Source organism: Mercenaria mercenaria, chromosome 2 (genome assembly GCF_021730395.1).
Source record: "Mercenaria mercenaria strain notata chromosome 2, MADL_Memer_1, whole genome shotgun sequence".
Lineage (NCBI taxonomy): Eukaryota > Metazoa > Mollusca > Bivalvia > Venerida > Veneridae > Mercenaria > Mercenaria mercenaria.
The window spans coordinates 108,518,773-108,759,653 of NC_069362.1; the positions used below are offsets into that span (position 1 = coordinate 108,518,773).

At 36.1% G+C, this 240,881-nt stretch overlaps 9 protein-coding genes across 24 annotated transcripts; 5 read left to right on the forward strand and 4 right to left on the reverse strand.

Moving 5' to 3' along the window:
• The first annotated feature begins 12,886 nt into the window (after positions 1-12,886).
• Positions 12,887-22,403, forward strand: LOC123564865 (elongation of very long chain fatty acids protein 5-like). 5 transcript variants are annotated; one of them, XM_045358754.2, is made up of 3 exons: positions 12,887-13,075; positions 20,661-20,814; positions 21,524-22,403. In XM_045358754.2, exons 2-3 carry the CDS (start codon positions 20,671-20,673, stop codon positions 22,232-22,234), a joined length of 855 nt encoding a protein of 284 aa, XP_045214689.2. In that variant the 5' UTR covers positions 12,887-13,075; positions 20,661-20,670; the 3' UTR covers positions 22,235-22,403. The 5 variants fall into 5 exon arrangements, with proteins under 5 accessions (XP_045214689.2, XP_045214693.2, XP_045214692.2 ...); XM_045358758.2 differs by lacking the exon at positions 12,887-13,075 and adding an exon at positions 15,469-15,611; XM_045358757.2 differs by lacking the exon at positions 12,887-13,075 and adding an exon at positions 19,063-19,211.
• Positions 22,404-28,908: 6,505 nt separating this feature from the next.
• On the forward strand, positions 28,909-49,940 carry LOC123562964 (elongation of very long chain fatty acids protein 5-like). Of its 3 annotated transcripts, XM_053537509.1 has the most exons (4): positions 28,909-29,214; positions 46,443-46,534; positions 48,687-48,837; positions 49,130-49,940. In XM_053537509.1, the coding sequence occupies exons 3-4, from the start codon at positions 48,694-48,696 to the stop codon at positions 49,706-49,708; spliced, it is 723 nt and encodes a 240-aa protein (XP_053393484.1). In that variant the 5' UTR covers positions 28,909-29,214; positions 46,443-46,534; positions 48,687-48,693; the 3' UTR covers positions 49,709-49,940. The 3 variants fall into 3 exon arrangements, with proteins under 3 accessions (XP_053393484.1, XP_045211476.2, XP_053393485.1); XM_045355541.2 differs by lacking the exons at positions 28,909-29,214; positions 46,443-46,534 and adding an exon at positions 46,576-47,149; XM_053537510.1 differs by lacking the exons at positions 28,909-29,214; positions 46,443-46,534 and having other exon boundaries at positions 48,240-48,837.
• Positions 49,941-56,191: 6,251 nt separating this feature from the next.
• Positions 56,192-82,831, reverse strand: LOC123564866 (thioredoxin domain-containing protein 15-like). Its single transcript, XM_045358759.2, has 4 exons — positions 82,693-82,831; positions 67,762-68,782; positions 66,482-66,612; positions 56,192-64,133 (listed from the first exon to the last, which is right to left on the reverse strand). The coding sequence occupies exons 1-4, from the start codon at positions 82,721-82,723 to the stop codon at positions 63,922-63,924; spliced, it is 1,395 nt and encodes a 464-aa protein (XP_045214694.1). The 5' UTR covers positions 82,724-82,831; the 3' UTR covers positions 56,192-63,921.
• LOC123564869 (uncharacterized) lies at positions 82,313-111,588 on the forward strand. The gene is made up of 3 exons (XM_053537511.1): positions 82,313-82,451; positions 106,016-106,113; positions 110,992-111,588. The coding sequence occupies exons 1-3, from the start codon at positions 82,330-82,332 to the stop codon at positions 111,123-111,125; spliced, it is 354 nt and encodes a 117-aa protein (XP_053393486.1). The 5' UTR covers positions 82,313-82,329; the 3' UTR covers positions 111,126-111,588.
• LOC123564867 (elongation of very long chain fatty acids protein 6-like) lies at positions 82,952-85,424 on the forward strand. Its single transcript, XM_045358760.2, has one exon. The coding sequence runs from the start codon at positions 82,954-82,956 to the stop codon at positions 83,767-83,769; it is 816 nt and encodes a 271-aa protein (XP_045214695.2). The 5' UTR covers positions 82,952-82,953; the 3' UTR covers positions 83,770-85,424.
• LOC123564868 (protein mono-ADP-ribosyltransferase PARP14-like) lies at positions 108,810-155,752 on the reverse strand. Its single transcript, XM_053527716.1, has 13 exons — positions 155,720-155,752; positions 148,409-148,543; positions 139,434-139,655; positions 138,872-138,995; positions 134,719-134,823; positions 134,127-134,189; positions 130,805-130,984; positions 130,215-130,427; positions 129,604-129,830; positions 125,757-126,171; positions 124,443-124,621; positions 123,553-123,730; positions 108,810-120,440 (listed from the first exon to the last, which is right to left on the reverse strand). The coding sequence occupies exons 1-13, from the start codon at positions 155,750-155,752 to the stop codon at positions 120,151-120,153; spliced, it is 2,364 nt and encodes a 787-aa protein (XP_053383691.1). The 3' UTR covers positions 108,810-120,150.
• Positions 155,753-155,895: 143 nt separating this feature from the next.
• LOC128545966 (uncharacterized) lies at positions 155,896-176,111 on the reverse strand. Its single transcript, XM_045358762.2, has 10 exons — positions 174,062-176,111; positions 172,576-172,761; positions 171,542-171,778; positions 170,452-170,629; positions 166,558-166,802; positions 162,262-163,119; positions 161,280-161,546; positions 157,367-157,470; positions 156,631-156,864; positions 155,896-156,018 (listed from the first exon to the last, which is right to left on the reverse strand). The coding sequence occupies exons 1-10, from the start codon at positions 175,644-175,646 to the stop codon at positions 155,896-155,898; spliced, it is 4,017 nt and encodes a 1,338-aa protein (XP_045214697.2). The 5' UTR covers positions 175,647-176,111.
• Positions 176,112-178,493: 2,382 nt separating this feature from the next.
• Positions 178,494-213,096, reverse strand: LOC123564870 (epsin-1-like). Of its 8 annotated transcripts, XM_053537501.1 has the most exons (10): positions 212,781-212,896; positions 208,928-209,514; positions 201,150-201,237; positions 200,417-200,616; positions 195,548-195,680; positions 194,877-195,002; positions 193,807-194,031; positions 188,584-188,745; positions 184,124-184,357; positions 178,494-183,642 (listed from the first exon to the last, which is right to left on the reverse strand). In XM_053537501.1, the coding sequence occupies exons 2-9, from the start codon at positions 209,408-209,410 to the stop codon at positions 184,155-184,157; spliced, it is 1,620 nt and encodes a 539-aa protein (XP_053393476.1). In that variant the 5' UTR covers positions 209,411-209,514; positions 212,781-212,896; the 3' UTR covers positions 178,494-183,642; positions 184,124-184,154. The 8 variants fall into 8 exon arrangements, with proteins under 8 accessions (XP_053393476.1, XP_053393474.1, XP_053393473.1 ...); XM_053537499.1 differs by lacking the exon at positions 212,781-212,896 and adding an exon at positions 212,986-213,096 and having other exon boundaries at positions 178,494-184,357; XM_053537498.1 differs by lacking the exon at positions 212,781-212,896 and adding an exon at positions 212,969-213,095 and having other exon boundaries at positions 178,494-184,357.
• A 5,045-nt stretch (positions 213,097-218,141) lies between these two features.
• LOC123564872 (uncharacterized) lies at positions 218,142-238,163 on the forward strand. 3 transcript variants are annotated; one of them, XM_053537507.1, is made up of 10 exons: positions 218,142-219,550; positions 220,564-220,719; positions 221,312-221,341; positions 223,363-223,483; positions 224,841-224,935; positions 226,306-226,474; positions 227,331-227,469; positions 227,835-228,388; positions 228,892-228,930; positions 229,623-238,163. In XM_053537507.1, the coding sequence occupies exons 1-9, from the start codon at positions 219,394-219,396 to the stop codon at positions 228,911-228,913; spliced, it is 1,443 nt and encodes a 480-aa protein (XP_053393482.1). In that variant the 5' UTR covers positions 218,142-219,393; the 3' UTR covers positions 228,914-228,930; positions 229,623-238,163. The 3 variants fall into 3 exon arrangements, with proteins under 3 accessions (XP_053393482.1, XP_053393480.1, XP_053393481.1); XM_053537505.1 differs by lacking the exon at positions 228,892-228,930 and having other exon boundaries at positions 218,148-219,550; XM_053537506.1 differs by lacking the exons at positions 221,312-221,341; positions 228,892-228,930 and having other exon boundaries at positions 218,153-219,550.
• The last annotated feature ends 2,718 nt before the right edge of the window (positions 238,164-240,881 follow it).

The following is a 240,881-nucleotide window of genomic DNA, read 5'->3' on the forward strand; positions in this document are numbered from 1 at the left end:
TATAGATATTTTACGGTTTCTTAGTTTCCTGTAATTTTCCCAATCGTTTGTGCTTTTGGTTTTTAAGTATCTGTTATGTGCCTGACGTGTCCTGTATATAATCTGACTTGCGGGGAACAGGTTTGTACAGGTACAGAATCCAGGAACACTGGTTAGGTTAACTGCCTGCCGTTACATAACTGAAATACTGTTGAAAAACGGCGTTAAACCCAAAACAAATAAATAAGTAAATAAATGTATATAATCTTTTTGTATTGTGAGTTCATACATGGTAGTGCGTCTTTTTAGGGTATTTTGTTTTTTATGGGTGCGTGTTCATTTAAGATGTCTACAAAATGGTGTTGTTTGCCCAATGTATATCATCTACGTCATCAAAGGCATGTGCAACGTGAAATGGGACTTGAGATAGATCATTATTAAAGACTGTTTCATCAAAAGTTTCGTAGCTACGGAAAATAACTTTTTGATTAGGAACTGTTTTTACTTGTTCTTTAAGTTATTTATTTTATTCTGTTGGGTTTAACGTCTGAAGTACTTGATCTTCTAAACGAAGATCTGAGAACGACCCATTCACATTCGTCTTCTGTATATTCTGGATTTCCCATATTGCTATTTTTATTTTCGCAAATCTATTTTTATTTGAACCAATCAGACGACTTGTTCGAATGTCAAAGAGTAAGAAAAATGTACATTCAATCCAGGGCTCGAACCCGGGACCCCACGTTTACAGAGCAAGTGGCTTACCGACTGAGCTAACCGGCGATCTGACATATTACGACATAAGAATTGTAAATATCAAAAATCAAGTGTTACTGTAGATTTGCAAAATGTTGTAAGTTAAGATCTGATTGGCTAGCGAAAGGGTCGTCAGAACGAGGCTATCAATAGCTCGTTCTCAGATCCTAAGCGTAGCGTAATAGGAGATGTACTGTAGTCAGACTGACGTCGCAACGACACAATTATAGGTCATGTGGCGACTTCCCATCAGCTTTTGATCGTGGAGAAAGACCCCAGGTGCACCTCCGTGCATTATTTCATCACGAGCGGGCACCTGGGTAGAACCACTGACCTTCCGTAAGCCAGCTGGATGGCTTCCTCACATGAAGAATTCAACGCCCCGAGTGAGGCTCGAACCCACATCGATGAGGGGCAAGTGATTTGAAGTCAGCGACCTTAACCACTCGGTCGCGGAGGCCCTTGTTCTTTATGGCTATTGAGAATCATGCTATGGCAATCGCTTATACTTGAATTTATTACTGTAGTATTACAAAGTAGAGTCGGTGAGTTTGTTAAAATAAGGTCTATTATTGACGGGTTTTCAATACTGTGATGGGGGTCTATAGACATACAATACCCTCATTATCTTTTTTGGAGGTTCAATTCAAAACATAAACACTCCAAACCTTTGCATTCTAAGTCTGGTCTGTGTTTTATAGGGAGGTCTCCTCTGACAAGTCATAAGTCCTCCGCCTCTGGAGTTTCTGTCTCTTCTATGTACTTTGTATCCTGGCACTGAAAAAAAGATTACCACTGGCCCAATCGTGGCCCAATCCATTTGTATATGTTACGTTTGTGTTCTTATTCTTGTTTATATGCCTAATAACAAATACAATAAAATACTTTTAAACTAAACTACATGTAACAGTATCATATTCGTGTGCGCTCGGTAAAGACAGAATATGAGATGTGTTTCTTTTTTATTTATGAAGCTCATTAAACATTTTGATCAATAATATATATAATTGTAATGTTTCAGCGTGAATTTTGTTAAAATTGTAGGATTGATAACGTATTTTAATAAAAATAGTTCACGCGAACTGTAATAACCATCTCTATACGCACTGAACATTAATACCATGGCAAGTATGGAAAGCGGTTTCTAAGTCGTATATAAAAATGATAAATCATAATATTATAATGATTCTGGATGAAATTAGAAATCAGCTGATCGTGATCCGTCTCATATCCGCTTGCATACAGACGATACAAAGCATGAATATTCATTGTCTAATAAAGACAAATACTAAGTTTTGCATGAAATTAGTGTGTTTACCATACGTTCAATTTCAATTGATTATTTTACAAATGTAATGAACGCAATAAGATTACATTATGTCCCAGTATAAGAAATAAAAATAGTTGCAAAGTGTTTTATATTGATTAGTTATCAATAATAAGTTTTCTTTGTTTTAGTTTGCAGTTGTGACCAAGGGGCGGATGTAGACAGCAATGTCTTTTGTTATTTACTTGACACTATATCGTCTTAATTTGCATTTAAAGCTATTTCCACAGACTAATAATAGCATATTGTCTTAATTTCTATCTAGTACATGTATATGACGTTTGAGGTACCTCCGTTCATGCCCGATCCATCACTCTTTCATCCATCAATGGGATTTTTCTATTACTTGGTACGAATGTTCCCAATAATGAGATAATGTGTCATACCAAACACCCAGATCCCTAACTCAAAAGCCAGGGTCACATTTGAAGGTCAAAAGTCAACATTTATCTTTTCTTGTCATGCCTGTAAAATATTCTAGGTCTTTTTTCTTGTCCTGTCTGTAGCTCTTTCATCCATATACGGGTATTTAAATAACTTTGTCTAAATATTCAACATAACAAGTGTGTCAACAAAACCCAGCTAAAAAGAATTGTGGGTGTACTTTCTTTAAAATTACTCCCCTTTAATATGTTGAAGTACGACTTACATTAGTTTCCCACCAATTTAAAAAGAAAAATTTGTACTGCATGGCAATACTTCATTCACTTAATATCGACATCATTACAATGTATTATAATCATTGCATGATTTGCACTTTGTAATAAACTTGTTTTAGAGTGCTCATTATGTTTTCTTTTTATATTTTCAGGGAAATTACGGGGAGTTAGAGATAACCGTACTCCGATGGTTCATATAAGCTCGTAATCGCGACATCGCTATATCAGGCCCCGTTCTTCTAGCGAAGGTACAGTTCTTCGCTGAACAGCTGTGAATAGAAGACTTTCAACAATCTTCGGGATGGTTAGAGCGGTTCAAAGACAGACACGGAATTACCTTTAAGAAAATATGTGGTGAAGCTAAATCTGTTAATTCAAAGGACGTAGAAGATTGGTCAGTGAAATTAGAATCTCTCTTGAATCGGTACGAACCTAGTGAGTGACATTTACAATTCTGATGAAACTGCTCTCTTCTACAAACTTACTCCAGATAAGACTCTAGAATTTAAGAACGTAAGAGAATAACTGTGTTACTTTGTGCCAATATGACCGGCGACGACAAAATCCCACTTCTTGTGATAGGCAAATCTAAAAATCCGCGGTGCTTCAAAAACATTAAAACACTCCCAACTGGTTACGAAAACAATACTAAGGCATGGATGACAGGCGAACTCTTCAGTAAGCGGTTGTTAGGTCTCGACAAACGGTTCCAGAAAGAAAACAGAAAGATCGCTATGGTAGTGGACAACTGTCCAGCACATCCCACTAAAGTCAAGGGACTTTTTAACATAGAGTTAGTGTTTCTGCAGCCGAATACAACAAGCAAAACACAACCCATGGACCAGGGAATCATCAAAAATCTCACAGTTAAATACCGCAAGCAGGTGATCAGCAAACAAATCAGTGCTATTGATAATAAGGAAGAATTTCAGTTGACTTTGATTGAGGCTTTGAGACTAGTAAAACCAGAAACAATTGAAAACTGTTATGCCCACGCCGGCTTTAAACATGAAACACAATCAACCATGGATGTTTCCGATGATGAGGACGATGACATTCCTATCGCACGACTTGTGGAAATGTTCAAAATAAAAAAAAGACGATGTGACGTCATATATTGACATTGACTTAGAAATTCCAGTGTGCGCGAAACTATAGTGATTCTGACATTGTGAGTGATTTATTAATGGCGAGAAACAACGAACGAGATCACGGAGGTCGACGACGACGATGAGGAACCAGCTCCTACACCACCGCCGTCGGTGTCTGACGCCATGAACGCCTGTGAAACTCTCAGGCAGTTCTTCGAATGCCAGGAAAGCACAGATAACGAACTTTCAGTCATGTGCAGTGTATACAAATCTCTTATGAAATTTCAGTTTAACAGGCAAACGGCAGTATTAACGTCAATCAAAGACTTTTTCAGAAATTAACCGGAACAATGAAAGAACTTTGTTTAAAATGTATATTGTACGATTTATGTATTGTGTTCTGAACATTCTGAATGTGTACAGTTTTAAATGCTACGACGTTATCATTTGTATTTGTTTCATACTCGTATATTTGTTATTTCTGTGTAAAATGTACGTTTTATGTGTTGTATTCTGTACATGTGTGTACATGTGTGTTTGTTTCTTTCTTTAGATGCTACAATGTCAAATGTGGTTTGAAGTTAAATGTGCTCGTCTATCATGTGTATTTATTTTATAATCGTATACAGTATTTGTTATTAATGAAAGATGTTAATATGCGTGCATAAAATTATTTTATAAAAATGGTATTTAAATTATGTTGTTTTATTTCCTCTTTCTTAGAACGAAATCTGACAATTTAAGATACATTTCCAGCTTAAATATGGATCAACTATGTCATACACGCCATGTACGTGCTCCGTGTATAAACAAAGATGGCCGCCATACTGATGGTTCGAACTACCGATCTCTCTAACTCGTTTTCACGGACCCTTCGAGTTCGAGCCAACGAGAGTCAATTGTGTTATAATCATTGTATCAAAAAATGTTCAGATTTCTGACTTGGTGAGAAAAGCATTGAAGAAATGAAAACTCGTCGCGGAAACATGTTAAAATGGAAGTTTATTAAAGAATTTACAAAAGTTTCCGGTGTTTATTCATGTGTCAGTCTGATTAAAATCGGTACGCATGTAGAGAAAATCATTGAAGAAATGAAACCTCGTCGTGGAAACATTTTAAAATGTAAGTTTATTAAAGAATTTAAAATTTTAAAAGTGTCCTGTGTTCATCCATGTGTCAGTCTGATTAAAATCGGTACGCATAGATGGCATACACTTATTTGTGGAATGGAATGAGATACTTATTCCACTCCATTCCATTCCAGTATCTCATTCCATTCCATTCCGTTCCAAAACTTACTGATTTGTTTACATCTTTAGGTCATATCTCATTGACCTTTGTAACAGATTGCCAAACCAAAGTTCAACTTCAGGTAGACTGAATTGTTTCATTGAACTGTTAGACAACTCCAGGGATATGACTTGCAGACACTTATCTCACAGTTATGTTATTGTTGTAGGTTATAACACACTAAATAGCTGTTCTTCTTTATTCTGTATAAAATTCACCTATTTCCAATGACCGCAGCATATATCAGGACTCATTTTAAATGTCTGTAACTTACATTTTCTTGAAGAATATTGTCAGTGCTAAATGAAAATCAACAGAAAAGTGGGTGTCATGTTTGATGCAAGAAAAATATTTTCAGTCAAACACACAAACTGCAAAATCAGCTAAAAATGAAACCCAAAATTATAGTGGTGGTGTATGATCTAAGTTTTCATGAAAAATTCTGTCATGTTGTTATTTCATGATGAAAATGCTACCTACATGTCAAGCATAGATCTGTCATGTGATTTTAGCAAAAAACTTGCAAAGAAAATAAGGAAAATAGCTCTACAGAGTAAAAAAACTGAAGACTATTTGTATCCGCCGTTATGCGATACCATTTTTTGGCGCCATCTTTCTATTTAGTGTCTGTATGCCTTATATTTGAAATTATATTATTGTTGTTTTGCCAGGAATAACAAGGTCATTAGATTCCTTTTGGGTCTGATTTTATTTGATTAAGGAGGAAGAGGGGGGGAGGGGGATAGGGAGTGATATCAGAATGGTTTATTTGTTTTGCTTTGAAACGTTGAAACATATGGCCATGTTATTTATTCTGATATTCATTTCGAGCGCTGGTCCCTCATGCGGGGGACCTGGGTTCGATCCCGAATTAGGGTCGGAGCATTTCCCATGGCGTTTAGTCAGGAAATTTCTTCTATGGCTATCACCCCCTACCTCTGTTCCAATAAGGGAAATTACTTCGTATGGGAAATTGTGTATCAAGTACTGGTAAACTGCGGTAGCTTGTCCAGAAACGGTATGTCACTAAACTAACCGCCTTGATATGACTGAGAAAAAAAAAGTTGAATCAGAGCGTTAAACTCCAAAGTCAGTTTCAGCCAATCGGATGTGTTTGAAGCTGCCGAGTCTCAGACAAATTTTGCTATAAATATTGCGCCACATTTTCCCCATTCACACAGCTTTTGTTGTACGTCAAGGGAGTCCTTAGGTACGAGGTTCAGTTATGTCGTTAAATGGTCAATGCCGTTTTTGCTGTGTCTGCAGTAAGTCCTTAATGCATGTTAATCAGAACGTGGAGCCGCCACCTTTTTTTTGAACATTTCCAAAAAAACATGGCCACTCCAAGACCATGGAGATCATTTCCTGCCACGCTGTACAAGTTCTTACTGCCTTACTGCGCTTAGGCCATATTTTGAGAAGTAGTAAGAATATGTATGACCGGGGGATGTTAAAGAAATACGTTGCTTGATAAAACTATGTGTAAATGATGGTAAAATATATTTTTAGAAATTAGCATAAAGTGCATTTTCTGAACATATAAATCTTGCGTAAATTTATTTTAAAAGAAAACAAAATACAAAAGCAAAGTAAAGGCAAAGTTTTAAATGTATATATTTCGAAAATAAGATCATTGCAGTATGGCTGGTAATTCTCCAAGGTATTTCCCTCATAACTGGTCACTATATCTTATGATGTTGTCAGCAAAACTAATCCGTTTTTAATAGCTAGATTTTGGCAGACATTTTCATTCAAAACAATCGGCATTCATTTCCAAGATCAAGTTTAAACCTGTTGTATTTCACTACAGTAGATTATTTTATTTGAACCCAAGTTAAAATCCAGAATTATTGGATTTTAAGACAGAATTAGAAAAAGTATCTGAACACTCATTACTTCCTTTTTCCAACAGAACAGAACATTTTATCTACAGAATTCATGAACGTAAAATTTCATTGTCATATCTACAGATAGATCTGAAAACATGCGTGGAACAAGAGTGTCCTCATAGTGTATACAATGCAAAATGAAATGAAATGTATTTAATGTAATATTTTTTCTCATTATTCTCACCTGAATTATTGGAATATCTATAATTATAACCCACAGAATGTTTGTAATGATTATTTATATGAATGTAACAAATGTGAAAAATCCACAATGAAACACAACACAGGGACAAGGAATAGCTAGAACCCACATCCTCTTATATACTCTCAAGGTGAGCACTCTACCATGTTGCGCTAAAAGTTAGCTCAATGGCAAGGACTTAGGAATGCCACTAATCATATGTATACTATTTACAAGGCAACTACATGTATATAAGGGAGCCTACTACATTCATCTCTTAAGAGAAACCTCCGGGAGTTGTTATATAGCAGAGCCTTTGCTTTGCTAGAAAGAGCTCAGGTGTTTTTTACATACGCCACGGCACCAATGTAGCAGATGTGAAAAATCCACAAAGAAACATATAACGCCAGGACAGGGATTTGAACCCACATTCACAAGGCAAGCACTTTACCTCGCCATAAGGCTGGCTCAATGCTTATTATTTACAAAGCAACTATACATATATAAAGGAGCCTACTACATGAATAATACCACCTGCTTCAAAATCAGGAATGAAAGAAGTTAATGGGATTGTTGGATGAAGCCAAACCAGTGCTCCTGAACTGTTAAATGAAGAACAAAAGTTCTTGTTTTCCCATATAGATATATATATTTAACTCTGTTCTACACTTCATCAATGCTGACCCCTGGCCTGACATTTAGTTCTTTAAATCTGACTGGGACAGGAGAGATTATTCTTCATAACCTTCTTCACATATATATAATCTTAAGATCCCAGAAGGGTGAAATTGATCATTTTTTGTGCCTTTCATCAATTAAGATTTTTAGTTTTTCCTAACTTTATGTCACTACTGCACTTTAATAACAGACTTCAGTCATCACGGAAACAAGCTTTACTATACCTACAACACTTTCGCCACCTGTACTGTCTAGGTTCTGTCTATCTTTCCAAAATACATATGTACATGTATTTGATAGAAGTGTGTCTGTTAATCCGTCAGTCAGTCACAATGGGCGGATCCTGCGATAACTTCAGATTTTTTCATGACACTTGGTACACAGATAGAAGTTAATATGGAGAATATGCACGCTATTCGTTTTACTGCTCCATGAATAAATGTGGTATAGAAATGTTATCTTTCAATAGCTAAACGAGATTTTATCAAGAAATAGTCAGTATGCCAAATGCCAATTAGCCACCTAAATTAAAACTACAGTATGCACAAAATATTTTTGCATAAAAAGGTTCTACAACATGTACCTTCATAGAAACTGGATGATGCAATTTTGTCATCATTGAGCATTTTGAAATATTCAAGATGGCCACCAAATGCAAAATTGACATTTCCTAAGTACTAGTAATAGAAGATTTGGACAGGATTATTAATGTATATAATATTTTTGTTGCTAGAGGTAACAAGATAAACATTAAATGCATATTTCAAAGAAGAAAAGCATTTGAAAAATCCGAGATGGCTGTCAAAGTGGCCGCCAAAACGGAAAATCCCTATATTTTGCATTAGACACTCTAAATGTACAGGTTTTCCTACCGTATACGATTACCTCTAATAACTGGAAATGTTTATAACACTTTACATATTTCTCCAGTAAATTTATAACAAAGAGATGGATAAAATGGATGTTCTTATTCAGAAGCATTACAATTTGAACAAAAAACATATATAAGAACATATGGTATGATTTGTGATCAGTTTGATACAAATAACAGTAAGAATACACTCAAGGATTTTAAAATGCACCATCTGAGCATTTGTAATATTTGATTCGAGGAGATAATCGTAACGCATATGCGTAACAGATAAAGGTACAATTATGAAAATTTGTCTGTGCTAAACGAAGCAGACTGCTGTTCATGAAGCTCAGGTAGCAAGGTACACTTAGATGCGAAAATTTTGGGCACGGACGGTCTTACATGTAGCGCGTCGCAATATTGCACTTCCCCTGTGAGCAAAATTTGGGTGGCTATTTTATAAATTGCGTGCATGTTTTGTGCTTTTAATTAATGGCAAGATCGGGATTCTCATACAAGAATAAAGAAAGTTATCAAAGCGAAAGGTTTACATCATCCATGAAAAATAGCCTGCCAAAATCATCAATTTTGCACCTTTTGAACAGTCTACAATGATCCCGCTGCAAGAACACTGTCCAATTTTATTGCATTTCTTAATTTAATAGTCCTTACTGAACGTCAGGACATAAACGGAATGGGGACCCATCCAGCTCGTTTTTTTCGGAAAATAACGAAAATGTTCCTGAGTATCAATCAACAAGCACAGAACCCTTCCGTGAATTGAATTTTCCGCGAAATGGTGTCTCATTGATCATACAAAGCTACCAGCAGTTAGTTTTCCAACTGACATCAGAATTTTACATGTATCGGCTGTATAAATTTTCTAAAGAATTAATAATCATTATCTCTCACCTTAATTTACAGACATCCAAAATCACGATGTTCTCTTTATAACAAATATTGACGGCGGGAGCCAAAATTCGAAAGTGTACCCTGCTACCTCATATTCAGATAAGTTTTATTCGGATATCGGTTGCCGTCGCTGTACAGGAACAGCAAACATCCGTTTGTCTTTACATTGTTAAAAGATAAACAAAATTACCATTTTGTCCAAAGATAAAAAGATTAGTTGTTGTTTTTTACGATGCAATACGCTAAAGTAGGTGACGTTGACGTAATGTAAAACGTTAACATGGTGGTGTTAAACAAGAAACCCTAAAGCCGCAGCCTGTCCACTATAAATTTGATACCGTTTGATAGCGTTTCAAAAAAGGTTTTGAAAAACGCCTTTAAATAAAAGTCGGGAAAGTTTGATGAAAACGTTGCTTATGAGCTGAAATAATTGCCATATATGGATGAGCGTTTCTGAAGTCAAGTGTTATCTCAATGTTACTGTATTAAATTAACTTATCCTTGTGCTGTCTTATTATTAGAACTATTATTCAAATACCTTATATCCAGTTTGACTTTCCAAATTGCTATTGGACGATTGACATGTTTAGCACTTCAGTTTTCGAAGTCGCTGTCAGAATCACTAGAATCATCATCTGCATCACTGAATATTTCACCAATAGCCTACTCTACATCTATTTATATTGAGAGGTACATGTTTTATGGCAGTTACATAATATTGTGCAAGCTAGGTGAGCTACAGAATGACACCCCCGGGATGTTACAAATTGTTATTCTGATGCACAATCACAACAGATAAGGGGGAGGGATGTTGTTTTCCGTTATTATCGTCGGTAGAAGCCTCTAAAAGTTTTTATCCTTGCTCTGTCAAAAACTGGTGGCATCAAAACTTGAAGGATCTGGGTCAAAAACAGTTCTCCATTATGCGTGTCTGTATGTATGCTCCTTTGACATTCTCATAGAAAGAGGAATGATTGTAGTCTGCACATCTTTTGAAAGGTCATCTTTCCCATATTTGATACCCAAACGTCATATCTGATATATTTTCAGCTCCTTTCTTACCCAAACAGGCTGCAATGAAACAGCTTCTTCAAAAATCTTGTTGGTATCTGCATCGACATATCCATATTTGTCCAAATTGAACTCTATTGTCAGCTGTTTGGCAACGACTGTCATTCTAATGCCACTTAGCTTGGATACATTATCGCATCCAGACAGACATCTGTGGCATATAACAGTTGCATTTTTATGTACCTTACATGGTGCTGCAAAATTCCACTATCGTCCACTGAGCGCCAGTTTCTTCCACTAGCATTCATTTCTGCTCCCTGCAGCCTGTGTTTGTCAAAAGCAGTTGGTGTGTGAGCAGAATTTGTGACAGTGACATGTGATGACACATTCAGATTTGTTCTGTTGATGCACTTCTATGTTTTGTTGGTGCACTTTTCTGCACTCAGTGATGTGTCATGCTCTCTGCTGATGGAGGAATTTATGCTCAGTAGACAATAGTGGATATTGTAGCAACATGTAAGTCTATAAGGAAGTCTTAAGTCTAAGTCTTCCCAAACCCGAGGGACAGTGTGGAATGGACAACCGAGCACTACGCTGTTCCGAGGGTTGGGAAATCACCTGCCTTACTCAGGCAGCCATGTTAGGTCATTTTTCTTGCCTACTGGTGATATTACTGCTCCTGACACTATAACGTCATAATACGACGTCAAATTATGACATCAATTTGTACCAAATGAAGCAGCTGTCAAGAACATTGTAATGATACTTGATATATCATTACTGGCATTTACAGCAAATTTATCGCAAATCATACCTACTTCTTATAAACATTTTAAGTTCCAGTTGTTATGCTTTTGAATAAGAAACCTCTCAGGTTTTCAAGCACTATTTGGCAAAAAAATAGGGCGAAAATTAGGGCTATTTTTGCCAAAAATAATGGCTCCCGGGCGACCTCAGGCCTAAATATATGCTGTTGTTTGTTGTTTATTTAAAGGTGTATGTTTGAAGGTTATAATTTTTGCTCGTTTGAGTGAAACGAATTAGAGCATAACTATGTTTCATGAAGCTGTAGCCTAGGAACTCATGGAAACCGACAGAAGCATCCTCTGTAAATGAATCTTAAAGAATATTAACTTCAATAAATTAATTTGTTCATTATATGCATGACTTAGTGCAAATTTTTCTTTAAGTTCGGACAGAAATTACAAAATAATTATGGATAATTTTTAAAAATAAGGGCTTTTTTAAGGACTTTGGAGTGTTTTTTCTTCTTCAGGAATTTAAGGGAGGCCTAAAAATAGGATTTTTAGGACTTTTAGGGCAACTTGAAAGACTGACCTCTTTGTTATAAAATTACTGAAGAAATATTTAAAGTGTTATAAACATTTCTAATTATTAGAAGTACCCATATACGGTGGGGAAAAATCTGCATATTTAGAGTGTTTAATGAAATATATAGGGATTTTCCCTTTTGGCGGCCATTTTGACCTCCATTTTGGATTTTTCAAATGAATTTCTTTGAATTGAACATTTGATGTTTATCATGTTACCTCTAGCAATAAAACTAATATATACGTTGCAATCCTGTCCTAGTATCCTATAATTTAGGAGATATGCCTCTTTGGATTTTTGGCAGCCATCTTGGTGGCTATCTTGAATATTTCAGTATGCTCAAAGATGACAAAGTTGCATCATTCAGTTCTATGAAGTTACATGTTATAGAACCTTTTCATGTAAAAATATTTTGTGCATACTGCAACTTTGGGTTTTTTGGTCGGCATACTGACTAAAAACTTTTGTATAGGTTTTGGATAATATGCAGGTATTTTATCTAGTTGACAATCAAACAATAATGCTCCTATGGTAACAGGTAGATGAAATATGACTATCAAAGCACAAAGTATCCTGGCAGATGGCGGCCGATTTTGAGAAAATGACGGGCATTTTATTCTTTATTTTTAAAGGTAATTGGTACTCCAGTGTTAAGTGATACAGATCAGGGGATACATGGTACATCCGACACATTCATTTGCGGTTGATTGATATATTTCCTGGGGTTTCAATATTTTTTTTTCCGCTTTTTGTAAAAATGATATATACAGTGCTGATTTCTGTCTTCTTTTATCAGTCGAGTGTTATGTTATACTGTAACGTCTAGGTTTACAACTTACTATATTTGCTGCGTAAGCTGTTACCTTAGAAGCAGATAACTTAAAATCCTAGACAGACTAATATATTAACAAAGATGGTAGTGTTAACGTAGAAACGTACATATTTGAAGATGGTATAGGGTTAAATGTACCAGAGAAACAAAACACTCTTTCTCTAGTCTGTGGTAGCTCAGGTGTGACTAGGTTACTACACACATGTGTACAGTATTAATTAGTATGTTAAGTGAAATAGTGATATATACACATATTTAGTAGGATATTAAACTGCAGTGCTCGAGGTAGGATTTAATATTTTATTTTTAGTGAGAGTTAATATGCATGCATTGAGATATAAACTACACAACCAAAACATCGTTTCATATTTGAATAATAGGGACCGTATAGTGATCAAATTTAGCCTTTTGTCCGCTATTATGAAATCACATCCTGTTTAAGTCAAATATCGTACAATTTTTAATGTATGTTATAAGTCTATATCCTCGGGTTACGGAATGATATGATCTGTAAAACAGTTTGTTTTTTCTCTTCACGTGTATGCATATTGATGAAAAGAAATGAAATAGAAATTAAACTAGGAGATAAAGGTGCAGCTGTCGACGAACGGCTGTCGTTGTCCTCAAATTATAAAATAAGTAAATAAGTCATCCCGATAAGTAATAGTTATAGTACTAGCATTTAGGAGTGACCTGTCGCTTTTATTAATAGATTTGAAAGGTTACTGGAATAAACCACTTCAGTAAAGGGGTACCCTACCTTTTTATAACTTATTTTTATAATAAATATTTAAATGACTGCCTTCTTCGACAATTAGACGCAGTGGTGCAGTGGTAAGCGTGACGGCTGTAGAACCTAACTTTTGTGAGTTCGAATTCCAACGGAGATCAATATATTCTTTTCATTTTATTTTTTTTCAAGTAATATTTTGCTAACATACACTTTAAAATGATGATAATGTTAAACATGTATTTGAGTCGCATTACTTGTATTCTTTGCTATTTTCGCATATAACATAGATTTTCAAATATCTTCTTGATTGTGAATTATTAAACATGGTTGATACAGCACTTGAAAATTCGGTCATTTCAACTAGCTGATGACACTGATTCGGAAGAAACTAACACCGCCAGCGAGTGTGAAGATGCTTCATTGGACGCGTGTGTTTGAAATGTATTGAATTTATTGAAATTGTACGAATGAAATTAAAAATGAAATGATGAAATAAAATGAAATAAAAAAAAAACATGAAAAATGTAAGTAAAACAAATCCAATCATAAAACATATCGCCCTGTGTGGGATTCGAACTCACAGCCTCCTAATCGCAAAAGTTAAATCACTAACAAGATTCCTCAATTGTACCAACTGAGCTACCGATGCAGTTTTAATCTGTACATAATTTAAAATATATTTATAGTTTTTAAAACGTCAAATATCTTTCAAACCCTTATTTAATAAATGGAAAAATCTGGAAAATCCAAATCTAAAAATAAAAGCGACAGGTCACTCCTAATTGCTAATATGTGTGAGAGTGTGTTACCAGGATATATCAGAGCTAGGGGTACATCGAGGGTATTTTTCTCTGCACATATCGTCGAGGCCGTTAGGCCGAGACAGATATGTGAAGAGAAAAATAACGAGATGTACCCCTAGCTCTGATATATCCTGGTAACACACGAGCATTACATATTATAACTGTTTTATCGCATAGTTTATTATTAAATTTTATATATTATTTTCATTTAAATTTGTTTATTATTATTTTTACTATTTTGATTCCAGTTCTGCGCCTTGCTGACTGAAACACTAAAACTTCTGTCTTAGAAAATGTGTTCCCCAGATAAAAGTACCCAACAAATTTCTGCATTGGTTTTAAATCTTTGCATTTCATTGGCCAGACATATTGTAAAACTTGTTGTTTTGTTTGTAAAAATAATCAAAGAAAAAGAAACATTTGAGAAATCTCAGAATTTCATATATTTCATGTATTTCTGAATTTGGCAATAACTATCAAGTTTTTGAAATATTCTAGTTTATTTATTCTTTTACTTTATAAATGTAGGTGTTTGTGACAATTCTTTCTCTGTGAACTGTAAATTGGAGCTAAAATCATCTTTTCTTTGAAAGGAAAAAATTATACTCCCTTGATAGGACCTCAATAGAGAAAAAGTGTTCTGATATATATCGGAACAGTTTTACTGTGCTGATATATATCGGAACACTTTTTTTCTTATGAAACTCCATAGAGATTTCCGTGTTGATATATATCGCAACAGTTTTGTAAGATATCAGCACAGTTTTGTAGTAATAATGTGTGTTACTATGTATAACATGCTGCAAAGATCAAAGGAAAATTGCCGCACTATGCGATAAGCTCAGTAAGTAAGGCTAGACAAAACAGCGGTTTATGATTTATAATTAACTAATCCTATATATAGTGTGCTTTTAATGAAAATATTTGCATACAACAGCTAAAAATTAATATTTTACATGGTGGACTATACTAATTGCCCAAACGGCTTTTGGTTCGAACAAAGTTAGGGTACCAGAGGCACATGTCCAACCACAGCGATAACTGCTACAGTAGCCTCCCCGTATCCTATAATATTTGATTTAGGTTCCTGTTCCAAGCTACCTAGTTTTCCGATATTAATTATTATTATACATGCAGATTTAGACATGTGAATATGCTACGGCTTCATGAGTATCAATAAATTGAACGATCTCTGAACAGAAACAAAATCATGCAGGTCCAGGCATATCTGATAATTGTTACTTAACATCTGTACTAAGGAATTTTCATGGAATATTTATTTCTGGTAAGCAAGTTACTTTCATTCAGACCTATTTGATATCGTGTACTAGTGTAATGATAAAGTTATATTTTTCCTGCAGTAATTACCTGGTTGAAAGTTGCAATTTAATGATAGTATTACCTAATGACTTATAGTGCTACTGCATAATGAAAAAATCTTTACTGCAATGCTTGCGACATGCTTTTGGAGCCCCTCCCACAGCGACTAATCTGTGACAAGTTAAACATTCTTAATAACAATGCAACGAAAGAAAACGAAAAGTCTGAAACACCATAATCTATGAAGAATGGATTTTTAGCTCGACTATTCAAAGAATATGTAGAACTATTGGACTCACCCATGTGTCGGCATCCGCGTCCTCGTCGGCGTCCGCGTCCCGACTTGGTTAAGTTTTGGTATTTAAGCTGGTATCTCAGTAACCGCTGGGGGAATGGATTGAAACTTCACACACTTATTCACAGTGATAAACTGACTTACACTGCACAGGTTCCATAACTCTGTTTTGCTTTTTTACAAAATTATGCCCTTTCTTCGACTTAGAAATTTTGGGTTTAGGTTTTGTATTTAATCTGCTATCTCAGTCACGATCCTTTCATGGGAATGGATTGAAACTTCACACACTTGTTCACTTTCATGATCTGACATTCACTGCACAGGTTCCATAACTCAATTTTGCATTATTACAAAATAATGCCCCTTTTTCGACTTAGCAGTGTTTGGTTAAGTTTTTGTATGTAAGGTGGCATCTCAGTACCTACTGGCGGGAATGGATTGAAACTTCACACACTTATTCACAGTGATAAACTGACTTACACTGCACAGGTTCCATAACTCTATCTTGCTTTTTTACAAAATTATGCCCCTTTTTTCGACTTAGAAATTTTCGCTGAAGGTTATGTATGTAAGCTGCTATCTCTATTGGGAATACCACTAACGGGAATCGATTGAAACTTTACACACTTGTTCACTTTCATGATCTGACATGCTATGCACAGGTTCCATAACTCTACTTGGCATTTTTACAAACTTATGCCCCTTTTTCGACTTAGCAGTTTTCGGTCATTTTTTTGTATGTAAGCTGGTATCTCAATACCCACTTATGAGAATGGATTAAAACTTCAAACACTTGTCACACTGAGCTGATATGCATTGTACTGGTTCCATAACCCTTTTTCTGCAAAACTATGCACCTTTTTCGACTTTTACATTTATTCAATTGACAAGGCTCTTGAATAGTCGAGCGTTGCTGTCCTCCGACAGCTCTTGTTTTTGTAAAATGTTATGTATGATACCATCAGTGTAACCGCATCAATAAAGTCGTAAGTGTTACCGCACCAATAAGTTTTGCTGCGTCAGTAAAACTGAAGTATTTTACTAAACCAGCCGTCAGCATATCCATACAGATAATAATGAATAAACTTTAGATGAATCTGATTAAGGCCAAGCGGAATGTCCGTCAAGTATTTCTATTCAAAAACACTGGCTATTTTTAGAGGTTCGATTGGCATAATGTCTTTGGCTGAACTTTAGGCGGAAAAATTTTCAAAGAAGTTTTACACTGTATACCTCTTTGTCGGAACGAGTAAATGCTGATATCCGCTAGCTTAGCTCAATAGGAAAAGTGCAGATCTACGGATCGCGGGGTCGTGAGTTCGACCCCGAGGTGGCGCATATGTTCTTCATGACGATGGATAGAAGGCATTGTGTCTAAAATCATTCGTCCTCCACCTCTGATTCATGTGGGGAAGTTGGCAGTTACTTACGGAGAACAGGCAAGTATTTGTACATAATTCATGAACACTGGTTAGGTTAAATACCTGTCTGTTGTTGCATAACGGAAATACTTTAGATAAACGGCAAACAAACTGATATCAGGTTGCATTTATGTTATTAAAATACCGTCGTATATAATGTAATATAATAGTTATTTATATAACTATACAAATGTAAATTAAGAACCTGTGTTATGTAAGAGGACAAAGAACGCTTAGGCCTATATCATAAAAAATCTTAATTGCTATAAATAGAATATTTTTTCTTCTTGGCAATGACATGCAAGAAGTATACAGAATCATTAGCTATATTTTTCCAACCAAAATACCGATTTTTAGATTATTTAGATTCAAGTTACAGTATTTATTAGTGCGTGTACAGTTGAATAGACTGTATATATACTATAGGCAATATATTCTCAATGCTTGGCGTATTTTCTTGCTGAATGACTCTACAAAGAAACTTGATTTTATAAAACTGACACAGATTTTTCTTTTGATATTTGTACTCATAACCTACTCTTTACACATCACTGCATTGGAAAATACAAACTGATCGGGATCCCGGGGATGCACAATGAAAAGTTGATAAGGGACCAGTGCTCAGCGTAATAGACTATGTACAAGTCTACAAAATAAAAGGTGTTCTGTTCTGTTCTGTTCTATCATACTGTTATTCCAACCAACTGTAAAAGTAATAAACTGATTACATAAAGGATACAGAGTGCCATGTTGCAAGATTTATCCCGAGCACTGTTTGTAAAATGTATCGATCACATGCATTTCGCTATAAAATATGTTGTATTGAAGTCAGATATCAGTACGATTTTCTTGCATTGTTTCAATGTGCATATCGCCGGATGATTGGATGATATGATCGGCAAATACATGTAGCTAGTCCTATTCACACGTATACAGGTCTGTATTAAATAAGTCAGACATCCCATCCGTAATGTACGGAAGCATACAGAGGGGGTGGGAAATCTTTATTTTGTATATCTGAACAGAGAAATTTTTATTTTCAAAAAAATATCTAGTTGCCACGTTTCCAAAAATAATTTCAGCCACTTTGTCTTGTGGCCACGAGATAAATTGTTTTTCAAAAACTATTTTCTTTCAGTTTATCCGCCGCGAGATAAAACAGGGAAAATAATTTTTGAAAATAAAAATCCTTCAGTTTATATAAAAAGATTTCCATGTCGCTTCTATGCTTCCATTGAAAAGAGAGACTGAGTGAATTGGGGGAAATGTACACAAACAATGATATATTGACAATTAGCGTGATATCAATACAGCAGCTAAAATAACAATAACATTGTGGAATCTTAATTAAAAGTCAATCAATATTTGCATGTTACTAACAGCAAGCTTGTGTAAGGGAGACCATTATGTCGGTTCGAACCCAGGTTCAAATCTCTGTTTGGAACTGGTAACTATTGGTTTGAACCCGCCTAGGAACTGGAGGCTGTTGGTCTGAATCCATATATGGTAACAGAAGCACATGAATATCAAAGGCCTACTTTCGCCCAAGTCCAACCTGGTCCGAATTACCACTCAGTAATACCGTGCATGTCTCCATGCGTGAGATATGAAATTTAAAACCGACACACAATGAAAAGCTTCTACAAATTCGGTCAATATTGTGCATATATGGGTATTGTTTTGTTTTTTCATGACGAGTATTGGTTTTTATGAAACACTTCCTACAAGCTGTAGTCAAGTATCACTATAGAACGCTTCCTCGTGTATTTATACATGTAGATCCTTATTTAGACATGCAGCTAATATTACAAGTTCATTTTACGGCTACACGAGTACCAATAAATTCATGGTAAATATCATGCCATAATATAGTGTGGTTTGCATGATTTTTGAATAGGATATAATACGTAAGGTAATGTGTATTTGATAGTCTTTACAAAACCTAGTTTAATACTGAATATTAACGGAATATATTGTTAATTTCACTCAGATCTATTTTATATAGTGTACATTACGTACAGATTTTGTCAGGTAAGTTAATTTATTTCATTCTGACATGTTTGATACTGTGTATATGTTACTGATACTGAATGATTTTTTTCCTGCAATGATAAACCGGGTGGCTATCCCTGAATTAATAAATGCTTTTAGCAGCGCCACCGGACGGTGGAGGACCCCGGCGAATTTAGAATAAACACTTGGCACAAAGAGTCACAGAACTCTAATCTATACGGGGAGTGGGATTAATAACTGTCTTGTAATAAAATAGTGTTACCATAAAAATAGAACTGAAGTACTTAAACATGTTTCAGACAAAATACAACACAAAGCACGGTCAAACTCTGTCGATTCTTTAATATTTTTACATTAAACCACGGAGTGTTAACACAGTATACGCGCTTGCCAACGGTTAGTTACTTATTGATTTCATCAATTAATTAGTGAAAACGTTTTAGTTCACACTTAAACTTAAAAAATAGAATAATTCAGGTAACTCTAGATGTACATGTATCTGATTACTAAAAGGGAAATGTCTGGGTTTTTTTTCTCAATAATCTGTATTATATCACTGACTTCAGTTTTTAACTACCTCAGATCAAATGCAGGTACCATGAATTGACAAATTGTATTAAAGTCCGCTAAATTTCTACGTTCTTCTGATTAATATAAATATTCTTCGTGAAAGATTGTAAATTTAAAATCAGATTTCGAATTGTTTTAAGAACACCCGTAGGTACCTCTTTAATTTCAACTTTTGGGTCATTAAATTGAACTGAAATGTCATATTCATTCACATATATTATTATTTAACTGTTAAAAGTTCTGTCACCATTATGGATATATTAAGGATATATTTAAGGATATATTTAAGCGAACGCGTACACCGCCTGAAGTGTCTGTCTTTTCTGGATTCAAAATTTTCGTTTTCTGTTTTGTTTTGTTTTTTGAGAACCTGCGCATGCATTTAATCATTTTATAGACATATATGCCTGACAATTTTCATTAATATAATCCTGTATGCACGAACAGAATATCAAGTTGATATATTCTTGTGGTAAAATAAACCGTAAAAAGTCCTAAATACAGTTTCTCGAAACTGGTTCATTCAGGAAGTAAATAGGATGGAAGAAAATAAATGCCATTTTAAAGTTTGGTACTTGTATACTGTTGTCAAGGGATACACAATTAGGCTTGAAGGAATTTAAAGCAGCTGAAAGTACTTCAGTCTATAGCTTGTGAAGTACTCGTGAAATTTTTAATACAAACTTCGAGTTTATAGCTATTTTATTTCTAACAGACTACACAGCATGGGTTTGACAGCTGAGAAGATCCTTGCAGGAGCCCATCTTGTGCACAGGCTGGATTCATTCCCTATATTTTGTGGTTATATGCTGATGATTCTACTTGCTGGACAATGGAAGAGATTTACTAAGCCGCTCAGTCTCAGGCCTGTAAGTATTAATTGTTTTACTAGTGTATTTTATTCCTTCTTATATGTAATAAGATTTTTAATTTCATTCATTTTTTAAGAACTACTATGGAAGGTTATGTAATGTAGCCTTAGAATGTGCGGTTTTCCTTTTGATGTAAAGTACACTGTTTTTGTAGTACTGTAATACATATATTAGTAAATTACGTATGTACAAATTACTAACACATATTTGCATTTTCACAATACTGCAATAACAGTAAATTATACAGTTTACTAAACATATTTGCATGTTACTGACGGTATACGTACGCCCTAACATATGTATAACTATAAACATTTTTCTTTTATGCCTAAGTTGACCTTTTGGATAATGTGGATTTAACTTGCATATTTTCGTCTTTAGGGAAAGGATTTTCATGTGTATGCTCGGATGCTTTTAAAAGGCCAACGCTATTTTTCTGAATAAAGAATGTTACTTTCAGTAACTTATCAGCTTTGCTCTCATTTCCGGTTCCGGCTTTGGAGTCATGGAGCCAATCTAATGGTCATTTGTAATAGAGTTCCGCTGAAACCAATGTTAGTGGACTGTTGTAGTCTTCAAAGGATCTTCTTGTAGATCTATTTAATAAATATTAGGCTTTTTTCATCGGTAGATCAAAAGATCTAGAAAAAACCCACGGAAAGAAAATAATCTTGTCTTTATTTTTATAACATATTTTTGTTTGCAGATATTAGTAGCGTACAACTTCACGGCCAGTGTTATCAGCCTCTACACGTTGTATGGTTTTGGCTACGGCTTGTACCATGCCGAATCAACCTTTGACGGACGACCTTCTGAACTCCTTGTACCTGTTTATAAACTGTATTGGTTCATGAAAATATTTGAACTTCTGGATACAGTTTTCATGGTACTACGACATAAACAACGGCAGATTTCGTTCTTACATATATATCACCATGGGAGCATGCTCATTCTGGGAGATATAGCTTTCCATTTTTACCCGTACACAGCTTTTGCTACGTATTTAGGACTGAATTCCGCTGTGCACGTGCTATTGTATTTTTACTACGGATTGAGTGCACTTTATCCGGACAACCCTCCACAGTGGAAGAAATTTCTAACCCAGTTTCAGATCATTCAATTTTTCATAGACTTGATACATGCAACGATAGGATACCTGTATCATAACTACTGCATTTATGGGATACTTTATGGGTTAACGATGGTCACTTTATTTTCCAACTTCTACTACAAGGCATATGTGAAGAAACGTGCACCAGTATCCAAACCCGAAACCAATGGGGAACCAGTGACAAATGACATTAACAATGGTGAAATACGAAATGGCGTTACCAAGGGTGATATTATCAGAAATGGCGTTACCAATGGTGATGTTCGGAATGGCGTTGCCTATAGTGATATACGAAAGAGGCACTAGGAATATATGCTTATATAGTTTTATTTTCAGAAATTTAGGTGATTTTCTATTGCGTTTTATTATGTGATTTTACATTGATATTTGAAACTGTTCGCCGTCAAGTTGCCTGAACTCTTTATCGTGCGAGACTGCTATGTAAACTTTATAGAATTACATGTAGCCAACATGATATTTTTGTTCAGTTTCGTCTAGTTTCCAGAATCAGTGGGGCACCAGAATCACCGTATTTTGTTTACGTACGCGCATTGCCCGACCCTTGACAAACATCTTTTATTTATGCGTCAGTTGTGTACGCTTACTAACTACAAACTGCACCACAACTTGCAAAATTTGCAAACTTCTTCAAAAATCTTTAAGAAACGATGATTTAAAACATCCACATGTTATGGAAGGCCGGTGCAACATGCTAATTGCCAACTGCTAAATAGAAAAAAGCCAAATGCCAATAACTTAATGCTAAATGCTAAATACCTTATGCTAAATGTTACATACCAAATGCTATATACCCTATATGTAATGCTAAATTGCAAATGCTTAATGTCAAATTACTAAATGGTAAATGCTAATTGTCAAATTCTTTAAGCTAATGAGATAATGATTTGTATACTTAAATTAATAAATGATACGTTCAATTATGTGGAAACATGTAATGTTCTAGCAGACTGATTCTAAGCAATAACATGCTATACCAGTCGTAGGAACATGGGACTGAAACTGTTTACTCTAAAATGTTTGTTAAATATTTTTCAATATGGACAAAGGTATACAAAGGCCAATGGCTATCTAATGGTAGGGCCATTCAAAAAGTTGAACCCGGACCCGATTTTTAACAAGGCAAGTTATATACCAAAATGTTCGTAAAGGTCTGAAGTTTATTAGGCTGCCGGCATTAACTGGCATAAATGGTGGCGGTCTGAGAAATCCAAGATGACGTCCAAGATGGCCGCCACAAAAGTAATGATGACTACAGTGTTTAAACACACCATCATGTCTACATTTTCATATAAATTTTAGTTATTTTTCCGTTTAATATTTTACTACAATATGTCAGATTTTATGAGAATCTTTTTAACATAAATTGCCTAAAATTATTATGCAGATTAACAGTCAAAAAGTCAATTAATCATAAAACTCAAATATCAGATAGATAAAAGTATATATTGAGCATATGATTTCAGGAAAATTTTCAGATTTCAAAAGTGTTTATGCAAAAACATGTCCTTTAGTTCATTCTCGGTGAGCAGTACTCATAGTACCGTGAATGCTACACAGTGAGCAGTACTCGCAGTACCGTGAATACTACTCAGTGGTGAGCAGTACTCGCAGTATCATGAATACTACTCAGTGATCAGTACTCACAGTACTACTAGATGATCAATGTTCTATGAAAATTACTCGGAGCTGTGATCACTCCAGACTGATTAGCACTGATCATTTAATTGTAACCGTAGCACGCTTAGAGTCCTTCCCACTGAACATTTCTCACTACACTAAAAAGGGACACAGTTGTAAAAAAAATGTGACCGTGCGACCACATACACGCATCACAGGATCGATGCCCCCTTTTCTAACGAAAAAGGGGAGACATTTTTTGTCAACCTACCATATCCCCTTTTGGGATAGGTTATCAGTCAACTATTAAACAAGGGCAGTCAACTATTAAACAAGGGGTTTGAAGAAATAGTTTATATATGGCATCTTTCTTACGTTTAAGCAGGGTAATAGTGTAAATTTATTTTTAGTTTCGACATTTAAAACCGAATTTGATTATATTTTTTGGAAAATATGACGATGATTATTTGTTCAGCTCCTTTAAAACTTATTTATAAGACTTTTAATTATTTCAATGACATCGTCGAAACGTTTTAAAAACGTTTTATAATGTTCTATCAAGGTGCATATACATTGTATTTCAAGTTATGCAAAAATATACTCTATTTTTGTATGCAAATCTTTGCTTGGGGCAATATGCGCACAATAATTGAGTAGCATTGAATTATCTACGGATAATAAGACATTATCCGTGTCCATGATAACAAATATAAATAAATGTACTAATATACAGAATTTAAAACAATTACCGTAAATGAACCAAATATGTAGCTATTTTGATGTTCTGACCCCAAAATCATAATGGATAAAAAAATCCATATCCTTAGGGGAACACAAAACATAAAGTAGAACTAGAAACTGACCACAAAATGTGTTTTTCGTACCTGCATAACTTGAGGAAGAAAATTAGACATGTGTATCAATATGTATCAACTTCTTCAAATACTTTTCTGTTTACATGCTTGTAATGTGCATATAAAGTCACATTAGTATGAGTACCTCTAACAACGTTTTTACGGTAAAACATTAATAATTGTCATTCCTTGTAGCAGATAATGTTTTTGTGCCATTCTTTGAATTCTGTCAAAAGGATTTATAAATTCTAATTTTCAAAACTACAAATTAGTGATAATGAATGGGTAAAATTTTACCTTTTGACATATTGTTTCACCTTTAAATGTAACAATTTAAATATTTTACAATCCGTGAAAGGTGTGTTGCAATAATTCTACAAAACAATGTATGCCAGCAGTTTATTTCATCAAAAGTGAATGAAGAAAACCTTATTTTTTACAAAAGCACCTTTTTCATTTTATGCTGCCATTTTGGACGCCATCTTGGATTTCTCAGATCGCCACCATTTATGCCAATTTATGCCGGCAATTTCAGACCTTACAAACTTTTACGAACATTTCAGTATATATAACATGCCTTGTTAAAAATTGGGTCCGGGTTACCCCTAGAAATAGTGGACTTTCTTGGCCGAAGTCACCCTACTATCAGCCCTTTATTTGAAAAGAGCACTTAGCAAAATTAAAACGCATTCGGCATGTATTGATTTCACATTTCACAATTATAACAATTAGCATTTATCGTTTGACAATTACCATTCGACAGTAAGCATTTAGCAAATAACACTTTGCGCTAACTATTTGTCATTTGTCATTTAAAGCATTTGGCATTTAGCATGACGTACCGGCCTTCCATAACATGTCAATTTAAATACATTTCTCATTAGAAAATCCCATCCAGTTTCTCCATTTCTTCAGCCAGTTGGAATGAAAATTATAGGATGTTGTGTCACCGCCTGCTGTATATATAAATAGACATGCATGCATTATCGAGACATAACGTACCTACAGGGTATTCCCGAATGTTCATTTCCTTATTAAAGCCATGTTTTACCGCTATTCTTCTTTACGTTGAACAAAACAAAGCCTTCAACTATTTTTTTCTGCATTTATATATGAACGAGTAATCCTGTTTTTGGCCAGAACTGAGAAGATGTCTCTCAAATGCTTTCACACGATTGGAATATATTGTTTGTTTGTATATAAATTTATTTAAAGTCGCCACCGGTAACACATATGGGCGACTCCTCCAGAGGAGTGTTAGCCGGAGGATAGTGCAAGATACAGAAGACGCTCCAGTTTCAGAAGCTTCCCTGATTCTTTAGCGTGCAAAGTGTAAAGCACCCATACACTGGACTCTTATCCCAATGTTTGTAATTTTAGTTGGAGAAGCGAGGGCTCGAACTCACGGCCCCAAGTATTGTAGTCAGACAGTGTTACGACTGGACCACTGCGTCTGCTCTGGCCCAGTGTAACAACTAAGATGCCACTTATACCACTGCGTGAAAGGGCGGAGAGTCTCTTTCTGTTACTTTACAAAATATTATAAATAGTTAAATACCTATTCAGGACCAGAAAGGATTTGGATATTCTGCTTTTGGGGTCATGTTAATAAAAGCATGGGCAAGTAAATAATTTACAAAATTAAAGTTTATTATTAACTTTATTATCTTTCAAATGTACAAGAGATGAATCCCACTGATATTGGTAACTCCAAGCTAAGTACATTTTCAATATTCAATGCCGTTATTAAATGCATGCAAAACAAGTTAAATCTTCTAAATCTAAAAACGCACAAAATATACTTAATATAAATTCCTAACACTGGAAGCAATATCACTTTTGATTAAATGTAAAAGAGTTCAAATCTAAAACACACGTTTGAGTGATTTAGAACTTTCAGTTTCGTTTAACACAATGTTTACAACAATTAGAAGAAACTAAGTCTGATGTTTTTGGGTGCTAATGGTAACGGCTCCGGATGACTATAGTATACGAGTCTGTATCACAATACTGTCATATTTTCACTGTAACGTGTTTATGAACCCGTGAAGAGCTGTGCACATGAAACACATATTAGGAAAGAAAAATAATACATGTATATATAGCACTAATATGTATTATCGCCATGGTAGCGAAATTGATTTTATATATAATGCTAAAAAGCTGCTAAATTAGGACATGCTTGCTGCTCGTTATTGGGTGCTGGTATATCAACGCTGGGCATCAGCCATGTCATTCATATTAGAATACATATCTTACTAAACTAGAACAGAGGGCTTGTTACCTATTATATTTTTGCGGAGACTCGTAAATGGCAGGCCAAACGATCTTTAATACTACACGTGTTATTACTCACATAACATTTTATGTCAGTTGTTTATATTCTTTTTTGTTAATGAGGAAATTTATGCAAAAATAAAAAATAAAAGAATCATAAAGACCTAGACACAGTCTTGATCTTAGCCTTTAATTCAATAGACCTAAACATCATAGTTTCAGCTCCACCTGAGAAACGAACCTTTTTATTCCTACACTGGCTGAGATGAGCTTGTGCATGGCGCTACTATAGTATGTAAGTTATGTTTCCTATATCCTTTTTATTGATTATTTGGGATTTCAATCTATAACATTTAGTTTTACAAATTAGATAAATTATAAACACTACAGATGTTACTGTACTGTTTATTTTATTACTCAAAATAAAAACCAAATAACTCATACAACACACTTTTATTCATCAAGAATATGCATTGATACTTATAACGATAGTTAAACATACGCATGATAATAATTTAATTAAATTAGGTAAAAGTATGTATATTGACAATATTGGGAGTTGATCGGCCGCTCATGACTCAACAAGGGTCTCACCGTGTAGAGTCGTTAAAAGCACAGCAAAATCCGTCGACCGAGAGGAGAACAGACGCACCAACCCAAGGCTTGCAAACATCACTTACTGTAACAATGCAACTGCGCAATCCATCGAAATTCGAACTGTGAATCCAACCAAGCCCGGGTGTCACCGGGATGTGGTCAAATGCACAACCTGAGCCAATGTAGAGCGAGGCAATATAACACAACGAACCGCAAGGCAAAGCAATGCAAGACACTTTGTACTTTGTAACAGGTATCACTCAAACGCAAAGTAACGCAAGACACTTTGTACTTTGTGACAGGTATCACACAAAGGCAAAGCAACGCAAGACACTTTGTACTTTGTAACAGGTATTACTCAAATGCAAACACACAGCAATTTCAATTGAACGTCGAGCTACCATTCCTCCCATTTCGGGTTTCACCGTGTAATGAGCGAAACCGCAACACGAGTCAATGAAAGGCAAGGCAAAGTGACACCACTGAGTGCAACGCAACATACGCAGAACGCTAGATAGGAATTGCCAAGTACTAGGGCAAAACCTTTTACTATCCAGTTAACACAAACTGGTAAACATATGATACCACAAAGTACGCAACTTGAAAGCAAACACACAGACACCGTATCCGCTCACCTCACGGCCGACAGAATTTTACCGCACACAAATTATGAGCGACAATATCCATCAGACCAGTATTGCAAATAAAAACCTTTGACTTATAGTATTGTGACAAGATGAACAAAACTAATATTAAGGTCGTATCAAATTTCAAAGTTAAAAAGCCAGTGTCCTACATAATAATTGTTACCACCAATAATAGCAAAACTTTCTTAGTGATATCTAACTGTGATCACAAAGTTTAAAGTTCACATGAAATGATATTTGCGACACTCAATACTTCCTTATAATTATTTTCCCGTCATTGAATTTCCTCTCCATACGACGCATTTAACTTAAGAAAGCGAAACTGTTCTAATAATGTGATTACTTCACTATTGTCTTCTTGCACATTTAGTTTATATATTTACTAGAAATACGTATATTAATATCAATCAATTATCCCGTGCCTCTTTAAAAGAACTATAAAATCTTTCAAATTATACTGGAGAGTCTTCTAACAAAATTTAGTCACGTCCGTGCTAAACCGTTTTCTTGAATAACAAAATTTATATACTCTGTATCAAACGATCTCAGTTTTTTCTTCATTACACTGTATGAACAACTAACATTCAGAAGTCCTTGGTCACATTATATAAATATTGCATTCCTGAGAGGGTGATATGAAAAATGTTCACCGCGAGATATATGAATATTGACCGAGGCGCCATATTCCCATCTGCACCTATAACCAGTGACAGAATCTTTTTCTTGCATACCGATTTCAAGAAATAATAATAAAAATAAAATCAATCGAACGGCTTTCTTTTTAGAACTATTTCATATGGCAGTGTATTTAAACAAAGCGCGGGAAACCAACGTCCGTAAACAGGAAGAATGTTTCACATTGCAGAGTTGGTGCAGCCGTTCGGCGCATGCGCGGAATTATTATCAAATGGAACGCACGGCAAAAATACTCATTTTATTTGCATGTCCGCATGCATTTAATTATAATGTGCATAATATATTGACTAAAGGTTAGGGTTAGAATCACCATGGTTACAAAATATATACATTTAAGGTATTTTTGTTCAAATTTAGTTAATCCGGTATATACCGGAGTCTGTAATATATCACGGGCGCACCAACTCTGTATTTAGTCACAGCCAAACAGGAAAGACGTCATGACGTTTCAAAACAAATAACAATGTTTAGTTCCGGTTTTGTTTTATCAGTTGCAGCGTAACGTTATGAATTTTTGATAAAATAACGTGATTTGAATCGAGAAATATACTATCAGGAACCAATAGGAATTGTCAAGGTATTGAATTTTTATTCCGTTTTTTAAATAAAATATATATTAGTACATAAATATTCTACATATGTAGTTCGTAATACGTCATTTACAGCACGAGAGTCATCTTACACCCCGGGGTGTAAGATGGATTTTTCCAGCACCGGTAAAGATACCGGAAATCCCCGTCTGGTATGCAAGAAAGTAGTGTTATTGCTCTCCGGTATATCACCATCAATTTACTTTGGCACGGCTCATCCCTGCAATTGTAAGTAGAAAGACGACAGTATCTAATACAACTCAGTCGTCAAGACCGGGTGGACAATAAGAATTTACTTGAACAAGAACATCAACGTTAGCTATTGTTAAATAGACAGACTTTGAGGTAAATTTCCTTTATAACTTTGAACCAATTTCATAAAACATTCCACAGATGATGCAAGATCAACATGAATAGATCAGTAATGTGTGTATAAAACACTGACAGAGTATTCTAGTAAATTGTTAAAACTATAATACTAGCCCGAAATTGAAGATGCAAAACTCTATAATATTTCGAAAGTTTCCTATAAATACAGGGTGTGGCGGGCGGGTAAATAGTTTTGACGTTACCGGCGGTGTAGCTAGCTAAATGTGAGAGAACTGCACGAGATTATTGGTATTTATAATATATCGACTGGGTACCAGTATCAATAGGAACCAGTTCAGATCAGCCAAGTGTAACAATATCCATGACGCGTTTATCTAGCAAAAACAGACGACAATTTAACCTACTAGTAGTACTAGCAGACGGTAATTAATAAGCAACAATTTGAGAAAAAAATAAATTAAATTATCTTAATTCTAAAATAATTTCCGATATTGTTACTTGTTCTTTATTCTTGGATGAGATATTAACTGAGTTAGTTGTGTCACCTGATAAACCAACAATTTTAGCGATGGTTGTGGCAGCTCAGGTGTGACTAGGCCACCATATGCATGTTCGAACAAGATAGACATCAAACTGGAACGTGCTTTTGAATAACTTTATATTAAAATGATCGTTTGATTAATATATGTATTGATAATGTGATGTTACATATTTTATAATAATCAAATACTATTAAAGATGTTTATCAAAAAACACTTGTGAATCTTACTTACAAGGTTTACTACGCAGTGGTATAGTATTGATCACATTATAGATTTTTAAAGACGACCAGCATGCAGTCTGGTCAGGATCCATGCTGTTCGCTGACGGTTTCTCTAATTGCAATAGGTTTTGAAAGCGAACAGCATGGATCCTGACCAGACTGCGCGGATGCGCAGGCTGGTCTGGATCCATATGCTGGTCGCAAATGCACTATGTTGGTTTTCTCATGGTGCGGCTTAATTAATATGTATAATGTACATGTGAGTGAAATTAGCCGGAGCAGCCAGAGTAGCCAGAGTTCAGCCAGAGTAGCCAGAGCAGAACTCTGGTTACTCTGGCTAGACAGAGTAGCCAGAGTTCAGCCAGAGAAGTCATAACTCTGGTTACTCTGGCTGGCCAGAGTAGCCAGAGTTCAGCCAGAGAAGTCATAGCTCTGGTTACTCCAACTGGTCAGAGTAGTCAGAGTTCAGCCAGAGTAGCTAGAATTCTGGATACTCAGGCTGGCCAGAGTAGCCAGAGTTCAGCAAGAGTAGTCAGAACTCTGGTTAGTTACTCCGGCTGGCCAGAGTAGCCAGAGTTCAGCAAGAGTAACCAGGTTTCATCCAGTAGCCAGAGTAGTCAGAGTAACCAGGTACCATGTTCGCAAAATAGTTTCAGTCTTAGCTAAGTTAAATTATGAAACTTAATATGTCATTTCTATCTTAATGGTACATGTGTTTTTTACTTTCAATTTGGTGCCATTTTTTTCAACAGAAGGAATATGAGACAATACACTGGGGATAAAATATGCCATGAATAAGGTCCAGAATGGGTCAATGCAAAACAAAAGACCATGACAGCCAGGCAGCACTGCACTAAATCACAGTCCAGTGTGGTATGGCATACAGCCGTATAAGTACTGAAGATCCAGGATGGATCGATGACGCTTCGTCGTGTCTACCCTTCGTGGGAGACAGGCTACTTTGTAAAATTACAACTTATATAAAAAGAAAACATACCTTAGCATTATTTACAATGTACATGCATATAAACAAACAGCCTTTGCATATACCCGTTTATTTATATTCTTTTTGAAAGTGTCATTTTCTGATTCGTGTTTCTCTTAACTTTGTTCGAAAATCATGCCGTTCTACTGTTTCTTTGTTGTTGTTGTTGTTGTTGTTGTTTTATTTGATATTTTAGGCTTGTTTTAAAGATTTTCAATCTACCAGAAATATATAGACCTGTTCGCTTTAATCTTTGTGAATTTCAGCCTTGATATACCACACACACAACACGCAACAGGTCTAACTTTTTATTTACATTATAATTATATACAACAGTTAGGTTAGTGCAACCTAATCATGTATAATATGATTTGTATGAAAAAGGGTCATACATTTTAAAAAATGGCTCTAGTTTACATGTTTGTCTGTATTTTCTCTGGCTGTTCTGGCCAACCAGAGTAACCAGAACCCGTGCGCATTTCAGTTATTCCTGGTTACTCTGGCCAGCCAGAGTAGCCAGACTATATAAAAATTATGAAACAGGCTGTCCTGGTCAACCAAAGTAACCAGAGTTCTGATTACTAGCAGTGTAGCTAGTACCAATGGCCATCTCGGAAATTCTGGCTGTTTTGGCCAGCCAGAGTAGCCAGAGCAAATGAAATCATGGTCACTCTGACTACTCTGGCTGACCAGAGTAGCTAGAACATATTAAGATCCTAGAACGTCTGACTACTCTGGCTGTTGTCTGAAAAATAATTTTTGAAGTCCGTTTTATGAATCACTTGATACATATAAAACACTAAAAAATCAAACCTGAGAGAAGAGAACCAAAAGGGTCATTTCGCAATAGGTATTACAGTATTTTCTCTGGCTATTCGGGCTAGCCTTGGTAGCTAGAACCGATGGACATCTCGGAAATTCTGGCTGTTCTGGCTAGCCAAAGTAGCCAGAGCAACTGACATCCTAGTCAATCGGCTACTCTGGCCAGCCAGAGTAACCAGGTTTCTGGCTGAACTCTTGCTACTCTGGCTAAACTCTGGCTGAACTCTGGCCAGCCATAGTGACCAGAGTTCTGGCTACTCTGGCTACTCTAAATAGCCACTTGAAAATAGTTATTGACTTGAAATTTAGTTTTAAAGATGCTATTTAGATAGAAATGACATATGAGTCGCGCCATGAGAAAACCAACATGGTGGGTTTGAGACCAGAATGCATCCAGACCAGCCTGCGCGTCAGAATCCATGCTGTTCACTAACAGATTCTCCAAGTCCAATATGCTTTAAAAGCGAACAACATGGATTCTGACCAGACTGCGCGGATGCGCAGCCTGTTCTGGATCCATGCTGGTCGTAAAGCCACTATGTTTGTTTTCTCATGGCGCGGCTCAATTATTAAAATTCATAATCAAATTCAGCTAAGACTGAAAAACTTTTGTGAACATGGGACCTGGTTACTCTGGCTACTCTGGCTGACCAGATTTGCAAAAACATGTTAAAATCTTATAAACTGGCTACTCTGGCCAGCCAAAGTAACCAGAGCAAATGAAATCCTGGTGACTCGGGCTACTCCGGATACCCTGGCTGACCAGAATAGTCAGAACATGTTAAAATCCTAAAAATTCTTGCTATTGTGGCTGAACTTTGGCTGAACTCTGGCTCCTCTGGTTGAACTGTGGCTACTCTGGCCAGCCAGTCAGAGTAACAAGAGTCTAAATAGCCACTTGAAAATATTAATTAACTTGAAATTCAGTTTAAGCATGCTATTTACATGTAGATAGAAATAACATATTAAGTTTCATAATCAAATTCAGCTAAGACGGAAAATGTTTTGTGAACCAGGTTACTCTGGCTATCTTAAAATCCTGGAAACTCTGGCTACTTTGGCCAGCCAGACTAACCAAAGCAGATAAAATCCAGGCGACTCGGGCTATTCTGGATACTATGGTTGACCAGAGTAGCCAGAAAATTTAAACATCCTAGAAACTCTGGCTTTTCTTGCTGAACTCTGGCTACTCTGACCAGCCAGAGTAACCAAAGTTCTGGCTTCTCTGGCTGAACTCTGGTTACTCTGGCCAGCCAGAGTAACCAGAGTTATGATTTCTCTGGCTGAACTCTGGCTACTCTGGCCAGCCAGAGTAACCAGAGTTATGACTTCTCTGGCTGAACTCTGGCTACTCTGGCTAGCCAGAGTAACCAGAGTTCTGACTTCTCTGGCTACTCTGGCTAAACTCTGGCCGAACTCTGGCTACTCTGGCTAAACTCTGGCTGAACTCTGGCTACTCTGGCTAATTTCACGCACATATAATATACGACTGTTGTAACGTTACAAGTATGTGTACATTAGGTTTACTGCAAATTTTGATTTATGCCGGCATATTGTGACAACGTAATGTTTCATACAATTATATTTATTAGAATTGTATAATTCAGTGCAAATATGAAATTATATTATTCATATTATTTGTACTAAAATTGCCACATGGGTCTATGACCTAATGGATATATGAAATAAACTTGTTAAACTTGTTGTTGTGAACACTTTTGGTATGTTAAGTGAAAGTTTTTCCTGTTTACACAAATGAAATGGTAAATATATATTATACTACAGTGCCTAAGGTAGAATTTTATCCTTTATACATGCATGCTATGAGGTATTAGAATTGACAAAAGTATAATGCATTCTAATCATTTGTTATCATGTTAATTGGTTCATTTGCAATCAGTATGTTATAAAACACACTAGAAAGAATGAGAAAACGCATTGATCAAATGCATTTATCCTATAGCTATCCGCTATTATACAAACCATATTTGAGGCTAATATCAGTGCGATTTTAAAGCATAACCTCGATCGGGTAAATGAGCGTATGGTGCGCTTTGCATACACACACACACACACACACAAACACACTTTAGAGACTTTCCCCAAGATCTGAGTAGAAACTACTTTATGGCCTTCATGGTGTTAATTGCATTGATAGCCACTGGTGACCTGACCCAGTGTGAGAGCAATAAATCACCCAGTGTGAGAGCAATTAATTACTGCTGATAAGCCAAAACAGATTCCCTCAATGCACAAGTGTGTGTATATTCATTGTTGTAAGATGATAGTAAATTCAGTATTACTGTAACTAAATACGACTTGAAATGTGTTTTTATTAAAAGAACATTATCCACATTGGTAGGTTTGCTTTTTATTTATTAGAAAAATCATGAAGTAATAAAAAAGATTCACTGAAAAGCATTGAAGCAGAGTTCTTATTGTATAATAAAAGATGCAATGAAATGAACACTTCATTTTTGGTATGATATACATTCATCATAACTATCCCATGTGGCTTGCTTCATTTTTTCAGTTTAGAAAAAAAGCAGGTTAAATTGACCAAATTATTACAGGGGTGTGGGAGACAAACTGATTTACTCCAGTCTGTGTGTCAGTCACAAAGTTTGCCCGCACGCTGATACGAACATTTCTCATCCGATCTTCATCAGACTTGAACAAAATGTGTTTTACCATAAAACCTCGGCCTGGTTCTATAACTAGCCAAATCGGTCCAGGCATATTTTGAGTTATGGCCCTTGAATTACCAAAAACTGGCCTTTTTACTCTTGTCCGCACTCTAAGTGGAACATTTCTCATCCGATCTTCACAAAATTTGAACAAAATGTATTTGAGCATGAGACCTCAGCCAAGTTCGATAAATTGCCTAATCGGTCAAGGCATTTTGGAGTAACACTCTTCGAATTACCGAAAAATCAGCCTTTTTACTCTTGTCCGCACTCTAAGTCAAACATTTCACATCCAATCTTCACCAAACTTGAACAAAATGTGTATTAGCATCATGCATGAGACCTCAGCCGAGTTCGATAACTAGCCAAATCAGTCAAGGCGTTTTGGAGTTACGGTGGTCGCGGGTTCGAATCCAGTCAGTGGAATATGACGAGACTTTAACAATCCCTTCCTCTGACTTGCCAGTACTGGTGAGAACTCCAGGAAGCAGTTCTCAGTGTAGTTAATTATAATTGTAAGAACCTGACTTTAAAATCAAGGTATAATAAATAAGTACAGTAGCTTAATCAATTAATGAACCATAACTAGAAGTCAGACAATAATTGCCTTAACGGCTGTTGGTTCCAAACCAGTTGCACACAGAGATCGAATATTTATTATCGTCAATCCAACGTACCGTCTGAATAAACACTCAGTGCTACGTATTATAGTCGCAAAAAATCACCAGGAGTTGTGAAACCTGAAATATACATGCTTTTAAGAAACCATTTTTTAAAAGTTTATGAACATAGAGGTTTCATATTGATCATATTGTTCAGCTCTTTTAAAGTAACAAGATGAAGGATCAAATAAACATCAAGTTATAGTGAAAACTCGACAATGTGATTTAGCTGACAAAAATAATAGCCGCCATTGTCATTATAAATATAATGTGCAAATTGATTTTAACAACCACTGTTATTGGAGTATAACATAATGTGATAAAATCATATTCATTATGTTTCATCTATACATTCATATCATCAATAAGATATATTGTATCCATATGTTTACAATAATTCATATTTATGTAACTATACAAGTGATGTATAATGTAAGCGGTTATTGTACGGCAATATTACAGTGAATTTTAATATAATATATATAAATGTGATGTATTCTATTAATTTGCTATGTCATGCTGGCAATATACGGAATTCGGATACATTAGCATTTTTAACAAAATTACAGAGCTTTGGATTCTTCAAATTGAAGACTTCTTGATAACCAATACTGTAGTAACCAGCTTTTAAGTCGGACCGATATCTTGTCGCCTACACTTCGGTCGACATTGGACAGGTGCCACCGTTAAATCGTCTATCCATCGTTGGTCCGAAATTGTTTGAAACTATTTTCCTTTAACGGTGTATTAATACCGTGTACTATGTCTTATATGCGGGTCAATGTTACTGGCTTCAAGATATCTCCTGATTGAAATCAGCATGCCGACCTACTTACATATTTTGCCCTCATCCTAAATGCAAGCCCTTTATACATTTTTTCATGAGTTTTGAATGCTTTAAAATTGTAAACGTAATGAACAGTTTCGACAAATTCTTGGATATAGGTATGAATTGCATGCACAGGCAATCAGGGTATGACTTTGACCCCTTATGAATGATGGACCCCCACCCTGTTCTCTACAACCCAGATCCCAAACTCTGCCCCCCCCCCCCCCCCCCCCCCCCCATAGCATTATAAACCATCATAGCAACAAACATAATAACAGAAAAACACATTTTGTGTGTTTTTCTGTTATTATGTTTGTTGGTCTGATAGTTTAAAATGCTATGGGGGTTGTAGAGTTGGTGATCTGGGTTGTAGAGAACAGGGTGGGGGTCCATCATTCATAAGGGGTCAAAGTCACACGCCGATTGCCTGTGATTGCATGCATAAAAGTTTACAAAAAGAAGCGATATGTTGAAACTGAAACTGAAACTGAATAGTTTGATCAAACACCTATTTTATACAATGATATATTCAAGGCGTTGTACATAATAATAATAATAATTATTATCATTATAACAATATTAATAATGACAATAATAATAATAATAACAACAGCCTTATTGTAACAAACAGTCCTGACAGCACCCCTCCCCTTGAGGTCATTTTACCCCTGTTGCGAATACCAGTGCTTAAAGCATCGCATGGTATGCCCAGACGAGCTGCATATAGAGGTTCAAACCCCCCGGTTACTGGTGCCATCATATACTATTTAAGAAAGAAATACTACACACTACCTTACCCATAGAGCCTTACCTACAAGTGCGTTTAATTAAACACACCTTGGAAATATAAATGTTGAATTGTAAAACCTTTTACAAAAAATTAAGAACTATCACCTGCTGTTTTCGCATAATAAACAGTTATCAAAAAATTTAAAACAATGCCGCGAAATCTCTGGAATACAGTGTCTTAAGATTTTTTTTTTTTGATTTACTTTTGCGTTGTTCTAAAGGCAGATCATTCCAAAGTTTTGGACCAATAGTACAAAAGCTTCTATCATTGAATGTTTTGCGCTTGTTGTATGGAACAACATAACGACATTCAGAATTTTCAGACGACTTCAACCTTGTCTACTATGAATATACTCTGTAAGCAATTCTGTTAAATACAGAGGTGCTCTGCCAGTGTGACAGCTATACATAAAAGAAAGTATCTTGAACTCAATTCTTGCTTTCACCGGCAACCAATGTAAGTGATACAATGCTTGTTCAGAACTGTCAAACTTCCTCCTGTTAAGGACACGTTTTGCGCACATTTTGAATACGTTGCATCTTACGCACCTTACAGTTAGCTACACCATACAGTATGTTATTGCAATATAACTGGAGACAAAACTAAAAGTTCAGTGGTTGCTTTTGTTAAGTATTTTCGGATGTAATTCGTACATGGCTGTACGACATTTGCGATTTACATTATCTTTAAAATTCAAGGTTTCGTCAGAAATGCACCGAGATATCTAATTGTGCTTTCACGTTTGACGTCATCACCAGTAATGTTAATGGAATTTGTAAAACATTTGTTCAAATGAGGTCAGCTACCAGACATAACAAATACAGTTTTGGAAGTGTTCATTTTCAGTTTGTTTCTATTCATCCAGTCATTGATTTTAACTGCGCACCTTTCAAGGTCTCCGATCGCTTGTGATTCTACGGAAACAGATGTAGGACGAAAGCCTTTATTTGCTACATGATCATCAGCAAAACCGTAGACTGATATGGATTTTGGAATGACATCAAAAAGAGTTCCAGCATAGGTGAGATACAGTCATGGACCAAGGCAACTGCCCTTGGGCACACTAAATTCAGATGGCAGTCTGATGAATATACATTGTTGATATTAATCTTATAAGTACGAGGCTTTAAACAGGAGTCTACCCATTGAAGAGCTGTATCACAGACGCCATATTGTGCTTTTAGGACATCTAGAAGAATGTCGCGGTCGGCAGTGTCAAATGCCGCACTTAAGTCAATCGCAATAAGGGCCGTGACTTCCTTTTTCTCCATACCACTTAGAAGATCATTGACCAACCGAAGTAGCGCAGATTCACAGGAGTGGTATTTCCTATATGCAGACTGGTTCTTAGGCAAAAGACTGTTTTGATTTACATGTTTGTTTAATCTGTAAAGAAGAGCTTTCTCAATAAGTTTTGATAGAAATGATAAATTACTCACAGGACGATAATTGGAAAGCTCTAGTTCAATACCTGCTTTTAGCAGAGGTCTAACAACTGCTTGTTTGTATTTCACAGGGAAAACACCTTGTTGTAATGAGAGATTCACCAATTTAGTGATACTAGAGAGAAGTTCATCTACATGTGATTTCAGAATACGTGTTTGCAAAGTATCTTACTCTGAAGACGTAGTATTCAATTTATTGATGAGATTTTTCACTTCATCTTGAGTCAATTCAGTAAATTTGTTTAAATTTTGTATATCCTTTACTTGAGGTTCAAAGTTTTGGTATTCACTTAGGGATTGACGTATTTTTGAGATTTTTGCCATGAAAAGGTCAGCAAATATTTCGGCCAATGAATTATTAAACTCTCCTTGAGGCAGTAGATTTTCAGATTTGGTACCAGTTAGTTCAGATACCAATCCATACAGAGTCTTGGAATTACCTTTAGCGATCTTTTCACTGAGTGTGTTTCTCTTTTGACGTTTGGTTTCAAAATTGTATTCATTTCTTACTTGTTTATACGACCCAACTTGATCTGTTTTACCATAACGCTTCCATGTACGCTCGGGTTTTCTAACTTGTTGCTTTAGATGTTGTAATGTTTTGTTGAACCACGGTTTGGGTGCTCTCTGAATTATAGTTTTTTCTTTTAGGGGAGCGTGCTTATTCATGCCATCCTCTATTTCCGATTCAAACTCTTTTACAAACTTGTCTATATTCTGTGAATCAACGTTTATTGCACTTAGATCGCTAGAAAATTCTGATTCGTCCAAATTTTTAAAGTTTCTAAATGACATGCTTCTACTAGTAATAGTCTCTTTTTAACATCTATGAGAACCTTAACAACACAGTGATCAGATAAAAATGGTCCAGGCCCACATTTCTCTACATGGACACCATTAAGTGACTCTGTTATGACTAGATCCAAGTTATGTCCTCTTGTATGAGTACTGAAATGTTGCTTATTGGCAGAATTATCAATTTATTCAGGTGATAAATATGACTCTCCACGATATCGTAACGCTATAGCAAGGCTATGGCAATGTTTTTTATTCACTGGATTTCTTACATTGGACTTTTGTTGTTTTTGATACAAATACAAATACATGGCATTTATATAGGGCAAAAATTATAAAATATTCTACTGCGCTTTACAATTACATAACATACATTTAAAACATATACATTTAAAATACGAACAGGATTCTAGAACTTAGATTTAGACATATATCAATACTATTTTATACCACTACTGATATTTTGTATTTAACAAGAGTACACTCATTGTTCATGAAACTGCCTAAACAAATGTGTTTTCAGTTTTGATCTAAAGCTGGCTTCAGACTGAATGTCTTTCAGATAGCTAGGTAGATCGTTCCACCATTTTGGACCACGACGGCCATATCTGTCTGCTATTTTTGTCCGCCGTCTAGGGATGTTAAAGTTAGTGTCACTTTGTGAGCTGTCGAGTAGGTACAAACATTTCCCTCAGATATACTGGAGCTGTACCATTGATGACACGGAAGACTATTACTAGGACTTAGAACATGATTCTAGCCTTAACTGGAAGCGAGTGTAATTCTTTCAGGAGTTCAGCGCTTGGTTGTTCATAGGAAGCATTCAGGACTACTCTAACGGCATGACTCGCTGTAGTTTGTTGACTTGGTAGGTTGGTTTGGTAATTTCAGTAAATAAACCGTTGCAGAAGTCAATGTGGGAATGAACCAGTCCATGCACTAATGATTCAATTGATGTTTCCGTATAGCTCTAAGGTTTCGTAACCTGACACTTTTTCTGGATGTGGTCAAAGTTGAGTGCATTGGTCATGGTTACACCCAGGTCTCTGACATGATCGACGCATTTTACGTCACACCAATCAACGTTTACACTTGTGATGTTCAATTTCGATAACTTTTGTCTGGTTCCATACATACCCTAATTATTTCAGTTTTAGACTGATTCATTTACAGTTTGAAGGTTGCCATCCATTTTATGATTTCATCGAGACAACTGTCAAGTTGTTGAAGAACAGTTGAGAACTTCCCGCTTGAATTTTTAACGCAATCTTGTGGTCATCCGCGTATCCATAGAGATCGGCTGGATATTTCTGCACCACTCGATTGAGAGCCGATATATACAGGGTAAAGATCACAGGTCTGGCACAAGAACCCTGCGGGACACCGAACCTCAGTGGATCCGTTTCAGATACTGATTGTTCGACTAAGACATTGATTGTTCTGTTCGTGAGATAAAATTCGATCCATTTCAAGACCAAATTCATCTTGAAGGATTTGAATCAGTATCGGGATATCGATAATATCGAACGCTGCACTCAAGTCGATCATAACCACGATTGTTACTTGATTTTATCCATGGTTTCCAAAAGATCATTATACATTTTGATCATCGCTGTTTCAACCCCGTGATATCAATTTGCTTATTGATTTGGTTTAGTGCAGCTTTTTCAAGGATTTTGGAGAGGAATGTTAAATTTGACACCGGACGATAGTTTTTGCAGTTCCAGCTGCAGACCTTTCTTCTTCAACAAAGGTTTAATCACAGCACTTTTCTACTCTGAGCTCAGGGAACACACCAGATAGCAGGGATTGATTTACAATTTCTGTCACAACGGGAGCAAGTTGTGAAAAATGCTCCTTCATATTTTTAGTTCGAATCACATTAAATTCACATGTTGTAGATTTTGATGCATATACAAGTTTCAAAATATCATTTTCGGAAAGTGGTTTGAACGCAGTAAATGTATTCATAATCACAGGTGGATTCGAGTAGGAAGAACTACCATTGCTGGGTGTTTCAATTGGTATGTTGTCAAGATCATTTCTCAACGTGATTATTTTATCGGCAAAGTATCGTAGGAAGTCATTTGCCAACTTGTGTGTAATGGGAGTGGATTGTCCTTCGACCTTCCCAGTAAATGTGATGTAAAAGCATATAGCTTTCGATGTTTCCTTTTCCAATCTTGTTCTGGTAGTACTCATCCTTGGCCCTAGAAAGTTCAGCACTATATATGTTTCTTAAACCACTATATACTTTTATTGACAGGTCAGATTTGTCATTCATAAAGGTTTTCTCTATTGATCGTTTGTACTATTTAAGCTGTTTAGGTATCCTGAGTACCAAGGAACTGTCGGTCTACAGAGAATAGTTCTTTCCTTTGGAAGGGCATGTTTCTGAACAATGTCTGACGTGATTCTTGTGAATTCAGAGATCAATGACATTGGACGAGTTCACTACAATGTTGTTTAGTTGTCCGAATTCTGCTTGTGGGGCCTCGGTGGCCGTGTGGTTAAGGTCGCTAATTTCAAATCACTTGCCCCTCACCGAGGTGGGTTCGAGCCTCACTCGGGGCGTTGAATTCTTCATGTGAGGAAGCCATCCAGCTGGCTTACAGAAGGTCGGTGGTTCTACCCAGGTGCCCGCTCGTGATGAAATAATGCACGGAGTGGCACCTGGGGTCTTCCTCCACCATCAATGCTGGAAAGTCGCCATATGACTTATAATTGTGTCGGTGCGATGTTAAATAGAGAAAAGTGGAAACTTCACAGGTCGCCCAACACGGCAAAAACGAAACTGTTGCAGACTCGGTTTGATTGAGCCTGTTCATGGACGGTAGTGGAAATGCATGCTACAGTCCACGCCCTCTAGCCCTGGGTTGAGCAGAACTCAACATTCACACATGTTAAAAGTACAAACAGTAACTTAGAGACATCCGCAGATGTATTCAAACGGCGGTGAACATGGAACCTTCAATGATACACGTGTTGAGGCGTGTAATTCCATGAGAAGCGGCGTTTGCTCCCCACAAAAAGTAAAGGGTTTGCCCCAAACAATGGGCAGAACTAAACAAAGTGGAATTTAGAAAGCCAAAAAAAAAAAAAAAAATAAATAAAGTAATATATGTCACTGGATACAGATTTAATTGCGAGATTTGATTTATTTCCTGATCAAGGGAGGACGGCACTGTTCAATGTTACAACTAACAAAGCAGTGGTCAGAGATGTAATAGTCTGACAAAGGTTCTGAGACATTCACACGTTTGTCTTCTAGCGATGTGATCATCAGGTCAAGAATATGACCACCAGAATGAGTTGGAGCATTAACATATTGAACCAGTCCAAAAGATTTCAAACACTGCTGGAATTGTTTGGTGTAGCAATCTGACTTATTGTCCATGTGGATGCTAAAGTAACCTAACATCACCAGAGACTCAGATCTGGTCGTTATTTGTTCAAGAACCTCAGTGAATTCTGTCATAAACATAGCCTGAGTCACTGGGTGTCTCTCCGAATACGGCGGTCTATATATTCCAAAGATGTAGAGGATGAACGATTGACTATATATTTTCCATTCAGCACATTCAAAGGACTGAAAGGTTTTCGCTGGGCATTTTGACACTCTGAGATTATTTCTATATAATAGGGCAAGTCCGCCACCTTTACGGTCGGGTCTCGGGACATCATCAAAGCAGTAACCATCCTGAGACAATTCTTCCCTGACGACGTCATCACCATCCGGCTGTAGCCAAGATTCAGTGATCACACAGAGGTCTATACCCTCCTCCAATATGTGCTGGAGAAGGTCAGCAGACTTTCCTCACATAGACCTTATGTTCACAGTTGAAAGTTTCAATTGTTTCTTTCTATGGGCATTTAATAAGAATGAATGATCTAGTTTAATTTGGGTCAAATTTGAACGTTTCAATTGTTTTCTGTGGGCATTTAATATGAATGTATGATCTAGTTTAATGTGAGTCAAATTTGATATGTTTAAAACGTATATAAATGGTTAGATACTGGCTGAAGGCATTCCTATTTTACACACATAGCACTAATCATTACAAAAGAAATGGCGTGTTTCATATCTTTTTTATCGGGCAGAAACTGGGTCATTGTCGATACCTATCTGCCGATATTCCGACCACTTACCGATATGTATCCAATACGGGCATGCTCACTGTGGTGTTACTCATTAGTGTTGGAAACTGCTTCGACCATTTGCAAAAATAACTTTTTTTAATGTAAACGCAATGCTGAATGCCGTAGTTTGTCCCAGTAGTGGTATTTTTACTTGTTTGCTATTATATATTTGTTGAAGGTAAATTGTTACCATAAAAAAAGACAAACGTAAAATGTGCTTAGACAGGGATCTTTCTGTTAGAGTTAGTGGCAGGAATAAGACTATATAAATTCAGTGTTTCAATAATTTGGTTTAAAAGGATCACATGATTTACATACATTCTTGAATCAGTCGGGTATCGATCGAGTATGTATCAGTACGGGTAGAAATAAAAACCTTTTTGAATCTACTGAATCCCGATGAGATTATCCTGTGTATGTGCCTGTAAACGGATCAAGTATGCTGAGCTCCGGGACAAAATAGAATACATGGATGGCGGACGCGGCTCCTCCTTGTGAAAGCACTGGCTAGTTTCGCTAGACGTTTTTCTTAAGCACAGTCGCTGTGTACAATGTTTAGTGTCACGGGTAACAGTGGAGGCGAGAGAAAGAGAACTGTCAAAAAAACTTGGTTTTAAACTGAATGGGCGTACAACTGGTTGTGACTAAAAATAGAGGAGCTGGAAGCCAACCATCGATACCTAGTGATTTATCACCATCACCGCCGTATAGAGTGTCACACATTGGGTCCGGCTCATGGTTGCATTGTGTTTAATGATTTACTTTTGTGTCCTAGAGCAAAACAGTCATGCTACTATGACTACTGTCTAGACATGGGTTTGTGCTTCACATTGGCTAGAACAATGGTGACACCCGAGACAGTGATAGAGAAACTGTAGCAAATGACGTTATCAATGGTGATATACCAGACAGAGATAGAGAAACTGTAACAAACGGCGTTACCAATGGTGATATATGAAAGAGCGATAGAGAAACTTTAACAAATGACGTTACCAATGGTGATACCGAGACAGAGATAGAGAAAAGGTAACAAATGACGTTACCAATGGTGATATATGAAAGAGCGATAGAGAAACTGTAGCAAATGACGTTACCAATGGTGATATACCAAAGAACATTGGAGAAGCTGTGGAAAATGGCGTTACCAATGGTGATACACAAAACAGTGATAGAAAAACCGTAGAAAAATGCTTTATTAATGGTAATATACGAAAGAACAATAGAGAAGCTGTGGCAAATGGCGTTACCAATGGTGATACCGAGACAGAGATAGGGAAACGGTAACAACTGACGTTCCCAATGGTTATACACGAGACAGAGATACAGAAACTGTAGCAAATGACGTTACCAATTGTGATGTATCAAAGAACATTAGAGAAGCTGTGGCAAATAGCGTTACCAATGGTGATAACGAGACAGGGATAGAGAAACTGTAACAAATGACGTTACCAATGGTTATACACGAGACAGAGATACAGAAACTGTAGCAAATGACGTTATCAATGCTGATATACCAGACAGAGATAGAGAAACTGTAACAAATGACGCTACCAATGGTGATATATGAAAGAGCGATAGAGAAATTGTAACAAATGACGTTACCAATGGTGATACCGAGACAGAGATAGAGAAAAGGTAACAAATGACGCTACCAATGGTGATATATGAAAGAGCGATAGAGAAACTGTAACAAATGACGTTACCAATGGTGATATATGAAAGAGCGATAGAGAAATTGTAACAAATGACGTTACTAATAGTGATATACCAAAGAACATTAGAGAAGCTGTGGAAAATGGCGTTACCAATGGTGATACACAAAACAGTAATAGAGAAACCGTAGAAAATTGCTTTATTAATGGTAATATACGAAAGAACAATAGAGAAGCTGTGGCAAATGGCGTTACCAATGGTAATACCGAGACAGAGATAGGGGAACGGTAACAAATGACGTTCCCAATGGTTATACACGAGACATAGATACAGAAACTGTAGCAAATGACGTTACCAATTGTGATATTACAAAGAACATTAGAGAAGTTGTGGCAAATAGCGTTACCAATGGTGATAACGAGACAGGGATAGAGAAACTGTAACAAATGACGTTACCAATGGTTATACACGAGACAGAGATACAGAAACTGTAGCAAATGATGTTACCAATGGTGATATACCAAAGAACATTAGAGAAGCTGTGGCAAAAAGCGTTACCAATGGTGATACACAGAACAGTGATAGAGAAACCGTAGAAAAATGCTTTATTAATGACAATATACGAAAGAATAATAGGGAAGCTGTGGCAAATGGCCTTACCAATGGTGATAACGAGACAGAGAAACTGTAGCAACTGACTTTACCAATGGTCATTTATTAAACAGCGGTAGAGAAACTGTAGCAAATGACGTTACAAATGGTGATATACGAAAGAACAATAGAGAAAACTGTAGCAACTGACGAGGGTGATATATTAAAGAGCGGTAGAGAAACTGTTACAGTAGTAAATGGCGTTACCAACGATGATATACGAAAGAACAATAGAGAAGATGTGGCGAATGGCGTTACCAATAGCGATAGAACGATAGAGACACTGTAGCAGAAAATTGAAAATGCAGTAAAACAATAGGCCAATGGTCAATGTGAAGATTGCATTTTTGGCCAGTAATTGATATATAACGGTGAATAATGGCTGAAGTTGTTAAAGTATAAATGAACCGAGTACGGAACTACGAGTGTACGCTGAAGAATATTTATCATCAATGATCGGAAATACTTCTCAAAAATATACATTACTAAATACATTGATGTATATCATTTTTACAAGCTTATATTTGTCCGCATAGACCGCGTGAATAGTTTCAAGTGAAAGTCCTTTTTGAGAAAAGTCCACCTAAGATTGCTAGAGACTAAGTTGGATGAAAAATCATTCAGTAGTTCATATATAATGTTGTTGTTTTTTATCGACTTTAGCTTTGACGGACACCAGTGCAATCAAGCGGAACAGCCAACTTGAAAACACATCGAAAAGAGTAAGTTTGAGGAGGACAAAGGACCCATCACAGGTACATGTGAGACAGTTGTTTCCTTCTTAAATAAGCTCAGACGACTCCTAAGTGCAAATCCATTGGAACAATTTGAACTTCATGCCAGAATGCTATCGAGTTTGGTGTTATTCTAAACAGTAGTTGCAGAGAAAAAAAGCTGTTTAAGTAAAATTGTGGACGTCGGAAATCTTCCTTTGCTAACAGATTTACAAATGTAAATTTAAACGGGACATTCAAGTTCATTTACTAACAGCTTGCCGTTCAGATGAGCTTAAATGTTTGACAGACGTCCCCTGGCCACAATGTTGCCCGAGCATTCGGTTAATTCCCGCAGAATGTACAAAGGGGCGTCAATGAACTTTTCATTTGAAATAAGTCTGCTATGCACTCTACACACTAAATTCAATTCCATGCAGAGCGTCAGGGGAAATAAATAATAAAGACCGTGTACGAGAAAGTATTTTTACAAAAATAACTTAGCTTGAACTAGATTATAATAAAACACCATCTGTACGTTGAAGAACAAATTTACCGCATGGCGTGTAAGATAACACACAAATTAGTTTACATCTTGTGAGTGTGGTTACGGTTCCAAGTGCAGACATTATCAATCAGCGACTAATAATATTGAAGGTAAAACCTTTATTTCATCTACAATCTACTTTTGTCTATATGTAAATCGTAGGATAATGGAATCTTTTGAAATATAAACAGTCCTACTGCTGACACATGTGAGCAAGTTCTTTTAATTCAAGGCAAAGAAAAATCAATAAAATTCTAAATCTTATGCATTTCAATGGCTAATCAAAGTTTAAATGAGAATATTTGATAGATTCGTTCCGGTTTAATGCTCTTCATGAACAAGTACAAAATGTATGTATGCGTGACATCCTGATAGTAATTTAATGAGTATAATTCGTATACTTAAATCATGTGACACCTACTGTTATAGTATATTAAACATTTTCTTTAAATTTTGATCGAATATACAAGTGCGAACTACGTTAAAACTGTTAATGGAGAAAATGCCTCGCGGGAGGCCGGGGGGAATGAATAGGGTACCACCAACTGTTATATACCTATTTTCACTCCCCCACCCGCAATCCTCATGCACAAACCAAAGAGCTAGCTGGAACACATATAAAGCTCGGCATCGCCACCAATACAATCGTAAATTTTAAACTGAAACAGGAAACGGAAGACGTAATCTGATAAAGTCTAAAAGAAGCTATTTTGAAACCTTTAAAAAATGTTGAATGCTCATCGCGACCCTGAACTCAAGCGCTTTTCTGAAAAATTAATCCGACAGCGTGGTTAATCAATTAATGGTCGTTACAAAAAAAAAAAAAAAAATGTGTATATGAGTTTAAGTGCAGCGCGAACATACTGTGTGTATCTAACCAAATATCTATCAAATGTGAAGCTGGAAATAATAAAGAAATATGTTTTTACATGGGCCGTTCCCTGACAAAACCCGCATTAGTGTCGAAAAAATCAAAATTGAGGTGACAACATGATAATTAAAAAGAACATTCTTTTATCTTTCAAATGTTAAGAAATTAAGTCAGTCACCGAACGCAGAGACCGTGATGTCCTGAGAGCAGCGTTACGTTGTCGTGCATAGCGGCTATATTTCATGCCATTTATGCTTCATATTATGTATACCACTGTACATGTAACTATTTTGGGACTGTTTGAAAGTACAGAACTGAAAAATATGTTAACCGTATATTTTTGGTTTAATCACGGGCCTATAGTACCTAAACACCTCTGGTTTCTCAGGATGCATGGCTGTGTTTGGAATTTCAGTTGTCATGACAACAAAAATAACACATATTTGAGAAACATGGTGGAATTATAAGATTCTTTCACTTGTTGTAAGTGCAGATGGGTATTTCCGTCCTCGAGTGTAACTGTTTAGGTGGTAACGAGGCTCTGCAGGGGAGGGGACGGGGTGACTTAAATTGCGATTTATATTTAAAATGTGAAGAACAGGATCGATCTAAGTTGTGATTATTTATGGTTTTATATCAAACAGGCAAAGAATAGGATCGATTTAAATTATGATTTTTATTGTTTTATATCAAACAGGCGAAGAATATTAAATAGGCGAAGAATATGGTCGACTTAAATTGCGATTATTTATTGTTTTTTTTTTTTTATCAAATAGGCAAAGAATGGGGTCGATACCTGAATACATATATTTTGGAGCAAAATATGTATCTCGGCTGGATTCCTTCCCTATCTTCTTTGGGTATTTGTTGATGATTCTACTAGCCGGGCAATGGAAGAGATTTACCAAACCACTCAGTCTCAGGCCTGTAAGTAGCACTAGATTGAAACTAGATAACAACTTCTGATTTTATTAAAACCATACCATCTGCTTAACATATCCATGCTTTAGTTCCTTTATCTTTGTTCTCCTTTTACAATAATTAATAGGAATTTTTTATACTAAACTACATGAGATGAGCAACACAGAGCCAATTGTGACCCCTTGGTTTGAAAGTGCTATCGGTGAGTCAAGCATTACTTTCCACTGTGATATTTGCACCCTTATTAACCAGGTATAGATTTCTGCTGATATATTTATCCATATTTTCTCTTCTACAGATTTTGGTGATCTACAACCTCAGTGCAAGTGCCATCAGTCTCTATACACTGTTCGGATTTGGAATCGCACTGTACCATGCCGAGTCATCCTTTGGACGACAAACTTCGGAACAGCTGAAGTTTGTTTACAAAATCTACTGGTTTGCCAAGGCATTTGAACTGTTGGATACAGTGTTTATGGTGCTTAGACATAAACAACGACAGATTTCGTTTTTACATGTGTATCATCACGGAAGTATGCTAATTCTTAGTGACATATCGTACCATTTTTACCCCTATGCTGCCATAACTTCGTATTTAGGACTGAATTCTGCCGTGCATGTTTTACTGTACTTATATTATGGATTGAGCGCGCTGCGTCCTGACAACCCGCCACAGTGGAAGAAATTTTTAACTCAGTTTCAGATCATTCAGTTTGTCATTGATCTTATACATGCAACAATTGGCTACATGTACCATAGTTACTGTATATTTGGAATATTTTACTGTATGGCCATGATAATTCTGTTCTCAAACTTCTACTTCAAGGCATACTCAAAGCGGCCCAAGTCAGATAAAACTGAAAGAAAAGTAAAATAATGTTGGTATTGTTATAAACATAAGTAAATGAAGTCTGATATTACTTTATTTAAAATTTAACTGACAAATAACATTTAAACATCAATGTACCACACATTTTCACTTTTCATTTATTTTTTTGTTCGGGATTTATTCAAAGAACAACAAATTCAGTGAATTTATATCCCCCACTGAATAAGTTGTTTTGTGAATGAAGGGACTTTATTTTGAAAGATATTTTATTTCCACATATACACAGGACATGGCCTTAAGCTTGTTTGCTGGTTCCTATTTTTTACAAAATCAAGGGGAAAAGCTCTGTCTTATAGTTTTCTATATTTGTATTAAGTTCATGAAAATCCATCAATGGGTTACTTAGTTATGTTGGAATTTATGAGTTTTAAAACAATTAAAGGGCAACTACTCTGCAATTACTGAAGGAATCCTGATGATAGATATGCATGCATCACTACCATATAGTGATCTATATTTGTATTAAATGTCATAAAGATCCATCAATTGATTACTTTATTATGTGGGAATTTATGGATTGTAAAAAAACTAGAGATGCTTTTGAGAAAAGCGCATGTCTCCCACAACTGCCTAATCATCTTAATAGTAAGTCAGTCATACTGTTTTGGTAATTCAAGGGCCATATTTCCGAAGTGCCTGGGCTGATCTGGCTAGTTATTGAACTTGGCCGAGCAATTACTGGCAAACTCATTTTGTTCAAGTTTGGTGAAGATCGGATGAGAAATGTTCGACTTAGAGTGCGGACAAGCTTTGTGACAAACAGACACACAGACAAACAGGAGTAAATCAATATGTCTCCCACACCACTGTGTGGTGGGAGGCATAATTAAAGGGCAATAAATCTCGTTAATGATGTGATCCTGACAGAACTGTGCAGACACCATCGCCCTAGTGTAAAGTTTCACGAAGATCCATCAAAAGGTTACTTAGATACAGTCAAAATTCTGTATTTTTTAATGAATCAAAAGAAATGACTCCGCTTTTACTGGGTCAATGGGTATAATACAATATAGATTCTATGAGCAAAGATCATCTGCAGGGTTTGAGAAATTTTCAAATTTATTGGTAGCCCCCTGCCTTTGGTGGAGGATAAAGACCCATGACACATAGTTAAATCCCTATTGAATAATTAGAATAATTCTAACACGACTTGATTCATTTTTCCTATTAAACAAAGAAGGCTGTAAACTGTGTGTTATTATATAAATATCATATGGCAGCGTGTTTGACATTGATATTGTCAACCCGAGGGCAGAATGTCACCCGAGGCGAAAGCCGAGTGGTGACATTCTGTTTCGAGGGTTGACAATATCAATGTCAAACACGCTGTCATATGATATTTATTTTATTATACCGAACAAAATTTAGTGTATAAAAATGTTTAAAAATGTTTTTAACTCATTTTATTTAACATTTTCATCTTTAAATAGCGCGGTAATCGCCCGTGTACACAATAAAAAGTGACGTCATTACTATATGTGTACAAGGGAGACAATCATTTGGCTAAACAATTGAAGCAGTTAACTGCCCTTATATGACATTCAAAATATTAGCGCGGTCACATGACCTGACAGTCACTTTCGCTTGGTCACGTGTCAAAAAAGGTTGAAACGTTTTTGATAGTCAAAATATCTCTTTCTCGAGTAATGGGATTTTATCATTGTAGACAAAAGAGAGGTGTAATAATATACAATTCATTCACTTCTGACGTCACAATTATTATGTCATAGCGTTAAACGGCATAACGGCATAGTGGTGCTCTGGAAAAGAAACCAACATGGAAAACCGGCAAATATTTCATGAATGCCGTCAAGTATGTACTTTAGAATCATTTATAACGTGTTAGAATCGAAATAATATATCTCATTTAGTGATTTGCTCTTGAATAAAATGATTTTTTGTTGTTCAGATGCGTATTATTATATCACTCAGGGTTCGCTCTTGTGATATAGATCTAATTCCTTCGCATCTGAACTCCAAACAATGATTATATTTGGCAACAAATCACTACAGGAGATAAATTATTTCTTAATTAGAAATGTGTTTTATTATTTTGTATCAAACAAACCATTAATTGACCAAACTCTGCTAATCTACTTTTAAATTTTCTGATAAGCATTTTTCCACTGGTGGTTTGTATGTATGTGTTTTTTAATGTGCTTTTTTTGTTCCTTTTTTGTGTGTGTTTGTAAAAGGAATGATAATTTATTTTATAATTATCGCTGTACTTCTTGAAATAAAATACATACTTATCCTGTATCAGTAACATTAAGGCAGTCAATCAATTCTGTACCATTTTGCAAAACATAAATTCTGAACTATTCAACAAAGTACCAAAAATGTATCAAAATAAATTAAATACTATACATTATTATATTATATAACGCTGCTTTTTCCATGGAATGCCAGAGTCGCTTGTTAAATTTAGATACATCTAGTATTTACAACAATTCTATACTGAATATTTTAAAGAGAAGATATACAGAAAATCTGCCTATCTGTTAGGGTTTAATTTCATATTTTCCGTTCCAGTTTACTAAAATTATTTTTAAATAAGTTTATTGTCTTACTAATCCAATGCCTTACTATCAACTGTAACAATCTTTCAAATGATGTAAACTTAAAATACACTCGGACTATGAAATTCTGCAGCAAAATATATTCCTTAAGGTGAAATCTTATTTTTCAGCTGAAAAGAGCATTTAGCTAAAATTTAAATTAATATTTAGTGTTTTTGAGGACTCTCTTTTGGAAACTCGGCTTTAGGTGGTTTGGGAGACTGACTTTGCTGAACATGTATAAACTCACTACTCTTTTATGTGAGCTTTCAAGTTCTAGCGATTTTCATGTATTCTCTTGTGATATAACTCGGGCCTTCTTTCTTTGGTGTATGTGATATTACTGTGTTGAAATTAATGCTGAAAATACCAAACTTCACAAAGTACAGTTTTGGTTAGCTTAAAACTTTAATTTTCAATGTTATATAGCAGAAGCAATATAGAAAAAAATTATAACAATACTTTTCAAATACATCATTCCACAGAACAGCTGTAAATACAGTGACACTGTTTCAAAGCAACAATATATTACCAGCATAATTATTCATTTCATTTTTGAAAAATTGTCCAAATGAAAAAGCTCCTCTGGGGTGCAAAGATAATTTATACTTGGTCAAATATATCCCACCTGTGGAGGTTGAAAAACAATATAGAAAGCATTTCTTTTTCTAAATAATTATCTCCCTTGCACTATTAACTTACTGTGAAATTGGTGATATTCAAGGAGGAACGAGTTTCATTGATTTCGAGGTTCATCCACAAAATTTAACCCCAACTTACAGGTAAAATGCCCATTATGTTATGTTCAAAAATTGAAATCTACAAAGTTGCATCCCAAAGAAAAGGCTATTTTGGTAAAAACCACAAAATTAAACGAGTCAACAGCACATTATGGCATTTTTACCTTATAAATATCCACCCAAGGCAAGAATTATAGTCCACTGACAAAATTCAAGCTTACAATTAACCTCTACTAATCTGAACTGCTAAGTTACAAGTTTCTTAGCATTTTGTCAACTTAAAGAACAATTATGGTCCTATCTCTTAGTTAACTATTCTTCTTTTATTTGCAACAAGCCAAGAGTTAGGTCCACATTTCGGAACAAGAGGACCATGATGGTCCTGAATCGCTCACCTCTTCCCACATGACCCAGTTTTGAGTATGATGTCGTTTTTTCTATTATTTGACATAGTGACCTAGTTTTAGAGCTCATGTGACCCAGTTTCAAACTTGACCTAGATATCATCAAGATGGAACATTCAGACCAACTTTCATACAGATCCCATGAAAAATATGGTCTCTAGAGAGGTCACAAGGTTTTTCTATTATTTGACCTATTGACCTAGTTTTCGAAGGAACGTGACCCTGTTTTGAATTTTACCTAGATATCATCAAGGTGAACATTCTCACTAAATTTCATGAAGATCTCATGAAAAATATGGCCTCTAGAGAGGTCACAAGGTTTTTCTATTTTTATACCTACTGGCCTAGTTTTTGACCGCACATGACCCAGTTTCAAAATTGACCTAGATATCATCAAGGTGAACATTCAGATCAATTTTCATGAAGATCCATTGAAAAAATATGGCCTCTAGAGAGGTCACAAGGTTTTTCTAATTTTAGACCTACTGACCTAGTTTTTGACCGTAGTTGACCCAGTTTCAAACTTGACCTAGATATCATCAAGATGAACATTCAGACCAACTTTCATACAGATCCCATGAAAAGTATGGCCTCTAGAGAGGTCACAAGGTTTTTTTATTATTTGACCTACTGACCTAGTTTTTTAAGGCACGTGACCCAGTTTCAAACTTGACCTAGATATCATCAAGGTGAATATTCTAAACAATTTTCATGAAGATCCATTCAAGGGTATGGCCTCTAGAGAGGTCACAAGGTTTTTCTATTTTTAGACCTACTGACCTAGTTTTTGACCGCACATGACTCTGTTTCGAACTTGACCTAGATATCATCAAGATAAGCATTCAGACCAACTTTCATACAGATCCCATGAAAAATATGGCATTTAGAGAGGTCACAAGGTTTTTCTATTATTTGACCTACTGACCTAGTTTTTGAGGGCACGTGACCCACTTTCGAACTTGACCTAAATATCATCAAGATGAACATTCAGACCAACTTTCATACAGATCCCATAAAAAATATGGCCTCTAGAGAGGTCACAAGGTTTCTCTATTATTTGACCTACTGACCTAGTTTTTAAAGGCACGTGACCCACTTTCAAACTTGACCTAGATATCATCAAGGTGAACATTCTGACCAATTTTCATGAAGATCTCATGACATATATGGCCTCTAAAGAGGTCACAAGGTTTTTCTATTTTTAGACCTACTGACCTAGTTTTTGACCGCAAGTGACCAAGTGACCCAGTTTCGAACTTGACCTAGATATCATCAAGATGAACATTCAGACCAACTTTCATATAGATACCATGTAAAATATGGCCTTTAGAGAGGTCACAAGGTTTTTTTATTATTTGACCTACTGACCTAGTTTTTGACGTCATGTGACCCAGTTTCGAACTTGACCTAGATATCATCAAGGTGAACGTTCTAACTAATTTTCATGAAGATCTTTTGAAATATATGGCCTCTAGAGAGGTCACAAGGTTTTTCTATTTTTAGACCTACTGACCTAGTTTTTGACGGCACGTGACCCAGTTTCGAACTTGACCTAGATATCATCAAGGTGAACATTCTGACCAATTTTCATGAAGATCTTGTGAAATATATGGCCTCTAGAGTGGTCACAAGGTTTTTCTATTTTTAGACCTACTGACATAGTTTTTGATGGCATGTGACCCAGTTCCGAACTTGATCTAGATATCATCAAGATGAACATTCTGACCAACTTTTATAAAGATCCCATGAAAAATGTGACCTCTATAGTGGTCACAAGCAAAAGTTTACGGACTGACACACGCACGCACGGGCGACGGACGCTGCGCGATCACAAAAGCTCACCTTGTCACTTTGTGACAGGTGAGCTAAAAAAAAAGTTTGAACATCACCAAATCATGGAAAGAAAGCATTGTTTTACACGAAAATTAAACAGATAAATTTTTTAAAAAATGTGTATTTTTCAACAAAACCATTGTCAATTTACTCGTATATATATTGAATTCTGTAAAGGGACTGCAAGAAGGGGTCACACTTCTGTACAGTTCAGCACCTTTAAAAACTCACCGTTTTTAAAAAGCTGTTACATGTCTTCGTTTTGATGCATTTGCAACAATGTACCAGTGTTTAAACTTAACATAACTAGGTAAAACATCGTTTTTGACAATTGTTTACATTTATTTCTTTACAAATGGCATTCCTTTTTAAAGGGGGACAACTCCTTTAGAATATTTTATGTATCCAATTCTATGGGACAGAACAGTAAAACATGTATTGCACAGATAAGTTGTCTGTCAAGATGTTGTTCGTTTACTAATAATTTCTGTTGTTTTGTGATATACTGCTAAACCTTAAAGCAGTGAAATTTTGATGTTAGCTCCAGGTTTGTGAAAAAATCTGTATATCCCTCTGTTGCTTTAACCTGCAGTAAATTGTACCATGGAGTTTTACAATGTCTATTTTAAGTTACTGGCATAATTATTCCATCTACATTATGGTGCAATGTGCTATAACTGAGCCGCACCATGAGAAAACCAACATAGTGCATTTGCGACCAGCATGGATCCAGACCAGCTTTCAAAGCCTATTGCAATTAGAGAAACAATTAGCAAACAGCATGAATCCTGACCAGACTGCACGGATGCGCAGGCTGGTCTGGATCCATGCTGGTCGAAAATGCACTATGTTGGTTTTCTTATGGTGCGGCTCATTACTTATAAAAACACATTACCAACAGCTTCTTATACATTTACATATGTACAAAGTCACAGATGAAATTCAGTTGTTTATTTGTTTCCTCTGAAAGATAGTTTCCTGATTAGTAACAATAAAACATAGTGTATTGCACTTTTAAATCTGACTACATCATATTATCATTTCCACATTAAACAGATGTTACCTCATAAAATATAGTATTCATTATTCACGGGTACTAAACAGTGCCTGCAGTACAGCCTGTGCCGACGAGGAATGAAGGCACTTCGTTCCCAGTACTGCAGGTACTTCGCCAATGTTTACAAAACAAGCGAGATCGGTGAGTGATTTTTGTCATTTTGTTACTGCATGGAGCATTTTTTCAAAAATCGGGGAATGTAGCGGGGTGTAGATGTATCTTATGTACATATCCATGTTAAATTTTGTGGCAAATGATCAATTTCCTAGAAACGCAAGGACAAATAAGTTAAGAATGAAACGTGAATTTTTTCACATCAGCGACTGTTTAGACTCATTTCTTTTCGCTGACCCAAACAATGTCGTCTCTGCCATCGTAAATTATATTTATAAATGACATGTGATCTGCTAAAACATAAAATGTGTCAAGAAAATTCCAAATTTGAATGTTATTACAATTTTGGAAAAGTGCCGCAGGCATTTCGACGATGCCGCAGCCGCTTCGAGGTGCCGCAGGCACTTCTAAAAGTATCAGGACATATGTTTGGCCCATAACTAACCAAATCCCCAATAACTTACATTCGTACGGTTATATTTTATATTCACAAAGATCAAATAGTTTAGCAATCGGTTTATCTATCTTAAACTCTAGTACACGACTGTTCTGGTCAATTGAAGCAAATTGTATTTCCCAAACATTATGCTTTTGAAAATTGCATTTTCTGTCCGTTCTATGCTGCTCGATATGTTTTTTTTTTTTCAAAGCTTTGTTTGCCAAAAAAATATAGGTTTTTACATACATATAAGAATTATTAAAATCCTCCTATTTGATCGTTTATGAGCTATACTTTCTAAGTTCTCCATTTTTCTGAAAACATTTTCACAATAAACTATTTTTTGTAGATATGCTTCATATTTCCAGGAAACGTTAGGCTATTAAAATGTCTACAGAAAATTTCGAACTATCAAGATAGTTGCTGACTTCATTTCGAAATAACTGTCTTGCTAGTAAATGGCAGCTGTCCACAACGGGCACTTACACAAATAGTATCGAGATTATAATATAAATCATCACAATAATATTTACAGGAAACTTTTGACTATTGAGACTCTTGTTAGAAAACTTCGCTTTATCACGATAATTTCTTGAAGTATCGTGAGTTACCTACCTATCTCGTGGCAGAAATATGCCACCATAATGGATGGATATTTAAAGCGTAAGAAAGGTTTGGTCCCTTTTATTTTACAATACTATAAAGTCAAATTATTACAGTATCATGAGGGCATTTAGTTTTTGCCATTCTGTTTCTTTGTTCTTCCATTTGTCTGTCTAGTTGTGGGCCAAATTTATGCCCCGGTACTTTTAGAAGTGCCTGTGGCACCTTGAAGGGGCTGCGGCATCGTTGAAATGCCTGCGGCATTTTTCCAAAATTGGCATTACGTTCAAATTCGGAAATTTCTGGACACATTTTATGTTTTGGCAGATCACATTGTCATTTATAAATATAATTTACAACGGCAGAGACGATATGGTTTGGGTCAGTGAAAAGAAACGAGTCTAAACAATCACTGATGTGAAAAAATTCACGTTTCATTCTTAACTTATTTGTCCTTGCATTCTAGGAAATGGATCATTTGCCACAAAATTTAGCATGGATATGTACATAAGATACATCCATTCCCCGCTCTTTGGAAAACTGCTACATGCAGTAACAAAATGACAACAAGAGCTCCGCCAAGCGGGGCAATATACGCCCAAAGGATTACATCATAGGATGGGAGCAAAATTTAAAGAACTTCACTGTTGTAGCCCAAAGAAGTAGAACAACAAAAGGAAAACTTCAAAAAACAAATCTAAGTCCACAAAAAAAATATTCAAAGTCCACAAAAAACAAGAGCTGTCTCCATAGGATGACACATGCCCCCGATGGCACTTTGAATGAATAGTTATGGCCGATGTTAGAGTTTAGAACCTTTGACCTACGGAGCTGGGTCTTGCGCGCGACACGTCGTCTTACTGTGTCACACATTCATGCGTAGTTATTTTAAAATCCATGCATGAATGACAAAGATATGGACCGGATACACCCATCAATGCACTATCATGAAAAATGACCTTTAACGTCTAAGTGTGACCTTGACCTTTGAGCTACGGACCTGGGTCTTGCGCACGACACGTCGTCTTACTGTGGTACACATTCATGCCAAGTTATTTGAAAATCCATCCATCGATGACAAAGATATGGACCGGACACGCCCATCAATGCACTATCCTTTAACGTCTAAGTGCGACCTTGACCTTTGATCTACGGACCTGGGTCTTGCGCACGACACGTCGTCTTACTGTGGTAGACATTCATGCCAAGTTATTTGAAAATCCATCCATCGATGACAAAGATATGGACCGGACACGCCCATCAATGCACTATACTTTAAAGTCTAAGTGTGACCTTGACCTTTGAGCTACGGACCTGGGTCTTGCACGCGACACGTCGTCTTACTGTGGTACACATTCATGCTAAGTTATTTGAAAATCCATCCATGGATGACAAAGATATGGACCGGATACGCCCATCAATGCACTATCCTTTAATGTCTAAGTGTGACCTTGACCTTTGAGCTACGGACCTGGGTCTTGCGCGCGACACGTCGTCTTACTGTGGTACATATTCATGCCAAGTTATTTGAAAATCCATCCATCGATGACAAAGATATAGACCGGACACGAAAATTGCGGACAGACTGACAGACGGACAGACGGTTCAAAAACTATATGCCTCCCTTCGGGGGCATAAAAAATCCTTATCAGGTACAGGTTTGTAAAAATACACCTAAAAATTAGAGGTACCATCCATGTTGTACCACAGAAAAGTGGTCTCGGTTTTTCCCTACGGCCAATAATAAAAAAGTTTCAAAATAAGCTATTTATAGTAACACAAGAAACGCGGCAATGCCACGAAACCAGGTTTTCAACACTTTTCATAAGAATAAAAAAGTATACTGAATCACAGTGCACCACTTTAAAGCACAACCCTAACCCTAACCCTAACCTAACCTAACCCTAACCCTATTTTTAGTAACAATGACCTTGAACACTTTTCATAAGAATAAAAAAGTATACTGAATCACAGTGCACCACTTTAAAGCACAACCCTAACCCTAACCCTAACCTAACCCTATTTTTAGTAACAATGACCTTGACCTTGATTTCAGAAACCCCAAAATCAATCCCAAGCTACAACTTTATATAAGTTTTCTAACACCAAGTTTCATCATGATAGCTCATTCCTAAGTTAAGTTATTGACCGGAAACCCTTTTTCTATTTTAAGTAACAGTGACCTTGACCTTGACCCCAGAAACCCAAAAATCAATCCCAGCCTTTGTCTTGATATAAGCTACATACATACCAAGTTTTATTCAAATATCTTTACCGAAAAAAAGTTATTGATCGGAAACACCAGTTTGACGCCGCCCATCCGCCCGCCCGACATACCCCAATCTAATAACTCTTTCGTTGAAAACCTGGTTAATAAAAGGGAAGTAATTCAAAACAAGAGCTGTCACTAATGGTGACAAATGCCCTCGCAGTGCCTTGACCTTTGACCTGGTGACCTTGACCTTTGACCTGGTGACCCCAAAGTCAGTAGGGGTTGTGTACTCAATAAGTACTATCAGCATGTGAAGTTTGAAGGTCCTGGGTGCAGTGGTTCGCGTGTAAAGTGCCTTCATGCAAAAAGTTAACATTGGTCCCTGTGACCTTGACCTTTGACCTGGTGACCCCAAAGTCAGTAGGAGTCGTGTACTGAATGAGTACTATCAGCAAGTGAAATTTGAAGGTCCTGGGTGCAGTGGTTCGCGAGTAAAGTGCCTTCATGCAAAAAGTTAACATTGGCTCTTGTGACCTTGACCTTTGACCTGGTGACCCCAAAGTCAGTAGGGGGCGTGTATTCAATGAGTACTATCAGCAGGTGAAGTTTGAAGGTCCTGGGTGCAGTGGTTCGCGAGTAAAGTGCCTTCATGCAAAAAATTAACATTGGCCCGTGACCTTGACCTTTGACCTGGTGACTCCAAAGACAGTAGGGGTCGTGTACTCAATGAGTACTATCAGCATGTGAAGTTTAAAGGTCCTGGGTGCAGTGGTTCGCGAGTAAAGTGCCTTCATGCATAAAGTTAACGTTGGCCCCTATGACCTTGACCTTTGACCCCAAAGTCAGTAGGGGTCGTGTACTCAATGAGTACTATCAGCATGTGAAGTTTGAAGGTCCTGGGTGCAGTGGTTCGCGAGTAATGTGCCTTCATGCAAAAAGTTAACGTTGACCCCTGTGACCTTGACCCCCAAAGTCAGTAGGGGTCGTGTAATCAATAAGTACTATCATCAGGTGAAGTTTGAAGGTCCTGGGTGCAGTGGTTCACGAGTAAAGTGCCTTCATGCATAAAGTTAACGTTGGCCCCTGTGTCCTCGACCTTTGACCTGATGACCCCAAAATCAGTAGGGGTCGTGTACTCAATAAGTACTATCATCAGGTGAAGTTTGAAGGTCCTGGGTGCAGTGGTTGGTGAGTAAAAAGCCTTCATGCAAAAAGTTAACATTGGTCCCTGTGACCTTGACCTTTGACCTGGTGACCCCAAAGTCAGTAGGGGTCGTGTACTCAATGAGTACTATCAGCATGTGAAGTTTGAAGGTCCTGGGTGCAGTGGTTCACGAGTAAAGTGCCTTCATGCAAAAAGTTAACATTGTGACTAACGAACGAATGGAAAGTTGAAAACTAATATGCCTCCCTTTGGAGGCATAAAAAAATTATTGTAAGTGAACAAAAAAAGAGATCTGCCAAATAAAAAAAACAGCACTGCAATGCAGAGCAATATACACCAAGTAAAGTCATATATGACCTTTGACCCTTAAGTGTGACCTTGACATTGAAGCAAGTCATCCGGAACATGCACTCTGCACATCGTCTCAGTGTGGTGAACATTTCTGCCAAGTTTCTTTGAAATCCTTCCAGCCGTTCAAGAGTTACAGAGCGGACACGAAACAAACTGATATGACTTTTGACCCCTAAGTGTGACCTTGACCTTGAAGCGAGTCGTCCGGAACATGTGCTCTGCACGTTGTCTTGGTGTGGTGAACATTTGTGTCAAGTTTCTTTGAAATCCTTCAAGGGGTTCAAGGGTTACAGAGCGGACACGAAACAAACTGATATGACATTTGACTCCCTAATTGTGACCTTGACCTTGAAGCGAGACATCCAAAACATGCGCTCTGCACATCGTCTCGGTGTGGTGAACATTTGTGTCAAGTTTCCTTGAAATCCTTCAAGGGGTTCAAGAGCTACAGAGCGGACACGAAATTGCTGACGGACGGACAGACGGACGGACACCAGCGTCATAACATAATACGTCCCTTCGGGCGTATAAAAATCACTCACTGATCTCGCTTGATTTGTAAACATTGGCGAAGTACCTGTGGTACCGGAAGCAAAGTGCCTTCATTCCTCGTCGGCATAGGTGCTACCGCAGGCACTGTTTAGTACCTGTGTTATTGTCACTATAAGTCATAAAAGTATCACTGAATAATTAAAATAATAGAATTTAATAAAATATCAAATATTTTCATTCACACTGACAGTGCTTTTCAATACATGATTTTAAATCAAGATTCATATTCTAAAACTCAAATACAAGATCAAAATACTATGCAATGACAATAATATACAGTCACAGAGCATAAATGTATAACCTAGATGGATTTCTCTTACCATGCACAGATGTGCAGGCTGATCATGATCTACACTGGTCGCAAAGGCAGAATCAATCGTGTCCAGCATGATAAGAGTTAATGTGTTTCTGCATATGGAAAAAGCAAAAACTACTTCTCCAAAAGTAACTAGAGATGCTTTTGAGAAAAGCACATGTCTGCCACAACTGCCTAATCATCTAAATAGTAAGTCAGTCTGCGCTTTCTTGGACCCAAAATGTACCCTATACTACTTGTGCATGCGCTTTCTTGCACCTAAAAGTACCCTATACTACTAATAAAAGTAGTATAGGGTACGGTATGGGTGCACGAAAGCGCATGCGCCCCGAGGATTTTTCGGTGATTCAAGGGCCATAATTCCGGAGTGCCTGGGCCGATTTGGCTAGTTATTGAACTTGGCCAAGGTCTTATGGTCAGACACATTTTGTTCAAGTTTGGTGACAATCGGATGAGAAATGTTTGACTTAGAGTGCGGACAAGCTTTGTGACAGACAGACACACACACAGACTGGAGTAAATCAATATGTCTCCCACACCACTGTGTGGTGGGAGACATAATTAACCACTTGCTCTTTAGAAACATGTGCAACCATTTAACATTTGCTGAACATGGACCTTGATAGATTAAAGCCACCAACAACTGAGCTTCTTGGAGAGTATTAAAAAGAGACCTTTAACAAGGGGGGCAATATACGCCCGAAGGCTTACATCATAGGATGGGAGCAAAATTTTAAGAACTTGACTGTTGTAGCCCCAAAAGACTGGAACAACAAAAGGAAAACTTCAAAAAATAAATCTAAGTCCACAAAAAAAATATTCAAAGTCTACAAAAAAATCCTTATCAGGTACAGGTATGTAAAAAAACACCTAAAAATTGGAGGTACCATCCATGTTGTACCACAAAAAAGTGGTCTCGGTTTTTCCCTACGGCCAATAATAAAAAAGTTTCAAAATAAGCTATTTATAGTAACATAAAAGGGAAGTAATTCAAAAAAAAATATTGTAAGTACAAAAAAGAGATCTGCCAAAATAAAAGAAGAGCACTGCAATGCAGAGCAATATACACAAAGCAGTCATATATGACCTTTGACCCTTAAGTGTGACCTTGACCTTGAAGCGAGTCATCCGGAACATGCGTTCTGCATATCGTTACAATGTGGTGAACATTTCTGCCAAGTTTCTTTGAAATCCTTCCAGCAGTTCAAGAGCTACAGAGCGGACACGAAACAAACTGATATGACTTTTGACCCCTAAGTGTGACCTTGACCTGAAGCAAGTCATCTGGAACATGGGCTCTGCATGTCGTCTTAGTGTGGTGAACATTTGTGTCAAGTCTTTTTGAAATCCTTGAAGGGGTTCAAGAGTTACAGAGCGGACACGTAACAAACTGATAGGACACGAAATTGCTAACGGACAGACGGACGGACGAACACCAGCATCATAACATAATACGTCCCTTCTGGCGTATAAAAATTACTTTAAATTATACACATCAATACTTTAAAATTTCTGAGATACAGAATCAAGTTTTCATTAATGAGACTGATTTTCGCCAAAAATACAACAACTTCTTTTAGCAGACGCAAATATTTATGTGTGTGTGTCTTTTGGTGTTTTAAATAGCATAGCAGACATATCACAGTGCTGAATGACTACACCTTATCACTTCCATCTATTTATCAGTCTTGACCAGATCCAAGTTTATAAAACTGACTTCTGAGGACCAGTCACAAAAACCAGCATCTGATTGGCTGTTACTGAGCTTACTTTTGAAATTGACCAATGAAAATCTTGCATTCAGGTCTCCAATCTTAAGTTTTATCTCTCTGAAGCCCAGTCTGGACACAGAGCCTCTCAGTCAATATGCTGATGTTCCTGCCACAGAATTCTAACCCTGTTGATCCATTGCTGTCCCTTGTTTGACTTGATGAACATACATGAGCTACAGAATATCACAAATATCCAAGAGATCAGGAGGAGATAATCAGGTTCATCTGTCGGCACGCTTGGTACGGGACCTAAGTAATCGGCATCTGTTACATTAACTGTGCTGTTTGCCTCCAGACCTAAAAATGGTAAAAGAATTTAGTTTAAAAAGGTACAGAACATCAGGTAACTGACAATATTTATATCACCAAACCTGTAAGGATAGACCATGCTTACAAGGTTAAATATGAGTAAGCTTCAGTCTTTATTCGCAGATTAAAATTCACTCCAGTTAAATTGAAACTGAACTAAGTGGCTTTTGAGTGAAGTTGTCTCTGCTCTCAAAGTTAAAAATCTTAAGACCTGTTTGACTGACCTAAAATTTGCACACTCAAGAGTTTATACTAGAAATTCATATGAATTCAGCATCTAACATTTTCTCACAAGACCTTTATTATCTCTAAATTCTGCTGCTATCATTTACCTTATTTTGCATGGTATCTTTGGACATAAATAAAAGCTGTTTGTTTATTTCAGTGTAAGATAGTAATATCTTCCACCTAGCCAACACCAGAAATATCAAGGCACCTAATGAATACCAGAAATATCAAGGCAATTGGAGACCACCAAAATATCAAACACCTGGAAAAAAACCCAGAAATTTCAAGGCACCTAGAGAACACCAGAAATATCAAGGCACCTAATTAAACACCAGAAATATCAAAACACCTAGTAAACATCAGAAATACCAAGGCCCCTAGTAAACACAAGAAATATCAAGGAACCTAATGAACACGAGAAATATCAAGACAACTAAAGAACCCAAGAAATACCAAGGCACCTGGCAAACACAAGAAATATCAAGACAACTAGAGAACCCAAGAAATACCAAGACACCTAGCGAACACCAGAAATACCAAGGCACATAATGAACACCAGAAACATTATGGTATCTAGTGAACACGAGAAATTTCAAGGCACCTAGTGAACACCAGAAATACCAAGGCACATAATGAACACCAGAAATATTATGGCATCTAGTGAACACAAGAAATTTCAAAGCACCTAACAAACCCAAGAAATACCAAGGCACCTAATGAACACCAGAAATATCATGGCATTTAGTGAACACAAGAAATTTCAAGGCACCTAGCAAACACCATAAATACCAAGGCACTTAATGAACACCAGAAATATTATGGCATCTAGTGAACACCAGAAATACCAAGGCACCTAACAAACACCAGAAATATTATGGCATCTAGTGAACACCAGAAATACCAAGGCACCTAGAGAACACCAGACGCAAGTTTTTCTGTAGCACTATCAGAATATGAAAATCTAAAATATCTGATGTTCACATGTATTTACTATTTGTTTCATATGTTTTCAAAGGTTTCAAAACATTCAATACCATGTTCAATATACAGAATAACTGAACATGTCCATAAAATTGAACACCTTGCTTGAGAGAAATAATTTGCAGTGAATGTGTGTGGTAATTTGGTGGGTATTTTTCTGTATTCTGTGACCTTGACCTAATGACTTTTAAAAATAATGGGATCATTCACTAACCACATGCAATCATGCCATTCTGTTTGACAGCCCTAGACAAAAGCATTCTCCAGATACAGATCCTAATAAATCACAATCTCAATGTCACTGTAACATGTACTGATTGACCTCTGACCTGACCCTTACAGATATAGGTCTTCTACTGACCATAGACAATCACAGCAGGATGTCTGATGGTAACAAGTATTCTCAATCTACTAATGACAAAACATGGTAAGTCTCAATGTCAATTTTACTATGACCTTTGACCCCCTGAACCCAAACTACAACAGTTACTCTATCTACTGACCACAGGCAATCATCCTGCAAAGCTTGACAGTATTAGGCCCATTGATCATTGTACACATATTCAAGCCTCAAGGTCACTGTTACCTTGAACTTTAACCTTATGACCCCTTTAAACAAATGAGTCCTCTGGCGACCAAACACAATAAGGCTATGAAATTTGATAGACATTAGTCTGAAGGTCATTGTGATAGCCACTTTTAATCTTTCGACCCAAAGGATAGGGGTCATCTAACCAATACAGGCAAACACCTTGTGAAGCGTGACCTCTGTATGGCCTAAATTTCCTCCATATATTGATATCAGACTACATGTATTTAAAGTCTGAAGGTCACTGTAACCTTGCCCATTGGCCTAATGACCCCCAAACATATAGGGGCCATCTGCTGACCACAGGCAATCCTGGTATAAACCAAATGGCTTACCAAAAGACAGCAAAGCAATAAACTTGCTCTTCTTTGGAGTGGGAACATGGGAGCATAAACATGGCCACCACATTATTATCTACATCTTTCTAAAATAAGTCCTTTCAAAATTTTCAATGCCACTCTTGGGTCACTGTCATGGGTTAATGACATGATGTCGACTTTAAACATTACAACTTATCTTAAAATATAACTTAATTTACCTGTTGCGTTTGTTACAAATGTAACAAAGTTTACAAAAGTTCTCTCTGTCTGGTTAAATTTGACTGCTGCTCTTGACTGGTGAAAGACTAGGATATTTGGGACCGACACTGTGCCAAATCTTGCCAACAAACTGAAACAAGAATACACAAATATTTATCAAATAAACTTATCAGCACCTGAATGAAAAAAAATTATCAGAATAACTGAATTACAAATAATAAGATTCTAGAAGCATGCAAAAACTACATGTAACCTTAAAATTGACAGAAACCAAATTTTTTCCATCTCTACTGCCATCTGTAGCTTCTATAATTATAAGTAAGCAGTACAAAAATGTGTTTTTCCAGATAACAAATTTTAAGGATCTAAGGTTGTTTTGCATGCAGTAAGCAATAACAAGCAGTAAGCAATAACAAGCAAGTGTATACTTATTAGTAAACACCATGCATAAACTCTATTTTTACAAGATCATTTTACATCCTCACTGCTACATGTACATGGAAATACAAATGCCACTTTAAATTTATGTAATAAAAGGGCTGCCCTGGATTTCACAATTTAAGTAGAGGACCAACCAAGGCACATGGGACATTGCAGTTTTTTTGTTTTTTGTGTGTGGGGTGGTGGGGGTGGGGGTGGAATGAGGACAAATTTTCAAAGCTTTCTAAGTAACTGTACGCAGAAAATTAAGACCAGCCCCTGATGGCCTGTTTTTGACAACTCATAAAATTCTTTACAAATCTGGCAGAGAGTAACCTAAAGAACATTGCTGTGTGAATTTATTTTGAAACTGGGCCAGTGTTGTTGTTGTTGTTTTTTCAAAGTCTTTCTAACAGTTATACAGGCTAAACAAGTTTGCACCCTGGTGGCCATGTTTCAGAATCACTTTGGTAGAGGGTAACCTAAACAAAATTGCAGTGAAATTATTCTGAAATCAGGCAGCAGAAGTTTCTGGGGAGATTTTCAAAGTTCTCCATATTCCTGTACAGAGAAAACTAGCCCAGTCCTTGGCATCCGTGTTTTAGATAAATCATAATAACTTAAATGAATCTGGCACAACATTCCTGAAAAGTAAGGTTAGTTTAAGAGTTGTTCTTTAAAAGAAATTGTGTATGACAGACAGATTGTCATCCAATGATCCAAAAAGCTAACCATGAACACTTCATGTTCAGTTGAGCTAGAGACCACTGGTGAACTCTTTCATTAATTACTGAAGAAAATCCTGGAGCCATTTTACTTGCTTATGTACAGTATAGATGATACATAGGCATATTCTTACTTGCTAAATTGAGCTGTATCCACGGCAACAAAGTCTAATTGTGGGAATGCCCTAGCTAATGCATTGTAGTGTGGCGCCACCTTTGCACAGAAGTGGCACCAGGGTGCGTAAAACATCACAAGCAGACAGTCTGTCACATTTTCTGTATCGTTTTTATCAAAGTTTAAGAGTTGAAGAAGTTGAGCTGTTGTAATGAGTTTCACTGTAGCATTTACGTTGTCAGTAACATTTTTACCTGTACACTGAAACTTCACTTTTTTACCAGAATCTGTAGTGTTACTTACAGTAACATTTACAGGCTCTGTTACAGTCACATTCACTTTTTCTGTTTCTACTGTAGCATTTTCAGTAATAACTGAAACATTAGACAATGTATTATTTGTTTTATCTGACAACTTTGGATAAATTCCATCCTTGAATTCTTCGATGAAGGGGTCTAATATGAATTTGAGCCATTGATAAATAGTGGAATTTGATTCAGAAGTGGATGTGTTTTTTACTAATTCATTATTAAATGTGTGAGGGTTGTCAGAGGTTTCATCTACAATATCTTTTCCAGTTTCAGTCACTGTTGATTCTGTGTTACTTGTTCTCGTCCTCTCTTCATCTTTGTTTGAACTGTCTTCACCTTGTTCAGCTCCTTCAGTTATCTCTTCATTTTCCTGCAAAACATTCTCAAATTCTTTACCTTTTCCAGCTGGCTGTTTTTCAGAAATTGAATCAATCTCTTGCTGATCCTCAGTTTTTGGCTCATTTTTGTCATGTGGAGCCTCTAAAACTGCTTCCTTTTTTACAGATGTACTTCTTGCACCTGCATTGCAATCTTCGTTTTCTTTATCACAGACGTCACTATCAGGAAATTCTTTCGAATGTTTAGTAAGAGTGTTCTTAATGCTTTCATCATCAACTTTGTTACTTATTTGTCCATTTAGGTTGCTTGTGTCCTCCTGACTGTGATGTCCATCTGCCTCCTGTGTTTCACAATGAATTCTCACATTTGTAAGCAACAGCAGTATGACACCTAAAATGGAAATAAATATTTCAGTTTTGAGATGTCCATCAAATAACCACTTTTCCTTGCATTTGCATTTATTCAACATGTCTTAAGCCTGTATACATTATTTTTTTTATAAGTAAAGAATTATCACAGCTAAAATGTTTCACTGGGTCATTCTTTGGGGAAAAAAATGGAAAAAGAAAGTTGAAGCATCCCCACAGATTATTTCCATCTAAATTGTACTATTCTATTGTCCTTCTATTACTTATGTTACCTCAGTCAAGGTAAAATACTGTAATCAAAGAGATGCATGCTGATCAGATAAATAAATACTGTCTACAGCCTAACCTTTTATAGGTTTTTGCATTTGCAGGCCAAAATAATTTCACAGCGGACATCACAATAGTTTTACTAATAATCTTAACCCTAACATTTCATCCATGCACAGCTCTCAATAGTCAACACATAGGTATATGAAAAATACATATGAGCTGCACCATGAGGAAACCAACATAGTGGCTTTGCTACCAGCATGGATCCAGACCAGCCTGCACATCTGCGCAGTCTGGTCAGGATCCATGCTGTTTGCTTTCAAAGCCTATTGCAATTAGAGAAACTGTTAGCAAACAGCATGGATCCTGACCAGACTGCGTGGAGGCGCAGGCTGGTCTGGATCCATGCTAGTCGCAAAGCCACTATGTTGGTTTTCTCATGGTGCAGCTCATATCTATAACCAAAATAACAAGAGCTGTCCGTAAGACAGCCAAGCTCGACTATTCGAAATATTGTCCCAGAGGCAGGAAAATATTACCTAAAAAGGTTAAATATCAAAAGAGTTTAAAGTTCAAAAAGGGGATTAATTTGACCAAAAAGCATATCAGTTATGGGACTTGCTGCTATCAACTAGTTTTATAACCCCTAAGGCACATGTGAAGTTTCAATTCAATATCTGCATTAGTTTTGGAGAAAGAAACTCGCATGTAAAACTTTAACCAGAATTTTCAAAGTCCAAAAGGGGGCATAATTTGCCCAAAATACACGCCAGAGTTATGGAACTTGAGCCAGTGAGGTTAGTAATTGATCTGGAAAAAGAAAAAGTAAGTTTCAAATCTATATGCCTTTTAGTAATAGCTGTATGTACTTGCACCCAAAACTTTAACCAGAATTTGCTAAGTCCAAAAGGGGGCATAATTTGGCCAAAATGAAGGTCAGAGTTATGGGACTTGCTGCTATCAACTAATTTTATAACCCCGAAGACACATGTGAAGTTTCAAATCAATATCTGCATTAGTTTTGGAGATAATAACTTGCATGTAAAACTTCAACCAAAATTTTCTAAGTCTAAAAGGGGGCATAATTTGCTCAAAAAACATGTCAGAGTTATGGAACTTGACCCAGTGAGGTTGGTAATTGATCTAGAAAAAGAAAAAATAAGTTTTAAATCTATATGCCTTTTAGAAATAGCTGTGTGTACTTGCACGCAAAACTTTAACCAGAATTTTCTAAGTCCAAAAGGGGGCATAATTTGGCCAAAATGAAAGTCAGGGTTATGGGATGTGCTGCTATCAACTAGTTTTATAACCCCGAAGACACATGTGAAGTTTCAAATCAATATCTGCATTAGTTTTGGAAATAGTAACTTGCATGTAAAACTTTAACCAAAATTTTTAAGTCCAAAAGGGGGCATAATTTGCTCAAAATACATGTCAGAGTTATGGGACTTGACCCAGAAAGGTTGTTAATTGACCTAGAAAAAGAAAAAATAAGTTTCAAAGCTATATGCCTTTAATTGATGGCTGTATGTACTTGCATGCAAAAACTTAACCAAGGTGTGACGCTGACGCCGACGCCAGGGTCTTCGTATAGTCCAGCTAAAAACTGATCTACCTACTGCTGACGTGAAAAATCAAGTAAGCGTTCAAATATTTTTTCCCTCCACTTTCTCTTTAATCAGACACCAAGACATAAGCAGAAGAGATTCTTTTTAAAGTTTAGCAGTACAGTATATCACAAAACTACAGACATTTTTAGAAAACGAACAACATCTTTAAAAACAACCTCTCTGTCCAATATATTTTTACCATTCTGTCCCATAGAAATGTATACTTAAAATTTTCTAAAAGAGTTGTCCCCCTTTAAAAAGGAATGCCATTTGTAAAGAAATAAATCGTCAAAAACGATGTTTAACCTAGTTATGTGAAGCTTAAGCACTGGTACATTGTTGCAAATGCATCAAAACGGAGAGTTTTAAACTCGAGTTTTTAAAGGCATTGAACTGTCCAGACGTGTGGCCCATTCAAGCAGTCCCTTTTGGAATTAATACATATAAAAGTAAACTGACATGGTATTGAAGAATAATATAAATTTTATGCTTTATTTTATATGCTGTGTAATTTTCATGTAAAACAATTCTTTCTTACTATGATTTGATGTCAGATGTTCGAACTTTTTTCTCCGAAACATGGACCTAACAGTAGTTAACTCTTAAGAATATGTTGATGTTAAACCGATGAAATAGATGCTTGCTTGCAAGTGACTTAGTCCATACACATCTTTAAGACTACATGTAAAATAGCAACACGATGGCATGGACAATGTCATCATCATAGGTTGTTATTTAGTATAAAAGCAAGCCAGTGAACTATAAGCAAGAAAAGACTAAATTTCAAACACACTTCTGGCTGCCACTGTTCAGTTTCTGGAATAAAGGGGTTCTATTTCAAAGGTTTTAATTTCTAATGAAATAAGACGGTTAAATTTCAAGACTGATGAATTTTTTCAGTTTAGAAGGGTTTCTGACATACAAGGGTTCTGGTTAAAACTGTGTTTCACTGTATTTATAATTCTAATATGCTTGTCTGTTAAAACACACTTATGCTAGAATGATGTCACGTTAACGTGCGGTGACGTAAATGTTTTTGTTGCGACCAAGAAAGAGCGCTACTATATTTTATCTACTGTTTTTGATTAAAGGCATATTAGAATTGAAATAATTTATAGCAAAACCGTGTTTTAACACTATTTAAACACTCGGGCGGTAATGCGTTGAAGACATCATTTCACGAACATTGTGCCCACGTGAAATTATTACGCACGATGTATAACCACCCATCATGCATAAATAGTGTTAAAGCACTCTTTTGCTATAAATTATTTCTTAAAGGTACCAAATAAAGACAAATAAAAAAGCATAAATCTTAAAAAAAGGCTACACATTTTGAAATATACATCTAAACATTATGATAGCCGTGCAATATTCCCTTCAAGTCAAAACATGTGCAGAGAAACGAATGATTTTTTTCCTATTTTCTTAGACTGACATGGGTGGTCATTTCGTCTTACTTTCGTGTTTATCGTTTTTCCGCAACCGATCGGAAATTCTTCTGGGGAATGTGATTTTATAGTTAATTCAAACGAATGTCTGTTAAAAGAGGCGCCACAAAATAAATGTATTTTTTTATTTCCATGATAGTAATTATACATGATTTGCATGAAAAATATGAGATATAGCATATACAAGCTTTTAGTTTTAAATTGACAGTGACATATATATTAGGCCAAGACAATGTGTTGAATGTATATTTTTTTTTTAATTACCGGTAATGAAGTAATATGTACATAAATCAGTGTATGTAGGTAAATTTCAATCACATTTTGTTTCTACAGTGTAAGACAGCTATTCATCTATATTCTTACAACTATTCTAAAAAAAGATTGACTAAATAAGTTTACAGATCAAGTTGTGAAAACACATCTATTCAGGAAGGGCCTACATTATCCACCCAAAAACTTGTACTTGTAGTATAGCTGTATATTATTATATTATAAGAATGAGATGCTCTAGAGTGTCTCACACCTAACCAAGAGGCCTGTACTGGTTCTTCCCAGGAAAGACGGCTTCGCGTGTATCGGTACTATACACCGGGCACGTTAAAGAACCAGACTGTCTATCCGCAAAGAGCTAGGCTAAGTTAGCCGGACAGGCCTGTATCTAAAAGAGGTTCTCTCCATCTGTTCTGGGGGCTTTATCTCACTCTGGCCCTCTGGTCAGATCGCTCTGTGTCTGTATTAGTACAGGATGAATTTTGCACCCTGTGTGGCTGTGTTCGCTATATGTAAAGCACCTTTGAACGTGTTTTAATATCATGAAAAGGGCGCTATATAAATCTGATATAATAATAATAATAATAATTATTTAAAATAATGGATTAAATTCAACTCATATGAAGTTTCTACATGAATATTAATGTTTAATTATAGATATAATAAAGTAAGTCTGACCTGTATATAATGACTTTTTTGGATTTTTTCATGTCATCATTTTCCTAACAGTAAAATGCAGATACGGGTAAGGCTTAAAGGGATGACAAATAGAAATATCAAATTATAATATAGGAGAGATCGTTTTTTGTTGTTTGTATACAAATCCGTTGTATTTTCTATTTTTAGCATTGATAAGACAGACATTGGGTGGGCAGATGCTGAGCGTCCATGTTATTTGTAAACAGTGATGTTTTTTCTAACAGCTTCAACTTCCTTAAAACACAAATTATATGAATAATTTTTTGATCAATAGAAAGGTCATAAAACAAGCAATTTATTAATAACTTGTAATTATTATTTCGAAATATAATTCATGAACACTTAACTTAGTATTTTTCTAAAAGTACTGAACATCGCTACACTGCTATTAAAATCATGTCATTTAAAATGGTAATTCATTTTAAAAAGATAACTGCATAAGAAAATATGAAAATCGTAAGCATATGAATTTTTAAAATCCTTAAACTGTAAAATAAAGGAAAAAGTTATTAAAAATTCTGATCCCATACAGAAACAATGTAAAACAATTGTTTTGCCAACCACCAGATTTATAACATGTGTTAATGCGTGACGTCACGCGAAATGTTGTCTGTATATTAACACTGACTTTAAATAAAATTTGTATCTTGTATCCTATAAGTCATCCCAATAAGCCAAATCAGTATAGACAGCCCTTTGCTCCAGTAACAGGACCTCTAAACTCCGGCTCTAAAGCCTATGGTAGTAGAGGTCCAGTTACCTTCCCCCTAGCCACTGCCAAATCGATTTCCTCCAACTCACTTTGCCTTATTTCATTTTTTTCTACTCATAAAAAGAGCAAAAATCAAAGGGAAGTTATCTGGTAATTCTTTTGTAGTGGGAACGTAGTTGGGGTTAGTTAGGTCACAGTAAGAGGTCACAGGAGAACCAGCCAATCGGAGAGGATGATTCCTATCACATGGCCAGGAGGACCAATCACCGACGAGCAGCATGGCTTCACGACCAGACTCCATTGTATCAAGTTGCATAATATGTTGATCCACCGAAATCCAGGGCCATCTGGGTAGTAAGTGACCTGTATTGTAGTTATATCTGCCTGTTAGGGTTAGGAACTTCTTCTGCCTCTAATAGGAGTGTCAACTCCTGTATAGCGAAGGCCATTTTCGCTATATTGGTGTCAGAAGTAATCGCGAACATCTCGCCTGGAAATTCCCTAGTAGGTCCCTGTCCGTTACGTAGTAGAAGGCGAAAGCCTTTGAACTGTCCCTTCGGCCAGGTTTTTTCTGAACAGGATTCCTGTGTAAGATTAGTAAGGGTTATTTCTATAATTTCTAGCCCGGTTTATACAGCCTGCGGACTGTCAAAAAACTGGGAAAATCGCCGTAAGGCTCTAACGGTTATTCTTTTGGGGTTATATCGATTTGGTTTGAACATTCTTTTAGTGGATTAAATTTTCTTCGTCAAAAGAAATTGTTTTGTCATATTTTTCAGAAGTTTAGGCCTCACGCACGGAAAACGTGCCAAACCGAAAGTACTTTCATTTTACGCCGGAAGTTCCGGTAACAACAACAACCGGTGACTTGGAATTTTTCAAAATTATTCAAAAAGTTATTTCATTCCATTCTATTCAATTCACGGATAGAAAGACGGTAAGTGTACTGTTTCTTTTGGTAAATTTGTGGAAGGTATCCTTCCCTGTTACTGTACATGTATTATCTTACTGCTTTTACATCAAAGGCCAAAAAGAATAAAAATTAGAGAGGGTGTAAGGATATTGTCTGTATTGAGGTTCAAGAAAACAAATAGCAAATTATCAAGTATTTTAATTTATAGCAGATATATCAGCTTTATACTTTATATCTAAGGTTATGGCTGAGAAAGTAAGTACTTGCAGCAATACAAAATCCCCAGGTAACTCGGGTGGGACTGGGCCTCATTTGGGATGTTACCCGCCTATGTGGGGATATGGGTGGCCTTCACCGGGAGGGGTAGCCCCTCACACACCGGACATGAGGGCCAATTGGGGGTTTGGATATTGGTCCCCAGGGGCGTTATCCCCGTTCACACCAGGCATTACAGCCAATAGACAATTAGAATATTTTCCCCCTGAGGTGGTATCCCCTCACACACTAGGCATGACGGCAGAAGAGGGGCATGGGTGGTCTTCACCAAAAACAGTAGTCCCCCACACACCATGTAAGACGACCTATGATACGCCGCCTGTGACACCAGTGCCGGCTGCATCTCCGGTAAAGGTCTTGAGCCAAGGTCATGCTAATAACCTCCCGTATCTCTCGGAAACACATGTCGGGTATCCCGTGACTTTTCCTGTAACTCCCCATGGGGCTAACTGTTCCTACAATTCGCCAATACGTAATAAAAGTTTATCACAGAGAATACAAGTTCTGGAGGGTGAAAATCAAGAACTAAAATACCAGAGGGATCGCCTCCAAAAGAAAGTAGATACATTGACAGAGAAATGCGACATATATTGTGTTTGTGTGGAGTATCTGATGACTTGTACACGAATTCTAAGAAATAAAAATAAGTCCCTGAATGACAAGTCATCGTGGTGGAAGAACTACTCCGACGAAATTGTTGAGTCTAGTTTAAAGAAATTTAAGGAAGATGTTGAGTCATAGGAGCCCTTAAGTCAGAATTAATCTCCTGAATGAGAGTGTGCTAAGGGAGGAAGCCTCCTCACACTTCTCCAAATCCGAGATTTCCCCTGAAATGTGTGAGGTAAGTACCTCAACGGATTGGGGGGTTTGTCCTGTGATACTCCAGTTAAGGATCAGGGTAGTGTGTCCATGTGTCCCCCCGGGTTCCACTAAAATCAGATGATGACCTTGAACAAATCATAGGAGCCCTCAAGTCAGAAATTAATCTCCTAAGGGAGAGTGTGCTAAGGGAGGAAGCCTCCTCACACTTCTCCAAATCCGAGATTTCCCTGGAAATGTGTGAGGTAAGTACCTCAACGGAATTGGGGATTTGTTCTGTGATACTCTAGTTAAGGATCAGGGTAGTGTGCCTTGTGTCCCCCGGGTTCCAATAAAATCAGATGAAGACCTTGAACAGTTCTTTAACTTTCTGGACTTTGCAGAGCGAGATTTGTCCCAAGTTACTGAATGCAAATCATCAAGCTCTCTTAGAAGTGGGGAGAGTGTGGGGGAAATGATAGTAGTGCTCTCATGTGGGGAGCATGTCTGAAACCTTGGGGAGAGCAGGCAAATAGCTCTGGGGTTGTTAGTTCTTTATTGAGTCCAGATTCCAGTCTTGAGGGAGTCAGTGATGAGTCTCTGCAGAGGAGCAGTAGACTGACCAGTAGCCAGTTTGATAACTCTGCATCAGATTATGGTGGGAGTAATTTTGCTGACACCACTAAATTACTGATTCCCAACAAGTTAATTAGTAAAGGAGACCATTCACAATCAGAGACTGTACCCACTCATGATCTTCGCACTATGTGTGTTGGTTCAGATACCGTACTTAACCTTTCTCTGAGCGCCCCCAGTAATTTAGAAAATACGGCTACCGTATTAACCCTTAATGCCAGCACCCAGTGCAATATGGACAGTAATACAAATACTGTAACTACCATTCTGTCCAATGCCACATGCAATATAGACAATGCGGATACCGTAGTAGACCACCAGTCTAGCACCCCATATGAATTGGATGGTGTTACGGATACAGTACTTACCTTTCCTTCCAACGCCATGTGCACTATTAATAACACCGGTACCGTATCAGCCACAAACGCTAGCGCCCTATACCATAAAGCAGATACCGTACTTACCATATCTTTGGATGCCCCAGAAAGTATGGTTACCCTAGTCACTCCTGTCTCTAGTGCTCCACGTGCTCTGTACAATAAGCAGATAATGTATGTAACACTCTTCTAGTTCCATGTGTGCTATAGACAACATGGATGCTACAGTCATCCCCAGCTCTAGCACCCCATGTGATTTACACATTAATACTGATACAGTATCTTCTTATCCCCCAAGGGCCTTGTTCAATTTAAACAATACGGAAACCGTATTCTCTCCTGATCCTAATGTCCAGTTAGCTTTGCACCGAAGCATGAACATTGCAAATACCCTGGTTGCAACAACCCTGTGCAAATTAAACACTATGGGTACTCAATTAGCTCCAGTATCCGAGTGCCCTGCAGATTGTGACAATAACAAAGATACTGCTTTTAGGGAGCAGTTATCCAATAATGTTCTTGAGCACAACACTGTGACTCTTTTTAATACTGGCCTGTATATTTTAATGGTAATTCAAGAAGATAATTATAGGAACTGCCTTACAATAAGATATCCTATAAGTGAAATTGATGTATCTCTGGTGGCTAAAGGAAATAGGCAAAATGGTACGTCAGATTTGCCCAACTCGGAGACTGGTTTTTACAAGAGTAACTCTTTTGACAGCAAATCTGGGACTTCAGACTCTAGGGATGAAGGCCATGACCAATGTCTTCCACTAAACTCCTCGCCAAGTTTATGCCAAACTAAAGCCCAGTTCAATACAAAGTCATCTGGACCTCAAGTGGCATCTGGGGAACGTAAGGTCATAGATGAATCGGAAATAGTAGGGAATCTTGTTACTAAAGGTCAAGGCACCGGTGGAAAGCTCAGAGGCCATTGTATTCCAAAGGTTTGCGGACCTGATACTAGCAGCTATGTTCAATATCAAGAGCATGGTAGGGTATTGCCCTTCAATCATTCTGGGAAATTGCCGCCTTATCACGTTGGAGAACCAACAGTTAGTTTATTCCTATATGACTTTGCCCACAAAGGTTCACTTGCTTGGGGGTTGCCGCCACCAGCAACCTTGTCATTGTACTCTGTACCACTCCCTCCCTCAGGGTTCCCTTCTCCGGTAATCAACCAGAGTGCCTGTACATTATGTCATTCTCCAGGGCAGCAACTATGGAACAAGTATGGGTTTAGTGATTCTTGCTCTCGGTCACAAAGTATAGTGTCCTTGTCTGGGAATCCGTTTTACTCGCCCCTTCGTTTAGAGGTAGAAAGTTTGTACTACACTTTCCGTTCACAGTCCAGGGTAATAATGTTGAATTCTGACAGGTTCAGTCAGGGCCTCATTGCCTCTGCCGCAACAGTTTCACATCATTGTGGAGATACTGAAAGAGAGGTTGTTGGTGTAGGGTCTCTGGGATGTGTTCAGGTCTCCTGTTCAGATGGACAGAACAGTAGGGGCATGGTGTGCCAGAGTCTCACTTGTGGGTCTGATTGTATTTTGGTATCACCTGCTAACATTCCTAGTGTGAGACCAAAGTCTGTGCAGCCTTTATTTAACCACAGCATCCTTTGGGCTGTAGCAAAAACCTCTTCCAGATGGGGATGGGGATTCCGGGATCTGTCACAGGACCGGTCTGGTCTTAGCAATAGAGATCCTTGGGCTAAGGGCCTGGGGAAAGGGACTCCGGGTCACGGATCGCCTACTTCAGATCCTTTTTCCTATACGGATCAGTAGAGGCAATGCCTCGTCCTTCAATAGACGCAGAAACTGTGTCCATCTTCTTGGGGTCTCCCCAGCCTCCTGGTATCCCGGGTTTATCCTTGTTCTAGATGTAGAAATTGTCCATCTGCTCAGTGCACCCCAAGCCTCATGGGCATCCCAGGTTTATCATTGGGATAACTTATCCTGATACTGTCGAGTGCTAAACTATTTCCATAGACTATAAATTCTACTGGGTCTCTTTAAACCTTAATGCAGAATGGTCCAAACTTTAGACAGCTTTGCTTCTTAAGATCAATATGGGGGTCCCATGATCTTAAATGAGGTATTTCAATGACTGGGGAGTTCTCAGATCTGAATGTTTTGCTAGGTACATTTTATGGTATGTCCTGGTGTACTGCAGTATGGGTATCCCATGATACACTTTGATAAGACATATTGTTCCGCAGGGTATCCCAGCGCCTTAATGATTTATTATGCCCTTTTGGGTAACCTTAAAGTTATAAATTGATGTAAGTATGTGTAGTTCCTGGTATGCATTAGTATCGGTATTAGTTCTTCCCCTGGGTTTCCCAGGACCTTAATAATTTGATATGTTTATCTGGGTTACCCAGAAAATTATGAACTTAGGTCAGTATGGGGATCCCATGACCTTAATTCCAGTTATTAAAAGAGATGTTTAGAACAACCACTTCTAAATGTTCTAAATGACAATTAATCTCCTATGGGGGAATCCCATCCATGATCCAAGTTTAGCACTCGACATATCTAACTCACTGATCAGCCAAGAACAACCAGACCTCAAGACTTCATGTAACATAACCTGGGCCAAAATTACCATCACTGGCCTTAAAGATATCTTTGTCGGAGCCTACTATAAACCCCAAGAATTAGATGCCGACTCCCTATCCCAACTCTGGTTATCCCTTAGTAAAATACCCAAGGGCAGTATAGTATGGCTACTTGGAGACTTCAATCTCCCCGACATTGACTGGTCAAAAGAGTCCCCTAAACAAACTTGTAAAAACAGATCCTTTTATGAAGAATTTATTGAAAGATATTCCCATTATAATCTTGAACAAATAGTTAAGATCCCAACTAGGTTATCCAACACCCTTGATCTCTTCTTTACAAACCATCCATCCCATGTTCACTTGGTTAAATCCCTACCGAGTCTAGCCACCTCGGATCATGATATTATATTTCATGAATTGAATCTTAATAGGGGCCGCCCAACCCAACCTAGACGCCCTATAAAACTCTACACGAAGGCTAATTGGGAAGGGCTAAAATCTGACATGAAGGCTTTTGGTGCTAGCTTTCTCACCGAAAACCATTCAGACCCTGAAGTAGCGTGGAATTCATTCAAGGACTGCCTTAATGAATCCCAGTCAAAACACATTCCATCTAAAATGTCTAAACCCGTGCCGACTTGCCATGGTTAACCCCGAGAATTATCAGGCTTATACATAAGCGTGATAAACTGTACCAGAAACTACACAAATCTCCCTCCTCAGCCCGCCAACAAAGATTCAAATCCCTTAAGTCTTCTATCCAGAAGCAAATAAGAGCCCAATACTGGTCATATATGGAAAGTGTCATATTTGACCATGACTCACAACCTGGTAAAAACAAAAAGTTTTACAGCTTCATCAAGCACAACAAAAAAGAAAATGTCGGCATTGCCCCCCTTAAATCAGATGGTCTTACCTACACAGACCCCATCCAAAAGGCTACTATCTTAAACAAACAATTTGAATCTGTCTTTTCCCCTCCCCAGCCCCTTAGTCTGAAGCATATATGTTCCAACGTCCTCTCATCCCCAGTCTCCATGATGAATAAGATCCAGGTCACCACTGAAGGTGTGGAAAAACTGCTCTATGGCCTATCCCCACATAAAGCCTCAGGACCTGATGAATTATCCCCACGCATCCTAAAAGAACTCCACCATGAAATTGCTCCTGTACTTGCCCATATATACAGGTTATCTCTCGAATCTGGCCTAGTACCCAGTGATTGGAAAAAAGCCACCGTAGCCCCCGTATTTAAAAAAGGTCCCAAGTCTAAACCTAGTAACTATCGCCCAATTTCCCTAACTTGCATTGCTTCCAAACTCCTTGAACACATTGTTGTTTCCAATCTTATGACCTATTTTGACAAGCATAAGCTACTTAGCCAGTTCCAGCACGGCTTTAGATCAGGTCACAGTTGTGAGACTCAGCTCATTAATTTCACTCAGGAACTTTACAATAACACTGAACAGGGTCAACAAACAGATGTTATTGTCATGGACTTCTCCAAGGCGTTTGACAAGGTCGATCACATTAGACTAATTTATAAACTACAAAGCCTTGGTGTCAACCCACAAATTACCAAATGGGTCAAATCTTTCCTGTCCAACCGCTCCCAGAAAGTCGCTGTTGATGGTCATTTTTCCAGTGAACTTCCTGTACTGTCTGGAGTTCCCCAGGGGTCTGTTCTTGGGCCATGTCTCTTCCTGGTATATATCAATGACTTACCAGATTCCGTCAAATGTAACGCAAGAATGTTTGCAGATGACACCATAATATACCTTACCATCAACTCCATTTCAGATAGTATATCTCTGCAACAAGACCTGATTAGCTTAGAAACCTGGGAGAAGACATGGTCCATGGAGTTCAACCCGGACAAGTGTGAAGTCCTTAGAATTTTTAGAAAGAAAAATCCTGTAGTCTACCCCTACAAACTTCACAACATAGAGTTAAAAACTTGTGAGGCAGCTAAATACTTAGGCATAACCATTTCCAAAGATCTAAACTGGTCCAAACACATTGACAGTATCACTTCCAAAGCAACTTCCACTCTTCGCTTCATACAACGAAATGTCAAAACTGATAATAAAAAGGTCAAAATTGCTGCCTATAACACCTATGTCCGCCCTCAACTTGAATACTGTTCAAGCGTCTGGCATCCTTGGCAAAAAACCCTCACTAGCAAAGTCGAAAATGTCCAAAGGTCAGCTGCTAGGTACGTCATGTATGACTACAGTTACACCAGTAGTGTTACACAAATGCTGAAAACCTTAGAATGGAATACACTCCAATATAGAAGGTTACACAATTCATTAGTAATGTTTTATAAAATAAGGACCCAGACAGTTGCAGTCGACCAATCTCATCTTATTCCAACTAGAAACCTAAATTACTTAATCCCCATGTCTCACACTCAGTACTTTTCTAACTCCTACTTCCCTAGGACCATCCGACTCTGGAACTCCCTACCAACTCATGTTAAATCTAGCCCCAGTCTCAGTATCTTTAGAGACAGGCTGGCGGTGGTCAGTATGTAATTCTGTTGCCTCTGTCCCATTTTAACTGTAGCATACTGTCTTTTTTAGCTTTTATTCTTTTAACATTGTAACATATCAGTTCTTTAACAACTGTTTCTCTGACAGCGCCGCCCAGTGATAGTCGGAAATCGACGGTTGGGTGAAAGATGTAGATGTAGATGTAGATAGATGATTTCAGAAGTCCTTGTTGTCTGGTCTGTTTTGCACGAGATGTAAAATCGTTAATGGTGAAACCTCCATGATTATTATTAAGCAGGGTATCCCTGTTATGCCTGTCTCTACGAGGAACCCATCTATAGCCTCCCAGGCCATCTCTTCTCTGTGTGATTCACACGGACCCTGGTGACCAACTTTATAGAACGGGGGGGGGGGGGGGGGGTGTAGTGGGAACGTAGTTGGGGTTAGTTAGGTCACAGTAAGAGGTCACAGGAGAACCAGCCAATCGGAGAGGATGATTCCTATCACATGGCCAGGAGGACCAATCACCGACGAGCAGCATGGCTTCACGACCAGACTCCATTGTATCAAGTTGCATAATATGTTGATCCACCGAAATCCAGGGCCATCTGGGTAGTAAGTGACCTGTATTGTAGTTATATCTGCCTGTTAGGGTTAGGAACTTCTTCTGCCTCTAATAGGAGTGTCAACTCCTGTATAGCGAAGGCCATTTTCGCTATACTTTCAACAGCCTAACTGATCTTGAAAAAATCGTTTTGTTCTGCTTTATCTGTAAAAATTATGTATGAAAAATTCCGTATAGTAAGACATTCAAACAACTCAAAGGGACAGAAAAATAAAGATGAGATAATCTCACTATATTTCGCAAGAATGTAAATTGTCCCCATTTTTCACTCGCAGGTCGCGGCCATGTTGAATATCGAGCCAAACATTGTTTTGCATTGACAATTGTGATTGGTCCACTAACATCAGTTCATGGGAAGAACCAATCATTGATTTCGTGACGGTTTTGACAACCAAACACATGTGTTTGGAGACACCGGGGAAGATAACACACCCGCTGGATTGAATTAGTGATTTTTTGTGATATTTTAGCTGCTTATCTGTGAAGATTAAAATGGATAACTCACATCTTGATCCAGCGAATATGACTTACTTCTTTCCTTTCGAGAAAACCCATGACGAACGTGCATTTGATGATTACATGCACCAGCACTGGGCAGACAGTTTTGTGTATTCCTGTGTTTATTTGATTGTGGTGTTTGGCTGCCAGCTTTATATGGCACACCGAAAGAGGTTCGAACTGAGACCATATTTAGCATTTTGGAGCGGTGTTCTTGCAATATTTAGTATTGTCGGTGCAATTCGTACTGTGCCAGAACTGATCTGGTCGTTGTCGCTTGGCTTCGAATATTCCTGTTGTAGCAGTTCCTATATGGGACAAGGGAAGGTGACCAGCTTCTGGACATACCTTTTTGTGGTGTCAAAAGTTTTTGAACTTGGCGATACAATATTCATAGTTCTAAGAAAGCAGCCATTAATATTTCTTCACTGGTACCATCACATGAGTGTACTTGTGTATTCTTGGTATAGTTACAGTGAAAGAATTTCCACAGGCAGATGGTTCATCGTAATGAATTATACAGTTCATTCCATGATGTACAGCTATTACGCGCTTCGAGCTATGAAATACCAATTTCCTAAGTGGGTGAACATGGCTATTACATCGCTTCAGCTTGTTCAAATGATGGTTGGGATTGTTGTCAATATTGTGGCTTTTAACGCACTCAAGTCTGGTCGAGAATGCGATAGTAGTTACCAAAATATTAAGTATTGCATGATAATGTATTTCAGTTATCTAGTACTATTTTCACATTTTTTCTACACAACCTACATTGTAAAGAAGCCAGCAGTTCATGAAAAGAAACATTGATGATAGCTTTTATTAGATTTTGCTGGATATGTTAAATTAACATTGTGCTTCACCATACTTATGATCAATGGTATTGTAATAGACTTGTTACAGTAAGTTACGCAGTCACAACTGAGTCTGATGAAGATCACACCTTGCATGTAAGAAAACCAGTAAAGATAACTGTGCAGTTTTAAAGTGCTCAATTTTTAACCAAATAAAAGTGTGATATGGATTCCCTTTAAGAATAGAAGACTTCACTTATTCACTGATACTTTGCTTATCAATATCAAAGGGGAAAAACTACGCACAGGATGTGGCATTCTATGGAGGTCCAGTTATCAGATTGTCTACACAAAACTCGGAATATTTACAATAGTGTAAAACTTCCATTCATTGTATGAGAATCTATTTGTGGTTGGTTCAGGGTCCAGAAAGAGAATGAGTTATAACCAGGGAATTTAACAATTAATGTATAATGTTAAGAACTTCAGATTAGTATGTTTTCGAAATTTTTGAACATGCATGACTTAATCCTACAAGTGTTTTTATGCGCCTGAAGGGACGTATTATGTTATGACGCTGGTGTCCGTCTGTCTGTACGTCCATCCATCCATTAGCAATTTCGTATCTGCTCTGTAACTCCACTTAGGGGCTAAAGGTCATATGAGCCGCGCCATGGGAAAACCAACATAGTGGCTTTGCGACCAGCATGGATCCAGACCAGCCTGCGCATCCGCGCAGTCTGGTCAGGATCCATGCTGTTCGCTTTTAAAACCTACTACAATCAGAGAAACCGTTAGCGAACAGCATGGATCCTGACCAGACTGCGTGGATGCGCAGGCTGGTCTGGATCCATGCTGGTCGCAAAGCCACTATGTTGGTTTTCTCATGGCGTGGCTCATATGACTCTGTAACTCTTGAACAGCTTGAAGGATTTTAAAGAAACTTGGCACAATGACGTGCAGAGTGCATGTTTCGGATGGCTCGCTTCAAAGTCAAGGTCACACTTAGGGGTCAAAGGTCTTACCTTCGGGCGTATATTGCTCCGCATTGCGGGCCTCTTGTTTGCTTTATATATTTAGAGACATGTTTACAATTATAACATTCTTTGTATATCTTAGACACATCTTCTGCACATATTGTAGTACATACATTTTGTACAGAGTCATTCACCTTAACCATTTTATTTATTTCATAAGTAACCCCACAGTCATGACTCATGTCAGTGTCTTTTTTTTTTCATTTTTTATATTTTGAAAATATATACTGTGAAGCCATTTAATTTCTTGGGTGTGAAGTTTTGGGATTTTGGTCAATACAGCTATTTTGTGATGATATGAATTTAAGGATTTCAGTATTTGGAGATATTAACATAAAAGGGAACTTTATTTATTGAAATTTAAAATTAAATTTATGGATTGCTGCATATATGAAATCCATGAAAATTAGTCACCAGCAAGACTTAGTATACTATTAAAGGTTTAGCAGTATATAGATTCTGAAAGATAAGTTATTCTTTTGTTGGTTTTTTTTTTTAAATTAAAATAACATGTTTTGAGAATTTTAAGTTTCATTGTTCCAAGTTATGAACTATGTTGATGGTTTATTTTTTGCATTTTTTTATGAGTGGGAGAAGAATGGAATGCTTTATGATAACATATACATTGACTGTGTTCATTCATATGTTATTCCTTACATCATATATGGTTATTTCGTTATAGCTTTAAATGATTTTTACTACTCTCTACAGTCATGTAGTTGCAAGTTATTCAGAATCATTAAAAAAAATTTATGGCGTTGTTAGCCAAGCAGGGTACACAATTTGCAAACATGTATATTGTGTGCTTTATAGTTTATACACTGTAAATAACATTGTACTATGTGTTAAGACCTTTTTCATAACTCAGGGTTTTCACTAGCAATTTCAAGTTGCAGTCCTGGGACTCCCAAAGCTGAAAAAGTTGCAGTCCCAACTACTGACTAGACTTTTCGTCAAAACACAGGCCTCTAATTTGTACTGTCAGATTAAATGTAGACCGACAGACATTTTGTAATCACAATTCTTCACCAAAATATTGTTAAGATGAGATAAAAAGGTAAAGGTAAAATAAGTAAAATGTAGTCAAAAATTAATGTTGGACAACCTCCCCCCCCCCCCCCCCCCCCCCCCCCCCCCATCCCTGATGTTTTTGGTCTTCCTGGACGAAATCTCCTGTGAAATTATCAAGGTGGACAAAATCCCCCTTGTGAAAATATCAAGTTGGACAAAATGCCTCGTGATAACTTTTTCTTAACCTTTTTATTTCAGAATGGAAACGTATATAAACATACAGTGAAAAGAAAATATATGAACAATTATTCTTATATTTTAATGCTTATTAAGAGCATAACGATAAAACATTCGGTCTAAAATACATTAAGAATGCACAGTATGTCTATGATCAACATATTCATAACTTTATCATGACATCACCATACATAAGGGGTTCTAACTGACCAATCAGAGAGCTGCATTTTCGAGTACCTGCCAGTTTCCACTTGGGTATAACGAAGTATATTTACAATGAAAATATAGTGACTTCAGAAATAAATATCACACTATTTTAGCAATTAAATTTAGATTTTTCACTGCACATGCCCCAGATGTTGCTACAAACAACAAAACGTTGAAGTTTCATTGAAATATTATATGGATTTAATACCTTTATTTTAGTTTAAAGTTTGAGATTTTAAACAGGGAGTCTATGATAAAGTCCGAGTAAAATGTAATCAATACCCAAGTGAAACTGGTATCATTTTGCAATGTTTTGGACATGTTAAAATTATGAATTGATAAATGCTACTTCAGTAACATCAGCGATTTTGCAAAAAAATAATCACGTTACTAAGACCGACATCGACAGCATCTTAAAATTACTTGGACATTCATAATTAAGCGTAATTATCACATTTTCTAAAAAAAAAAACATCTTGAAAACTGCTTGGTAATTAGTACGTGAGAAAACAATCGAAGTTACTTCAAATACTACGTAATCCGTCGTAAACAATTAGAAATTGTCACCTATGCAATCATGCCGACAATCACATGTATATTCGAGTTGATCATACACATGCTATCTCGCGGTGTAGTGGAAACGGGCAACGCTGATTGGCTATACGCGGCTATCGGTGACAAGCGAGTAACTCCGCCCACATATTTTGTTTTCGAGTCAAAACCTTGTGTATTCGCAGGTTTACGTAATCAATTAATTTTCATTGCGTCTTACTGCAGAAACGTGCGTCCGGGGACTCCCAAGCTGCAATAAACACGCGTATACCGGGACCAATTATGCGTACAGGGACGCCGATTTCGGCGTTTCCGAGAACCCTGTAACTGAACATTGCACCCATACATATACCCAGTAGGTCATATTTTTGCAAGAATGAACATGTACATTTTTCAAACACATCTAAATGATTTTTTGTATGAAGTACATGTATGTTGCAAGCTTTGTAAAGCACTTTACATTTTTGCAGTTAAGCTGTATTTGTATATTTAAAAGTAAAATATGTGAAAAGAAGATGAATAATAATATACATATACCTGTTACCTTGATCAATGATGCATGACAAGTGCTACTTTCATACTCCAGTGTACATGTAATGAAAGCCCATAATTTATGTCAAGGTTAGGTCAGCTTTGAAAATGGTTTGTTGGGCTCTGACTCAGAATTTTAAACTTAATAATTCAGTCCCTGTGCAAGTGTATGCTCCCTGTGACAATTTCATAGTTCTAAGACAATGGGTCTGAAATCCTATCGGTCATCTATTACTCATATGGAGAAGTTGGCAGTTTCGCACTACTTGTGGAGAACTGGTTAGTTATTGTACAGAATCCAGAAATACTGGCTAGGTTAACTGCCCGCCATTACATAATTGAAATTCTTTTGAAAAACAGTGCTTAAACCCAAAACAGCAAAACACACAGAGACAAAGAGAAATTGCTTACTTGCACTGTTCACGTGACAATTTCAGAAGATAAAATTGAAGCATTTACTGCAATGGACTTCAGTCCGCATGATTGGAATTTGATAGTTTACCTTTGTTCAAAAATAAATGAAAATGATTTTCAGATGTCAAAATATTTAATTTGTTATGCCTTTTGGGAGAGGGTGGCAATTTCATTGAGCAGGAGCACTACAAACTACAATTTTAAAGGCTGACCTTGTATGCATTTTAATCTGGTTGTGTATTTATTGTAATTGTTACCTTTTTAATTTACTTCTTTACATCATACATTTATGTTTTATGCACCTGAATACTCTTAAAACCACACTATATACCAGAACATGTTTAATTACTTAAATTTTATTCATTTTTGTTTCACAATACCACTACATAAGCTTTAATGTAAATTTTAACACTTTTCTTACAGCTTTATATAAAAGTTTTCAGGAGCAGATAGGTTCTGACTAGACTGGCTAGGTCCTGACCCGCTCTTTGACCTTTTAAACTCTTGGTCTTCTACACTTTTACTATAACTGACTATACTTAATACATCTGTCATGAAATAGTTTCAGTATTTACTCAACCAAGTACATGCAAGTGTCCTGATAAAAGGTTTACTAACCTGACAAAGTGCATGCATCTGATAGTTTTAAATCAGGTTGTTTCATACTGACATGATCATTGACATGTAATAACATGGTCATGAATCAGCCATAGATTTTTTTTTTTACAAAAGCTGAGCTAGGGAAGGTGTTTTGGGGAGAGGGCGTTTCTACGGTGAAATGGAAAATTTTAGCTGTTGAAGTAAGAAAAACCAAAGAATTTATAATCAGTTTATATGTACCCAAATGTTGAACTCGGTCACCTTGATAGCATAGACCCTACATGGTTAACGTGTTTACCTAAATCCCTTTGTTCTTTGATAAGAAATGCAAGGTTTAAAATTGTATCCTGACTATTTGATATTTTTAGCTCGACTATTCGAAGAATAAGTAGAGCTATCCTACTCACCACGGCGTCGGCGTCACACCTTGGTTAAGTTTTTCGTACCAGTCCACATTTTGACAAAGTCTTTTGAGATAAAACTTTGAAACTTTCAACACTTGTTTACCATCATCATGGCCAGTTATGGGCAAGAGCACTTAACTCCATCAAGGATTTTGGCTGAATTATGGCCCCTTTTGACTTAGAAATCATGGTTAAGTTTTTCGTACCTGTTCATATTTTGACAAAGTCTTTTAAGATAAAGCTTTGAAACTTTCAACACTTGTTTACCATCACCATGGCCAGTTATAGGCAAGAGTACATAACTCCATCAAGGATTTTGGCTGAATTATGGCCCCTTTTGACTTAGAAATCATGGTTAAGTTTTTCGTACCAGTTCATATTTTGACAAAGTCTTTTAAGATAAAGCTTTGAAACTTTCAACACTTGTTTACCATCACCATGGCCAGTTATAGGCAAGAGTACATAACTCCATCAGGGATTTTGGCTGAATTATGGCCCCTTTTGACATAGAAATCTTGGTTAATATTTCATACCAGTTCATATTTTGACAAAGTCTTTTGAGATAAAGCTTTGAAACTTTCAACACCTGTTTACCATCACCATGTCCAGTTATAGGCAAGAGTACATAACTCCATCAAGGATTTTGGCTGAATTATGGCCCCTTTTGACTTAGAAATCTTGGTTAAGTTTTTCGTACCAGTTCATATTTTTTGTAAAGTGTTTGACATATGGCTTTTAAACTTTTATCACTTGTTTAGTATAATAGTCTCTATCTTAAGGAAAGAGAAAATAACTCTGTCATCTATTTTGGCTGAATTATGGCCCTTTTTGGACTTTGAAATTGGTTACAAGTCCATGTTTTGTCAAAACTATTTGACATATGGCTTTTAAACTTTGAACACTTGTTTATCATTATGATTTCCATCTGTAGGCAAGAGTACATAACTATTTTGACTGAATTATGGCCCTTTTTGCAAATTTTGTAAATTGCCTCATATATTGCCAATAAGTGCAAGACAATGAAATCAAAGTAATACAGGAACATTGTTTGCCTAATCTATTTATTTCTTTTGTCTGAATATCCGTGGAAATATTTTGACCCCATTTTCAATCAATTCTTCGAATAGTCGAGCGCGCTGTCAACAGACAGCTCTTGTTATTTGTAAATGTTACAACAAGTGATCACAGATGAATTCCATTTTCCTCATTTGTCTAGATACATTTCTGGCTATATCTTCCATATAAAGATTCTTTTCTACGAGGTATGAGTAGTCATAGGGTCTATAGTCCATAGAATTCAGGCATAATTGTTTGATGTATAGTTTGTAAAGAATTCAGCATATTTATTTTATTAATACAAACTCATTGCCCACATTTTACCAGAGTTTACATATTTAATATTTTTTATACACAGAATCTATTACACATCAGTTTTATAAGCACACCGGTTTTTAGCTTGACTATTCGAAGAATAAGTAGAGCTATCCTACTCACCACGGCGTCGGCGTCGGCGTCAGCGTCACACCCTGGTTAAGTTTTTCGTACCAGTCCACATTTTGACAAAGTCTTTTGAGATAAAGCTTTGAAACTTTCAACACTTGTTCACCATCACCATGTCCAGTTATAGGCAAGAGTACATAACTCTTTCAAGCATTTGACTGAATTATAGCCCTTTGACTTAGAAATCTTGGTTAAGTTTTCGTACAGTTATATTTTGACAAAGTCTTTTGAGATAAAGCTTGAAACTTTCAACACTTGTTTACCATCACATGTCCAGTTGTAGGCAAGAGTAATAAACTCCATCAAGCATTTTGGTTGAATTATTGCCTCTTTTTGACTTAGAATCTTGGTTTTTCGTACCAGTCTACATTTTGACAAAGTCTTTGAGATAAAGCTTTGAAACTTTCAACACTTGTTACCATCACATGTCCAGTTGTAGGCAAGAGTAATAACTCATTAAGCATTTTGGCTGAATTATGGCCCCTTCTGACTTAGAAATCTTGGTTAGTTTTTCGTACCAGTTTATATTTTGTGTAAAGTGTTTGACATATGGCTTTGAACTTTTATATCTTGTTCAGTATATAGTCTCTATAAATAGGCAAGAGTACGTAACTCTGTCACTTTTTTGGCTGAATTATGGCCCTTTTTGAATTGGAAATTGGTTTGTTTTCGTGTATGTCCATGTTTTGTCAAAACTATTTGACATATGGCTTTAACTTTAACACTTGTTTATCATTATGATTTCCATCTGTAGGCAAGAGTACAAACTCTGACAACTATTTTGGCTGAATTATGGCCCTTTTTGGACTTTGAAATTTTTGTCAAAAACTATTTGAACTGTGGCTTTGAAACTTTTAACACTAGTTTATCAACATGATTTCCATCTGTAGGCAAGTGTACATAACTCTGTCAACTATTTTGACTGAATTATGACCCTTTTTGGACTTGGAAATTAGTTAAATTTTTCATACAAGACCATATTTTGCCTAACATATAACTTAACATATTTGCCATCATGGTCACACATTGCCATTTAGTGCAAGACTAATCGAAATCGGAGCAATCATGTTGACTACACAAAATTGTGACAAACGTAAACGATGTTTGATCAGCCATCAGACTGTGTTTTTCAGCCATTATTCGCCTAAAGTCCATTGATTTGGGTATATTTATTCCGGAGATGCATTTTCCATTAAGAGTGTGTTCCCGGGAATCAATATGCCGACATGAGAGTGCTAGTATAGATGATGTACAGAATGAATGTTACTGTCTGCAAAACCAAATATGTAACAAGACATTGCATAATCAGATATATTTGACTTAAGTTGCAGACGGGTTAGATGTTAAAATATACAAATGTATCAGTTTATTTTAGAAGATATAGTAACCCTTATATTGCAGATATTAAATTATCATCGTATTTCAAGAAGATGGCTACTGTACTGGTTACTTGAAGTACCAGTATGTGAGTGTTTGTTTTCAGGGCAGTAAATCCCATATTCCAATAGTGAGAAAAATTTGTCATTAAACAGAAAAGACATCATACACGTAATGTTAACAACATAAGAGTTGCAGTTTAATTTTATTAACTATAGAATATCTTATGCTTTTTTGTAAAATAACTCTGAATGGAGAAAAATACTGTAAGGAATAAAGAGTAGATATATTCATTTAGTCTATCCAGTTTTATGTAAAAAAAAAACAAACACAAAAATTTGTGCGAGCCTATTAAATACAGCTTGCAATGAATGATGTTGTATTGAGGTAGTGGGCATTAACCATCAATATAGTCATAATCAGCATGTCGGGGCGTACCTGGATGATTTTGAACTGTACACAAGATACACGAGCAGCATAACTATGAACAAAGCAGCGTTGCTGCGAGTATGGGGTAGGTGAGAGTCTCTATTTCCTGGTGGCGTATGTTCTCCGTGACTATTTGATAAAGGACATTGTGTCTGATATCATTAGTCCTCCACCTCTGATTCATGTGGGGAAGTTGGCAGTTACTTGCGGAGGTTTGTACTGGTACAGAATCCAGGAACACTGGTTACGTTAACTGCCCGCACATTGCGAATGTGTCAGGTTTTATGAAATAATCATTGACACAAAAATAAACTTTTTCTAGACAACTTAAACAACATCTAATTTTTGCAAACAAAAATTTAAACTGTGTAAATTTCTTTTTCTATTTTTGTTATACAGATGTGGATATAGATTGATAGATTGAATTATACATCAATATTCACTAGAAATGTAATATTAAGGGCAGGTTTTTTTTTTATTCGAGACCTCGGATGACTCAAGCATTTTTGTTCTTCTCGTGCATGCTTGAATACCAATGTTTTACTTGGGAGCTTCATGGCCGAGTTGATAATGTTGCTGATTTTGAATCACTTTCACCTCACCGATGTGGGTTTGAACCTCACTTAGGACGTTGAATTCTTTATGCGAGGGAACCATCCAGCTGTCTTACGAAGGTTGGTGGTTCTACCCAGGTGCCCGCTGTGATACAATAACCTGGTGACCAAAAAAAGATTTGAATGAAATACTGTCAATTGCACTGTCAGTTGGACAAACTTTCATAAATGAAATTGTTTCTTTGTAAGCGAAATATTATTTAGAATGAAGAAAAATATCAAAGGTGTTACCACTTGTTCTAGAGCGGTGCCTACAGTGTTCTTTTTGTCATCGCTGTCTGTTTGTGTGGGTGCATGTGTGCGTCTGTGCTTCTGTTTGTGAAGGGCCGATGTTTGACTCTGACTGTATTTGCTGTGCCTTATGCTTTCAAGAAATCTTTCCAAGATTATTACAAGAACAAATAAATCTACTATTTCAAAAATGAATTTGATCTTATTCAGATGATTTTGTTAAACAAAGAACTTGAAATAGCCACCTTACCCCCTTTGGGGTTTACATTTTATTGCATTTTCTCACACGTTAAGCTTTTTCGTTTTTCTAGAGTCGAATTTGAATTGTACGCACAGGCGTATAGGCGTATGCCTCGGTACGCCCCTGCATGTCATTTTATTGTGACACATACTATGAACCTGTTGAGCGTTATTTCTTATTAATACATTGTATCGTTTGCATTGTAATTAGCTGGACTTAAGCTTTAATCACATCTATAAAGGCTGATAGTAGGTTTTAGTAAACCGTGTGACTGGAATGCTATCGGGATATAAAACTATTGTTTAGTTAATGCAAAGTGGGTTATACTTCCTGGTTGAAGAGCACTTTAACTGATATTAATTTCAGTCACTTCATTTTGTGGTTAAAGTTTAAGTGGCTTATACAATGCTACACCTGACCTTAATAATGTTCTTACAACTGTTGTACTTTTACCATTTTTAGGCTTCTGAGTATTTGTAAGAGGATGACATTTTTCCTTTTTCAAGAAATCACCTCCATTTGTTACAGGCAAGGTAGTATGTCATTTACTTATGTGATAAAAATGCGTTTCAAATGTAAAAGCTTTCTTCTGTGCTACATTGTCTCTTAGTACTTAGATATTGCCTCAGGAACTGAAAACACATAAAATTCAAAAAATAGATGATGTATTCAAAACATCCAAAACATGTGACATAGCTGATTTTACATTATTTTATTGTGAAAGAAATGTTGCAATATTTAAAATGTGCGAAATGAGAAGGTGTTTTTGTTGAGAACCCAGCTGTTGTTTTTATATAGTCATTTATGAACTGATTAGAGTGCATGGCCTTCTGGCTTGAGTGTTATAATATATATTTTTCAGTTCTCATAAATATTGCAAATGAATGTTTAAATAAACACAGCCTGCTCATATATAGGGGCTAAATTGCTTCAGTGTTCGCTCTGTTCATAGATACTGTGGAATTTTTTACTTTTTTTTTCCATTGTGACTTTTTTAATCCCCCGCCGTGGCGGAGGGATTATAGGAATGGTCTGCGTCCGTCCTTCCGTCCGTAACAAAATCGTGTCCGGTCCATATCTCCTAAACCCCTTGAAGGATTTTCATGAAACTTGGGTCAAATGATCACCTCATCAAGACGATGTGCAGAACCCATGAGTCAGTCTTGTCGGTTCAAGGTCAAGGTCACAACTCAAGGTCAAAGGTTTGAGCCTGCCATTTTGTGTCCGCTCTATATCTCCTGAACTCCTTGAAGGAATTTTATAAAACTTGGGTCAAATGATCACCTCATCAAGACGATTTGCAGAACCCATGAGTCAGTCATGCCGGCTCAAGGTCAAGGTCACAACTCAAGGTCAAAGGTTTGAGCCTTCATTTTGTGTCCGCTCTATATCTCTTAAACCCCTTGAAGGAATTTTATAAAACTTGGGTCAAATGATCACCTCATCAAGACGATGTGCAGAACCCTTGAGTCAGTCATGCCTACTCAAGGTCAAGGTCACAACTTAGGGTCAAAGGTTTGAACCTTCCATTTTGTGTCCGCTCTATATCTCCTAAACCCCGTGAAGGATTTTCATCAAACTTGGGTCAAACAATCACCTCATCAAGGCGATGTGCAGAACTTATGAGTCAGCCTTGTCGGGTCAAGGTCAAGGTCACAACTGAAGGTCAAAGGTTTGAGCCTTCAATTTCCTGTCTGCTCTATATCTCCTAAACCCCTTGAAGGAATTTTATAAAACTTGGGTCAAATGATTACCTCATCAGAACGATGTGCAGAAATTATGAGTCAGCCATGCCAGCTCAAGGTCAAGGTCACAACTAAGGGTCGAAGGTTTGAGCCTTCCATTTGGTGTCCACTCTGTATCTTCTTAACCCCTTGAAGGATTTTCATCAAACTTGGGTCAAATGATTACCTCATCAAGAACTCATGAGTCAGCCATGTCAACTCAAGGTCACAACTGAAGGTCAAAGGTTTCAGCTCTGTATCTCCTAAACCCCTTGAAGGATTTTCATGAAACTTTGGTCAAATGATCACCTCATCAAGACGTTGTGCAGAATTCATGAGTCAGCCATGTCAGTTCAAGGTCAAGGTCACAGCTAAAATCAAAGGTTTTACCTTTTCACTATCCATAGCAGTGGCGGGGGATTTAGCTGTCTTTCCAACTGCCTTGTATTATTAGAATTAATGTTGTAAGATTCTGATAAATGAAATGAGCTGCAACATGAGAAAAACCAACGTAGTGCATTTGCGACCAGCATGGATCCAGACCAGCCTGTGCATCTGCACAGTCTGGTCAGGATTCATGCTGTTCGCTTTCAAAGCCTATTGCAATTAGAAAAACCATTAGGGAACAGCATGGATCCTGACCAGACTGCACGGATGCGCAGGCTGGTCTGGATCCATGCTGGTCGCAAATGCACTATGTTGGTTTTCTCATGATGCTGCTCAAATTTAATTCTTGAATATACTTAATGAAACTTTTTTTTTAAGTTTTGTTTTAAGTCTATAAGAAGATCAGAGGTGTAGATTTTAATAATTATATAGTCTTCATTATATGGTACTTTTTTATGCGGATCACCAACAGTTTGTGCAGGGAAACTATATATTTCAAATTCAGTATCTTAGCAGGCTATGGTGGTTAATTTTGTCCCATGTCAGCTAGCTATTGCATTAAGTGGATAATCGATACAAGTTTGTAGTTATTTGGAGATGAATTGTATAAATCTTTTATTAGATGGTGGTATTTTATGCTGATAAGGTCAATACATCTTTACTGACATGTAAAATAAGAATAATTTAAACCCACTAACAGATGGGCTTGTCTAGAATGTCAGTTTTACAGAGAGGGTAGTTGAAAAAAATTACCGTAAAATCTGAAAGATTTTATGTGATTAAGATTTTGTGAACTTCAGGTACATGTATAGTCTAAAAATGGGAGGTATATATTCATATATAATGCCTATTTTTCGTAAAGTTTTAAATTAATTGAAATCCAGTTGAATATTTGTTGGGGGACTAATTTTTATGGATATCATTGTAGCATCAATCCGTTTAATTCGGTCCCAAGGAACGAGTAAAATTCGACCCGCCTGCTTAGCTCAGTAGAGCGTCGGTCTACGGATCGCGGGGTCGTGAGTTCGATCTTCGGGCTGGGCGTATGTTCTCCGTGACTATTTGATAAACGACATTGTGTCTGAAATCATTAGTCCTCCACCTCTGATTCATGTGGGGAAGTTGGCAGTTACTTGTGGAGAACAGGTTTGTACTGGTACAGAATCCAGGAACACTGGTTAGGTTAACTGGCCGCCGTTACATGACTGAAATACTGTTGAAAAACGGCGTTAAACCCAAAACAAATGAGTAAAATTCCTATACATTTTCTCTTCAAAAGTTGAAATCCATGAATATACGGGGGCCTCCGTGGCCGAGTGGTTAAGGTCACTGACTTCAAATCACTAGCTCTTCACTGATGTTGGTTCAAGCCTTAGTCCGGTTGTTGAATTCTTCATGTGAGGAAGCCATCCAGCTTGCTTACAGAAGGTCGGTGGTTCTACCCAGGTGCCCGCTGGTGATAAAATAATGCATAGAGGGGCACATGGGGTCTTCCTCCACCATCAAAGCTGGAAAGTCGCCATATGACCAATAACTGTGTCAGTGCAACATTAAACCCAACATAAACAAACAAAATGAACTTATCTCAGCAAAACAGCTATTTCGGCTAAAACTTTGAAATTTCAGGCCAGTAAAATTAAATGATTTAACAGTAATCAAAACTGCTAAATAAGCAACAACTAATACCTCACCAATATGTTTGATTTCACAGTAGATTTGTTAAATACTGATATAAAGCATTTTACCCTTAGCTAAAAAGGATACAAGATTTATTGGAGAGAATTATTTCCCATCAAGAATATATAAGGAGGTAAGCTCAAGTAAATAATATTACGAGAGCTGTGTTAATTAAACAAATGGTTTAATCTTTAAGGGACAAAAACTCTTTAGGATACAAATCAGATGTCACCTAAATTTGCCAAACATTTGTCCAGTGGTCAGGGAATTTGACGTGTTATAAGAGGAATTTGTACAATTTTTACGCACAATATTTGTACATGTAGTAACCTGGTCACAGACAGACAAATCAACAAAAATATTTTGATCCATTAACACTAATGTACATGCAGTTAGGCATTAAGTGTGTTGTATTAATACCAATTGATTTTTTTTTCTGTCCATGTTTGTTCAGGTAAATTGTATTTCATTATGAACTAAAAGAATACTTGTTTTAAATTGTTTTTGTATAATTATTATATTTGATTTATTAATTTGTATTTCTTTGATATTATTATGAACACTATACATTATTTTGTATTGGTGAAATAAAAAAGTTAGTTAAAATTGATGTTTTTTATTTTGAATTTTGTCATTATGATAATTGAAAGTTATTTAAACAATAATTTTTGTTTGTCAACTTTAAAAACCTTATGAGGGTTATCTGGGAAATAAATGTATAACCTTTATCAATTTAAATGCAGATACAACAATTTTAACAAACAACCTTCAGTGTGTGACTTCTTAGTAATATGGCAGCCATTTCAATGTCTATTAAAAAAGGCTGCTTAAAACACTTTTGATCAGTCAGTTGGCAAAGCATAATTTTTGTGTATGCTTTGGTTTTGCAAGTCATTAGTTATAGTTATGGTTTTCTTAGCTTCACCTCTGTTGTACAGAAGGATTCAAAATGATATTTCTGAACAAGGTCAAGGTGAATATTTACGCAAATTCAGGGGGCAAATGTAAAATGTAGCAATATTATAATGCAAGCTGTCTCCATTTTCCTATGTTATTTTGCTCTTTCACGAATATGACAACCTTTACCAGAAAGGCTGCTGTAAAATTGTGCTATGATGCCATTTAGAACACAATCAAGTTTTAAAAAAACACTGAGACGAATACAGTTGAACTTTGTTCACTCCAACTTGGCGGGACAAGCATGATTTGTTCATGCTTCCGGTGCTTCCAGCCATCAAAAAAGAATACAGATATTTTGCACTGACCTGATGATGAGTTGGTGTATGAATTATTAAGAGTTCAAGCAAAGGAAGTTGAACTGTATTACAAATCTGTGACAAAGTGATTATTAGGCTGATTTCCAATCACTTGCCTCTGACTGCTGTAGGTTTAAATCCTCACTTGGGATGTAGAATTCTTTTATGTAGGTGGAAGGTTGGTTATTCAACCCAGGTGCCCGCTTGTTTTTTGCAATAATGTACACAGTGGCTCCTAGGACCTTCCTTTGCCACCAAAAGCTGGAAAGTTGGCATATGACCTATAATTGCGTCAGTGTAGTATAAAACCTAACATAAAAACAAACAAAAATACTGAGGCAGACCTTGACTTTTTAGTTCACCAGAGCACAAAGTGCTCAAGGTGAGCTATTGTGACTGGTCATTGTGCGGCGTGCGGCGTTCGGCGTTGGTCAACATTTTCCTTGTGAACACTCTAGAGGCCACAATTGTGACCCAATCTTTATGAAACTTGGTCAGAATGTTAGTCTTGATGATCTCTAGGTCAAGTTCGAAACTAGGTCATGTTGGGACAAAAACTAGGTCAGTAGGCCAGATCAAAAGAAAAGCTCGTGAACACTCTAGAGGCCACATTTGTGACCCAATCTTTATGAAACATTGTCAGAATGTTAGTCTTGATGATCTCTAGGTCAAGTTCGAAACTGGGTCATGTTGGGACAAAAACTAGGCCAGTAGGTCAGATCAAAGGAAAAGCTTGTGAACACTAGAGGCCACAGTTGTGGCCCAATATTTATGAAACTTGGTCAGAATGTTTGTCTTGATGATTTCTAGACCAAGTTTTAATCTGGGTCATGTGGGGTCAAAAACTAGGTCACCCAGTCAAATCAAAGGAAAAGCTTGTGAACACTTTAGAGGCCACAGTTTTGACCCAATCTTTATGAAACTGGGTCAGAATGTTTGTCTTATTGATTTCTAGGTCAATTTTGAAACTGGGTCATACTGGATCAAAAACTAGGTCACTAGGCCAGATCAAAGGATTAGCTTGTGAACACTCTAGAGGCCACAGTTGTGACTCAATCTTTATGAAATTTGATCAGAATGTTTGTCTTCATGATCTCTAGGTCAAGTTCGAATCTTTGTCATGTGGGGTCAAAGACTAGGTCACCCCGTGAAATAAAGGAAAAGCTTGTGAACACTCGACCTTTATGAAATTTGGTACGAATGTTTATCTTGGTGATTTCTAGGTCAAGTTCGAATCTGGGTCATGTGCGGTCAAAAACTAGGTCAGAAGGCCAGATCAAAGGAAAAGCTTGTGAACACTCTAGATGCCACAGTTGTGACCCAATGTTTATAAAACTTTGTCAGAATGTTTGCCTTGATGATCTCTAGGCCAGTTTTGATACTGGGTCATGTGGGGTCAAAAACTAGGTCAGAAGTGAGATCAAAGGAAAAGCTTGTGAATGCTTTTGAGGCCACAGTTGTGACTCAATCTTTATAAAACTTGGTAAGAATATTTGTCTTGATGATCTTTAGATCAAGTTTTAATCTGGGTCATTTGGGGTCAAAAACTAGGTCACATGGTCAAATCAAAGGAAAAGTTTGTGAACACATTAAAGGCAACAGTTGTGACTCAATCTTTATGAAACTTGATCAGAATGTTTTTCTTGGTGATCTCTAGATTAAATTCGAAAGTGGGTCATGTAGGGCAAAAACTAGGTCAGCAGGCCAGATCAACTCTGGTGAGTGATATAGGGCCATCTTGTTAACCTTGCTTCTGACAGACTTTGTTGAAACTTTACTCTTGTCTTTGGTATCATAAGATGACCTCATGTGGCAAGTTATGTAACTCTAGCTGTTATTTTGTCAAAATTGTGCCCCTTTTTAGCATAGAAATTTTGTGACAATTTTGCATTTTAAGATGTTTCATAGGAATTACTTGTCCAAATGTTTTCAGATTCTCAGTGTGTCTTCGGCATCATGGAATATATCAAATAGCAAGTTTCATAACTCTTGCTTACATTTTTTAGCAAAATTATGCCCCTCTTTGCTACATTTTATTTCGGGTTGGCATGCACGCGCGAGTGTGACAGAACGAAACATTTCGTTCATCTTGCCATGTTTGTTGATGGCCTGCACGCCGGCACAAAATAAATGTTTTGTTCTGTTGGTTCTAAGTTTTGTAATGTCGTGTTGGCACATGCGCAAAAACAAAATGTGCTACATAACCTGCATGCACACCAATTAGACGTGATGAAATTTCCTAAATCAGCCACCATACAAATACCCCAGAAGTGGTCTTGCCAAATTGTAACTCGAGACCTTGAGAAATAGATTGAACTTCAATAAATCTAATAGGTCTTCTGACCATCTTTTTGTATTATCATTGAGCGAAGCTTTACAAAGATTCAATTGTACAAATTATACTTACTAAAATATGGAAAATGTCAATGGTTAAATAATGCATTGATTATTTCAGATAGAATAAACACAGCAGTTATTGAAAGGCTCAATCAACTTACTGGACAGACCAAATGATAGAAGGAGCCTTGAACTTTTTATTGAAATTTAGCCCCTAAAATTAAACACTTGTCAAAGGTCAAGAATAGGCCATGCTTATAAACCAAGGTCAAGAATGGGCTAGATGTCCCAAGTTCCCAAATTTGATACATTTTTTCACACATCTATTGTAGCTCACTCAGCACGATAAAAAGTAATACTGCGTATCCAGTCAAAGCAGTAAAAGTGCATTAATTGTAACAACATTGGTACACTAATTACTTTACTTTCACCTTTTTGCCTAAATTGAAGATTTTTCTACCATTTTGAATTAAAATTTTTGGTAAACTAAAATTCTTCCTATTTTGATACATTAATTATGTATTCTGTTACCTCACTGATACTTCACATTTTTCAAGGTTTGAGGAACAACTTTATCTATTTCCACCCAGTTTGCATAATTTTTTCTTGAAGATTATTTACTATATAATAATGAAATGGAGAAGATATTTATGAATACACATTCAGAATTTTGGGTGAAGGGAAAGTATCATCTGCAACTTCTTAGCCTGCCATGGCAAATGTAACTAGAGTTATTGCTATACCCCTGAAGTATATCTTCAAACACTTTCAAGGTTACTTGACACAACTGAACAAAACTTAACTTAAGCCTTCTTAATAATATCAAATGAATTACATAATGAGCCGTGCCATGAGAAAACCAACATAGTGGGTTTGCAACCAGCATCCGCGCAGTCTGGTCAGGATCCATGCTGTTCGCTAACAGTTTCTCCAATTCCAATAGGCTTTTAAAGCGAACAGCATGGACCCTGACCAGACTGCGCAGATGTGCAGGCTGGTCTCGATCCATGCTGGTCGTAAACCAACTATGTTGGTTTTCTTATGGTGCGGCTCAATTATGTTTAAATAACTCTTGTAATTAGATGAAATTATGTCACTTTTTGTAGTACTGGTACACATCACAACTGAACGAAACTTCACACACTTCCTTTCCATAATAGGTTCCATAACTCTTGCTATTGTGTTGATGAAATTTTGCCCTTGTTTGTATTAGCCATTTGTGTCTGTGATTGTAACAGAGTTAGTTTTTCAGTTACTACATCACTACACATCCCCAGTGCCCACCCTTCCCCTTCCACACACGACACCATTTCATATCTACTTTTTATTTTCACTTTAGTAAACTGAAAAATATTGTGAAATATGTTATAGTTTTGTTTTTGCGGTTAAATTTAAACCTTAAAATTGACACATGAATAATAACAGTTTCACAGTAAATTCAGTGAATAATCTATATGGGACAGTGAAAGGGACACTCAGTGAACTTTAACTGAAGAAGGTTATGACATTATATGTTGATAATATATGATATTACAGATAGCTACACTATGTTTGAACTTGAACTGACATTGATATGGTTAAGGATATATCTATGCTAATGACAATTAATCTGCAAAATTTGAAACAGACACTGTCACAAAATGTAAATTATAGTAATTTGAATAACTGAGGCTGGTTTGTAAGTCAGTTTCGCATGTTCAGGTCATGTTCTGCCTGGTAGTATTCAGGTTGATGGTCTTTAAGAGTGGCAGAGGTATCATACAGAACTTTTAAAAAATTGTAGTTGGAGCAGGGATCATTTAAAAGCCACTAGCTAATTGTGAATTAAATTAACAGCAATTTTTATACGCCCGTTTGAAAAACGGGACGTATTATGGGAACGCCCCGGGCGGGCGGGCGGGCGGGCGGCGTCCACAGACCTTGTCCGGAGCATATCTTCTACATGCATGAAGGGATTTTGATGAAACTTGGCACAGTTGTTCACCATCATGAGACGGAGTGTCATGCGCAAGAACCAGGTCCCTAGGTCTAAGGTCAAGGTCACACTTGGAGGTCAAAGGTCAAATTCAAGAATGACTTTGTCCGGAGCATATCTTCTTCATGCATAGAGGGATTTTGATGAAAGTTGGCACAATTGTTCATCATCATGAGAAGGAGTGTCATGCGCAAGAACCAGATCCCTAGGTCTAAGGTCAAGGTCACACTTAGAGGTCAAAGGATACAAGAATGAAAACTTTGTCCGGAGCATTTCTTCTTCATGCATAGAGGGATTTTGATATAACTTGGCACAAATGTTCACCACCATGAGGCGGAGTGTCATGCGCAAGAACCAGGTCTCTAGGTCTAAGGTCAAGGTCACACTTAGAGGTCAAAGGATACAAGAATGAAAACCTTGTCCGGAGCATTTCTTCTTCATGCATAGAGGGATTTTGATATAACTTGGCACAAATGTTCACCACCACAAGACGTAGTGTCATGCGCAAGAACCAGGTCCCTAGGTCTAAGGTCAAGGTCTCACTTAGAGGCCAAAGGTCAGATACAAGAATGACTTTGTCCGAAGCATTTCTTCTTCATGCATGGAGGGATTTTGATGTAACTTGACACAATTATACACCATCATGAGACGAAGTGTCATGCGCAGTTCCCTTCTTTAGAATTACTTCCCTTTGTTGTTACTATAAATAGCTTATATTGTAACTTTTTCATTACTAGTCGTAGGGAAAAATCGAGACCACTTTTCTGTAGTACAACATGCATGCTACATCCAATTTTGAGGTGTATTTTGACCAGTCTCTACCTGGTAAAGATTTTTGTGTGGACTTACAATTTTTTTTTTTTTTTTTTTTTTTTTTTTTTTTTTTTTTTTTAAGATTAACTTCCCTTAGTTGTTACTACAAATAACTTATATTGTAACTTTTTTATAACTGACCATAGGGAAAAACCAAGACCACTTTTCTGTGGTACAAGATAGATGTTACTTTCCAATTTTAGGTGTATTTTAAGGTATCTCTACCTGGTAAGGAGTTTTTTTGTGGACTTAGAAAAACAAAACACTTAGTTATTACTAAACAACCACAAAATTAAAATTCCATTTGCAAATACAGGTGCTAGAGTAAAGAAATTTGCTGTGACGGGCGTATATTGTGACATTCTTGCACTCTTGTTTAGAGTAATTTAGAGCAAATTCTGTTGTTTGTACATAACATTCCTGATCAATATTATGACAATATGTTATCACTTGATGATCTCACTGTTTTTCTGTTATTCCAGCGGGAACAGAGATATAATATGTGTCAATGGTTGCTTATTACCATATTCATTAATTGTATTACACTTTTGATCCTATAGATAATTTAAGCAATTTGTTTGATTGATAGGGGTTTAATTCCAATATTTGCAAATAACTGTGTCTAATAATAATATAACGGCAGTCAGTTGACCACTCTAGTATTTCTGCATTCTGTACTTCCAATAGCCGACGCCTTTCCCAAATCAAACGGAGTTGAGGTATAATTGACTTTGTATGCATGCATTGTCTTCTTGTGATAGAGAACATTCTCCTTGAACTGGGACTGAACTTATCCTCTTCAGATAGGTTGTCATGACTTTTGACTTTTCTCTACTGAGCAATCGATCCCTGGGTGGGATAAAATTTGTGCATTTCCATAATAGCCTGTCTGAGGCAACAAGGTTTGGAAATTTCAGTCTGAAGTAAGTCAGCTTATTTACTAACCATAAATGAACATGCTATGAAGTTTGATGGCAACAGGCTAAAGCATTCTCCAGATAAAAATCATAAACATTTTTAGTTTTAGTGAGTGTGACCATGACCTTTAACCTGACCCTTCAAACAATAGAATCATCTACTGAGAAAAAGATATTTGAATACGAAAATATGAAAATTGTAAGTATTTCAAAACTTTTTGAATTTTGAAAATTCATAAATGAGCGAAAAAGTTATTAAAAATTAAAAATTCAATTCCCATACACAAACGATTTAAAAACATTTGTTTTGCCTACCACCAGATAATATCACGAAGTATGGTGACCATAGGTCCAAGCATTCTCCAGCTCTTAACCAGAGACCATTTCACTGCAGCCGTAACCTTTGACTTACTGACACTTAAACAATAAGTTATGTAATGAGCACAAGTAATCATCATGAAGTTTGATCATACCGAGGCCCAAACATTCTCTAATTTTTGAGTGTCATTTTTTTAGTCTCAAGGTCACTGTAACCTTGACCTTTCACCTACAGATGACTTAAACAAATGGCCACAGGCAATCATCACATTTAGTTTGTCTATTATATGTCAAAACATTCTCTGGTTTCTGAACAGAAAATACTTTTCAATCTCAAGGTCACTATAACCTTGTCCTTTCACCTACTGACCTCTTAGTTCAGTAGTGCTCATCTAGTGACTACTGGCAATCGTCCTATGAAGTCTGACCGATGTAGATCCAAGTGTTCTGCAGTCATTGAGGTGAAACAGTTTTTGTCTCAAGATAATTGTAATGACTGTTTTGCAAAACAAAAGGGGTCATCAAACCAAAACAATATGACAATTGTAGACCAAAATCAAATTGTCTGCCGACAGACAAGCAGCATAAACACAGACCAAAATTGTGGTTTTTTTCAAACCACCTCGGCAATAAACTGAATTACAGCTTCTTCCTTCTTATGATATTGAACTTACTGAACTAGACCAGTCAGTTCAGGTTATCATGAGCAATCTCTAGACTGATTATATAAAGTTTATTGAAATTATATAATGAAAATTTAGGTTGAAACAAGTAAGCTATGTTGTGTTACCAAGACTTCTGAATACATAGTTTATCAAAATTAGATAATAAGAACAAGATAACCATAATGGCCCTAAGTAGCTCACCTGACTACTTGATCTTGAATATATGTATGACACACTGAATCATGAATGGTAACATAAAACAGTTTAAGAGCCCTAATTTGAGAAATCTGGGAGGACCTTACAAGGATGCTCAAGCCTAATTTAAGGAAAATCTACTGGAAATAAGTGATTTAAAGATAAATTTTATATTTCTATTTTTAGCTAAAGTGTCCCCTTAAAAGGGCCAAGTATCCCAGTTTGAAGCTCTAGAGGCTCCTAAATTAATTTGAGAGAGGGCCTTATAATGATGCTACAGACTAATTTAATGAAGATCCATCAAGCCTTCATGAAAAGAAGTCCTTTACAGATTTCTATTTTTAGCTCAAGCATCCCCTCTAGACAAACATTGGAGAGGACCTTATAATAATGCTACAGACAAAAGTTTGATGAAGATCTGTGAAGCAGTTCATGAGAAGTTGTTTAATGGTATTTCTATTTTTAGCTATAGCTGTCTTATGAAAGGGGGCCCTGTGTGCCCAATGAAACAAATTTGGAGTTGACCCTAAATGATGCTACATACCAAGTTTGATGAAAATACATATACATCAAGTGGTTCAAGAGAAGTATTAAAAGGTTTTTCTATTTTCAGCTCTAGCTCTAGCAGCCCCTTAAATTGGCCTCATTTGAATGAACTTGAAAAAGGACCTTGCCACGATGCTACAGATGAAGTTTGGTGTAATTCTGATCGTAAGTCTTGAATTCGTGAACATTTCCATCTTGCCAACTATTCAGATTTTACAATAATAAGCAAACTAGATCATTTGTATTCAGGTTATGTCGATTTACAGTCAACTCATTCCCGATTTGGTCATTTCGTCCCTCTTGGTGATTTCAAATTGGTCATTTCGTCCCCCTTTTTTCGGCCCCCTTTTTTTAAAACATATTTTTGAAACAGTGAGATTCTTACGCGCCATTGACAGTGCGTTAAAAATCTCACTATTGCGCCTTGTCACGTTGTGGTTCGCTTGTTGAGTTCTAAATCTCCCCTTTTCGCTCTGGCACCGCGACAAAGCAAAAAGACGACAACACGCCAAAAGCAGAAATCTTGCCTGGCGACCGCAACAAAGCGAAAAGGCGAAGTTGGCAGAAATCAGCCAACATAGGTTAGAGTTTAGATGCAGCTAAGTCTGGCATAATTCATTTTGTTTTTGTCGTTGTATCGAAGTAATTCAAGGAAAAATCTGCGAAAAAGTTATTAAACATTTTAAAATCTAGTACGGGCCAAGTATCGTGCCAGAGCGATCGAGCTATTGAAGCACACACTTTCCAGGGTAAAATTACAGACTCTATACTAAAAATGGTTTATTCCTCAAAATATCCGGGGCTGCTCTAGTTGCTAGTTTAGACACTGTCACAATTCCTGCCAGTAAACACGAGTGGTGCGATAAACCATCAATTTAAATGATAATCTTTGCAATATATTTACATTCGCCCTATTCTTTTCCATTGAAAAATTGACGTTCATTTTGTATGAACAGCTAAAGGAAAGGCGCGGAAGTTACATCAACACTGCTTAATGATAACGAGCTGCTGTTTTGACAACATCCGCGTATAGTCGGGGAGAATGTTCCTTAGATGACATGGCAGTTGTTCCATCTGGTGAACAGAATGACCGGGGAGCTGATTTTAATATTAAATGCAACAAAATGTGAGCAATTTATTATATAATCTTGTTTACAAATGGAATGGAAATATAATGTAAATATAAGAAATGAAATGCATTTTTTTTTGACAAAACATAACGGACATAATCCGTGGAATATTTCTGCCATTCTTGCATACCGGAGGTCCATGAATATTCTGGTAGCCTGGATAAAACAGTAAATCTTGGAACTAGACCGAACCTTTGATGAATGAGATTTGTAAAATACAAAGATAATACAAAACAAGAGGGTCATGATGACCCTAGATGGCTCACCTGATTAATATGAGCTACATGTTTCAAATGTCAAACTGATGATTTTTAGAAATTTTTTGGAAGATTTTCCGATGTACAGTCAAGTAACCCCTGGGGCGGGGGGTCATGATTTGAACAAAGTTGTACAAGTCTACTAGGCAATGTAACATATAAAATATCTAAGATCTAGGCCTTCTGGTTTATTTTTAGCAAATTTATGAGATTTCCCTATGTACAATCAAGTAACCCCTGGGCCTGGGTCAATTTGACCATGGTGGGGGGGTCAAGATTTGAACAAATTTTGTAGAGGTCCACTAGACAATGCTACATGTCAAATATCTAAGCTCTAGGCCTTCTGGTTTATTTTTAGAAAATTTTGAAGATTTTTCTATGTACAATCAAGTAAACCTATGGGGCGGGGTCAATTTAACCCCGGGGGTCATGATTTGAACAAATTTTGTAGAAGTCTACTAGGTAATGCTACATGTCAAATATCTAAGATCTAGGCGTTCTGGTTTATTTTTAGAAATTTTTTTGAAGATTTTCCTATGTAAAATCAAGTGACCCCGCGGGATCATGATTTGAACGAATTTTGTAGAGGTCCACTAGGCAATGCTACATGTCAAATATCTAAGCTCTAGGCCTTCTGCATGGTTTATTTTTAGAAAAATTCTGAAATTTTCCTATGTACAAGCAAGTAACCCCATGGGGCTGGGTCAATTTGACCCTGGGGGTCATGATTTGAACAAATTTTGTAGAGGTCCACTAGGCAATGCTACATGTCAAATATCTAAGCTCTAGGCCTTCTGGTTTATTTTTAGAAATTTTTTGAAGATTTTCCTATGTAAAAACAAGTGACCCCTGGGATGGGGTCAATTTTGACCCCAGGGTCATGATTTGAACAATTTTAGTAGAGGTCTACTAGGCAATGCTACATGTCATATATCTAAGATCTAGGCCTTCTGGTTTATTTTTAGAAAAATTTTGAAGATTTTATGTAAAATCAAGTGACCCCTGGGGCCAATTTTACCCCGGGGGTCATGATTTGAACAAAGTTTGTAGAAGTCTACTAGGCAATGTTACATATCAAATATCTAAGATCTAGGCCTTCAGGTTTATTTTAAGCAAATTTATGAAGATTTCCCTATGTACAATCAAGTAACCCCTGGGGCTAGGTCAATTTGAACAAATTTTGTAGAGGTCCACTAGGCAATACTAAGCTCTAGGCCTTCTGGTTTATTTTTAGAAAATTTTGAAGATTTTTCTATGTACAATCAAGTAACCCTATGGGGCGGGGTCAATTTGACCCTGGGGGTCATGATTTGAACAAATTTTGTAGAAGTCTACTAGGCAATGCTACATGTCAAATATCTAAGATCTAGGCCTTCTGCATGGTTTATTTTTAGAATTTTTTTAAAGATTTTCCTATGTATATCACCCCGAGCCTTTGACTCTGGTGAGCTAAAAAGACAAGATAGACACAGTGTTGCATCATCATATTTTATTTTATCATTGCAAACTCGAAGACAACAAAGAAATCACAAAGATCCATTTGAGAAATAACTGACTTCCCAAAATAATACATGACTACAAAATCAGGCTGTTCATAAATGAGCTTCTTTCCTTTTTTTACATTAAAACACTTCAATTATTTTAGCAACTCAATTATTTTATCAGTTAAGTTGGGAAGAAATATGCAGAAAAAGTTAATGGGTATTTCCCTAACAAGTATCCATCTACTATTTGTCATATTGAATAAGTTCATGACATTGATAAATTTTATGTATTTGTTTACCAATTTACAAGTATATATGACCGTAGATTATTAAATAAACTGTGAGCTTTTATCTATTGATCTTTTTTAACCCATTCAGCATTTCTTTTTTAACCCTAACATTTCTTTATTAAGAAGCAGCGGCCCATTAAATGACATATCTGACATAAAGAAGTTTTAACCATCGACTATTAATGTATCTAAGCTTTACAAGTACACTATCCTATACAACATTATAGAAATCTACACAAAAATGACTTTTGTACTTGACCCAAGTTGGAATTAAGGAAAACTAAAATGCAAACTTATTCCTCCGTTTATAAGGGATATTTCTGCATTTTAAAATTTAAAAAAAATGTTACAAGTTACAAACTGACAAGAGTAAATCTCAACAATCTCAATATATCAAAATTTCTTAAAAGCAATTTATTACTCGCTCTGAAGTTATTTAATACTTTGATAAACTTTGCATGTACACCATAATTAATCAATTTTTTGGAGCAAATTAGACATCTTCATATTGATCTCCCCAATCAAATCAATGAGTAAAGAAATACAATTTTCTACCTAGATTGTACATGTACTATCACCTTCAGTAACATTTATGAACAACCTGATACATGTATAAGGAGGAAAAACAAGCGGGGAAAATATAATCTACATAATGAACTATTGCATTTCCCTCATTTATGAGGAAACTTCTCATGAAAGAAAATATCTACCAAACCCACACTGAATACCAATTAAAGTTTAAATACTGAAATCCTTACGTTTTGTCTATATTCACAATCATAAATAAATATTACTGAGAGGTTGCCATATTATCAACATTACTGAAACTATTTCTGGCAGGGAATCAAAATGATGTCTGGACAAACAAATAGCAAGCAGAGATTCCACATACCATCTTAAGCTTTTCTCAGTAATTCTTGATATCACATTAGAAGTGGTTTTTAGATGGCCTCTTATATTCTCAAAGGAATTCATTTATTGAAGGAATGGTATAAGGCTCTACATACTGACAAGAACTGACTTGTGGAATAATACTTTTGAGGTTTCTATGATACCAAATCCAGCAGAAAAAACTCTGGTGACCCATCAGTTAATATTCAACAACAGGAACTCGACAGAAGTTTTCTCCTGTATCATAAATATTATATGCCATAATGGAAAAATTTTGTTTGGCATCTGTACTCTAAATATACCCACATGTATAATAATATACATGTAGATCAATATGTAGTCTATTACATGTACACCACGTTAAGATTTAACAATGAATATCATAAGAAGAATTTAATTTAATTATCTGTTTGTTTTTAACCCTTTGTTGTATTAACTTGAGAAAATAGCAAAGATGCCTCTTGAGAAAGAAGATATCTCCAAAGCTGTGAAAGAATTTCTCAAGTTTCCCAATAATTTGACTGGCACTTGCAAGTCTGTATGTTTGAAAATTCTTGATCAATCGTGAATCAGTCTGTACTGCTGTTAACTTTGATGTAATATATTGACAAGTCTGGTACTGAAACAATTCTCGTTACTGAACTTAGCTTTACTGGTATAAAATTGTCAAACAGGATCCCGGAATATCCCATAGACAGACAAGACAAGACAGACTTGATTAGTATGTACTATTAAACAGGGCATATATAAAACAGCTAAGCTGCTCCAGAACAATATTGATCGATATAATCAACTACACATTACATACAACAAAGAAGTAATTGAACTAACTGGTCCATATGAGTCACATATACATGTAACTGGTATGTTTTTATGAAAGAATTCCTAACTAGCTGGAACGAATTGATAGTGCAAGATTCTTCCATCTTTTAAATATCAAAAATGCCCACAAAAATGTATTCCTGAATTTTCTTTTTCTTTATTTTTCCAGAGTTTGATGTACATGTCCCTGAGCAGATGATATGTCTTATCAAATGTAAATTAACATCTGACCTTGACCTGAAACTCTATGGAGCAAGTTTGGCGAGGAAGCATTTCAACACAACTGGGACAAGGATACTGTAGTTCACGTTTGATGTACATCCTTTAAGGAGTTTATGAAACTTGAGTGTTCATGATGAGTGTTCACAAAGTTGATCTATGAATTGACCTAGTTACCTTGTTTTCTACTCCAGATGACCCGGTATCAAACTTGACCTAGATTTCATAAAGCTAAAATATGGCATCTGCAGAAACGTTTTCTATCATATTATCTCATTTTTGACCCCAATTGACCCAGTTTACAACTAGACATAATTTCATAAAAAACAATTATTATAGTCTGTGGTGGAAAAATGTGACCTCTCCTATTAAAAAAGCTTTTTCTATGATTTGACATTGTGACCTAGTTTTGACAAAGGATGACTAGGTTTCCTACTTATTTGGTAAAAAAATGAACAAGAGGTTTTCTATGATATATTGACCTAGTTTTTGACCAAAAGTAACCAAGTTTTGAAATTGAACAAATTTTTATAGAGATTTTTTTTTTCACTATGTATCAGAAAGGTAGAAAATTGGACTCTAGTAATTTGTATGGCAATTTTGAATCATTCAAGGGCCATAAATATGTTGTTTCTGCAGCAATCTTGCCTTTAATGGAACTATCAAGTCTAGTGCTTGTTTAGACACTGTCATATACATTCATTGTTAATCTTACAATGACTGCTCCAGATATGACTTAACATGAAATGTGGTAATTTCACAGGCCATTATTAGATGATCTTGCACATTAAAAAACTTGAGGCCAAATACATTCTTCTGTTAGTGAAGGTCTCTGTTGTGTTAATAATGAAAATTCTGATAGATATCCGAGGGAAGGTGACAACACCATTTTGAGTTAAGGTGAGCTACAAATAAATTGTAAGACAGCCTTATATAATTATGCAATTTAACTTGGGTAACTTTTATCAAAATGGGACAGTCAATGGACTACATACTGTTTATGATAAACTTGAGGATAAACCTTCAATTCATCAAACAGATAGGTCAAATTAGACCCTAGTATCACGTACATTCTGAAGCACACAGTAGAGCGAGAAAGTTAGATTTTTCTTTAACTACTTTTTTATACAACGGTCGTTTTCCTTTAGGCGTTGAAATAGGTCAGTCTTCAGATATTCTAAGCTATCTCCCGAAGTATCATTGTTGAAGATTTTACGTCACACTGACATAACGAAAGGGCAAATCGTTATGGCTACTTTCGAGCTTTAGATGGTGGAAGAAGACTCAACCCTTTCTCTGCTAAATTTCTATAATGAACTTGTCCATCTTTAAATTTGGACAGTACCATTAACTGTTAAAAGGGATGCTTGCCAAAAAGATGTGCAGGCGGATCATGATCTACACTGGTCGCAAAGGCAGAATAAGTTGTGTCCAGCATGGTAAGGGTTAAGCTGCCATCCAAGCATTATTTCAGGCATGGGGGTTGGGGTGGAGAATCTGGGTAAAATCACAGACCTTTCTGAAGGCAGCTGGATGGCTTTCTCGCATAAAAAAAAAATCTACACCTAAAGCTACGTTTCAGACCCACAGTGGTATGGGACAAGTGATCTGAAGCAACCACAACCACAAGACTACAGAGACCCTCTGTGGTCTAACTGACTGCATAGAATTAAACAAAGTATCAAAACAAGAATTACAATGTATCAAAAATTAAGCTAGAATGATACTCTGAAATTCAAATTTTAAAATATGATCATGAAAACTTTATGTATATAGAGATAACCTGTTTCTCTGCAAACAACATCATAACAAAGAAATCGTAGTTTTGTGTTTTACATGTGTCTTTTCCTGGAGGAAAATGCAGTAGTTCATTTCATACAAAAAGCAATATAATTACAAGAAAATGTCTTGAAAGGTTTTCACACAAACACGAAATATAAAATATTCATACCAACAAAGAATGGCTCAATTTCCCTCCTTACCAGTAAGTTAAGAAAAGTAGCCTTTCTTTCAGACTGATAATATATTTGCCTCAAGAAGTTCAGTGAAAAACTTGCGCAACAAAAACTGCAAAAAGTTCCTTTTGAAACAAATTTGACTTTAATCAATAATCTTTTTTTCACTTAATTCAAGTCTGTATATATAATTCACTAGGGACTTAAAACAATAAACTTTTGATAAATGGAATGAATTTCTTCAATGTTAACAATACTTTGTCAACAATTTTATGCTAGTTACTGGATTGCTTATCAAGAAATTACTCATAACAATTTTAGAGCCACTTATCTTTTCATTAATTCAACTCTCTGGAAAGGATATTGTAAAATCATTTTATTTCATGGACATGATATTTTGTAGTTTGGCCATTATATTTTGTAGTTTAGGCAAAATCACCTCCCTTTATGGAGACATGAATTCTTTGATTTCAAAACTTTAAGACAGAATTACTGGAAAATGTGCTAATTTGCTGGGATTTAATTTTGTGCATTGATACAACCAAGAAATCCACAAAAAAATTAGTTCCTCATGAATATTAATGATTTCACAGTATTAAATGAGTTCCAAATAAGGAAGTCAATTCATGTGTATTAAGAAATAATCATGAGAGAATTAGGTAATTCCCCCATATTTTTACAAGAGTCATTCTCCAACTAGTTTCTACTTAATGAAGTTTCATTACAAGATATATTTTACAAGTGCAAATTCAAGTGTGATCCACTCAATTAGCCAACTTCTAATTTACATAATTTATGACGCATAAAACCTTTCATTATGCAACACATTTTCTTGTAAGATATAACTTCTTCTGTACAATATTTCTCACATTTCAAAAACACATCCATGTGGAGTAATTTTGTGAAATGTACATATTCTCTCTGGTAAACCATGCCAACACAGGAAATACATTTTAATAAATACTTCTTAAATATCATCTACAGTGAATTTGCATTTTTCAGTTCATCCCACACTTGTTAATCTATGGCAAGTCTAAGCTACAAGTGTGCATCACCTCATTTTCCAAGTATCATTTAGAAGTAACAATGGGAACTGACTTACGGTTTATTTCAATACTTACATGTATGATTTGTATCACAGGTAGTCAATTTTATAGAGATTTCTGATCACTTAAACGCAAAATGCAGTAGCAAGATGCCTATATACAAAAGAAAAGGTGTCAAGTTTGATCCCCCACTATTCCTTCTAAGACTACTCAGTCCTTTTTGGATGTGACCGTAAGATGTAGGACATCACCTGATTTACACACTGTATGGATAAGGGAAGCTTCTGGAATTTGAGCATCTTCAGTATCTTGCACTATCCTCTAAAAACCCTACAATGACTAACATTCTTCAAGGGGATTTTTTTTTTGGGGGGGGGGGGGGGGGGGAGATTTACCGTAGCACAGACACAGTTGTGTCATATGGCAACTTTCCAGATTTAGTGGTGAAGGAAAACCCCATGCGCCCCTCCATGCATTATTTCATCACAGACATGCACCTAGGCAGAACCGCCTGGAAGCCTGTATGATTAACAGTTTAATGTCACGCCACTGCTGTTCGACATTATTTGTGACATAATTTTACTCTGTCATCATGTTAAAATGTTCATTAACATCAATACTTTTAATTTGAAACTGAAATGATTAAATGACTGAAATCATCAAATGCTTCATGGTAATATGTTTTATGATCAATAATTTGTATTTTTTATCCTAACTGTTTAGGTAACCTAAACCTATACTGGCACTCGGGCTATACCCTCATGCAAATATAGGTTTAGTCCTGCTAAAAACAACTTAAAACACATGATCATCATTTAATAAGTATATTATAGTATATTATAAAACTACTGCAGAAATAAGTCAGCATGAGTTAGAGAGAGATCTATAAAAACCTCCACAATATTCCCCACATGAACATATAGTTGGAATGTGAATGTCTTAAAGAAAATTAATGTATAAAAATCACGGAGTAATAACACACTTAATAAACTAATATACTATATGACTGAAGCTTATATAATCTATGATTAGACAGCGTGTTCTATAAAAAGCAATACATAAAATTAATATATATGATTGAAAAAAAAAATGTTTTTCTACAATTACCTAAACCAGTGTAACAAAGTTCCTAGTAATCTGGATTGAATGAATAACAAATAAAAGTTTCATTAAATGCAGACATCATTTGATACTTAAAACATGATTTTTTCTCTCTCAAAATTTTAACAAAACTGCTCTGAAGTAAATGCAGAATGAAAATGAAAATGTGGACAAAATATTAATCTTCAAATCATGACAAATAAGGTTTGTTTAATAAAATCATACTAAATCATCCATGATGTAAAATGAAGAATTTTTTACAATAATCTTTATTGGAATTTTATTTATTTGACGTCTCATCATTTTTCAAATCCATATAAATCTAAATATTGTAAGACACCTTTTATCACAAGGCTCAAATCTAAGCGATTTATTCTTTACTGTAGTTTTTATTCTTCACAAATAGAACTTATTACGCCTTAGAGATAAAAATACTGTATCCTACTGTTTATTGTCTTAGATATAATGTTAGATTTAATTCAGTACTTTATATTATTAATAATGAATAGCTGTTTTCTCTAAATCAGATTTGCTAATATTATAAAGCTAAAAATATTTATTTCCTCTAAACTTGTTAATTCTGTTATTCTTTCAACATTAGAAAATAATGGAAATGTACAATTTCTATTAAAGAAAATAAACCAACAAAAATTTTAGGTTATGTTATCTTAAAAATATTAATTAAGTGTAACTTGAAATTTTCATGAACTATAACCACTTTCAAGAACGTACACAAAATACTTATTGTTACTTATAAGAAAATGAAATAATCCCAACTCAAAAAGTTTGATAAGAAACTTCAGCTCTACTTCTTTGGTCATAGACCAAACATAAGCACAGCACATTTAATGTTTGTGCTGATAGAACAGTTCCCCTTGATGCATGCAGACTACATAATATTACCATGTACAGTTACTTTAAATTATGTGTGACAACTTTACTTTTGTAAGAAGATATTAAGCCCATAAATATAGTGACCCAATTTATTGAACTCTCTATAAGAACTGCTTAAGTTAGACATCAGGCAAGTTTTATTTTTAGTTTTTTGTTTTTGTTTTTGCATCTGATGCAAGCCACAAGCAGGTATTCATCAGTATTTTTCCTCTATTTTCTTTGGACAGGCACTTTACAGGACCCTTTTCCAATTGCCAAAAATTCCCAATATATATGTTTTCATGACTTGCTTTTCCCTAAATTGCAAGACTCAAAATTCCCACCCCGACTGGTGTCAGACCTGTTCCAAAAAGGTTTTTAAAAACACTGACCACATTAACAGGTTCATATTTCACTGACCGAAAACCAGACACTTGTTTTCCCACATGACAGCATTTAAACAGTATAAAAACTAAGATCAAACAACTCCAATTCTTCTTCAAAATCATAAATATTAAAAAAAAAAAAATCAAATAGTTTCTAACACATGGTATGTTTATGTAATATACAAACATCAAAAAGGACTGTATGGGTCTGATGGTTGAACAAACAAAACCTTCACTTCAGAGATCTTGATATGAGGGTAGTGACGAATTTCTTTGTTCCACCCTCAGAATATTTTTTTGTATTCCATACATACTCTATCTCTGGATTTAGTATATATGCAATAACAGATTAAAATGCCACAGGCATTATTGAATGAAATAATTCTAAGCCTAGGCGTAATGAAAAAAGTACCAGAATTATGATAAACACATTCTAAACCAGTACTTTTTCATCTATTTTTTTTTTAACTTTGCATCCACAAAGGTTTTATCAAATAATACCTAATTTTTATATTTTTTACCTTCTGCTGCTTACAAGAGGTTTTTCATAAATCTGTTGGTTTAAAGTTGTGTTTCTCCATCACAATTCTGGGACTATTTTCATCAAATTCTTAGAGGTTATAACCTCTGTTGGACACTGCACATCTACTTTCAGAGAATATCTATACCTTCATTCTTCAAAATTAATGATATTTTGATCCCCTTCGACTTAGGATGATAAAACAACCTGTAAAAACAAATGAAGCTCATTATTTTATTCAAAGGACGTGGTTAATTACCAATAGTCTGTAGCATGAACCCTTTCAACTCTGAATGCCAAATTAATACAAACTAAATGATCTTTGTCCAGTGCATTTAAGAACACTCTGAAAATACATGTACAATGTTTCATCATTCAAATTCAGTCAGAATGCATTTCCTCTGTGATAACTCGATTAACTATTTCCATTTTTTTGTTCAAGACCTGCATACGTCACAACTCACCATTTAAGGTTAAACATGTAATCAGATGCGATATGTCATGCAAATTCATAAACTGAGGACATTCTTTTCATGGTGGTTTTTATTATGTTTCTTTATGTATAACAAAATACAAATGTATAACTGTATTCACTCTTAATAGTTAACAATGCTTGTATCACATTGGCAAATATATTCTGACTGAACTCTTTAAGTTCTTAAAATGTCAGAATAAAGCAAGCACTTCTCTACTGTTGTACTTCCCAATACTGCTGTGTTAGACATGGCTCATTCATCAAGTTATGTAATACATATATGCATTGTACGGCCATGTACCTCTAAATTAATCTTCTCATTAAAACTGTAATCTCTAGAAACTATTTTTCTTTAATTACTGTAAATTGGGTAATTCTCACACAGGCTTTATTTAGTAAATTCATGGTGAGTATCCTCATTCATGTTGTTAAGAATCAGTGAAATGTTGGTGTTTGTGTTTCATAAGCAGATTCATATTCACAAATATTCTGAATTAAAGACCGGCATTCTCGAATTTTGTGAAATAAAAACCACTGTGAATAATACAGCTGCCAATCTACAAAATCTAATTTTATTAAAACTCATACAAAAAGGTTGACAATGGTTAACACTTTGCTGAAACATTAGTTCTCTCATAACATTAGCCTTACTCTGACAATTCAAGATAGACATAAAAATTAAGACATAAAATTCAGACATAAACTGGATTAACGTTATAACAATAATTCTTCTTTTACATTATGCGCATCCTTAATAAACTTGCCTTTCTCAGGCAAACCTTAAGTTCAGGTTCACAAAATATTTTTCCAAGGTTCTCAAAATATTTTTCCAAGGTTCTCGAGAAATTATTCCAAGGTTCTCAAGATATGAATTAATCACTTAATTCTCAGTATTCTCAAAACATATTCCCGCCGGAAAAATTTCTTGTTGTCCGATAACACACCTTTTAGGGATAAAATTTGACAGCTCTGCATTTTCAACATGCATGTTTTTCAGTTTCAATTTTGTAATCACTTTTAACACATTCTCCTCCATTAAAGTCAGTTTTCTTGTTTCCACTAATACTGGTATATGTAGTATTTTCAATATTACATCAATACCCTAAGTATTGTCCATGAACACAGTGAACTATATTTAGTAACACTTCCCCAGCACAGCAACGTACTTAGCCTTAAAATACACAGCAAAATATTTAAGGCATCTCTGTATGTTCCAAATGTACTTCTTAGAAGACCATCCATCATTTTCTGCAACCACAAATGCAAAATTCATACATATCTAGAAATCGAGCAAAAGCACATAAATGTCCATAATTTTGAATGTGTATTACTATTACAAGACATTCAATTCATTATTTCTATTATTTTCTGCATGCTAATTTTGTAAGAATGATTCTATGTACAAATATAAACAGTAATACACAATCGTCTTTACGTTTTCTATGACCTGTTGGAACTATATTGATTTGTTTTTACAATTTTTCATATATACTCCAGCACTATCTGTAATATATGTGTGTATTGCATACACTTATAGTCACATTGAATACTTTACATGCCATATTCTTATTGTAAACACCTAGATATATTTTATACACGTTATTTACACCCGATATAATACTAGCATGAACTGTACAACATTTTCTACAATCATTCACAATTTTCTTCACTATATACAAATCTAGCTCAGTATTTCATTAGGTTTGCAAAATCTAACTATTTCCCTACAGCACTGCTTAACAAAGCATCCAACTCATATAATAACCAGTGTCACATAACAAACATAGATGCAGAACAGTCTAAAGTCTCACAAAACGAATGGAAAGCGAATAACAATCTGGCAATGACAGTGTTATACAAAACAATCTGACAGTGCCACATACACATGTGACAGCATCACATAACAATCTGACAATGTCACTGTCAGAAAACAATCTGACAGTGTCACAAACATGTGACACCATCACATAACAATCTGACAATGTCAAGGTCTCAAAACAATCTGACAGTGTCACATAAACATGTGACATCATCACATAACAATCTGATAGTGCAAGGGTCACATAAAAATCTGAAATGGCCACATAACAATCAAACAGCTGAAATGGCCACATAGCAATCTGACACTTTAAAAAAAAAGTGACATAATCACATAACAAGTCTGTCAAAAACACCACAGAGAACATGATGTAACAATAACTGAAAACAATGTGATAACTGTGTTACACAACGCTAATAACAGAAAACATTTTCTATTATACAGACAATATGTGAGTAATACTTTAAGACTAGATAATATACTGTTCAGGTAACACAAATTTCCTATTTACAATTTCTAACGTGTAGGCATACTACTTATGGTGCATTGCGCGTGTGATCAAGTAAATGAAAAACAGTTATCTTACTAACTCTTCTATGTGACTATTACATGCATATAACAATTTGCAAGTGTTCCTGGTACAAAAACGATCAGTTACACATTTATGTATATCCCTAGGACTAAAATGGCTATTAACAATGATATAGTTGAGATAATCTATCATGATTTTCTACATGTCTATGACAAGTGTGTAATGGGACTGTGGTTGCTAAGCTCGTGTTTCTCGTGTGTATGTAAACTGTGTAACAATGGTTTATGGACTTATGTTATATGAAATGAGTAGCTAATGACTATGGTATGAGGCTGGATATTCTGTATATGCGTATGTGTTTTTATCACACAGTGTATCTATATGTCAAGTCTTTCTTAACGGCTATGAAGTATATGTAATGAGATACTCAGGGTATGCCTGAGTATCATGGAATATCACAAACTCCATTGGATTGTTGACGTCATCTACGGCACAGTCATATAATACTGTGGGTTGTGAGGGTTTCACAGCTGGCAGTACTCTCATGCTGGGATTGCCCTTAACTAACTCTCCCGTTAGCGCCTTCACCAGGAGCATGTAGCGCTTCACACCAGGCTTATACCCAGTCAGGTATGACTGAGCCGAATATGAAGCGTCTGCAGCGAAGTACACACCCTGGCCATATAGCACACCTAAAATAATCAATGCAATACAAGTTAAAACTAGATTGGGTGTGTGTGTTTAAGCAAGTTTATTTTTAGCTTCCTCCTGCATAATTAATTATAGGTCATATAGCACTTTCAAATTTTCATGGTGAAGGGATACCATAGCTGCCCTTCCAGGCACTAATTCATTATAGGCATCTGGGTAGAACAATCGATCTTCCATATTAAGCTGAATGGCTTCCCCGCATGAAAATTCTACATCTTAATTGAGGTTTCAAACCCACACTGGTTTGGGGCAAGTCATTCGAGGCCAGCAAGGTTAGACTAACATTACACATGTCTAACAGCTCTGCTTAACACATTTCTTCACCTTTTCAACTTAACATATTTCCGGTGGCATTCATTAAACTCAAAGTTGGAACTAGAAAATGCTTTTGTAAAAAAGCGCATGTCTCCCCCAATGCAAAGTCCTATAGGCAAGAAGTCAATAGGGGTCAGGAGCGAAAGTCAAAGAGACACTGATGGTTGGCTGCAATAGGGATCATCTACTTGGCATGTCCAGTCATCCCGCTAAGTTTCAACACTCTTGGCCTAGTGGTTCTCAAGTCACTGTTCAGGCTCCTGTGACCTTGACCTTTGATCAAGTGACCTCAAAATAAATAGGGGTCATCTACTCTGCATGTCCAATCATCCTATAAAGTTTCAACATTGTAGGTCAAGTGGTTCTCAAGTTATTTCCAAAAATTTTTTACATGAACAGGCCACTGTGACCTTGACCTTTAATAGACTGACCCCAAAATCAATAGGGGTCATCTACTCTGCATCTTCAATCATCCTATGAAGTTTCAACATTCTGGGACAAGTGGTTCTCAAGTTATTGATCGGAACTGGTTATCAATGTTCAGGCCTCTGTGTCCTTGACCTTTAACGGAGTGATCCAAAAACCAATAGGGGTCATTTACTCTGCATGAACAATCATCCTATGAAGTTTCAACATTCTGGGTCGAGAGGTTCTCAAGTTATTGATTGGAAATGGTTTTCCATGTTCAGGCCCCTGTGGCCTTGACCTTTAACAGAGTGACCCAAAAATCGTTAGGGGTCATCTACTCTGCATGGCCAATCATCCTATGAAGTTTCATCATTCTGGGTCAAGTGGTTCTCAAGTTACTGACCGGAAATGGTTTTCAATGTTCAGGCCCCTGTGACCTTGATCTTTCACAGAGTGACCCCAAAATAGTTAGGGGTCATCTACTCTGCATGACCAATCATCCTATGAAGTTTCAACATTCTGGGTCGAGAGGTTCTCAAGTTATTGATTGGAAATGGTTTTCCATGTTCAGGCCCCTGTGGCCTTGACCTTTAACAGAGTGACCCAAAAATCGTTAGGGGTCATCTACTCTGCATGGCCAATCATCCTATGAAGTTTCATCATTCTGGGTCAAGTGGTTCTCAAGTTACTGACCGGAAATGGTTTTCAATGTTCAGGCCCCTGTGACCTTGATCTTTCACAGAGTGACCCCAAAATAGTTAGGGGTCATCTACTCTGCATGACCAATCATCCTATTAAGTTTCAACATTCTGGGTCAAGTGGTTCTCAAGTTACTGACCGGAAATGGTTTTCAATGTTCAGGCCCCTGTGACCTTGACCTTAAATGGAGTGACCCCAAAATCGATAGGGGTCATCTACTCTGCATGTACAATCATCCTATGAAGTTTCAACATTCTGGGTGAAGTGGTTCTCTAGTTATTGATCGGAAATAGTTTTCAATGTTCAGGCCCCTGTGACCTTGACCTTTGACGGAGTGACCCCAAAAACAATAGGGGTCGTCTACTCCAGCAGCCCTACAACCCTATGAAGTTTGAAGGTTTTTGGTCAAATGGTTCTCCAGTTATTGCTCAGAAATGAAGTGTGACGTACGGACGGACGGACGGAAGGACGGACAAGAGCTGTCTGTAAGACAGCCAATGCTTGACTATTCGAATTATTGTCCCAGAAGCAGGAAAATGTTACCCTAAATGTTAAAATATCTATGGAGTTTCAATCCAGTATCTGCATTAGTTTTGGAGATAGTAACTTGCATGCAAAACTTTAACCAGAAGTTTTATGTTAAAACGGGGACATAATTTGACCAAAATGCATGTCAGAGTTATGGGACTTGATGCAATCAACTAGTTTTATAACCCCGAAGGCACATGTGAAGTTTCAATTTAACATCTGCATTTGTTCTACAGATAGTAACTTGCACGCAAAACTTTAACTAGAATTTTCTAAGTCTAAAAGGGGGGCATAATTTGCCCAAAATACATGTCAGAGTTATGGGACTTGACCCAGTGAGGTTGGTAATTGATCTAGAAAAATAAAAAATAAGTTTCAAATATATATGCCTTTAAGTAATAGCTGTATGTACTTGCACGCAAAACTTTAACCAGGATTTTCTAAGTCCAAAAGGTGCAATAATTTGGCCAAAATGCAGGCCAGAGTTATGGGACTTGATGCTATCAACAAGTTTTATAACCCCGAAGACACATGTGAAGTTTCAATTCAATATCTTCATTAGTTTTGGAGATAGTAACTTGCATGTAAAACCTTAACCAGGATTTTCTAAGTCCAAAAGGGGGCATAATTTGCTCAAAATACATGTCAGAGTTATGGAACTTGACCCAGTGAGGTTGGTAATTGACCTAGAAAAAGAAAAAATAAGTTTCAAAGCTGTATGCCTTTAAATGATAGCTGTATGTACTTGCATGCAAAACTTTAACCATAGTGAGTAGAATAGCTAGACTATTCTTTGAATAGTTGAGCTAAAAATGAAAACATTTGACTCGATGAATTAACCCTTAGCCTGCTGGTGGCAAGTGATTTTGCCTTTGCGACCAGTGTAGACCATAGTCTGCACTGTTTGCTATTCAGCCAGTAAATTTTCAGTGAACACCCCTTCAATTAATAAATGGTACTGCCCAAATTGAATGATGGACAAGTTCATTATAGAAATTTAGCAGGGTAAGGGATTAAGAGGCCATGAAGTGAAATCTTCCGCATGAAGAAACTCAAAAGGAGGGACCGCAGCATGTATTTGGTTGAAAAAGGAAGATGAACACTCAATCCAAAATTGTACTGCTGTGAGCTTTTGTAACATACCATTTACTCCACAGTAACTTCTGTTGAAGCCATTGTTGATGATACTAGGCAGGTTAGTCTCCATGGTACCGTGCCAGAGCTGTCGCTCTACCTGCTTGTTACCAGATTTCTGTTGTTCCATCAATTTCTTCTTGGCAGCGTACTGCTGATACAGTGTGCGATTCTGAATACGTTCAATCTACAAACAAAATTGAAATTGAACTTCTAAACTAAACACCATAATATGACGTAAATTTAAGACAAAATAGTAACAGATCTTAGCAGAAGAACAGTGCAATTTTCAATACATAGACAACTCCTGATTAAGGTCACGTATCACAATACAACAATGTGACAGATTCACCAATATCCCCATTCTAAAAACATTTTGTAAAACATATGTTATTGATCTGATAAAGTTCAACTTTTGGACCTTATCTTGCAGATATGGAGGAAACCTGAAACACTCTTATGTACAACCCCGACTTTAGAGCAACTGGCTTCAGCAAAGTCACACTTATTTTCCTTGATATTAACTGCAGCTATTGACTGTATGTCAATAAAATAGCCGCTTTGACCTCTAAGTATGACCCTGATTCCAAGTGAAGGTAGATATATGGACAAGACACAAAATAGGCCCTTTAAACCTCTGCCCACCAAATATCATCTATTATCTCATTACTTGGAAAATTTCTTATGGCATAATTCCTCACCTTCCTGAGATAGTCCATTCCTTTACAAAAAAAACTTTTGCAACTCTTTGATAACAGTAGCACCCATCATTCATTGTAAACATACCTAACACCTTGGACTCCAACACTGTTCTTCACTTTCCTAGACTACAAACCATTCCTTACTTGACCAGGATATAATTTCTTAACACTGGTGTTAGCATTTCAATGCGACTTTACCTTGACAACTTGTACTCCACCACTGTTTTTCACCTTCCGTGAGTACAGACCGTTCCTCACTTGACCAAGAAATAATTTCTCAACTCTCTGGTATTCAGCACCACTGTTCAAAGTGACACGTTTCACATATTCGTTGTTACTCATCGACATCCAGGTTGTAGGCAGTGGAATCTGACCACCTTCAAAAAGATCACTTTCTAATTAAATGCTGATTATACTGGTGATATATATAGGAAAACTGAAATAATTCTAGCAGAAGCCAGGCCAAGTTTATCTGACATTATTATTGATTACTTGATATACTAACACGACCATCTAATAACCTACATACTTGTAGAGCAAAATCTATCTTGGGTTATTCTGCAATAAACCGGCCTTGAATTATGCTGCGCGCGCACGGTGTTTTGGCTAAATGCTGCGGCGCATAGCACGCAGCTGTAATTTACATTTGATTCTCTGATTCTCATCTAACGTTAGTTGGAGTAAGTTCTGTTAGAATCGAAATAATAAGTATCTAATAACATTTATCGTGGAATAACCCTTGTTTCGTTAAAAGAAGTTTAATTGAATAAGAATTCATATTTTGTACTTATTTTTCATTTTTGTTGTATCATCACTGCATTATATGCTGTTTTCTCGTTATTGTGAGCCCCTAACTGCTCTTGTCAATGATAGATGTTGGTTGCCAAAGATTTTTTGCTACATTTTCATACTCAATAAACTTAAAATATCTCCAAGAAGAAATATTCTAAGAATTGTTGTCTATACCACCCTCTCAAACAGCCAGATGCATTCTTGTTGAACCTAGACTTGTGATTATTTGAACTAGCTCTCAAAAACTAAGCATACAATTGGTCTGTAAACAAGAATGATTTACAATAAGTCCTTACTATTTCCTATAAGAAAGTAAAACATTACCCCAGTGATTTTAAATAAACAAATAATGTGCTAAAATTTTCAGACGAGCATTTCACTTTTAATGTGAAAAATGCTATTTTCTTTTTACGTTTTTTTCAACTGTCACATTGTTTGCCACAACATGCATAACATTCAGAATTAGGAAATAGGTGCAACTGCAAATTTGGCTAGGTGCAACTGCAAATTTCCCAAAGACTCGAATCAATAAAAGGCTTGGAATTACGAGAAAGAGGCATATACTGACAGGCTAGGTACCTTCTTACAAGTGGAGAGATACTAAAAAAAAATCTGCAAATTAGGTAAGAAAAGGATTATCACATAATTCAAGTATTTGATTACATAAAAGCCTAGCACTTCCTTTATTAATAAAATTCAGAACTGGCTTAATAGTCTTACCTTTCAGAATATCTTTTCTTATCACCCTGACTGTATCACTAATATTTGTTTTAGGATATTCCACAAGTTTCTGAAAATCTATCACATAGACTCGCCCTCCTGAGGCCATCAACTCCATATTTTGTTTTCCATCTTTATAAGCAGTCTCAATCACAAAATTTGGCTTCATTTCGTATGGAATTTCCTTTGCATCTGAAGCGGTTCTGTCCTCCTTCAGCCAGTGCCACTGTATCTGACTGTATAATACCTCTGCAGCACTTCTGTTGTTCTCTTGTCGCTTGACCTGTCTCATTTTATTGTGTATACAGTCTATTGCTGCCAGTACATTACGTGATGGTCCACTGATGTTGAATTTCCCTGCCTTCTTGTCAAACTTTACATCCACCACAATATTTGCATCCACAAAGCTGTCAATCTGAAAAGTAAAGGTTAAGTACTGGTTTTATGTAAAACAAGAGATGTCACTAATGGTGACAAATGTCGCTGCAGCACCTTGACCTTTGACCTGGTGACCCCAAAGTCAGTAGAGGTGGTGTACTCAATAAGTACTATCAGCATGTGAAGTTTGAAGGTCCTGAATGAAGTGGTTTGCATGTAATGTGCCTTCATGCAAAAAGTTAACGTTGGCCCCTGTGACCTTGAACTTTGACCTGGTGACCCCAAAGTCAGAAGGGCTGTTGTACTCAATAAGTACTATCAGCATGTAAAGTTTGAAGGTCCTGGGTGAAGTGGTTCGCAAGAAAAGTGCCTTCATGCAAAAAATTAACATTGGCCCCTGTGACCTTGATCTTTGACCTAGTGACCCCAAAGTTAGTAGGAGTGGTGTACTCAATAAGTACTATCAGCATGTGAAGTTCGAAGGTCCTGGGTGCAGTGGTTCGCGAGTAAAGTGCCTTCATGCAAAAAGTTAACATTGGCCCCTGTGACCGTGACCTTCTACCTGGTGACCGCAAAGTCAGTAGAGGTGGTGTACTCAATAAGTACTATCAGCATGTGAAGTTTGAAGGTCCTGAGTGCAGTGGTTCGCGAGTAAAGTGCCTTCATGCAAAAAGTTAACGTTGGCCCCAGTGACCTTGATCTTTGACCTGGTGACCCCAAAGTCAGTAGGGGTGGTGTACTCAATAAGTACTATCAGCATGTGAAGTTTGAAGGTCCTGGATGCATTGGTTCGCGAGTAAAGTGCCTTCATGCAAAAAGTTAACGTTGGCCCCTGTGACCTTGACCTTTAACCTGGTGACCCCAAAGTCAGTAGGGATGGTGTATTCAATAAGTACTATCAGCATGTGAAGTTTGATGGTCCTGGGTGCAGTGGTTCGCGAGTAAAGTGCCTTCATGCAAAAAGTTAACGTTGTGACTAACGAACGAACGAACAAACTAACGGACGGACAGTTGAAAACTAATATGCCTCCCTTTGGGGACATAAAAAAAAATAATTCTGGATTATAATTTTTTACTGTCATTCGAAAAACATCCCAGCAACTATTCATCAACATTCTTTAATATTATTTAAATCTCTAAAATTTCAATTTTTCTTAACTTCACTTGTAATGAGTAGATACTGCTGAAACTAAGCAGAGTTCTTTATTACATTATCTTCTATACTCATGGCAAGTTTCACTACAATCTGCACAGGACACATAAATATTGGGCAAAAGTAACTTTAGCACTTCAAATTTTATGTTTCAGACTTGAAACACAGATGAATATGAACCCTTATATGCATTAAGTTACCATATCTGTACATGATTGTTATTTCATACAAACAAGAGGACCATGATGGTCCTGAATCGCTCACCTCTTCCCACATGACCCAGTTTTGAGTATGATGTCGTTTTTTCTATTATTTGACATAGTGACCTAGTTTTTGAGCTCATGTGACCCAGTTTTGAACTTGACCTAGATATCATCAAGGTGAACATTCTCACTAATTTTCATGAAGATCTCATGAAAAATATGACCTCTAGAGAGGTCACAAGGTTTTTCTATTTTTATACCTACTGGCCTAGTTTTTTGACCGCACGTGACCCAGTTTCGAAACTGACCTAGATATCATCAAGGTGAACTTTCAGATCAATTTTCATGAAGATCCATTGAAAAATATGGCCTCTAGAGAAGTCAAAAGATTTTAATAGTTTTAGACCTACTGACCTAGATATCATCAAGATGAACATTCAGACCAACTTTCATACAGATCCCATGAAAAGTATGGCCTCTAGAGAGGTCACAAGGTTTTTTTTATTATTTGACCTACTGAACTAGTTTTTTAAGGCACGTGACCCAGTTTCAAATTTGACTTAGATATCATCAAGGTGAACATTCTGACCAATTTTTATGGAGATCCATTCACAAGTATGGCCTCTAGAGAGGCACAAGGTTTTTCTGTTTTTAGACCTACTGACCTAGTTTTTGACCGCACATGATCCTGTTTCGAACTTGACCTAGATATCATCAAGATGAACATTCAGACTAATTTTCATACAGATCCCATGAAAAATATGGCCTCTAGAGAGGTCACAAGGTTTTTCTATTATTTGACCTACTGACCTAGTTTTTGATGGCACGTGACCCAGTTTTGAAACTGACCTAGATATCATCAAGGTGAACATTCTGACCAATTTTCATGAAGATCTCATGACATATATGGCCTCTAGAGAGGTCACAATGTTTTTCTATTTTTAGACCTACTGAACTAGTTTTTGACCGCATGTGACCCAGTTTCGAACTTGACCTAGATATCATCAAAATGAACATTCAGACCAACTTTCATACAGATCCCATGAAAAATATGGCCTTTAGAGAGGTCACAAGGTTTTTCTATTATTTGACCTACTGACTTGTTTTTGATGGCACGTGACCCAGTTTCGAACTTGACCTAGATATCATCAAGATGAACATTCTGACCAACTTTCATAAAGATCCCATGAAAAATGTGACCTCTAGAGTGGTCACAAGCAAACGTTTACGGACAGACGGACGGACGGACGCAAGCATTGACGGACGATGGACACTGCCCGATCACAAAAGCTCACCTTGTCACTTTGTGACAGGTGAGCTAAAAAAATACAACTCTTTTTCAACTGGTTTGATTTCATAACGACTGCTATTATACAGCAAATTTACAGCAAAAAAGACACCTATTTGAACATTATTAAAACTTGGACAGGACAATTAACAGAACTTCAAAGCCAGTTCTTCTTCACTTGAAATGTAATGATGACCCTTAATGGTAGGGCTGTCATTGATTGGGTCTTAGGCGTATCAACGATACCGATATATCAGAAGACAAATATCGACGATACATCGATATATTGATTATTAAGTTAGATTAACGACCTATTTGTTCATATAATACTATATACCTTCCTGTAAATGCTATTTTAAGTTTTATTGCCTACTTTCCATATTTCTGTTTGATTGTGTTGTATTTGTATTTATGAAATAAAGAAATACATAAAAATTAATAACATCTTTCATTTTTATTTTGCCTTCACTCCTTTTTTGCATTCATCCAAATTTACAACTTTGTGAACTTACGTTGTTTTTTAGGGTCCGAGTGTTTATTTGGGTAGTTTTTTCTCCCTGTAAAATATCGATGTTTGAAAATGGGAATCGATAATCGATCGACCAAAAAAAATCGTTGATACATCGATATCGTTTCTATCGATGACAGCCCTACTTAATGGTGCTTAAAACAAACAGCAATGAGGACAGTGTAATTTATAGAAAATGACCTCAGAGGTCTGAACCATTTACAAACAATATCTGCCCTACACATTAAACAATATAAAGAAGACTCTGTATAAAATTGCAACATGATATTAAGAAAGATATCAAAATTTTGGTTCACCTCTTTATCTGTAAGATTTTTAATGACATCCATGTCGGCATCTACTGACTTCTTTGCATATTCCAGCCCTATTCTGTCATCTATAGTTTTGATACATCGATCAATGTTGATGATGGCGTCAGAATGAACAACAACAACAACTGATGACTCCTTTCCCTGGTTACGAGCTGGTGTTGCATTTCCGTTGACTGGCTTTGCATTGAAACCTAGTTTGTCGGCCATATACCCTATAAACACATGTTTATCTATAGATATGATCTTATAAAGATATGGCAGCGTGTTTTTTCTTTTGTTTGTTTAAAATCTACACTTCTTGATTATCAGCAAAAGCAATGAAAGAAAATATTTTAACAGTGCGACTCTCCAAACTTATTTAGTTTTACTTAAAAGCGAAGGCTATGAGGAGAGCCCAATTCATAAACTGCAAGCTGTAGATAATGACTGTAGTGAAAAAAATTAGTAAATATATAACGGGTAAAATATTTTTGTCCATACTGGACTGGAGTTTCCAGTATTTTCATCTGTGCTGGAAAACTCCATCTTACACTCTAAGGTGTAAGTCTGCTCTTACGTTGTAAATGGCATATAATGCTAAGTTAATATACACATACCGAGAAATTTCCCGAATGAAGATTGTGATGAGGAAGCAGTGGTTTTACTCTGTAATGCTGACATAATGGCTGGTTTACATGATACATTACTGTCATGGATGACTAATCTGACCTCTGTTATTGAAGATTTGGAATTCTGACTACAGAAGTCATCTATGGCTGCAAACAGGCATTCTGCTATACCATCTGGTGGAAAACTCTTAGGTCCAACTCCTTTAAAAATGAAAAAAATGTAAAGGGAAATCTGATTCAAATATTGTCACAAAACTTGGTATACTGCATGCTCTAATAGAGACCTTCCTTAAGAATGTATTTGGGGTGGCTGGGATCAAGGTCAAGGACAATGTTACTAAAAACAGAACCAAGTACAGGGAAAGCTCTATATTTGAACACTCACATGAACTAAGTACTGAGAAAGCAATACTTGTAAACAACTTGATCCAAATACAGAGAAAGCTAAGACTTGAACATTCACATGAACAAAATACATAGAAAACCATACATGTTAACATTGTGTGATCCATCTACAGAGAAAGCTATAGACTCGAACATCCACATGTACAGAAAAAGATATAGATTTTAGAACTCACCTGCACCAAGTACAGGGAAAGCTACAGACTTGATCAGTTTTCTGTTTGCCTCTTCAAGACATGCTACCATCTTATTCCTCCAGCCTGCTAGTGTGTCCTGGAACAGTACATGTATCACATAGGTTGACTGTAGTCCAGCACTGCTTGTTGTTACTACACCATCTTTCTTCAATTCTGTTTCTGTATAAAATAGAGCAACATTAGTTCTACACAAATAAATCTATATGCAACTAGAATGTGTCTGTAGGACACAGGGTGTGCCCCCCACCCCCACTGGTACATTTTTCACAAATAAGGGGAAATCATTCAAATGTTTGCAGTCTTAATGGGGTATAGCCTTAAAAAAAATTATGAAATGGATTCATTATTCTATACCATATACTTTTTGAGCTATGAGCATCACAAACAAAAAATCCACTATTTTGGCTATTTCAAGGGCCATAACTCTGTAATAAATGCTAAAATTCTCAAGAAGAATGCCAAGTGTGCAAGGTCACATTATGATAAAGACTCAAGCAAGGTTTCATGAATTAACATTAAATACTTTTTGAGTGAGGCACATAATTAGGTGAAAATGTGCATTTTATGACTATTTCAGGGGCCATAACTCTGGAAATAGGGGGCGGACCCAGATGAAAAATAGGAGGTGCGCAAGTTCATATCATGATAAAGATTCATGCAAGGTTTCATCAATTTATATCAAATACTTCTAGAGCTAGGCATGTCACAAGGTGAAAATGCGCATTTTTGACTATTTCAGGGGCCATAACTCTAGAAACAGGGGGCGGACCCAGATGAAAAATAGGAGGTGCGCAAGTTCATATCATGATTAAGACTCATGCAAGGTTTCATGAATCTATATCAAATACTTTTTGAGCTAGGCGTTTCACAATGTGAAAATGTGCATTTTTGACTATTTCAGGGGCCATAACTCTAAAAATAGGGGGCGGAGCCAGACGAAAAAACAGGAGGTGCGCAAGTTCATACCACGATAAAGACTCATGCAAGGTTTCATCAATTTATATCAAATACTTTTTGAGCTAGGCTTGTAACAAGGTGAAAATGTGCATTTTTGACTATTTCAGGGGCCATAACTCTAAAACAAGAAACGCGGCAATGCCACGAAACCAGGTTTTCAACACTTTTCATAAGAATAAAAAAGTACACTGAATCACAGTGCACCACTTTAAAGCACAACCCTAACCCTAACCTAACCCTATTTTTAGTAACAATGACCTTGACCTTGATCCCAGAAACCCCAAAATCAATCCCAAGCTACAACTTTATATAAGTTTTCTATACACCAAGTTTCATCATGATAGCTCATTCCTAAGTTAAGTTATTGACCAGAAACCCTTTTTCTATTCTAAGTAACAGTGACCTTGACCTTGACCCCAGAAACCCCAAAATCAAGCCCAGCCTTTGTCTTGATATAAGCTACATACATACCAAGTTTTATTCAAATATCTTTACCGAAACAAAAGTTATTGACCGGAAACCCTTTTTCTATTTCAAGTAACAGTGACCTTGACCTTGACCCTAGAAACCCCAAAATCAATCCCAGCCTTTGTCTTGATATAAGCTACATACAACCAAGTTTTATTCAAATATCTTTACCGAAACAAAAGTTATTGACCGGAAACACCAGTTTGACGCCGCCCCCCGCCCGACCAACGACATACCCCAATCTAATAACTCAGGTTTTCAACAATTAGGGAGCAAAGCCAGACAAAAAATAGAAGGTGTGCAAGTTCATATCATGATAAAGACTCATGCAAGGTTTCATTAATTTATATCTAATACTTTTTGAGCTAGGCGTGTCACGAACTTCCGACGGACTCACGGACACACGGACAAGAGCAAATCTATATGCCCCCACCACTCATGGGGGGGGGGGGGGCACAAAAAGTGGTCTGTTTTCCTTCAAAATGTGTGTTTGTGTGTGTGTTGTGTGTGTATTAAGGTTTACTGTCTTTTTCAACAAACTTTCAGTCATAAACGGCAGTGTCTACTTGTAGCAATAAATGCCATTCCCAATTTTATAGTGCTGCCTCACAGGAATTCATGCCATAGATACAGGACACGATAACCCATCCAGTCACATAATACTGGCACCGAGCTAATCAGTCCCAGCACTATCCTCTTAATACCAAGTGCCAGGTGAGGAAGCTACTAGTATCATAATTTTTCACGTCTCTAGTACGAGGTGGCCAGGGAACGAACCTACAACCTCCTCAACAAGCGCTCTACCATTAGGCTACCAAGGCGGTTTTTATTCAGAATGTTGAAACGGTTTAAGAAATAATAAATCTGTTTCTATATTTTATCAGTTAATAAAATATGGGCTGGAGTTTGGATGCGTAATAATTAAATCACGAGTGCGTAGCACAAGTGATTTAATTATTCGCATCCAAACGACTATTGGAACAGATTTATTATTTCGATTCTAACACCGCAAATAATTCGCATTTTACAGTACTACATTTTCAGCGTAATACGTCATTCGGGTCATATCCTGTTACAATTTACCCCCTATGGTTGGAAAGTGTTGCATAGCCAATGGAACGTACAGGTATTTGTTTCTTTTTTTTCAGAATTTTGAGAAGTATTTATAAATTAGAATCTAACAGCTCGCAAACTAATTATGAACAGAATCATCAAATTAGGCAAGTTGACCCTATGTTACGAGCTTAACTTTTATATGACGTCACATCATTATGACGTCATACTTTATGTCATACATTTATGACGTCACCACTGAATCATACTTGAGCTAATTGAATTCGCTCGTAGAGATCAGAACGTATTTTACGGTCCTACACATAAGTCAGTATGACTTTGTATCATATTTATGTTTTTGAAATGCTGTTTTCAACCGTTTTGCCCTTAAATAGTTCATTTGTAATGGAACTGAAGTAGAACCTCTTATGTCACAATCATAGGGGGTGAAATGTAACAGCCAACCATATTTTATCGTAGATTCATGTATAGGCGATTTCGCTATATGTTTATACAGCTATTGATGTGGATCATGTTAGAATAATACATTTGACCTGATAGTCTTACCCATTTGTTTCTGCGCTCATTTTCTTCATAGGCATTAAAAACATACTATAAAATCAATCATTTTGATATTGGGTTGTTAAAATTGTAAGAGAATTTGAATCTGATGTAGCTTTATGCACACTTTATGTGTTTATACAAAGACTTTTAAACAAATAAAGTTTCTGACAGGCTGCGTTTTGAATTTCACAAAAGTGTGCATCTGTTTTACAACTACAGGAAATTATCACTTCTGCTCAATCAGATAAATATAACTTACTTTTCTGTTGGCACTCTGGAAGAATATTTGGACATTTCTTCACCAATGCTTGAGCAATAGCACCTGAAAAAGTTCAATCCTCTTAAAACATCTGCACAGCATACATATCACAGAACTGGGATCCAAGCAGTTTCCGTGAAAATCACAGTATCAAATTTTTTTTTTTTCAACTATGTACGAGTCGTAAAGCATTGTGAAATTACTTAATTTTGCATACAAAAATACAATTTCATGGTTTCTATCGAAATGGCTACATTTTGTATTTCACATTAGAGACGTGAATTCTTGGATTACAAAATTTAAGGAAAATATAGGTTAGAATTCTTGTTTGATTGGATTTAATTTTACTGATCGTTACTACTATAAAATCCACAAAAATCCGACCCCAATAAATAATAATTTTGCACTATGTATTTGTGCTAAGTCAACTATTCTGCTTTGATGGTAAAAAGCTATATTAAACTCAAACCCAAAGGAGTGATATTCTGAAGTTCTCTCCCCTGTCCTTGGATAGCTAGGTATGAAGTCTATGGTCAAAGGACTACTTTGAATAACATTGTACTTTTGCATTTTTACCCAAGAAAAAGATTACCTTTCATATCAAAGTTAGCACCAACTCCATTTACTATGGCATCAGCTTTATTATTGAGCAAGTCCCCAACTTGGACCAGTAACTGTACAGGGCCTATAACACAACCTGTACAACACAAACACACGTTAAACTATTAAATTCAAAATAATATAGTTCACACAATATGGTAACTCATTAGTGTATCTTCTGGCTAAAATGAAAACAAATCTGCATTTCAAATGGTGCCAGCAAAATTTGTATAAATCATCAACATATATGATTTTTACTTTCTTCATTCTGATCATTTTTCTAAAGAGAAACAACAGACAGAAGAAATTTACTGATGTTATCTAATAACAATGTCTCCAACTCTTATGTTAAAATTCTTTCTACAAGAACAGTAACTATTCATGCCTTTCCTATTGTTTAATTTTATTAATTTCACTCGTAGCTGTCATAATTTTGAACAAGAGGACCATGATGGTCCTGAATCGCTCACCTCTTCCCACATGACCCAGTTTTGAGTATGACGTCATTTTTTCTATTATTTGACATAGTGAGCTAGTTTTTCAGCTCATGTGACCCAGTTTTGAACTTGACCTAGATATTATCAAGATAAAAATTCTGACTAATTTTCATGAAGATCCATTGAAAAATATGGTCTCTAGAGAGGTCACAAGGTTTTTCTATTATATGACCTATTGACCTAGTTTTCGAAGGTACGTGACCCTGTTTTGAACTTGACCTAGATATCATCAAGGTGAACATTCTCACTAATTTTCATGAAGATCTCATGAAAAATATGGTCTCTAGAGAGATCACAAGGTTTTCCTATTAGTTTTTGACCGCACGTGACCCAGTTTCGAAACTGACCTAGATATCATCAAGGTGAAATTCAAATCAATTTTCATGAAGATCCATTGAAAAATATGGCCTCTAGAAAGGTCAAAAGATTTTAATAATTTTAGACCTACTGACCTAGTTTTTGACCGCAGTTGACCCAGTTTCAAACTTGATCTAGATATCATCAAGATGAACATTCAGACCAACTTTCATACAGATCCCATGAAAAGTATGGCCTTTAGAGAGGTCACAAGGTTTTTTTATAATTTGACCTACTGACCTAGTTTTTTAAGGCACATAACCCATTTTCAAAACTGACCTAGATATCATCAAGGTGAACATTCTGACCAATTTTCATGAAGATCAATTCAAGGGTATGGCCTCTAGAGAGGTCACAAGGTTTTTCTATTTCAAGACTTACTGACCTGGTTTTTGATCGCAGTTGACCCAGTTTCAAACTTGACCTATATATCATCAAGATGAACATTCAGACCAACTTTCTTACAGATCCCATGAAAAATATGGCCTCTAGAGAGGTCACAACGTTTTTTCATTATTTGACCCTCTGACCTACTTTTTGACGGCACGTGACCCACTTTCGAACTTGACTTAGATATCATCAAGATGAACATTCTGACCAATTTTTATGGAGATCCATTCACAAGTATGGCCTCTAGAGAGGTCACAAGGTTTTTCTATTTTTAGACCTACTGACCTAGTTTTTGATCGCACATGACCCTGTTTCGAACCTGACCTAGATATCATCAAGATGAACATTCAGACCAACTTTCATACAGATCCCATGAAAAATATGGCCTCTAGAGAGGTCACAACGTTTTTTCATTATTTGACCTACTGACCTACTTTTTGATGGCACGTGACCCACTTTCGAACTTGACCTAGATATCATCAAGATGAACATTCTGACCAATTTTTATGGAGATCCATTCACAAGTATGGCCTCTAGAGAGGTCACAAGGTTTTTCTATTTTTAGACCTACTGACCTAGTTTTTGATCGCACATGACCCTGTTTCGAACTTGATCTAGATATCATCAAGATGAATATTCAGACCAACTTTCATACAGATCCCATGAAAAATATGGTTTTTAGAGAGGTCACAAGGCTTTTCTATTATTTGACCTACTGACCTAGTTTTTGACGGCACGTGACCCACTTTCGAACCTGACCTAGATATCATCAAGATGAACATTCAGACCAACTTTCATACAAATCCCATGAAAAATATGGCCTTTAGAGAGGTCACAAGGTTTTTCTATTATTTGACCTACTGACCTAGTTTTTGACCGCAGTTGACCCACTTTCGAACTTGACCTAGATATCATCAAGATGAACATTCAGACCAACTTTCATACAGATCCCATGAAAAATATGGCCTTTAGAGAGGTCACAAGGTTTTTCTATTATTTAACCTACTGACCTAGTTTTTGAAGGCACATGACCCACTTTCGAACTTGACCTAGATATCATCAAGGTGAACATTCTCACCAATTTTCATGAAGATCTCATGAAATATATGACCTCTAGAGAGGTCACAAGGTTTTTCTATTTTTAGACCTACTGACCTAGTTTTTGACCGCACCTGACCCAGTTTCAAATTTGACCTAGATATCATCAAGATGAACATTCAGACCAACTTTCATACAGATCCCATGAAAAATATGGCCTTTAGAGAGGTCACAAGGTTTTTCTATTATTTGACCTACTGACCTAGTTTTTGATGGCACGAGACCCAGTTTCGAACTTGATCTAGATACCATCAAGGTTAACGTTCTGACCAATTTTCATGAAGATCTTGTGAAATATATGGCCTCTAGAGAGGTCACAAGGTTTTTCTATTTTTAGACCTACTGACCTAGTTTTCGATGGCACGTGACCCAGTTTCGAACTTGATCTAGATATTATCAAGGCGAACGTTCTGACCAATTTTCATGAAGACCTTGTGAAATATATGGCCTCTAGAGAGGTCACAAGGTTTTTCTATTTTTAGACCTACTGACCTAGTTTTTGAAGGCACGTGACCCAGTTTCGAACTTGACCTAGATATCATCAAGATGAACATTCTGACCAACTTTCATACAGATCCCACAAAATATGTGACCTCTAGAGTGGTCACAAGCAAAAGTTTACGCACGCACGGACGACGGACGCTGCGTGATCACAAAAGTTCACCTTGTCACTATGTGACAGGTGAGCTAAAAATTAAAGCAAAACCAAGAAGCTGTGTTCAATAAACGCTTGATGCCCCCTGTGGCATCCTTGTCGATACAAAGCAACCTAAGTCCAAAACGAGGTCAAGGTCAAGGTCAAACTGAAGTCAGGTGATGTCTGAAGATGAGGAATGGTCACAGGTTACATCTGCATTAGTATCAATTCATTCTTGTAAGGGGTATTGATGCTAGACGAAACGGTCCCATTTGGATAACCAAAAGATGGCCCATATAAAGCAACCCAAGTCCAAAATGAGGTCAAAGTCAAGGTCAAACTGAGGTCAGGTGATGTCTGAAGATGAGGAATGGTCACAGGTTACATCTACATTAGTATCAAGTCATTCTAGAAAAGGGTATTGATGCTAGACGAAATGGTCCCATTTGGTTAAACTCGTACAGACAGACACGGCCGGCCGGACGAACGAATAGACAGGACAATCCCTATATGCCTGCCGCATCAGTAGATGCCGGGGGCATAAAAATCTGGTTATTTGCATTTGTTTTGGTTCGATTTAAGTCATACTGGCATAGTTTAGTCACATGTCTTTCTGCTTCAACGGTGGATAAATACCCCAAATGCCCCTATGGGCATCATTCATTTTTTTTTTTTTTTTTTTTTTTTTTTTTGGATTTAACGTCGCACCGACACATGATAGGTCATATGGCGACTTTCCAACTTTGATGGTGAAGGAAGACCCCAGGTGCCCCTTCATGCATTATTTCATCACGAGAGGGCACCTGGGTAGAACCACCAACCTTCCGTAAGCCAGCTGGATGGCTTCCTCACTTGAAGAATTCAACGCCCCGAGTGAGGCTCGAACCCACATCGATGAGGGGCAAGTGGTTTGAAGTCAGCGACCTTAACCACTCGGCCACGGGGGCCCCCCGGCATCATTCAAGGCACAGGTGGGCACCTAGGTAAAACAATGACTTTCTGCAAAGTTAGCTGCATGATTTTCTTTCATGACAACCCAAGCAGAGCCTCAAACCCATAGAGGTGAATGGCAAGTGATTTGCAATCAGTGCCTGCAACCACCTGGCCACAGACACCTTTTACTTGCAGACAGAACAAGCTAAGACAACACTGAAAGCATTACTGACCATCTCTGATCATTCTGTATTTTGCATTGTCGTCGGACTTCAGTATAACAGTTCCATCCCCTACAAATTTTCTGTTTGATCTCACTTCTCTCCCCTGGCACTTCAAGTGACACATTCTGTAAGCCTGCAGAGATAATCATACATACAATTATCACTATTACTATACCTCCTATAATCACTGCATCATTTTCATACTCGCATGAAAAATATTTTTATTCAGAATAAAATGATCTCATTTACAGCATGGAGATTTTAAAGAATTATAAAACTTTGAATGCTAATTTAACAGGATGACACATTACTGACCATACAAGTAAATGCAGGAAAAACATATATTTAACAGCAAAACATAAATGTAACAACTGTATGAGGTAAATGGTAAGCAAACCAAGAGTAAGAAGAAATTCAATCTATTTGCCTTCCCCCTATTTCAAGATTGCATCTCCATTCTGTATTCCCACAACTATAAATTCAAAAACTTTTATCAAGAATATTTCCACCTGAAACCTGAAGTTGTATAAACAATGTCTCCCCTCCTTGTAAAAAATACAACTATACCAACCTGCTGAGCTTCTGTGTCCTTACTGTACATCACAAATCTTATCAACTTAAGGGATGCCTTGGGATTTTTGGATGCCCAGTCAAGAGCAGCATCGTACATACACTTGGCTGCAGTTGTCTTTGGATAATTGAGGTAGCCAGTGCCAAGTGCAGGCATTGCCAGAGACTTGTACCCCTTCAGGTTTGCCAGCTGGAATACTGTCTGGAGGGTGTTGATCAAACTCTGTAAACAGTATAAATTGGTAATACATTGTTTGCCTGTTGGAATGCTTTCATTGCATGTTTGTATCTGCCATTTGTGCAGTAAATCTTAGATCACTGACTAATTGTTCTGAATTACAAGTATATTACTGTAAACATTTCTTTAAGAAAAAACTAGAATGCTGGTTGCCATAGGTATGACTAACAGGACTTGCAGTATTGCATGGAGCAAAATACAACAGAAAGAAAGTACACTCGAAACCCGTTATAACGCTACTCGATATACCGTGGTATTCGTTATAATGCAGTAGGCTCTTGGCTCCGGAATTTTCGGAGGTAAAAACAAGAGCACCGCCTTGCTGGTGCTGACGCTCATCTGATTTTTTTTGTGTAATAGAAATATTGTCCTACCCATGATTTTCTAAGTCTAAAAAGGGCCATCATTCTTACAAAAAGCAGGATAGAGTTATGTTTCTTGATGTACAGTGTCCACTTATGATGGTGAAAAACTGTTGCAAGTTTTAAAGCAATAGCTTTGATAGTTTATGAGAAAAGTTGACTTAAACATAATACTCAACCAAGAAAATGATTTTTTAAGTCCAAAAGGGGCAATAATTATTGCAAAAAGCAGGATGGAGTTGCTGTACAGGGTCAGCTTATGATGGTGAACAAGTGTTGCAAGTTTCAAAGCAATAGCTTTGATAGTTTAAGAGAAAAAGTTGACCTAAACATAAAACTTAACCAAGAAATCTGATATTTTCTAAGTCCAAAAGAGGCCATAAATCTTGCAAAAAGCAGGATAAAGTTATGTTTCTTGCTGTACAGGGCCAACTTATGATGGTGAACAAGTGTTGCAAGTTTTAAAGCAATAGCTTTGATAGTTTAGGATAAAAGCTGACCTAAACATAAAACATAACCAAGAAAACTGATTTTCTAAGTCCAAAATGGGCAATAATTCTTGCAAAAAGCAAGATGGAGTTATGTTTCTTGATGTACAGGGTCTGCTTATCATGGTGAACAAGTATTCCAAGTTTCAAAGCAATAGCTTTGATAGTTTAGGAGAAAAGCTGACCTAAATATAAAACTTAACCAAGAAATCTGATATTTTCTAAGTACAAAAGGGGCCATAAATCTTGCAAAAAGCAAGATGGAGTTATGTTTCTTGCTATACAGGGTCAACTTATGATGGTGAACAAGTATTCCAAGTTTCAAAGCAATAGCTTTGATAGTTTAGGAGAAAAGCTGACCTCAACATAAAACTTCAAAAAATCAGATGAGTTAAAAACCAAAAAAAAAAAACGAGTCCGCGGATGTTATTTAATTTGATCATAACCAGCGTTAAAATTACATGTACCTGTGTACATTAACACCTTTTCCATGACAACTGTGACAAAAATCAATAATTGTCTGCACAGCGTTATATATGTTTACTTCCGGGATACACAATTCCAAATTTCTTTTAGAATCACGACAAAATGAGAAGATGACACAACATGTAGCAATAAAGGTAAATAAATGTCCCATTTATACTATTCTTATTTCTTATTAACATAAAACAGCGTCCAAAATACGTCTAATACATTACTGGTGGGTGGGGTATTGTATATACTGCTTATACGATCAACCCGCTTTATAAATTTAACCCCGCCAGATCCATGGGTCTCTAACCTCGGACCCCGACGACAGCATTATAACGGGGTCCCAGTGTACCTATCATGTTTGAAGTTTATAATTGTGCATTTTGTATGTGTGTGCGCATGTGTGAGTGTATGTGTGTGAGTGCCTGTGTGCATATATTTCAAATTATTTATTTTATTATATAACTTTTTGTCATGACTGTAATTATGTATTTTATTACTATGTTAATTTGAAAGTCTACACTGTTGTAAATATTGTATATATGATGAGGCTCACAGGGAAGATCGGGTTACCTGACTGTGTTGCCTCTTTAAATAAAGTCTTTATTATTATTATTATTATTATTATTATACATCAAATCATTCTGAAGAAATTGAGCAGAACTTTATTGCAAACAAACAGATGACCATCACCATCACATAAAACATCCATCTGATCACTTCCCATGATCTTGAGACCTCTAAGTCAAGAGGGGTCCATGGTGAATTTTCTTTTTGAAATAATGGTCACTGTGACCTTGACCTCGAAATTGTTTGAGGCATATGTAGGCAATTTAACTAACTTGTTCGGCTGCACTACTCTCGGTATGTGTAGGTAACATGGCAACATAAACTGTACTGTACTTCTATTATATACCTTGGTATATGTAGGTAACACGGCAAGATAATCAACCTGTTCCGCTGCACTACTCTCTGTATATGTAGGTAACACGGTAAGATAACTAGCCTATTCGGCTGTACCACTCTTGGTATATCATATATACTTTATAAGTAACATGGTGAGATAACCAAGCTGTTCCTCTGTACTTCTCTGGGTATATGTAGTGAGATAACCAACCTGTTCAGCTGTACTACTCTAACTATATGTAGGTAACATAGCAAGATGACCAACCTGTTTGGTTGTACTACTTTCACTATCTCATTGTATGTAGGTAACATGGTGAGAAAACCAACCTGTTCGGCTGTACTACTCTCTGTATATGTAGGTAACATGGCAAGATAACCAATCTGTTCAGCTGTACTACTCTCTGTACAGGGTTGCCACTTAGTTGAGAAAATGAAATTCCCTGACTTTTCACTGACTAAACCGTACTTTTCACTGACCAATACCACCATGTTTTTTCAGCCTCATCCTCCCCTACAGCCATCCAATCCACGCTTTTATATTTATTTTGCATCAGATATAACAAACTTTCATTAACAAATACAAAAATTTCAAAGTTAACATAAAAAGGAAATTGATTCAAACACATTTAAATTATGTTTATACACAATTACACCAAAATGTGTTTGGAAATACATATAAATATTGCTTGAAGACTGCCATAGCCACCAAACATTTTCAAAATCGACCAAGAATTTCATTTTTCCCTGACTTTTCTAGCTGTACTACTCTCTGTATATGCACAGTGAGATAACCAACCTGTTCGGCTGTACTGCTCTCTGTATATGTAGGTAACACAGTGAGATAACCAACCTGTTCAGCTGTACTACTCTCTGTATATGTAGGTAACATGGTGAGATAACCAACCTGTTCGGCTGTACTACTCTCTGTATATGTAGGTAACACAGTGAGATAACCAACCTGTTCGGCTGTACTACTCTCTGTGTATGTAGGTAACATGGCGAGATAACCAACCTGTTCGGCTGTACTACTCTCTGTATATGTAGGCAACTCAGTGAGAAAACCAACCTGTTCGGCTGTACTGCTCTCTGTATATATAGGTAACACAGTGAGAAAACCAACCTGTTCGACTGTACTACTCTCTGTATATGTATGTAACACAGTGTTATAACCAACCTGTTCGGCTGTACTGCTCTCTGTATATGTAGGTAACATGGCAAGATAACCAACCTGTTCGGCTGTACTGCTCTCTGTATATGTAGGTAACATGGCAAGATAACCAACCTATTCGGCTGTACTGCTCTCTGTATATGTATGTAACACAGTGAGATAACCAACCTGTTCGGCTGTACTGCTCTCTGTATATGTAGGTAACATGGCAAGATAACCAACCTGTTCGGCTGTACTACTCTCTGTATATGTATGTAACATGGCAAGAAAACCAACCTGTTCGGCTGTACTACTCTCTGTATATGTATGTAACACAGTGAGATAACCAACCTGTTCGGCTGTACTACTCTCTGTATATGTAGGTAACACAGTGAGATAACCAACCTGTTCGGCTGTACTACTCTCTGTATATGTAGGTAACATGGCAAGATAACCAGCCTGTTCGGCTGTACTACTCTCTGTATATGTAACACAGTGAGATAACCAACCTGTTCGGCGTACTACTCTCTGTATATGTAGATAACATGGCAAGATAACCAACCTGTTCGGCTGTACTACTCTCTGTATATGTAGGTAACATGGCCAGATAACCAACCTGTTCGGCTGTACTACTCTCTGTATATGTAGGTAACATGGCGAGATAACCAACCTGTTCGGCTGTACTACTCTCTGTATATGTAAGTAACACAGTGAGAAAGCCAACCTGTTCGGCTGTACTACTCTCTGTATATGTAGGTAACATGGCCAGATAACCAACCTGTTCGGTTGTACTGCTCTCTGTATATGTAGGTAACATGGCGAGATAACCAACCTGTTCGGCTGTACTACTCTCTGTATATGTAGGTAACACAGTGAGATAACCAATCTGTTCGGCTGTACTACTCTCTGTATATGTATGTAACATGGCAAGAAAACCAACCTGTTCGGCTGTACTACTCTCTGTATATGTAGGTAACACAGTGAGATAACCAACCTGTTCGGCTGTACTACTCTCTGTATATGTATGTAACACAGTGAGATAACCAACCTGTTCGGCTGTACTGCACTCTGTATATGTAGGTAACATGGCAAGATAACCAACCTGTTGGGCTGTACTGCTCTCTGTATATGTAGGTAACACAGTGAGATAACCAACCTGTTCGGCTGTACTACTCTCTGTATATGTAGGTAACACAGTGAGAAAACCAACCTGTTCGGTTGTACTACTCTCTGTATATGTATGTAACATGGCGAGAAAACCAATCTGTTCGGCTGTACTACTCTCTGTATATGTAGGTAACATGGCGAGAAAACCAACCTGTTCGGCTGTACTACTCTCTGTATATGTATTTAACACAGTGAGATAACCAACCTGTTCGGCTGTACTGCTCTCTGTATATGTATGTAACACAGTGAGATAACCAACCTGTTCGGCTGTACTGCTCTCTGTATATGTAGGTAACATGGCAAGATAACCAACCTGTTCGGCTGTACTGCTCTCTGTATATGAAGGTAACACAGTGAGATAACCAACCTGTTCGGCTGTACTACTCTCTGTATATGTAAGTAACACAGTGAGATAACCAACCTGTTCAGGTGTACTACTCTCTGTATATGTAAGTAACACAGTGAGATAACCAACCTGTTCGGCTGTACTACTCTCTGTATATGTAAGTAACACAGTGAGATAACCAACCTGTTCGGCTGTACTACTCTCTGTATATGTAGGTAAAACGGCGAGATAACCAACCTGTTCGGCTGTACTACTCTCTGTATATGTAGGTAACACGGCGACATAACCAACCTGTTCGGCTGTACTACTCTCTGTATATGTAGGTAACACGGCGAGATAACCAACCTGTTCGGCTGTACTACTCTCTGCATATGTAGGTAACACAGCGAGATAACGAACCTGTTCGGCTGTACTACTCTCTGCATATGTAGGTAACACGGCGAGATAACCAACCTGTTCGGCTGTACTACTCTCTGCATATGTAGGTAACACAATGAGAAAACCAGCCTGTTCGGCTGTACTACTCTCTGTATATGCAGGTAACACAGTGAGATAACCAACCTGTTCGGCTGTACTACTCTCTGTATATGCAGGTAACACAGTGAGAAAACCAACCTGTTCGGCTGTACTACTCTCTGTATATGTATGTAACATGGCAAGAAAACCAACCTGTTCGGCTGTACTACTCTCTGTATATGTATGTAACACAGTGAGATAACCAACCTGTTCGGTTGTACTGCTCTCTTTATATGTAGGTAACACAGTGAGATAACCAACCTGTTCGGCTGTACTACTCTCTGTATATGTATGTAACACGGCGAGATAACCAACCTGTTCGGCTGTACTACTCTCTGTATATGTATGTAACACGGCGAGATAACCAACCTGTTCGGCTGTACTACTCTCTGTATATGTATGTAACACTGCGAGATAACCAACCTGTTCGGCTGTACTACTCTCTGTATATGTATGTAACACGGCGAGATAACCAACCTGTTCGGCTGTACTACTCTCTGTATATGTATGTAACACGGCGAGATAACCAACCTGTTCGGCTGTACTACTCTCTGTATATGTAGGTAACACGGCGAGATAACCAACCTGTTCGGCTGTACTACTCTCTGCATATGTAGGTAACACAGCAAGATAACGAACCTGTTCGGCTGACTACTCTCTGCATATGTAGGTAACACAGGGAGATAACGAACCTGTTCGGCTGTACTACTCTCTGTATATGTATGTAACACGGCGAGATAACCAACCTGTTCGGCTGTACTACTCTCTGTATATGTAGGTAACACGGCGAGATAACCAACCTGTTCGGCTGTACTACTCTCTGCATATGTAGGTAACACGGCGAGATAACCAACCTGTTCGGCTGTACTACTCTCTGCATATGTATGTAACACGGCGAGATAACCAACCTGTTCGGCTGTACTACTCTCTGTATATGTAGGTAACACGGCGAGATAACCAACCTGTTCGGCTGTACTACTCTCTGCATATGTAGGTAACACGGCGAGATAACCAACCTGTTCGGCTGTACTACTCTCTGCATATGTAGGTAACACAGCAAGATAACGAACCTGTTCGGCTGACTACTCTCTGCATATGTAGGTAACACAGGGAGATAACCAACCTGTTCGGCTGTACTACTCTCTGCATATGTAGGTAACACGGTGAGATAACCAACCTGTTCGACTGTACTTCTCTCTGTATATGTATGTTACAGGGCGAGATAACCAACCTGTTCGGCTGTACTACTCTCTGTATATGTAGGTAACACAGTGAGATAACCAACCTGTTCGGCTGTACTACTCTCTGTATATGTAGGTAACACAGTGAGATAACCAACCTGTTCGGCTGTACTACTCTCTGTATATGTAGGTAACACGGCAAGATAACCAACCTGTTCGGCTGTACTACTCTCTGTATATGTAGGTTACATGGCAAGATAACCAACCTGTTCGGCTGTACTACTCTCTGTATATGTAGGTAACACGGCGAGATAACCAACCTGTTCGGCTGTACTACTCTCTGTATATGTAGGTAACACGGTGAGATAACCAACCTGTTCGGCTGTACTACTCTCTGTATATGTAGGTAACACGGTGAGATAACCAACCTGTTCGACTGTACTTCTCTCTGTATATGTATGTTACATGGCGAGATAACCAACCTGTTCGGCTGTACTACTCTCTGTATATGTAGGTAACACAGTGAGATAACCAACCTGTTCGGCTGTACTACTCTCTGTATATGTAGGTAACACAGTGAGATAACCAACCTGTTCGGCTGTACTACTCTCTGTATATGTAGGTTACATGGCAAGATAACCAACCTGTTCGGCTGTACTGCTCTCTGTATATGTAGGTAACACAGTGAGATAACCAACCTGTTCGGCTGTACTACTCTCTGTATATGTAGGTTACATGGCAAGATAACCAACCTGTTCGGCTGTACTACTCTCTGTATATGTAGGTAACACGGTGAGATAACCAACCTGTTTGGCTGTACTACTCTCTGTATATGTAGGTAACACGGTGAGATAACCAACCTGTTCGACTGTACTTCTCTCTGTATATGTATGTTACATGGCGAGATAACCAACCTGTTCGGCTGTACTACTCTCTGCATATGTAGGTAACACGGTGAGATAACCAACCTGTTCGACTGTACTTCTCTCTGTATATGTATGTTAAAACGGCGAGATACCAACCTGTTCGGCTGACTACTCTCTGTATATGTAGGTAACACGGCGAGATAACCAACCTGTTCGGCTGTACTACTCTCTGTATATGTAGTAACACGGCGAGATAACCAACCTGTTCGGCTGTACTACTCTCTGTATATGTAGGTAACACAGCGAGATAACCAACCTGTTCGGCTGTACTACTCTCTGTATATGTAGGTAACACAGCGAGATAACCAACCTGTTCGGCTGTACTTCTCTCTGCATATGTCGGTAACACAGCGAGATAACCAACCTGTTCGGCTGTACTTCTCTCTGCATATGTAGGTAACACAGCGAGATAACCAACCTGTTCGGCTGTACTACTCTCTGCATATGTAGGTAACACAGTAAGATAACCAACCTGTTCGGCTGTACTACTCTCTGCATATGTAGGTTACATGGCAAGATAACCAACCTGTTCGGCTGTAGTACTCTCTGTATATGTAGGTAACACAGGGAGATAACCAACCTGTTCGGCTGTACTACTCTCTGTATATGTAGGTAACACAGTGAGATAACCAACCTGTTCGGCTGTACTACTCTCTGTATATGTAGGTAACACGGTGAGATAACCAACCTGTTCGGCTGTACTACTCTCTGTATATGTAGGTAACACGGTGAGATAACCAACCTGTTCGGCTGTACTCCTCTCTGTATATGTAGGTAACACGGTGAGATAACCAACCTGTTCGGCTGTACTCCTCTCGGTACATGTAGGTAACACGGCGAGATAACCAACCTGTTCGGCTGTACTGCTCTCGGTACATGTAGGTAACACGGCGAGATAACCAACCTGTTCGGCTGTACTACTCTCGGTACATGTAGGTAACACGGCGAGATAACCAACCTGTTCGGCTGTACTACTCTCGGTACATGTAGGTAACACGGCGAGATAACCAACCTGTTCGGCTGTACTACTCTCTGTATATGTAGGTAACACAGGGAGATAACCAACCTGTTCGGCTGTACTACTCTCTGTATATGTAGGTAACATGGCGAGATAACCAACCTGTTCGGCTGTACTACTCTCTGTATATGTAGGCAACACAGGGAGAAAACCAACCTGTTCGGCTGTACTACTCTCTGTATATGTAGGCAACACAGTGAGAAAACCAACCTGTTCGGCTGTACTGCTCTCTGTATATGTAGGTAACACAGTGAGATAGACAGTTTTACATGGCAACTTTCCTCCTGATATGTCAACCACCTTTCCTACAGACAGTTCATTACCATGCTTCTGTTTACATTCATCCTATAAAACAGATAAAATATTATATAAAAAGCAAATGTTTGGAGTTTTTTCTTTTCTACCAGAGAGTTATAATAAGATGTTAACCTATCCATTCTCTAGTTCTATTAATTAGCTTTGATATGGATATTGCTTTTTGAAATCCACCTTTTTTTGTAACTTGAGTCTTCCTTGATTTCCTTTTAAATAATAAGGCAATACCATTGATATTATACATCATTTTATAGAACTCTGAGGATGACGATAGTTTTTTTTAATATTCAAAATACCTTGATTTTCAAATTTATCATTAAGAATAAAAACTTTTGGTGGGATATTTTCCACCTAAATTTCAGTCACTTTAGATATCAACAATTTTCTTAAGTTAAATTTTGGCTTTATTTGTAGATGGACTGTTATAAAACTTTTAGGATATCTTAGCTAACATACAAACTACATTTCAATGCAAAAATTTTGTAAAATATTTTTCAAAATTGAAATTTTACCAGACTTTTACAATGGGAAAAACACATTCTTGGCCATAAAACTGACATTCTTAATGATGTTTCACCTTTTATTTTTTTGTTAGGTTTAATGACAAACATACACAATTATAGGCCATAATGAAGACTTCTCAGCTTTTCATGGTGGAGGAAGACCCCAAGAGCCCCTCAAGGCATTATTTCATCACGAGACCATGTGCACCGACCTTCCGTAATTCAGCTGGATGACTTCCTAACATGAAGAATTCTACACCCTAAGCGAGGCTCAAACCCATAACAGTTGCAAGTGATTCGAAGTCAGTACCCTTAACCACTCAGACGCCTAGGCCCCTAAAGATGTTTTTGAAAATTAAACAAGAGATCACAGAGTGATCTTGGCGCCCACCAATGTGCCATTTTTGAGTGTTCCAAATTTCAAGACTTACTGACTAGCTCAAGGTCAAATTTCATTTCCGTACACAACACTTTGCATGTGGTCCAAATTCGAAAGCTGTAGCTTGAGAAATGTGAAAGTAGGTCACTAGATCAATTTCAAGGACGAAATGTGAAAGTAGGTCACTAGGTCAAAATCAAGGTCAAATTACACTTCAGAACACAAATTTATGCATGTGGTCCAAATTTAAAGCCTGTACCTTCAAAAATGTGAAAGTAGGTCACTAGGTCAATGTCAAGGTCAAAGTTTGTTTCGGTACACAATCCTATGCATGTGGTCTAAATTTGAAGCCTGTAGCTACAGAAATGTGAAAGTAGGTCACTAGGTCAATCTTAAGGTCAAAGTTCATTTCGGTACACAAAACTATGCATGTGGTCCAAATTTGAAAGCTGTAGCTCGAGAAATGTGAAAGTAGGTCACTAGGTCAAAATCAAGGTCAAATTTTATTTCAAAACCCACAGAACTATGCATGTGTTCCAAATTTGAAGCCTGTACCTTCAAAATGTGAAAGTAGGTCACTAGGTCAATGTAAAGGTCAAAGTTTATTTCGGTACACAAAACTACGCATGCGGTCCAAATTTGAAGGCTGTAGCTTGAGAAATGTGAAAGTAGGTCAGTAGGTCAAAATCAAGGTCAAATTTCATTTCGGAACACGAAACTATGCATGTGGTCCAAATTTGAAGCCTGTACCTTCAAAAATGTGAAAGTAGGTCACTAGGTCAAAGTCAAGGTCAAAGTTTTTTTCAGTGCACAAAACTATGCAAGTGGTCCAAATTTGAAGGCTGTAGCTACAGAAATGTGAAAGTAGGTCACTAGGTCAAAATAAAGGGGTCAACTCATGTCAAGGTTCATCTTGCCACTCAAAACCATACATGTGGTCCAATTTGAATTTGTAGGTTATTGACAAGAAGATTTTAAAATCTTTTCCCTATATAAGTCTATATGAACCATGTGACCCCCAGGGCGGGGCCATATTTGACTCTAGGGGATAATTTGAACAAACTTGGTAGAGAACCACTAGATGATGCTACATTACAAATGCCAAAGCCCTAGGCTTTGTGGTTTGGACAAGAAAATTTTCAAAGTTTTTCCCTATGTAAGTCTATGTAAAAACCCTGTGACCCCCGGGGCGGGGCCATATTTGACCCTGGGGGGATAATTTGAACAACCCTTAGTAAAAGACCCTAGTTGATGTCTTAAAAAAAATACCCAAACCCCTACCCCTGTTTTTTTGGGAACAAGGGGTTTTTTTTTTAAAAAAAATTTTTTTTTTTTTTTTCCCTATATAAGCCTATATAAACCTTGTCCCCCCCAGGGCGGGGCCATATTGGGCCCCCAAAGGGAAAATTTTTTTAAAACCCATTTTGGTAGAGGACCATTTGATGATGCTTATATAAAATATCAAACCCCTGGGGCTTTTGTGGTTTTGGACAAGAAGTTTTAAATTTTTTTTCCCCTATATAAATCTTATGTAAATTATAGAAATAAAAAAAGGGCCTAAAAATTTACAAAAAAATTGTTGAAACCCCGGTTGTTTTTGGGGGGAGCCCAAAAACTGGGGTTTCCCAAATACATCTTCTGAAAAAGTTTGGTCAAAACCCCCCCGGGTAGTTTCTGAGGAGATGCGAAAGGGAAAAATTTTTAAACGGAGGGAAGGACGGAGGGAACTGACGGACGGGGGAAAAAGGACGAGGGAAACCCGGAGGGCCAGAGTTTTTTGGGAATAGCCCCCCAATTTTTTTTTGGGAAATGGTGGTAAAAAAAATCCTATAAACCCAAAAGGGGGACCTTTAGAAGGATATTTTGTCAAAATTTGGATCGGGCTATTTTAAAGAAAAAACCCTGTTTGGTTAGGTGGTTCAAAACAGTATAAGGTTAAGATTAACTAAATTTAATTTTGTTTTGGGTTTAATGCTGTTTTTCCCCCGTTTTTTCAGACATGAAATTTGGGGGGGCATTTAAATTCCCAACCAGTTTTTTTTCTATTTTCGTACCAGTACAAACCTGTTCTCTGCAAGTAACTCCCAAAATTCCCCCAAATGACCCAAGGTGGAGGATGAATGAAAAATCTTTTAAAGGACTGCCCAAAACTGCAACTAAAAAATTTACTTTTATGGAAAAGGCACTGCCTCGGGGGTTTGCAACCAATTTGGGTTGATTTTTTTTTTTTCTGTATAAAGAAAATTTTTTTCTTTCCCCATGTTTTTCCCAAAGCCCAAAAAGGGGGCCATAATTCTTGAAAAAAAAAAAAAAAAAGAAATAAACTTGCTGGGCAGAGTCGGGTTTTTAAATGGGGGAATAATTGCTGCAATTTTTTAAAGGGCAATAGTTTTGACCTTTAAAAAGGAAAAAAAGGATCACCAAAAACGAAAAAAACTTAAAACCAAGAAATTGATATTTTTAAGTCCAAAAGGGGCCATATTTCTTTGAAAAAAAGCAAAAATGGATTTTATTTTTTTGTTTGTACATGGGTTCAGTTTTTGATGGTGAGCAGGTTTTGAAGGGTTTTAAAGCAATAACTTTGATAGTTTGGGGAAAAGTTGACCAAAAACATAAAACTTAAGCAAGAAATCTGTTTTTTTTCTAAGCCCAAAAAGGGGGGCCAAAATTTTCTTGAAAAAAAGCAAGATGGATTTTTATTTTTTCTTGCGGTTCAGGGGTCAGCTTTTGAGGGTTTGAACAATTTTGCAATTTTTTTTAAAGAAATAGCTTTGTTTAAGTTTAGGGGGGAAAAATGACCAAAACAAAAAATTTTAACCCAGGCAAACGCGATAAATTTGTGACAATTCTTTTTTTTTTCCCCCAAAAATCAGATGAGTTTAAAAAATGAAATACTAGAAATCCCGGCACAAAAAAACAAGATGTATTTTCCAGTAAACTTTTTTCAGCATCTTGTTCATTTTTAATTCAAACTAAAAAATTGGGGACAAATACTTTCAAAACTTTAAAAAGGGATCACAGCACTTTTTATTTATTTTTTAGTGAATTACGGGAATTATTGAAAAAAAACATTAACCAAAAATTTTTTTCAGAGAAAAAAAAATAAAAATTATATATTTCCCGGAAAAATTTTTAAAAAAAAAATATAAAGGACTTTTCGGGTGTTTTGAAGATAAAATTTTGTGGACTGACACAACCCCTTTTGCGAAAATTATTTCCCCCTGAAAACTGAAAATTTTTTCATTATAAATAATTAAGTTTTGCTTAAAAGTAAATAAATTCCTCCACTGAACAAGGGGATTTACAAAATTGCACTGCGAGTAAGATTCATGTCTGATGACACACTACACAATAAGGCATCTACCTGTTATATTTAAAACAAAGCACAAGTTTTATATAGTACATAACTTTGCAGAACTTAACATTGACAGATGCCTGCAAGTAAAGTACGAAAATCTTTAATTTGAAATTGGGGGTGGACATTTTGTTGTTTTTAAATTTAAAAAGAAAAGGGTACAGTCACTCTTTTTTTTTCAAAATTTTTTTCTTTTTTAATTTCTAGGGGAAAGTTGTTTTTTTTAACATATTTTTTGAAATAAACCCCTCCAGCTCTTCATTGCACCTTGGGTAATTACTTCGATTCTGTAAGCAAAAAATTTTAGGGAAAAAGAGTTATTTGTTTTCCTTCTGGTATAATTGAAGCCCAAGTACTTTTTCCCACTGTTTTCTTAAAAGAATACTTGTTTATAATTCGGACTATTTCCTTCTGTATGGCAGACCCACCCCGTGTTTTAGTTCTATTTTGTTTTTCCCAAATGTGAAATCTGTAAAGGGCAAGGGAAAAAAAATTTTTAAAATTTCTGATTCTAGTAAGTCTGTTCTCTTTTTTATGGGGGGAAAGGGAAAATTTTTTTAGCACACAAATATATATAAAACACTTTTAAAAAAACAACTTAATTGTTCTTTTTTTTTTTTACGGTTTTTTAAGAAATTAAACTTGTACGTTTAAAAATAACCCTTGGGACAACTGCATCGGGGGAGTCAAACCTCTTTGGTTTAAAGGGGGGTTAGAGGTTTACGGCCTTCCCCTGTTTTTGGGTTTCCCACCAAAGGCATTTTGGGGAAATTTGTTGGTAATAAAAATTCATTCAATTGTGACACCAACAAAATTTTAAAGGTTACATGGCAATGTTCCCTATTTTTAATGGGGGGGAAAGGGCCCAAAGTACTTTAAGTTTCGGGGCAGGGGCCCCTTGCACCGGGGTAAAAAATATGGACTCCTGTAAGTTACCTTGATAGTTCCTAACATGACAAGGCTCGTCAAACTTTGAAATCCCCCCCTTGATGCATTCAGAAATTGCACAAGGAACAAAAAATTTTTGCTCATTGAAAAACAAAATTTTTTAATTTTTGGTTCAATGGGGCTTTTGGGACCTTTGCCTAAAAATTCAACAGCTGTCATCTGCTGGTCATGATTCAACCCCCCTTAAAAATTTTAGTGATACCGGGCCCCAAGCTTTTTTTAAGGTATCGTCCCGGGAAAGGGGTTTTTCTTTTCCCGGGTTTAATGTGACCCTTTACCCTTTTAAACCCCAGGCCTAAAAATCTATTGGGGTCATCTACAGGCCAGGACCAACCCCCTATCAGGTTTCATGATTTCCCAGGCCCAAGCCCTTCTCAAGTTATTGTCTGGGAAAAAGGTTTTTAAAAGTTCCCGGGGGCCCTGTAACCTTTACCTTTGACCCACTGACCTTTAAAATTATAGGGGTTTATCTGCTGGTCAGGGTTTAAACCCCTTATCATCTTTCTGGGCCCTTGGCCTTTAAGGGTTTTTCAAGTTATCCCTCCAGAAAATTTTAATGTTCCTGGCCAATTGACCTTGAACTTTGACCCAAAAGACCCCAAAAACTATAGGGGTTTTCTTTCTAGTCATGATCCAAACCCCTTATCAATTTTTTCCCGATCCCAGGCCCAAGGGTTTTTTCAGTTATCGCCCCGGGAAACCCTTTTTTAAAAAGGTTTTTTTCCCGGGGCACGTGCCTTGGGCCTTTGACCTTCCCGACCTAAAAACAATAGGGGGGCCCTCGGGGTGGTCATGACCAACCTCCCCCATCAAAAAATTTACCCATCCCAGTCCCAAAACAATTTGAGTTATATCCGGGAAAAACCCTTTTTTAAATTTTTCCCGGTCACTGTGACCTTTTAAATTTTACTTTTGACCCCAAAAAACAATAGGGTTTATTGCTGGTCAAAGGGTCAAATCCCTATAAAAATTTCATGATCCTAGGGGGGCCCAAAACGTTTTTGAGTTTTTCAAATTTGGGAAAACCCTTTAACTGGTTTAGGGTCATTTTGACCTTGACCCCTTTGGGAATTTCAGATTCAAAATCAATAGGGGTATTTGCGGGGTTTACCAACCTTCATATAAAATTTCATGATTCTAGGCCCCAAACGTTCTTGAGTTATCATCCGGAAACGGATTGGGTCTAACTACAGGGCCCAAACCCACCCCCCCAAAAAATGTGCAAAACCCAAAATACCCCCCCTTCTTTGAAGGGGGGGCATAAAATTCTAAAACCCCAAGAAAGGGTTTTAAACCCCAAGGGGCAAATTTTATTCAGTCGCAGCCACTCAGTTACAAGGGGGCTCTTAAACTGATTTTAGAACAACATTACCCAAAAGGGCCCTTTTTGCTTCTGAAATTGTATTTCAAATTTTAGAAGCCAATTGTACCTCATGCAGTTTCCTATGTCTATAAATTCTTAATAGGAGATTGGTGTTTGCTTGTATTTAAGCTTATTTGCAGTCACAATTGGTAACACATATGGGTGACTCCCCTAGAAGTTTGTTAATTATGTCAGATGAAGAAAAGTGCAAAATGTAGAAGCCACTTCAATTCCAGAAAAATCCCCGGGTTTTTCAGGGGGAAACAGGTGTTAAAACACCCAAACCCCAAAAAATTGTGGTTTTTTTTCCTAAAATTTACATTATTTTTTTTCGTAAAGGCGGGAAAAATTTTGTAGTCGAGTTTTCCCGGGGGCTATTATCTGCTTGGTGGCCAAATTTTTTCAAAATTTTTTTTTAATTTTCCTTTTTTTTTGAGTAAATTTTGATGGTTTTTTTAAGTGTTCCAACTAACCATTTTCTGAAACAGAAGATAACTGACTTAAGATTGCATTTCTGTGGTAAACCATAAAATTGTAAGACCAATTCTGTTACATAATGATACAGGTAACTGCTGCACAGTAGCTTCTACCAAGCACAGAAAGGAATTCTCTAAGACTTAGTATAATCGTATGCTGAGTACTACAAAACTGACATTACCTGTAGAGAGGGAGCCGAGGCTGGCACTACCATAGATTCTCATGTGCTCATGCTCTTCAAACGCCCTTTTACTTTTTCCCTGTCTTTGTTATTTCAGTATTATTGGAAAAAGTCTTCCCCAGACTTGTTTTACTGGGAGCTACTGTCAAACTCCACCATGCCCCAAAAAAATACTTTCAACCACATCCCCAGGGTAGCCGAGGTAACCCCCAGTTCCCAAATTTCACTAATCGCCATTGTTTTTTTTTGGGGTGGAGGTCCGCCCGTCGTAAACATTCACGCATAACATTTCTGAAAACCTGTAACGATAGGGGTTTTAAAATCAGCACAAATTTTACAGACTTTTAAAAAAAATTTAAAAAAAGGGAAAAATGTATTTTCCCTTTTTAAAAAAATAAACATAAAATTACAATTTTTGAAAAAATTCTTTGTTTTCTGTCATGTACTTTACCAGTAAAAAATGCTACACTGAAAGAGAAAAAATTCAGCAAAAGCATTTTAAAAAATAGAGTGTTTTGGGGAAAAAACGCATGTCTCCCCTAAAACCTAATCATTTGAATAAATAGTATATGAGTTATCGAAAAATTTCCCAGGACTTATTGGCAAAAAACATTTTGTACAAGGGGGGTGAAGATTGGGTGAAAAATTTTCCCCGCTTCAAAGAAAATGCGGGGCAAGATTTTTGGGCCGGGGAAAACACACCGAAGAAGTAAAAACAATGTCTTCCACACCACTGTGTGGTTTTGGGGACAAATTTAAATTTTTGTTACTGTCATGTTTTTCTAAACCAGTAATAATGCCATATTGAAAGAGAACAAAAGCATTTGAAAAACTAGTGACAAAGGATTGAACAAACTTAAATTACACAAAATCATCATTCAGAATTGGAATATTGTTTCTAGAAAACAAACCTTTCCACCATTATTTCCAGCCTCCTTCCATGAGGGTAGTGAGGTGAGATAGACTTTATCACAGTTAAGATTTCCTGAGTCAATGACGGCAACCTCGCCATCTTTAATGCCGTTAGGGTACAGTCTGTTACAGTCTGTCTGTAGCTGGGCCCCTCCTTGTTTGACCAAGGAGTATGAAGCCGAGCCACTCCTCAGATTCAGATTGCTAGCTGCACTTGCTACAATTACATCAGCCTACAAATATAGCAATACATTTAGTTTCACTCTACCTTAAAAGGTAAACTGATATTAATTAATTAAAGGTTGATTCTACTTAAACCAGACTACTTCAGAAGAGCATACAAAATCAGAACAGTATTGGCACTGAAAAAGTTAAAGGTAAAAATTATTTATTTTGCATCGGTATATGATCCCCATGTTTTGAATGGAACCGGCATGTCATGTATTTACCTTTTCAGCATCAAGTCTAGGCTGAGATTGCAAGAAACAGCTATGATTTGACTAAATCACCCATCAGTGAACACTAGTTGGGATATCAACAGCAACTGGGAAGGGAATCTGGACTGCACAGGTTGTGGACTAATCTGCTAACCACTGAACCACAGACTCTCTCTCAAATAGATGCATTTAAATTGTCATGAAAATGAAACACCTAGCTCACTAACAGCAACAGGACAAAAATCTGGACCTGTTCTTACTTACTGGAGTCTAGCAAAACACATTCTCAATATCTAACCTTCTGATGTCCCATTTCTCCATGTACCAGGTGTATCTTGATCTTGTGTTTCTTTGTCTGGAAGCACTTTGGGGCTGACACTGAACTTGATGTCTGAGCATCTTCTGAAATATGAACACAATCATAATCAAAATGAACACTTGTACAATTGGGATACATCACTCAGGAAAGATACCTCTAAAATGTCATTTTCACTGGAAAAATTTTGAAAAAAAAAAAAAAAAAAAAAAAGAACCCAACAAGTGACAAACTTAAAACATGTAGAATTATAAAAGCTAAAATTAATTACTCATTGAATTAATTGTAAGAACAGAAAGGAAATTTTGTTTTTAATAAAAAGCCTGAAAGTAGAGCACTTTTACTTTAAAAGAACAGATAAAGTACTTGGAAATACTACTTGGGTAAATTAACCAAAATATATAACTGACAACCTGCCGAGAAAAATGGAGTTAAATCAAACAAATAGAACAAACAAAACAAGAGGGCCATGATGGCCCTATATGGCTCACCTGGTTAAATGGTTGCTATGAAGATTTGCATTTAAGTTTAACCCCAGGGTCATGATTTGAACAAACTTGGCAGAGATCCACTTAGCAATGCTACACACCAAATATCTAAGCTCTAGGCCTTCTAGTTTATTTCTAGACATTTTTTGAAGATTTTCCTATGTACAATCAAGTAACTCCTGGGGCGGGGCCAATTTGACGCCGGGGGTCAAATTTTGTAGAGGTCCTCTAGGCAATGCTATATGTCAAATATCTAAGCTCTAGGCCTTCTTGCTAATTTTTAGAAATTCTTTGAAGATTTTCCGTTGTTCAATTAAGTTACTGCTGGGGCGGCGTCAATTTTATCCCTGGGGTCATGATTTGAACAAAGTTTGTAGAAGTCTGCTAGGCAATGTTACATATCAAATATCTAAGCTCTAGGCCTTCTGGTTTATTTTTAGCAAATTTATGAAGATTTCCCTATTTTCAATCAAGTAACCCCTGGGGCTGGGTCAATTTGACCCTGGGGGGGGGGGGGGGGGGTAAAGATTTGAACAAAATTTGTAGAGGTCCTCTAGGCAATGCTACATGTCAAATATCTAGGCTATAGGCCTTCTGGTTTATTTTAAGAAAATTTTGAAGATTTTTCTATGTACAATCAAGAAACCCCATTTGACCCCGGGGGGTCATGATTTGAACAAATTTTGTAGAGGTCCACTAGGCAATGCTATGTGTTAAATATCTAAGCTCTAGGCCTTCTGGTTTATTTTTAGAGATTTTTTGAAGATTTTCCTATGTAAAATCAAGTGACCCCTGGGGGCGGGGTCAATTTTGACCCCGGGGATCATGATTTGAACAGATTTTGTAGAGGTCCACTAGGCAATGCTATGTGTTGAATATCTAAGCTCTAGACCTTCTGGTTTATTTTTAGAAATTTTTTGAAGATTTTCCTATAGATGTAAAATCAAGTGACCCCTGGGGTGGGGTCAATTTTGCATGCATACTAGGCAATGCTACATGTCAAATCTCTACGATCTAGGCCTGCTGTTTTATTTTTAGAATTTTTTTGAAGATTTTCCTATGTAAAATCAAGTGACCCCTGAGGCGGGGTCAATTTTGACCCCAGGGATCATGATTTGAACAAATTTTGTAGAGGTCCACTAGGCAATGCTACATGTCAAATATCTAAGCTCTAGGCCTTCTGGCTTATTTTTTTAAAAAAATTTGAAGATTTTCCTATAGAAATCATGTAAAATCAAGTGACCCCTGGGGCATCGTCAATTTTGACCCCTGGGTCATGATTTGAACAACTTTAGTAGAGGTCCACTAGGCAATGCTACATGTCAAATATCTAAGCTCTAGGGCTTCTGGTTTTTGAGAAGAAGACTTTTTAAGATTTTCCTATGTAAAATCATATGACCCCCGCCGGGGTCATGATTTGAACAAACTAGGTAGAGGTCCACTAGGCAATGCTTCATACCAAATATCTAAGTTCTAGTGCTTCTGGTTTTTGAGAAGAAGATTTTTAAAGTTTTTCCTTTCGGTTGACATGGCAACCAGAGTTCTGCATGGAATTCAATTCTTTGAACAATTTTTGTAGAGCTTCACCCAAGGAACATTGCTGTGAAGTTTAGATGAAATTGGCCTAGTGGTTTATGAGATGTCGTTTAAAGTAAAAGTTTACGAACGCCGGACGAGGAGTGATCACAATAGCTCACCCTGAGCTAAAAACAAGAGGACCATGATGGTCCTGAATCGCTCACCTCTTCCCACATGACCCAGTTTTGAGTATGACATCGTTTTTGACCAACTTTCATGAAGATCCCATGAAAAATGTGACCTCTAGAGTGGTCACAAGGTTTTTCTATTTTTAGACCTACTGACCTAGTTTTTGAAGGCACGTGACCCAGTTTCGAACCTGACCTAGATATCATCAAGATGAACATTCTGACCAACTTTCATAAAGATCCCATGAAAAATGTGACCTCTAGAGTGGTCACAAGGTTTTTCTATTTTTAGACCTACTGACCTAGTTTTTGACTGCACGTGACCCAGTTTCGAACTTGACCTAGATATCATCAAGATGAACATTCTGACCAACTTTCATGAAGATCCCATGAAAAATGTGACCTCTAGAGAGGTCACAAGGTTGTTCTATTTTTAGACCTACTGACCTAGTTTTTGAAGGCACGTGACCAAGTTTCGAACTTGACCTAGATATCATCAAGATGAACATTCTGACCAACTTTCATAAAGATCCCATGAAAAATGTGACCTCTAGAGTGGTCACAAGGTTTTTCTATTTTTAGACCTACTGACCTAGTTTTTGACCGCACGTAACCCAGTTTCGAACTTGACCTAGATATCATCAAGATGAACATTCTGACCAACTTTCATGAAGATCCCATGAAAAATGTGACCTCTAGAGTGGTCACAAGGTTTTTCTATTTTTAGACCTACTGACCTAGTTTTTGACTCCACGTGACCCAGTTTCGAACTTGACCTAGATATCATCAAGATGAACATTCTGACCAACTTTCATGAAGATCCCATGAAAAATGTGACCTCTAGAGTGGTCACAAGGTTTTTCTATTTTTAGACCTACTGACCTAGTTTTTGACTCCACGTGACCCAGTTTCGAACTTGACCTAGATATCATCAAGATGAACATTCTGACCAACTTTCATGAAGATCCCATGAAAAATGTGACCTCTAGAGTGGTCACAAGGTTTTTCTATTTTTAGACCTACTGACCTAGTTTTTGACCGCACATGACCCAGTTTCGAACTTGACCTAGATATCATCAAGATGAACAATCTGACCAACTTTCATGAAGATCCCATGAAAAATGTGACCTCTAGAGTGGTCACAAGGTTTTTCTATTTTTAGACCTACTGACCTAGTTTTTGAACGCACGTGACCCAGTTTCGAACTTGACCTAGATATCATCAAGATGAACATTCTGACCAACTTTCATGAAGATCCCATGAAAAATGTGACCTCTAGAGTGGTCACAAGGTTTTTCTATTTTTAGACCTACTGACCTAGTTTTTGACTGCAAGTGACCCAGTTTCAAACTTGACCTAGATATCATCAAGATGAACATTCTGACCAACTTTCATGAAGATCACATGAAAAATGTGACCTCTAGAGTGGTCACAAGGTTTTTCTATTTTTAGACCTACTGACCTAGTTTTTGACCGCACGTGACCCAGTTTCGAACTTGACCTAGATATCATCAAGATGAACATTCTGACCAATTTTCATAAAGATCCCATGAAAAATGTGACCTCTAGAGTGGTCACAAGCAAAAAGTTTACGGACGGACAGACGCACGGACGGACGGACGGACGACGGACACTGCGCGATCACAAAAGCTCACCTTGTCACTTTGTGACAGGTGAGCTAAAAACAGAACATGGCCTGACCTTCTAACATTTCAGGTTCAATAACTTCAAAATCACTCAACATCACAGAGATGCTTTCATCAATGTCCTGTGGAAGCTTGATAATACACTTATTCTCCTTCTCAATGGCACTGATTGTACCAGAGTGTTTGGCAGCTTCTAAAACCGCATGGATTCCAGTTCGTTTCAGGAAATGTCTTTTACTACACATTCGTTTTAACTTCATGTCTAGTTTCTGTTTTCCTTTAATCAGGTTCTCTGACAACCCTGTCAACTCTATACCATTAGCTGAAACAAAACAATAATATAATTAGTTTTCTGCCATACAGTTTGCATGTAACACTAAAAAGAATTTCTGACACAAAAAAATATTTGGAATGTTTCTTTTGGGATGGAGAGCTAAATGATAAATTTATGTCTGACTAAAACTTAAGTAGAATAAGAAATTGTGATATTTTCACTGCTTTTTTTTCATGTTCTGATATAACTCTTTCCATAGCATCTGTGCAAAATGTAAAACCCTGTGTACTCACTGGTGACCTAAATTACAGGTAATTTCAACAATGGCTTTAGTATAAATGTCACTAAATTACCGAGACATCTATAATCAGTTGCTTAGTGACTGACATTCACAAATATTATAAATATAAATTACAATATATTATTACAACTGTTGCTTAATTATCTAATCATGTAAGAATAAATCACACTTTGTTTATAATACAGCAACATACCAAAACATACATGCAGATGTGATACCTGAACATGAGAATCATCAGATACATCAATTTGACAAGTTTTAAAATCGTTCATCATTTAAGGGCTTTTTTTACTAAAAGGAGAAGCAACATAGGCTTGTTGTTTTGGGAAAAAACACTTGTCAGTACTTGTGCAAAGGGGAATAAATTCCCATTATAGTCAATTTGGGAGAAAAAACTGCATGATTTAAAAGAAATATTTACAGGGGAAAGAGGCTTACAAAATTCGTATCTCCGTGATTTACCTTTTGTTTTGATAACAACATCATTATTCTGTATCTCTGCGAAGTCGCTCTCTGTCCAACACTCGGAAATAAAATCTGCCACTACCTGGTCACAATGAACCGTCACTGTCTTCACTGTTTTTGAATCAAGGAACTCTTTTATAAGTTTAACAATATGAGGCACTATGTCGTCTGTACCCACTACAACAACAATCTGTTGTTTCTTTGTAAACACTTCCATTTTATCTCGAAATTTCCTTTTATTATCTAACAAGAAATCTCCCCAAACTTCAGAGTTCAGCAAATCCGTGGAAGATCGGTCTACCTGTACTGATTCTTCTAAAACCGACTCAAGAATAGTATCTTTTATAGCGGTACCGTTACCATCACTGGCGACATAAACGTTAATCAATGTTCCAGTGATTTCCCAGCTTCCGCGAGTGCGTTTCTGGTCAAGTTTTTTCTGAACATATTTAACTGAAGTTTCTTTTTTCGCAAACTGTACCCATTCTCTAGTCTTCAAATGTTTAAATTCTACAGGTTCAATTTTATCACATTCACTGTACATTTCAATAAAAGCATTAGGAATGTCAGCAGGGTCACCTTCAACGGTAACCTCATTTCCGTCAACATGAATTTTCATGTCCCCGTATTTTCTACATATTGCACTAAACGTTCCCTGAATCTCCAGCACTGTAAGCTTCTCTATGGACTTGACTTTCCTCGTCTCAGTCTTCCTCCTAGCTTCTCGAGAAAGTGTTTCCACCTTGTCACTGAGAACCTGATGAGCAAGTTTCACATTAACCTTATAGCCAACCAATTTGATTGATCTTCTCTCCCTATCTGGTTTCATTAGCAGGTCCTTAAATTCTGGCCTCCCTTTAAAATGAAACAAAATGTCAAGATTTTAAGTTAAGAAATGTTAGTAAAATCAAATATTACATGGGATAAAAATATAGCCAAACTGGTAAACCCAATGCCATATATTGCAATTCATTACATACAAATTTTCAATTTTCGTGTACTTACAGCAGGACATGAGATAATATTTTTTCATGCTGCAAATTTAATACCTGCTGCTCAATGTCAATTGAGATGTCCATTTAATGTGTTCTTGCTTTAAAAAGGTAAATAACAGCAATAATTTTTTTAAACACAAGTTATATAATATTAATAAGAGTTGATGTCTATGTAATAAAATGCATAGAAAATATGCATTTGTTCTTTCACATAGTCATAACCTGCCCCTAATGTTGCACAATGTCTATGCTGCAGAACTGAACTTATGCAAGTTTCTCCATTCGATGCTGATAATCATACTATATATATATATGATACTCATGTTATACAATTCCAATTTCTTTTTTCATCTTACAGTAGTTTATAAATTTTCACTGAATTAAATCTTGACACATACTGTGCACTTACAGAAACCATGTATAAACATAACAAACGATACATCACCTGGGTATACAATTGATAATTTAAATCGAAAGTAGAACATTTCAATTGTGGATCTTCAATTTGAGAGCAGGCCATTTCATTTTTTTTTTTTACAATTCTTCAGAATGAAGATAATTAAAACAAGAGGACCATGATGGTCCTGAATCGCTCACCTATCCCCAAATGACCCAGTGTTGAACCGAGTATGACGTCGTTATTTCTATTATTTGACATAGTGACCTAGTTTTTGAACACATGTGACATAGATATCATCAAAATAAAAAATTCTGACCAATTTTCATGAAGATCCATTGAAAATATGACCTCTAGAGAGGTCACAAGGTTTTTCTATTATTTGACCTAATGACCTAGTTTTTGAAGGCATGTGACCCACTTTTTAACCTGACCTAGATATCATCAAGGTGAACATTCTAACCAATTTTCATGAAGATCTCATGAAAAATATGGCCTCTAGAGAGGTCACAAGGTTTTTCTATTTTTCGACCTACTGACCTAGTTTTTGACCGCACATGATCCAGTTTCGAACTTGACCTAGATATCATCAAGCTGAACACTCGCACCAATTTTCATGAAGATCCATTGAGAAATATGGCCTCTAGAGAGGTCACAAGAGTTTTCTATTTTTAGACCTACTGACCTAGTTTATGAAGGCACGTGACCCACTTTTGAACTTGACCTAGATATCATCAAGGTGAACATTCTCACCAATTTTCATAAAGATCTCATGAAAAATATGGCCTCTGGAGAGGTCACAAGGTTTTTCTATTTTTCAACCTACTGACCTAGTTTTTGACCGCACGTGACCCAGTTATGAACTTGACCTAGATACAGTAAACCTCGCTTATAAGGAACAGCTTGGGACCTCTGAAAATTGTTCCTTATAACCGAGGTTCCTTATATCCGTATAGCGGACTAGTTCCTTGTAACCGAGTTTTATAACGAACACAATTTGTATAGCGAACACTATTGACTGACGTTTGAAAAGGGCTCCGGGTCGACCATGAATCTTTATGTGAGAAAGTTGTGAGTCTAGTACCGGTCCTTTCCTAGAGAGATGGTAAGGTAAACTGACTGCGTTTATATGACTGAAATAGTGTTGAAACACGGCGTTAAAACCTAAACTAAGTCAAAATGTACGTCGGTAAGAATGACGTGGTTTGTGAAATATTAAATTAGACTACCAATTAAAATTTAAAAGTAGGGTGTTTATGACATACAGTGCATTACGAATAGACAACGGCGCCATACATACGGTCTAAAGTGTAAATTATACCTATAGTTTCGCTATTGTCCATTTTAGCACCTGCTATAATTTTTACAATTGAAAATTTGGTAAACTGGACTGTTTGCCATTGTTAATCATGCGTAATTAACACATTTATTTAGGATAGTATGACATGACCCTGTCCGCGACAAATTTTCGTTCACTATAATTGTTAACATGAAATACATAATACATGTAGCTCTCAAATATTTCCAGTTTTCAATAATTTTTATTCTTTATGTCTGTTCGCTATAACCGAGGGGTTTTCCATTGAATTTCGTACTTTGGGACTAGAAAAAGTGTTCCTTATAACCGAGTGTTCCTTATAACCGAGTTCCCTATAACCGAGGATTTTTACATTGAATAAAGAAGGAATTAGATCGGGGAATTGAAAACTGTTCCTTATAACCGAGTGTTCCTTATATCCGTGTTCCTTATAAGTGATGTTTACTGTATCATCAAGCTGAACACTCTCACCAATTTTCATAAGAACCATTGAGAAATATGGCCTCTAGAGACGTCACAAGGTTTTTCTATTTTTAGACCTACTGACCTATTTTTTGACCGCACGTGACCCAGTTTCGAACTTGACCTAGATATCATCAAGGTGAACATTCTGACCAATTTTCATGAAGATCTCATGAAAAATATGGCTTCTTGAGAGGTCACAAAGTTTTTCTATTTTTAGACCTACTGACCTAGGTATTGACCATACGTGATCCAGTTTCGAACTTGACCTAGATATCATCAAGGTGAACATTCTGACTAATTTTCATAAAGTTCCCATGAAAAATATGGCCTCTAGAGAGGTCACAAAGTTTTTCTATTTTCAGACCTACTGACCTAGATTTTTGATCGCACGTGACCCAGTTTCGAACTTGACCTAGATATCATCAAGGTGAACATTCTGACCAATTTTCATGAAGATCCATTGAGAAATATGGCCTCTACAGAGGTCACAAGGTTTTTCTATTTTTAGACCTACTGACCTTGTTTTTGACCCCACGTGACCCAGTTTCGAACTTGACCTAGATATCATCAAGGTGAACATTCTGACCAATTTTCATGAAGATCTCATGAAAAATATGGCTTCTTGAGAGGTCACAAGGTTTTTCTATTTTTAGACCTACTGACCTAGTTTTTCACCGCATGTGACCCAGTTTCGAACTAGACCTAGATATCATCAAGATGAACATTCTGACCAACTTTCATAAAGATTCCATGAAAAATGTGACCTCTAGAGTGGTCACAAGCAAAAGTTTACGCACGGACGCACGATGGACGCTGCGCGATCACAAAAGCTCACCTTGTCACAAAGTGACAGGTGAGCTAAAATAAAAACATCTTAACATTTTATCATATGATATTTATGCAACCTCTGTAACATGCCATTCTGCATGCTATTAGATTATGATTCAAAGTAAACAAGTAAGTAGGACAAAATGACACCCTGATCTCCCTAAGAAAATGAATAAAGTTTCACTATTTTCTGCGTGTTTTAGTGAAATATAGAGGAGAGAAGCAGGTTATCATTAATTTGTTTTCGGTATTTAAAATTTACATTACAATAACAACACAAAGAGGCATACCTGAATTGAGAAACTCCATCAATTTATCCCAAATAAGTTCTGGAACACCAATATCGGCTTGGTCAATATTTCCAGCTAGGAATTTAGCTACAGCCTCCTGGACACCAGTTTCCCAGCCCCTTACTAATGTTCGGTAATTGGGCATGTTCTGCCTCAGAGTGCACTTTACTGTAACATGATCCTTGGAAAAAGTCATGTCTGCGTATTTGTCACGAAGACGGGCAGTGAACTGAGGTTGACAGTGTCTACAAGTAAGGGAAAACATCAATTATATAATATATATATAGCTAGCCAATCTTAACAGTGTTGCTTATACTTTAAAAGAGCACAGCTCAATGACATCAGTCCCGTTCTGCATATAAAGACGATACTTGAGTAGCACAGTTTAAAAAAACAAGAGGGCCATGATGGCCCTATATCGCTCACCTGAGTACCATTGCTCTTAATGATAAGATCAAGTTTTGACATAGATCGCATAGGCATACACTTTAAATATCATCAGGATAAATATTTTCTTGTAACAGTCCCTTTTGACCTATGGGTCACATACTAGTCATAGCCAATCTCCATACCAAGTTTGAGGGTCCTAGGCTCAAATGCTGCATTTTTGTACTAGCATGTCTATTCCTTACCCTGGAAGACTGAAATAACATTTAAAACAAATCTCATTAGATGCTGCTGAGGTATATTCATTTACATAAAATAAAGGAAGTTAATTTGTCATAAATTCAGTCAAAAGTTATCTACCCTGATTGTTCGAGTCCATCTGATGGCATAAAAGACATTTCAAATCAGTATCTTCATTGGTTATGGAGATACACCCATTTTAATTTGAAACAAAGGGAGGTCATTTGACATAAAATCAGTCCATAGTTATCTACCCTGATTGTCTCAGTCCAACTAATGACAATAATGAAATTTCAAATGAGTCCTATAAGTACTTACTGATACAAATTCATTTTGATTAAAATCAGGGGAGGTAATCAAATATAAAGTAACTCCAGAACCTATGATTGGATCTGACAGATTCATCATGGAATCCAAAATTTATTGTTGTTGAAGATATTTTGCAAGTTTGTATCAAATCAAACCATAAATGAAGTCTCTATATGACTGCACAAGCCAAACATAGCAAATTTTGGCCCTTTAAGGGGCCATAACTCTGGAACCCATGATAGGATCTGGCCAGTTTTCGAAAGGAACTGAGATATTATGCCAATACAAGTTGTGTGCAAGTTTGATTAAAGTTGATTGCAAAATATTGTCTCTATCGTGTTCACAAGCAAAAAATAGCAAATTTCGGCCCTTTAAGGGGCCATAACTCTGAAACCCATGATGGGATCCGGCCAGTTTTCGAAAGGAACCGAGTTATTATGCCAATACAACTTGTGTGCAAGTTTTATTAAAGTTGATTGCAAAATGTGGTATCTATCATTTTCACAAACCAAAAATGGCAAATTTTGGCCCTTTAAGGGGCCATAACTCTGGAACCCATGATGGGATTTGGACAGTTTTCGAGAGGAACCGAGATATTACGCCAATACAAGTTGTGTGCAAGTTTGATTAAAGTTGATTGCAAAATGTTGTCTCTATTGTGTTCACAAGCCAAAAATTGCAAATTTTGGCCCTTTAAGGGGCCATAACTCTGGAACCCATGATGGGATCTGGCCAGTTTTCAAAAGGAACCGAGATATTACGCCCATACAAGTTGAGTGCAAGTTTAATTAAAATCAAATACAAAATGTGGTCTCTATCGTGTTCACAAGGAAATTGTGGACGGACGGACGGAAGACGGATGGACTGACGAAGGGTGATCACAAAAACGTGACAGGTGAGCTAAAAAAAACATGTACGGAGCCAGGCGGCTACCAAAACAATTCTTTTGGGCTACTAATTATTTCAAAGTGCTTAAAATTCAATGTACAATTGTCAATTATCCACTCTTCAAAAAGGGAAAATTGGATAATGGATTTTGACGATCGTCAATAATTCCTTTATCAAGTGATACCTGCCAAAGGCTACCTAGACAGAATGTTTATCAAGTTTCATTTAAGCTGGACAGTAGATGTAGGAGGAGCTGTGTACACAAGGGACGGATGTAGTTGTAACACTGTTATGCTTCAGAAAGGGGCTTAACAAAAAATTATAATTAGACACAAAAGTCCTGAAAATATGCATATGTCCACTTTATGCTGATGATGTATACCCAGTTTTACCTGAATTGGATGAAAACTGTAAGTCACTGACACCTTGGACATAAAAAGAAGACATTATTCATGGAATTTTTGAGCCTGTTATGGACCTTGTGTCACATGGTGGTGGTGATGATATATGACAACTATTTTAAAGTTAGTGAAAATCAAAACTTTAACCTGAAATTCTAAAAAGTGGGCATAATTCATTTTGATGCAAGAGTTAAGGCCCCTGTGTCATATGTGTGATGATGGGGAACAACTATTTTAAGTTCGAAGCAGCTGGCTTACTGAAGGTCAGGTGCCTGCCCGCCATAAAATAATGCACGGAGGGGCCCCTGAGGTCTTCCTCCACCATCAAAGCCAAAAGTTGCCATTAAACCCAACACAAACAAACAAAAAGTTTGATTTGAAGCAAATCTATCAAGTAATACTGAGATACAGTGAAAGTGCATGGAAACTCTAACCAATCTGTGGATGCAGATGCTGGAGTGAGTAGGATAGCTTTCCATATGCTTTGCATTGCCATGAATAGCCGTGTGCTACTTCAATGTTGAAAAAAATTGCTTTTTTCTTATTTCAGGACATCCATAAAACTCATTGATATATATGCAAACAAACCAGGGTTCAAATTTAGACAAGCATACAAGCTAAATGCTAGTGGAATTTTAAAATAGCTAGTGGGTTTGAAATGTACTAGCTAATTTCAGCTAGTCAATAATATAACAAGCAAATGTCTAAAGAGCTTTAATAAAGTTTGTTTTGAAGGTACACATTTTTCTTCATGAAAGGAATCATGGTTCATACAGACCTTCCCAAAAAAAATTCAAGTAGTTTTCAAGGAGTTTTCAAGTAGTTTTCCTCCATTTTCAAGGACTAAAATGGGCGCAATGTCACTGTTGCTGAGACATGAAATAACCAATTTAAATCCAATTTAGGACAAAATTAAACAATGTAACACAAGATTTACCTTCAACGCATCGCGGATAAATTACACAGTGTGAAAATTACTTGAAAGAGCATAAAACCCGTAAAGTACAGTACCATACCGTACTATCGCTGACTCCGTGACAGGCCCTAATGGCGGTAATGGTTGTTTTTTCTCTCGTCGCTTTTTAGTTTATTTTGGTCCGTTTATAATGTCTGTCCGTTTTCACTTCGCACCCGACGAATTTAAGGACTATTTGCCACCTTTTGTACGTTTTTTCCTAAATTCAAGTAGTTTTCAAGTAGTTTCTGACTGTTACAAAATTCAAGTAGTTTTCAAGGAGTAGGCATCAAATTCAAGGACTTTTCATGGCCTGTGTGAACCATGGGAATGTTATCATTTATGTTTATGATATTTTATTTTTCAACAAAAATGGCACAAGCTATTTTAAGCTAATAGAAAGTATTTTTGTTTGTGACTGGCTACTAACAGAGATCAATCAGTAAGTTTTGGCCAGTAAAATATATATATAGTAATTAAATATTATTAACTTAAGCCTGTAGCTTTTGATTTTAGCTAGTGATCAAAAAGGGCACTAGCTAATTTCAGCTAGTACAAACTATTGTTTAATTTGACCCCTGCAAACTGACAATGTAATAAAGGTGATTAATTTTCTGCTCCGCATCTCAAAAGACTTTTTTCCACAAATATGAAATTTTCTTTGTTAACACTGGTCACCTCCGCTAAAACGAACAATGATCATGTTTTGCTTACTTCTTAACAAATTCTAACTGATCTGGAAGAATTTGAATATTGACGGGTTTAGGTACTGGAACAATATGTAAGCCCATATCCCAGATAGCTCCATTTTCACATTGGTAATATGGTGACAATCGTAAAAGCATCCCATCTACACGATGTTGCCTTTTCCCTGAACACAAACGCTGGACAACTGTTGATAATAGAAATTCAGAGCATATTTAGTACTACACTTTGTTTTATTTTAATTACATTTAGAAGATGTTTGGTACGCTGGACAAATGTTGATAATAAAAATTCAGAACATATTTAGTACATGTACTACACTTTAGTTTTATTTTAATTACATTTAGAAGACGTTTGGTACGCTGGATATTGAACAGTTGATAATAAAATTCAGAGCATATTTAGTATTACACTTTCTTTCCTTTAATTACATTTAGAAGACCTTTGGTACAGAGATAAAAAAAATTCAAGTAAAGCAATTTCAAGATAGCATCAAAAATAAATATTTACAGTTCCAATTTTGAATTTCGTGTAATTAACTTAATACTTTTCAGTGTTTTTAATGGAAGTTTGAAATAGCACATATCCTAGCAAACTCGCTGTTTTGGCTTTCAAAGATTTTGTTGTGTCAGGATACCAACAATACTGACATTTTCTATCTGTGTGAATATATTTTCATAGCAGAACATAGGGTTACAGATCCCTTCTTAACTCTTACCCTGCTGAATTTCTATAATGAACTTGTACATCTTTCAACTTGGACAGTACCATTAACTATTAAAAGGGGTACTTACCAAAAAAGATACAGACTGAATGGCGAACAGTGCAGATCATGATCAGACTGCATGGATGTGCAGGCTGATCATGATCTACACTGGTCGCAAAGGCAGAATCAATTGTGACCAGCTGCATGATAAGGGTTAACAAAATTGCACTGCTCTTGTTAAAAAACTACATAAATATAAATTTCTCAATATCAACATTCAGACATGATGCAGCGTATGATATATGCATTGGTAATGGGTAATCACTGCTTTAAAAAGCACTGACATATCATATTTTATCAGTAGTCTTATGAACAGAAAAGTGTTGTATATACCTCTATAGTCTTCAAACTCCAACAGGCAGCAACCGTCCTCAGTTTCTACATCCCCATTCTTCTTAAGATGGCCACCACCAATGGATTCTCGCTCAAAATAATAGACAAGTGTCTCCCTGCTACGTATATGACCATCACTACTTACTACAATAGCTTTTGGAGGTGGTACTTCACAGATTTCAAGACCAAATCCATCTAGTTTCCTGGCCTTTACAGTCTGTCTTAATTTTATCATATCTGCAATAAAAAAGTGTTCTTACAATATCAATGCATTTATAAACAAAACATTAAAACATGTATTTAAAACTATATTTCGGAAATTCTATGAAAATACATCAATGGCATTAAATATAAATGTTTTGGAACAAATACTGCTAGTAAACATTCTCTGTTACTACATGCAAACTTTTTGTCAAAAAAAAAAGAGAGTTAAAAGTGGATATATTTTGTAACCATGGTGATACTAACCCTAACCTTTAGTCAGTATTTTATGCATATTGTACACTAAATGCATGCGGACATGCAAAAATTTGCATATTTTTGCCGTGCGCTACAATTGATAATCACTTTCGGGCATGCACAGAAGACCGCTCCAAGTCTGTAATGAGTTACATCGTTTTGTTATTACCAGTAAAGCTGAAAATCAAACTGTGAGGTCATTTCATGATGCATTCTGTCCAGTAGTTGCTGAGAAACCTATTTACAAGCAAAATTTGTAACATGGACACCAACACATATGGGTTACGAAAAAGCCTAGGCTATCTGAAAAATTGTAAACAGCCAAGCTACCAATGCTTTTGTTGATAAAAATTTCCGGTATATCAATATCCAACAAAGAGATGTGCTAACAAGAGCTTCCAGAACATAAAACAGCTGCTAGTCTGCTATATAGCATATACCATCTTTATTATACATTCACAGAGATGACTTACATATTCAGACATTTGATCCTATATTCTGGCCCTAGTGCTTAACTATTGCTTAGACAGCTCCAACATCACTTTAACCTAATCATTTGGAAAATGAAATCCTACCAGGCTTTTGCTGAAAGATGACAAGTGCCTCTGTATGTTCCAAATTAAACAGTATGCCGTCTTTAACTGTGGCTGGTCGCCCAATAGCTTCAAAATAGTTCTGTATACTCTCTGCCCGTGTGCGAGGATTCAGTCCTTGCACAAATATGCTGACTTCAACGTTCTCCACATGATGTAAATTTGATGCTACATGGAAAATAAGAAAACAGCATTTAACTAATAAAATGATAGTCTTCTGACAGTGGCAGACAATATGAGTACATTCAAAATTTTAATAATGTTACATTTTACTACAGCCTGAATTTTGTGAAAAGGATTAACTTTTACTTCCTGTAAGACTACTTTCATGTTGATCTTGATAAAATGCCCCAATTTGTTTACAGAATTTTGTCCTTTAATTTTTAAAAGACGCAAAACTGATTCTGAACTCAGCAGAGAATTTACATTAAATCTAAAAAACAAGAGATGTCACTAATGGTGACAAATGCCCCTGCAGCACCTTGACCTTTGACCTGGTGACCCCAAAGTCAGTGGGGTTGGTGTACTCATAAAGTACTATCAGCATGTAAAGTTTGAAGGTCCCGGGTGAAGTGGTTCGCGAGTAAAGTGCCTTCATGCAAAAAGTTAACGTTGGCCCCTGTGACCTTGACCTTTGACCTGGTGACCCAAAGTCAGTAGGAGTGGTGTACTCAATAAGTACTATCAGCACGTGAAGTTTGAAGATCCTGGGTGCAGTGGTTCGCGAGTAAAGTGCCTTCATGCAAAAAGTTAACGTTGGCCCCTGTGACCTTGACCTTTGACCTGGTGACCCCAAAGTCAGTAGGGGTGGTGTACTCAATAAGTACTATCAGCATATGAAGTTTGAAGGTCCTGGGTGCAGTGGTTCGCGAGTAAAGTGCCTTCATGCAAAAAGTTAACGTTGGCCCCTGTGACCTTGACCTTTGACCTGGTGACCCCAAAGTCAGTAGGGGTGGTATACTCAATAAGTACTATCAGCACGTGAAGTTTGAAGGTCCTGGATGCAGTGGTTCGCGAGTAAAGTGCCTTCATGCAAAAAGTTAACGTTGGCCCCTGTGACCTTGACCTTTGACCTGGTGACCCTAAAGTCAGTAGGGGTGGTGTACTCAATAAGTACTATCAGCATGTGAAGTTTGAAGGTCCTGGGTGCAGTGGTTCGCGAGTAAAAAGCCTTCATGCAAAAAATTAACGTTGGCCCCTGTGACCTTGACCTTTGACCTGGTGACCCCAAAGTCAGTAGGGGTAATGTACTCAATAAGTACTATCAGCATGTGAAGTTTGAAGGTCCTGGGTGCAGTGGTTCACGAGTAAAGTGCCTTCATGCAAAAAGTTAACGTTGTGACTAACGAACTAACTAACTAACGAACGAACGAACGGACAGTTGAAAACTAATATGCCTCCCTTCGGGGGCATAAAAAATAATTGTAAAACGTAACCATAACAAAATGCAAGTTCAAATACCACACACCTGATACTTGTGCATTCCTCTGAAAAGCGTTACTGGCTAATGCTGGGTTTGGCGCTTGGTTCCTTACCATAGAGCCTGGTGATCTTGCTTTGAACTGTTGCATATTTGGACCCTGACCAAAACCTCCGTCTTTAAATGGAGCAGAGTACCTGGCGTTCTGACTCCCATACAACCCCTGAAGATTTTTGTTTATAACACTATGTGGGTTTAAATTTTGATATGGATTTATATTCGGATTTGGATTGAAACTCTGTGGCTTAGAAACATTACTGTTTGCTGTAACCCCTTGGATAGGTCTCTGTGCCAATGGCTGAGGTGTTGACTGTGGTGCAGATGAAACATTTGGAAATTCTGTATCTTGTGATCTCTGTGACGGCAATGTGAAACTATTTTTTTCCTCATTGTTCTGATTAGATTTACTAAGTATTCGTATCTGTTTGGTACTTTCTGTTACAGGTTGACTGGTCAGTGATAATGGAGGTGCAGATGGAGTGATCCCTACAGTATGCACAGTAGACACATTAGTTTCTACTTTACTTATAGTGTCATTTCTACTCACTGTAGGCTCGCTTGGCAATCGATTATTATTAAATAAACTAACATTTTCATTTCTTACTTCCATCTCTTTTTTTACAGGAGATCTTTCCAAGAAACTATTTGTAGGAGGTGAATAGGGAGGTGGTGGTTCAACAGGATGGTGATGCTGCTGCTGCTGTTGTTGCTGCTGTTGGAGCTGATGCTGGTGAAGTTGTTGCTGCTGTTGTTGGTGCCATAAAACATGCTGCTGTATAGGTGGTGTACTTTGTCTTAAATGCTGCATCTGTACTTGGCTGTATGGTGAATGATGTTGCCACACTGCTGGTTGCACATACTGCTGCTGAGCAAACAATGGCTGATGATGGGAGACTGGAGTTTGGTGAAAAGCTTGGGAATGCTGAGGTTCCCCATGCTGCATGTCATACTGGTGCATCACTTGAGGATGTTGCCACAACTGCTGTTGTGGACTTGTGACATTATGCATAAATGGTCTTCCAACAGCTGGAGAGTTTCTATTTTCCTCAATCTGTGGTGATGGTGATTTTGTGAATTTTTCGTGAGACTGATCATCCCGATGACCATGACCTATTGGTTCAAGATGATGAATGTTCTGCTCAGTTGGCTGATGTTGCTGCTGTAACTGAAGCTGTTGCTGCTGTTGCAACCAAATCAGCTGTTGTAACTGCTGAAGTTGCAGCTGGTTCATTTCACCAGGCCAATTTTGTTGCTGAGATCGGACAACTTGAGGGTTTAAATCTTGTGATTCTTGGGGACTTTGTTGTGCATGTGCTTGAGGAAATGGTTGCCAGCCTCTTTGAGAAAAAGCTGAAGAATGTTCTGCCCATATTTGCTGCTGTGGTCTATTATTAAACCCAATTCCGACTGGCATTGCTTGCACACCAGCAGCTTGCTGAGGCTGAGACAGTGACACATGCTGCCATAATTGCAGATCCTGTTGTTGCAAGGCAGATGCATGATCAGTATGCCCAGGAATATGTTGTCTTATGATAGATCTTGGAGGCAGAGGAGGTGGATTGTCTTCGCTCATTTTTAGTTAACTCAAAAACTTAATAAAGCAAACTGTCACATAGTTTCATTAGTATCACATCACAACAAATTAATGTGAATATTTTTGCAAACATGTACGGCTGTCACTGGTTTTCCCAACCTCTTTTTCCGATTTAAATCAGATCAGTAGCATGTATTAATCAATAAAATCTACACATGTTTTAATTATCAGACGATAGTTCCGTGTCAGACACGTTATACACAATGTGCCTCTACTAAATCAACGCATGGGTGGTGGGTGGGGTAGACCGGACCCACAGTTCAAATCCGCATTGTGTATTAATGCGGGAAAACATATTAAAATGTTATTTGAAAACAAGAAGGTGAATGTCAATATTAGAAAATGCAAGAGCTGTCAAAGTCTTTGAAAATACTGTAAACGGAAAATATCAGTATCTTTTTGGAAAATGCTTCGTTTTCGTGAACAACTAAAACATCCGGGTGCGCATGCGTAAGGCATTTGGGTACGGACTAACCATAAAACGAAACATACATAGCTCGCGTTTTGGGAGCATTTTAATAGTTTTGACGTTTAACCTACTGACCCTACCACCTCGCCACACCAATATAACGGTCCTTTTACTAGTTTTTCAATCATGTCAATATATTCAACCGGGATTCCCTACGTGAGATGTACCTCTGGATTGATGGAAATGTGAAGGGGTTTAGTGAAACTTTAGTCCTGGTCAAGTAATTTAAACCTATGATCATTTTCACTTAGCACTTAACATGAGTTTTCACTGGCTGTGATTTTAAAATTTGTTGCAAAACCGAGTTATTTCAGCAAAAGTATAAATTTGGTAAAACCTACTTTATGCTATAAATGCAAGATCTATTGTACTATATGTATATATATATAGAGAGAGAGAGAGAGAGAGAGTATGAGAAAATATATGTTCAAACAGTGTCAAAAGTTTAATTATAAACCCGAGCACTTTCAGCTTTTTAAAAAAGCCTTTTTCAAGGGTAGCATAAATCAAAACAACACAATGACGGCGTAAATACCGCCTGTATAGTTCGATATATAAATGTTAAATGAACATATCGATCAGATCAGGTGAATTGATAACAGGTTGATTGATAAAAAAATTTTTTTTAAAAAGCCAAAAGCGCTCGGGTTTATAATTAAACTTTTGACACTGTTTGAACATATATTTTCTCATACTCTATAATTTTATCTTTATGTTCTTGTATCCTTCCGGAATCTAGTGTGTTTGAAAGGCATTTCGTTGATGTTTTTTCTTTAATATCTCACTTATATATATATATATATATATATATATATATATATTTCACTAAAATTTATAAGAAATGCAAGTTTGAAAAAATATTGTAACCTCCTTTGCCTGTTTTTCCACAACCAAGAAATGAATTTGGAAGCTAGACAAAGTTTTAAAGCTTGCCGTTTGGTTGAAGGACAAATTGTTGAAATTCCCACAATCTGTTGAAATGCAAATGTAAAAGTAGAAAACAAATGCTCAGCTTCTGAAATAACAGTTGTAAATCAATAAAACATAGACATTTGTAATGGGCTAACACTACCTTACACTCTATGCAAGGGTCTAGATGAATCTCTACAGAGTATGCAAGAAGGGAACGCATGAATGTCCCCATGATGGTCTGTCCCATTTTCAGTTCCCAGATCACTTAAGTTATAATGTAGTCCTTTTCCTTATTGTTCTCCAATATAATAAGGGTCCTCTACTTTACATTTTCAGTCTCAGTATCATTATGGCCTTGACCTTAGACATGCTGACGGTCATCTACTGACCACGTGCACTATCAAGTTTGATCTGATCTTTAGTTATTGAGCGGAAACTGTTTTTTAGACTCAAGGTCATATTGATCTGGACCTTTAACCTACTGACCCTACCCCCATCGCCACACCAAAAAATATATGTATCGGTCCTTTTACTAACCATAGGCAATCATCCTATGAAGTTTAAGACTGTAGGCAAAGGGGTACTTTATTTCATGGGCAAAAACCTTTTTCAGTTTCAGTCATTGTGGCATTAACCTTTGACCTACTTATCCCAAACATGACCAAATTTTATAAAGATCAGAAAAAAAATGTGGCCTCTTGCTGCGCTCACAAAGTTTTTCTATGATTTCATCTAATTTAGTGACCTAGTTTTGTCCAAAGATAATTCAGTTTACAAAATTAACCTAGACTTTATACAGACATACATTATGAACATGCATCAAGTGTAAAATGTGGCTGTTAGGGCAATCAGATTTACTATGATTTTTTTTTTAAATCTAGATTTCACAACCGTTCAAAGTTTCATGTACATCAGGTAGAAAATGTGGCCGTTAGTGTGGCAACAAGGATTTTCAATGAATTAGCCTAGTGATTTAGTTTTTTTAGAACAGATGACCCAGTATCAATCATGTAGTATCTTATCAGATTTTATTGAGGTAGACATTATGACCAAGTTTCATCAAAGGCTCCTAATGCCTTTCTTTAAAATGTAGTTGCCACATTTTCTATGAACATTTTTATTGCATGTTAAATTCTATTTCTGATAATTGTTTTCTCCAATACTTGTCAAAAGTTTGAATATTAATGAATATACTAGAACTGTTGATGATAATGCACACTTTTACATTGAACTTAAATAATGTCTGCATCCTATATGGACAGGCATCCTGCCCCTCTATTTTTTTTTTATTTGGGTTTTACGGCACACCAACACAGTATAGGTTATATGGTGCCAAACAGGACTACAAATTTTGGTTTCATATCTCATTAACATCGAAATAAAAACCCGAGGTATGGAATCAAAACCCTCAACTTAAAATGGGCTAAAATTAAACAAACACACAGTATATTACTTAGTTTATTAAGACTTCGGCAGATACATGTTTTTCATGTAGGAGAATACAAGAATTGTTAACAGATAACCACACAAATCTCTCTAGTTCTCAGTCATACATTTATACTTAAAAACACAAAGTAAAATAGATTCCTGGCTATGTTACACATATCTGCATGAGACAAAAATAAAAATGTTTAGCTGCATTACATATATAGATATTTTTTCTGTTCTTTCTGCAACCAGCATCATATCATTCAGACTTCAGAACCTATGTACTAAATATCCTTATCAAGCAGGATTTTCTAGTTAAGGTACTGCACCCACATGGACTCTGGGCAATTTCAGTGTGATGATGCATTCTCTGTTTCCTACCTCCTCTTTAAGGTAGCTAATACAAGCTTCTGTACCTGCCAAGAAATGCTGATGTAGCAAATGGAGAACAACTAATCAAACAAATATTGCCCACTGTCATCAAGGGACTACCACTTTCTTGGAAAAAAACTTTCAGAACGAACAGCCATTCTTGTTGCCATTTATGAAAAGTAAAGATAAATTATCTTTGTATAAGGCATTTTCTGTAATTAAGAGAGATGAATTGCAAGATGTAAAATCTAAACTTCATTTTATGCTTTTTATTGACATGACTGAAGTGTCCTTAATTTGCTATTCGCTGTAATATGTGAAAGGACTGTGCATTCTAATGGGTAGCAAAGATGTAAACTGTGACACCAAATACTTCCAATAACCACACAAATCATGAATCTTCAGTACCAATATAACATTACAGTACACTTTGTATGAAACTGAGATTTTCATTTCTTTTTTTTACAATAAACAACTTTTAAGTCCACCATGTGGTACAATTTACTAATTATTCCCCAGTTGCAATTCTTAGTATCACAGTCTCCTTAATTCCAATACAGTTCTTTTGTTCCAAATTTAAGAAAATATCCTCATTGTGTGAGCATGTCCTTTTACACATAAATGAGTAAAAAACACTCCATACTCAAATGCCTTTAGCCTACCGGAGGCAAGTGATTTTGCCTTTGCTACCAGTGCAGACCAAGATCAGCATGCATGGATGCTGATCATGGTCTGAACTGTTTTCTATTCAGTCAGAAAATTTTCAGTGAACATACATTTGAATAATAAGTGGTACTGCCCAAAGTGAATGCTGGACCAGTCCATTTTAGAAATTTATCAGGGTAAAGGTTAACTGAAAATACTTACACACACTGCAGCAGTTAACACAACAATATCATGAATTAGAAATTTTGCGAGATTCTATTGTACAGCACGGCTTATCACCATCTATTTCTCTGTAGAGGACAAACAGTGGACACATATGTTTTTATAACACACATTAAAATTACAAGTACAAAAATAAAATACTATGATTTAAATAAATACATCAAAAGCTAAATGTTTACACATTTTATTATTACACAACAAAATATGACTTATATGATATTTCTTTAATCTTGTTTCATGTATATACATACATATGTATATACATATAATCAGTGCTTTTACATACATAGAAAATCATTTATAACATAATGAATCCTAAATTTCCAATTTGTTTATTGCTATAAATGAACACGCAATTCTCTCTACCATCCTACCAGTCAATTTATTCTTTTTAATAGTATCAGAATTTGATATTTTGGACACTATTGTGATTTGTATAAATTGTAACAAATAAATTTATACAAAATTAAAATTTGGCAGACTGTACATAGAGCTGCTTAACTTCTGATCAGGGTCAGATTGTTTTGTTTTTAGTTAACAACAGAAATGTTTACAAATACTTTAAAAACAAAATCTTATTACTATCTACTTGACATTTTTGGTATGAATAATCATGTCAAGCTAAATCCCTTATATTTTATATCACAGTTACACCCATGTGTAGCAGTAAATGTACTGGTAGTGAATCTGTAATGACAACTGGCATTTTCCATCTGATTACAAATTCCCCCTATGCCATTTCAGCATTCTCCTGGTATTATGAAGAAGAATCGAAGGATGCCAAAACTGCTTGCGGAGAATACATATTCACATAGTTGTCGATTGTCACTACTGGTCTACTACCTTATTGTTGCTACAATGACACTTTTCACTTCGGAATTTTTTCATCTCAAGTTGTGTAAGAGGTGCACTGGGCATTATTTCAGGCATTAGCAGACATGTCAGTATAATCGCTGACTTTCAACAAGCATGCTAGAATAATTTAACTGCATTTGTGTAAAAATATTTATGTTAACAACGAAAATAAAAGGTTCTTGAGCTTCCATTTCAAAATGGAAAGCAGCTTTTTGAAGAAAATTTTCACATACTTCATAGGTTCTACTTATCTGACATGCTAACTAATCACAGATATGGTTGTGAAATTCTGAACCCTCTTTTGCTTGATGACTCTTGCAGAACAGTAGTAGTTCTACATGTAATAATTTAACATGTTTCACAATGCAGCTTATACAATGGAGGAAGAGGTTAAGGCCAGAGACAGTGTATTATTTGAGAATAAAACATGAACTAACTTCTGTCAATACTTTTAGCTTCTGATGCTGCTAATGATATATATTTTTTTTAAACTACATACTGTTGAAACAGTGTTTTCATGCTAGTAGAGATTAATTTGTTCACACATTATTTTTATTCATGTCTTTCATGTCAACATCTTTACTCTATGTTAAAGATTGAATTTTAAAACCACTGTGCTCAGAGGACCATATGCTGAACTGGTTATAGTCAATTATGTAATCCTTGTAAAATTAAAGTTTAAAACTTTATTAATATTGCTATTATTATAAATATTTCAAGTATAAGTTTACAAAGTTGTTCAAACCTATTGCCTCATCAACATCCACATTCTTGAATGAATACATGTGTATGTATGCAGTATACTGTAAACATCTTTTAAGTCTTATATAAAAGTTATATTTCATGAGCCCCAAGAAAAAAAAAACTCCCCACTAAATAGAAGGTTATAAATTTTATCAGACTGCATAATTACTGGCATAAAAGATATAAAGAACAAGCATCTCTATATTCTCACTGGCAGCACAAAACATAAAGTATCTCCTTGATATCCTAATAAACAATTTAGATGGATATAATATGACAACTGTGACTGAATAATGTGCACCCTGTGAATGATTTAATTTTATTTAGTCAACAATTTTCAGATCTAAATTTATCACTCCTATCAAATACGGACAATGTGTCTAGAATAAAGACCTGTGTGATGATGAAAGAAAATGATGAAAGAAATTGAAGAGATGATGATACTGATGAATCAAGGTTTCACCAAGAGAAACAGACCAAATATCAATGAAAATCTTGTTTAATGACCTGTAACAAATCTTCAAAAGAGAGATTATTTTCTATTTTCCTGTCTCGATACATTTTACACTCTTTTCTGTTCATGGCCCAAGACATACAAACGTGAAGCCATATATAAAGCTTCCATTTAGACATAGACTGTAAGCCGGAGTACCGTCAAAACATAAAACTGAAAATAATTGAACACATTTATAGAAACCTTACTCCATTCCTAGCTTAGAGGAAAACTTTCAAATTGGCCTTTGCATCAAAGATGTAGAAATGTTTCGAAGGACTCTAAATAAACCTAATTTTGCTACGTCTGATAGCAAAATGCACAGTATATGTAATGTAAGTCACTATTCAGATCTGAATTTTAACTTTTTTTTTTGCTGCATATAATATGTGGTTAAAGTGTTTAAATTATCAACTGATTACTTTTCACATCATCTGAATGCATATAAAGAAATCTGCAGCAGGTAAAGTATAAATTACCTTTGATACTTATACAAAAATTCAACAGACATTTAGACATTCTGATACTGAAGCAGCTGATAAAAATTCTTATAAAGAGTTATACAATAACAATGGCACCATTTCCACCAGCTCCTTGTCAAAAGAAGGAACACTTTTCCTAACTGTTTCTTTCATAGATGCAGCAATTTAAAAAAAAAAAATTCACTTTTCTTAAATGTAGATCTAGCAGAACTCTATCTGCCAATGGATGGCTACCCTAAAATTAGTTCTCTGGTTCAATTTGTTTAGAAACAGATCAGATGCCTGTATCACATACAAAACAGCATAACAATATGGCTGGAGCTGTATACAGTACAGTAAAAATATATAGTGAATAGTTTTAAAAATTTAAATCTAGGATAGGTGTTTGTTTATAACTTCAAACACTTCCTGTATGACAATATATCCTGGAACTGGTGCCAGTGTCAAGTTTAATATCACAGTAAACACACAAATCAATTACAACAACAACAACAATCGCGCATTATTTTCCCGTATATATAACATCAGCCCCTACCCAGTATACATCCTTAACCTTAGCATAGTCTTGTACTAGAAATGTCATTTTATTATGTATGTATCTACTAACTTAGCTATATTTTACACTAAAAATTCATAACACAATTAGATCATGTACCATGTAGTTATTCTTGACCTTGAATATGTCCACCTTTAAAACTTAAAATCTGCATTACTTCAATTTACATATTCTGTTGTTACAGCATAACCAATAACTCGGCTTCAAAAACTGTTTTAGTCATGGTAAAGATCAAATCTATGCACCATGTTATGAAACAGATCATCAACTAAATATTATGACCTTGTAAGATTTGCATATTCTATATCTTAAAAAAAATTAACAAAAAACTAAACACTCTAAATAGGTGACAACTCAGTGTCACACTGAGAACTAAAGAGTTTATATTCTTTTAAATTACCTTGTTTCTTCAATTAATCACGTTTAAAAAGATCAAAAATAATCTAAAAATTTTCTGTTGGATTTATAACTGAAAATATGTTATATGTTTACATATTATTTATGAATTTATAATTCAAATCAAAGTTAAGCACAAAAATATCACATTAAAATTTTCCATTTATTCTTCCAAATAATCACTGCAGTCAATTTCAGCCCCTCCAATCCTGCACATGTGCAGCACAGCCCATCTGATCCCAGACAGTCTGAAACAAACCTTTCAGATCTTTTAGATATGATTGTCTCTATTTCTGTTCATTTGATAGAACAAGTACCGTTTTTGATAGAACAAGTACGGTTTTTGATAGAACAAGTACCATTTTTGTGATACCTATAATCTGAAAAGGAAACAGGATCAAGATTTTGTTGTCTACCAAACTGAACGATAACAAGGAAACTTAAACCTGTTTCTCTATTTCAAGCAAAGTAGTCTCCTGGACTGTGTTTAGAACCTTAAACGTTTATGACTATTCAAGAACATCAAACATTTAAGTCTATTTCAACTTCAGGCAAACAGGCTTTAGAAGACTGATAAAGTAAAATAGATTCTGATGTAGACGTGTTTCTATACAGTAAACAATGACAGCTGATGATGAAAAATGTCTCTAGATGCAGAGGTACTCCGATTCATTACAAAGAAATAAGTTTACACACTGAAATGTAGATAAAACGCTTCAGCTAATTTCTTCACTGGTGTAATGTTTTCAGTCTTAGATTATTTTTCATGTAATGATTTTTCAAGTAACAGACCAGCCTGCTGAAATTGTTTACTGCAATGCACTATGATGTGTATAATTTTTTTCACATTAAAATTCATACATAATTCTTTTGTTCTTATTCTGGCTTAACCTCATAAGAAAGGGTTTGAACTCTGTTGCTGTGGCTGCACGGGTGTGGACATTGGCATCATGGGTGCGGGTAGAAGCCCAGCGCTGCTGGGCTGAGTAAATCCGCTACTGTACGCGTTAGCTTGTAACTGGCTCATTGGAACACGCACTGGAGCTTGTTGTTCAAATGGGTTGGTAGACTGTGCACTCGCAAAAGGATTGTTGGCTGGAAAACAAATACAATGTTAGTATAACTGAAAGTATTTGGAAAATAATAAAATTAAAAAACAAGAGGGCCAAGATGGCCCTAGGTCGCTCACCTGAGAAACACACCATGATACACCATAACAGTGTAAACATAGACCTAGTGATTGCATGGAAAAAAATATTCTGACCAAGTATTTGTGGTGCAAACACAAGAATTTTTTTTATTTGACCTAGTGACCTAGTTTTTGACCCGAGATGACCCATATTCGAACTTGACCTAGATTTTACCAAGGCAATCATTCTGACCAAATTTCATGAAGATCAACTGAAAAATACAGCCTCTATCACATATACAAGATTTTCCTTTGATTTGACCTAGTGACCTAGTTTTTGACCCCAGATGACCCATATTCAAACTTGAACTAGATTTCATCAAGGCAATCATTCTGACCAAATTTCATGAAGATCAATTGAAAAATACAGCCTCTATTGCATACACAAGGTTTTTCTTTGATTTGACCTAGTGGCCTTGTTTTTGACCACAGATGACCAATAACCAAATTCAACCTAGATTTTATCAAGGCAATAATTCTGACCAAATTTCATAAAGATCAATTGAAAAATACAGCCTCTATCGCATACACAAGGTTTTTCTTTGATTTGATCTAGTGATCTAATTTTTGAACCAAGATGACCCATATTCAAACTTGATCAAGATTTTATCAAGGCGATCATTCAGACTGAATTTCATGAAGATCAGTTGAAAAATATAGCCTCTATCGCATACACAAGGGTTTTTTTTATTTGACCTAATGACCTACTTTTTGACCCCAGATGACCCATATTCAAAGCTGACCTAGATCATCAAGGCAATCGTTCTGACCAAAATTCATGAAGATTAATTGAAAAATACAGCCTCTATCGCATACACAAGGTTTTTCTTTGATTTGACCTAGTGACCTAGTTTTTAACCTCAGATGACCAATTTTTGAAATCGGCCTAGATTTCATCAAGGTTATCATTCTGACCAAAATTTATGAAGATTAATTGAAAAATACAGCCTCTATCACATACACAAGGTTTTTCTTTGATTTGACCTAGTGACCTAGTTTTTGATCCCAGATGACCCATTTTTGAACTCGGCCTAGATTTTATCAAAGTAATCATTCTGACCAAAATTCATGAAGATTAATTGAAAAATACAGCCTCTATCGCATACACAAGGTTTTTCTTTGATTTGACCTAGTGACCTAGTTTTTGACCCCAGATGACCCATTTTCGAACTCAGCCTAGATTTCATCAAGACAATCATTCTGACCAAATTTCATGAAGATCAGTTGAAAAATACAGCCTCTATTGCATACACAAGCTAAATGTTGACGGACAGACGACAGACAGACAGATGCCGGACATCGAGTGATCAGAAAAACTCACCTGAGCATTGCTCAGGTGAGCTAAAAAACAAAACAAAACAAGAGGACCATGATGGTCCTGAATCGCTCACCTCTTCCCACATGACCCAGTTTTGAGTATGACGTTGTTTTTTCTATTATTTGACATAGTGACCTAGTTTTTGAGCTCATGTGACCCAGTTTTGAACCTGACCTAGATATTATCAAGATAAAAATTCTGACCAATTTTCATGAAGATCCATTGAAAAATATGGTCTCTAGAGAAGTCACAAGGTTTTTTTATTATTTGACATATTGACCTAGTTTTCGAAGGTATGTGACCCTGTTTTGAATTTTAACTAGATATCATCAAGGTGAACATTCTCACTAATTTTCATGAAAATCTCATGAAAAATATGGCCTCTAAAGAGGTCACAAGGTTTTTCTATTTTTATACCTACTGGCCTAGTTTTTGACCGCACGTGACCCAGTTTCGAAACTGACTTAGATATCATCAAGGTGAACATTCAGATCAATTTTTATGAAGATCCATTGAAAAATATGGCCTCTAGAGAGGTCAAAAGATTTTAATAATTTTAGACCTACTGACCTAGTTTTTGACCGCAGTTAACCCAGTTTCAAACTTGACCTAGATATCATCAAGATGAACATTCAGACCAACTTTCATACAGATCCCATGAAAAGTATGGCCTCTAGAGAGGTCACAAGGTTTTTTGATTATTTGACCTACTGACCTAGTTTTTTAAGGCACGTGACCCAGTTTCAAACTTGACCTGGACATCATCCAGGTGAACATTCTGACCAATTTTTATGGAGATCCATTCACAAGTATGGCCTTTAGAGAGGTCACAAGGTTTTTCTATTTTTAGACCTACTGACCTAGTTTTTTAAGGCACGTGACCCAGTTTCAAAGTTGACCTGGAAATCATCAAGATGAACATTCAGACCAACTTTCATACAGATCCCATGAAAAATATGGCCTTTAGAGAGGTCACAAGGTTTTTCTATTATTTGACCTACTGACCTAGTTTTTGATAGCACTTGATCCACTTTCAAACTTGACCTAGATATCATCAAGATGAACATTCAGACCAACTTTCATACAGATCCCATCAAAAATATGGCCTCTAGAGAGGTCACAAGGTTTTTCTATTATTTGACCTATTGACCTAGTTTTTGACGGCATGTGACCCACTTTCGAACTTGACCTAGATATCATCAGGGTGAACATTCTGACCAATTTTCATGAAGATCTCTTGAAATATATGGCCTCTAGAGAGGTTGCAAGGTTTTTCTATTTTTAGACCTACTGACCTAGTTTTTGACCGCAAGTGACCCAGTTTCAAACTTGACCTAGATATCATAAAGATGAACATTCAGACCAACTTTCATACAGATCCCATGAAAAATATGGCCTTTAGAGAGGTCACAAGGTTTTTCTATTATTTGACCTACTGACCTAGTTTTTGATGGCACGTGACCCAGTTTCGAACTTGACCTAGATATCATCAAGGTGAATATTCTGACCAATTTTCATGAAGATCTTATGAAATATATGGCCTCTAGAGAGGTCACAAGGTTTTTCTATTTTTAGACCTACTGACCTAGTTTTTGATGGCACGCACGGACGACGGACGACGGACACCGCGCGATCACAAAAGCTCACCTTGTCACTTTGTGACAGGTGAGCTAAAAAAACATCTATGGTAAACGCTGAGATGGAAGATCCCAGGTAATATGCACAACATCACTTCAAGTGACATTTCCTTTTCAATTTTGCAAGAACAGCATATGATTTTCATATTTTCTTTCGTTTCAGTGTAACATACTAATATCTCTCATAGCCTAAGCATATATCCCATACAAATGAAAATCATTTTTGATCTTACAGGTTAATCTAAAAAATTTCTTTTAATTTCATGTTTAACCATGTTTCTGACCAGATTTTAAATTTTTATGCTCCCCGAAGGACGAGCATACAGTTGCCATTTTGTCCGTCCTTCCATTCATCTGGAGTATAACTTGAAAAGTATTAATGGCATTTGATTGAAACTTCACATAATCATAGCGGCCACTGAGACAAAGTGCAGTGTCAAAGAATCATAACTCTACCTTACCTAGTTTTGAATTATCTCCCTTTATTTTACAAAATAAGGCTTGTCTGGAGCAATACTTGAAAAGTATTAACGGCATTTCATTGAAATTTCACAAAATGATAGAGGCAATTGGCGGAAAGTGCAGTGTCAAAGAATCATAACTCTACCTTACCTAGTTTTGAATTATCTCCAATTATTATACAAAATAAGGCTTGTCCGAAGCAATACTTTAAAAAGTATTAATGGCATTTCATTGAAACTTCACCACTGACGGGAAGTGCAGTGTCAAAGAACCATAACTCTACTTTACCTAGCTTTTTAATTATCTCCCTTATTATACAAAATAAAGCTTGTCCGGTGCATTACTTGAAAAGTATTAATGGCATTTCATTGAAACTTCACGAAATGATAGAGGCAAAAATTACACTTAATGATATGTCCCTTGCTTTAATTATCTCCCTTTATTCAATTTTCTTCTTTTTATTCTCCATTTTTTCTTCTTAAAAAATGTTATTCCCCATATTAGGACAAGCAAATGCATCGGGGAACATCATTCAGTTTTACCGATTCCTTGTTTTAGTTCAATACCACTGAAAAATACAATTTTTTGGAAAAGGCTATATTAAAGGATTTTTCATTGCTGTTTGATGCTTGGCAAAAGAAATTCTGCTGAGCTATTACTTTGCTAAAACAAACATAAGATTCAAAGGCGGGCACAACACACAGAAAAGCTGTACCTTTTTTACTTTTTTGATCTGATTTAACAAGTTCATCTAGATTGACAAGGCCAGAATGTGTGCCAAGGAATTCCTGCGGAGTTTTGTTCCTCTTTGGCTGCTCATTGGCTATAGATGACTGCATACCAGACATGTTCCACGGATCTGTACTAGCTCCTCCATCTGGAACAAAAATCAGCATTATATATTCCATGTTAGACAATACAAAGGCTGCCACTGTTTAATGTACAAATTATGACGTTAAAACAAGATATGTTCCCTAAATGTAATGTGTAATTTATTTAATTAACTACATTGCTCAATATTTATTACGCAATGTGTCATTAAACTGAGACTGTTCAATATTTCTAATGCAATGTGTAATTTACTTCTAATTGCACAGTATTTCTAATGCAATGTGTAACTTACTTCAAATTGCACAGTATTTCTAATGCAATGTGTAATTTAACTGAGATTTGTCATACAATGTGTAATCTAATTTATTACAAAATTTTGCAACCAAGTCTGTAAAATTCCTAATGGTAGTTCATACAAGATACATAGGAACAAAATATAAATTTTAAGTACTGTGTAGACTTGTTCACTTCAGCCAGTTAGTATAAGAACAAAACACTGGTAAAACATTAATGTTTTCAATTTTACTGAAACTAACTTTAAGATGAATATTCACTGTAAGGTCTGATGTAGTATTGAATGCATAATCATGTCCTTTTAAGTACTTAATTGATAAGAGAGGAAACTAAATAGAAAGTATCAAGCAGTACATGACTATGAAAGATCTATCTTTATCTATCTTTATCTATCTTGATTCAGTCAAAATCAAGTAAGATAATCTCTTTTTCACTGATTTTTTTCACCCAGTTTTTTTTTGTGGGGGAATGGTGGCACAACCTATCAGGAGGGGAAATATGCTACAATGGCTTAAAGCTGGGGAAAATTACATCGTAATAAAAACAACAATTTAATAAGTATGTTACAGAGGAAAAGAAAATGACTTATAAACGCACTTTCTTGTGTTTTAAATTGTATGGTTTACAGTTTACATAATTATACACATGTACTATTAAAGTGTTCTGATTGGAATAAAAAAAATCTTAATAAGCCCTTTTTTAATTTGAAAGGTTAAAGCATGCTCCATTAAAAACAAGAAGGTTCCGAATACCCTGTATTGCTCACCTGATCTTGTTCTTACCCCAGAAAACCTAGTATCTAATTTGGAATAGATTCCACAGACAAATATTTTGACCATGTTTTACGTAAATTCAGTAGATCAGTGACGAAGTTTTTTAAATGTTTTGACATAGTGTCATAGTTTTTGACCTCAGGTACCCCACTTTTAAACTTGACCTATATTTCATACAGACAAACATTCTGACAAAGAATTTTGATGACCAAGTTGAAAAAGTGGCCTCTAAAGTATTAAAAAAGTTTTTCTATGATTTGATCTAGTTTTCCCCCCAAAATAACCCAGTTACAAATTGTTCATAGATTTTAAACAGACAAACATTCTATCAAGACTCATGAAGATCAGGTAGAAAATGTGGCCTTTCCGGAGTTTTAGTGACCTAGTTTAAGACCTCAGGTAACACAGTTTTGAACCTGATTTAGAGAAAATTATTCTGACAGAGTTTTATGAAGAGCATATAATAAATGTGGCCTCTCAACAAGGTTTTTTCTATGATTTAATCTAGTGACCTAGCTATTGACGTCTGGTAAGCCAGTTATAAATTTGACCTAGATTTCACAGACACAAACATTCTGACAAAGTTTCATAAAGACGAGGTAGAAAATGTGGCCTCTAGACTGTTAACAAGGTTTTCCATTAATTGCTTAGTGACCTAGTTTTTGACCCCAGAAGACCAAGTAAAGAAGCTCTCATCCACGATTTTATTGAGGATAATAGTCTGACTAAGTTTCATTAAGATTGGGCTAAAATTGTGGGCTTTTAGAGTAAAACAGACAAATTGTTGACAATCCATAATGACAGACACAGGGTGATCACAATTGCTTACCTTGAGCACTATGCGCTCAGGTGAGCTAAAAAGCCTGAAAAAATCTCTGTTCATGCAAAGGGATTATAAAGTTATTCTTACAAAAAGCTTACTAAAAACAAAATTAGGCACAGTAAATTATCAGAAAATCCACTTTTATTTGTCAGTACTGTTATGCAAAACATTTAACATTGTTGATGAAAATGCCCTTCTTGTTACATAATACAAGCAACAATAAATCAGAAAAATCAGAGAACAATTTAACAAGCCATGCATTCTATATATATACGTCTGAAGTAAAATGAGCTGCCAAGGACTCATTGCTTCATAATACCAGGGTAGCCAAGGACCTAGAATAAAGTTTGGACAAAGGGGTGTCCAGACAGTAGCTGTAATATATTGATCTGCAATGTTGTATTTGGCTTGAGGGGATTTTGCCAGGCCTTGATCCAAAAAGTTGCTTGCACTGTGTGTGATCCAGTCTTGCAAAATCTATGAGAGCTGAATACATCATTGCAGATCAAGGTTTTTATTATTTAAATACACCTATTTCTACTGTTACATCAGACTGGACTAAAATTTTAGAAAAATAAGGCAGAAAACCTCCTTGGAACTGTGTTTTTTGACGCATGAAACATCATAACTAAACCTAGTGGTCGCACCAATGAATATTTTTTCCATATCCTAGATGAATACAGGGTTTTGTATTCATCAATGAAATTAAGGCTGCATTTATACAGAAAATTTTTAGGTACAATTATAATAAATTCATTTTTATATTATAAACGATGAAAGATCTTCTAGGCATTGTGCACTGCATAACACAATGTTGCAATTACATACAATCAGAAAATCAATTACCTTCAAAACTTCTTTGACTCTGAATATTTAGTATTGATGCTTGTTTTGCAGGGTTAAAGCTAATTTTTCTACAATATTTCGGTTATGAAGTGAGTCAACCTTACCAATTCTGCTGGATACCTAACCACTATTGACCAGTTCTCAGCTAGTAAATAACTTCCCAACATAAATTAAAAGGAATAAATTTCATGGCCATTTGACACAAAGAAGTTAAGATATCGCCTAGACATGAATCAGAGGAATAACCTTCAGCAGTTCATCATGGAGAACAGTATTCTACACCCTTGATTAAAACCTAGTACCTAATCATTTGCTCTACATGTTGACCTAATTACACAGTTAACGGCTCAACCAAAGCGGACTTAAGATCTTGCATATGAGCATCCACTAAGTAGTAAATTTCAAGCTGCAAAGGCCCCAAAATGTATAACCATCAGAGCAAACTTGAGAGTGGTCCAACAAAGGATATGTTAAGTAACAAGAGAGTCATTGACCCTAAAGCGCTCACCTGTGTATAAGGCTTTAAGTGTGTTTGTATAACGTAATGGTACAAGTATTGATAGGTCCATCACTCACATTCTTTAACCTAGGGTAATAGTTAGACAGTACAACAATCATACGCCTTCAAAGTTTCTTACATAAAAGCCTTTAGCAAGTACATGTCACATACAGAGGCGTGGCCATTTTTGACCTTAGGGCAATAATTTAGTCAATTATGGTAGAGAGTTAAACCCTTATATCACATGCCAAATATCAAAGCTCAAGAGAAAAAGATTTTTGAAGTGTGACAGCTGAAAACCTATTTTTAACCAAAAAGACCCACATGTTCAATGAACCGGAACCATTTGAACAAATTTGAAAGATGGGTACCCAGAGATCATTTGTGTATAGTTTCATCAAAACCCGTTCAGTGGTTTTGGAGATGTTGTTTAAAGAAATTGTTGATGGAAAGTGACCACGCCCTCTGGCGGCCATGTTTTTTAACGGAATAATTTGAACAATATTGGTAAAGGGTCACACAAGGCCCATTTGTGCAAAATTATTTTAAAATCGGGCCAGCAGTTTCACACAAGAAGGTTTTTTAAACTTCCACTATATACATATAGGGAAAAGTGATCACGCCTCCTGGAAGCCATATTTTTTGACAAATTAAAATAATTTGAACATTCTTTGGTAGAGGGTCACACAAGGACCATTTGTTTGAAATTATTTTATAATTGGGCCAGCAGTTTCACACAAGATTTTTTTAGTTTCCACTATATACATATAGGGAAAAGTGACCATGCCCCCTGGTGGCCATGTTTTTTACTAATCAGTATAAACTGAAGAATCTTGGTAGAGGGTGACAGAAGGACCATTGGTGTAAAATTATTTCAAAATCGGACCACTGGTTTAGGAGAAGATGTCGTTTGAAGATTTTTTTATTTTTAGCTCTTGCGGCCCCTATGTGCAAACAAGCAGAACCGTTTGAAAAACTTTGGAAGAGGACCACTCAAGGAACATCCAGGCCAAGTTTCATCAAAATCAATTCACTGGTTTTGGAGAGGTCATTTAAACATTATTGTTGATGACAGACGACGCACACAGCATGATCATAATACCTCACCATGAGCACTTTGTTCTCAGGTGAGCTAAACATGTTGTGGACATCGGATTATCCATCCAAACAAACAGCTCACCTTGAACAAAGTTCAGAAGAACTTAACGGGTCTAAAATAAAACTGCTGTTTTTATAGTTTCAGTAGGTGTTTTACAAGGGTAGTCAGTGAGTTCTGCTCATGCACAGTTAAAACACCTCCTTTCCAAATTTGTTAAAAACACTTTTAGCAATTTGATTTAATTGTTGTTGAAATCATACAGAGTATTGCCATGCAAGAATGATGCACAGGCACACACTGCTATGACTAAACTTAGCATTTGATTATTTGAACACAGATTTGCCACAGAATGATGCAGCACACTAATGTTTCGTAAAGTTTCATTAGTAGTCATCTTTTTATTTTTGCATAAACATTTACAGCAGGACTCTATTTTAGCCTGTCTCAACTTCCTACTACAACAAATACTGGCAAGCTAATTACATCTCTTAGTGACAAAACCCTTGCATATTTTGATTATCAAGATTTTTAACTGAACTATATTATTGGTAAAAACATCTTCAAACTGTAGAACTGAGATATATATGATGCAATCATATTTCTGTTTAATACTGACTAGCTTAAGAGTTAATTTAAATAGAATCTGTGTAACTATTCAAAACATTAAAATACTATATGAAGAAAAAGAGACTAATATATGAAGCAAGGCAACCACGTCAGGCACACACACACACATGCTACTGCACAAACGGCGTGGGCACTGAGCCAGGTACCTGCCAGTGGATCAAACATGTCTAAGTTCTGACCAGAGGTTTCCGTGGGCTTGGCAGGAGACATTCGAGAGCTGAGCACATCAAAATCATCATCCAGATTATTTCCTGTGCCGTTGGTTGTTCCATTGGACTGAAAAGGATCATACGGGGACTCGCCTGCTGCTGTTGGAGCATCCCAGGGTCCCTGTTGTGATGATGGTGTGCCCCATGGATCACTTGATGGTTCTAAAGCAAATGGGAGATATACAAATTAAAGCAAATGCTAGCAGTTACATGGAGATACATCCCCTACAATGCAAAATGGTTGATACATTGTACAAATTCATTCAAGATATACTTCAATAAACTGACGTCCCAATAACTTTACATGCAATTTAATGTAAATGTTTAAAATATCTTAGTTTCTCTATTGTGAAGTTAAGTTTCCAATTTGAGAAGCTTGTGAAATAAGGAAATTAAGTTCAATTAAATTTTATTTTATTGGAAAATAAAAAAAATATTTAACAGTAGAAATTTAGAAAAATCTCTCAGGTTCACACTTTGTGTATTTCATTTACCATGTACATCCTTATGCACCAGGCCTTTTGAAGAATCTTGTAAATCTGGTAATTTTGCATCCCAATCATGAAGCATGTTACAATATTGATCAATTTTCCCATCTGGGAAGTACTGAAAAATCCATAGTTTCCCAAAAGGGAAGTTTCCCTTACTGACATTTTAAGTAAAAACATTGCGGTCAGTTTACTTGACGTCTAACGAGACCTCATCTGTTCTTCACATTTTAAGGTCAACTTCTGTACATGAATATATATTAGACAGAAGACAAAATGATTGCAAACTGTCAAAGAAAACATCTACTCCATGGGATCCCCACTCGTCAACCCTTGAACTGGTAGTCATAGCTTAACCTACTGAGCTGCCAAGATGGGACTTCAAGCCTGTTCTCTGTATAAACAGTTTCTACGTCTGTCAAGGTAATGCAGGGATAATTTAGGATGAGCCTGGGCAAGGAGGAAGGTAAGGTTGTATAGGCAAACATTCCAACATTCATGTATCTATCTTATACTTACTTTGTTGTGCAGGACTGGACATTGCTGGAGATGACCATGGGTCAGCCTGTGCTTGAGGGGCAGGCTGGTGAGCTGGTGATGCCCAGGGGTCATTTGCTGGGGGTGGAGCTTGATGTTTATGAGAACCTGTTATCAATAAAAAAATATGGGTAAAAACTCATACTCTTTCATATTTCTATATTCAAATTCTGAAAAAAATACTTCCATTACTAAATCCAAATATCAAAACATGACTAATCTTCCATACAGTCTATAAGGAAATAAATTCAGCCATAGATACAGGAAAACTGTTTCCATATTGCTTTCGTAATCTTATATGCCCCAGACTTCTGATTTGTCTGGTAAATTTCTTTGCTTCCTTTGGCAATAACACTTCTATATATTATCCAGACTGAAAGATTAGATCAATTCAATAAAATGGGAATTAGATCTGCAGCATTGTAACTGTAAGTCTGAATGAAACTTTTCCATGTATGAAGGCAGACGACCATGTTTAATTTTTGGGATTACAGTATAACCATGTAACAACATCTCCAAAGAGGAAACAGGCAGACACATTTCTTTCGCATTTATTTGTTTTTGGTTAAGCACCATTTTTCAACAGTATTTCAGTTATGTAATGGTTGGCAGATAAAAGCCAGTTAAATATAGTTAAAAAGAAAAAGTGTTACCAGGTGGTGCAGGTAAAGCAGCTCCCCAAGGGTCACTGGCTGGTTTATTTACTGGGGCTCCCCAGGGATCAGTCTGTTGTTTCTGCTTTGACTGGTCTGCAAGTCCAGCTAGGGTCTGCTGACCTTGACCCCCCTGAAAACAAAAACAGTTTTATTGGTCTACTGAAAACTACTCTTCATTAGGGAGGAGAGAAAATGGTGAAACTATTTTTAGAAATGGAGCCAAACTCTGAAATATTCAAAATTTTAGAAAACTTTAATAAAACTTACATACTTTCCAAAATTACATGTTTGGAATAAATAAACATATAATTATCTGAAAGGAAAAACACTTCTGGGTAAGCAGGCAGATTATAAATAAGTGGAGAACAACTAGCACAAAGGCTCTAAGCTGCTATCATGGGCTTATTCATAATTTTTACAAAAATTACAATTGCTAAAGAAGCTGAAGTATGTGATATCAAAAAGGAGAAAGAGAGCACACCATTTCTTCCTAATGAATGCTTTATGAATACTGGAACTAATACTAATAAAAGAAATGTTTCATATCTTGATGCCCTACCTTAGTCATTTGAAATAGACTTGTAAGAATATTAAGTTAGGGTGCAAGTTAGTAAACAAAATAAATCAACTGAAAATTACTTGCACTAGAAAAATATAATTTAATACCAACAGTCTACGAAAAACTGCACAAAACATCTCAAAGTGTAACAGTTTAATTTATTTTATTTTGTTGGGTTTAACGTCAAAGGGACACAATCATAGGTAATAACAGATTAAAGGTCACTAATTAAAATCCAACTTTGTTCCATTGAAAAAACATCCACTTCAGATCTTATTTACCTATAATTATAGATAATCACTCTTTCCTACATCCTTATTTCATGAAAGTTCTATCATAAATTGACCAAACAAAAGGAAGAAAATAGGGGCTGAAAAAGTCACTAATGGTCTGCTACCCTAAAAAAGATGTATATTTTCTCTTGTCCACACATTAAACCTCTACATTTGATTTCAATCTGAAAACCTGCCATCACTGGATAAACAAGAAAATGCTCTCATTTCATTCAGAATGCTTTTTAGCAGTGAAAAAGTGTGATTAAAACACCCATTCTACACAAAATTGCTCAAAACTTGGAAGATTAAGATCTTTGCACTTCGGACTTCTTTAGACTACACACACTACGTTAGAATTGCTCCAAAAAAAGAATGCTGTTACCTAAATAACAAGGGAGACAATCATTGTGAGAACCTAAATAACAAGGGAGACAATCATCATACCTCTCACAACAGTTAACAACTGTTCTATAACTCAAAACACATGCATACACAATTACAACAACATACTGTTTTAGATTTGTTAATTTTCCCATGACTTTTATGTTGACCCTCAAAAGATTTTATAACAATTTGTCTATCAAATTAAAATATTATTATCACAAACAGAAAATACAGTTCTGAAAAGGCCATTACATTTGTGAGTGAAACACTGTCATTCAAGTTTATGGGAATTTCTTGATCATAAATATGACAACTTCTCATTTATTGGTAAAAAACTGCACAAGAACACCCCACTACGCTTTTAAAGTAAGTAAATATATCTGTCTATCATATAAACACGATATTACTAAGTAGGTTCTCATCCAAGTAGTTATTCTGTATCAGTTATTGGCAAACATATGCTTTAAAAAAATTTGTCTCTGGCCAAAAACATGATGCTTTAGATAAACCATACATTGAAAATGTTATGTATTAGAAAATACCAGAAGCATTTACATTTTAGAGTTCAAAGGTTATCAATACTGAACGAAACGTTCAGAAATCATTTCAAACTCTTAAGAGTCCACTCAGCAAAGGGAGATAATTCTGTTAGAGTGAGCTCAAGCAACCAGACTACCACCATATGTCTCATCATATTTTGTGGTGCAAAGTTGAACACAGTTTCCAGATATAAAGGTCACTCACTGAAGCCATCAAACATTGTCCAAAAGACTTACTGTTCCTAATTAGCACAACTGCCTTTAAAATGTAACAACTGTACAGTGAGTGATTAACTATAAGAATGTCAAAAGCATAACTTCTATGCTGCTGTTACAAATTCTTCATTTCTTTGGAGTAACTGTATTAATTGCCAATCAACATAATTATAAAACTAAAGTAAGTACTAGCCGAGAAAGGTCTAAAAAATATAAAGGGTGATTATGAACATTTAATTACATGAAATTAAATGTAATATAACATAAAGAAATGTAACAAAGACTTTCTACAGCTGCTATAACCCTTACAATATCTAGCAACACTTTCAGGCGATTTGCAATGTTAGACGGCTGCTTGGTATCAGATTAAATACCAGTATTGCGTAACGGTACCTCTTTATGTCAAAATGTTTGCCTAAATGTTGTCAGATTGTTCCTTCACATAACTGACTCCATATTCAGATAAAACACAATGCCTCATTTTGCATAGGCAGACAAAATCCCCCTTGATTTCTTTATAAATTACGAAAAATTCAAGTCAGTTAAAAAAGATAGTGGAACATTAAACTTTTTTAGCATTAACTTATCAATTACCAAACTGCTTTGTATCTTTTTAAACAATGTTCAAATGAGATGTTGTATTCATATGTATGGACTTTGCTTACAGTGGATTTTGCTTATGGTAGATTTCGCCCTACTCTCACAGAACTCTTGCATGAAAACAGAGGAACTAAGTGCAGCATGTTGAGAGGGATATTTCGGGTAATCAACACGAGGGACAGAGAAAATACAAGCAAACTAATGCTGTACACAAATTAAAAGTACCGGTAAGGTCCTTACTCGTGTCCGCTCCTAGAGAAAATAAAAAATAATGGAAATAAAGTCATTAAATCAGAATCTTTGTGTATCTGCAATTGAGAACTAAAATTAAATGTACAAACAAGAGCTGTCACTAATGGTGACAAATGCCCCCGCAGCACCTTGACCTTTGACCTGGTGACCCCAAAGTCAGTAGGGGTGGTGTACTCAATAAGTACTATCAGCATGCGAAGTTTGAAGGTCCTGGGTGAAGTGGTTCGCATGTAAAGTGCCTTCATGCAAAAAGTTAACGTTGGCCCCTGTGACCTTGACCTTTGACCTGGTGACCCCAAAGTCAGTAGGGTTGGTGTACTCATAAAATACTATCAGCATGTAAAGTTTGAAGGTCCTGGGTGAAGTGGTTCGCGAGTAAAGTGCCTTCATGCAAAAAGTTAATGTTGGCCCCTGTGACCTTGACCTTTGACCTGGTGACCCCAAAGTCAGTAGGAGTGGTGTACTCAGTAAGTACTGTCAGCAAGTGAAGTTTGAAGGTCCTGGATGCAGTGGTTCGCGAGTAACGTGCCTTCATGCAAAAAGTTAACGTTGGCCCCTGTGACCTTGACCTTTGACCTGGTGACCCCAAAGTCAGTAGGGGTGGTGTACTCAATAAGTACTATCAGCATGTGAAGTTTGAAGGTCCTGGGTGCAGTGGTTCGCGAGTAAAGTGCCTTCATGCAAAAAGTTAACGTTGTGACGAATGAACGAATGAACTAACGAACGGACGGACTGTTGAAAACTAATATGCCTCCCTTCAGGGGCATAAAAATAATGACAATATAAACTGGTAAAAAATAAACTAATCTGAAATATAACACCCTTAATACATGTATATTACAGTCATACATGTTCAATCTGCTCCAAACACTGTGAAATCATTATAACTGATGGGGGACTTCTTCTCGTAGATTTCACAGTTATGGCAATTCATGAAACTAACCAGTAATTTCATCTTCTGAAGTTAAAACTAATGAATTCATAATTCTTGTTAAATATCACAAAATAATAAAGAGTGATATTTAACAAGAATTATTATATCTACTTCCCTATGGAAGATGTTTGAATGAATTCATATACCAATGAAATAGCCGTTTTGGCCAAACCACAAAATTTCACATTACACTAATTTTTCCTCTGATAAATTTATTATCATTTATGAATACTTTCTAATCAAAATCTGTTATTTTCTTGAAATGAAAATTGAAATTTGGTGTATATATGAACTTGGTTACAGTAAACAACATTTTTACAACATAAATCCATCACCAGTGTTCGTGAAATACCATATGTTAAGGAAAACACATTTTTCTTTGGTACTAAACAAAAAACTTCCAAGCTGAAGTTTCCACAAAAAGCAATGTTCAACCCATGACTTTTTTTATACATGAAACCCATCTCCAATCTGTATGGATACACTCCTATTAAAGTCTAGTTTCAACTTACGTTTATCTATGAATAAAATGTAAAATAATTTTTGATTTTTTTTTTATAAGTAATTTATAGAAAATTTCAAGAGGTGGTTTGACCTATCTAAATGTCTAGAGAAGGGTTTTGGTTGCACAGAAGTGTTGCATTTTATAGTCCACTTAATTTCTGTGTCAACAGTTTGAAAAAAATTGTTCCAGTGAGTGTGAAGGAAATAAAAATCGTGACTAATTAAGCATGTATAATATGTGAATGTTAAGTGCCTATCATCTCAACTGAAGGAAGCTTTTTCAATAATTATGATTTCACAATACATTCTACAGTTAACATTACTGTATTACATACCAGTGCCCAACCTGACTTTTGCAAGCCTGTAATGCAACCCCCAAGACCTTGTTTGACTGGTTCTTTTCATGACGGGTAATGAATAGTGCAACACCATTCATGCCCCCAAGAACCTGCTTAAGCAAAATTCTATTACATAGATATTGACTCTATGACCCCATTAAAAACTATTAAATTTCATGTCTATGCTGCCATGCCCCTTTTCACTGGTCTATTTCAACCAGTCTTTTTCTGCTTGCCTTTTTAAAACCAGTTTTATAATACAAACCTCCTCTTCTTGTTGTCTGCGACTTTCGTCCAGCGCCAGTTGCAGTTTAATATCATCTGATTTCTGTTTCCTAACTTCTTCTTCATGTTCTTCCCGACTCATCGCCAATGCCAGTTGTAACTGTAGCTCCTCCTCCCCGATCGAAGAGGGACGCACTGCCTCAATTTCATTGGAGTGACGTCTTCTTCGTACTGGTGAATCTGATAGAAAAACAGCTTACCTTAGTAACATGATACAGAATATATCTTACAGTATGTTAGTACTACAAAGCTTTCATTCTAAGAGAAACAAATATTATTAAAGAACTGAGAATGTCACACACATGCTATTAGCTGTATAATTACATCTTAAGGAAGAGGTTTAGTACTATATGATGAAGAAAATAGTATTAATTAGTGAGAACATGACAATTAGATTTAAATGTTAAACATGCAATACATTTTCAGATGTAGCTTTAATGTATTTCTTCACAAACAAATCTTGCACTTTTTGCTTTTATCAAAGAGCTTGCGAAAATGAACTGAATATACAATAATATCCACAGAAGCACTAGTAATTTAATATTTAAAGGAAAGCATGCTAAAAGCATTCAAACAAAAGCCTTTTTTGCAAGTTAACTCCATTAAATGTCAAAATAACGGCTACATTAGTAATTTAATGTCTCAATAGACAAATATTATTTCCCAGAAAAGTGCTATAAATCTGTTGTTGTTTTTATGTGAAAAATTCTTACTTCCAGTATCGTAACCATCTAGAGCAGAATCAGAATACCCACCGGAACCTCCTTGGAACGTAGGGCTCTCTGCACTGGCACTCCGCGACTGAAATAAAACAATCACATTCTAAAAACTATTTTAAAATCCTAGTTTAGAATGCAGCCTTTAGTGACTATTTTGAAAACTCCAGCATTTTTATAACTTTAATAATAAATTAGTATCCTATATAATAATCTGCTACATTATAATTGTAAAAGAGTTATCTACAGCACAACAACTATTTAGTCTAACAAGGGCATACCTTGGGCCCTTGGCAAGACTTTTTGTAACTGAGTTATATAATATTATAACAATTTATAACAAATTAAAATTCTAATACGGCAATAAGAACTTCAATGCAAAACAAAATAAAACAAATTTATAATATAATAAGGGCTATAATTAGAATTAATTTCAAACAAGAGTTCTCTAACTTGAGTACAGAAATAAGTTTGATCAGAAGAATGTTGTGTGCCAGTATATCTAGTACAACTTGATAGTTTAGTGTTCCATCTGAGGGATGGCAACTATAAAATATCAGATCATAAAATAAGTCATCCCTATAAGACAAATGGGTAAGGCTTAGCAATAGGTCTACACATATTATTACAATGTATAACAGTTTGTTTTAATTTCTACCAATCTGACTAAAGTACTTGATCTTCTAAACGAAGATCTGAGAACGACCCATTCACATTCGTCTTCTGTATATTTTGGATTTCCAATATTGCTATATTTATTTTCGCAAATCTATTTTTGTTTGAACCAATCAGACAACTTGTTCGAATGTCAAAGAGTAAGAAAAATTTACAGTTAATCCAGGGTTCGAACCCGGGACCTCTCGTTTACAAAGCTAGTGCCCTACCGACTGAGCTAATCGGCTATCTGACATCTTTTGACATAAAAATTGTTGATATCAAAACCCAAGGCGTTTTAAAGCTTGCAGGATGTTGTAAGGTAGCTTTTGATTGGCTAGCGGAAGGGTTGTCAGAACGAGGCCATCAATAGCTCGTTGTCAGATCCTATGCGTAGCGTAATAGGAGATGTACTTTAGTCAGATTGAATTTCTACTTTTTTTTCAAAACACAGCAAGGCACTAAATAAGGCAGCATTACATGATTTTTTACCAATATAAATAACACTAGTTAGTAAACTGATATGTTAGAAAATGCTGAAATAATTACAAAATACCTGTAACAACTTTTTAGGACTGGTTTGCTTTGTGTATGGAATTCTTACATCCCAAGGAATTTTCTCCTGAACAAATCTCTGCGTTTTCTTATTTAAAAATTGCATTTTTTTATCAATTTTACAGCTCACAAAAATCTGGTTGTAATTAAAATATCCGGCACTGTATCACTTGTAGAAATAACTCCGTGAAAATCACAAAGAAAGTTAAATATAAAATGTGATTTAAAATGTCATCCAGATTTTTTTATATATCCTAAAAAATCTTATTTACATTCCACTGTAAACATTAAATGCGCATCAATTTTGACGAAATAGCCTATATTCACCAATATGACCTAAGATTCTTTGTGCATGAACCACTGGTAAAAAGTCGTTAAAGTTACAGTCAGCTGGCAGAAAGTCACAGCTGATCACATTCCATCAATAAACCATCACATATGCATCTCGGAACAAAGACACAAAGACGCTGCAAAAACCACACAAATACGGGCTTTGACAGTGTTAAAAATAGATCTGTTATCAGAGATTTGGAATTACTGCAACATATATCTAAACAAAAATTACTTTCTATAGAATATTATCAGCAAACTGATTCTAAAAACAATTAGATTCCTGTAAAAACAAAGAATGTTTCTTTATTTTAAATATTTGAAACACTTCATTGAAACAACATAGCAACAAAGGTGATAATTGTTTTTTTAGCAAATAAATATTTAAGTGTATACCCTTTAGCAAATTTTGTTTGTGTGAAATCAATCTACAAATTAGAAACTAATTTTACTGATTTCAGTATTCCAAATTTTCAATAGATGATATTAAATCTGAAATATTAAAATAGCAAAAAAAAACAAAAACTGTTAAAAAATCACACATTTCCAGAAACACAGAAGCAGATATGTTTTAATCACAACAACAGACTGATGACATTTTGTAAAATCAAATTAAAGGGTGGCGAAATAATTAACTCTATACTGCAGTATGTCTGTATATTGAATTATCCTGTGACAAAGAAATCAGCAATATTATGGCACACCTAGTTGCCTTACTGTGTTATTACCCAACATCTGTCTGGGCCATACTGACAATATCTCTCCAATAATAACTGTTATATGGCCATACTATTCTGTAACCATAATTATATTTACTGTATATTCTTAACTTGTAGAACAGCAATCTTTGGACATCAGCATGACATTTGTTTCTTAACTAATGTAAAATGACCTCAGCCAAAACCAGCATTATCGAGTCTGATGTTATTGGGTGTTTTTTCTATCTTGCTGAATACAGTTCAGTGAGTTAAATTATGGCTGACAATTCATAAACTACACATAAGAATAATCTGGTTACAAAGAAATCTTAGGATAGTTATTTTTTCAAACCTTGAAAACAATTTTAATTTAAATCTTTTAAACGTGTGAAAAACAATAGCATTTTTTTCCCATTTTTTTTCTTATTAATAATAATAATAAAAAAAAAACGATTTAAATTATCTACAATTTTTAAAAGTGCTTATACTAAGTACATTACAAAATACATGAAGAAACTTTCTAGTCATATGAAGATAAACTTCATAATTTCTTTAGCAAATGCAATCTATACATCTTCAAAACTGAGAAACATACATGTATCAATCAGAGAAATTCTAACTAGTAACATGGCCAGAAAACCAAAGTACAGTGTCTTGATGGCAATCTCTGAATCCACAACTCCCTTTATGATCTGAACTCTCTGTACCAAAACGCCCCTACAACATTGTGACATATATGTTTGCCATTTCTTTTAATACTATCTGACAGTATCATGTTAAATGTATCTTAAACCTGTCAAAAGAACATGTAATATTTTTATGACAGCTGGTAACTATTGATTATGTTGTATTACCCTAATAAGTCAATATGGTGTATTGACATAATTGCTTTATGATGTAACCAATGACATCATGTTACACATTAACAGTCCAGATAAAGGCAATACAGACTTAAAACTGTAAGAACTAAGTCACTATGTCTTGCCTTTTGATTTTAATTGGTTTTGTACTTTAAATGGTTCATTTAGAAAACATTTTGCCTTTACTTTCTCTGCTTACATAAAAACTAATTTAATCTTATTCAGCAGAAAATAAGAGCTATTTAATTAAAGGAAGCTAACAATTCTGAAAGGAATTTTGTATAAAATCACTGTTTTAAGAATTTAACCACTCAATACTGAGTACAAAGGATACTGAAATAACTTTCTGATGACCTTAACCTTTAGGCTGATCTTGGTCTGCACTTGTCGCATGGGCAGAATCACTTGTTGCTAGCAGGCTAAAGGTTTAATTTTTGTATGGAAAAAATCGAGTCATGGATAGAAACAACTAATACAGTTCATAAACCTGTGCGTTAGACTCTCATTTCTTTACCTTTCATTTAAGAAAAGCAAATTCCTGATATATAAATATATATTTCAAGTAAATTTCTTACTGGCTTCTACAACTACTTTTATAGTAATCTTGTGCTGTTCTTTCTACATTTTAGAAATATTTTAGTTTCGATTTCAGATCATTATTTACAAGAAATACAACATGCAAGCAAAAACAGTAACATTTTGCCAACGTTTTGAATTAAGAAATAATATACTCTAAACAGTGATTTGTCACTAAATAAAATCAGTGTTTGAAGTTTACTCTCAGTTAACCCTTACCCTGCTGAATTTCTACAATTTGGACAGTGCCATTAACTGTTAAAAGGGGTGTATACCAAAAAGGATGCTGACTGAATGGCGAATAGTGCAGGTCATGATCAGACTGCATTGATGTGCAGGCTGATCACAATCTGCACTGATCGCAAAGGCAGAATCAGTCGTGTCCAGCATGATATTAAGGGTTAAGATGCGAACTTACGGAAGCAATTATAATATCAAAATGGCACAGCCCGAGTGATAGATGTGTATCATATATGCATCTAAACAATAAACAATGATTTTATTCAACAGTAAATCACTGTTTGAGATTATCAGATACATTATTTAGATTCTAACACATTATCAAGGATTTTTACATACGTCCTTGATGACGTCCACAAAATATTCGCCTGTTTTCTGTTGGTTTCTTTTCTGCTGTGTTGCGCAATAACAGAATAATTGTGTTTTCAGAAAAATGAATTATTGCATAATAACATGCAATTTTCAGCCTCCTTTGTTTAATAGGAAAACAAATTGGGTCGCGTTAGAATATTTATTTTTCAAATTAAAGGAAAGCTTTCAGTATGATAGGTAATAATAACTGAAATATTGCTAAAATCCTTATCAGGCAATTTTTTTTACAAATACTACACAAAAAATATTCATTACTGCACATGCTCACAGACAAGAGGATTTTGTCTGCATGTTTACATTGTTATGCTTAAGTTCATCTGTTCGTAGATTTTTCTCAGTGCTTTGATAAAATATGGAGATATGGTCTTTGGAGAAAATTAACATATAATTTGATTGATGGAAAGCTATTTAGAGTAGTGTTTAATATGTATCAAAACATCAAGTCTTGTGTAAAGCTCAATGGTACATCCGAATTCTTCACATCCGAAATTGGTGTAAGACAAGGTGAAAATCTTAGTCCAATTCTTTTTTCTCTTTATTTGAATGATCTCCAGACATATCTGGAGGAAAACGGTGCCGTAGGTATAGAGCTGGATGATATTTTCAATGATCAAACTTGGCTTAGACTGCTTATTTTACTCTACGCAGACGACACCATTTTAGTTTCAAATAACGCTGTAGATTTTCAAAATTGTCTTAACTGTTTTAATAATTATTGTAATCAGTGGAAACTTGTTGTGAATCCAAACAAAACAAAAATTATCATTTTTGGTGCCAGAAATGTTGCACGCTTTCAATTTTCATTAGGAAATAACGTTATCGAGAAAACCGATAAGTATCATTACCTTGGACTAACTTTCTCTGCATCAGGATCGTTTCTAAAAGCTCGACAACATGTGAGCCAACAGGCTGAAAAGGCCCTTTATCTCCTCTTTACTAAAACAAATAATGCTGATTTGCCAACAGACTTAACCATTAAACTTTTCGACCATACAGTTGCACCAATTTTGACATATGGATCTGAAATATTTGGTTATGAAAACCTTGATTTGTTAGAAAGAATTCAAAATAGCTTTCTTAGGAGAATATCATTCTCTCGTAAAAGTACCCCTAAATATATGCTTTATGGAGAATTCGGGAGATATCCCATATATATTGATGTATATACTAAAATGATTTCATTCTGGTCTCGCTTAGTTTTGGGCAAGGAAGACAAGTTATCACACAAAATTTATACCTACATGCTGAATCGTCCCGATTTAAATTTCAAATGGATTAATAAGATAAGAGAATTCTCCAGAGCATAGGTAGACCAGATATTTGGCATCAGCAAAACCAAATTGTCAATAAAAATACATGTAAATTAGTAAAGCAAATACTTCAAGATCAATATAAACAACAATGGCAAGCCCAGCTTCAATTATCCAATAAAGGCAAGATCTACTCATCTTTTAAAAAACAAATTGAATTGGAGCCGTACCTTAAAATTCTTCCAAAAGAACACTTTATTAGAATGTTTAAGTATAGAACATGTAACCACCGCCTTCCAATTGAAACAGCCCGCTGGGGTGGGACAGCTTTCCTTGATAATATTTGCAGGCTCTGTGACTCCGGCCTTATAGGCTCGGAACAGCATTATTTGCTTAAATGTACATATTTTAACCATGAACGACAATCATTTCTTCAGGATGCAAACATTGTTGATAATGAGCACTGTTTTGCTCGGCTCATGTCTAGCTCGAACGAGAATAGTTTAATTAGAATATGCAATTTCATAAGAATAATCTTAAGTAAGTTTTGATTAGCTTACATAGAAAATCTCTCAACAGCGTTCATTATGTACTATAATTTATTGCAACTTACATGTTTTATGCAGCAACTAATCCATGTATATTATATATGCACTTTTTTGATTACTAAGCAGGTTATTCCAAGAAATATTACAACTTTTACTTAAAAAAAAAAAAAAAAAAAAAGTAAAGCACACTTGAATTACTGGGTCAAAACGTGCAGAGCCTTATTACATTAAATACACTAAATATATCCGCAAATGGAACTACTTTTCCTTTATAAATTATCTGGAATAAAATTCTACTCTTTTAATTAGTTAAAATAGATTTGTTTCACAAATGTGATTAAAATGCAAAAGACATATCAAATTTACAAAATCCTATCTTATAATTATATGCGCGTGTCGAATAGCCAAAAATAGTGTCCTATAAATATATGCACTAATTATAGTAACCGGTTTTTGGAATAACCTACTAGCGCTTAGTCATCACTAAATCCATGTTATGTGTAAAGTGGGTCACAGCTCGTTGGATCTAGAACCATGTTTGATCGTGGGAGACGTGATCTTTTCTCTGCATGTCTCATTGCCGAATTCCCGTTATTTATATAAATTATACCATAAGCTGAAATGCACATATCTAAATTATCTTGACATCAATTGCAAATCGTTTGAACATACTTGAGTTCCCCCATAGATGACAAAAAAAAAATGCTGTTATCTTGCTTCAACCTTTAATGTACATTGTTGGCTATAATATTTTCACTATTGGAAGCATAACTGTTCTTTGCAGAATATTTGTATTTCCTCATGTTGTACATATGTACCTGAGATGAAATAAAGAATTTGTCTGTCTGTCTGTCTGTCTGTTAATTTAACTAGTCATAAATATGAGACTAGATTTAAATAATAATTCATTTTTTTTTTATCCTATAATGAGTTCAGAAAATTTATAACACAATTTCTAATGCAAATTCAGTACCGCTAAAAGGCTATAAAACAGACATGTGCGTATGTATAAAACATTGTTCATAATGTCATTTTGAAAGATTTCCTTCATAGTTTTTCGCCCAGCAACAATATAAAATGTCCATTATTGAAAGAAAATCAGTTCCCATCAGAACTTGCAACATAACACTATTGATAAAACTCAAAAAGGTTAAGTAACAAAACTGTACCAGTATTAATCACATTTCATGACTAAATAATAGGAAACAATTCAATTATTGTGATATATTTCAACTTCCCTTAAACATCTCTCAATGACTAAACAAAATACGAATATTTAATACTAAGGCCATATATCAATTGCTTATCATCCCTGCCCTCTCCGACTTTTCATGTTGCACCCGACTCTTTTCATATTATCCTTATAATTTATTGTTTATAAATTATGTTTATCATCGTTATGGTAATCATTATTGATAAATGATTCACTGACCAGTGAACGGGAGGGCAGACAGAACCTAACTATGACTGTATTATTGCTGTAGAACATGACTAGGAAGAGGCTCAAACCATCGAGCACCAGTACTTTCTTAACTGATGCATCTGCACATACACAAAAGTATTTAACTTCCCCTATATTCACATAGAGAGTATTTCTTACCTATCTCATTGATACAATATTGGCTAAATTACCAGGAAATATAAATCTATATAATTTTTTCTGTATATAAACTTCCTTTCCATCAAACTTACTGGTTGGCTCCCAACTCCTTGAGAATTCTGTGCAAATCTTTCTTTTGCCTTGAGGGCTTTTGCTCTCTCATTACGCAACCTCTCATCATCCTTAAGCAACGCCACTAACTGTTTAGCTTTTTCTCTGACATTCATGCCCTGATCCCTATTGTCCTCAGTATACTGAAAGTCCTTCAGCGTCTGTATAGCAAAGATGTTTTCCTTGCACTGTTGAGCCACTTTTTCACTTCCAGTTTTTATGATGTAATCCAGCACCACTAGAGATTTATAAACATGCCGCCAATTTTTTCCGTGATCGTTTAACCTCTTCCACAACATTTGCATAATTTCAGTAAATGCTACAACATTGTAAGTCAAATCTGCAATTTCTGTCATCAAAGTACTTGAAGGACCCCAAGGATCATTGGATGTAGCTTCTCGTACTTTTACTTGAGCGTCAGTGTAGTTCTTGACTACATTTTTTAATGTTCTTCTCATTGGCATTTTGAAGCACTACGTAATTAATATGAAGTAAATCTAGTTTATTAAAATGTTCCAGCAGTTAAAAGTAAGTCAACGCATGTCTTCCCCCTGTCTTTGGGAATTAACTGAAAATACAAAAGTAATTTATAAGTTAGTGACTAATAGGACATTTGGGACATCTTATGTAATACACGAAGATATAGATATCTAAAACTTTATGAGCTACAATATAATATATATGTATTCAGAAGCTTGAAAGCTTAGGTTAAACAAGAGAGCCAATTAAATCCTAGGTCACTCCAGAAGGTCACAATATACACCTGTCATAGCAAATTACTATTTATACATTAGCCCCTGTATTTGTAAATGGAATTTTAATCACAGTGGTTGTGTTGTAATTCTTGAAGAGCATCATTTGAAATGGCTAACTCGGAAATAAATTACTATCATATGATTCAAACTCTGGCAATTTTCAATGATTCAAGAGCCGTAACTCTAAAAACACTGGCCCAAAGTAACTACTTATTGAACTTGATGTACATGTAGATGTTACAGTAAAACATATTCTGTATAAGTTTGGTAGACCACAAGCCCAAACAACCACATACCAAATTCTAACAACCAGGTTAAAAAGTTTCAAGAATAAGCTATTTACAGTAGCAACAAAGGGAAGCAAGTCCATATTTTTTTTGTTTAATTTTCTGAGTCCACCAGAAAAATCCTTACCAGGTGGAGATACGTTAAAATACACCTAAAAATTGGAAGTAACATCTATGTTGTACTTGTATTTTTTTTTGTTTCTTGGCCAATTTTAAAGTTCTGAAGCGCACTGCCTGCGGGTGCCATCGCTCTTCTGCAAGTGCTGGACAATATATAAGGAAAGAGTTTAGTTCAGATTTGCTAAGTACAAAAAGGGCTGTAATTTTGACAAAATGCAGGTAGAGTTATAGTTCTTGGTCTACTTACTCATCTAATGATGATAAACAAGTGTGCAGTTTCAAAGCTGTAGCTCTTAAAGGGGAAAAAAATGTGTTTCTGGTGGCATGGACAAAAAAAGTAGGGTCAATAGGTCGGTCATTTTTTTTTTGAAGCATTATTATCAGGAAAATGCAGGATTTGCTGAATAGATTGTTTAATACATGTATATTACTAATGACATATTCTCCACATTTAAACACCTTGTAACAGATCTTTTGTGTAGTAATTGTTTGTGGATCCATAACTGCTGTTGTAGTTTACTACATGTCCAAAGCATAATATGCATTATTTTGTGCTGTGTATTCAGATGGACAAGCGTCAATTCTGCTGGGAGACAGATATTCTATTTGCCTAAGGCCAAATAGGATTTCATTAATTTATAATGCTCTATACAAGTAGGCTTAAGACATCACATTTTAAGACAAAACACTATGAACAAATCTATGAATTGATAATGTATGTAGGATTACTAATATTTTGTAAGTAAATAGAGAGTTGGGTGGTGGGAGTAAGGAGGGGTCCTTAATATAACAGGTGACTAGGTAAAAATCATGCTGAAAAACATTGGTAACTTTTTGTTATTATAATACCAACCAAGGACAGCTATGTTCAACTATTCAACAGCCTTCAAGCCACCCTTGTCATTAATAATGAAAGTTAATTGAATGAATAAAAGTCGAAAAGGAGACAAATGCAAAAAAAATGCAAAACATAATTAGGGAAACTGTACAATGCATGTCAGCTCATCACAGTGGACAAGTGTGAAGATTACTTATATAAAAAATCAAACAAAATTTCTCAGTCAAAAAGGGGGCATAATTTTGACCTGTGCAATGGATGTCAGATCATAACAACATACAAGACTTAGTTCCATTCCTAGATTGGGAAGTGCTTACTGAGATACCAGCTTATATACAAAAACTTAACCAAAATTTTCCAAGTCAAAAAAGGATCATAATTTTGTAAAAAAGCAAAATAAGAGTTATGGCACCAGGTCCTGTGTAGTGCAAATCAGTTTATCACAATGAAGATGTGTGTGAAGTTTCAATCCATTCCAACATCTGAGATACCAATTTCATGATCTTGCAAACAAAAACTTAACCAAATTTTGATGCCTAGGAATGGACTAGTGCTACTCTGCAAATACCGGTAGTTGGCCTAAAAATATGATATGACAAACAATTTATAAGCTCCCGGAAAATTTAATTTGTGTCAAGCTAGTCCTGGATATTTTATTCGAAAACATTTTTTTTCCGTTTAGCCAATATCTTAGTTTTTAAATACACAGCAAACTAGTTGAACAACCATTACAGATAATAGAACACATTATTTATTAAACCTAAAACACTTAATAATTGACAGGAACACTTGAAACATTTATATACTATGTACAATCATTATGCTGATATTGATATTACATTGTGAATTGAAATGTAAAAATTGATGTGGGAAAATCTCAGAACTGACACTTGCCAAATCAAATAAAATGACACTTAACAGAACACACGTTCAGAAAGTGGCATATTATTATAGCAATGTTAGCGACTTTCTCGGGTGAACATTGTTAATATTGTATGAAAAGTATAACATGACGCTAAAACTGAAATTTTAAGCCAAGTAAAGGACATACAGGCTTAACAGCATATTGATTTTCTAGAACGGCCTTCTAGAGAACTGGTACCAGTTCACTAGCCCATGTCATACAAGAAGTCCTCAGATGTGCAATGTTGTCTGTGTCTTAATTTTCATTGTTTTATTTAAGTGTTTTTAGGCACACAATCCTATCAAAATAAAGCTGTGGTCTTTTGAAAGCTCGAAATAAAATTAGGCAATCATAAACCCACCATCCGCTGTGTATTTGACTTCTTTCTAAGAAGCGACATGTCAGAACCTAAAAGAATCAAACTCACTTCTACATGACATAATTATCAAGTAAACTGTAATGCCATAGATGGTTCAATAGCTCAGCACTTTTCTTTGATTGTAAAGTCACAACGCCACGCTACTGTGGTCATGCATTCATCAATCTAAGCTGAAAAAATTATGGTCCGCAGTAAGAATTTACAGTCGGATCAGGCCACCAGAAACAGAAATATTTTTTTTAGGCCTGAAAGAGCAAAATAGTTTTAGATGGAACTTGTGCAAGGTAAGTCAGTTCATTTCAATCCAACAAGCAGTTACTGAGATACCAGTTTACATAAAAACTTAACAAAGTCAAAAGTAGGATGCTGGTGAGTTCAATAGCTCTACCTATTCTTCAAATAGTTCTGCTAAAAATAAAGGAAAATTGAACTGGCCATCCAAAACAGACGAATCAACTCCTGGCATTCCTGATGTCGTGCCTTTGGATTGCTAATTTGCTATTCAACATTAAACAATGACAATGTTCTTAAAGAAAGTGTCAGTAACATACATTTAAAAGGGTGCCTGGTGAGTACTTCAACAATATGATGTGTCATTTTATGCCTTCTAGTTTTGACACTTTTATAGTGTACCCCACCCGCTCCTCTTGGCCGTGATAACTCTTTATTCAGTTCATTCTGAACATCTTTACATCAAATCTAGTTAATTTATCAGTAATTCGTTCAAATGTAAAGTTACCTTTTTTCGGAACTTACTGTTAAATTTTCGACTTTTAAATATGATACAAAAAAACTGGCAAAGAATGGACAACAAAAACTTTTTAATACACAGGAAACTGACCAATCTCAGAAATGGCGAATATCTACTTCCGGTTAGTCATCATTTGTACATGGGAGGGAAAGACAACAGCCTAAACCAACCTGTAAATTTACTCTGCATGATTTTGTTGCCAATATTTGCTTGAAATATGTAGGTAAAAATATATACGTTTAAAAGAAAATTCACCATCTGATTACTTAACAAAATCATAGAGTAGTTTTAAATAACATTTTTGCAGACCGACCGCATGTTGGAACAGCAAATATTGGAAAGTCAACAAAAACATAAAGCTGGGTGTGTGTGTGTATTGCATATTGAAATGTTTGCAAAATGAGTGTTTTGAAATTTGTTTAGCCCAATGTCATGATAAACATGTTGTAATTATTTATATGTTGGTTTGATTGTCATGACAAAAATAGTATTTATAATACATGTAATATACAAAACAATAATTTAATCTACCTGAGGACTAATTAATTTTCCAGGTGAGATTTGCTTACTTGAATTATAATTTAGAATACAGTATACAATGTATATAGATCATAGTGAAACATTGTTTTCATGGCCCCTGAAGGTCACACTGTCTGTCTGTGGATGTGCATGCGACCCTGTGACTATATTTTTTTCCTGGCTTTGTAACTCTGCCATCCATAAAGGGATTTTGAAATAACTTGATTGCCATAAATGTTTACTACAATAAGACAGGGCACTAGACAACTTTTGGGGACTGGTACCCATATCCTCAGGAAGGGGAATTTTTCAACATTTTAAGACGAAAAGGGGAAGTTTAAGCCATGTATATGTAACTACTTTTCACACTTATTAATACTGTTTTCGATCATTCCTAACTGATATGACTATATTGCAACAGTAATCTTCCTTAGAGGCACTATATAATATTAAAAGAAAGAGTTCATATCTATTTGTGTCAAAAACCTATCATCAGGGGAATTTTCTTCTGAGAAAGGGGAAAAAAACATATTATTTTAGGAGGGGAATGGTACCCATATTCGGCCCCAAAAATGGCCAAACGAGTGCCCTGTAAGACGATTTGTCTTGTGCAAGACCCAGATCCTACTTAGCTCCAAGATCAAGGTCACGCTTAGACGTCAAATGCTAAAAGGGTCTGTTTTGTGTTTGGCTCGTAACTCTGCCAATCATCAAGGGATTTTAATATTACTTGGCATACAAATGCATGTTCCTCATAATGAGACGATTTGACATGCGCAAGATCCAGACCCCTAGCTCCAAGGTCAAGGTCATACTTAGAGGTTAAAGGTTAACATGGTCTGTTTTTTGTCCATCCATAGAAAGTCAAGAAGTTTTTGAGTTATATGCAAGACCTTAAAGTGCTACAATGTGTTGGAATCTTAAGGCCTCTGTTGGACACATATTTAGCATAGATAGAGATATGTAAGGCAGATTAAATGGTTGATAATGACTGACATGTTCAAGCTCTACCCCTGGCACTCGCTACACTGGCAGTTGCACAGCGAATCTAGGTGAAATGTACAGGTGTTCTTTTGGACAGCATAATAACCTTTTGACTGTATTTAGTTAGACATTTATAAAAACTATAAATAAAGCTCTGAACGTATAATGTAAAAAGAACCTATAATTAATCTAAAATTGTATTTATTAAAGAATCATAACACTAGACTATTTCAACAATAAAATCCAACAGTCAGAGGGAGCACAGAAAACGTTTATAAGAATTTAAGAATGGCCAAGGAAAAATGATTACCGGTACTTGCTGAAGGTTTTTTTCCAGCAGTTTGAGAAGACGACTTTTCTCATTTGCTTTGGGAATTTTATCAGTATTTTGGTCAAAACTGTGGAAAAGATCCAGTCCTTCACATAACATAGCACAGGTATATCTGTTTCTTTAGAATGATTTGCATTTTTGATGACCTTCCATATTATATTTCTGAGCAAAAAATATTATTTTTCTGTACTTTGTTGCACTAAAAGTTCAATTTGTTACCTTGGGTCTTTTGTTGGCTGCAATTAGGAATGTTATTTCATATTTTGGAAGAAAAGATACTTTAAATAGGGAATATGACCAGATAACGGCTATTAAATTAGCAGAAAAAAATCCTTTTTATCTTCTGAAGTATTAGAGTAAGATAATGAGATTTTGCTGAAGAAAATCAGTTATCAAAATGATTGAGGAAGTCAGGTTAACAAAAGCCTGCTAAATTTCTAAATTAGACTGGTCCATCGTTCAGTTTGGTCAGTACTATTTATTATTTGAAGGGATGTTCAATGAAAATTTACTGACAAAATAGCATGGATGTGCAGGCTGATCTTGGTCTGCACTGGTCGCAAAGGCAAAACCATCTTCTGCTAGCAGGCTGAAGATTAATAATGTCATACATTTGTAAGCAAAATATATACATGTACTTCAATATCTATGTATAATTGTATTGCATATACTACGTGATACTATGTATGATTTTAATATCAAAAATCAATTCTCATTTCAGAAATGTCTTGAGATAGTGCAATGTGTAAGGGATCTGTCCGAATTGTCTATAACTTCTTTCATTCTCTGACAGTTTGCATTAGGTAGTATACAACTTCGTTTCATTATCTAGATTCTAAGTTGGTTAAGTTTGCCTTTAAGTAATCAAGCAATATTTAACCTCAAGCTGAACATTTATCATTTGTTTATAGTTTTGGTTAGATGTTTGACCTGTTCAAAGTGACAAGTGAGCTTTTGTGATCGCGCGTGTCGTGTCATTCGTCATCTTCGTTCTAAACTTTGCTTGTGACACTCTGAGGTTTTTTATGGGATCTTTATGAAAGTGGTACAAGTCACTGATGTTTAGGATCAAGTTCAACTGGGTTCACGTCCTTCAAACTAGGTCAGTAGTCTAAAATTTGAAACTTGTGACCCTCTAGAGGCCATATATTTCAAGATCTTATGAAAGTTGGTCAGAATGTTCACCTTGATGATATCTAGGTCAAGTTCGAAAACTGGGTCACGTGCCTTCAAAACTAGGTCAGTAGGTCTAAAAATAGAAAAACCTTGTGACCTCTCTAGAGGCCATATATTTCAAAGATCTTCTATGAAAATTGGTCGAAGTTCACCTTGATGATATCTAGGTCAAGTTCGAAACTGGGTCATGTGCCTTCAAAAACTAGGTCAGTAGGTCAAATAATAGAAAAACTTGTGACCTCTCTAGAGGCCATATTTTTCATGGGATCTGTAGAAGTTGGTCTGAATGTTCACTTGATGATATCTAGGTAAGTTCGAAAATGGGTCATGTGCCTCAAAAACTAGGTCAGTAGGTTAAATAATAGAAAAACCTTGTGACCTCTCTAGAGGCCATATTTTTCATGAGGATCTTATGAAAATTGGTCTGAATGTTCCATCTGTCAAGTGAAGTGGGTCAGTGCTAAAAAAGGTCAGTAGGTTAAAAGAAAAACCTTGTGACCTCTCTAGAGGCCATATTTTTCATGGGATCTCTATGAAAATTGGTCTGAATGTTCATCTTGATGATATCTAGGTCAAGTTCGAAACAGGGTCATGTGCGGTCAAAAAGGGCAGTGGTCAAAAAGAAAAACCTTTTGACCTCTCTAGAGGCCATACTTTCATGGATCTATAAAATTGGTCAGAATGTTTCCTTGATGATATCTAGGTCCGTTTGAAACTGGGTCACTGCATAAAAAAACTAGGTCAGTAGGTCGAAAAATAAAAAAACCTTTGACCTCTCTAGAGGCCATACTTGTGAATGGATCTTCATGAAAAATTGGTCAGAATGTTCACCTTGATGATATCTAGGTCAAGTTTGAAACTGGGTCACTGCCTAAAAAACTAGGTCAGTAGGTCAAAATTAATAAAAAAAACTTGTGACCTCTCTAGAGGCCATACTTTTCATGGGATCTGTATGAAAGTTGGTCTGAATGTTCATCTTGATGTATCTAGGTCAAGTTTGAAACTGGGTCAACTGCGGTCAAAAACTAGGTCAGTAGGTCTAAAAATTATAAAAACTTTTGACCTCCTAGAGGCCATATTTTCAATGGATCTTCATGAAAATTGATCTGAATGTTCACCTTGATGATATCTAGGTCAAGTTTCGAAACTGGGTCACGATGCGGTCAAAAACTAGGCCAGTAGGTATAAAAATAAAAAAACCTTGTGTACTCTTAGAGGCCTATTTTTAGAGACCTTCATGAAAATAGTGAGAATGTTCACTTGATGATATCTAGGTAAATTCAAAACAGGGTCACGTACCTTCGAAAACTAGGTCAATAGGTCAAATAATAGAAAACCTTGTTACTCTCTAGAGACCATATTTTCAATGGATCTTCATGAAATTGGTCAGAATGTTATCTTGATAATATCTAGGTCAAGTTCAAACGGGTCACAGAGCTCAAAAACTAGGTCACTATGTCAAATAATAGAAAAAAACGGCGTCATACTCAAAACTGGGTCATGTAGGAAGAGGTGAGTGATTCAGGACCATCATGGTCCTCTTGTTTTATGATTGCCCCCATGTTACCCCTTTATCCACATTTCAGAAAAGGAATCAGTCTGACATAAAATACGATTTGACTAGGAAGGGATTTCAAAACATTTATGGTTGGGGCAAGATATGCAAAGGTTCTAACTCCAGCCTCTTGATCATTCGGACCACACAATGTCTTAGCTGTAGTATTATGCCCAACTTAGGAGAGGAGAAGGGATTATATATTGTTTTTGCTAATGGCAGATGGTCTGTCCATAGGTCAGTTGGTAGACACTTTCGGTTTCTGGGCAATATTATAAGCAATGAATGCTTCAGCATATAATTGTCAGACACAGGATGATTTCCTGTGATCAAAAGATGATCCTCATGGGTTTGGGGTTATTTGGTCAAAGGTCAAGGTCACAGTCACATTGAGGCTGTAAATGGTTTCATCTCGGTTAACTAGCATTACTAGAGAGTGCTTTTACCTAGTTGTGATGACAGTAGATGATCCCAGTTGTTTTTGGTTTAGTACATATAGGTCAAAGTCATCATACTGACCTTGGGAATGACATTAACTAAAGAATGCTGTCTGCCATTGTGTACTAAATTGTTTTTGGGGTCAGTATAGGTAATTATTCATGGTCAAATTGACCTTTAGACTGAAAATTGTTTCTGAATAGATCAATAACAAGAAAATTAGTCAGGTCAGGATGATTGCCTGTGCTCAGTAGATAATACAAATATTTTTTGGGATCAGCAGGTTAAAGGTGACCATGAAACTGAAAACAGTTTGAAATTAAGAACCACGGAATGCTTTGGCTTACAGTAGTCAAAATTCATGAGATGATTGTGTATGGTCAGCAGATTAACTATATTTGTTTTTGGAGTCAGTAGGTCAGGGGTTTTTGTTTACCAAGAGGAGAAGGGGCACAGGCTTGTGATTTGGGGGAAAAATAGCTCGGTATTTGGGCAAGGAGGAATAAAAAAACCTGATGTAAAGTCAATTTTTGGTGAAAACTGCATGATTTAAAAGAAATTTTCTGAGGGGAAGGGGCCTGTTAATGGTCCCTTTTATAGAAGGGAGAGAAAAAACCCTGATGGTCAAGCCTCAAAGTCCATTTGACTTTGAAGGAAAATGGCTTCCGATCAATTACTTGAGAATGTTTGCGCCTACAATAATCAAACTTTATATATATTATATATTATACCAGATTTATATAGCGCCCTTTTCATGATAAACACATTCAAAGGCGCTTTACAGCAACTGCAGCCACACAGGGCGCGAAATCATCCTCTACTAGTACAGACACAGAGCGATCTGACCAGAGGGACAGAGTGAGACAAAGCCCCCACAGAGAGATCAGAGATCAGATACAGGCTTGTCCGGCTAACTTAGCCTAGCTCGTTGCGAATAGACAGCCTGGTTCTTTAACGTGCCCAGTGTATAGCACTGATACACGCAAGGATTGCCTGGGTTCCTGACCAGTACACCTCTAGCTGGGTGGGAAACACTGAAAAGCGTTTCTGAAAATTCCCGAGTAGCTGCCGGGGATTATAGGATGATTGCCTATAATTAGTAGATGATCCCTTTATCTAGGGTCAGTAGGTCAAAAGGCAAGTCACAATGACCTAGAGCCTGAAAACATCTGATCAGTAACTGGAGAATATTTGTGCCTACAATAATCAATTTTCAAAGGATGTGGTCACTAGGTGATGATCCCTTTTGCTTTTGGGATAAGTAGGTCAAAGGTCAAGGTCACAGTGTGACTAAATATTGTTTTGACAATATTGGTCATGATGCCATTAGGTCAGAGGTTAATGTCAGAACACACTGGACACAAAAAACTACATACGTAATTACTTCAAACAGGCCATCAACAGGTCATCATGGGAATCATGTGTTTTGCAGACAGCCAGTGTATGTTTTTTTTTCTTTCAGAATGTACATGTGACTGTGTAGGCTACAAATCAGACTGCATAAACGAGACATGTACATGTCCCAGTGATTACAGTGTACATGATAATGGCAGAGATTGCAAGCAGGGTAAGATCTTGATACTTGAATTAGTTTTACTGCTCTTTTATTAGACTTCAGGTTCACATTGGATGTGAAAGGTAGACTAAATATCATCATTTCTTCATTTAACCCTTAGCTTGCTGGCGGCAAGTGATTCTGCCTTTGCGACCAGTGCAGACCAAGATCAGCCTGCACATCCGTGCAGTCTGATCATGGTCTGCACTGTTCGCTATTCAGTCAGTAAATTTTTAGTAAACACCCCTTCAAATGATAAATGGTACTGCCCAAATTGGAAGATGGACCAGTCCATTTTAGAAATATAGCAGGCTAAGGTTTAAATACAGTTTGCCTTTGATGTAAACTGTGTATCTGAGATTGAAAAATACAAATCTGTAACAAAAGAAAATAATTATATCTGAGATTAGAGATGTAAAATGTAACAGAAAGAAGTTCGCACCAGGATTAAAGATTTGCAAAACTGTGGAATGTTGGTAGATTTGTAAAAACCTACATGTATGTGGAATGTTGATTTTTTCCATCATATTGAATTTGTCTTAAATGTTTTTCTCCTTTAAGAACATAAGAGCATTAAGTTTATCAGTACTAAATTGCAGGGATGGTTTGTATTTGATATTTAAAAAACCAGTTTTGCAAAGTGCAATGCTTAATAGATATGAACATGGCTTTATTTCAGCCAGTGAAGTATGTAAATTTGAAATGACCATGGCTTTGTTTGTATGAGGAATAAAATTTAACAGTTATTAAAAGAGCTTACATGTACACTCAAAACAGTTCTCCATAGGCACAGAATCAGTGATGAGGTTTTTTGACATTTAGAAGTGTCCAGTAAATAAGGTTGATTTTTTTGTTGTTGATTTAATATGGTCTGTTTTTGTTTGTATGCAACTATTTGCCAACTCCCTGACTTTTTGATTGGTGTGAAATAGTACAGCCGGCAGATCTCATGAAACCCATTTAAAAAATTCGTTTTGGCATTTTCTTCATGCAGTGTTGTAATAATTAATATATAATATTTTCAGACTCGTGTAATATCACAGACTGTTTGGAATGTGAAACAGGCACATTATGTTTGAAGTGTGTACATTATTTAGCAGAGGGACGAAAGCAATGTCTGTCAGAGTGCCACTCACATACAACATATGACGAAAATGATAATGGACCTATATGTATACCAGGTAAGATATGAGAAAAACGGTGCTTAAAGGTACAAGTCCTACAGTATTTTAATAGTATTTTACCAGTATGTTGTCTAAGATTATTCAATGTATTCACAAAGGCCGGTAGGCTCTGAAGTTTGTTTGATTGAATGAAGATTAATTTGTTACATCCAGTTATCAGGATTTCAGTTTTGTACTGGCCATCATTAAAACTACCCAGTATTCTTAGGTACATGGTAATGAATCAGTTCGAACCAGTTCTCCAAAAGTAACTGACAACTTCCATTATTAAGTAACTGACAACTTCCTTCCAAAAGTAACTGACAACTTCCCTACACATGTAGCCGATAACTTCACACCACAAGTAACTGACAACTTCCCTCTGTAAGTCACCAACAGCTGTAGTAACACACAACCTCTCTACATTCAGATTGCCTTGTAGAATATTTGCTGTACTCTGGGATTAAATAGTGAACTGGTAGTATTATGCATTCCCTCTATATACTCGGGTGTCAAATTCCAACATTCTAGTGAAATGGATATCAGGATGAACATTGAAATAACATGCATTGTCTACTCATTGTTGACTTTAAGGTGATTTTATATTCAGATATACAGGGCTGTACAACAGTGAGAGTGGGTATGTCTTTACCCTGTTCATTCAAAGTAATCCCTTCTTGACCTTACTTGTTTTTCATGTATTCCATACAATCTGTCATTACACTAACCCATGCTTAATACAAGAATAACAGATTTTTCCAGGATCCCTGTCACTTGAATCTTGTCATTCCATTCATGTCAGTTTTCCCAGTTGTTTGATGTTACATATATCCTGGTATTGTTCAGATTTTCTATAAGCTTAAACTGTATCCTAGCTAAACACCACATCCTCACTCATAACCTGTATTACATCAGTTGTCTGATAAATAACTGTAACATTGTCTTTTGCACACTTCACCTGTGATACCTTAGTATTTATTCATGAACTGTAACAATGTCTTGAACCACAGCAGTATTGAAAACATTAGATATTAAATGGACATTTTTATTGGTCTTTGGGATTCAATTTTGTTTGATTATCCACAGTGAAATCCACAAAAATAGTGCCCAATGAATATTGATGTTTTCATTATATTTATTTATGAAATTTCAGTTTACATGACAATGATTTTCAGTGACAATATTTTAGTATAACAGTTCAACCTTCTATAAATATGGTGAAGATGTAGGTTTAAGTACCAATGTTCTAAAATGTCAGAGGTTTACTGTACATTAAGGTATGAAAATGAAAGATTAAGTACTGCTTTTCTATCATGTTTGTTGTTTACTGTACTTCAAGGTGGTGAAGATGAAGAGTTAGATTCTTATGACATCTATAATGTTTGTTATTTACTCTACTTTCAGGCGGTGAATATGAAGTACTAGTGTTCTCTCATGTTTGTTGTTGTCTTAAGAAATAATATATCTCATTTAGTAATTTGTTGCTGAATAAAATCATTGTTTGGAGATCAGATGCAAAGGAATTATATCACGAGGGTATAATAATACGCATCTGAACGACAAACAATGATTTTATTCAAAAGCAAATCACTAAATGTGATATTTTATTTCAATTGTAACACTTTACCAAGGATTTTAAAGTACATCCTGGACAACATTCATTAAATATTTGCCTGTTTTCCATTGGATATGCCATTTGACGCTATGACGTAATAATTGTGACATCAGAACATGAATTGTTGCATAATAACACACAGTCTTCAGCCGTCTTTGTTTAGTAGGAAAATGAATTGTTGCATAATAACACACAGTCTTCAGCCTTCTTTGTTTAGTAGGAAAATGAATTGTTGCATAATAACACACAGTCTTCAGCCTTCTTTGTTTAGTAGGAAAATGAATTGTTGCATAATAACGCACAGTCTTCAGCCTTCTTTGTTTAGTAGGAAAATGAATCGGGTCTTGTTAGAATGTACTTTAAAATGATGAAATACTGACATTCAGTATTTTTTGTTGTTTACTGTACTTCCAGGTGGTGAAGATGAAGGATTAAGTACTGATTTTCTATAATGTTTGTTGTTTACTTTACTTTCAGGTGGTGAAGACAAAGGAATAAGTGCAGATGTTGTAGAAAGTTTATTGTTGTTTACTGTACTTTCAGGTGGTGAAGATGAAGGATTAAGTACTGATGTTCAGTATTGTTTATTGTTTACTGTACTTTCAGGTGATGAAGATGAAGGATTAAGTACTGATGTTCAGTATTGTTTGTTGTTTACTGTACTTTCAGGTGATGAAGATGAAGGATTAAGTGCTAATGTTCAGTATTGTTTGTTGTTTGCTGTACTTTCAGGTGGTGAAGATGAAGGATTAAGTACTGATGTTCAGTATTGTTTGTTGTTTACTGTACTTTAGGTGATGAAGATGAAGGATTAAGTACTAATGTTCAGTATTGTTTATCGTTTACTGTACTTTCAGGTGACGAAGATGAAGGATTAAGTACTGATGTTCAGTATTGTTTGTTGTTTACTGTACTTTCAGGTGGTGAAGATGAAGGATTAAGTACTGATGTTCTGTAATGTTTTTTGTTTACTGTACTTTCAGGTGGTGAAGATGAAGGATTAAGTACTGATGTTCTGTAATGTTTGTTGTTTACTGTACTTTCAGGTGGTGAAGATGAAGGATTAAGTACTGATGTAGTGATTGGTATTATAGCTGGGGTATCAGCTGCGTTGTTGCTGTGTATAATTGTGCTCGTCATATTGTGTATCTACTATCGCAGAACAAGGTTAGTTTCTTATTGAGTATACATGGGAAATGTTTGTTACTTTCAGTATATTTTGTTGGTAGTCCTAGATGAACAGGTGTGTACTGTTCAAAGCTTTGTGCGTAGGGACTAATACAAGTGATTCTCAAGGCTTCTAGAATGGAAACAGTATAAGAATTGATCAGAAAGTAATTTAAAAATAGGAGTAGGAGGTAAACCTGTATTATATAAGTTTGAGTTTGAAAGCAGTGACAGTAATTTAGAAGAACTACCAAGATTGTAGATGTGTTTGTGATAAGTGAGTTATAAAAAGCTGTTGCACAGTACACGCTGAAATAAGTTTGTGTATGCACATTCCTGTTTAAACGTTGAATGAGGATTCTTTTCTCCATATTTTTGCATTGTAGTAAGCAATAATTTTGTTGTGAAACTATCATTTAAATCGCCATGAACTTGCAGTGTATGTGTGCTTCAAGGTAAAATAGATGTTCCCGTGGTGTATAAATGCTGATTTAATCATGCAAGATCAAAGATGAGATATATAATTATCCTGAGAGATAATGTCTAAATAATATTAATTGTGCAGGCATTAAAATAATTATCAGACTGTAAATGTCATTAAAGGTACATATTATATATCGCCCTGTTTGAAGGTGTTAGATAAACATCTAGATGCTCAGGGGCAAATTTTGTCATTTAACGGTAACTGTACGAATATATACGGCCATGTACAGGTCACATTGCGGAATTATTTATGAGTTTATCTTGACTGTATATTGATTGAATAATAATTGGTCAACAGTTAAACTGCCATGTATATATAGATCTGAGCTCATGAAACTTTTATTACCGCGACCTCGTTAGTTTATTAATGGACTACTTTTTTGTTTTATGAATTTGTTCTGTAAACAGTAGAACAGATTATATACAGTGTACCAGTTTTCATGAAAATCATCTCAAAATATTTTTATTTATAAGCTTGAATATTCATCTACAAAGTGAAACAGGATATTGTGTAGAATTAATTTAGTTTGAACATTTTATTACAAGAATATTTCTCAAGGATAAATATAGTACTTTGCTGGAACTGGTAACTAAAGGAATTAACTAGTTTCTTAGTATGCACTGAATTTATTCAGTCTTTGGAATTACAGGGAGAGCTGTTTTCTTCTTAGCAAAAAATTTGAAATCAAGGTGCTAATGTTTTTCTTTGTTAAGTGGCTGGCTGTATTTGGGGAAAAAATGAGAATGTTCTGTTGAAGTTGAGATGAAGTGATGGACAGTCACATGATTATGTGTAATTAGGACATATTAACAGCTACATGCATTGTGACTGCTGTGACATGATGAACTGTTTATATTGTTTATTGTGTTGCAGACGTAAGGTCGACCTCAATCAGACAAATTATGCTGCAGGCAACATGCAGACAGGGAATGTGAAAAAAGTCCCTATGTATGATAACCAGGGTTTTGGTAAGTGGAAAAGTTATTTTTGTACTACAAATCATTTGTAATTTTTTGTGCATTTTAAAATTTGACATGCACACCATTTGGAAATTAGGAAGTGTACTGTATACTTTCCTGCAGTATTTACAACAGACCTGGGGTCAGTTGTTTTAGAATGTAATTAAAGAAATCGCAATTACATTGTGAAATGGTCAAGTAAATTATAGTTACATCAATTTAAGAAATGTAATTAATTAAAATTACAATTGAATTGCAAGTGTTTTTAATCATAAATTATTCAGTTACAATTTCAATGGGGCAACAACCAAGCACACAGTATCATAGTTCTTTTATTGACAAATATTCACTTAAACTGATACATATGCATGTGATAAAATGCACACAAACTGATTTCAGTTATTTCTACATTGCATTATTACACAAAAAACATTAGTGCCGTTGAAAGAACATCTCTCATTCCTTAATTTTTTGCCACCAGTAATAATACAAACACTTTCTGAAGGTAAATGAGATGCAGGTAGAACCAGTTATCATGTGTCGGTGCGACGTTAAATCCAACAAAAAAAAGTTATTTCTGTGCTAGTTTACCAAGAGCTGTGAAAATGAACCCATCTTTAATTTATGACAAATCTGGCGTTTATTTAGAGGAACTATTATGTCTTTCTATGTTCTTTACTTGTAACATAAGGGGAACGGCGGTCTAGTCGATAAGGTGTTGGCTGCTAAGTCCAGGGATCATGGGTTTGAGCCCCACAGGGGTCATGACCAAGTCTTCTCATATGACACTGGTACTGGTTTTTCCAGGAAGTGGACTCAAGAGTGGTTCAAATAAGCTTGAAGCTTTCATCACAGTCGAGCTAAAACACATAAGTATAAACTAACACTAGCATAAGGAATGCCATATTATTTTCTGTAAAACTGGTTTGATAAAAAAAAAGCTAGTACATGTATATTTATTTTACTGTTCCTCAAGTATTGCATACATGTTACTGATTACTGTAGAAATGGTGAATGTTAATTTGATTTTGCTAGAAGCTTAACTGAGTATCGATCTAAAGGCGCAGATTAATACTTTAAAAGAATGCTATAGATCTCTCTTTCAACCCCCTCCCAAAAATCCTCATGCATGTGTCAAGCATAGTTATATTTGATAACGATGCTGATGGTGCATCCTCTTTGGTAAAAATTATGATAGACGTTGTCTAGATGTTATGAATGATAGATGCCTAGAAAATTAGATATTGTGATCCTATGCTGCAGTTCTGCTGGCCATGCTTAATGAAATATGACACAGTTAATTTTGAATAATGTTGTCTACTTGTGAAATAACTGTACAGATACATTAGACTTGTCTCAAGCAAAAAATGTTTTTACAGATGTTGATAATGAAGCATCACTTGTACACAATGTGATAGACCGTAATGTTTACCTACGAGAGTTAGAGAGGTTAAGACCTCATGCTCAAACTTTGCTTACTATGCTCAATGAAATACGACACAAGCTCAGGGCCATGGATAACTCAGATCCCAGGGTTCCCACATACAAGTAAGCTTTTATCGTTGTATATCTTCATGATTAAATGTTAGCATTATGGAACAGTTGCAGTTGCAAGCTCATGTGCAAAGAGTTATTGAAAGTAATGTTTGTTTGTTTTGGATTTAATGCAATTTTTCAACATTATTTCAGTCATGTATCGGCAGGCAGTTAACCTTACCAGTGTTCCTGGATTATGTACTGGTACAAATCTGTTCTTTGCAAGTTACTGCCAACTTCCCCACATAAATCAATTAGTGGTGGAGGACGAATGAATTTAGACACAATGTCTTACATCAAATCATCACATACGCCTCGCCCAGGGCTCGAAATCACGACCCCGAGATCCGTAGATCTGCGCTTGATAAGTGGGCGGGCTTGAAAGTAATGTTAATGGAGCAAAGAAGGACAAAAAACATGTTGACTAGAGGCAATTAACACTTACCCTGCTAAGTTTCTAAAATGTTTCATTCTTTCAATTTGGACATTACCATTTATAGTTCATAGGGGTATTCACTGAAGAATTACTGACTGAACAGCGAATAGTGCAAGTGATGATCAGACTGCACGGATGTGCAGGCTGATCTTTATCTGCACTGGTCGCAAAGGCACAACTGCTGCTAGTATGCTAAGAACTAAAAGTATCTCAACATTTTATAGAGTAACAAGAATAGAAATCATTCTATCAAAAGATGATCATCTGCAACAAATATAACAATTTCTTTCAGATGCACAGTATGTCCATAACATACTGACATTGACCTGATTTAAGGATAAAACTGAATAGAACAATACCAGCTTTCGTGTGATAATATGCAGTTTGAATTTGTTGATAATTTGAGATAAAATTTGTACTTTATTTGAACAGAGGTGTAATCCATCAGTTATGTAGAGTTCTGGTGCTGATACACAAGAAGGACCCTGGGGCTAGTATACCATCAGATGCCCTGGGGCTTATGGAGTGGGCACATCAGATGATAGAAGATAAACAATTAGATGTTGAGCCTGTAAGTAAATGATTTTACAAACAGCTGTAAATTATAGTTTTACTGATTATCATATGTAACTGCGTAAATTTCCAACAAAAAACAAACACTTTTGTCAGTGAAGTGATCAAGGTTGTTGAAGCTCATGTTTTCATATTATTATATTGTAATTAAAGTGAATTCTGTGTTCTTTACTGTTATTTAATAAATTTGATTGGCTCAAAGTCTTTATGTAAAATTCTTTATTAGTAAATTAGCAAGTCTTATTAATTTGCGGTTTAAGAAATCTTTCAAATTTTTCACTGGTTTTGGTGAGATTTCGAGTTACAGAATGCAATGTTTAGTTTTCTATACATGTATAAAATTTATAATTTCTCTAATTACAGGCTGAAGATTCATTAGAGACAAATCCTGTAAACAGAATTTCTTACATTGATGTCCCACCTAAATCCCATAGTAACCCTTACGCTACCCCGGTTATAAAGAAACCCAATCCCTATGCTACACTCAATAAACGCAATTCACAGTTAAACATGTCCAATTTATCGAACACAAGTTATTATAGCAGTGTTCCAGTTCCGGTTGATATGGACAACACGTATACAAATCTCGTGTCTGTCTCGCAGAATAGCACAATGAAATCAGCGTCAAAAGAAAATCTGAAACGGCAGTATGAGATTCCGTGGGATTTAAAGAAAGTTAGTGACAGCTATTCTACATTGAATTGTTCCGGATCTGACTTGACTATGGGATATTTTGCAAATGGGAGATTTTACGATCCAACGCCTCGTCAACAGAGTGCGAAAATAGAGAAGAAGGCGGAGATCTATGCTCCAGTTAGTTCATACAGCGACAGAAGTAATCCTCCAATTTTTTCAACATTCGCTGGTGGAGTTCCCCGTAATCAATCCTTTTCCTCCCATACTTCGTCCTCATCCAAGTATGTATTGCTTTATACACTTAAATCATGCTGCACCTCATTGGGGCATGCCTTCAGGTAATTTTTTTTAAACATTTAGAACATATATCTGTTAATTCCTGTGAATGAAAATTTTTAAAGTATTAAAAGTGATTTAATGAGTTCTTTGCAATACATTGTAAAAATCTGGTATGTAACCTATGTTAATCTCATCGTGAAAATTTGACAGAATGTAGCAGTAATTTCGCTGCAGTTTTACTGTACTTGTAAGATATCAAGGTGAAACTAACATTGATTTATGATGGCAAATTCTCTTTTTTTCAATGTTTTGAAAGTATGTTATTCAAACTTTATTCTGGAGGCAGGTCCCTTTAAAACTGTTAGTTTTCGAGTCTGTGTGTTTCATTTTACTTGCCAAAACTTGTCCATCCAGAAGGTACAGCAATGGACATATTTTTAAAAACAGTGACAAAAAATATCTTGGTCAATATCAGAATTGTCAATAATTTCTTAATGTGTTGCAGAAAGTGTAAAAACAGAAGCTAAATATATCTACATATGTGGTATGTAATTTACAGAAATGCATGCAAAACTGACAGTTTATAAGCTAAACACGTCTAAAGGATACCTTTGAATAATATTTTTGTATCAGATTTACTCATATGTGTATTAGTATTGCATGAGCAAATTTAGGATGTGACTATATGTATATTGAATATATTTTAACCTCAATAACCGTCCACTCTACATTTTATGATCTTTAGGCTAAGGCTAAATTTCTGACGTAGAATATAATCTTTAGCTATCCTTCCATTTGCTGACATCAATCATCTTTCTCCAACAAAGATGAGGTGAAATTTCCCAAAGGATAAAGATGTCAGTTGACTAACAAACTAAAGTTTTCTTTGTATTTTATGAAAATGTTACAGAATAGTTATGTGTAAATTGTGTTATCTCCAAAATATTGGTGATCATATTCATTTAGTTCAAACTTCAATAAAACCAGTGACAGAAATATTTACTTTACAGCTATTTACCAGTACAGCTCGGTATATAGATGCAGTGATTTAGAAGAAAAAAGGTTTATAAGTTGTAGAAATGATAATAAATGTCTTACAGTTTCCATAAGACAGAAAATATTATATTTTGTTAGGACATTTTACTCAATTTGATGTTAATTATGGGGCTAGCTGAGCTTGTATCACCTGTGTAGAGAAGACACTATGAGTGTATAATGTAAACATTTATGTTACAGTACTAGCAAGCAGGATGGAGCAGAAGAGGAAGCTTTTGATAATCAAATACAAGATGGCGATGGGTTTCCGTTTCGTCTCAACGATGCTACTGATCCTGTAGAAGTCTAGCTGAACATTCCTCACTTCTGTATAGAAACATTCCAATCTACTTACATAGAATCCACTTGTGAATGCATTTATCAAAATACATCTAAATTTTATTTTTTCTGTTGACATATCCTGTTTTTACATGTATGAGTATTTAGACAGTCAAATGTTTTTATATTGAACACTGTGGTGATAGAAAACATATCCTATTTTTACATGTACAAGTATTTAGACAAATGTTTTTACATTGAACACTGTGGGGATAGAAAATGGTAAAGTAGATTCTAGATCACATATCAAGCATTTAAATTAACTTCACAGCAGTGCCATTTGTATTTAAAAATCTTGTATGTAAACTGGTTCCAAGAGTGTAAATTTTAATTTTGAAACCAGTTGCAATATGCAGCCTTGCCATTGGCTAATTAAAAAATTGTGACCAGAAATAACATATCAGATGCTAGAGTTTTGAGATTTGTTTTCAAACTTAAGTTTACAGCCTTGGACCCATGCTCCTTCTCTGACCAGGCTTTGTATTTAGCAAAATTTTAAGGCACAGATGAGAATAACAATATTTTTGTTTGTTCAAAAGCATTTGCTCATAAAGTATAAAGGAATCAGGCAGTGTTATAGAAACAGGTCCCTCTGGCTGAGTGATAACAGTAGTTAAAATGTGCTTTGTTTGGTTATGAAAATTATTGCCTATACAATAGTTTTTCCATATATTTGAAGAAATCAACATTTGATAAAAATGATGTACTGTTTAGATTTTTTATCTGGTTTTCTTACCAAAGGATTTAGAACACAAGCATGTTAATATCTGAAAATACACATGTATTGTATAAAGGAAAATAGCAATGTTCAGATTTAACCCCACCCCAAAAAAAAATGGAAATAAAAAAAATGATGTCATATAGCAGAATTGATAAACTCGTGGTGAATTTTAGTCATAAAACATAATAAGTACCATTTCAGAGCTTGTTTCTAAGAAGACATTTGATAATTTAGGTACATACATACTTCACTGTGAATAAGCATTTTTGCTGAAAACGAGAAAGTTCGCAGTCTTTCACAAATAAAATCTTTTCTCATCATGTTCCCATTAAATGTCAGTTTCATTTTAATACAAGGCATTGTTGTAAATTGCTCTTTGCTGTGAAATTCAGGGAAGAGATGATGCAGTGGTTGTGTTAGTTTTTTTTGTTTTTTTTTTTAAGAAATTGTTTCATATAAAGCACATAACTGTAAAATTAGAAGTTTTTGTGAGAGATTAATTTTCACTATGTTCACAAACTAACAATGTTTGCAAAAATAAATACTTACAGAAGTGCTGTTACTGTTACAGATAGTTCAGTGTATTTCACCTACATCACAAATGTTTTACCTATGGAACTTGTTCCGAGTATAGAAATTATAAATTTTCAGCCTCACAAAAATAGCTGATTTTACAGTTTGATCTATACTTGATTCCTGTTATTTAACTTGCTTTATAAAGCGTTTTACTGTTTGCAATGTTGTGATGTTTTTAACTTTTTAAAAGTGTTTGTCTTTTGTGAAATTTTTATACATTTCCTCGCAAAATTCACACAGAGGAATTAGCAAAATAGTTTACTTGCTGTATTGTTTTCACATTAAGGATTCATCTTCGAATGATGGAAAGATCTTGTTTAACAAAATTACTACTTTGGCAAAATTTGTACCTGTAAAAAGTAATATGAAACAGATTTTTTTTTTAATTTTTGATTTAGTACTTGATTTATTTAAAAAAGTTTGAGAATGTGGTACTGTAATTTTGTAACAATTTAAGCTTTTGTTTAAGTTTTATTACTGTACTGGTGATAGTTGAACAGAACAGAGCAGAATGTAAGGTTTATTTCTGTTTTAAAAATTAATGATTTTTTTGGGCCCTGATAGTTTTTAAATGATTTTTGCGGTGACCACCAAAAGAAAGCTGTCAGTTACAGAGGAAAGGAACATCTGCTTTATATGCTACTGTAAAAGCAGAAATATTCATGAGGGTTTATTTTTCACTATTGAGGACCCTTCGCCTTGCAAGCATTGATCTTGTAAATATTATCCATTAGTAGATTAACAAATCAAGACAGTCTTGGCAATAGAAAACTTTCCTCAGTTGAAAGGGGCTTAATCCAGGTCTTTAAGTTTTACTGTCTGTAGTAATCCCATGCTTGACAGTGGCTTTGGAACTACTTTCTAATACCAGGCACGTGTCCAGGTGGGGGGCCATGGGGCCCGGGCCCCCCCAGCTGGCTGGCAAGTTACGATTTTTATTACTATGGGCCCCTCAATTAACAAATTTATACACCAGCACAGCTGGCTTGATTTGACAGCAATACACAGGCTAAAGAGCCATAAAACCGTGTCCAGTAGTGGAAATTGGCCCCAGGCATGTCACAGGTAAAAGTTTATCTGTGCATGCTTCATTGATCGCTTGATCGGTACTTGATTGGGTAGTGGAGAAACTATTATAATTATGTTTTTTACTCTTTTGAAGTGTTATAAAATGATCAGAACATTGTTGGTTTTGTTAAGTAAATCTTAAAATGAATCTGAAAATTGAAACATGATGGTTGTATTTTGTTTTTACATTAAGGCACATTCCCCAAATTTATTAAATTGATAGATATTTATCCTATCTTTTTATTTTACAACAATTATGAATTTGAAACTACTGTATCAATTTTACTCTTTTGGGTCCAATAACCTTACTTAAAAACTCTCGTAATTTTAAAAGTAGTTTCTCAGTAAATCTTACAAAACGCATCTAAAACTCGTTACTTATGAGGGGTTTTATACATAAAAATATCATTTAATATGTGCTGTGATGTTACAGTTTGTAGTCAAAGAAGTATAAAAACATTCGGCCATTTTGCAAATAGGATACCCTTAATAGTTAGACTAGCCACTAGACTGATAATTACGATATTTCTATGATTTTTTTTCTTTTTTATGTTCATAGAGACAAAGGCCAGTCTATTCTAGAGATGTTAAAATTGTAATATTGGACATAGTATATAGACTGGCTCAGTTCACTACATGAAATCATAAAAATGTGAAAAAATTATCATAGTCTAGGAGCTAGTCTACTTAATAATCATCTTAAAACTTCAATATTTTTTTCAATTGGGTATCATACAGAAAAATAAGTCCATACACTGTGACTGTACAATCATACATACATTGAAAAGGCTTGATGAAATAATTAAAAAGTAGACTTTTCCTTAAATATATAATACATTCATGCATCCTTAAAGGTGTTTCAGGTAGCAGGAAAATGCATCTTTTCATGTGCCATATTAAAAAAAAATCGCAGTCGGGAGGGGATACCCCTCCCGAACCCACCCCAGGTTGGGCCCCCCCAGCAAACAAATCCTGCACACGGGCCTGAATACAGTATACCTACTGAAGAGCAGTGAGAGTTTTTTCGTTTTTTTTTATGGTAATATTACTCATGTTTAATGAGAAATTATATTATTCTGACCCAAAGGTGCCTTGTCTTATGCATTTCACATGTTATACATTGTCTAATATGAATTATTGTCATGTTTGCATTTATTCACATATAATGTGATGTGCTTACATTTAAATAGTGTGATTCTTGCAGGATTTTAGAGAGTTTAATTTTAATATGCATTTATAGCTAATCATAGTAAAATGGTTGGAAGGCGTGACAGATAAATTTTTAGACATTCCAAAGTGTTTGGCTTCTTGTAAAATCATTTTAATCAGTAAGTTCATAAAAGTGATGAGTAACTACTTACGAATTGTTTGGTCTTCATTTACGAGTGTTAAGTTGGTTGAATCCTAATTACTTGTAATCACCATATCTTCCTAGTTGGTAATTACATAGAACACTGGAATTCGCAGTTTAGTTACCAGTATACACTAAGAAGGTACAAGGCATATCTCTGACAGCATATCTGTTGTATATATATCTTAGAAAAAAGTTTACTTTACGAAAAAAGTGATTGTTGTTTTATTTCAATTTTTATTAATAAAATGTGTTAATGTATGATGTGGGAGTTGGAAGAGAACAGGGAATTATGGGAAAAGGAGATATGTCAAGTTTTATATGGTACTGACAATTTAGATAGACATGTTTGACCTATTTTTTGTCTTGATTGTGTTTTACAACTAACAGTTTGTTTCATTATTTGGTAGTCTATAGAGTGCTCTATATTTTGTCCTGGAAGGGTTGCAGGATGGGGAGGGGGGACTGCGATAAATTTCTCTGATAAAATAATAATTAAAAAATTCTGAGAAAAAAAAAAGATGCATCTGTTGTAATTGTACCCCCGACAACAAAGTTATAAGGGGGTATACTGGTTTCAGGTTGTCTGTCTGTCTGTCCGTAGACACAGTCTTGTGCGCACCATCTCTCCTCATCCCCTTGACACAATTTAATGAAACTTCACACAAGTGATCAGTAACAACAGTAGTTGAGCATGGGGCATGTTAGGTTCTTTCAGAAAAAAAAATTGCAGAGTTACGGACTTTATTTTTTGTTACTATACTATATACATAGACACAATCTTGTGCGCACCATCTCTCCTCATCCCCTTGATACAATTTAATAAAACTTCACACAAGTGATCAGTAACAAAAGTAGTTGTGCATGAGGCATGTTAGGTTTTTTCAGAAAAAAAATTTGCAGAGTTACGGGACTTTGTTTTTTGTTACTATACTATATACATAGACACAATCTTGTGCGCACCATCTCTCCTCATCCCCTTGACACAATTTAATAAAACTTCACACAAGTGATCAGTAACAACAGTAGTTGTGCATGGGGCATGTTAGGTTGTTTCAGAAAAAAAATTGCAGAGTTACAGGACTTTGTTTTTTGTTACTATACTATATACATAGACACAATCTTGTGCGTACCATCTCTCCTCATCCCCTTGAAACAATTTAATGAAACTTCACACAAGTGATCAGTAACAACAGAAGCTGTGCATGGGGCATGTTAGGTTGTTTCAGAAAAAAAATTTGCAGAGTTACGGGACTTTGTTTTTTGTTACTATACTATATACATAGACACAATCTTGTGCGCACCATCTCTCCTCATCCCCTTGACACAATTTAATGAAACTTCACACAAGTGATCAGTAACAACAGTAGTTGTGCATGGGGCATGTTAGGTTCTTTCAACAACAAAAATTGCAGAGTTATGGGACTTTGTTTCTTGTTAACATACTATGTGCATACAGTCTGCATATGCAATCTTGTGCGCGCCTAATCTTCCGAACCCTTGCACACAATTTAATGAAACTTCACACAAGTGATCAGTACCAACCCTAGTTGTGCATGGTGCATGTTACGTTCTTTTAGATAAATATTCTGCATAGTTATGGGACTTTGTTTTTTGTTACTATACTGTATACATACAGTCTATATACATACAGTCCACATAATTATGCAATATTGTGTGCGTCAAATTGCAATGTACTGTGTCAGTTCATGTGGGGGGTACATTCATCACCTTTAGTGATAGCTCTAGTTGTGAGGATGTTTTTATAAAGTAATCCCTTTATCGCACAAGAATTATTTTAACATTTTTTTTTTAATTTTAAAAAAGTAACGTAATATGTTTGCTTTACTAATGAACATATTTATATAGATAACTCTGAGAATGTGCCATTGGTTTTTCTCTTTTTCTTATCAAATGATTAAAACAGCATTAGTGTAGTAGCCATCTAATGTTTTTTACAGCAGATATAAAGTGGTAGATTAAACAACACACAATAAAATACACTATATGGTACTATAATCCAGCATGGATTTTTTCATGACACTACAAAGAAAATAAACACACGCAGCATGTTTAACAAAATCTACTTTCTCCAGCATTTGCTCTTTATTACATCCTTTCATATTTCAAAAACAAGCCATTCTAGATTGTAAGCATAAATGTGCTTTTGCTGTGAAATAATGGCAGTGTCAGTATGTTTTGTCAGATTTCCGAACTTTAATGGCAAGATATAATTTCATTTATCATTGGTCTTGTTTTCTTAGTGCAATGAAAATTTCCGGCAGAAATTAAATGATACACCTTTTGCAGAAGCATGTGTGGTAAGCAATGAATAGAAGAATGACAAACCCTTTTTGTACTAGGACTGCTGCACAAACATAAGCAGTTGCGATTTCATAGTTGTATGAGGTGTCAAAATTCAGAACACACAATACAGCCTTACATATTCACCTGTACATGTAGAAACAAACTTACAAGTTTTAAACATGTAGGTTTACCTGTAGCAAGCAATTTTAATCAAATGTATTCTAGGGATTTACTATATTTACATACATGTAACCACAACCTCTTTAATGTCTACTGTTCTGGGACTTTTTTAAAAATTGTAATTTACTGCAAATGTTCAAATGACTGTGTTGCTTTGCTTTGTTATGCATTCTTTTTTTCAGTGTGCTTACTAGGTAGTCATGGACTCTGTCTCATTGCCTTAATATTAATTTCAAGATTAGATGTATCATTTGACATAATTGTGCATAAAGAGAAAAGTTTTTTTGTTAATGGAAGCATAACCGTCTTGTTTGAAGTCTAACTTCTCATTTTTATGCCCCCGAAGGGAGGCATATAGTTTTTGAACCGTCTGTCTGTCTGTCGGTCTGTCCGCAATTTTCGTGTCCGGTCCATATCTTTGTCATCGATGGATGGATTTTCAAATAACTTGGCATGAATGTGTACCACAGTAAGACGACGTGCAGTGCCCAAGACCCAGGTCCATAGCTCAAAGGTCAAGGTCACACTTAGACGTTAAAGGATAGTGCATTGATGGGCGTGTCCGGTCCATATCTTTGTCATCGATGGATGGATTTTCAAATAACTTGGCATGAATGTGTACCACACTAAGACGACATGCAGTGCGCAAGACTCAGGTCCGTAGCTCAAAGGTCAAGGTCACACTTAGACGTTAAAGGATAGTGCATTGATGGGCATGTCCGGTCCATATCTTTGTCATCGATGGATGGATTTTCAAATAACTTGGCATTAATGTGTACCACAGTAAGACAACATGTCCTGCGCAAGACACAGGTTCGTAGCTCAAAGGTCAAGGTCACACTTAGATGTTAAAGGATAGTGCATTGATGGGCGTGTCCGGTCCATATCTTTGTCATCGATGGATGGATTTTCAAATAACTTGGCATGAATGTGTACCACAATAAGACGACGTGTCACACACAAGACCAGGTCCGTAGCTCAAAGGTCAAGGTCACACTTAGACGTTAAAGATCATTTTTCATGATAGTGCATTGATGGGCATGTCCGGTCCATATCTTTGTCATTCATGCATGGATTTTAAAATAACTATGCATGAATGTGTGACACAGTAAGACGATGTGTCGTGCGCATGACCCAGCTCCGTAGGTCAAAGGTCCTAAACTCTAACATCGGCCATAACTATTCATTCAAAGTGCCATCGGGGGCATGTGTCATCCTACGGAGACAGCTCTTGTTTTTTTTACAATATATTCATATATGTAGTTAATGTTGAAAACAAAAATGATGGTATAGTGTATTGTTACATAACTTGTTATATTAAACACTGGTCCATAATTTGTGCTACATGACCAGGTTATATTGAACACACGCTTACTGGTCTCACAAGTCAGAAATTTGAAAATAGAACTCTGAAAATTAATGTATGGTGTCATGTAATAAAACACATATTGAATGGCATGCAGTTCAATAATCAATACTATAATATTGACTGTTGGCTGGCAAGCCAGCCAGTAAGTGTATACCATAGTCTACCGACAGTTAAGTTTCCATAGCGATGAATGTGTTGATAGTTTGTAGGTATAGCTGGTTGAAGGGTATATTTTGTGGAGCTATTTGTCTGCTGTTCTAATAATTAGAAATGCATATTAGTTTATAATTTTTAGGACAAGATTTTGAAGTGTTGAATTAACTTTACTTGTAGTTTTATTTGATACCTATCTATTTTCTTGTTTATGGCATATATAATGCTAAGCAATTTTTCATACTGTGCTTGTTCTTGAATTGCTGTGCTAACAAAACTTGTGTTCATTTTTACTGCAATGTCTTCGGCATATATTAATACTTACATAATTTATCAAGCTCTGTTTCTGTCGGACAAATATATTTTTCAGGTATGACTAAAAAGGTCAGCAATAAGATAGTGTATTAGTGAAATAAGGCAATTTATAAGGATTTAAGGTGATGCATGTATTTTCATTCTGCTTAAATGTAACAATTTGCTCATACATTTGTAGATATTTTTCATATTCTCAATCAGAAACTTTGTAGCTGCATTTTGAAAAAGAAATTTGAGGTAAAACATTGTACTTTTTGTATCACCATTTACTATATATCATCACTTCGCAAATTGCAATCAAAATTTGGTCTCCTATTTTAGACTCAAACTTTATGAATTAAAATGTCTTATTTATATGTACAACAGTTTCTTGCTTTTCCTCCCCACCCCCCTCCAAGAATGATCTTATTTTAATGGGCTCTGATGTATTGGAGTATATGGGGAAAAAAAACTTCAAAAATATTCTCTTCTGAAACAGCTGGTGTGATTTGAAAATAATTTTACATCGATGTTCCTCGAGTGACCTTCTCAATTCTCTCAAGTCATTCTCTTTTGTTCAAAAGCATTGCCACCCATTTTTAGCTCACCTGTCACAAAGTGACAAGGTGAGCTTTTGTGATCGCGCGGTGTCTGTCGTCCGTCCGTGCGTGCATGCGTCCGTAAACATTTGCTTGTGACCACTCTAGAGGTCACATTTTTCATGGGATCTTTATGAACATTGGTCAGAACGTTCACCTTGATGATATCTAGGTCAAGTTCGAAACTGGGTCACGTGCGGTCAAAAACTAGGTCAGTAGGTCTAAAAATAGAAAAACCTTGTGACCTCTCTAGAGGCCATATATTTCACAAGATCTTCATGAAAATTGGTCAGAATGTTCACCTTGATGATATCTAGGTCAAGTTTGAAACTGGGTCACGTGCCATCAAAAACTAGGTCAGTATGTCTAAAAATAGAAAAACCTTGTGACCTCTCTAGAGGCCATATATTTCACAAGATCTTCATGAAAATTGGTCAGAACGTTCACCTTGATGATATCTAGGTCAAGTTCGAAACTGGGTCACGTGACATCAAAAACTAGGTCAGTAGGTCAAATAATAGAAAAACCTTGTGACCTCTTTAAAGGCCACATTTTTCATGGGATCTGTATGAAAGTTGGTCTGAATGTTCATCTTGATGATATCTAGGTCAAGTGCGAAACTGGATCACGTGCGGTCAAAAACTAGGTCAGTAGGTCTAAAAATAGAAAAACTTTGTGACCTCTCTAGAGGCCATATATTTCATGAGATCTTCATCAAAATTGGTCAGAATGTTCACCTTGATGATATCTAGACCAAGTTCGAAAGTGGGTCACGTGCCTTCAAAAACTAGGTCAGTAGGTCAAATAATAGAAAAACCTTGTGACCTCTCTAGAGGCCATATTTTTCATGGGATCTGTATGAAAGTTGGTCTGAATGTTCATCTTGATGATATCTAGGTCAGGTTCGAAACAGGGTCATGTGCGGTCAAAAACTAGGTCAGTAGGTCTCAAAATAGAAAAACCTTGTGACCTCTCTAGAGGCCATACTTGTGAATGGATCTCCATAAAAATTGGTCAGAATGTTCACCTTGATGATATCTAGGTCAAGTTAGAAACTGGGTCACGTGCCTTAAAAAACTAGGTCAAATAATAAAAAAACCTTGTGACCTCTCTAGAGGCCATACTTTTCATGAGATCTGTATGAAAGTTGGTCTGAATGTTCATCTTGATGATATCTAGGTCAAGTTTGAAACTGGGTCAACTGCGGTCAAAAACTAGGTCAGTAGGTCTAAAATTATTAAAATCTTTTGACCTCTCTAGAGGCCATATTTTTCAATGGATCTTCATGAAAATTGATCTGATTGTTCACCTTGATGATATCTAGGTCACTTTCGAAACTGGGTCACATGCGGTCAAAAACTAGGCCAGTAGGTATGAAAATAGAAAAACCTTGTGACCTCTCTAGAGGCCATATTTTTCATGAGATCTTCATGAAAATTAGTGAGAATGTTCACCTTGATGATATCTAGGTAAAATTCAAAACAGGGTCACGTACCTTCGAAAACTAGGTCAATAGGTCAAATAATAGAAAAACCTTGTGACCTCTCTAGAGACCATATTTTTCAATGGATCTTCTTGAAAATTGGTCAGAATTTATATCTTGATAATATCTAGGTCAAGTTCAAAACTGGGTCACATGAGCTCAAAAACTAGGTCACTATGTCAAATAATAGAAAAAACAACGTCATACTCAAAACTGGGAAGAGGTGAGCGATTCAGGACCATCATGGTCCTCTTGTTATTCTTATATTACTATTTTGAAAACTTTAAAAATCTCTGCGGCAACTGCTGACTCGATTTTAAAATAATTTAAAGCATTGTTCCTTGTACCAGAACTATTCAATCCAGCTGTGAATGTCTGATGAGCAATCTTGGGCCATCATGGTCCTCTTGATTACTCTTGAAATGAGCCATGCCTTTGCTTAGCCATGTAGACAAAAGACAGTTGGTAGTTCTTCATCTGTTTCTAAAATTCTTAAATAGGCACCGAGCTATCTTTCAGTTAAGAGTGTTTATTAATAGGTGTCCAATTGAGTTGGTCTGGTTATGTTTTATGTGCATAGTGTTGATGGCGATTCTGTTGACACATTTTATAACAATAAAAAATGTTTTCAAGTTTCTTTATACCTATTACAGACATACAGTGAAACACCACTCACTTGAGCACCAATGGCTTAAGCATGTGGTCTCAGCCATTTTTATACGCCCAAAGGGACGTATTATGTTAAACCCCCAGTGTCCATCTGTCTGTCTGTCCGTCCGTTAGCAATTTCATGTCCACTCTATAACTCTTCAACCCCTTGAAGGATTCTTGAATGAGTTCATCGTGTTGGTAATAATCCAATTTGAGAATCATATTTTTCATCTAAATGCAACACAAAAATTCACTTACTATTTGATGGTTTCGACCTCAGCTGAGGCCATCATCAGAATGCCGAACTTCATGCTCGACACACTGATTGTCAGAAGGCCAGATGGAAGTGTGAAATTACTAGTGTACAGA

Bases quoted from the DNA above. Each gene is read 5' to 3' on its own strand.
- LOC123564865 (XM_045358754.2), top strand. From the start codon at position 20,671: ATGGGTTTGACAGCTGAGAAGATCCTTGCAGGAGCCCATCTTGTGCAC. The intron at 20,815-21,523 runs GTAAGTATTAAT...TTTTGTTTGCAG, and splicing joins AGCCGCTCAGTCTCAGGCCT to ATATTAGTAGCGTACAACTT.
- LOC123562964 (XM_053537509.1), top strand. From the start codon at position 48,694: ATGGGGTCGATACCTGAATACATATATTTTGGAGCAAAATATGTATCT. The intron at 48,838-49,129 runs GTAAGTAGCACT...TCTCTTCTACAG, and splicing joins AACCACTCAGTCTCAGGCCT to ATTTTGGTGATCTACAACCT.
- LOC123564869 (XM_053537511.1), top strand. From the start codon at position 82,330: ATGATTCCTATCACATGGCCAGGAGGACCAATCACCGACGAGCAGCAT. The intron at 82,452-106,015 runs GTAAGTGACCTG...TTCTATTTTCAG, and splicing joins AATCCAGGGCCATCTGGGTA to CTCTAGCTCTAGCAGCCCCT. The intron at 106,114-110,991 runs GTAAGTCTTGAA...TTATTTTTCCAG, and splicing joins AGTTTGGTGTAATTCTGATC to AGTTTGATGTACATGTCCCT.
- LOC123564866 (XM_045358759.2), bottom strand. From the start codon at position 82,723: ATGGGGACAATTTACATTCTTGCGAAATATA. The intron at 66,613-67,761 runs GTAAGAATATGC...TTCTTGTTTCAG, and splicing joins GATACAGCTCAATTTAGCAA to TTTGTTGGCAAGATTTGGCA. The intron at 64,134-66,481 runs GTAAATTAAGTT...TACCATTTTTAG, and splicing joins ATTTGTAACAAACGCAACAG to GTCTGGAGGCAAACAGCACA.
- LOC123564867 (XM_045358760.2), top strand. From the start codon at position 82,954: ATGGATAACTCACATCTTGATCCAGCGAATATGACTTACTTCTTTCCT.
- LOC123564868 (XM_053527716.1), bottom strand. From the start codon at position 155,752: ATGGTAGTGCCAGCCTCGGCTCCCTCTCTACAG. The intron at 124,622-125,756 runs GTAAGACTATTA...ATCTTTTTGAAG, and splicing joins AAGAAAAGATATTCTGAAAG to GTGGTCAGATTCCACTGCCT. The intron at 120,441-123,552 runs GTATGTTACAAA...TGATTATTTTAG, and splicing joins AAGTTACTGTGGAGTAAATG to GTGTGCTATATGGCCAGGGT.
- LOC128545966 (XM_045358762.2), bottom strand. From the start codon at position 175,646: ATGAGCGAAGACAATCCACCTCCTCTGCCTCCAAGATCTATCATAAGA. The intron at 170,630-171,541 runs GTATATACAACA...TATTATCAACAG, and splicing joins GGAGTTTGAAGACTATAGAG to TTGTCCAGCGTTTGTGTTCA. The intron at 156,019-156,630 runs GTTTGTTTTCTA...CTATCGTTACAG, and splicing joins CTGGAAATAATGGTGGAAAG to GTTTTCAGAAATGTTATGCG.
- LOC123564870 (XM_053537499.1), bottom strand. From the start codon at position 209,410: ATGCCAATGAGAAGAACATTAAAAAATGTAGTCAAGAACTACACTGAC. The intron at 200,617-201,149 runs GTAAGAATTTTT...TTTTTCTATCAG, and splicing joins AGATGGTTACGATACTGGAA to ATTCACCAGTACGAAGAAGA. The intron at 188,746-193,806 runs GTACCTGGCTCA...TTTTTGTTCCAG, and splicing joins CATGTTTGATCCACTGGCAG to ATGGAGGAGCTAGTACAGAT.
- LOC123564872 (XM_053537505.1), top strand. From the start codon at position 219,394: ATGGGAATCATGTGTTTTGCAGACAGCCAGTGTATGTTTTTTTTTCTT. The intron at 220,720-221,311 runs GTAAGATATGAG...TTTTATATTCAG, and splicing joins TGGACCTATATGTATACCAG to ATATACAGGGCTGTACAACA. The intron at 221,342-223,362 runs GTATGTCTTTAC...CTGTACTTTCAG, and splicing joins CTGTACAACAGTGAGAGTGG to GTGGTGAAGATGAAGGATTA.